The sequence below is a fragment of the Medicago sativa genome, chromosome 5 (assembly GCF_051527215.1).
Source record: "Medicago sativa cultivar Bolivia chromosome 5, Bolivia_mono, whole genome shotgun sequence".
NCBI classification, from domain to species: domain Eukaryota; kingdom Viridiplantae; phylum Streptophyta; class Magnoliopsida; order Fabales; family Fabaceae; genus Medicago; species Medicago sativa.
This window is the reverse complement of record NC_140753.1, coordinates 70945012-71233369: the sequence shown is the minus strand read 5'-3', so window position 1 is coordinate 71233369 and position 288358 is coordinate 70945012. Positions and strand designations below refer to the sequence as shown.

Genomic DNA, 288358 nt, shown 5'->3' with positions numbered 1-288358 from the left:
AATGTTAAAAAGGAAGAAATAGTGGAAGACTCATTGGAAATTGTCTTAAAACAATTAAAGAGGTATGCACAATATTTAGAAAATTGACAATGGTTTGTTATGAGAGAGATATTGTGCAAAAAAAAAAAAGGGTTAATATGTCTTTACCCCCCTGTAATATAGGCGAGTTCCGGTTTTCCCCCCTGTAAAAAAGATTCTTTTGATTCCAACCCTGTAATATAAAGATTCCGTCGAAAACCCCCCTGAGCACATTTGAGACCCCCCAGCTGATGACGTGGCGTGACGTGGCGCGCTGAGTCACCCTTTTCTGCTGACGTGGCGTGCTGACTGTATAATTATTTTTATTTTTTATTTTTTTATAGGGTACACGTGGCATTTGTCATTTTTTTATGTCTTTACCCCCCTGTAATTTAGGTGAGTTCTAGTTTTCCCCCCCGTAAAAATTTTTAAAATAAAAAATAAAATCTGGAAAATTTAAAAAAATAATTATTTTTTAAAAAAATGCTGGAAAATTATTAAAAATTGAAAATACTGCAAAAAATACAAAAAAATTTAAAATTTGGAAAAAAAAATTCGCATGACATGTGTGTATATACATACCACATCATTAAATCATTTTAATAATAAAACTTAGAAACTGAAAATCTTTTAAAAATAACAAAAAATCAGATTATTTTTTTCAAAAAATAAAATAAAAAAGCAGAAAAGACATTTAGATTTTTATCAAAATTTAAAAAATTGGAAAAAATTTTGGATTTTTTTTTAAATTTAGAAGATATTTAAAAATATTGAAATTTAGTTTTCAAAATAAAAAGTTTAGATTTTTTTGCGAAATAAAAAAACTGGAAAATATTTAAAATTTTAAAAATCTGGATATATATTTTTTAAAAATCCAATTACAATATGAAAATTAAATTTTAAAAATCATATAATCTGAAGAAAAAAAATTGATTTTAGTTTAATTAAAAATTTAGGAAAAAAATCTAAGAAGCTTGAATTACATAGGAATATTTTTGTAAAAAGAATTATTAATGCGTGTAAAATTTTAAAAATTACACTCAGGTTCATCGAGCTCGAAAGAGCTTTATGCTTGCTGCTTGAGCAGGGAGTTGTTGACACTTGGGTTTGTTATTGTGTTGGCAGTCAATCCATTCGCTAAAATTAAATCCTAAATGTTTTTGACAAATGTTCACTGTTCATATTTTTTTTTTGTAATCTGGTTTCGTCCCCGTACGTGCGTTCGCTGGGTTATGCTCATGATTAGTGAATTTTTGTTTGGATATTTTAGGACTGTTTTGCTTGGTCTGATTTATAACGATGTATGCCCGTTTTGGGTTTTACTTGGGTTAGGTTTTATGTCCCCCGAGTCTCTGTATCTCTCTCTTTTTTTAATGTATTTTTCTTTTTGCTTAAAAATAAATTTTAAAAAGCGTCTAATTTAAGAGACATTAAAATTTAAAAAGTGAGTACCTCAAGTTGCTCTTCCAATGTCTTTTGAACTTCGCAAAAAAATCTAAACTTTTTTATTTTGAAAATTAAATTCCAGTATTTTTAAATATCTTCTAAATTTAAAAAAAAATCCGAACTTTTTGATAATTTTGAAAATTTCGAAAAAAATCTATTTTTTCATTTTTATTAATTTTTTAAATTTTTTTGGAATTTTTTCATTATTTTCAATTTTTATTAATTTTCCAGAATTTTTTTAAAAAAATAATTATTTTTTTAAATTTTCCAGATTTTATTTTTTATTTTTTAAATTTTTACAGGGGGGAAAACTGGAACTCGCCTAAATTACAGGGGGGTAAAGACATAAAAAAATGACAAATGCCACGTGTACCCTATAAAAAAATAAAAAATAAAATTAATTATACAGTCAGCACGCCACGTCAGCAGAAAAGGGTGACTCAGTGCGCCACGTCGCGCCACGTCATCAGCTGGGGGGTCTCAAATGTGCTCAGGGGTGTTTTCGACGGAATCTTTATATTATAGGGTTGAAATCGAAAGAATCTTTTTTACAGGGGGGAAAACCGGAACTCGCCTATATTACAGGGTGGTAAAGACATATTAACCCAAAAAAAAAAAAGGAATTTGTTGGAGAAAGAGACAATAACAAACAAATTATATGTTAAGAGAGAAAGATAACATATTAAATTTATTGCAAAAAAAAAAATTATTAATGGATTTTTTTGTGGTAGCCAGGATTCGAACCTCGTACCTTGCATATATTATGCATTGTCCATACCAACTGAGCTATTAAAATATGGGAATAATAGGAAGAAAATGTGCAAAAATACACTTCACTAATTTGGTGCTAATATTCCAAAACGACACTTAAAAAGGAACGGATGGAGTACAATATAAAAATGCAAAATATCTCTTATCTATACCGACTTTTAATCAAAATCAAGTTAATATTAATCAAAATTTTATAAAAACTATCTTTCATAATTTATCGAAACGCCAGTCTACATAATAAAGTCTAATATTTTAAAAAAAAAAAAATAATAAAGTCTAATAAATTTGTTGTACCAAAAAAAAGTCTAATATATTTGAAGATTATCACCCTCTAAAAATAATTATAGAAAAAGAAGATCCATGTTAACCAAACAATTGGGTTTAAGTGGGTAATCAGGGCCGGCACAACATATATTGAGGCTCAAGGTGAAATACAAAATAAGGCTTTTTAAGTTATTATTAGTTTGTACAAAAAAAAAAGTTATTAATTGTATTTGTTTTACAAAAGTAATATTTTAATTCAAAATTTCACTTTTCTAACTTTTTTTGGATGCAATATCATTCATTAAATTATTGTAATTGATTTCATTTAACAGCTCTTTTTCAATCGACAACAAAACAAATCCATTCCATTTAATCTTTGTGGACACCCTGTTGATCTTAAATAAGATATTTTTAAGTCTAGTTTTGAATTTTATTTTTGAAAGACGCAACGATTATATGAATTGTTGGCAATATTCTATAAGCAATATACGCATTTGAAAATAAATTAAGTTTTTTAATATAATTAAGTATATCAATTGGTGTATCATTTTTCACTTGTATTATTTCTCTTAAAATTTCTAGCTTCATAAATAAATATGAGGTATTGGATATAATAGGTAAAAAAATAAAAAATTGAGGCCTTAGGCAAAGGCCTAGTTAGCCTATAGCTTGGGTCGGCCCTGTGGGTAATGAGTTTCGATAAATGATGAATTGTTCATAGAGTATGAGTTTGATTCCTGAGGGTGAAACAACATTTTATTAGGTTTTACTTATGTAACATCCCAGACGACTTTAAGCATTGTCGATTGACCCTACAAACCAACACGAGTCTTTTCAGCGTGTTTTGTCCTCACTCGCACGTTTAGCGGGAAACTTCCCGGTAGGTCACCCGTCCAAAGACTACTCCAAGTCAAGCACGCTTAACTGTGGAGTTCTTATGGAATGGGCTACAAAAAATAAGATGCATCTTGTTGATATAGGTAGTACCTAACAATTCTTATAAGCCTTCCTTCAACCATGTAGTCCCATACCTACACGGCCTCAGGATCCCTCTCATTCCGATGTGATTCGGTTCCTCTAGAAACTGTCGGGAGCCGCTCATTGTCGTGCCTTGTGCACCGGCGATCACTCCCCTGCTCTCGTCAGCCGTGGGTGTTACAACTTACTTGAACTCCGCATTACCAAGGCCTTCTTCCTCTAAGAACCAGAGGTATCACCAAAACAAAAAACAATGATCTAAAATAATGTTAATGCTTGATGAAGGGTTATTAATCTGTGTACGGTGTACCAAAATTTTAAATGATAAATAATGGAGAGAGTGTACTTTTGTTATGAACTCCCGCAGAGTGTGTGTAATTTGACTCGACAATGAGGTGAATGAAGTAGATATTCATATGATGTTGCTGTTACAGAGATAGAGATAGAGATTGAGATTTGTCAAATACTTTTCTTTTATAATTATTTTTAAGGGTTTTATATAAAATTTTGGTGGTTTTTTTATTAAAAGTAGCATTCATTTATTCAAATTGATACAAAATGATGAAATCATGAACAAACAAACAAAAGTATTTGATCCTCCTTTCCGGAAAAAAAATATTTGATCCACTTTAATCCAATCTTTCTTCCCCCAACAAAATAGGAATTTTTTATTTTCACTCTTTTGGCTAAAACTTATCTTCTTTCTTCTAGTTCTAGAAAATTGCAAGTTTGAAAAAAAGTTGATTTACCCCTTCTTCTAAGAGTGCAAGTGGTTCAGATAAAATTGATGAACTTGAAAATTCAAACCAAACAAAAAATTATCCAATCTTTTTTTGATTAAGATGAAAAACTCAACCAAACAAAAGGAAACTGAATTTGATCGATTTTGTTCTTAATTTTTAATTTTGAGGTTTAAATATATTTTTCGTCTTTTATCCTTTAATAGAAATTCATTTTGGTCCTTTATCTTTTTTTAAATCGTTTTAATTGCTTATCTTGTTTCTAAATCATTTTAGTCATTTATATTTTTAAAAAGGTGACGTTTTATTAGTCCTTTTGTCATACCAAAACAAATGAAAATAAAGACTTAATATCACATTTTTAAAAAGATAAAGGTATTATTTTGGAACGTTAGGGAACAAAGAGTTTTTCTTATGGTTTAATACTTTTGGTGTTAGAGGGTTGCCATTTGCTGCATGGTTGGTAGTTGGTCTGAAGAAAAAATTCCTCTTTGTTTGTTTTGTTCTCAAGTAAATATTCTTTCATTTGGATATTCGGAAGTACATTCTATCTTCACTACATTCACATCATTTTCATAAATTCAAATTCACATTCAAAAATGATTCATATAGCAACTTCACAGAACCAGTGAAGCAGAAGCACTTATTGAAGTTGTTTTTTGGTAAGTTGTAAACAGGTTATTTGGAGCTTACATGATAAGCGCTTATGCATAAGCTTATTGGAGAACTTATAAGTTGTTTTAGCATAAGGTTATTTGTAGTTGTTTTAGCACTTTGTATATGTTATAAGCTGTTTATATAAGCTATCTTTGAGAACTTATGAAAATAAGTCGAATATAGTTAGTGAAAACTGTCATAAACTGTTTTCATAAGTTCTCACAAAGAGTATCATAAAACTTATATCACTAGTTGAACTCAACCAAGACAATCCAAAAAGATACATAAATAAATGCATCAAATCACATAAAAAAGAAACATATGTTAATGCAATCATACCAAATCTACAATCTCATATCAGAATTAAGATTAAAACACATGAAATTGTTGAAAAATTCTCAAAACAAACAAAGCAAATGTTCATTTTAAGTGTATCACAAAAACAAGTGTTCAAATCATATAAAAAAGAAACATGTTAATGCAACCATACCAAATCTACAATCTCATATCATAACGAAGATTAAAACACATGAAAATGTTGAAAAATTCTCAAAACAAACAAAGCAAGTGTTTATTTTAAGTGTATCACAAAAGCAAGTGTTCAAATCACATAAAAAAGAAACATATTGATGCAAACATACTAAGTCTACAATCCTATATCAGAACGAAGATTAAAACACATGAAAATGTTGAAAAACTCTCAAAACAAATAAAGCAAGTGTTCATATCACATAAAAAAGAAACATGTTGTTGCAACCATACCAAATCTACAATCCCATATCAGAACGAAGATTAAAACACATGAAAATGTTGAAAAAAAATCTCAAAACAAACAAAGCTAGTGTTCATTTTAAGTGTATCACAATAGCAAGTGTTCAAATCACATAAAAAAAAAAAAAAACATGTTGATGCAACCATACCAAAACTATAATCCCATATCAACAAAGATTAAAACACATGAAAATGTTGAAAAATTCTCAAAACAAACAAAACAAGTGTTCATTTAAAATCGTTTCAAGCTTACATGGTAATTTTTATTATATAGCGACTATGAAAACGAACGCGTGAAGAACTTAAAGTTAAATCAGTTTTTACCTAAATGTTGAATAAAAAGCAAAGTGGTGAAAATATTAGTGCAACTTACCTAATATTATAACTAAACAGTAAACAAATTAATTAATTTACTAACCAAATAGTAAATGACTTTTTCTCTCTATGTTCATTCCTCCCTCTCACCTTCCTCCAAAATCTCTTTCTCGTTGTTACCTTTACTGGAAGCATATTATGTAATATGTGTCAAAAGGATTGTGTTAGTGGGTGTTACTCTAATATTCCTTTTCATATAAGTTACAGATATATACAATAGTGAAATCTATACAATTCCAAATTTCCATTTTAAAAGTTCTCAATAACACAACTAACCTGGTAATAATGTTCTCTTCTGTGACATCTTCCTTCCTACTAACTCTCTCCTAATTTCCATTTTTTTTAATTTTCATTCGACTTCCTAGAAAAAGAAGGGGAAAACAAATTTCAAAACAAAATAAATTAGAATAAAACCACACAAAAAAACTGATATGTTACTTTAATTTTACTTTGTTTTGCATGTGACTAATGATTAAGATACCAACAGAAGAACCTGAAACATCCTTTCTTCTATCACCCAAAATGGGTCTCTTTAATATTTGACTACGGAATAATTAGTAGGTATGGTGAGAGGATGATATACGATGGTACATAGGTAATTGAGTTAATTCAATATCTTTGAAAATATTATTTTCTTTAATTCTCTTAAGAGTATAAAGCTTGTAAGACAAAACCACCACAACAACAACGAAAACAACAACTATCACCACCAATATATAACATAATAAATAAAACTCATGGTTTGAAATTGTTTTCTCCTCAAAGCTCTCAAAATCCCAATCATAAATCTGGGGTATTTCAGCTAACACTCCCTCTCCCTCTGAAGACCCTTGTCCTGAATCGGACGTTGAGATTCTAGTATACAATACACTATAATCTATGAAAAACTCACAAAAATTGATAGTTGTTGTCAAGATCGGTTTCTTCGGCTTTTTTTTAAAAACTCAAGAACACGTGCAAAGAGTTTACAGCCATGAAACATTGTTCATTAACATAATCAATCCAACAATTAATTTTTAAGGAAATTGGCTGTAAAACTAATTTTTTTTATTTCCCTGCGTCATGGGTTGATTAAGGGTTTGTTCTACTATCGAATATTACGGTTACAAAAGATGTTTTAGGCAACCCAAAAACACCCGCTAACGAGGTAGACAGATTGTAAGGGGAAATGAAGAAATTGAAGCTCTCATTGTAGGACAAAGCGTTGGTTGATGTTGTGATGGAAAATGAGAAATGAATTTTAAAAGAATAGCATTTCATTTCAGCTGGGTTTTGTACTAGTTAGAAAGTAACATCGTGGATCAATGCACCTCAAGATAGATCTGTTTTCTTCAGCAAATAAAAGTGGTTTTCCTTAAACATAGCATCCCCACAAAGACTTACTCCTTTTGAACCGGCGGGAACACTAAAAAATGAAAAGAATTTTGCATTTGCTAAAACTAACAACATAGAAACAATGGCTAGCATCATATGTTTATGATTCCTCATTTTTCGTGACAACAGGGCTTATTGAATCTAACAAAATAGAAAGAAAAAAATTATCATAGCAATCAAAAATACAATTACATGTTTGATTGAAATTCAAACAACTACAAATACATAAAACAATATGTGTATGTTTGTGTGTGTGTGTGCTCGTTTATATTAAGTGTATCACAAAGTGTTCAAATGACATAAAAAAGAAACATGTTGATGCAACCATACCAAATCTTCAATCTCATATCAGAACAAATATATTAAAACACATGAAAATGTTTAAAAATTCTCAAAGCAAACAAATCAAGTGTTCATTTGAAGTGTATCACAAAAGCAAGTGTTCAAATCATATAAAAAAGAAACATGTTGATGAAACAATACCAAATATACAATCTCATATCAGAACGATGATTAAAACACATGAAAATGTTGAAAAATTCTCAAAACAAACAAAGCAAGTGTTCATTTAAATTGAATCGCAAAAGTAAGTGTTTAAATCACACAAAAAAGAAACATGTTGATGCAACTATACCAAATCTACAATCCCATATCAGAACACAGATTAAAACACATGAAAATGTTGAAAAATTCTCAAAACAAACAAAGCAAGTGTTCATTTAAAGTGTATCAGAAAAGCAAGTGTTCAAATCACATAAAAAAGAAACATGTTGGTGCAACAATACCAAATCCACAATCTCATATCAGAACGAAGATTAAAATACACGAAAATGTTGTAATGATCTCAAAACAAACTAAGCAAGTGTTCGTTTAAAGTGTATCGCAAAAGCAAGTGTTCAAATCACATAAAAAAAGAAACATGTTGATGCAACCATACCAAATCTATAATCTCATATCAAAACGAAGATTAAAACACATGAAAATGTTGAAAAATTCTCGAAACAAACAAAGCAAGTTTTCTTTTAAAGTGTATCACCAAAGCAAGTGTTCAAATCACATAAAAAAGAAACATGTTGATGCAACAATACCAAATCCACAATCTCATATCAGAACGAAGATTAAAACACATGAAAATGTTGTAATATTCTCAAAACAAACTAAGCAAGTGTTCGTTTAAAGTGTATCACAAAAGCAAGTGTTCAAATCACATAAAAAAAGAAACATGTTGATGCAGCCATACCAAATCTATAATCTCATATCAAAACGAAGATTAAAACACATGAAAATGTTGAAAAATTCTCAAAACAAACAAAGCAAGTGTTCTTTTAAAGTGTATCACAAAAGCAAGTGTTCAAATCACATAAAAAAGAAACATATTGATGCAACCATAGAAAATCTACAATCCCATATCAGAACGAAGATTAAAACACATGAAAATGTCAAAAAATTCTCAAAACAAACAAAGCAAGTGTTCGTTTAAAGTGTATCACAAAAACAAGTGTTCAAATCACATAAAAAAAAAAAAAAGAAACATGTTGATGCAACCCTACCAAATCTACAATCTCATATCACAACGAAGATTAAAACACATTAAAATGTTGAAAAATTCTCAACAAACAAAGAAAGTGTTCATTTAAAATCGTTTCAAGCTCACAATGTAATTTTCATTACATAGCGATTATGGAAACCATCGTGTGAAGAAGAACTGAAAGTTAAATTGGATTTTACCAAGATGTTGAATGAAATGCAAAGCGGTGTGACATTACTTACATAGAGAGACTCCGGGGTGTAGCTTGCACGAATAAAGCTGGTTAGAAAATTGGTATTTTTATATTGAGTTTTCTTTTTACAAGGATAAGAACAGATGAGTTGAAAATAATTCAACTCTTAATAAAATACTAATAGTAAACTTTTACTATTGGTAAATTCTATGCCACACTCAAAAACTCGAGTTTACCGATACACCACATCTTTAAATTTTTAACTAAATGGGTTGTTTTTTGGAAGTTTTTTTTTATAATTTACAATTATAATAATTAAATATTGTTTATCAAAAGTGTAGGTGAAATAAAATTTAATTTTTCTAAATTTTTATTACTTATAAATTTACAATTATAATAATTAAATATTGTTTATCAAAAGTGTCGGCGAAATAAAATTTAATTTTTCTAAATTTTTATTACTTATAATAGAGAATATTGATTATTTTTTACGATAAAATATGAAAAAATTCGTATGATATTATAATCAATGAAATGAAGTTTTTTCACATGAAATGATATTTTTTAAAATATAAAAGTCAAATAATAGCTCTTTATTTCATAAAAATAATCGTTAATTTTTAAATTTAGAAAACAAGAGTACCAATACCTCAATTTACAAGTGTACCGTGAAAGTTCCATTACTATTGGGTTGCACTTACAAATTTAAATATTATAAATTCAGTTTCTTTTTTTATTTTTCGAAAGTACATTGTATCAACAAAAAAAAACTAATTCAGTTTCTTTCTCTTAAAAAAAACTAATTATGTAGCGTAAATTCAGTTTATTAACTCATCAATTACCTCTATATTTTTTTTTTTGTGGTGTCCGGGGTTCACCTCTACCTTTCTAAATACGTGTGTGTGTATATATATATATATATATATATATATATATATATATATATATATAGTTTATTTCGTTTGTAATATTGATTTGTTTTGAAAAGTCGTTTATAATATTGATATTGATTCGATTTTAATTTGAATTAGGTAATATATTATTTAGTTTATTTCGTTTATAATTTTTCAAATAATACCTATATATTGATTCTATTTCGTATATATTCTCCAACTCTCTAAGATTCAAAATAATATGTATATTATTCTTTCAAAAAAAAAAAATAATACGTGTATATTATGTACGGCTGCTCCTCATTCTCATCAAAATCTGTATGCTGGCATGCAATATAAACTTGATATAGGACCAAATAATTGAGGACGGGATTCATACAATGAGATTTTGAAATGGCCAATTTTAGTAGAAGAAACAAATTTGAATTAATCTATAGGACTACAAATTATTCTAACACGTTTTTTAAAAAATAAAACAATGATTATTCTAAAACAATTTGTATGTGCTAAAACGGATATTATTTTTGTAACTGAAAATAAAATCTTGGTAGAGAAAGTGTACTAAGTCGGTAACCTCAATTATAGAAAGGACGTAGTGTCATTTGTTATTTACTAGTATGTCGTGTATTGTCTTTGGTGATTTGGATGTGAATTAAGAACATTTGAGAAAGCACGGATAAGAAGAAATGATCAGCATAAATAAAAATAAATAAAAAGGTAAGCAGGATTGATGAGATGAGAGACATTTGGATAATATGGGTAGAGGAAAATCTATATAGTAATATATTTTTAAATGTGGTAAGTAACTAGCATTAGCATGTAGACATTTAAGCAACTAAATGTTTTATTAATATTTAGAAGTATAGTAGAGTGACACGTAGCTTAGTTAAAATGATAAACTTTCTCACTTATGAAAAGAAGAGATATTCTTGGGTGGTCACAAGTCCAAGAAATTGGATTTGGTCACTCTCTCTTATGTTTTTCTTCTTCTTTCACACTTTTCATTTCATCTCTCTCCTCTCTTTAAATGTGATGAAGTGTCAGTACATGATCTTGGTTCATCATCATGAGTATAAAGAGAACACGTTAGCTACGTAATATGTGAAAAGAAACCATGTTCATTTGTTGTAATATTCTATGAGCAAAATTCAATTTAGTTTTTCTTGTCAGAAGCAAAATTCAATTTAGTATCGTAAGTGGTAAATACTTTGTCCCCTTAATCATTTAGTCTAAAGTTCGATACATGACCAGCGTGTATGGAAAATATTTGTTTGGATTGGTCAACCTCTAAATGGATCTTAGTTACCTCGGGAGGATAACCTTTGGCTTACAAAAAAAATAAGTGAAAAAATAAACATTTACCGTAAAAAGCGAGTAATGATAAGATTCTTCTTGTTTAGTAGAATAAAAAGAGAGGAAGTCTAGCTTTAATTTAGAGAAGAATCTCAGCAAACACAGCTGAAGCTACCCTCATTAAAGCAGATCCTTGCGAGATTGATGCCTTTCGATCCACGTCATTAGTAAGCGTTGCATCCGATATCCTGTCAAGTTTATGCAAGGTTTCCATATTCGGCGACATACAAGCCGAGTACACAAAAGGAAGGAATAAGCTCATGAATTTGAACTGCGTTCCGTGAGATTATAAGGCTAAACTCTTACGGTTGAGCTACCACTTGACAAAAGATATTTTGATAATAACAATAATAATAGTAATATTAATGATATCAAATATGTTATTAGTTAGAATTTGCTTACATTTTAATGATAGGTCATGTCAACTATCAAATGTATCATGATAAAGGACCAAGACAAAAGATAGCCCTTGAAGAAAACAAACACAATGAGCAGGGCAAGGACTCAAAACAGAAACAACAGTTCAAAGAGAACAATGGCAAAAGGCAAGAACATGAAAGCTTAATCAATGTAATAGTGACAGATACTTGTGCTCTGGTGAAGCTAGGAACATTTTTCCTGGAGGGGCTGAAAAATATACAATATGTGAACAATTTTTCAAGTTTGAGTAATTTGCATAGAATAAATTAATTTGAATCATTTCCTCCACTTGGGGGAAAAATGCTCGAGTAATTTACATATGATACATCAGTTTTGTCACATTCTGTCCTATATATATAGTTACCTCCAAACAAATGTTAGAAGGATAACCATGATTTTCCTCCCAGCAACAGTTCTGAGACCAAAACGAGTAATAACTTGAAGGATGAAAAAAACTGAGATATTGCATAAAGTAGAATTAATTTAATAGATCTGTCAAATAAAATCGTTTAGAGATACTTAATAGAGATAAGTGCAAGAAATATAGGAGACAAATCCATGATAAAAAAGAACCAATATATTAATCAATTTGAATCCGTACAATTGGTTACACTTCAAAAAAAAAAAAATTAGAGAACTACATTAGGCTTCAAAAAGCAACGCTTCCAAAATGATTTTAGAATATCTTCAAATTAATTCATCGTTCACGACATGCAGTCTGTGAAATTCCTTCACCTTAGAAATATAGGAGACAAATCCATGATAAAAAAGAACCAATATATTGATCAATTTGAATCCGTGTACAATTGACTACACTTCAAAAAAAAAATTAGAGAACTACATTAGGCTTCAAAAAGCAACGCTTCCAAAACGATTTTAGAATATCTTCAAATTCATCGTTCACGACATGCAGTCCGTGAAATTTCTTCACCTTAGAAAAATTGCACGTCAAATACAATTTTAGAATATCTTCAAATTCATCATTCATAACATGTAGTCCATGAAATTTCTTCATCTCAGTTTTTGTAACCGTATCCTTAGTAGCCAATTCCGGAAACTAAAGAGAGTCAACGAAACGCTGCTGGTTGACGCTCTCAATGGATGATATTTTGATACTTTCCCACTCAACGACACGAGATGGGTTAGAAGGTTGAGGTAGTAAAGCAGGATGTCATGTTAAGAAGGAATACATGGTACTAAAGAGAGTGTTGAATGAATTGAAAATGAGTTTCGACTTTCTAATTATGAAAATTACATTTTTTAGTGCATCCTATGAATCAATCAACCAAACCAAACCAGATATCATTGGTTCAGTTTAGTTTGGTTCTACTTTTTAAAAAATGTTGAAAACAAAAGCAGACCGAACTGATGTAGATTTTTTCTGTTTGAATATTTTTTTCAATTGAAAATCGAACCAACCGAATTTTTACACCCCTAGCTCCATTAACAAAATTATATCATTTTTTAAGTTATTTGTTTGGCGACCCTTTATCCCCCTTTGTCAAATTCTTTATTTTCTACCCGACTTTCTTATCATCCATAACTGCACCCCAAAATGAATTATCAACAAAGTGAATGTTCAGAACCATTTGGTGTGAAACATCAAACCATACAATGCAAAATGAAAAGTTAAAACCATTCCAAATTCCAAGAACAGTAATTCAACGTTAAAAACAATATATGTGGTCTTCTAAGATGAAAACAGTCTTGAAAACAAGTAACCATGACAACCTTGCACAGTATCTAGAAGAGGCATAGTTTGACATGCTTCCTCAACATCACGATTCATCCATTTTTCTAATATAATTTCAGCAATAGGAGCAACTTGATGCTGCAACAATGCTGCTCCAAGGGGTCCTATCAAGTTCAACCTTGTAGCAGCAGATACCACATCTCTCATTGTTATGAACATGAAAGCTCTCTGAGAACTTGCACTATCAAACCCCAACGCACCACATGTTAGTCCAAATATAGGAGCGTGATGAAAAGATACGGTCCCTAACTTCATAGAAGAATCTCTCATTGTTTTGAGAGAAGGAATCTCCACAAACACAGCTGAAGCTACCCTCATTAATGCAGATCCTTGTGAGATTGATGCCTTTCGACCCACTTCATTAGCAAGGGTAGCATCCAATATCCTGTCAAGTTTATGCCAGGTTTCCATATTCGGCGACATGCAAGCCGAGTATACAAAAGGAAGGAACAAGCTTCCTGTATTCTCCAATACATGAATAAGAAATGTCTTGAGCTCACTTGAATCAGACACTAAGCGGGACTGAACTGCTGCTTCAAGACCAAAAGAATGAGCGAATCCACCGGTAGGTAGAATAGAATCCAACAGCTGCCATTGACTCCACTGTAAAAATGAGTTTTCAAAGACAGGTTTTTCGCGCTCTTCATTTGTTTGCATTATCAATGATATGATATTCCTTCCAAAGCCGACCAGGAATGTCAGATTACTAAAAGTACCTATAAACCAGATTTATGCATTCAAATTTGCAAACAATCTAAAATGTTACAATAGACCATTTGAAAATGTATTGCATATGCAAGATTTTTTTTGGGTGAAAAATATTGGATATGTAAGATATAAACTTATGAAGCCTGTTCAATTATCCATTTTCCATGTTCAATTATGCATTCTCTCTAAGAAATTGTGTATATTTCAGTCCACATAGAATCACCATCTAACAAATATTTTTAGCTATAAATACTCAATTAACAACATTCAGTAAAACAAAAAAACAAGTTACAACACATCAAAATGCATGTGAAAATCAAAAAGCACTGTAAAGTAGGAAATTAGAACATATAAATAAAGGAAATTTTCCATAATGTGATTGAGATTAAGTATTCTGCAATTACAAGTCAAGCTGCTGTACCATGACATTTTCTATGACCTCAAACCTAATAACATCAACACCCAAAAAACAAAAATTAAGACTTGTGTTATTGGGATTCCTTATTGCTCTTTTCCATAAAATGGAAGCCCATAACACCCCTATATTCTCCGGTTCCAAGGCAGCGGGAGCAGTACGTAAGACCACTTCCACCACAAGTTCTACACCAGTTTGGCCATTCACCTTTCGGAAGCATTTCCAAATGTACCATATTCGTCCTTCCTCGTCCATGACAACGATGGCAATCCACTCTTCCACTCCCCTCACATACAACACAAGGTGGGTCTGGCTTCTTTTTTACTTTCCTCCGAACATTCGACTCAGTCCTCACAACCCAAGATGGCTTTCTGATTGAGAGATGAGGCAATGTACTCCGGGGTTGATATGGTGGCAAACCATTAAAACTTGTGGCCTCATTTTGCATTGTTGTTGATAAACTCAAAGTCACAACAAAACCCATCTATGCCAGCAGAATTCAAGTAAGTGTCTACACAAAATGGAATCTGAAACAAACAAAAGCTACCTACTTACTTTGGACTTTCAACAAACATTTCATGAGCATAGGCTTGAGGGTACTGTGACAAATATTTTTAATGAGTAAATCACCAATTTTTTAGGCTAAACTTGTACAATGCCACCCAGGGTTTTAAATAAAGGTCTGCAAATGCAATCGGGGCCATGATATAACGGTTTTAAACTGTCGAAACCATAATTGCGGCCGCATCAATCACAGTTGACCAGATTTTCCATAATATCAAAAATTATGATTCGTGACACGGCTAAAACCAATGCCGCAGCCACTACGGTACTCTAAAGTTTGTTGGATACGGTATCCGACATCTAATCATTTAATAACATGTCATTTCTTATATATTCAGGATATCCAACAAAATTCCAGGTACGAAAGAATATATCTACTTAAACATAGTCTTTGAAATTGATAATCTTTAATCAAATTAAAAGTATTCCTTATAGCATGAAAAATGTTAATATTAACGTGGAGCTGAAAAGTATTTATCTTTATCCTGAGGTTAATTAATTGAATTGAATCAAAGACAATGAAATTCAAGAACATAAATATATAAAGAAATAGAAAATAAGAAGAAGTATAAGAAAGGTATGAGAAGATTATTACAAGGTGGAGCTGAAGAAGAAGAAGACAGTGAAGTTTGTGCTGCTGTTCAGATTTTCGTCTCCGACGCACTTCTGCTACAGAAACAGAACACGGATTTGTGTTTTCATTTTCAAATAAATCATCTTCCTCGGTCCAATATAAAACGATATCTCATTCAATTTTTTAACTATATACATCTATTTTTTTTTATTATTATTAATGTTTATATTTATCCGTTTGGGTTTGAGTTGGTCAAACCCAAGACCCGAACATATATGGTACTTCAGTTTTGATGAGGTAAATAATCGTCGGTTAAATTGATGAACCAGATTTGACAAACCTTAATTTTTGGTTGGGGTTGGGCAGTGAATTACCCAAATTAGTTTTCTTTTTTGTTGTTAATATTAAAAGACTAAATGATAAGTCATCATGTATTTTTTTTCATACAAATTACTCAAGTTTTTATTTTCTTAAAAAATTGTGCAACAAATTTTCACTATATTTTATCGTCATAGAATAATAAATGATAATATTAAATATAAAATTGCATTAGCATCAAAATAATAAAAAAGTGCAACATCTTAATTTATAACTTTAACATGTTTTGATTTTCAATATATAAGATGTCTTGTGTCAATTTTGGAAATCAGACTTGATTTATGATCAAAATCTTTGGTATTCTCTTTCTTCGATGTTAAAATAAAAATAAAAATGTTGCCATTGTAGGGTAAGTGGGTTATTTGAGTCTGATTTTACTTGAAATCCGTTATTTTTTATGGATTTTTCATTTTATAAAATCACAACCCAATTACCCAACACAACCCATATTTTTGGGTTTTTTTACGTGGGTTTACCATTTTTTGATTTGACCCAACCCATATACACCTCTCGAGTAACACATTATATGTTTGGGTCTCCTTTTATCAACTCTTATATGTGTAACACCTTAGCTTTTGCTACATCCATTTCATAGGCTCTTTTTTTTTCTTTATCTTTATCTTCCTTTTTTTTAGGATTATCTTTCTCTTTCTATCACATCAGTTTCTTCGTTTCTACCTCTTTCTTGGGGTAGAATAGATAAAGGACGAACAAATATAATTTTCCGTCCTTTTATGTTCGGTTAAAAAGAGGGGAAATTATTTTTATAGGCCCTTTATCTGTTCAACGCTTTAGACATAAGTGGAGCGTAAAAAAGGTAACTTAGAGATACTCACTTTTCTTAGTAATGATTTGATCTTTTTAAAGAATAGTGTCAAACCAATGAAGAGGAAGAACAAAGAATCATTGGAGGATGATACCATCATGAAGGTGAAAGAAGATCACATGCTTTCAACTGCTGGTGATAGTAAATCAACACTCAGAACTGCCAATATTTTCTAACCTTTCTTGTTTAGGTGGCATAAGATTAAGGCCTTGAAACTTGACAATGTTAAGTTGGCATTAGACTTGGCTGTCGATGATTTTTTTTGGCGGCTCTGTTAGATTTGCTGATAATTGTAGAATGTTTTATCCAAATGATGGAATTTGGGTACCATTTAAGACTGATTTGGATGACGAAATTTTGTTATTTGTTACATGCTAGTTTCCAAGCTTAATGGATTTGACTCTATTGAACAATATCTACCACATAGAGTTGCTATGTAATTTGGAATGGATCAAGATGTTCCAATTTATGTGCCTAGGTTAAATGAGACTAAATCAATTACTTAGAAAAACTACTGCAGTCCCATATCTGATAAAATTTGTATTTTCCACCAAGATTATTTGAGGCAGATGTTACCAAGCGTTATACAAGGTGGTGGAAGCAATAGGGTATAGGTTGCGACGATTTTTTGAAGAATATTATGCGGAAGAAAAGAAGTGCAAACTCAAGAAAACATAGACCTTGTGTAGGAAAAGCTAAAAGAAGTGATATTGAAGTTGGTATTCCTCCCAGGCGTGTTGATACTCGCACTCTTAGAAAATTTTGTGATGCTGGTTGAAAAACTAAAACTAGGAAGGTTGATGATCTTTATTCTGATGTTCTTTATGAAAATTCTGTTCATAATTGTTTGAAAGGTAATGAAAATATTGATGCAAATGGGAGCAAAGAAGCAAGGATGAAGTTATCTAAGACGCAGAAGCTAGAGAAACGGTTGAAGAAAGAGACGATGAAGTTTTGTTAAAAGAGAAACTAGCTAGCGTGTGTAGCAAGACAACAAGAAGAGATCTTTCGGTTAATGGATTTGAGGGAGAAGAGGGATGAAGAGTTGAGGAAACTACTCACTAGCTATCTAAGGAATCAACATAAACCACCATCATCATCTTCTTAGAACTCTATTTTCTTTTTATACTCTTTATAAAACTCTTGACAGTTATGGATGGTCTTTTCATACTCACTATTTTGTTGATAACAAATGAAAAGTAAAGTAATACTAGTTTTTATGAGTTGTGATATATGTATTTATTAGTGTCTGTTGTGCTTGTGATCATGTCATGCTTTAACATTTTCTTTAGTAGTATTGGCATGACTGACACATATTTTGCTATGCTTTTACACACACATGACGAACAAGTACAAAACAATGTTCAGAGGACTTCTTGAAGAAACAATAGCTTCCTTATCTAATTGTTAATTTCAATGAAACACAGTCAAAGGCTAAAAGTCTACTTAAATGGAGGTTTAATTGCACTTTAAACTCTCCAAGTATCATGATTGTGTGATTTTGGCCTTTCACGTTGTTTTTAGCGATTGTCATTCTTTATGGTTTTCCTTTTTGAATTTGGTACTCCATCTCCCGATTTTGAAGACTCTTAATTTTATTTAAAATTTACTTTCAGATGACATCATTTATTGATGTGATATTTAACTGTCATAGTCAGCGGGACGTGTGACTTTGCTTTATAACTTAATAAAAAGTTATGCTATCTTAGCGTAAACTTTGAATAAAACTGGAAGATGAACACCAAATCACAAAAAGAAAAGTGTAAGCGTCAAAATTGCTCAAAAATGGAGGCCGAAATCGCACAAACGAATGAGGTCAAATTTGTTAGTTTTTTTTTTGTTACTAAATTTGTTAGCTTTTAAATGTAAACAAAATCCCTAATTTGTTAGTTTTTTTTTTGTTACTAAATTTGTTAGCTTTTAGATGTAAACAAAATCCCTTGAGACAAACAGTTTAAAAAAAATTATTTCTCCCTTGTGTCAATTTATCACCCATACCAAATTATGGCAGAAAAACAATACCTCAAACGGCAAAGATGATACAACACACAAAATAAATGCTACCGTGTCCTTGATTTTTAAGGAGAAAAGAACATAAATCTGGAGGATAAATGATGACCGTATGATTAGAGTGTGAGTAATTGTTGTAAGTTACCAACAAAAAAAAAAAACATGTAACAATTGACCCTTGTTGTGAAACTTGATCCAACACAACAATTTTTTATTGGTCGAAATTCATTCGAATTTCATTACTTGGAAAAATAAGTCCTACCATATAACAAAGAAAGTTCTTTCAAAAAAAAATATAATAAAGAAAGTTCTTCTCTTAACTTAATAAAGAAAACAAACTACTGGTAAAAGATGATTATAAAGTTCTTTCCAAACAAAAGGTGTAATTAGAAAGTTGTAATATGATCGAAAAAGCCCCAATTGTCATGGCCCATGGGCCTGTTCTATAGTGTCCTCGGACCCTATTGTATTGAAAATTGCTCTTCTTTTTTTCGTGTTTGTTCATTTCCTTTATTAACTCACGCTCCGCATTTTTCAACATAGGTTAACTCACGCTGTCACTTTTAAGATCGGTTCAATCATTTTTTAAGTTGGTTCAACCGATCTTAAAAGTGTCAGCGTGAGTTAATTCATGTTGAAAAATGTCGAGCATGAGTTAACTCACGCTGAAGTAAGGGAATGAACAATTTTGAAAGGAAGAAGAGCAATTTCTAGTTGTATTTGGTTTCTGCCCAAGTGACATTTTACTTCAAATTTGGTTGGTCATGTGTCATAAATTTTGTTCAGCACCAAACAACTCAAATATAAAATAATTAATATCTCCATTTTTCTCATTTTCAATTGCTTCCAAATAAGGAGAGGTGAGTTTTCAAATAATATTGCAATTGCAATTTGTTAAGTGCATTAGTAGTTAGGACCACTAACTTGAATAACTCCACTAACTCTTCTTCTCTTACTTCATTTCATTTAAAATTTTCAATTGATATTCTGAACGTAATCGTGGATCATGCAAGTCCACATTTATTTTCAATTGATAACTTGAAAGATTATGGTTTGACTTCCATTGCACAAGTAATGATGATTTAGACTTATGAGAGTTTCTGGTGGCATCTTGAACATGAACTTATCTTTTGTGGTCTTAATTTCTTCCAATGTTGGCCCAACATATATGGAGGTCAAAGGCAAATTTTAAGATATTTTAGAATAGAAATTATTTATTAAATTAATATCTTCAATTTTGTTTAGTAATTTCTTTCATCTAAAAATAAAATCAATTGATTAATCATTGTGAAGACAATATTAATTTTGAACAATTTTATTAGTTTTAATTTTAAAAATAGTAGAATACGACGTCCTTTTAATGAGTAAAGAATTTATATTTTTTTTTTTGAAAGAAAAGAATTTATATTTTAAAAATAGTAGAACACGAATTTATATTTTTTGGATAATAGTTTGATGCCCTTACCTTACCCCTTATGTTGGCCTTTAACCTTTATTGAATCAGACAACTCATAACATTAGTTGTTACAAACAATTCATAAGCTTCTCCATGGGTCAAAACTAGTTGACTTTTTTTTGACAGCTCAAAACTAGTTGACTTAGAACTAGAAGACATTGCATAATAATTATTTGGCTTAAATTATAATTAAACTTAAAGTACACATTATGCACATTAAGTCATTAACTAATTAAACGTGCAATTTTATCTATATGTTGGTTTTCCACTAGTCGATAAGACTTTATTTAGTGGAGCAACAGTACTTCATTGACATATCACCACAACTTGTGTATTACATTTTGGAATGGTGTATTGACTCTAGATTTGTGTGAGAACCCAAATTTTTTGCAATATTCTACTTAATAAATTTATCTTCTCATAAATGGCTAATGTCTATCTATGGAAAAGGGGGAGGATTTGGCAACACTACTCTCATTCAAACATTCTATTTATTATTAGAAAACTTATAGGTAAATTTTAGGGGAGGGGGTTAATTTGTTAGTGGAAGAGATTTTTTTAATGAAGATAAAAGAAGTTTATATTAGATTAAAATCCATTCTCTAGTACAAAATATGCTATGTTCGAATACAGGGCAAGATCAAAGTCTACATAAGAGAAAATACCATGAGAGCATATCAAACAACAACAAAGAAACATTTAAATTCTTAAAGAATAAACGATTCTAGAGTATCATTATCAATTTAATGCATCTTAGACAAACCACGACCAAAGTTCCAACAACAAAGACAAAGAACTTTGATAAAACAGAATAACAAAACATCCATCAAAGGACAAACTTCAGATGAGATAACCAATTAAATTGATCAAGAATCGAATAAAAAATTAGCACCTTAAGATCTCACTTCTTGCCACTAACAAGTTGCCGAACAAGCAAAGACAATGTGAAGAATGAGTCGTCTGATTTTGAACAACTTAGATTAAGATTCTTTGCATTCAGACCGTTGACATCTTCATATAGTTCGATCTTCAATCAAACAACATAGATTTTGAACACAATAAATCAAATTTTAAAAGTCTTAGTATGTGTTTGGTATAGCTTTTAGAACACCAAAAGCACGGCTGACGTGGTTACCAAAGCAAATCTGTCGTGACTTTATTAAGCTACCATTTGGAGCTTTTGTGTAAACGTGATACATTACCGTGGTTTTCTATAGAACGTGGTTTGTCAAACGCAATGGCAAACATGCTATTAATAAGTTTGCTTGAAGTATGAGTCGTCTGATTTTGATTGGCCGTTGCTGATTGTGCAAATGTAGGACATTCCTAACCATTGCAAGTTTGTTTTTCTTATCTACTATATGAATATCAGTCATGGACGGTTATGATTCACTTCTGAAATTTTAATCCAAATCCAACCTAATGATTGATCACCCAACCCAACTCTGATAAGATCAGGAGCTAAACTTTTTTGTCCAAAGCTTTAGGGGACGTACAAAGGACCCTTCAACTTGTAGCCAAATGAACTGTAAAGAGTAAAGCTACAATACCTTAAAATTTCCATTTTCTCTTTTGACAAAACTAAGTTATCAAATTGATGTACAAAAGAGGAAGAAAATAAAACTCAAGCTATAAAGCAACTAAACAAAATTTCCAAAGATAAAAGACTTAAAGAGACTTTTAATGCAATTAGGCCCCTTTTCCATCAAGTTGGGCTCAGTGGACCCCACATTTGATTAATGGGAAGAGAAAATGCTGCAATTTCTTTTTTTCTTTTAATATTAACAAAAAAAAAAAAATGCACTCACAAACTTTATGTGATAAATACAAGCACTAGCTACCAAGGTAACACCGCCACCAAAATACCCTTATTAAAAGCCTTGGATAAAGAATTTCTACTTACAAGTTCCAACTTCAAAAACCCCTCTTAAGAAATCAAAATCTTATTCTCCAAAAAACTCATAAAAAAATTTCTAGCTATGTGGCATCTCTTAAGAAACCTTAACAACACAAGAAAGAGTTCAAAGGTGGCTGATGAGAACATGTTCCAACAAGGAAACAATATTGTTGAGGTACAAATATTTGGTCATGAAAGGAGAAGAAGATCACAACATGGTTGGGGGAATATTGTGTTTAGTATTCTTCAAGCTCCTTTATCAATACTTTCATGTGTTTCTCATCCTCAAGTTAATGGTTCTGATGGTGTTTGGGTAAGTGGTGGTGAATTTTCACAAATTTCTGAAATGAATCATCTCATGGTAAATGATAGCATGAGATATGCAATTTTGATGTAGAGGAAAAAAAAAGTGTAAGTATACCAATTGTTGTTAGGTTTCTCTTTTTTTCTTCCTCATTTTTTTTTCTTTTTCTTTGTTTGTATTTATTTTAGGTGATTGAGTGGATTATTATGTCAATGGAGATGTGAATATTAATGAAATCCTCCTTCTGTTCTTCTCTATTTAATTTCTCTATTTTGGGTAATTATAATGAGACTAATCCTTTTTTAGGGTGCTTAATTACACTTAAAAAACTTCAAGTCTTTTCAAAAGTGCGTTTTATGAGATTATTTTACTCTCATAATTTGGCTAAGCTTTTAAGATTTAATTTGTGTTAATATCAAAAGTTTTGTTGATAAAGAAGCATAGGTTAAAGGTGTTTGTTTGTGGTGTGTGGCACAATGATCCAACTTGTCAAGTTGAGAGAAAGCCTCGTAGAATGAGGCATAAGAAAATGACTAAAATAGGAAAGAGAAATGATATTTGTACAACCAATTTTTGACAACTGTTGTGACAACCCTCTCTCTCATACTCACATGTGTTTTTATTCTCTCTTCTTCATTCTCTCTCTATTCTTTTTATCCAATAAGAAGAGAGAAAAAGGGGTTGTCACACAAGTTGTACAACAATTGGTTGTACAAATATCACTCCTCAATAGGAAATGGAGGGTAGGTATATTTTAACTTATTTTCACTTTAATTAGCTAGTGTCACTATGTTAATTGGGTATATAAGAAACGTGAAAAGATGCTCTCTTTTTTTTTTTTTTGCTTTCGCACCGGTTTCCGACCCACCAAACCAAAGGTGGACGACTAATCCAGCTCATGCGTAGAGGCATGCGCACTGGCCAAGCGTTGTTTCCCCTGAGAATCGAACCCGGTATTCCCCGGGTACGTCCTTGGAAGGAGCTCCTTGCCACTGGAGCCCAATCAACTTGGTTGAAAAGATGCTCTTTTGTTGTCATGTAACTTCTATGATTTTGCTTTGATTTGATTATAATAGTTAATAATCACATAATTTTCTAATGGCTAGACAAATGACATGGTACCTTCTATTTTTGACTAAAGACATGCCACCTTCTATTGAATCTCGCTATTTTCCCTAACTAGACCATTGACCCGTGCTACCGTACGGGTCATACCACGTAGAAGTTAATCGAATCAATGAAAATAATGTAACCATACATAGCTGATAGAAGTTTTGTATCATACGTAACAAAATGAAATGGTAGCATACATAACAAAAAGGTTTGAACATTAACCATCAAGATACATTACGAAAGACTTCGTGATAAACAACATTTGAGGTCGTATCAGTGCTATCTCCATCTCCATCAACGATTAGTATTTTCAAACCTTGTTTTGAAGTGACTCTAGAAATTGCAACGTATAACTGACCATGCGAGAACACAGGACTCGGCAAATAAATACCAACATATTTAAGTGATTGCCCTTGACTCTTGTTGATTGTCATGGCAAATGAAACATATATTGATAAATTAGGCCTCAAAAGAAACTTAGTGTAGGGGGTATTTGTCGTTAAATTTTATGTGCATTAACTTACAGATATTGATAAATCACCTTCAAAGAGACTCTTCGTGATGCAATATTTGTTGTTAAATTTTATGTGCATATTGATGCAAAGCTCTTCCATATAGTGTGACAAATGTGTTTAACATATTTTCGTGGTTATTTTTTGTTATTGGAGCATATTTGATATATAGTATATATAGCATAGTCGATTAAATTCTCCGTGTATTAAGTTTTTCGTGACCAATTGATATAAGTACGTCATAATTGCCTTTAATAGGTAGTAATTGGTAGAGTAATTAGTGCATAATGCATAAAAGCAATTAAAAGTAATTCATATACGAAAATATGCAAGTTAAGAGTTTTCAATTGTCATTAACTACGATTTCAAGCCATTAACTACGTTCTTAATTGTCATTAACATTGTGTCATTCATTTTTAATTTAATTAAAAGTGTGTTATTCGTTTTTAATTAGCATTAAGTAAGTCCTATGAAAGAAAATGATGAGTTTGAGAATAGAGATTGAATTAACGGGTGAGATTAAAAGCAATTAAAAGCAATTTCTATACGAAAATAAAATTGAATACTGTTAACATAATTGCACATAGCCCTGAACTGCTTGATATTAAGACACATCATAAAGACAAACGGAGAGCATAAAAAAAAGTGTCATTACCGTAAATAATGGAAACGGAAAATTTAAATAAAAAAATATTTTGCATCAATTTTTTTTCGTGATGCAATATATTTGCAAAGCTTTTCTATATAGCGTGGCAAATGTGTTTAACATATTTTTCATGGTTATTTTTTGTTATTGGAGCATATTTGATATACAGCATATATAGCATATTCGATTAACTTCTCCGTGTATTAAGTTTTTCATGACCAATTGATATAAGTACGTCATAATTGATTTTAATAGGTAGTAATTGGTAAAGTAATTAGTGCATAATGCATAAAAGCAATTAAAAGCAATTCCTGTACGAAAATATGCAAGTTAAGAGTTTTCAATTGCCATTAACTGCGATTTCAAGCCATTAACTATGTTCTTAATTGTCATTAACAGTGTGTCATTCGTTTTTAATTTAATTAAAATTGTGTTATACGTTTTTAATTAGCATTAAGTAAGTCCTATGAGAGAAAATGACGAGTTTGAGAATAGAGATTGAATCAACGGGTGAGATTAAAAGCAATAAAAAGCAATTCCTATACGAAAATAAAATTGAATACTTGTTAACAGAATTGCACATAGCCCTGCACTGCTTGATCTTAAGTCACATCACAAAGAAAAACGGAGAGCATCAAAAAAAGTGTCATTACTATAAAGAATGGAAACAGAAAATTTAACAAAAAATATATTACATCAATTTTTTTCATGATGCTTTATTTGTTGTTAAGTTTTCTGTGCATATTGATGCAAAGCTCTTCCATATAGCGTGACAAATGTGTTTAACATATTCTTAGTGATTGTTTTTTGTTATTGGAGCATATTTGATATATAGCATATATAGCACAATCGATTAAATTCTCCGTGTATTAAGTTTTTCGTGACCAATTGATATAAGTACGTCATAATTGCTTTTAATAGGTAGTAATTGGTAGAGTAATTAGTGCATGATGCATAAAAGCAATTAAAAGCAATTCTTATATGAAAATATGCAAGTTAAAAGTTTTCAATTGTCATTAACTACGTTTTCAAGCCATTAACTACGCTCTTAATTGCCATTAACAGTGTGTCATTCGTTTTTTAATTGCATTAAAAGTGTGTTATTCGTTTTTAATTAGCATTAAGTAAGTTATATGAGAGAATATGAGGAATTTGAGAATAGAGATTGAATCAACGGGTGAGACTAAAAGCAATTCCTTTGGTGCTCATAAAATTGAAAAATATTTTGCATCAATTTTTTTTCGTGATGCAATATATTTTTTGCCACTAAACAGAAAATCAAAGATGCTACGACACGAAAAAGAGAGCAAACTAAACTGGAAAGACAATAACATAAACCGCATTACGTACTTTTTTTTGCCTTTTTTTACTGATGCAAATCTGATAATATTTGAAAATAAAAACTAAAGTATTCTGTCTTTCTTAGAAAAACTTAAACTATTACTAATAAAAAAACTCCAGTCATGCGTTTATCAACGCTAGGATACGATAACATATTTTTTGTCCATGACGCACTTGCACTTGAAAATCAACACGTCTCCGCCCTCAATACCATTGGCAGCACAAAAACTCGTCCAACCTTTTCCGAACATCACATTTGGTATGGGGTCGTCTGTATATTTGAGTCTCACGGAAATGATATTGTCATAAGGTCTGCACAACATGACGTAATCGTGATGTTTCACTCTAAGGAATTTGCCGAAAGTATCAGGTAGTTCCTAAAAAAAAGAAAAAAATCTGTTAATGACATACATAAATCCTTTATTATAGCATATATAAACCTCTAAATGAATAGCATAAAAAAAAACAATAAACAACCTTCGGTGATTTCGTCGATCCATATCCAGATAGGAACTTCAAAGGTACAATAACACGATGTTGCCGCACTCATGGAATGATAGGGTGGATAATCAGCTGGAGCAATGTTATGAGCAAAAACAAAGATTTGAAATCTATTTCCACCAAGGTACTGGAAAGCAATAATCTTACTTCTACTAAACTCGTAGAATAATCACAATGCACTCCAACCATCTGTCAACAACGGCTGACTAACTGATTTGTTGAACATGACGTTATGAGTATTCCCATCACCATCTAGCAAGTGCCATTGCTCCGGTAGCTCGTACAAATATTTAGCAACGAATAATTGTTGTAGTTCTAGACATCCAAGAAGTTAGACAGTGTATTAAAAAAAGGAAAAACAACTGCAAGCTGATTTTAACAACAACAAAAAATATTAAATCCAACCAAAAGTTATTTTCATGCACATAATAAGTTAACTGACTCCCTTCATCGTATTTAAATAGAAAAAGATTAAATCATCAAGTGAAACAAACCTGATTTTCTACATGCACTGTGAAGAACGAACATTTAACTTTAGTGGTAAAATTTGGAGAAAACTTCACCTTTAAACGCATATCTTCCTATCACTCTATTTCGGATAGCACAATAAAGTGAAAAAAATGTATGTGTGAAACATTGTAATGTCAGTAAAAAGAACACTTTTTTAAGGAATGTTTATGCTATTTTTCCTCCTATCACTCTATCTCGGATAACACTTTCTAAGGGATGTTCATGCTATTTTTGATTAGCAATTAGTGTAGGGGATTGTTGACCGACTTTAATTGCATTTGATATGTATTCAATTGCATTAACTAAGTATTATGAGAGAGCATTGTTAGGCTTTGAATCAACGGGTGTGATCAAGTGTGAAAATAGAGGTTGAACGGATGAGATTTGATTAGTCATTAGTACATGTTTAGGAGGGAAAAATGCTAGGGATTAGGGCAAAGAAGGGTGAATTAGGGCAAACATGATAGCCAAGCAAGTCTAGCTTTTATAATAAAGGATAAGGGTAAACACCATTTTCCTATTCCCAATGATTTATATGACTAGAATAAGAAGAAATAATTCAGATATAAAAGATATGATATGATCTGAAGAGAAGAGAAGTGAAGGAAAAAAATACATATATATGCTATGAAAAATAGGGATGGTCCAAGTGACCAAAGCTTTAAGTTGCAACCGAAGTACTTGAGCAAATATTAGTCTCATTAGGGAGGGTCAAGTGAACAAAGCTTGTGGAGAAAATCTAGAGAGTCATAGGGTGTGGAATGAAGACTTTAACTATAGTGATTTTTCTTCCTCAAAAAAAAAAGAACTATAGTGATTTTTCTACAAAAGAAATATGTACGCACTATATAAAGTGTAAAAAAATTTCCTAGACAAATTATTGAATTTTAGTGGTTAATAAACTTTAATTAAAAACGAATAATTTGAGATAATTCGAGATTAAATCTTAATTGTAACAATCATCGATCAAACTTTTTACCTTTTCACAAACTTCAAAATATCAAGATCACTTCGTTTAGAAATCGAAGTTTAACATAGAAATGACAAACATCCATTTTGCACCAAAATATAGCTTTGATTATCAATTTAGATTTCTCTTTCCTCTTACTTCGGAGAAGATGAAGGGGAAAATATATAGCCTCTATAATTACACTCATTCAATTTAGGCTTAAATGCGTTTTTGGTCCCTTAACTATATTTTTGGTATTACTTTGGTCCCTTAACTAAAAAAAGATTATTTCAGTATTTTATCTTTATCTCCGTTACCTGTTTTGGTCCCTTCCGTTAAATAAATTCAAAAAAATTCAAAAAAAACGTTAGGGTTCATGATCTTCATCATCAACAACACACCAACCCAGATTTTGGGACCAAAACGATACCAAATAAATACTTAAGGGACCAAAAGAACATTTAAGTTTTTTTTTTTTATCATTTTCTTCATCTTCATCAAAACTCATATTCATCAAATCTGTAACCTTCTCCTCCTCTTCCCCAAATTGGAAATCGCAAATCTGGAACCTTCTCCACCTCTTCCCCAAATCGCAAACCCCTTACCCAAATTCTGGAACATAACTTTTTAAAACCCCTTACCTAAATCTGGAACCTTCTACTCCTCTTCCCCAAATCACAAACCACCAACCCAGAAACACAAACATACATCACAAACATATTCCTCTTCTTTCTAGGTGCTTCAAAACTCAAACCCAAAAATATGAAATCTCTATCCTTGAAACAGAAACTGAATCATCGAATCTGAAAACTCAAATCTGAAAACCGTATTCCTCTTTTTGCACAATTCTTAGGAAAATTGATTCTTTACCATCACGAAAATTGATTTGCTGATTTTGTTTCGAATTTGTGTATGTGTTTTTTTGTTTTGTTTGTAATTTGAGGTTTCAGATTTAGGTGTTTTTGCTTCATCATTGTGTTTGTGTGGTTTAAAGAATTGGTCGTTTCTGAATTTGGAAATTGTGTTGTAGATGCTGCTGCTAGTTGTTGTTTTTGTGGATGTTTTGAAGATTTTGATGAAGATGAAGATAAAAAAAAACTTAAATGTTTTTTTGGTCCCTTAAGTATTTATTTGGTATCGTTTTGGTCCCAAAATCTGGGTTGGTGTGTTGTTGATGATGAAGATCATGAACCCTAACGTTTTTTTGAATTTTTTTGAATTTATTTAACGGAAGGGACCAAAACAGGTAACAGAGATAAAGATAAAATACTGAAATAATCTTTTTTTTAGCTAAGGGACCAAAGTGATACCAAAAATATAGTTAAGGGACCAAAAACGCATTTAAGCCTTCAATTTAGCATCTTCTTTTCTTCAAAAAAAAAAACAATTTAGCTCTTCTTTCATAAAAAAAAATAAAAATAAAAATCAATTTAGCTTCTATATTTTCCCTTTTTTTTTTTTGTACAACCCCTTGTTTACCTCTTGGAGAAGTGTAATATAAAGTTATTTCTTTCACAATAATACAAAGTTACCCTTTATTTTCCCAAATAAGGGGTACACACAATTTAGCTTGTTAATGACACTTTTCCATTGTTCAAAAATTAAATTACACTTCTCTAAGCGCACTAGCATAACTTTATATTATTGTGACTGATGTGAGAAGTGTTTGCATAACTTTATATTATTGTGACTGATGTGAGAAGTGTTATTTGATTAACAAACCGCGTGAGAGGCAAAACATATAATAATATATTTCCCTAAAAAGATATATAATGTAATATACTCTTGTGAACTTTTCTTATATGAGATAAATAGGTTAATAAAGTTGATGCATTTAGTTAATAATATAGAACAAATATATCCATTTTATTAATCTTTTTTTCTTATAAAAAAGATCGGATGGATTCTATAAGTTATAGTTAAAATATCTAAATTACAAGGTTGAATGTCGTGATCGGAAACCCGATCCCTTCACTCATGTGTATAAATATTAATAATTATTTGTCATTGCGTCTATTAAAAAATAAGAGGGAGTTATTTATAAAAAAAATTGCATAAAAATTGACACAAGGCATTACCTACTCATATATATATCTCCGTTATCTCGAATTCTTAAGCTCTAAGTATATACATATATTTATTTCCATAGTGCTATAAGATTTTACTTTTATTGCAACGATGTATTTTCTATGGGCTCCCCAGATTAATAGTTCCATCTGTGAGTCGGTATCTATATATATATATATATATATATATATATATATATATATATATATATATATAATCTTTAATTTTTAATTTGATTTCAGAATTTATGTATTTATGTACGTAAACAAAATACACTTAATCCAAAGGCCTTCTACGTTTTCCAACCAAATAAATCAATAATTTAGTCGACAAACAATCATTTTTTTCAAGAATTATACAAATATGATAAGTAATTCCTGAATTATATAAAATTCGTCAACTTAATTTGTACGATATATAAAAATTTATCAAATTAATCTTATGAATTTAATAGCCTGGACTAAATTGATATTAATTTATTATTTTCCAACAAAATCCTTCATGATTTCAAGATATATTCATCACCCACTTTCTATGTAATGAGTTGGTGACTTGTGAATCTTGCAAGACTTATGTGAGTTTACATTTGACCAATACACTCAACAGTATAAGCTTAACTGTAGTTGGTTTTATTGGCTCTACCCTCTCTCTCCACGTTGGAAGGAAGTGTGCAAATTAAAATTGTTGAATTCTTATGTACCCATGTGAGGAAATTTTTTGGACGAGTAGCATTTTTATAAAATATTGAGATGTACACATTAAGATATCTTAGTTAACATTTAAATTTTGATTTATCAAGTTGTAGAGTTTGATCTCTTCTCTAGACTCAACTCTTGTTGGTGGATATCAGAATCATTTAGATTAATTAATCAAAATATTGAATGTACTAAAATAATATTAAATTAAATATAAAAATTGACGTAGCATGAAATGATTGAATGTCGAATACCTAACAAAACTGTTTAATATGAGATTGTTGTTCACCATTAGAATTTGCCTATATACTTGGCTTGTGTGTCTTGTTAAACATGGTAGTAGTAGAATTTCCACGTTTCCATTTTCTGTGCTTATCTTTATCATCAATACTTGCTATGATTGTTTCAGCATTAGGATTGAAGATAAAGGTATTAAATGAGAAAGAAACGATGAAAATGATTGGTCAGTTTTTATGTTAACATTAAGTGGGAAACAATGAAACATAGTCAACTATTATGGCTTTTATCTTGTCTTTCTTTGTCTTCATTAGAATTTTGGTGCCAACGTGCATTTTGAATTGATTAGTAGTATTAGTATACTCACTATGGCCTAAAATGTACGTAAAAATGGATCAACATAGATTTGATGTATCTGATATAAATTTTGAACTAAATACATTAAATTTTATTTATCAATTTTTGTTTATATTTTAGGAATGAGAAAATATTTTCTGAATATTTACCAGAGTTGTATAGTACACCATCCAATCCATAATCCTAAACTAATTAACACATGTATCTAATTATATCATAATACAATTTTATATATTTTATGAATAGTATAACATAAAAGTTAACGCTCTTTAAACTCTCTATATTTGATTTTTTTAGTAAAGGAGAAAAATTGAAAAATAGTGAGATTTAGAGTAATAACTAATGGTATGTTTGGTTCCCATGAAAGTTTAAGGAAAGAAAGCATGTGGATGGAAAGCACGCAAATCTAAAACCTTTCCACAGTTTGGTTTAGAAGAATGGTGTCTAAAGAAAGAAACATTTGCGGGTCCCACATATGAAAACCTTTCCTCCCACTGGTGCGCGGAAAAGGATGAGAAAACGCTTGTTTTTTGTGCTATTCCACTTTTAGCCATACATATACTTAAAAATTATATAAATTATAGAATTGATAAATAAATATGGGATGCTCCTAAATATTTGTATTTTCACGTGTGTGTCTATATATATAAGGTTATGATAGAAGACACCTTTTATGAAGGTGTCTTTTATCAAGTTATTCTATGAGCATTTGTGAAAAGACACCAACTTACTTTTAGGAAGGTGTCTTTTATCAAAGTTATAACTAAAAAGTGAAAATCATACCTTAAGGTGTGACTTGATAAAAGACACCACCAAATGGTGGCTTGTAACATAACCCATATATATATATATATATATATATATATATATATATATATATATATATATATATATATATATATATATATATATATATATATATATATATACATTGATATACATATGTTAAATTATTAATTTTAATGCATTTATAAATATTATGAATATATTATTTAAAAGTAATAAATAAAGATACAACTCATTTTATTATAAAGATATTTTTGTCATTTTGCAAAATATTCATCATTCTTTCTTCTCACTTTCCTTTCACTTTCACTAATATCAAACAACTAAAAAATCATACTACTTTCTTCTCACTTTCTCTTAACTTTCATTCCTTCAACAATCTTTCCTTTTACTATCTTTCCGCACACTTTCTTTTCCAAGTCAAACACACCCGAAGAGTTTTAGTGCAATAGTATCAATGTTGTTTGGATCTAAAAAATAGCATTTTTTTCGTAAGAAAAAAAATTGCATTGATATGCATAAGTGATGGTGACTGTTACCCGTACAATCTATAATTATATTTGATTCTGACTTTACTTGGACCATTTATTCATCTTTAAGGTAAATTTCTCTAGCCACCAGACTATTTGACTAAAATAAAATAAAATAAAATAAATATACCATCATGAAATATTCTTGAAACTCTTTTTCGCTATATCTATCAATTCTCTATTTCAAATAAGATAATGCTACATGGAGCGAATAGTTTATCCCGAGATAATCCCGAAATCATTTCTATTAGCCAGGTACCCATTTCCGCCCAATTTCTATTGTAAGCTGTCTCATGCATTGTACACAAAGCTCTGAATATTGACATGTTGCCTTTGTGATTTTTCGGGACGGTTTTTCTCGCTATGTATAGTAGTGTCGTTTCAAATAATGTGACATACTTTGCGTGTGTTTGGTTATGCGGTGGAAATAATTGATTTTGTTTAAATTGATTTTACATAATTGATTTTGATTAAAAGTGAGTTGAATGAAAAGTGATTTATGTTTGGATACCTTTACGATAGAAGTGATTTACATGAAAAATGTTGTTTGGATATTTTGTGTCAAAATTGATTTTGGTTGTGTAAATGACCAAAATGGGTATTTTTATGTGTTCATTTATAAAATATTTATTTCATTTAATTTTTTTCTACAAATTTCATTTCCATTTTTAGTTATTTACTCTTACGTTTAAATTTAATTACAATAAAATAAAAATAAAAATCTACCAAAAATAGTTTATTAAAAAAACTTATTGGTAAAATTCATATTATTATTTTATAAAATTTAAAATTACTGGGCTCCAAAAATCATATAGGGCTATCAATTGATGGCCTTTCATGGAGCAAGAAACAAAAATATTTCAAAACAAAATAAAATAAAAAGGTATTTCAAAACAAATAATATTTCAAAACAAAACAACACCACTTTACAACGGTGTCTTCTACCCTTAAAAACAAAATAAAAAATGGTGTCTTCTTCTTCCTTGAGTTTTCTGCAATACACAAAAAAACTTCACAACAAAGAAAAAACAGGCAACATCAATCAGCAGTGAGAAGGAGTAACAGATTTCTTAGGTAAGTGAAGGGATCTGTCAAAAATAAGCTATGTGAAAGGTAGTAATAAGATTCAAGGGTAAAAGAGACAAATGGTTATATCTACTTCCGCATTTGATAAACTCGATTCCAAGAAGCTAGGGAGAGCAGCTTCTCCAGGAATCGATTTTGAGGCTGAAAACGTGCGACGGCGGTAGGTTGTTGGTGGAGAACCAAACACGGTTAAATTGCTTTTGACGGATAGGAAGCGCGTTTGAGTGTTCTTGCCAGGCAACCAAACACAGTCTTTGTGTTATTTAAACGCAATTATTGCTTTGCATTGTTGGGATAGTGATCACTGATCACTTATCACTCCCCTCTATGTGTTGTCTTTCATTTTAATCTCTTTTTTTTTTTTTATCAGCGTGTATAAAACCCCAATAGATTATCAAGTTACCTATAGACTAAAGCAAATTGAGTAATGATATTTGTACAACTATTTAATTACAATTGTTGTGACAACTTTTTTTCTCTTCTTATTGGTAAGAAACAATGGAGAGAGAAAAAGGAAGAGATATGATAGGAACATCATGTGAGTATGAAAGAGAAAAATACAAATGTATCATTTCTCAAGCAAATTCCATCACAATAGGGATCTTCCAATGAACCAGAGGATATTTTAGGTGTCCAAGATCCCTATTGTTGCCCCTCATCCTCGATGGCTCCGCACTTAGCTGGAATGATATTAGGAGAATAAAAATACCTTGGTTGTTAGTTAGTAAATTCCATCACAATTCCACTATAAGAGATGGATTTGGCTCCCTCTAACGTGAACAACTCACTTTAAAAAGTAAAGCGAGTAATATCAATCATCGATAAACAAATGAATAATTGAGTTTCGAAATATAACATGAGTTTCCATTCTATACATTGACAATCTACAATGACTTTGTACAGATGTCCAATCAGATCTCATCATTTAAATATATTATAAGATTTCATAAGACGTGTAAAACTATTTTACATTGTCCAGCACTAGTGGATGACCATGATGCATTGACATGTATTAAATCAATGAAGATAGTGTAAATAACCACCAAAAAGTAGCAACGATCTTCTCCTCTAGATCATGCTTGAAGTACTGTCTTGTTTCTGCCTTTCTTATAGATTAAGTCATAGTTGAAGCCGCCCAATTATTAATACATGTAAGCACTTCTGTTGAAGAACTGGATGCAACAAATATAATGGTGACAACTTATTACATTTTCCTCTCATATTCTTAGCAGCAAATTACAACCTTTAAGAAGGTCATTTCCAATGTTGTCAAATATCGGCCATGGCAGATATCGGTTGTGGGTTTTTGTCTTTCCGCGATGGCCAATTTTGTGAAGAATAGTGGCGCCACGGTGCCATACTTGGATATGGTAGTGCAACGTGTTGGCCATTATCGCAGGTTTTTGGCTCTTTTCAGTCCACCATGGACAACATTGGTCCTTCCATTGTATGCAGCTTTCAAAGATTCAAGCATGCCACAAGAAAATAGAAATGGAACAAAAATAAATGCACAGATCCTATGAGCATTTTCCCAGTTGACATTGTTATTCCAAATCAATACAAGACAACTACTTAAAAGACAGCAGTTATGATAAATTAGGTTAACCGGCAAAGATACGTTTTTTGAGCTTCCATTACCAAAATCATTGTCTGCCTTGAAAATCTACAACTGACTAGAATGTTATATAGAAAAAATAATGTTATACCATCAAGATAGGTTACTTCCTACAAAACACAGATCAAAACAAATGACAAAGGCTCTAAATTCTAATGCTCAACTTTACCAAACAATAGGGTGTAGATTACATTTCCCTTGCAGTAATGCAATCTAGCCTGCTACAAATTAAAACTACCAATTTCAAGTACTCTCATCTTTTTTATTTTCAAAGGAAGTATTCTCAGCTTTTGACGATACATATCTATATATCTAGATAATCTTTTGGTTTCCATCGTTGTGAGTTTGAGAGTGTTGAACCTGATTCTTATATCTGTAATTGTGGTTTAACCCGATTAGATATTTCCTCTATATATCTCCTAATTATCATCACAAGGAAACTAGAAAGTATATTAATAATAACAATACAAAAAGCCTAAGGTCAATAGATTTGGTGCCAGATTTTTACATAAATCAATGAGACTGAGGTTGACATCGACCAAATCATCAAATGTCAATCGGACGTAATACAAAATAACAATTTCGGGGCAAGTTCTAAACAAGAAAGGAGTAAATCACACTATCCATTAAAGAAACCAAAGGATAATATACCAATTGATTATTTTGCAAACCCAAAAAACAAAGAGTTGATGCAGTTGAAGTTTATAGGGTTTTAACAAAGTGGGCGAGAAAGAATGAAGATTTTGAATTGTGTTATTATAGTCTGATTTTGATATGATTGATGATTATGCTTTTATATATATAAAAAACTAAACAATAATTCTTATTTATACTAATACAAGACTCCAATTCTTATCGATAATAACAAAGTAATATGAAAATTAATCTTATGTTATGTCGTAGTCTAAAATATTCTAATACAAGAAATTAATCCTATGACTATGAGATAATCTAAGATACTCAAGATAATACCAAGGTCTAACAAGATATTTTCATATCTTATAACAAGTAGAAAAAATATCTATTGCAGAATGATAGCATACTGGATTCGGGCTTTAGCTCAATTGATGTGGTGAGTGAGTAAAGAATTCCGAAACCTTGTCAGCATTCAGTTAGGAGAAAGTATTATCTGGTTACGAGCTTATCTCTGCTTAGGAGTTCTCGTAACTCTGGTTTATAAGTTTCTATCTGCTTCCACCATTGTAAGAGCTTTAAGCTCATCCATTTGCAGTGAATAATACACAGACCCGAATTTTCCGGGTTCCATCACTGAATGATAACAAAGCATCATAGATTGCTTTTGAGAAGGATCTAAGGAATATAGCTCAGAGACAAATAGCAAGGTTGATGTATGAAGTAAAACCCGTATAAATCAGTTAACTATAATATTTTGGTTGCAATGACAGATGCCAGTGGCCAATACTGCACTTGCATGAAACTCACACCCTTTATGAAATGAGAAGTCAATTTCTAAAGGAATTTGAGCACATTTTCAACTTGCTGAGATAAAGTGCATCAAACATGGGATATTCTATCATGGCAGAGGATAAGAAAGATAGAAGACAGAGTAGTGTTGCGACACCATGGCGGATTGTGGTGATGGATTTTTTGAAAACCGCTGTGGCCAATTTGTGAAGGATGGTGGCACCACACCCACAGCATTTTATGGCAGCATAAAAAGGCGGATTTCCGGCTTTCTGCCATGGTCTGCCATCTGCAATTGATAACACTGATACAGAGGCTTTATACTAATATCTTTGTGAATATGCCCCACCTAGTGGGCAGGTTCAAAATATTTATGGTAAATAGCAAATTCTAGCATCATACGAAACATATATAAAACTAGTGAAAACAATAATTCCGTAGTTGTGGTTTCTTATTCTGCAATCCTACTCAAATAGACAATCAATAGATAAATCATACATAACAAATGAGTGGTGACTGACACTAAGAGCGACTTCTGTATTGAAATTTCAAATCTATCAAATTTGTTTCATGACACATGAATCAACTGATATTATTTTTCTTTCTCTGTGATGGCCACTAGCTCGAAAAGAGGATAAAAAGTAATGCTTCAAACTTTAAAAATACAATATGACAAACAAAATGATGTATAAAAGCTATGCCCAACTTCATCGTTAATGACTGTCTAGTGTGATAAATAATACAAGGTGGAAACGTATCTTATTCATAGTGTTTCCATGAAGAAGAAAAAAAGAAGGAACGTAAGAGATACAAGGACTGCTCTATAATAACAATTAGATGGAATAAAAAAAAACAATGTATCGAATCTAACCATATTTTTCAATAATTAGGCAAGAATAACAAGATCCTTACCAAAATTGAATGAACCCTGCTGCATCCTTAACACATCAATCGATTCCCTTTAAATGAATAACCTATTATTCTTCATTTGATAAAATCATTTTTCTTACATTTATTCTGGTACTATCTGTTAGATCAAAACCTTTTTGGTGCATTTCTTCAACCCACTGTTTAGCCTCATCATTTCTCCCATGATTTAAGAAACCACGTACCATGAAATCATATGTCCAACAATTAGGCTTACAACCCCTTTGACACATCCTATTAAACAGCTCACAAGCTTGGTTCATGTCATAAATGGCTACTCTTCTCAGCAGCTGATTGTAGGTGTGAGTGTCAAGCGGAAAGCACATCGCTATTAGTTTCTCCAATTCCTCAATAGAATGGTTTGCACTGAGACAACCAGAAAATGCACCAATGATAAAGCTCAATGTAGAAATAGGAGAATTTTCTCCCTCTTCGGCTCCTCTTAAATGAACCAATATACCATAGACATCCGGCGATAATGAAGAATGCCAAAGAAGTGTGTTGCCAAGATAAGAAGTTAATCGACGTCCCCCTTTCATATACACTTGAACAAGATTTATCGCTTTATGATATCTTTGCAATGAGCAAAGCTTCCACACAAGACTCTCAAAGCATTCAATGTCCGGATTTACACCAGCGTTTAACATTTCAAACAATAAATCATGTGCAATGTCAACCTTATTGGACTTGCAGAGACCAATAACCATGGAACAATATAATTTTTTACTCACCACACCCTGGCGCCGGAGACTATTAAAGAAATTCAAAGCATAAATAATCTTTCCATTTCTCAAATAACTATTTAACACAAGACGTTGAGATAAAAGAGTGGGCACAATGTTATTCCTTAGCATCAAGTCATATACTTCCCTGACCAAGTCTGTGTTATCGGCATGCCCAGCTCCATCGATGAAAAAGTTGAAAATCTTAGTATCAGGTTTACCATGAGTCAGCAAGTCCAATAAATTGGTAACACGTTTTATTGGATTATCCATATCAAGTAATCTGCAAATAACAGCTCGGCAAGAGAACCGCGTCAATCTAAGATTCTTCTCTTTCATTTCAACAAGAAGGCGAGCAGCAATCTCTCCCATATTTGATTTAATAAAAACCTCAATCATTTTATCGTAGTTCAGCTTAGCAGTTGTTGCATTGTCGAGCTTCCCATGCTCGTCATAAGCATCTTCTAATCTTCCAGCTTGGCACAAAGCCAATATAAACTTGGCATATGTGACAGGGCTCAGTGTAAATTCCCGCTTCTTCGCAAGATCCATCAGCTCCTTCATCTCATCAACCTTACACTCTCTGTACAAAGCATTGGCAAGTGTGGTAAAGGTTTGTCTATCAGGAAAAATATTATCATTACCGATAAACCTTTTGAAAACACTGTACGCCTCCTTAACACTCCCATCCCAACACAGAGTAAGTATCAAATACTTGTAAGCAATGGTATTCGGATTCAGTCCAAACTGAGACCTGGATTCGTACAATTGGAGCGCGACATTCACCATCCCAATTTTGCAAAAGAAACACAAGACAACATTCATAGTAATCCGATCCGGTGGAATAGAAGACTTGTGCATATCCATCAACAAATCATAGACCTCGCGAAGCCGATTCTCCCTCAAAAGCCTACAAATCAACATGTTATATCTGTATAAACGAGGAACAGACCCTTCGGTATCTCTCGTCTGTCTAAAAAACTCCAAAGCGTCGTCCAACCTACCACCCTTCACAAGACCCTTTATACAAACCCCATAAGCATGTTCCAAAGGAACCAACCCCGTGTTCCCAAACTCCTTAACCAACTTAACAGCACGCTCAAACTTTTTCCTCTCACATAACAAACCCACAAGCATACTCACCTCAAAATCACACAACTTTTTCCTACTACCCAACATTCCTTTAACATATTCCTCCGCCTCATCCAACCTACCCTTCTTACACAACCCCTTAACAACAATGGTATCAGTAACACGCGTCGCATACCCCCTAATCCGAATCTGATTAAGAATCACATCAAAACTATTAAAATACTCATTCTCAGCAAGCGAATTGAGTAAAACATGATAAGCAAAAGCATCCAAATCAAGACCTTGAAAACGCATCCTACCTAACATATGGAGTGCAATTTCAGGTTTACCAGCAATTGCATAACCAACAACAAGAGTATCATAAAAACGAGCATTATGATAATATAATAATTCATGTTTCTCAAATCTTTCAAGAATCTCAAAAAGCATCGGCATATCATGAGCACATGTTGTTAGCATACGAAAAATGGCTGTGAAAGTAGCGCGTGTGTGAGTATATCGCGACTGATGACCAGCCCAATCGAAGAATTTAAGACATGAGTTAATGTCTCTATTGTGTCCAACATGATGGAGTACACGGAGGACTAAGGGTGTGGTTAGGGGAATATTAAGGGAAGCGAATAAAGTTGAGAAATCGTTCTCAGAAGAGAGGAATTGGTGGATTCGGAGAAGAAGAGGGTCGTTTGAATGGTAACTGGTTTGAAACCAGGTTTTGAAGGTGGTGGTGGTGATTTGTTTATCAGGTACGGGGAATGAAGGTTTGGGTTTTGGTTTGGGTTTTGGTTTTGGTTTTGGTTTTGATGAGTGTAAGGTGTTTGTGAAAATGCTTGAGAGAGAAATAGAAGTTGAAGAGAGGGATTTGTGTTTGAATTTTGGTTTGGGTTTGTGTTTGGTTACTACATGTTTCAATGGTAGCATGCTGAACTGAACAGAACTCAAAGTGTCTATGAAATTGTTGTGTTTTGTCACAGTTCAGTAAACATAGTCTTCTTCAAGTATGTTTTGGTGCATTGACCCTATCTGATTCAGAAAAAGAACACAGGTACTAAATAATAAATAGTACAATGGAAATCGAATTTGAGATCGAAATCTATGAAACACATGTGCGCGCAAGCACACACGGAGAATCGGAGGAGCTGCTCAGGACAGGACTGTGTTTCGGTAGGGCCGACTTATGGAAATTAATTTTTTTCTTTCTTTCTAATAGTCATCTCAAGTCACAATACCCTCCGGTCCTATTTACAAGAGAAAATTGACTTTATACATTGAATAATGTATGTATTTAGTAAAGAACATAAACAAAATACATAAATTATTTAATATATCTAAAAAGTAAATTATCCCTTGTAAATAAGATCGGATGGAGTAGTTTTTATCGAAATTTTGAAATATTTTTTGATTATGCACTTTTTTTAATCACGTGGTCTCTAATTTTAAAATAGTTCTTCAATATTCACGTTAATTTTTTTCATATAGGAATTGGGGTGACAGTAAGTCGATATTTATAAGGACTGATATGATAATAGTTAAATATTTTGAAGAATTAATATAATAATATTAATGAAATATTTTAACGTAAAAGACTATTAAGACTAACATAATGCACAATCAAAGACAATTTTAAAATTTTGATATATTAAAATATTGTTGTGACCACTCGTTACACGTTCATAAACCAAAATAATTTTTACTTTTTTTTTATTATCACTACCAAAATTTGGACATTATTGTATTTCTCTACTTTTTCTACTGCGTTTAATCGTATATAATATAGATATGATCAAATATATTTTTAGAAAATTAAATTAAAATAGACTTTTTTAACAATGTCAAATATTGTCCATGTAATGTTAATATTTAAATGAAATTTACATATTTTTTAATTAATAATTAAAATTTACTTTCTCCGTCTCAAAATAAATGACATTGTTAGACCATGTGTACAACTCACATAACATACTTTGACCATATTTCTTGTCAAAAAAAAAAAAAAATTTTGACCATATTTTTCTACTAATATATAAAAACAAATTGTAAGATATTGTTGGATTCGTCTCAACAAATATTTTCAAAATATCAAATTTTTATTATTTTTCCAAATACATAATTAAAGATATTATTGATCAAAGATGTGCATGGACATGTGTGCAACAATGAACAAGGTCACTTGTTTTGAGACGGAGGGAGTACATTATAATGATGTTGTTTATATTTTAAAGAGATTTAATATTTTTTAATTAATAATTTAAATAATAAAGTAAAAGGGATAACATTATAAATTTAACAGTTAAAATGAAGAATAGTTGTGAGTGAAAAAATCATCCCTAAATCATGTCTCTCTTTTATATAATATAGGTATAAATGTTATCCGTACAAGGTTTTCGCCGTAGTTTATCAAAGATAATCTCTGTCGGAGAATATATATGGGACACACGAGGTGGGTTCTCCTCTCTTAGCCGAATTTTTTTTTCATACGCAAGAGTTTGAGACAAACTCATGACAACTTGCCTAAGGGGGCACAAGTCCCTTATCACTTGGACGAATCTATAGTTGGTATGAAAAATAGTTTTTTTTCTTCAATTGAACTAGAACTTGTGGACAACTATAATTAGATATTTAAATAAGTTAGACATGATATTTATGTAACATCATATTGTACAAAAATTAAAGTCATATTTTTTTTTTGAACAAGAAAAAATGAGATATATTACCACAAAGAAATGGTTCTACCCTCTAGCACAAGATGTGCATAGAGGAATAGAACAAGAAACACCAAGTATCCTGAATAATTGCAAAAAAGACAGTCAACCGATGCCCAAACACGCAAGGGGTTGCTGCCACCACAAATGGTAACCAAAAGGAAAAACAACTTTTTTAGGTTTAAGCCAATTCAAGGAAATAATTTTGATCTTTTTCCATGAGCTGCATAATAGGATTTAATTTATTTGAAAACAGTCTGTTATTCCTTTCAGTCCAAAGCACATAAACTATGCATAAACAAATCAGCTGCAAAAACGAACGTCGGTGTTTGTAACCTCCCGATGAGTAAGTAAACTAGTGAAAGTGATCCATAATATGTTGGGGATCCACCGAATCCGCTCCAATCCAAGCTTTGACATGGTGCCATAACTCACCAAAAATCGGACAATGAATTACAAGGTGATCTGATGTTTCGTTGTTACCACATCCGGACACACACAATTGAGAGTCTAACTGAATAATACCACGCCGCACCAAATTAAAGTCATATTTTAAAGATAACACAATTTTTTTAGATAGACAAAATTATAGTAGTTATTGGAAGCTCACCCACACAAGTAAAGTAGACATAGTTCAAACCTCAATCACCACATTGCCCGATCTAACAATTTTGATATTTTTACTAGTTGAACTAAGACTCGTAGACAAATGTAACACAATTTTAGTTAGACGGAATATTTGTTATTGTGACTATTTTACATTTTCTACTCTAACAATTAATAAGATTTCATATGACATGTGACTATTTTACATTTTCTAGTCACTGGTGGATGACCGTGATGCATTGACATGTTGTATTAAATCATCTACTCTAACAATTAATAAGATTTCATATGACATGTGACTATTTTACATTTTCTAGTCACTGGTGGATGACCGTGATGCATTGACATGTTGTATTAAATCAACGAAGATAGTGGAAATAATCACAAAAAAGTAGCAGTGATCTTCTCTTATAGATCATGCTTGAAGTATTGTCGTCTTGTGCCTTTCTTACAGATTAAGTCATAGTTGAAGCTGCCCCTGCATTATTAATACGTGTAAGCACTTCTGTCGAGGAACTGGAATAACCAATATTGATGCAACAGTTATAATGGTGACAACTTATTACATTTTCCTCTCATACTCTTTGCAACAAATTACCACCTTTAAGGTCCTTTCCAGTGTTGTCAAATATCGGCATGGCAAATATTGGTGACGGGTTTTTGGCTTTCCGCCATGGCCAATTTCTGAAGAGCAGCGGCGCCACGGAGCCATATTTGGATATGGCGCCGACACCACATGTCAGCCAGTATGATGGGGTTTTGGCTCTCAGCCGTCTATCCTCGACGACACTGGTCCTTTCATTGTCTTTAGGCTTCCAAAGATTCAAGCATACCACAACAAAAAAGAGATGGTTCAAAAAATAATGCACAGATCAGATGTGCATTTTCCCAGCTGACATTGTTATTCCAAATCAATACAAGACAACAACTTAAAAGACAGCAGTTATGATAAATTAGTTTAACCAGTAAGGATATGTTTCTTAAGGTTTCATTACCAAAATCATTGTCTGCACTTGAAAATCAACAACTGTCTAGAATATTAAATAAAAAATAATAGGTCGATGTATAGAGATAGGTTACTTCCTACAAAACGCAGATCAAAACAAATGACAAAGGCTCTAATGCTCAACTTTACCAAACAATAGGGTGTAGATTACATTTCCACGATCCCCCCTTCCAAGTATTCTCAGTGTTTTGTTTTGCGAAGGAAGTATTCTCAGCTTTTAACGATACATATCTATATGTCTAGAATAATCTTCTGGTTTCCATCGAGTGTGTTGAGCCTGTGATTCGGATATCTGTAATTGTGGTTTAACCCAATTAGATATCTCCTCTAATAAAATACCTAGTTACCTATACTATTTCTTTTCCAATCCTTCATTTTTACATCATCCAAACAAGTTAATGACTTCAACTGTACTTCAATTAGATGTTGCCCATCTATGGACACTCCAAACCAGGAGAAGTTTCCATGCTAGGACACTTAACACCAGCGTCAGAATATATGCAACTCTTTAATTCTCAATGGTACAATTTGAACATTAACAGGTTCCACTATGTGTAGAGCCTGGGCTCCTTCATTTAATTTCGTTCTATCCAATTTGAGACTTCCCGCAAAAGATATTTATTCAGCCTGATTTCTCTAAGAACTCTTCTCAGATAACAACACTCTTCACCCTTCAGTTCTTTCATTGTTTTTCTTTCTCCCCTCTTTTATTTATTTTCTTGTTCCTCCCTGTTTCATTTTTTTCTCTTCTTTTTTCTACACAACCAGTTCTTTCATTTCAATTTTAATTAGACTCTGTTACCCGCAGCACTTTTTAGACTCTTTATTTTCTGGACAACTTTATACACATTTATAAATGCTATCCTAAGTACTATTATTACCTACATTCTTTCTATCTAGTTTCCCAAGTATGGAGTCCCTGGAAAAATTAGTCATCACAAGAGTTCAAACCTTATCAGGACTTCAAATGTGGCATACAATCATAATAACTACAAATGGGGTCATCAGAAAGCATCTGACTACGTAGAGTGAAAAGGAATACTATTTTGTTCATTTGTATATAATAATACCCTGAAAAATATAGTTTCCCGAGCTCTCCTAATTATCATCACAAGGAAACTAGAAAGTATATTAATAATAACAACACAAAGCCTGAGATCAATAGATTTGGTTCAAGATTTGGACATAAATCGATGAGACTGAGGTTGACATTGATCAAATCATCAAATGTCAATTGGAAGTAATACAAAATAACAATTTCGGGGCAAGTTCTAAAACAAGGAAAGGGTCAATCACATTACTCAATAAAGAAACAAAAGCGAAAACACCAACTGATTATTTTACAGACCCAAAAGAAAGAATAAATACTTTGAATTGTGTCAATATAGTCTAATTTTTTATATGATTGATGATTATGATTTTATATAAAAAGACTAAACAATTATTCCTATTTATACGAATACAAGACTCCAAATCCTAATTTAATAGGGAAATTAACATGATTATAACAAAGTAATACAAAAATTACACTTATGCTATGTGGTAGTCTAAAATATTCTAATACAAGAAATTATTCCTATGAGATAATCTGAGATACTCAAGATAATACCAAAGTATAACATTTACAAGATATTTTTATATCTTCTAACAGTACAACAAATAATTATTGCAGAATGATAGGATACTGGATTTGGACTCCAGCTCAATTGATGTGGTGAATGGGGATAGTAGCGGCAAGGCAATATTCTGTTAGGAAGGCATTTTCTGTTATAAAAGAGAGGATAGGGGAGTGAGTAAAGAATTCAGAAAAGTTGTTAATATTGAGTTAGGAGAAAGTATTCTCTCGTTAGGAGCTTAGCTCTGGTCAGGAGTTCTCGTAACTCTAGTTTATCAGTTTCTCTGTTTCCACCATGGTAAGAGCTTTAGCTCATCCATTTGCAGTGAATAATACACAGTTGTTTACCTGAATTTTCCAGGTTCTATCACCGAATGATAACAAGGCATTGTAGATTATGCTTTCAAGAAGGATGCAAGGAATATAGCTCACAGGCAAACTGCAAGGTTCATGTATGAAGTAAAACCCTTACAAATCATTTAACTATAATATTTTAGTTGCAATGAAAGATACCAATGGCCAATATGGCACTTGCATCAAACTCCCAACCCTTTACGAAATGAGAGCACATTCTCAAATTACCAAGATAAAGTGTATCCAAAATGGAATATTCTATCACGGCAGATGATGAGAAAGATAGAAACATAGCAGTGTTGTCAAATATCGGCCATGGCGACACCATGGAGGATTGTGGCGACAGATTTTTCGACAACCATTGTGGCAAATTTTTGAAGGATGGTGGTGCCATAGCATTTTATGGCGGATTTTCAGCTTTCCACCATCTTCAATCGATAACACTGAGACAAAGGGTTTCTATTAATTTATTTGCGAATAACCCACCAAGTGAGCAGGTTCGAAGTATTTATGGTGAAATAGCAAAATTCAGTGTCATATGAAACATATATAAAATAAGCGAGAACAACTGTACCGAAAAAAATTAATAATTGAGAACAATAATCCCATAGTTGTGGTCTCTTATTCTGCAATCCTACTCAAATAGACAATCAATAGATAAATCAAACACAACAAATGAGTAGTGACTGACACTAAGAGCGACTGACTTCTGTATTGAAATTTCAAATCTATCAAATTTGTTTCATGACACGTGAATCAACTGATATTATTTTTCATTCTGTGCAATGGCAACTAGCTTGAAAAGAGGATAAGAAGCAATGCTTCAAACTTTAAAAATACAGTATGACAGATAAAATGATGTATAAATGATATACCCAATTTCATCGCTAATGTCAGTCTAGTTTGATAAATAATACAAGGTGGACACATATTTTATTCATAATGCTTCCACGAAAAAAAAAAGAGAAGGATAATAAGAGATACAAGGATTGCTCTTAAATAACAATTAGATCGAAAAAAAGAAAAAAAAAACCAATGTACCGAATGTAACGATATTTTTCAATAATCAGACAAGAATCACAAGATCCTTACCAAAATTGTATGAACCCTTCTGCATCTTTAACACGTCAATTGATTCTCCTTAAATGAATATGCTAGTATTCTCTGTTGGATAAAATCCCTTTTTGTACACATCTTTTAGTATTCTCTCTTGGATAAAATCCTTTTTGGTGCATTTCTTCGACCCACTGCTTAGCCTCATCATTTCTCCCGTGATTTGAGAAACCACGTACCATGATATTATAAGTCCAATCATTAGGCTCATAACCCCTATGACGTATCCTATTAAACAACTCACAAGCTTGGTTCATATCATATTGGGTTACTCTTCTCAGCAGCTGATTGTAGGTGTAAAGGTCAAGCGGAAAGCACATTGATATTAGTTTCTCCAATTCCTCAACAGAAGGATTTACTCTAAGACAACGAGAAAATGCACCAATGACAAAGCTCAGTGTAGACATAGGAGAACATTCTTCCTCTTTGGCTCCTCTTAAACGAACACATGCATGATAGATATCCGGCGATATCAAAGAATGAGAAAGAAGTATGTTGCCAAGAAAATTAGTTAATCGACGTCCCATTTTTATATACACATGAACAAGATTTATCGCTTCATGGTATCTTTCCAATGAGCAAAGCGTCTGCACAAGAATCTCAAAGCATTCAATGCTTGGATTTAATCCAGCTTTTAACATTTGAAACAAGAAATTGTGTGCAATGTCAACCTTACTGGATTTGCAGAGAGCAAAAATAATGGATTGATATACTTTTTTGCTCACTGTGCCCTGGCACCGAAGACTGTGAAAGAAATTCAAAGCATCATATATCTTTCCACTTTTCAAATAACCATTCAACACAAGACGTTGAGATAAACTAGTGGGCGCAATGTTATTCCTTAGCATCAACTCATATACTTCCCTGGCCAACTCTGTATTATTGGCATGCCCAGCTCCATCAATGAAAAAGTTGAAAATCTTAGTATCAGGTTTACCATGAGTCAGCCTGTCCAATAAATTGAAAACACGTGATTTTGGATTTTCCATATCAAGTAAACTTCCAATAACGGCGGTGCACCAGATCCGCGTCAATTTAAAATTCTTCTCTTTCATTTCAACCAGAAGGCGAGCAGCAATGTCTCCCCTCTTAAACTTAATAAAACTCTTAATCATCCTACCATAGGACAGTCTAGCAGTTGCATTGTTGTGATCCCCGTGCACCAAATAACTATCTTCTAGTCTTCCAGCTTGGCACAAAGCCAATATAAACTTGTCATATGTGATTTGGCTCGGTGTAAAGTTTCGCTCCCAGGCAAGATGCATCAGCTCCTTCATCTCATCAACCTTGCACTCTCTGCACAAAGCATTGGCAAGTGTGGTAAAGGTTTGTGTATCAGGAAAAAGACCATTTCCGATAAAATTTTTGAAAACACTGTACGCTTCCTTAACACTCCCATCCCAACAGAGATTAAGTATCAAATACTTGTAAGCCAAGTTATTCGGATTCAGTCCAAACTGAGACCTGGATTCGTACAATTGGAGTGCAACATTCACCATCCCAGCTTTGCAAAGGAAGCACACGACAGCACTCATAGTAACCATATCAGGTGGAATACAAGACTCCTGCATATCCATCAACAAATCATATACCTCGTGAAGCCTACTCTCCCTCAAAAGCCTACAAATCAACAAGTTATACCTATACCGACGAGGAACATACCCTTCAGAATCTCTCTTCTGCCTAAAAAACTCCAAAGCCTCATCCAACCTACCACCCTTCACAAGACCCTTTATACAATCACCATAAGCATGTTCAAACAGATTCAACCCCGAGTTCCCAAACTCCTTAACCAACTCAACAGCATGCCCAACCTTTTTCCTCTCACACAACGAACCAACAAGAAAACCTACCTCAGAACCATGCAACTTTTTCCCACTATCCAACAAACCGATAAGATAATTTTCTGCCTCATCCAACCTACCCTGGTTACACAGAAACTTAACAACAATAGTATCAGTAACACGCGTTGCATACCCTTTCCTCCGAATCTGATTAAGAATCACATCAAAAGAATTAAAATAATTATCCTTAGCAAGAGCACCAAGTAAAATATGATAACCAACTATATCCAAATCAAGACCTTGATAACGCATTTTACCAAACAGATTGAGTGCAATTTCAGGTTTACCAGCAATTGCATAACCAACAACAAGCAAATCAATAAAACGAACTTTATGATCAAAAACACGCTTCCCAAACGTTTCAAGATACTCAATAACCATCGGCATTAGCTTCGCGCGTGCGAGGATATGAAAAATCGCGGTGAATGTAGCACGTGTGTGATAGAAACCAGGCTGATGACCAACCCAATCGAAGAATCTGAGACATGGAAGAATGTAGTTGTTGTTGGCGCCGTAATGAAGGACACGAAGGACGAAGGGTGTGGTGATGGGGAGGTTGAGGGAGGTGAGAGAATCGGAGAAATTTGCGTTGGAAGAGAGGATTTGGTAGATTCGGAAAAGGAGAGGATCGTGGTATTGGTGATGGTTTTGGAACCAGGTTTTGAAGGTGGAAGCGACGTCGTTTTGGGTAATGGAGAATGAAGGTTTGGGTAATGGAGAAAGAGATGAAGAAGAAGATGATGAATATGAAGATGCGTTCCAAGTGTTTGTGAAAATGCTTGTGTAAGGAAAAAGGGTTTTGAGTTTGACTTTGGTTATAACATGTTTCAATTGTAGCATTTTCACAACATAGTGTTCTTCATCGATGTTTCAAACTCTTAAAAAATATGTAGTACTAAGATTCGTTTTGGATCATAAGAACATGAACATGCTTATGTAGTACTAAGATTAGTTTTTACACTTTTTAAAAATGTTATCTCTTTGGGTTATCTGCAACGACAATATTATCGTGATATTTTTCTCCTGACTTATCGATGATAATAAGACAATCATTGTATCCTCGTCCGAAAATACCATGATATTTTGAATTGTTAGTCCACCCGACTTCAAAGTAGAATGATACCAAATAAAGAAGATAACTTATAGTCTAGAGATTGTTCAAAAAAAATGTATAGTCTATAGACATATATAACATTATCATAATTGATTTGGTATTGTGATATGATTTAGGCTTAAATATGTCTTTAGTTCCTGCACTTTCATCAGATTTTGGCATTGGTCCTTGCACTTTTTTTTGTTTGAAATTGATTCTTGCACTTTGTAAAAATATTGGTATTGGTCCCTCTGTTAGTTTTTTGTTAAAAAAAACACAAAACTATTGGTATTGGTCCCTGCACTTTGTAAAAATATTGGTATTGGTGCCACGTGGCGTGAAATGATTGGGTCACGTGGCACTCCGTTAGTTTCGTGTTTTTTTTTTAACAGGAAGTTAACAGAGGAACTAATGCCAAACAAAAAAAAGTGCAGAGACCAATGACACATTTAAACCTATGATTTAATACAAAATTGTTCTATGTTTTATGTATTCTCTAATTTGTTTTATGGTTAATTTGTTTTTGCTTGGCGTTTGTGATGGAAAGACGTGTAGTAGATTGAAAGTAGGGTTAATAGGCTTTTACCCCCCTGTAATATAGGTGACTTTTGGTTTTGCCCCCTAGGAAATTTTTTTTTTAGATTCCGTCCTCGTAAAATGAAGATTCTTTGGTTTTGCCCCCTGACCCCAATGAGTCAGCAGAATCTCCTATGTGGCACGCTGCGTCAGCAGATTCTGCTGACGTGGCGCGCTGACTGTATAATTATTTTTATTTTTTATTTTTTTATTAGGGCACACGTGGCATTTTTTATTTTTTTTAAAAAAAATATTTAAAAAATTGAAAAATTAATTAAAAAAATTTAAAAAAATTGAAAAATTAATAAAAAAATTAAAAAATTCTGGAAAAATGAAAAATTAATAAAAAATTGAAAAAAATTTTAAAAATTCTGGAAAAATGAAAAATTAATAAAAAAATTGAAAAAAATATTAAAAAATTCTGGAAAATTGAAAAATTAATTTTTCGATTAAAAATTAAAAATTCTTGAAAATCAAAAAATTAATAAAAAATCTGGAAAAAATGAAAAATTAATAAAAAAACTGTAAAAAATATTAAAAAATGAAAAATAATCTATAAAATGAAAAATAATGAAAAAATTCTGGAAAATAAAAAATTTCTGGAAAAAATTCTTGAAAATATTTAAAAAAATTCGAAATTTTCAAAAAAAATTAAAAAGATTAATCATTTTTAAAAAAATGAAATTTTTGAATTTTTCATTCGTATTTTTCGAAATTTTGTTTTCAACAATGTCTACTACATTCGTTGATTCATGTGTTCTATTATCGCCCATTATTTCCCCTTTTCTCGACCATTTAAAAATTACAACTTATTAGTATTTCCTGGAATTTTGCCGGTTGTTCTTCTATCGGGTGCAATATCGAACTCTATTAATCTAGCTTTCTCATTCACTAATGTTATGACATGTTGGTTCGTTTTATTTCAATTGCATGTCTTCAAATTTAAACTGGACCTAATACAACCATACAAAACTAAATTTTAAAGTGATGAATGCATATATACTAATCAAAATTTCGAAAAATACGAATGAAAATTTAAAAAATTTCATTTTTTTAAAAATGATTAATCTTTTTAATTTTTTTTGAAAATTTCGAATTTTTTTAAATATTTTCCAGAAATTTTAAATTCTTTCAGATACTTTTTTATTTTGATTAATTTTTCCAGATTTCTTTAATTTCTTTAAAAAAAAATTCCAGAATTTTTTAATATTTTTTACAGTTTTTTTATTAATTTTTCATTTTTCCAGATTTTTCATTAATTTTTCGATTTTCAAGAATTTTTAATTTTTTTATTAATTTTTCAATTTTCCAGAATTTTTTAATATTTTTTATTAATTTTTCAATTTTCCAGAATTTTTTAATATTTTTTTATTAATTTTTCAATTTTCCAGAATTTTTTATTATTTTTTTTCAATTTTTTTATTAATTTTTCATTTTTCCAGAATTTTTTAATTAATTTTTCGATTTTCCAGAATTTTTTAATATTTTTTTTCAATTTTTTTATTAATTTTTTATTTTTCCAGAATTTTTTAAATTTTTTTAAATTTTTTTTATTAATTTTTCAATTTTCCATATTTTTTTATTTATTTTTTAATATTTTTTTAAAAAAAAATAAAAATGCCACGTGTACCCCAATAAAAAAATAAAAAATAAAAATAATTATACAGTCAGCGCGCCACGTCAGCAGAATCTGCTGACGTCACGTGCCACATAGGAGATTCTGCTGACTCATTGGGGTCAGGGGGCAAAACCAAAGAATCTTCATTTTACGAGGACGGAATCTAAAAAAAAAATTTCCTAGGGGGCAAAACCAAAAGTCACCTATATTACAGGGGGGTAAAAGCCTATTAACCCTTGAAAGTAACGTTGGACATCTTGGTTGGACATCTTGGAAGAAGGAAATGCTATTTTATTTAAAACATTTCTAGTATTATTAATGGGTGGATTGTAGGGTGATGGTCCAATTAAATCCATCATCGGTGGACCACGAGAAAACACCAATAGATTAAATAGATGGTTCAGATTTATTCAAATTAAAAGGGAGAACATGTCTAACTTTTCATATTCAATATCATTCTCAAATAGTTCCCACTTATCTTTACAATATGTTGTTTTTGGATTTCCAAACTGTTGTATTTGGATTTCCAAATTCTATTATCTACCGAAGTTGTTACTAGGTTGAGTCACGACCAGGTCGCTCTCTTTAAGACGTTTCGTGGCACTACCCAAAGTTGTGCAAGGTAGACTATCAACCACGCCGCCTCTAGGATAAAACAAGCTCAGCTACATCTGTTCGATTAACTACTGCACTGTAGAAAATCGTTTGAGAATTACACCGTCAAATATGGTATTAAGACCACTCTTTAATACTGAAACCACTTTAATATGGTATCATTACCATTCTATTATGGTGCTAAGACCACTCAAATATGGTGTTTCCACCATTCTAACCTTTAAGTTCTCCAAACTATCAATATGGTACTATGACCACTCAAATATGGTGTTACCACCATTTCTCCTCAAATAAAATTATTGAATAATTTTTATATACCGTTAAGATCATTCTTGATTCCGACGGGACATTGTTTATTCCAAATAGGGACTATGATCTTAAAAGTACTCTTTATTCCGAAGGGACATATATTATCGAAGGGACTATGAACTTAAGACCATTCTTAATTCCGAAGGGACATTAAACCGAAAAGGGACTATGGTCTTAAGAACACTCTTGATTCCGAAGGGACAGAAAGGAGTAGAAAAAGGAGAAGGACTTGTTGAACAAGTCGAAGGAGGGAGAAGAGATGAAAGACTCGTCAACACAAGTCAAAAAAGGGAGAAGAGAGAAAGAGTTCCCGACAACTCATTGAAACTCTTTGGTGTGTGGAATGTACTGTGTGAGCTCTCTATTTATAGAAAAAATTCACAACTAATAAGTGAGAAACTTTGGGAACAAGTAATACATTACTTTGTCATTAAGTAATTCACATATTAGATCTAGTACAAAAATATCTCAATTGAGTACCAAAATATATTAAATTTAGTACAAAAATATATTATATTATGTACCAAAATATTTTAGCAAAACTTGGGGACTAAGAAAGCACTTTCTAATAATGATTAAATTAATTATTTAATTTATCATTTCCAAATAATAAAATATATATCAATATATATTTTTCTCTAGTGCTTATGTACCCCATTAATTAGAGGTACACCCCCACTATATAAACACTACTAATGTGTGTGTTCCATCCGATGTGGGACTTCCACTTTTTTCAATTCACACAACACTAGTTCTACCCAACATGGGAATTTGTGTTTAGTCTTTTTACTCAATTTCCACACATGTTCCAACAATCCCCCACTTGAATTTAAAAAATGGTTTCAAAAGTAACGTCAAAGACGTTTCCATAAGATTTGCTAGTAAACAAAGGTGTCGCCTACAACTTGAACCTCTGCATAGCGAGTAAAATTCTGATTAACAAGAGTTGCTTACAGCATTGAACTCTATCTCAGACATAGAACCCACACACAAAGCTTTTCATAAGGTGTATTCTAAAAGCCCGTGCGTTAATGACCTTGCACGTGTATCCCGGTTTTAACGAACGCTCTAGGTATTCTGCCCTGAATTCCATAGGTACCGGCCCTTAGTTCCACATTCGTATAGGTGAGTCTATTAAGAGTACTCCTGTAGCTATGTACTCCACTCCAAATAGAGTATAGATCTCATTAAGAGTTTCTATTATCTCATCCTTCTGTCATTACAGGAATCATGCTTTCTTACTTTTAACATAGCATGTTCTATCACTTGTGACTTGTTATTACCCATTGAACCTATTTCTTGAGATCTCCAGTCATGTAGGTTGGGTTACCATCACTTGTGACCTTTGGGCATTAGTCCCATCCTATTGGATGTGTTTAGGACTTTCTTTTTAGTAATTCCTTTCGTCAAAGGATTGACTAATTCTTTATCAGTACGTACATGATCTAGTTTAACCGTTCCTTTTGAGAGTAGCTAGCTCTCTAATCCTTTATGTGTTCATGCCTTAATTATCGTCTCTAACGATTCTCAATTTTTGTAATAGCTGCAGACTATCACAATGAATTAACACTTCTGGAAACGGTTTTACCCACCAAGGGTTCTTAGCTAGCAAGTATCTTATCAACTTGCTTCTTCACTAGTTTTCTCTAGTGTTCTCATCTCAGATTCATTCCATAGTGGACTGAGTCAATATCATTTGTTTTAACAAACAACTCCTCTAGTGATGCTCAATATACAAACACTAGTCGCTAAATATTCATCTGAAAGATGTTCTATTTTATATCTTGTACCATTTAAGTACAATAGGTTACTCCTAGTGAAGTAATCTTAGAGTCATAGTTTTCTTAAGGCACCTCATGACTCTTTCTATAGCATGACAATGCTTCTCATCCATCTACTAGTAAACTTGCACAAGAGTTTCACGACATTAGCAATGTCGGGTCTAATACATTCAGTGGCTTACCTAAGGACTGCCAATGATGCTCGCATATTCTATTTGTTTAACTTCATCTCAAGTGTTCTTACACTTGGATCATAATATATGCTTGCAAGTTTACGGTGAAATAATAATATTTCCTTAAGAACTTCAACTTTGTCTAGGTCTTTCTTATCAATGTTATTGATAAACAATGATTTCACATAATTCATAACATGAATCTTTAAACCAAATATGAGCAAGTTGTCTTCATAGAGACATATGATCGTGCAAATATTATTTGTCACTTTCATTCACTTTATACTCATTCGATAGCATTAGAATCTCAAATTTTTCATGTCATTCCTTAAGAATTTATTTTAGACCATACAAATAATTATCTAACTTACAGACCTTGTTTTCTTGTCCATGAATCACAAAATTTTTCAGATTGTTCCATATAGATTTCTTCTTCTAGTTCACCATAAAAAGAGGCAACTTTCACATCCATTTGAGTACTATCGAGTTATGAACGGCGGCTAAAGGGACTAGTACTCTTATGGATATGATTTTCGTGACTGGTGAATGAATGTCAAAGAAGTCTATATTTTTTCTCTATCTAAAACCTTTGACTACAAGGAGAGCCTTGTATTCATCAACCGTACCATCAGGTTTTAGTTCCTTTTTCCAAAATCCAAATACAACCGATTGATTTTGCAACTATGAGACAAGTCAACCAAGTGTCATGTTTTGTTAGACTCTAGAAAATTCATTTCATCGTTTATTGCTTCTTGCCATAATTCTGCATCCAATGAGGATATAACTTCTTTAAGGCTTAATGAATCTTCTTCCAATGTATAAACCAAGTTCATACTCTTTAGCATTTTTAGCTTTCTTACCTCCTTGAGGTTCTATAACATCTCGTATGATGTTTTCATAACTATTTCTAATTACATGAATGTGATTAGATATAGTGCCCCCACTAGTTCTTAATTTTTAGAAGGGAATTTAGTTTACCCCCCACTAATGTCGTGCTCCCATTAGAGCCCCCACTAGTGCCCCCACTATTCTTTAGTTAAAGGGGTAAACATTTACATAGAAATCGACATCTTTTAAATTCTATGATCACTTTAACATTTAGGTCATAAAACCTATATGTTTCGCATACCCGATGAATACACATTCATAGGCTCTACTAGTGAGTTCAACTCTCTTGGGGTCTAGGATCTAAATATAGTCCAGACAATCCCAAGTTCAAAAATAAGACAAGTTGGATTGTCTTTTCTTCAAAATTCACACATATCATAAATTTTTGTTCTTAGACTTGGGTACTCTATAAATTTCAATTTTCGTTATAAAAATTGAACATTCAAGCATATCAATATTATTTTCCAAAATTCACAGTCATCAATAAATATGATAAAAACATCATTTTATCATTTCTAATTTATGTGTCATCAAACTCACACATATCATAATTTATTATGTTTAGAGATTCATATTCTCTAAATTCTGATTTATATGAACTTTTGGTTCATATTTCTTGACTGCAATAAATAAAATTGTCTAATCATATAACGTTGGAATTAAGTCCAAGTTACTCAAGTTTAAAATTAAACGCTTGTTCACACAATAAATTTTGATATGTCAAATATTAAAATCACACAACTAATAAAATAGAAGGAGAGTTTAATTTTGAACATACCATCAAAGATGCAATCTTTTTGCACAAGAATGTATGGTAGACAAGTCTCTCTTTAAGTCTGAGTCAACTCAGTCTTATTCAGTAGAAATCTGAAATTCAAATTCTTTCTTATTTTTAGAACATGCAACATGTCTATATACCCAATATGCTATAAAGTTTATGGCAATTCTTGTTATTGTTTTAAAAAATAACTCACGTAAGTACCAGCCAATAAAAAAAAACTTTATCAATTCTTGTTACTGTTTAGTAACAAACGGAACCAAACATTTTCTTTTCAGCTCACATCGCTTGTTACGTGACAGCTCGCATTTTTTTTATTTTCAGCTCCAAACATTTTTTTTGGCTCGTTTCTTTTGTTTTGTAACAAAATAAACTCGTTTGGTTCTGTAACAAATAATTTGTTTTGTAACAAATTATTGTTTCACTATATGTCTTTGATTTCGAAACCATATTTCAAACAAATTCAACATATTTGAATTTTTTAGTGTTGTTATTTAAAACAACAATCACTTCATCGTTTCAGTCAAAAGATGTATTTCTATAGCATGATTTATCCTTAATGTATTTAGGGACAATTGAACCTCAATAAGTAACTTCTTCGGTAGACATAGCATATCGAAACGTCTTAAAATTGTTGTTTTTGGATTTCCAAACTGTTGTATTTGGATTTCCAAATTCTATTATCTACCGAAGTTGTTACTAGGTTGAGTCACGACCAGGTCGCTCTCTTTAAGACGTTTCGTGGCACTACCCAAAGTTGTGCAAGGTAGACTATCAACCACGCCACCTCCAGGATAAAACAAGCCCAGCTACAACTGTTCGATTAACTACTGCACTGTAGAAAATCGTTCGAGAATTACACCGTCAAATATGGTACTAAGACCACTCTTTAATACTGAAACCACTTTAATATGGTATCATTACCATTCTATTATGGTGCTAAGACCACTCAAATATGGTGTTTCCACCATTCTAACCTTTAAGTTCTCCAAACTATCAATATGGTACTATGACCACTCAAATATGGTGTTACCACCATTTCTCCTCAAATAAAATTATTGAATAATTTTTATATACCGTTAAGATCATTCTTGATTCCGACGGGACATTGTTTATTCCAAATAGGGACTATGATCTTAAAAGTACTCTTTATTCCGAAGGGACATATATTATCGAAGGGACTATGAACTTAAGACCATTCTTAATTCCGAAAGGACATTAAACCGAAAAGGGACTATGGTCTTAAGAACACTCTTGATTCCGAAGGGACAGAAAGGAGTAGAAAAAGGAGAAGGACTTGTTAACAAGTCGAAGGAGGGAGAAGAGATGAAAGACTCGTCAACACAAGTCAAAAAAGGGAGAAGTGAGAAAGAGTTCCCGACAACTCAATGAAACTCTTTGGTGTGTGGAATGTACTGTGTGAGCTCTCTATTTATAGAAAAAATTCACAACTAATAAGTGAGAAACTTTGGGAACAAGTAATACATTACTTTGTCATTAAGTAATTCACATATTAGATCTAGTACAAAAATATCTCAATTGAGTACCAAAATATATTAAATTTAGTACAAAAATATATTATATTATGTACCAAAATATTTTAGCAAAACTTGGGGACTAAGAAATCACTTTCTAATAATGATTAAATTAATTATTTAATTTATCATTTCCAAATAATAAAATATATATCAATATATATTTTTCTCTAGTGCTTATGTACCCCCATTAATTAGAGGTACACCCCTACTATATAAACACTACTAATGTGTGTGTTCCATCCGATGTGGGACTTCCACTTTTTTCAATTCACACAACACTAGTTCTACCCAACATGGGAATTTGTGTTTAGTCTTTTTACTCAATTTCCACACATGTTCCAACACAATTCCTACTCTAATACTTCGTTCAAAATGAGATACTCTCTTTACCTCCAATGATCATGCACTCAAACCATAAAATTTGTGATCAAATTATGAACCTTAAATTAAAAAAATTCTTATTCTTCTTCAAACATCAATTCCCCTTTTTCAGTCCAAATCTTCTTCAACACATCAATTCTCTTTTTCATTCCTAAATCAGACGATGAAATAGAAATCAAAGATTTGGGAAATTAGAGGATGATTTGGTGCAATGGTTGGAGAATTGCATGGGAGATGATTTCCGTTTTTTTTAAGTGGGAGTTGATTGATGTGTCGTGGTGAGTTTGATGAAGGAGTACGACAGAGTAAGAAAAATATAGGAGGATAAGATTGAATGTGAGTAATTGAAAATGTTCCCACTTTTAGTTTGAATAAATCTGAACCATTTATTTCATCTAGCGTGCTTTTTTCGTGGTCCACCGATGAGGGATTTAATTGGACCCTAACCCTAAAATGATGTACTTGTTAACTTTATATTTGGGATTTTCCGTTTTGATAAGTGGGCATCGGGTTGGGATATTATTATTAATGTTGACGTACGTGTTTTCCGCATCTAAATATATAATTTTTTTTTTCTTAGGTATGCCGGCATGTGATTTCAATTATGCTCCATTTTCACTTTCATTCAATTTTTGTCATTTTTTTTTACTGTTTTAAAAGTGGTTTGTTGTATTAGTTTAAACGTGACAGCCTAAAGTGGTTGGCGCATATTTATCCTTTGTTCGAAATCCTCTCTTTGCATTAAGACTTCTTAATAAATATTCTTTCATTATGCCTTGAATTGAAGTTATGTTCATACTCATTTTGAAATGTGAAGAGCTTGTTGATTATTATCAAAGGATACATGACTTTAACATGTTTGTGAGATTCGAATTCTTGTCCTTAATTAAATACACTCAAGAGCACACATTAAACATTAAACAACAACATGAAATAATAATCTTAATTTTTTAACACAAGAGTTTGTTTATCTCTTAAAAACAATTTCAAATGGATTTTTGCTTCAACAGTAGTTTTTCGCGAGGTACACATGTCTCTTGGACTTAGGAGGCAAACTTAAGACCTCATAATGTTTGTTGCACCACAACACCAACTTTTGAGCACACTTTACGTTCTAGTAATGATCTATCCTTGAAGATCCTATATATAGTTATGGATTCTGTAATTGTCAACAAGTAAAGGTACATGAGAAATTGATGCTCCGACAGTCATGTTGAATTCTGCCATCATCATCTTAAGTGTTTTTTGACAACGAACTCGAAATTTTGTGCTTTGAGGTTTTATAAGAAAGTAACTAAAAAAAAAGTAACTATACTTTGGTAGCAAATTGTATTTGTTGAAATAAATTGTTCTTGTGTCCTCGTGAGCTTAGCTCAACTAGTAAGGACAATGCATTATATATGCAAGGTTCGGTGTTCAAATCCCAGCCACCACCAAAAAAGATAAATTGTTCTTGTGTTTAGTGGGATTTCATATTCTTAAATTGTTCTTTTGGGTTTCAATGGAACTTCCAATTCAATACAGAGATTTCACTGTATGAAGAAAATTATCTTAATGGCAAGATATTCAAGAACGATGACGATGTAAACAGAATCACTAACAATGACACACTCAACATATTTTTTGGACAGAGCGATACAATCAACACAAATGACTTTGATGAATCGGTTCAATTTTTGGAAGTGTTTAAAAAAATGAGTGTATAATGATCATGTTGCTAATCAAAAGAATGTTTGAATTGAACCTATACAAAATAAACATTTAAAAATAAGCATTGATCGGTGATAAGTGCCAGGAAGTAGTACTTTTAATGTTTATTTATGGCACGTTTGTTACTTGTTTCACAAGTTATCCAGGGAAAAGCCGAGAGAAAAGTGAATTTTGACCTATTACGCTTTAGTCATCTTACTCTACCCATTTGTGCAGGAATTGAGTGTCCAAACATCAAGCAAGTGCAAAAACAACAAATTTGGGCAAAGGCCAGCTCGCCATGGCGAGCCAAAGGCGAGCTAAATGGCGAGGACTTCCAGAGAGCACCAGGCCACTTCGCCACTGAGATGGCCATGGCGAGAAATTTCTCCAGGCGAAGATCTGGCGAGGCAAAAGGCGAAGAAAGGCGGTTTGATCTATTTTTGGTGACGTGGCAGAATCCCATTGGTGAAGAAAACTGAGCTCGCCATGGCGAGCAATATTCTGCCAAGCGAAATGTGACTTTTGCAGATTTGTATAAAAGCTCATTTTCTCTCATTTCTATTATTAAGTAGTTCTTATCTTAGTTTTTCTCATAGTTTTCATAGGTAGACATATCATAGAGAGAAATAGGGTAGATCATATAGAGTGAGAGTGATTTTGGAAGTTGGATCTTAATCCTTTGTTGAGACATCACTAGGAGAATGAATCCTTCCTTTTCAATCCATCCTTGCAAGGCTTCCATGATGATGTGTAGCTAAATACTCTTTGTTAGGATGAGAGGTACTTGATCTTGCTAAACATGTAATCCTTTTGATCTTGCAATATATGATTCTAGCAATTTATATTCAATATTGTTGTTATTCTTGTGTTAATGCTTTCAATAAGATTCAAGATGATTTGGACACAAACTCTTGAATCTAGAGCTAGAGTAGCAATATATCTTAGGTTAACTTCTTTGACAACTTTGTTAATCTTGTGATAATCACCATAATCAAGAGTTTAATGCTTTCGGATGCTTAATCAGGCTGGACACGGTCGATTAAGTTATCCGATCGACTTTTGATAGGGCCAAACCGCAAGTGCACGGCCTATCGAAGTAATAGTAGTAAGTAGAGTTATCGTTCCGCTAGGGAGTTGGTCAATCCAATTAGCTTTTAGAAATTGATTAGAAGAGGAAGAAATAAGAAGTTGGAGAGTGCAGTTTTTGAAGGTAAATAACAATAATATTAAAAAGCCTTGGGATCATTGGTTCATCGTAATAACGAATCTTTTCACAAGCAAGCCTTAAACTTATAATTAAACGTTAATCCTAATTACTAAGGACAAGTTTCTCTTTAGCATATCACAGCTCCTCTCGAAGTCAGTGAGTGTATCCCTCCAACAACCACACCTATTCTCATGGGTGATTGCCTTTGGGACCCTTGAAGATCGAAACTTTATGTGTCCCAAGGTTTGCTAGACTATTCTCATGTTTCGCAAACCTTGTCTAAATTCACTTGTTCGGATATCAAAGCTCCGCGTTCGCTTTATGAATTGATATCTGTGATGATGAATTAACCATTATCAAACCCTCCGCGTTCGCTTCCACAGTTTGATAATAATTAATTCATGTTAAAACGGTGAATTTAGATTAGGAATTAGGGTAACAATTAATTAGGGTTTAAGACTTGGCTTGATCCGGATTACGTCATTAGACTTATCCAACGATCCCAAGACAAAGGAGTCTACTCACTCATGTTCATCGTAGACATGGAGGAAGAAGAGAGAAATACGGTAAAATAAATTGCAAGGAAAGTAAAAGGGAAAATAAAGACTTTTATTAAAATAGCAATTGAAATAAACAAAGTAAAGCATGATTGTTCATGGTGGAGAGCTACTCTATTTATAGCTTTACAATCGACTTAGAAACTAAGCAACTAAAAGGGTAAAACAGTAAAGCTGCAACAGGGTAACTTGGGCCCGAAGAAAAAGGAGCAAAAGAGACTCCTGGAGGTGGCACGGCCGTGCCACATGTTGGCACTGGCCGTGCCAAGCTTCTGACTTGGTGGGAACATATTTTTGTCCCGTATCTTCGTATTCTTGTGCTGTATTTGCTCCAGTCCTCTTTCTTTTGCTCCAAGACACCTTCCACCATATATTTATTCCTAAAATAAAATAAAACATAATTTGAAGTAAAATATTCTAATATAAAATAAAATGCAATAAAACTAAATCAAATCTAAAATAAAACTAAACTAAATAAGGCAATAATTTATACTATCTATGACTCATCAAACTCCCCCACACTTGAATCTTTGCTTGTCCTCAAGCAAAAGGCAGCAAACATAGCAGCAACAAAGATTGATTCATGGCAATATTAAGAACATAAGTCTCAAAGAAAGGTTTTGTTCCAAGTACACTAATTACAATTTCAAATACTTCTCATGAACCTATTCTACCCAACATCAAGTCTCAAGTGAGTGTGTGTGTGTAGTCCAACCCTTTTCTTGCTCCTGTATAAGACAGATATTATGAGGAATAGGTTCTATCCTTAGTGCTAAAGTAACCGAGAAAAGTCCTTTCTTCATTTCATATAAGAGTGATGGGAATTCAAGTTAAAATTAAATTAGATATAACAATTAAGCACAAGGGGCTGCAGATGCTTGGGGGCTATCTATCCTCGTAGGAAGTCTTTTCGGATGTAATTGTCCTTTCCCCCTAGATTCAAAATCACCCTAAGCAGTGCTGCAAAATTATTATTTGTTTCATCTCCGCGTAGGAAGTCTTTTTGGATGTAATTGTCCTTTCCCCCTAGCATTGATGAATTTGTTTCATTTAAGTTCAAATTAAGGAGTCACCACCACAATTAGGAAGTTAGGATGTAATTGTCCTTTCCCCCACATGTTGGTGCCATTCTCCCACCCCATTTAACATTAACAAATTAAAAAGAATATAACAATTAAGAACAATTTGATTAATTTTCCCACACAAACTTATACTACTTTTACTCTTAAGACTTTAAAGGGTCTAAGTTAACACTAAAGATAGAACGTGTTCCTTAAAATACCTATTCATACATTTGCTCAAGGATTGCAACCGGGTGCTTTTCTCATTGGAGAATTTTCACATCAAAACAGGATATGGGCATAGCAAGAACATAAGAAACACAAGAAACTACTTTTATGTACAAGAAACAACCTTTAGAGAAGAGACAAAACAAAAATTTTCATGCCATATTTACATTAAAAACAAGCTACTTAGTCATGCCTCTTGCTATAAAAACAAAACAAAAGAATAAAGTTCAAGGGAGTTTGGGAACACTACGACTCTAAACACTTTATTAAGCCCCCCCCCCCCCCACACTTATGGGAAGCATTGTCCTCAATGATTCAAAAGAAAAAGAAATTAAAAGAAGAAGAAGAAGAAGAAGAGATAGAATAAGGAGAAAGAAGGAGATGAGTAGAAGGATGAGAGAGATAGGGAGAAGAAGAAGGGAAGAGAGGAAGAGGAAAGCTCACATTTGTTTATTGAGGTCCGTAAGGAGGACCTTGAAGTTGGAGGTGTTGCATCATCCGACGGAGCATCTCATTATTTTCATCATTGACACGGTTGCCCCTTTGAACTTCATTGCGAAGGCCGGAGATTTCAACCCCTTGCCTTTGTTGCTCGGTGCTCATCCTCTCGATCTCATTATGGATCCATGTCCATCTTTGATTTTCATTAAGCTCACCGGCTGCATGGCCATGGTGCCCCTCTTGGTGCAAGTTAGCACCTTCTCCCTCATCATCATCTTGCTCACCAAGAACCTGCACATCATTAACATACAACCAATTTTCTTCCACCTCGGTGGTAGTCCGAGATGGGTTAGGCAATAAAAACATGATTGGCACATTAAGCTTGAGTTGGTAATGGAGGGGTGGACGATGTTTGATGAAATTCATAGCAATAAGGGTCTCTATGTTAAGTCTATTGTTTCCTTCAATTGGTTTGATCCCCTCATCTTCACCCACTCCAAAACACCTAGCTATATATGTAATGATGCCACCCACCACTATGTCTCCTCTACCGGCCGGTCTAGTACCGACAAAGTCTAGGTAATCAATCAAATAAAAACAAGTATTGACGGGGTGGTTGTGGAGCATTGCCCATAGCATGAACAATTCATCGGTTCTAGTGTTTCCTAGCTCGGTTCTACCCCAAATAGTGCAAGCCATTACCCTTTGGAGGTACCTAAGTATGGGGTTGTGGATGTTGCTAGCTTTGTTGGCTCTAGGAACATAGTTGGAAACGCCGGTGATACGTGTCCAAAAGGCAGCTGGGTCATAGTTATCCGGTTTAAGGCTAGGATCCCAATGATCATGAATATATCCCTCATTTGCAAAACCTAAGGCCTCACAAAAGTGCTGAAGTGACATGTCATAATCGATATTCATCAACCGAAAAACAACTCTATGGTTGGGGTTATCAAAATTCAACTTATCTTTAGTGAAAACAATTGAGCTTAAAAATTCATAAGTGAAATTTTCATAACCCCGCATAGGCTTCAGCAATTCAGTCCAACCTAACTTTCCTATCATCCTAGAAACATCATCAAATAGCTCTAGCACATCTAAAGTATTGGGATCAGGATAACGAGAAGGATGCAAGTGTTTAGAGATTAGAATTTTATACCTGTCCCGTTGCCTGTTGTTCTTGAAGCTTATTCCATGATTCTTCACTTGTGCTTGCTTCTTTGAGGGAGGTCCTCCTTGAGAGCTTGCTGGTTCTTTACCACTTCTTCTTGAAGCCATTGACCTTGGACCTTGGTTTGACTTTGGGGTTTTGGTGAAGGTTAGGGTTTTGATGATAATTGTAGTGGGAAAGGTTGGTTTTGGATTGGGGTTGATGTTTAAGTGATGTTTATGGTCTTAGATGTGGAGATTGGTTAAGGTTTTGTGGTTTTTAGGTTAGGTTTAATGGAGATGAGGGTTTGGTGAATTGTGTGTTTGGATGGATGAAAGGTGTTTTTGATTTGTGGTTTTTGTTTTGGGTGAAGTTTGTGGTTGATTGGTGAAAGAATGAAGTGATTTGGTTAAGAATTGAGGGAGATATGGTGGTTTGAAGGTTTGAAGTTTATGGAGGTTTAGAGAGAAGTTTGAAAGATGAAAGAGGGTTGTGGTTTGAGAATGAGGAAGAAGAAAGAAAATTTTGAGGGTTATAGGAAGGGAGAGATCGGGCACGGCCGTGCCACCCTTGGCACGGGCCGTGCCAGCTTCCTGACTTCAAGGCCATTTTTTTCTTTTAAAAACTTGGCACGGCCGTGCCATACCTAGCACGGGCCGTGCCACCTTTCTGGTCCTGGGGGCTTCAGAATTTTTCAATTTCTTGATTTTTTTTCGAATCACACTTGGACAATTATCTACAAAACAACTTAAAACAAAGAAAAACAAAACAAAAGCAATTAAATGCGTGGGTTGCCTCCCACGAAGCGCTCTTTTAATGTCATTAGCTTGACGGTTAGAAAGAGTCCTTAGAATGGATCAAAGATATCATATTGTGTAGATGACGCTATAAAACGTTCTTTCACAACATGATCGTTAAGCATGCAACAAGAGTAGAGAGCGGGACCTTTCATAACGTTTTCCAACTCAAATCCTACCATCTTATCACTCACTTGAAAGACTATCCTACCAAGTTTAACATCAATGAGAGCTCCCGCAGTTGCAAGGAAAGGTCTACCTAGGATTATAGGGACGTCATCGTCCTCTTCAATGTCAACGACTACAAAATCAGTGGGGATGTATATCCCCTCTATCTTAACAGGTATGTCCTCGACAAATCCTACAAGTTTCATGGTAGAACGATCAGCTATTTTTAATTCCATCTCGGTAGGTTTCAACTCACCTATCCCTATCCTTTTAAGAAGAGACAAAGGCAGCAAACTAACACTAGCTCCTAAGTCACATAAGGCTTTGTTTATGGATTCATTCCCAATTTCACATGGTATGGCAAAGCTACCTGGATCTCTAAGCTTAGGGGGTGCTTCTTGGATGATTGCACTAGTTTCTTTAGCCAAGGCTATTGTCTCATTATGCTCTATAGCTCTTTTCTGTGAAAAAATTTCCTTTAAAAACTTGGCATATAGAGGCATCCTAGACAAAGCTTCAGCAAAGGGAAGTTTAATGCAAATCTTCCTAAGTATGTTAACAAATTTTTCAAATTTACCCTCTAATTTAAGCTTTTCGGGATTTAAGGGGGATGGAGTTTTGTTTTCTTCAAGTGGTTTAGCTTCTTCTATTACAACTTTATCACCTAAGGGCTTGACATTTTCTTTCCCAATGTTTTTAACCTTAGCAAAAGTGTCGCCTAACTTACTACCCCTAAAAGATATGACATTAACTTGGGCTTTGGGGTTGGCTTCGGTTTGACCAGGAAAGACTCCCGGTGTTTGGGAAGATGTAGCCACTTGTTGGGCTATTTGGGCGATTTGTGTTTCAAGCATTTTAGAGTGAGTAGCAATAGAATCAACCTTGGTATTGAGCTTGGAAAGAGAATCATTCAGAAATCCAGTTTGGTTTTTGAGTTCTTGAAGTTGTTTGTTTTGGTTGGCAATAGAGTTTTCCAACAAAATTTCCAAATTGGATTTTTGAGTGAATCTTTGGTTGTTTGCGTAACCGGGTGGTGCTACTTGTCCATAGGGATTTTGGTTTTTATAAAAATTTTGATTTTGTCGCATCCCTTGGTTGTATTGAGCATAATTCATTTGCTCAACACCATTAATAGCACTACCTAGTTGGCAATCAACACCAGCATGACCAGCTATACCACATATTTCACAAGAAGGAGTAGATGCAGAATTGATAGCACTAACATTGAATTTTTCAAGTTTTTCAGTTAGTGTATCAATTTTAGAAGCAAGGTGATCATAGTTAGAGACTTCGTGTATACCTGCCTCCTTTTTGGAGGGTGAAGAATTAGAGATGGCTCTCTCGTCGGTCCATTTGTAATGATTCTGAGCCATGTCTTCAATTAGGGCATACGCTTCCGTGTAGTTCTTGTTCATAAGTGCCCCACCTGCAGCTGCATCAACAGACATCTTAGTGGTATAAGACAAGCCATTATAAAAAGTGTGGACTGTAAGCCACTTCTCTAGGCCATGGTGGGGACAAAGTCTTAGCATTTCTTTGAAACGCTCCCACGCCTCATAGAGAGATTCCCCATCTTTTTGGTTGAACCGCGTGATTTGGTCTCTAAGTTTAGCGGTTTTAGATGGTGGAAAGAAACGGGCAAGGAATGCTTGCCTCATCTGATCCCATGAAGTAATGGAACCGACTTCGAGGGAATGGAACCAAGCGCTAGCTCTATCCCTTAAGGAGAAGGGAAAGAGATGAAGTCTTACGGCCTCTTGGTTCTCCTTCATGGTTCCACTAATTCGTAGGTAAACAGAGATGTGAAGATTGGGATCCTCAGTGGGGGATCCCGAGAATTGGTTTTGCTGCACCAAGTTAAGTAGGGCAGGCTTGATTTCAAAGTTGTCATCCTCAACCGTTGGGTACACAATAACAGCTTGTGGCTCAGCCGTAGACGGCGTTGCATACTCTTTGAGAGTGCGATTGGCCATGACGGTGTTATTTTGTGTGTCTCTCTTTCGTCTATGCAAATACCTTTCGATCTCGTTGATTATTACAACTCGATTTCTAGTTTTTCGCATAAAAAAAATTGAGGACCCAAGAAGTTAATAATGACAGAAAAATAAAAAGTTAAAAATAAAAAAGAAAAAGAGAGAGAAGAAGAGAGAATTCTAATCACTAAGTAAAAGCTAATTAAATTAGTTAACTCCCCGGCAACGGCGCCAAAAACTTGATAGGGCCAAACCGCAAGTGCACGGCCTATCGAAGTAATAGTAGTAAGTAGAGTTATCGTTCCGCTAGGGAGTTGGTCAATCCAATTAGCTTTTAGAAATTGATTAGAAGAGGAAGAAATAAGAAGTTGGAGAGTGCAGTTTTTGAAGGTAAATAACAATAATATTAAAAAGCCTTGGGATCATTGGTTCATCGTAATAACGAATCTTTTCACAAGCAAGCCTTAAACTTATAATTAAACGTTAATCCTAATTACTAAGGACAAGTTTCTCTTTAGCATATCACAGCTCCTCTCGAAGTCAGTGAGTGTATCCCTCCAACAACCACACCTATTCTCATGGGTGATTGCCTTTGGGACCCTTGAAGATCGAAACTTTATGTGTCCCAAGGTTTGCTAGACTATTCTCATGTTTCGCAAACCTTGTCTAAATTCACTTGTTCGGATATCAAAGCTCCGCGTTCGCTTTATGAATTGATATCTGTGATGATGAATTAACCATTATCAAACCCTCCGCGTTCGCTTCCACAGTTTGATAATAATTAATTCATGTTAAAACGGTGAATTTAGATTAGGAATTAGGGTAACAATTAATTAGGGTTTAAGACTTGGCTTGATCCGGATTACGTCATTAGACTTATCCAACGATCCCAAGACAAAGGAGTCTACTCACTCATGTTCATCGTAGACATGGAGGAAGAAGAGAGAAATACGGTAAAATAAATTGCAAGGAAAGTAAAAGGGAAAATAAAGACTTTTATTAAAATAGCAATTGAAATAAACAAAGTAAAGCATGATTGTTCATGGTGGAGAGCTACTCTATTTATAGCTTTACAATCGACTTAGAAACTAAGCAACTAAAAGGGTAAAACAGTAAAGCTGCAACAGGGTAACTTGGGCCCGAAGAAAAAGGAGCAAAAGAGACTCCTGGAGGTGGCACGGCCGTGCCACATGTTGGCACTGGCCGTGCCAAGCTTCTGACTTGGTGGGAACATATTTTTGTCCCGTATCTTCGTATTCTTGTGCTGTATTTGCTCCAGTCCTCTTTCTTTTGCTCCAAGACACCTTCCACCATATATTTATTCCTAAAATAAAATAAAACATAATTTGAAGTAAAATATTCTAATATAAAATAAAATGCAATAAAACTAAATCAAATCTAAAATAAAACTAAACTAAATAAGGCAATAATTTATACTATCTATGACTCATCAACTTTGTTATCGTTTAAGGGATTTGGACACGAATGTTTAAACGATAACTTAGAAATAATTATATCACTTTGGACACGAAGGGTAGTTTAGAATTGATTGTGATAATGTTGTTTATAAAGCTAGAATTCATATGGATCATTAGGTTACGTGTGACGCCTGGTTAAGGAACGCTACTCCTAACAAGTTTCAATCCTTATTTATCTCAACTTTTACTTTTTGAAAATTAGTTTAGATCATCACATTTCAAACAAACAAGTACTCTTAATACTTGGAATGATAATCGATGTTAAACTGTCATTGATAACGCACTATTCCCTGTGGAGACGATACAAATACTTATCTTGTTTTTGATGCAAAAATACTACATCAAAATGGCGTCGTTGCCGGGGAATGGTGTTTAGTTATCATAGATAGAACGATTGATTTATCATTTTAAGCATTCGTACATAATCCGTAAATAGTTTTCATTTCTTGATAGTTGTTTGTACTAACCCCTTGTTGATAAACAAAGAAAAGTTTCTTGTTAGTTGTTTCTGTTTTAGGATCATCACCTAGCCACAATCATGGCTGATCATGGTTATAGCAACTTATATACTCCACCCGAGTATGAATCCTATCAACAATATCCTCAACATTCTTATGAAGATGAAAGATATTCGGTGATTGAAAATACTTTGAATGTCTTCATGCAACAATCCATGATAAACATGCAAGATACCAACCAAAGATTGAAGACTTTATCACTTCAAATTGGGTTGATTCAAGCACAAATCATGGATAGCCAAGCCAACAATCAATTCACTCTTAGAGAACAAGAAAATAATCCAAACATGTTTGAGAGAGTCGGAGAGGTTGTTGAAGAAGTTGTTGTTCAAAATGAGGAAGTTCCAACTGTTGATATTGAAGAAGTCACGGTGGTTGAGAAAAAGGAACGGTTACTAATTAAGGAAGATTTAATGGAAACAAGAGGGAAGAAGATGAACAAGGTAGAAATCGATCGGGTAATTGATGAAATTCGTACCTTGTTCAATAAACCAAAGCTAGGGAGGTCATGGACTCCAAGTCATTTGTTCCTAAAGTTCATGGAATTCCTACCAAAACGTAGGGTTTCGAAAGATGATGTGCTTTCCGTTTCATTTTGGCCGCCCTAACCAAAAAGGCGTCGAGCTAACGACGTTAAACAAGCGCTAGTTGGGAGGCAACCCAATTTTGTAAGTTTATTTATTGTTTTATTGCATAAATAAGTTTAGAGTCATATGCATAACAAAGCCAATCCAAAGCAGAAGCAACTTAAAAATTTGGTCTAAAAATGTCATTTTCGCCAGGCCAAGAATATTCTGCCTGGCGAAATTTACAGGTCATGTGACCTGAGTTACCATTTCCCTCGCCATGGCGAGCTCGTCCTCCGCCTGGCGAAAGTGCCAAAATGGCAGTTACATTTTCCCATGCCACTATCTCACCATAACTCCTCCCAACCACCCATTAACCCTCATTATCTAAAAATTTCGGTTTCCCTTTCCTCTCTCTTCACCAACCCTATTTTCTAACTTCAAACCCTAAAATTCCAAAGAAAGTTCCACACAACTTCAACCCTCATCGAAATCAAGTCCACTTTCATCTTCAATTTCATTTCTGTGCTTGCATTTAACTTCAACCAGGTTCGTGTTCTTCTCAATTTCTCAATTTAATTTATGAACAGTGTATGAACAAACCTTAGGGTAGTGGATAACTTTGGATCTGTGTTTTTCTTTATGACCCAAACCACTTAGATGAAACAGAATCATTTCTGCTTGGTTCATTGTTCCTTTCATGATTAATCCACAACTTTTTGAAACTTGTGTATAAATTTTTAATAAAAAGGATTTTTGTGGTATAAATTTAAAAAGATTCATGAACCTGTGATTTTGTTCATCTTTGTGCTGTCCTTTAGGTCGAAATTACTTTTTAAAATTTTAAAGGGTTACGAAATAGAAGGAATGGATGACAACTGATGAATTTTTGTGAAATGGGTTGAAATTCGAAATTCTGGGTTCCCTCGCCATTGAGCTCGCCATGGCGAGGTGTTCATAAAAAACCCAGAAAATTTAAACCAATCTCGCCATGGCGAAATTTTGTCCGCCTGGCGAAATTCACTGGACCCAGAATTTTTTTTTATTCTGCTTTGACTGTAATTCTTTCTAATCTTTTGTCCTGTGAATTGTATGGGTTTCCTGGCTTTGTTATTAACAGGTATGGCACCTAAAAATTCACAAAAAGCATCTGCTTCCGCCAGGGGAAAAAGGAAACAAACTGAGGATCCACCGGCTTCAAGGCCATATGATGAGCACAAGTTCTTTAGTGCTGACCATCAGGATAGGTATCAGGAACTCTGCAGCCGAAAGATTTGGCATGACAAGCAGTTACAAATCTCAGCTGAAGGGAAATACAGAGTGCTTGCTGCCATCATTCAGAGGAGAAAATGGGAGAAACTGGTTGCCCCACACCCTCAACTCAACACTGAAATTGTGCGTGAGTTCTATGCGAACGCCATGCCTATAGAAGGAGAGGGTTTTAGCTTCAGAACCATGGTAAGGGGCAGGGTGATCACCTTTGATCGCGAAGGCATCAATGATTACCTTGGGAAACCGTACAAACTTAAGACCCCAGATGAACTGTGTCCCTTCCACCTCCAGCAAAACAAAGGGGATTGGGATCACTCAGCCATTCAAGCAACAATTCTACAACCGGGGAAGGGGTATGAGAAGAGTGTGACTGGGAGGGATACCGTAAAGAAGTGTAACATGACCCCCATTGCTCAAACCCTCTTGAAACTAATCTTGTTCAATGTCAAACCTAAGAGTCACCTCTCCACTTGTACCATAGATATCCCACCCCTCTTGTACTACATTCTCACCGATCAATCGGTCGACATTGCCCGCATCATTGCTGAAGAACTTAAAGATGTTGCTTTAAGCAACAAGGATAGGGTCCCTTTAGCCTTTCCTGGATTGATAATGGGGTTGATCATTAGCATCCAGGTAGTCCCAAGTGTAAGTAAAACACTGCCTCTGAGCTGGGTCCATGTGTGAGAAATCATCAGCTGATGTTGGAGCTTGAGGTTGGTGCGATGAGGAAGCTCCGACACCTTCCTTACCCTTTTTCTCTTTGTCACTGTGCCTTGCAATGATAGCATCAGTGATTGGATTCTGCAGCTCCTCATGGACATGGCTAGGGATTTTAAGCGGGCGATGACTTCATTGCATGACTCTATGTACCGGATGCAGCTACATGCCGGTTACCCACAGGTAGCAGACCATCAGGTTCCTTTTCCAGAGGCCTTTCAGGCTTATTGTGCTTGGCCTGGGGACAGGTCATTTGTCTATGGAGGGGGTGGTTCTTCAGATATGCATGTTGATGATCCAGCTGATGATGATGATCAGGGTGGGGCAGATTTACATGATCCGGATGCGGTGGTGAGTGCAACAAATTCTAGTGAAGACACTCAGAGTTATGAAGAGGAGGAGTTTTAGGGAGCAGAACTCGAAAGCACATCTGAATTAAGAACATTTGAAGATGCTTTCAGTCAATTCCTTATTTCTATAACTCATCTTTTATTGCTTTTTGTTAATTACTCTTTGAACTATTTGCTTCTGTTGATGTTTACTTTGTTATGTATGACTTTAGTAGTGATGTTTTGAATTATGTATTGTTCCGTACTTGGGATGTTGTATTGTGATGTTTGTCAAGACAATGTGTTTAATTACGGGTTGTTAGTATTGTTTTAATAACGTATTGTGTTATTTTATTTTTGTGGATGTACTTCATTTTGAGCTATTTTTAAAAATTTGTGGAAGTTTATTTTGGCTATTACTATTGCTTGTTTGAAAGAAATTGAAAAAATGCTCAAAACTTCAAATTGCAATGTGCTTGAAAGATAGCCAAAGTGAGCATATCTCAGATGATTGATAATGATTCATTGTTGTGATTAAAGCGCATAGCCAAGGTACAAGTTTCCGGTTTTTCTAGATTTTTTTTACTTGAATGTGAAACGGGTACTTTGCACAAATTTCATTTCATTTAGTTCTTTACAATAATTTATTTGTTTGTGAACCACGTAGTACTAGCCTAAAAGTGAGGAAACCTCAAATGTTTGTACATATGCAAGGAGACCGGCTTTCATTGATTAACTCGGTTGTTTTATGTTAAATCTAATAATTGTTTTAAATTGTGTGAAGGCATGGAAGTGATCAAGGCACATTTTTTGTTATTGAGTGAAACTTACTTGACCACAAATAGCCTACCTTGTGAGAAGAGCGAGTATTTGCTAACCCACTTGAGCCAAATGAATCGGAGTCATCAATTATGAACTGTCAATTCATAAGCACAATGCTTGATGAAGTTGCCTTTAAATTTTTCAAAATTCAGTTCATTCTTGACGCACTTTAGGACTCTGATATGTTTTTAATTGTTGAACCCTAAAATTTCAATGTTATTTGTCCCTTTTGCCTTAGAGTAGAGGAACATTCAATTAGGGTATTTGTTGATTCAAGTTGGGGAGAGAAGGTAGATGTAAATCTTATGTCAAGTACTATGGTGTAAATTTATCTTTGATCAAGACAACATGTTGTTGTAAATACAAAAAGAAAAGAAAAACAATGTGTACATGAAAAGAAAAAGAAAAAGAGAAAAAGAAAGAAAAATCCAAAAAGAAAATAAGTTGTCAAGATCAAAGTGCTTCATGTTTAAGCACCAAGGGTTTGTAATGATTGGTAGGAAAGATTGTGAATTTTAATGGTTGATACAAGGAATGTTCCTCTTTGATAGGCTTTTTGATTTCAATTGCCCCACATATGACATTTCTTTTGTAGCCAAGCCAAGTTATAACCCTCAAAGACCTTTTGATCCATGTTTTTATGCCTTTTGAAACGATATTTGGATGGACACATAACTTGATTGGAATGTTAACTTGATTGTCGGATGTGTGTTCATAACCCTCATTCATTTGATTTCAATTGTTTATCTACTTTCATAGAAGTGTGTTAGGTGTGGTTCGTAAATAAATATATTATTGTTTTGAACTATTTGACATGTACTTTGTGTTTAGAACTCATTTCACATTTGCAGTGGATTGCCAGATAAGTCGGAAGCTTCAGACTTGCCCGCGCATATTTGTCAAATCATTCATCTGTAAAAGCTTTCAAAGTCTTTCTTACTTGTGTCTTGGCGTAGCTTGTTATGTTTTTGATATTTTGTTTGAGGACAAACAAAGAGTTAAGTTGGGGAGAGTTTGATAAGTGCCAGGAAGTAGTACTTTTAATGTTTATTTATGGCACGTTTGTTACTTGTTTCACAAGTTATCCAGGGAAAAGCCGAGAGAAAAGTGAATTTTGACCTATTACGCTTTAGTCATCTTACTCTACCCATTTGTGCAGGAATTGAGTGTCCAAACATCAAGCAAGTGCAAAAACAACAAATTTGGGCAAAGGCCAGCTCGCCATGGCGAGCCAAAGGCGAGCTAAATGGCGAGGACTTCCAGAGAGCACCAGGCCACTTCGCCACTGAGATGGCCATGGCGAGAAATTTCTCCAGGCGAAGATCTGGCGAGGCAAAAGGCGAAGAAAGGCGGTTTGATCTATTTTTGGTGACGTGGCAGAATCCCATTGGTGAAGAAAACTGAGCTCGCCATGGCGAGCAATATTCTGCCAGGCGAAATGTGACTTTTGCAGATTTGTATAAAAGCTCATTTTCTCTCATTTCTATTATTAAGTTAGTTCTTATCTTAGTTTTTCTCATAGTTTTCATAGGTAGACATATCATAGAGAGAAATAGGGTAGATCATATAGAGTGAGAGTGATTTTGGAAGTTGGATCTTAATCCTTTGTTGAGACATCACTAGGAGAATGAATCCTTCCTTTTCAATCCATCCTTGCAAGGCTTCCATGATGATGTGTAGCTAAATACTCTTTGTTAGGATGAGAGGTACTTGATCTTGCTAAACATGTAATCCTTTTGATCTTGCAATATATGATTCTAGCAATTTATATTCAATATTGTTGTTATTCTTGTGTTAATGCTTTCAATAAGATTCAAGATGATTTGGACACAAACTCTTGAATCTAGAGCTAGAGTAGCAATATATCTTAGGTTAACTTCTTTGACAACTTTGTTAATCTAGTGATAATCACCATAATCAAGAGTTTAATGCTTTCGGATGCTTAATCAGGCTGGACACGGTCGATTAAGTTATCCGATCGACTTTGTTATCGTTTAAGGGATTTGGACACGAATGTTTAAACGATAACTTAGAAATAATTATATCACTTTGGACACGAAGGGTAGTTTAGAATTGATTGTGATAATGTTGTTTATAAAGCTAGAATTCATATGGATCATTAGGTTACGTGTGACGCCTGGTTAAGGAACGCTACTCCTAACAAGTTTCAATCCTTATTTATCTCAACTTTTACTTTTTGCAAATTAGTTTAGATAATCACATTTCAAACAAACAAGTACTCTTAATACTTGGAATGATAATCGATGTTAAACTGTCATTGATAACGCACTATTCCCTGTGGAGACGATACAAATACTTATCTTGTTTTTGATGCAAAAATACTACATCAATCGGACTACAAGTACAACCTAATAAATTTTGGCTAAAACATATGTTTGATGTTTAATTTTTTTATATAAAAAACGTTACATATATCTTAGTACATTGTATGTGTTTATTTTTTTTATAGTTAGTTTTATACTTTAGAAAATCAGCTTAAAAATGGTTACAAATCTCACAATTCATATTAACTCTTATTCTGTAAACTACATGTTAGTGTTGTGTATGTCAAAATATGAAAGTCATTATTGAGTCATTACGAGCAATCTCGTGCTTAGCACTTGTCACTACACTAGTATATATTAAAGTAAGATTATTCTATTTAATGCAATTCACTCATGGCATCTCCTTATTCTTCCAAACTCATTCCTATTTCCCTCTTCTTTGTGTAACTTAAGTATTGGTATTTCAACAAATTATATCTTTTTTTTTAATCAGCAAATATTATTAAACGAATCCCTGCAAGACGCAAGGTATGGACGAAACAAGATACAAATGGTGCTGCATATAGACGGTACACCATAACCACCTAATCAGAAGGGCACCCCTCACCCCCGGTACACCAGAGAAACACCAAATCATGCCAAACAAAATTGCAGCTGAAAACCGACTCCCGATCTCAAAGCAAAAGTAACCGGCCCCTCGGAAACCAGCACACAACAAGTAGGACAAACGACAAGATGAGCGGTGGTACAAGCAACAAACAGATCAATAGGAAAAGGCTTAACTCAACGGGGCCCACTACCTCCAAACACCCGAAACGCCTTAACAGCCCAAAAAATGCCTACAAGAGCTAGTGACGACGAATAAGGAACCGAGAAACTAAAGCTGCCTCCAAAAGAAATCACCCCCAACAAACACCCGACTCCGCACATGAACAAACCAACCAACCCCTTACAAAGCTCTCGTCCGTAAACCATTCCGACAACAACTCCTAGCCCAAACAACCACGACCATCCATCCAAACCTACCCCACCACCACGCATCAACACCACCACACAAACAAAAATCAGTGTCGAAATAGTAAATAACGTATGCACAGTGTCCTCAGGGGGGTCTGCCACCAAACAAGCGAAACCTAAGGCACCACGACCACCGGCGCGAACAACCACAACCTCCATGATCCTTACGATAACAAACGATCCGGAAGTTCGTTGAAGGAGGATTAATCATGGATGAATGAGATGCCGCCACACCTGCAACTGCCGAAATTAGATCACACATATCGGCACCACGCATCCCCCTCCACACCACACGTCCGTCACCACCACTGACCACCCCGTCACCACTTACACTTCACCTGAACCTCCCACCAAAACTGCCGACACCCTCTTCTGCCAGAAAAACGGCCGACACCCTCACCACCACCATGTCACCACCCACCACACACCACCACAAACCCACGCGTCACCACCACCACAAAACCACCCCCACCACCGTAGCCTCACCACCACCACCTCTAAAACACACACTTGGACCTCCCGGTCGTGACACCACCGAAACACCAACCCAACACCACCGCAGCCACCCAAACTGTCATCCACATCCCACCTCCACCTTCATCTAGGTCTGAAGAAGATCTGGGCAGGACAGAAGAAGTAGATCTGGGAACAAGATGCAGCAGGACATAAGCAGATCTGGACCGAACAAACTAGAAGCCGCGAACAAAACGACGAGAACAGAGATCCTGGGGGAGGAGGAAGGTGGTGCGGAGACGGGGTCTCATCGCACCACCACCGCCGGAACACTACATGAGGTCGGCCGGAAATTTGAATTTAAGGGGAAGAAATGGTTTGAAAAGCTAGAGAGAGGTCAGAGGAAAAGAGTTTAGAGAGAGAAACGGTGACTGGTTAGCAATAACATTCATCTTCAACAAATTATATCTGATTTTGTTCTGCATAAAAGTCTCAACAATCAACATATATTACCTTTATTTTTTGTCATGAAAAACATATATTACTTTTATTTTATCCACTATATATATATATATATATATATATATATATATATAAGTAAAGTTATTCTTATAACAACAATTCACAAGTGTCATCCACTTTTACATTTTTGTTTTGTTTAATTAGTCAATTTATACAGTCAATAAATGACAAGTAACAATAATATCTTTATGAGAGAACAATAGGAATAAATGGTAACCCTCATATCAAAAGGAATTAGTGAGATTAAAATATGACTTAAGTGAGTCATGTATCAATTATCATTTCTATCAACAAGTGCGCTAACACTTCAATTCCTTCTTCTTCGCGCGTTCAAACCCTACTTTCTTTATCCGCTTTAACATGTCTTCTGCCCCTCAAATTATTTCATCTCAATTAAAAAGCTAAATGAATCTCTTCATTTTCACCAACATGATTAAAAATGAAATTCAATTAAGAATCCAAGTTTTCATCTCTGGTATTCTCAAGAGCAACATCTTTATTTAGAGAAGATAATATCGAAGAACTCTGCAAAACAAATTTAAAATTGGAGTATGGATAAATACATAAATAAGGTTAAGAATGAATTTTGATACTTTATTTGTAATTATTATTCAAGGGTGAAAGAGATGCTAAAAGAAACAAGGGATGTAGTGAGAATTGGCACATGAATCCATTAAGTCATGTTTTAATATCAATCATTTCTTTTAATATGAGGGCTACCATTTATTTATATTGTTCTGACATAAAGATATCAATCTCACTTGATATGTCCCCGTATTACACATACACAATTCAAAAGACAATTTTCAAATGGCATGCTCATATTCATCTCAACTCCCACATTGAGATGTCAACGGAATGAGGCGGGAGCGAGAAGTACTTTATGCTCCCTTTCCCAGTCAACTAACATGCTCACCATCACCGTCTCCATTTTCCTCCTAACCAATTCTCAACCTAACAGCCTACAAACATTATACGACATACGATAAGCAAAGACACAGGTGACAAATATATGGCTATTAAATTTGACCAGATCCCCGCAAAGCACACACAGTGTACCACTAAGGTCAATTATAACTCTACTACTAAAAAGATTTTGAGAGGTAGGAACACTATCTTGAAGCATCTATCAGAAGAAGATAATTACTTTGGAAGGGATCCAACTTTCCCAAAACTTAGCAAGGGGTTATACCTCCTCATGCAGCTCTCTCTCCATGTCGAAAGCAACCAATAGAACTGTGTATCTGGAACTAACTGAGTAGACCCCATTTGTGTCATACTTGCAAGAAACAAAAATTCCCTCATAGAGACACTACACTCATCAAGCATCAACCTCAAACTGTCTAACATCTCATGCTTATATGTACTCTCTCTCTCTCTCTCTCTCTCTCTCTCTCTCTCTCTATATATATATATATATATATATATATATATATATTAAAATATGGAAGTTATTATCTGAGTCACGACGAACCATCACATGCTTATAACAAGTCACTACACTAGTATAGTAGTAATAAATATACTATATGCTAGTTTTTATAAGGACGTAATATGCTAGTTTATTGATCTTACAAGAAGTTTTCCAAGTTAGTAGAACCGGTCAAAGGACACCTCATTCCTTTATCCCCCATCTCTCTCTCTCTCTCTCTCTCTCTCTCATTGTTCAATTATAATTATAATAATATATATTTAAATAGAAATTTCAATCGCGTGCACATGTAAATATAGCATTGTATGACCTAAATTTGTAATAAACATGTTTTGTGTGCTACAAAAATGAACCTTGCCAACTTAATTGCTTAAATGATCATGTTTAAAATTTAGTTTCTTAACTATTTACCTTGTCAGTTACACCGAAGCACACCTTCATGACTATAATGAAAATTATTCATCCTCATAGACAATATATAATCAACCACAACATAAAGCAAATAGTCATTAATCTTTAGCTTGTTATTTTCTTTCTTTCTTTTCTCTCCGTTGAATTGTTTTGTTCTAATATCAATTCTTGTGAATTAAGTCATACGAAAATGAGCATAAATTCAAATGATACTTTGTTCTACGAAATTAAAAGATTGAATGAAACAATATACAATGTTTGTATTGAGGCTCCACCTCCTATTGTTTCAGATGGTTTATGGGGTGGCCACAAAAATGGAAAGACACCAATGAAATTCTTCTTTCCCCTGTTTGAGTTACAGTTGGTTATCATTTTTGCACTCACCCAAATATGTAGTTTCCTTCTCAAACCTTTGAGACTCCCTCAATTCCTTCCACAAATGATTGTAAGTAAATCCAATTGACATAATTTTTAGAAGAATAATTTCTTTACTGCATGTTTAGATTAATAGTGATTTTATCAGAATCGTTGTGAACCATCATGATTCTAAACATTCATGTGGATAAATCGTTGTTATTAGAAAAAGTTAAATTGCATACAAAGAATAGATTTTGTTTCTAATTTCATTTCTTCCATCTATAACTTCTTCACACAAATTAAGAAGTTAAATTGCATACAAATAATAATTTTGCTAAATTTCCATTATTAAGTATTCATATTTTTTTTGTGACAAATTTAAGTATTGATATATTTATAATTATTATAAATGCAAAGTGAATTATATTGAGTTGAGAGAAATGCATTTACTATTAAATAGAGTAAAATTAAAAAATAGATAACTAATACCTCCTTCAAAAGTAATAGTGACGGTCATTTTCAAACAATTTTCTTTATACGAATAGGTTAATTATTGCAGGACATAGAAATTTTTTATCAAGAGTATATTCTAGAGCAAAAATTAAACACAATACTCATTCCATTTGCAGGTTGGGTTGATTCTAGGTGTCTCGTTTGAGCTAAAACCATTGGAAGCATACATGGGCAAGTTGTTTCCATATGGAACTCATGACGTAATTTCAACGATTTCATCATTAGGCATGGTAATCTTCGTTTTCATAAATGGTGTACAAATGGATTTCAGCTTGATAACAAGGACAGGAAAGAAAGCATGGATAATTTCGATAATTGGATTATGTGTACCATTATTTGTTTTGTTTTTACCACTTCTAATATTGCCTAGAAGAATCGAAGCCATTCAAAAAATACATGGCGGTGGTGGAATCATAGTGGCAATGTTATCTCACAGTCTAAGTCAATTTGCAACTATAGCTTCACTCTTAAGTGAACTTCAAATCCAAAACTCAGAGCTTGGCAGATTGTCTTTGTCCTCGGCTTTGGTCTGTGACATACTAACAACAATTATTTCAGCCAATATCATTGCTTTTCAGATGAGTTCTAATTCGATAGAGTTTTTAAGAAACATGATATTACTTTATACATTAATTGCATTAATTCCATTGGTATGTAGACCAATAATGTTTTGGATCATCAAACATACACCAGAAGGAAGACCTGTGAAGGATAGTTACATTTATGTTATCATTTCAATGGTTTTTGTTCTTGGTATTTTGTCAGTTAAGATAAATCAATTATTTGGCTTAGGAGCTTTCATTTTGGGACTGTCTGTTCCTGAAGGACCTCCTCTAGGATCTGCATTGGTTAAGAAGCTTCAGTTCTTTGGGACAACATTATTTTTGCCTATCTTTGTAACTACTTGTGTGTTTAAAGCGGATTTTTCAATGTATTTGTCATCATATGTTATGGTATCTGCTGGTTTACTGGTCCTTATAACTCACTTGGTCAAAATGACAGCATTATTTATAACTGCCCTTTGTTGCAAGATACCTGTCATTGATGCTTTGTGTATTTCCCTTATTTTAAACACCAAAGGCGTGATGGAAGTTGGCATCTACAATTCCGCATTTGACGATCAAGTACTGATTTGACTTTTTTTAGGTTTAAATATGTTTTTCGTCCCTTATTATATGATTATTTTGGTTTTGGAATCCTCGAAAAAAAATAATTTGATTTCAGTTCCTCGTTTCTGTCTTAACTTTATTTCTCATAACTATTTAAAAACACTTGCAAATAATATAGTTGTAAGAGCCACAATTTAGAAATGAGGGATCAAAAGGAGACACAATATTTTTATGTGTCCAAATATATATGTAGTACATAAACTACCATTCTCTATTCTATTTGGTCCCTGAATTATAGAACTATAATAAGTACTCTCTAAACAACTTTTAAGTAGTCTCTAAACAACTTTCAATACATCAAGTTAGTCCTTGAGCTATCATTATATATGTCTCTTACTTTTAAAGTAATCGAGAGACTAACTTGATGGATTAATAACAGTGTAAGGATGGATTATTATATTTCTATAGTTTAGGGACAAAAGAGGGGGGGGGGAGAGAGAGAGAGAGAGAGAGAGAGAGAGAGAGAGAGAGAGAGAGAGAGAGAGAGAGAGAGAGAGAGAGAGAGTTACAGTTTAGAATAAATTGAATATTTACTTTAAATGTATATGGACTATTATAGTTATTCAAATATGATGTATGTATGTATGCAGGTTATTGATAGAAAAATATTTGGAGTGATGATGATAAGTATAATGATTATAGCAACCACTGTGCACTGGTCACTGATGTTATTATATGATCCATCAAGAAAATATGTTGGATACCAAAAAAGGAACATGATGAGCTTAAAAAGAAACTCAGAGCTGAGAATACTAGTGACACTTCAAAAACAGAACCATATTTCAGCAGCAACAAATTTCTTAGACTTATGTTGTCCAACACAAGAGAAACCAATCACAGTTGACGTTCTTCATGTAATTGAGCTTGTTGGAAGAGCCTTACCTCTTTTCATTCATCATCACCTTCAAAGACAATCATTAGGATCTACTTCATATAAATCATACTCAAACGATGTTATCCTCGCTTTCGATATATACGAGCATGATAATCAAAATGCAGTATCAATAAACACTTACACAGCAATATCTCCATCCAATCTAATGTTTGAAGATGTTTGTAATCTTGCTTTAGATAAAGTTGCAACCATCATCATTCTTCCATTTCATATAAGATGGTCAAGTGATGGTGTAGTTGAATCTGACGACAAGAAAATACTAAGAGCATTGAACCACAGAGTACTTGAAATTGCTCCATGTTCTGTTGGAATCCTTGTAGCTCGTGCTAATTCAATGCAGAAACCAACATCAATAACATCAGAATATTCCACGACTCGATTAGCCATCATATATTTAGGTGGAAATGACGATGATGAAGAGGTCTTATGTTTAGCAAAACGAGCGATGAATAATCCTAAGATCAATCTAGTTGTTTACCGTCTTGTTGCTAAGGAAAACATAGCAGAATTGGAGGAATTAATGGTAATTGGCGATGGAATGTTGGAAGAATTGAAACATGCTGAAAATGTGAGGTATCAAGAAGTTTTCACTCAGAATGGATCACAAACAGCATCTTTTCTACGTGAGATAGTGAACGAACATGATTTTTTTATAGTTGGGAGAAGACATGAAACTCAATCTCCTCAAACTGATGGATTAGCAGAATGGAGTGAATTTCCAGAACTTGGTGCTATTGGTGATTTTCTTGTTTCACCTGATCTTAATAGTAGTGCATCTGTTTTGGTTGTGCAACAACAACTTTCACGTGTGAATGACATTAAAAAGTGAATTTTTTTAGTTGTCAAGACATAATAGATAGAGACACACTCCATGCACAGTCAGAAAAACAAACTATAGATTTTTGCAATGAAATTGATGTATGGTATGCTAAAGAGGAATTATGGACTTTAGAACGCAAGTAGAAGGTCCAATCACATGTAAATATCTATGTCGGCAGATGAGTTTGTTTTGGTTGTATTTTGTATTCTTTAATTTCATGTCCATGTTACAGATTATTTCATGAGTTGGTGAAAACACAATTTTAAAGATTTGAGTAAATTACACTCCCCATCCCTAAAAGATATAGATATTACACTCCGCTCCCTCATTGTTTTAAAACACACACTCCCCTCCCTTAACTTTTACAATAAAATACACATTAGTTATTTTTATTAACTTTCCGTTAAAGACCAAACAGTCTCCGTTACACAATCATATTATTACCAAAATAACCTCCGATCGTCTCACATGACTGTCGTCTTCCTTTTTGTATTTTTTTCATCATCTACAACCAACTCTTTGCCTGCACAAACTCATCGGCGTTGCTAATTGGCCACACATGAATTGAACTCTCGAAAGGACCATCACTCCCAGTTCTTGACCATAGAACAACAAGAGAAAAAATCACCACGATCTTAATGTCTAAAGGTGTCCTTCACTCTCTTACTCTAGAAGATGTCTAGAGCTGCTCCTCTAATCATAGCAACAAGCAACTGTCTCACTTTTTCCCCATTTCCTAGTTTCATTACCAGTAATGGGATATTTAACAAAACTACCTTAACAAATTCATAGCATCTTACTCATACAAAAGTTCGTAATATTTGATTAAGAAAATAAGACTGATTTTAACGTTTTTTTTACCATCGTATCAAACCCTAATTTGTTTTAGATAAAAGCGACGGAGTTCAGTTCTTTTTTAGATATAATAGAACCGATTTCTACAATTTAAGGATAAAAGATTAAATATTGAAACCCTTATTAATGGTGAAAAAAATATAAGATTAGAGAAAGACATGGATAAAAGAGATGGAGTAAAGTTTGTTTGACAAAGGTTATTTTGACAATAAAAATACTATATAACGGAACCTATTTTGAATTTAACGGAAACTTAACAAAAGGATTAAAATGTAGTGTATTCTAATGGTTAAGGGAGGGAAGTGTTAGTTTTAAAATAAGAGGGGAGGGGGAGTGCAATATCTCTATCTTTTAATGGAGGGGAGTGTAATTTACTCTAAAGATTTTAATTGAGTTTGCATGGAAAGGGAAATGTATATAAAATAGTACAAATACAAATTCATTTTTTTTTATTTTTATTTTTATAAAATACAAATTCATTTTACTCATGAATAAAATGAAACAAAGTTTTGTTCCTCAAGTAAAAAAAACAAAGAGAAGAAAGAACTAAAGAAGTAAGAACTGAAGCGTTAACGCGCTTGTGCATAAACAAAGAGCTGAAGAAAAGTTTGTCCAAAGAAAAGTTTTGGACTGATCTTCGCGTGTTCAAACCCCGCGAAGAAGAAGTGATTTAAGATACCAAATATTGTTGTTAATTTAAGATCTCTTTGAATAAACAAAGAGATGGCCATTGAAATCAATTGCCCAAATGAAGAAGAGAGAGAGAGAACCATGGTGTGATTAAGATATCCAAGTTACGAAGTGGTGGTGTTGTACCGGCGATGATGGGTTTCACGCCGGGGAGATTTAGGGTCGCCAAAAAGATGGTTGAAAGTGAGGGGAAGAAGAAAATAAAAAATCAAATCAATCTGGATTGTGAGCAAAAGTGAACAACATAGAATTTAATCTAGCCCTTTGGTGTGAAGAAGAGGGTCGTTTGCCGGAAGAGATGGTGGAGGGTGATGAACCTGGCTGAAAGTATAAAAGAGAATGGAAGGAGACAGACGCGTGAATGAAAGAGTGAGAATGCGTGAATGAGAACAATAATTTGGTGATTGGGTACAACAACTCACTTAACCCATCTTTTAATCTCAACCCTTCCTTTTTAATTTGATGGCTACAATTTATTCATACCATTCTCACATATAAATATCATTCTCATGTGATATGCCCCATATATATATATATATATATATGAGACATGATCCGTTGACACTAGGTGTAAATCAAAAGACTTCCACCAAATCAGAACCGTTAAATTAAATTAATCACACGGCTGATATTATACTAAATTAATCCATATACTAGCTCAATGTACATGACCTCTTCGTTCCACTCCACCCTCGTCGGTAGAAAATGCATATCCCTTACACCACCGCCCTTAGCCTTTTTCCTGTGTTCTTCGTTAATTTGGTGTTTGTACAATACACAAGCTATATTCCTTAATCCTGTTTTGTCCATTTGTTTAATCTCCCATGATGAATCATACCTTTGATTGTTTTTCTGGATCTTGAAGAAGAAGAAGAAAAAAAATCACAGTGATGGATTTCAATATATTCTCATCAGAGTGAATCAATTTATAAATTAATTTCAGATTTCTCTTTTAGATGCCTTTTTGCGTTTCTTTTCATGATCATGATAGTATAGGTATTGTACTGTATATGGTCATTACTGCGTTCTATTTTTTTATCACAAATTCAGTCGATTGAATTCATCAACCCAGTTGAACAATCAAAGGTATTTTGGGGTTGAATTCCAGAAAAAAAATTAATTTACAATTAAAACTATTTTAATTTGATTGTAAATAAAATTAAAATGTATTGATTATCTCAGAAGAGGTATTTTTGGGAAAATACCTTTGATCGTTAAAATTAAGGAATTTAGGCAGAAGATCTTTGGAAAAATAGAATGGAAAGAAAAACTATCTAATGATGACAGAAAATTAATGAAGGGAATGGCGACATTGATCAATTATTGCCACCGTGAAAGAGATGAAGGAGAGGGATCACACATGTGCCCCCATTTTTGGGGTTTTTTGAATTAAATATATTGTGTATTATTAGCCACTTGATTTATTTGAATTAACGGTTCTGATTTGGTGTAAGTCTTTTGACTTACACCCGGTGTCAACGGATCCTGAATATATATATATATATATATATATATATATATATATATATATATATATATATATATATATATATATATATATATATATATATATATCCTTTATTATAAAAGCTAGACTTGATTAGCAAACATGTTGCCCTAATTTGTCCTAATCCCTAGCATTTTTCCCTCCTAAACATGCTAATCTTATCTCACCCGTTGATTCAATCTCTATTCTCAAACTCCTCATTTTCTCTCATATAACTTAGTTAATGCTAATTGAAAACGAATAACACACTTTTAATGCAATTGAAAACGAATAACACATTTTTAATGGCAATTGAAAGCGTAGTTAATGCCAATTCAATTAACAAACCCCTACAAACTTTTAAACCATATCATCTCCTCATGTTAACTTGAGAAACTTTCAATATTAACGATTGCATACCAATTATCCTCTCCTACCATCATTTTTACATCAAAACACTTTAGACTTAACAATGGAAAGTGATGCACTAACTCTCTTAGCATTGCACTGCTTGAAGGGTATAATGTTTCATCTTATTTCTTGATCTCTTATGTGTTGTTTAGTTTATATTTTTTCAGCTTGCACTAATAAAGGATGTAAATAATTCAAATTAAAAGTTCATTTGATCAGTTTTGTCGCTTACAAATTTCGGATGTATATGTTTTCCAGGGTGCACTTATGTTGCCAAAAACATTTGTCTCTGATTGAGGTTATGGTTGAGAGGATACATGATAGCGTGTTTTTAACTACTGGGTTCAATGCCATACGCGACTTTTATGATTTTTGTTTGGGTGGAACTATTGTGATGGTGTTTACCGGTGCTGGACAGTTTGGGATTGATGTGATTAATCGATGAGGACGTGTTGTGGATCCTCCTCTTTTTATTCCTTCTATGAAATATGAAATTGAGAAAACTATCGTGCCAGCCTTTGCATATGAAGGTTTTCCAGTCACAGGTGAAATCCTCACATTCCATCATTGGACCGTCATCACATTCCTAAGGGCATGGGAGCCCTCCAAAGAAGGCTCTAAGCCCTCCAGAAAGGCCTGGGCGCCCTCTGGAAGGGCCTGGGCGCCCTCCAGAAGGGTTCCTGAGCCCTGGCGCGCCCCCCTGAAGGGTGCCGCCTCATTAAACTTCTAGAAGCCTCTAGAAACCGCCTAAAAGCCCCAAAATACACAAATACCCCTGTTGCTTGGGAACCAAGTAACCAAAGCCCAAGCCCATAGCAGGCTATAAATACCACTCTTGAGAGCATTCTCAAGGCATCCAATCATCAGTCTAAACCCTAGAATCCTAGTATTCCTTACCGTACTTTTTGCAAGTACAGTTGGCGCCGTCTGTGGGAAAAGGTAAAACTAACCTTAACCACGTCCCTGGATCGCAAATCGTGATCCAGAAACCCTTAAACTAGACCTCTAAATCGTAAGGCTTCCTCGCGATTTAGAAACCCCAACCCCTTTCGACCAACCTAAATCGCACCTCACGTACGATTTAGAGAAAAGCCTTTCATCATGGCAACAGCCGAAGAATTAGAATCCATGCGAACCCAACTCGCCCAGCTGAAGGATCACAACGATGCCCTTCAAGCCTCAATGGAGACCATGCAACAAAAGCAACTGGAGGAAAAAGAAGAATCACACCATGGCGAGCTAGATGACCCTGAACCGCAACCATTATCCTCTGAAATTTGGGACGCACCAGTTCCAGATGGCTTCAAGCCGCCCCACCTATCCACCTTCGACGGAAAGAACGACCCCATGGAGCATGTTACGGCCTTCAACACACGCATGGCGGTTGTTGGGGCTCCCGATTCTCTGAAGTGCAAATTGCTAGCAGGTACTTTCACTGACGCTGCCTTACGCTGGTACATGAACCTCCCACGGTTCTCCATCCTCAGCTACCAGGACATGACCAGAAAACTCATACAACAGTTCTCCGCCAGTCGACATCGCAAGGTCCCAGCAACTAGCCTTTTTAATGTGCGTCAAGGACATAATGAATCCCTCAGAGACTATCTAGCTAGGTTCAACGACACAACCATCAAGGTAATCAACCCCAACCAGGAAGTATTCGTAGGAGCTTTCCAAAACGGACTTAGGGCAGGGCAGTTCAACGAGTCTCTAGCCCAGAAACCTGCAGATTCCATGGAGGAGGTTATAGCCAGAGCAGAATGCTACATCAAGGGCGAAGAGAGCAACACAGAAAAGAAAGCCAGAGACGCCAAGGAGCGCGCCAACAATCCAGAACGGCGACCTTATCAACCAGCAGCTGGCAGAGATCGCGCCCCCTACAGAAGGCCGGAGAGGCGACCGTTCAATCCGTATTCTCAAAGGGACTTCACGCCCTTAAATACCAGACCTGAGCGTATCATGAAGGAAGTCTTGGAAGCAAGGCTGATCCCTGAACCCTTGCCAGCCCGAAGCTCCGTCATGGGAAGGGATGAAGACAAATGGTGCAAATATCATAAGGTAAGGGGACACGACACAGACTCATGCATCCATCTTCGCCAGGAAATTGAGCGACTAATACAAAGTGGGAAGCTAAGAGGGTATGTCAGGGACAGAAGGGGCGAGAATAAACAAAAAACAGATCATAAAAAGGAGGAAGTGAATGACGAAAAAAGACACGCCATAAACACTATTTCAGGCGGTTTCGCCGGAGGGGGGGAGTCAAGTTCGTCGCGAAAGAAATATGTGAGACAGGTGATGCTATGCCAGGAATATGAGGAAGCAGATCAGAAGCACGAACCAGAGGTATCTTTCACGCCCAAAGATTTTCGAGACGTAGTACCCCACGACGACGACCCCATGGTCGTCACTTTACAAATCTTCAAGTGGGACGTAAAACGGGTGTTGATAGACCCAGGGAGCTCTGCGGATATTCTTTACTATGACACATTTGATCGAATGGGGCTGGACCCGGAGCAGCTGCAACCTTTCAGAGGAACTCTGGCGGGCTTCACGGGCGAGCAGGTTCATGTGAGAGGATACATCACCCTAAAGACAACTTTCGGAAGCGGATCACACGCCAAAACCATTCGAGTCAGGTACCTCGTCGTAAACTCGCCTAGCTCTTACAACATTATCATAGGTCGCCCTGCCTTCAACCTGTTGGGCGGATTCTTATCCACGAAGTATCTAGTAATGAAGTACCCTCTTGATTCTGGAAAAATTGGAACCATTCGAGGTGATCAAAAACTCGCCAGGGAGTGCTATCATAACAGTTTGCGTTTGCAAAAAACCAGAAAAAAGTCAAGTGACGAAGTAACGCACGAAGTCAACATGATCGAACTAGACCCCAGAGAAGGTTTCCAGCAAGAACGCCTGGAACCCACCGAAGAGTTAAAAGAAGTCTCCATCGGACCCGAAGCCCACCATACAACAAAGATTGGCACGTCGCTACCCCCTGAAGAGGAGGTGCCCTGGTCAAGCTGCTAAAGAGGAATCTGGATCTCTTCGCCTGGCATCCATCAGAAATGCCAGGAATGGACCCCGACATTGCTTGCCACCACCTATCCATCAAGGCTGGCGTGAAACCGGTAGTACAGCGGAAAAGAAAGATGGGCGAGGAAAGAAGAAAGGCAGTAGATGAGGAAGTAAAGAAGTTAGTTGAAGCCCGCTTCATCAGCGAAATAAAATATCCCACGTGGTTAGCCAACACCGTACTTGTTAAGAAAGCAAATGGGAAGTGGCGAATGTGCGTGGACTACACTGATTTGAACATGGCGTGCCCCAAAGATCCTTATCCTCTCCCTAACATTGACCACCTGATCGACAACGCCTCTGGTTACCAAACTCTAAGCTTTATGGATGCCTATTCAGGTTACAATCAAATACGGATGGACCCTCTGGACGCCCCAAAAACGGCCTTTATGACCAGCACAAAGAATTATCACTATGAAGTCATGTCTTTTGGTCTAAAGAACGCAGGCGCCACCTTCCAGCGATCCATGGACACCGCGTTCTCCGCGCAGATAGGACGCAATCTGGAGGTATATATTGATGACCTAGTAGCGAAGACGAAAGAGGGATACAGTCATTCTAAAGATCTGGAGGAGATATTAAGCCAGGTTCGAAGATATAGGATTCGTCTGAATCCATCAAAATGTTCTTTCGGGGTGCAGGCGGGAAAATTCTTAGGTTTCCTCTTAACAAGACGAGGCATCGAGGCAAACCCTGACAAATGCCAGGCGATCATCAACATGAGGAGCCCCACCAACATCAAGGAAGTGCAACAACTTACAGGCAGGCTCGCCGCTCTTTCTCGTTTCTTGTCCTGCGCCGGCGACAAAGCCTTCTCTTTCTTCGCCTCCATTAAGAAAAAGGAGAGATTCGAGTGGACTCCAGAATGCGAGGATGCTTTCCAGCAGATTAAGAAGTTCTTGGCCAGTCCGCCCGTCCTTCAACGGCCAAGTCCGAACGCCATTCTTTTCCTATATCTGGCGATATCTGACAACGCCATGAGCACAGTATTGGTAGAAGACTCAGCAACAGGAGAGAAGCCGATTTATTTCGTCAGCAGGGTACTCAAGGGGGCAGAACTGCGATATCAGAAGATAGAACGTCTCGCCCTTGCTGTTGTCGTAACGACAAGGAAGCTTCGCCCCTACTTCCAAAGTCACAAGATCGTCGTAAAATCAGATTACCCGATCAGGCAAGTACTGGGGAAACCTGATTTGGCTGGAAGAATGGTAGCCTGGTCCGTAGAACTGTCAGAGTATGACGTCCAGTTCGTACCAAGGGGGAGCGTCAAATCCCAAGTATTAGCAGATTTCGTGGTAGAGCTCGCCTCCCCAGTACAGGAGCAACCTCCTTTCGTATGGCTCCTATCTGTAGATGGCTCGTCCAACCTGAAAGGCAGTGGTGCAGGTATTATCTTGGAAGGGCCGGACGACGTTCTCATCGAACAGTCCCTCAGATTCGAATTCAAGGCGAGCAACAACCAGGCCGAGTATGAAGCTCTAATAGCAGGCATGACCTTAGCCCTAGAGATGGGCGCTGGAAATTTACGAGCCAAGAGTGATTCCCAGCTCGTCACAAGTCAGATCGCGGGCGACTATCAGACGAAAGACACACAGCTAGCTAAATACCTAACTAAAGTGCAGAGCCTCGCCAAGAAATTTAGCTTCTTCGAAGCCACTTATGTACCACGGGAGCAGAATTCCAGGGCGGATTTGTTGGCAAAGCTCGCCAGCACCAAACGGCCAGGCAACAACAGAACAGTTATCCAGGAAGTAGTTGCAACTCCCAGTACAAAGGTGGGCGAAGTACTTCAGGTCGTAGAAAACACAGGAGGATGGATGGAACCACTGCTTAGATATTTGACAGGATCATTCACACCAAGCGACGGCGAGGAAGAACAGACAATCAGGAGGCGAGCGTCCAAATTCACTTTGGTCTCGGGGAAACTCTACAAAAGAGGCCGCACAACTCCCCTACTACGATGCCTAGGAGAAGACGAAACGCAATTGGTCCTTCTGGAAGTACACGAGGGCGTTTGCGGTAGCCATATAGGCGGGCGAGCCTTAGCCGCCAAACTCCTCCGCGCCGGCTATTATTGGCCCACCATGCTTCAGGATAGCTCGACTTTCGTGAAGAAATGTGACAAATGCCAAAGGTTCTCTGACAGAAAGCACGTCCCAGCTCAGGAGTTGACCTCTGTATACTCGCCATGGCCCTTCCACAAATGGGCAGTCGACATCGTTGGGCCCTTTCCTCTCGCCCCAGGGCAGCTGAAGTTTCTCATAGTAGGAGTGGATTACTTCACCAAATGGATCGAGGCGGAAGCAGTCGCCAAGATAACTGCAGAAAGAGTGAAGAAATTCTATTGGAAGAAGATCATCTGCCGTTTCGGCCTACCTAAATGCATAGTGTCAGATAATGGAACTCAGTTCGCAAGCTCAACAGTTTTGGACTTCAGCAAGAACCTGGGGATACAGACAAAATTCGTCTCGGTAATTCACCCGCAAGCCAATGGACAAGCCGAGTCGGCCAACAAAGTTATTCTTAGCGGAATCAAAAAGAAATTAGAAGCCGCCAAAAGTTTGTGGGCAGAACAACTCCATGAGGTATGAATAATTTTTAGAATAAATTTACTCTCGCTGTAACTTTCCACAGTTTTAAATCTCTTTCAAGCTTCTGTACTATATATAAACAAATACATCGATCAAAATAAGTACAGGTACTATGGTCTTACCACACTACTCCCCATTCTACAACCAAGGAGACACCGTTCACTATGGTTTATGGCACAGACGCCATGATACCTGTCGAAATCGACACCCCCACTTGGAGGCGAGATACGTTTTCCGAAGAAGGTACCTATTTCGTTATGCCAGGCGACTAACATTTTTCGGTGCAGGGAAATATTGCTATTGTAAATTTACGTGTTATTTTCCTTTAAAAAGCTAATGAAATAGGTATGGCCGTAAGCATGGACGTCATTGATGAGGTTCGGGAGCAGGCACACATCAGGGAATTTGCGGCCAAGCAGAGAGCAGCTAGACGATATAACTCCAGAGTAACGCCCAGGGAGATGAAAGAAGGCGACCTAGTCCTCAAGCAGGTCGTCGCTCCAACCAGAATAGGCAAACTATTTCCAAACTGGGAAGGACCTTACAGAATCAGGGAAAAGTACGCTCACGGGGCATATAAGTTGGAAGAATTGAATGGAGACGCCGTACCTCGCACTTGGAATGTAGCCAATCTGCGTCACTATTATAGCTAGATTCCTTTCCTTTTGCATTTTAATTTTATTATGTATTAAATAAGGATGATGTAAAGATCACCACTGCAACTCTTATCTTTTGACTTTATCAATAATACAGGGTTAGGGTGGCACTCTTTTCCCCTGCAAGGGCAGGGGTTTTTAACGAGGCGCCCTTTCCTTTTTTCATATCTATAACTCTATCCGCATTTTTTCTATCATGCAAACAGAATACGCACACTGAAAGTACTAAGATCCGCAACGCCAACCACGATAAGGGCTCTGGCGGCATCGACGCAATTACTCGCCTAACCTTCCGTCAGAGTTGGAAGTGAAAAATACAAAGTCTTCCCCCAGAGCGGGAAGCCCAAAGACCTCCTTCAGAGTAGGAGGCGCCTTCCATCAGAGTTGGAAGTGAAAAGTCTTCCCCCAGAGCGGGAAGCCCAAAGACCTCCTTCAGAGTAGGAGGCGCCTTCCATCAGAGTTGGAAGTGAAAAGTCTTCCCCCAGAGCGGGAAGCCCAAGACCTCCTTCAGAGTAGGAGGCGCCTTCCATCAGAGTTGGAAGTGAAAAGTCTTCCCCCAGAGCGGGAAGCCCAAAGACCTCCTTCAGAGTAGGAGGCGCCTTCCATCAGAGTTGGAAGCGCAAAATAAAATCTTCCCTCAGAATGGGAAGCCAAAGTCCCCCTTCAGAATAGGAGGCGCCTTCCATCAGAGTTGGAAGTGTAAATATCTTCCCTCAAAGTGAGAAGCAAAATATCCCTTCTGAATAAGAGATGAAAGAGTAAACGCCAGGCATCTCGACGGGCCCGCCAAAATGCTTATAACGACATTTTGGGGCAACGAAATTTAAAAAGAGACGCAAATCGCCGAAAGCTCTCGCTTTTTCGAAGAAATAACTCATAAAGACATAATCAACATATAGAATGAAACCAAACGCAACGTAGAGAATCATAAAAATACTTAAACATTTGCGGAAAGAGCTACCACATCTGGCATAAACATATATAAAGCATTCAAAGTCACAAATCGTCGAGCAACCTAAAGTGTTTAAAAGGGCGTTCTAAGAAACCGCCAATATCAAGTTACAGACCAAGAGACAATTTAAATAAAGAACAAATAAAAACAAAGCGCAAGAACTATTCATCATCCACCAACTCGCCGTTCGCAATAATCTTGAAGGGATCAAGCTCGTCAACTTTGGCCTCTGGGTTAAACAAAAGCACCTGATCTTTGGCACGCATAAAGCCGTCCTCAAAGTACATCGCTAGAGCCCGCCTCCCTTCGTCTACCGCCAACTGTGATTTTTCTAAAGCCGCTTTCGTCGCGTCCCTCTCCGCCTCCGCATCCTCCTTAGCCTGCTTCATTTCCTCCAGGGCGGATTCAGCAGCTGCTTTGTCCTTCAACGCCTCCTTAAGGCGGCATTCAAGTCCAGAAGACTTATGTTTCCATTTCTCCACGTCTTCACTAGCATCATTGTGCTTCTTCTCCACCAAGTCATACTTCGTCTCCAGGCAGTGGCTCAACAGCACAGTCCTCAACGCCGCAGTCTGGATGTCCGCCACCAGGTCGCTGCACTTAGCTTTCACTCCGGCTTCCACGTCCACCTTAGTGAAGGGCACCTGTTCCTTCACGTACCTGCAAGATCATCAAACAGTAAAGTCACTAAAGTTCAAAGACCTAACGGCCCAAAGGAATCAACGCCTAAGAAAACAAGGAAAGTATTATACCGGCGGATGTCAAACCCGGAGTGCCAGAAAGAGTCCATCACATCTTCATTCAGAGAAGTCCCTCCAATCTCTTTTCCTGAAGGAGGGCGACTGCTGCTGGGCTTGGACCCCCGACCCGTCCTCGCCTTCTTAGACGAAGGAGAAGCCGCCTGAGCAGATGCATTCCCTCCACCAGCATTTTCTAAGTCCTCCACCTCGACCACAACAGAATCTCCCTTGACGGACTCCTTCCTCTTCAACCTCCTTAAAGAAACGCCCCCTGGACTGCTAGACACGTAGCCATCGGGGTTCTTGCTCCTCTCCAACTCAGCCAAGTACTTCCTCATCTCCGCACCAGTAAGAGGCAACATTTCGCCTGCGCAAAGTAAAACAAACTCAGATGAATAAATCAAATAAAGTGACAAAGCCAAAACAAAGGCGAAACTTTTGAAAGACACTCACGCAAATAGGCTGCCATGCGGACGGCGTCGCCCTCCCTGTTTAACAGGTTATGAATATTCGTCAATGGAACCTTCTCCAAGAACTGCGTTAGCTCATGCTCATAGGGCGACATCGCATCCAAGTCATACCCCTTTACCGCCAGAGGGGCACTAGTCCACCGAAGGGGAAACTTTGGTCTGCCATTCACCAGAACTGAGGACGTCGAGCACCCAGGCGCCCCCTGCACTCTAACAAAAGTATCCCGCCACTCCTTCTTAAAGTTACAAGCGTAAGAGGGAAAGAGCCTTTTTCCAGAGTGAGCAGAGATAGCTATCCAAGTTCCTTTGTTAACGTCCTTGGTACCATAAAAGTGGAAAAAGGCGGCGACAGAAGGCTCTAGACCAAGCGACTTACATAGGATTTCAAAGCCACGAATAAACGCCCAGCTGTTAGGAAAAATCTGTGTGGGCGCCACGTTAAGAAACTTCAATACGTCCATCTCAAAAGGCGTAAAAGGAATTTTTACGCCGAATTCCTCTAAGACGGCGGTATAGACAAAGTAAGATTCGTCTCCCTCGCCCGCCATCTCTTGATCACATACGCGCTCGTCCGGATCACAAGACAACAGCACCACATCCTCTTCCCGTCCGGTGGCCGAAATGTCGAACTTACTTCGAAAAGAGTCCATAGCAGAAACGTCAACATAGAGGGACTCTTCTAACAACACCTCCTCCGCGAATAACGACATCCCTATTGACCTAGAAGGTATCCTTTTCTCTTCCACTGCGCGCGAAGATCCCTGAAACGGACGAATTTCCCAGCACTCGTCCTCCTTAGCTGCCCCTGAAGTGGCAGACAGAAACACACAATCACTATCATGGCTCGAATTAGCGCTTGACTCGCTCGAAAGGTCACTAAATAATTCTTCCCCGAATAACCCATCGTAATAAGCATCCCAATTAATAATCCCATCAGCACCAGTAGCGTGCCTCAGACACGCTTTCCTCAAGTTTTCCTTTTCAATCGGATCAATGGGTTGGACCAATTTCCCCTCACCATCACACTCCCTAATTAGAACCATCTCCTAAAGCTAACGTTTTCGCTCTAAACATAAAAATGCAAAAAGAGGAGGAAAAAAGAAAGGATGAGGAGTCAATAAGTACCTGCGAGGGAGTTGAAGACGAATCTGTAGATGTTTTAAACCGGCAAACAAGAACGTAGAGAGAGCCGACGAGGAGAGCAGCAAGGAAAGTTGGACAAGTGAAAAATGAAATGAAAACCTAGAAATCCGTTTTTAAGGGAGACCGAAAGCCGCCTCGGGAAGCGTGTCGGGCAGAGTAGAGATCAAGACACGTGGCGGAGATCGAGGGTTGAAGGCATATCAAAGGTCCGTACACACCCCAGGAGCGCCTTGGAGTGCTCGCCGTACAAAGGAACATACGAGATCGCCTAATGGCGACCGCCTTCAAAGCAAAACATACAGAGCAAACCCGGATCATCAATCATCTCGCCTTGTCCCAAGACTCGTGCTTGGGGGGCATATAGAATACGGGCACGCAGAACATACACCCTCAGATTCCGTCAAAGCATTCCACGACAGACTCAGTACAGCGCTCCAAGTTCAAGACCTATATCTACCCTTGGGATATCCGTGACATCCGTAAACCGCCAAGAAATCCTAGAAATAGTCCGACGGCATAGCGAGACTTCATGGAACCATCATCACTTCGCCTTGTCCCAAGACTCGTGCTTGGGGGGCTGTGGACCGTCATCATATTCCTAGATGAATCAAATGATCCCAGAAAGACTGTTCGCACGACATCATCACTTCGCCTTGTCCCAAGACTCGTGCTTGGGGGGCTGTGGACCGTCATCACATTCCTAAGGGCATGGGAGCCCTCCAAAGAAGGCTCTAAGCCCTCCAGAAAGGCCTGGGCGCCCTCTGGAAGGGCCTGGGCGCCCTCCAGAAGGGTTCCTGAGCCCTGGCGCGCCCCCCTGAAGGGTGCCGCCTCATTAAACTTCTAGAAGCCTCTAGAAACCGCCTAAAAGCCCCAAAATACACAAATACCCCTGTTGCTTGGGAACCAAGTAACCAAAGCCCAAGCCCATAGCAGGCTATAAATACCACTCTTGAGAGCATTCTCAAGGCATCCAATCATCAGTCTAAACCCTAGAATCCTAGTATTCCTTACCGTACTTTTTGCAAGTACAATCATGATGAAAGAAATTTTCAAATTTGGTGGAAGAAGTATTTAACTGGTTTTGATGTCACTTCTAGATTTATGGTATTTTGTTTTTGTATTACATTGCTTTTTTATCATGTCCATTTCTATCACCTCATATAAAAATTTGGTTTTATATACGAAATTTTTTGTTAAATTTTCTGTTTCCATTATTTATATTTTTTGTTAAATTTTTTGTTTCCATTATTTATATTTTTTGTTCAATTTTCTGTTTCCATTATTTACGGTAATTGTACTTTTGTGATGCTTCCCGTTTGTCTTTATGATGTGATTTAAGATCAAGCAATGCAGGGGTATGTGCAATTCTGTTAACAAGTAGTTAATTTTATTTTGATACTCACATTTGCATGCAAGGATAAAATGAAAATTCCCACGTAGCTATTGCTAATCGTATTTGAATTTGACTGTCATTCATGTAACAAGTCAAATTTCAAATATTTATGAAATTGATTAATGATGTTTCATTGTAAATAAAAAAAATTTATTGCTCATTATTGCTAATCGTTAACATCATTGTGACTTAAAAAAAACTTATTGCTCATACGAAATAGAAGAGGTTAGTATTGTTAATCGAATAAAAGTAAACAGTAATGATATTTATGGAACTTAATGACATTTCAGGAAGAGTGAAAGAGAGATTAGCACGTAGTTATTACAGAAATCGAATTACTAATTTGACTGTCATCCATGTAACAATTCAAATTTCAAAAATTTATGAAATTGATTAATGATATTTGATTGTGAATAATAGAAACTTATTGCTCATTATTGCTAATCGTTAACATCATTGTGAATAAAAAAAAACTTATTGCTCATACGAAATGGAAAAGGTTAGTAGTGCTAATCGAATAAAAGAAAAAAGTAATGATATTTATGGAACTTAATGAAGTTTCATTTCATGAAGAGGAAAAGAAAGATTAGCACGCACTTATTTCAAAAATTAATACGTATCAAGGTTATTTGCTTTTATGCAGTATGCACTAATTGCTTTTATTGTTTTTCGTATAGGAATTGCTTTTAATTGCTTTAATGCAGTATGCACTAATTGCTCTACCTATTAAAAGCAATTATGACGTAGTTATCGCAAAAATCAAATTAGAAATTTGACTGTCCTCCATGTAACAAAGTCAAATTTCTTATCTTTATATAATACAAAAGGATACATCTATGAGCGATAGTACACATGGCATCTCAATTTTCACTCTAGCATTTATTACTTCATCAACAAATGTGTCCATTTCACATTTCACATACAAACTGCCTTAATAATGTTGATTTTGATTACATTTATTTAAAGATGCAATTGTTATATATATTTCAAACGAACATTATTATATTGGCACTGTAATTTAAATTTTTATAAAGATTAAAACTAAAAAATGTTAGACTACTTTTACATATTCAACCAAACTAAAAAGTTATTTTTTCTTATTCGACTCTAATGTCGACTCTGTATGACCAATCAATTTTAAATATTAGTTGGCTGATACTTTTTTTAATTACTCAAAAATAACTTAATTATTGTATTTTCTTTGTGATTTTTTTTAATTTATGAAAATAACAATTGTTTTCATAAATTGTTTTAACGTAGTAAACCAAACCCGACAAATGAGTAGCAATTAGTGGTACCATATTTTTTTTATTTACTGAAAAATGGACAACAAATATGATGCCCAAAAAAAAGTATTTCAATCACATTGTTTGGGAGAAATGTCGACATTGAGTGATCAAAATTAAGCTACAGTTCTTCAAATAAAAAATTAGGCTATAGTTATTTCCATTTTTTGAACAAACTCTACGTATTGGTGCAATCGAATAAGAATTAATGTTTTCAAGGAATCAAGATATTAACGTGTTCTTTATTCTTTATAATAGGAAGTCGTAGCACCATATATTAAGGAATCAGAATTGTTAATTAAAAATAATTAATTTTGTCAGAGGATTGCAATCAAATTACATTAGTAAAGTACTTCATATGTGCATGAATAGGCAATAAAAAATCTTTCAAAAAAAAAAAGGCAATAAAAAATTATTGCAATAGAAAAAGACTAAAATATGGCAAGCATATCTTTTTTGGTAACACATACATGTCTATTTTTTTAAAACTTTCTTTTATTGTTATACACATTATGAATAAAATATGGCAAAAAAAAGTTTGATAAGAATGCAATAAAATATTCATTTGTATTTAAAAATGGTTATCATCCTTTATACATTTATTTTTCATTTTTCATGAGCGTATATATTTTCGACGTAATATATAATTTGGATGTTACTATTATATAATTTTGTGAACATGACACAATGTAACAACCAAATTATACGGGTTACTGAATGAGTACATATTACTTTTTTTTTAATAACTTTTTTTTATCAAAGCTAAACGTTTTTTTTTTCTACATATCTATATTTGAACAAAAAATAAGGTGTGGAATGTCCCTCTAAGAAAAAGTGTAAATGTCAAATAAATATAATCAATAACAGAAAATCATGTGTTTGAATATTTGTGATTTTGTTTCTAAGTTGAGATCTACGAAGTGATGAACATTAAAATATGATTATTTTGATTATGATGTCGTTGGCTATAAATATTTGTTTTGCTCTCACACTTTTCACAACACACTTTCAATTCACAATTCATATTATTGAAAGTTTTCTCTAAAATTCTATTTTTTTTTCTTCTCATTGTTACATTGTAATTTTTTTTTACCTAATTCTCATATTTCATTTGACTATTGTCTTCCTTTGATTTAAGTTGAAACTGACCATGTTCTTCATTTCTCTATTATCTCCACTTCATTTCCTTCCTTTGATTTAAGTCGGAACTGGCCATATTCTTCATTTCTCTTTTATCTCCACTTCATTTCCATTTTAACCTATAACCACTATTTTATTTTGACTTCATTTTTATTTAGGTTTATTATAGAAAATATCATTTCTCTCAAGTGTTCCTTTAATTGTTTTTCAATTACAAGAAATTGATGCACTAGATATTGCATTCACTTATATAGTTTAGTGATTTGTTTTTTGTGTAAAAAAGTTGGATACATGTGATAAACCAAATATACTCCTTGAAGCATTTCCTAAAAGATAGGAAGAAGAAAAGTTGTATGAGAAGATGATACAAGGTTATAAATATGTATAGTAATTATCATTAGTTATTATTGAGAAATACATTATTAAGTTAATGAAATTGTACCGTATAATTAGTTCTGTTTTATATTTCAATTTATGTAAAACGGCAAAAAGTTTTTGCACACCTTGATTTTGTAGTTTGTTACCGATCTATGTTAAACTTTGACTTTTCAATCCACTAAAGATAATGCAGAAACTTTACGTATTTTTGTGTCATTGATGCTAATGGTAAGCCTCCTTTTGTCCAAGTGAAATAGTGTAAACAAATACATCAACGCTCTAAACATCCTCTAAAAAAAATGCTCTAAAAATTGTTTGTTGTGTTGTCTTCCATAATCTGGACTTTATTGTTTACTAAGTGACAACTTATAAGCCGAAAAAGACAGCTGCAAGAATGGATGCCAATGAAGTTAATGTCTTGAAAAAATAGTAATTAAAAGAAATAACATAACCACATTTAGTGAATCCTTGAATCACTTTTTTTTTATTCACAAGGTTTAAACCTTGCTTAAGAGAATCCAATCCAATTCCACTCAAACAAAAATAATGTTGGTGGCATCGTTGTCGAATATATGCGTAAAATAAAATAAACCATTTCAAATCTACATTTAAATTGATTTAAAATTAAATTTCTTTTACACACATTAAGTCAAACTACAATACATTTGTAAGTATAATCAAAACTGATATTATTGTTGATAAATTTTATTAGATCATAATAAAAAAATGATTTTGTTTCTTTAATATGGATGATTAACCTAGAGACAATTTTTTTTGTTGTTGATAAATTTAGCCTAGAGACAATTAAAACTCTAATTTTGTATAGTAAATCATTAGAAGAATGAGAAATTACTATTATTAATAACAATGTCATTAATTGCCATTTTTATGTTACGTTATGCATTAATAGTCATTTTACAACTTTTTGATATGAATTTAAACTCAAATCTTTAATTTATAATAAACTTTCGTCTTGCTTCAAATAGAAAGTGAATGTGACATCTTCACACTCCCCGTCACATTTAATGCATTTTTATTTGTTTAATTTTTTTTTGGGTACAATGATTAATTTATTATATACATAATGAAATTCTAAACAAAAAGATATACATAAAGAAAATCAGCAAACTGTATTCCCTACAATCAAATTATTCTACATCTCATTTCCATTTATTTTAAAATATATTAATAATATTACTTCCATATTTATTTTCGTCATTTTTTTCCAAAAATTAAATTTTCTACTAAAATTAAAATTTCTAAACAAACTTTAAAATTATTAATTAGTACATAACAACCGATTTAGAGAGAAAAAATTGTTCAACTCATTCATTTCACATTTATGATGTTTTTTTTCCTTCTTTTTAGATAGGCAAAATTGTTAAGTTGTTTTAGGGATAACGTTAGTTTTCATGGATCGAACCCGGAACCTCTGACTTCAATCTTCTTTAACTGAAAACCATAACTATTTTTTTTTAGCAAAATTGAAAACCATAACTATTATTTCATTTATTTGCATTCCTACATATTTCATATCTTGCTGAAGTTTTTTTTTTTTTTTGTAGATATATTTAACTCATTTCTTTTTTAGGAATATATAACTCATTTATCACCCATCAAATTATTTCCCCTAATTTATTAATCATAAAAACGTCTAATAAGCATTCATTCGTCAACTCAGCATAATAATTTTTTTTTTTCGATGGTTAGATCCCAACAAAGACCAAACATGAATGAATTTGAAATAATATAAAAAATTGAAATAATTGTTTATATTTAATAAAAAAATCAAGAAAATGGAATCTAAAAACTAACAAATCAGTTCATTATAAAGTTCAAAGTTCCGAGGTAGTCTACAATGGGTTTGATGATCATATTTGGCTAAGAGAAGCCCCCCAAGTGATATTGACACTACATCTTCATCCAAAAACTTAAGACATTTGTTATGTTGGTCATCTCGCTTATGTGTTGCTCAATATCCACTGCTGCATTTGATATAGAAGTTTAACTCGCACATTACACATTAACATCTCTTCTTTAAATGTGAGACACTTTGTGTCTATGATATGGGGTCAGATGTTCAAATGGTAAAGGAAAATGTGGATTGGTGGCTGTTTCAAAAGGGGATGTTTTTGCTCCTTTCTTTCATGAGAAAAGAGAAGGTAAATTAGAATATGAAAGAATATGAAAAAGGAACTTGAACTTGAAAGAAATGATAAGAGAAAATATTAAGTTACATGTAATTTTATGGTTTTGTTGAGGAAGTTGGAGATTATGGGGTAATTATACTACCAATATATTAGAATCATTAAAAGAATGCCACATCAATTTCAAATGTCTAATGAGCATGCATTTTGTCAACTCAACATCACACATATTTTGTTAACTTTCAGATTGACACCACATTTCTTTTTAAATTTTTAGATACAAGTATATGGATCATCTCACTTATATGTTATTCAACATCCACTCTTTCATCCATTGTAGAACTTTAACTCAAATTTGACTCATTAACATCTCTCTCAAGTGTGCGAATCTCTGCGTCTGTAATTGTGACATAGTCAAATAAGGTCAAACGAAGACAAAACATGGTCTAAAAGGCGATATGATTGTATTTTAATAGAGTGGAATTTATGTTCTTTTATTTCATGAGAAGAGAAAATAAAAACTAGAAAAATAATGAAGATGAAAAAGAAATTTGAGATTGAGAAATATGTCTAATAAAAAAGAACTTTAAATTGAGAGATTGAGTGAGTTGTGAGTAATTTTATGGGTTTATTGAAGGAGTTGAAGATTTTTTGGTGATTAATTTACTAAAAAATTAGACAAAATAAAAAAAAACACAACATTTAAAATTTTCTAATAAGCACATATTTTGTTAACTCGACATAGAGCATCAATATTTTTATTTAGTCAAATTCTAACAAAGATCAAAATGAAGGAATTTAAAATAATAAAGATTGATTAAAAAAATATTGCATTAAAACAAATGAAACCCAAAAAAAAAATTGAATAATAATGGGTCATGCTAATCAATGCAATTATGTTATATTTGATCCTTAACCAGTGTCCCGACGACATTGGTTATCATTTCCCTAAAAATTAAACTAATGACATTAAAAACTAACCAAATAGTTCATCATAATGTTTTGAGTTTTGAGGGAACCTACAATACATTGTATCATCACATTAAGCCTACAATACATTGCATCATTACACTGATATGATCATCCAATCATATTTTAGTAAAAAGATAGTTGTGAGTGACTAATATATCACAAAGACATAAAAAGACTGAACAAATCAAAAAAAGAAAAATAAGACGGATTGACCCATGGCATAAACAGATTGGGTCGGACTCTAAAATGTTTGGCCCAATTACAAATAGAATGGGTCATGATAGCTCATTTATGTAGTCAGACCTCCCGGAACAGAACTGGGTCAAATTAACAAAACACATCTACACTATTTCATTGTCACATCATAATAATTTCGGGACTTCCATAGTAGACTACATTAGGTTGCATAATCATGATATGCTAAGAGAAACCACACAAGTGAGATTGACATCACATCATCATCCAAAATCTTAAAACAATAGATATATGGGTCATCTTACTTATATTTTGTTCAATATCTACTCTTGCATACAATGGAATTTTGAGTCACTTGACACACTAACATCTCTCCACTAAGTGTAAGACTCTTTGTGTTCGTGTTCCACCACCAAGAAACACTCCTACACTTCTGCAATGTTAAACCGAGACATCATACAATAGTTAGGCCTTATGGGCAACCAACACGGTTGTGGATTGACACAATTGAGAAAGAGCAACCACACAAGTAAAAATAATGCTACATCTTCATCCAAAATTTTAAGACTTAAGTATGAGTTTTGTCACCTATTTGTTGTTCAACATTCACTATTTTATCTAATGTTGGATTTAAATGACATTTGATACATCACAATATCATCTCCCTTAAATATGACGAATTTCTAGCCCGTGTTTGGCACAGGTGTCCATACTAGTATTTATGAAATTGATTAATGATAGTTCATTGTGAATAAAAGAAACTTATTGCTCATTATTGCTAATCGTTATTTCAGGTCATGAATAGATGTTAAATTAATAAACCAAATTGAAATTGGTATATAATGAATAGTAATTATGCATTATGGGTCAAAAGGCATTACCAAGCATTGTGCAAGCATTATGCTAATCAATTACTATTGCTCATTATTGTTGTTCGTTTTTTAAGGGCTCATAGTACTACAAAGCAATATGCAGTAATTGTTGTCTTAGAAGTGAACATATTTTAAAATCTGATATAAAATTTCTATCAACTATATATGTTTACATTATTGCGATTGATTCGATTACCTTCTACCTGGTATGACCCGTGCAGTAGCACGGGTCAATGGTCTAGTATATATAATCCTAGCAAACATGCAAACCCTAATTGCCTAACCCTAATCCTAAAAAAATGGCTCCAAAAATTTGAATTTTGAAATCAATGTTTCCCTTCTTAGCCTTCCCACTCAGAATTTATGTTGGCCTGTTTTCCATGCACCTAGGTACACGCCATCCCTCTTTCAAATTCCAATTTCAAAGGAAAGGTAGGTATATGGAGTTTTCTCTGCCCAATTCCAATTCCAAGACACTCCTTTTATGAAACTCTCTTCTCTACCCAGCTTCACTTCATTACACCTCTCTCTCTCTCTCTCTCTCCATGCCAATAAAGAAAATTGCCACGGTCAGTTCTCTCTCCCTCCACGGGCCCTATTAATCCTTTTTTTTACATCATTCGTTTGCCTTCTTCTTTCGCTTTCAGGCCCTAATAACGAAAATCTCAAATTTCTCAAACCCAGATCACATCTTCTGTTTTATTTGACCTTCAATGATGAATTTTGGATCACAAATTTCTCAAACCCAGATCACAAATTTCTCAAACCCTAATAACTTTTCCATTGTTATTGTCTCCGGGTACCTGCATTGTAATGAATTTTGGAAACTATTTCTCTGGGTCGCGGTGGCCGATCCATTTCGCTGACGATTTGATTTCGACGGTTGAGGTAATCCTTAAATTTGCTTCTCTTATGCTATCAGATGATTTGTTGTGAAATTGATATATAGCAACTAAATCGTTTGTTTCTGTTTGGTCATGCATTAGGTATTTTCATTTTATTCTATGTTTTTACTGGACTGTATATTCATTAGGTATTCTCACTAACTGTATATTTGTGGACTGCGTTGAACCATGAAATTGATTTTATCAGGACCCAAAATCCAAATTTTGGTAATGAATAATATGTATTGGTTTTTTTTTTTTAACCTTGCAAGTTTTATCTAAATATTTGGTGGTTTCATCCTATTACGATGATGATGAAAAGAAAAGGCCATAATGCATAAAGTGGCTGATTGAACAATGTACTCATTTGTAATTACGTAGGAAAAGTAATGTATAAAGTGGTGATGATGTAAGATTTGTAACTTAGAAAAGCCATATGGGAATTGTAATTACCTTTATAACTTCTCTGTTACTTTGATTTGTTCACTGTTCTGATTTTACTTGGATTTTTTTTTGGCTAATTGAACTCATTTTGGTGTATTAGACTGAGAAGAATGCTTCGGAGGAAGAAGGATCTGAGAAGTCCAGGTCTGAAGTCACTGATGATGATGATGTAAGATTTTATCATTATTTGTATTATTCTACGATTTTTAAGGTTTTATATATTGATTTTTGATTTAATTATTAATGTTTTTCAGGAGGAGGATGAGGAGTAAAGTTGGTGGTGCTGAAGGAAGAAGCGCAAGAGTGACTGCAATAGAATAATTTTCATCATTTTAGGTTGGAATGTAATTGGGAAACTTTTTAGATCCAAAGTTGTTTTGTGATGAAAAAGCTTCAAGCTTTTGTTTTGTGGTCCTGACAGTTGTGATCTTTGAGTTTTAGGGGTTGAATCTGATGTGATCAGAAAGTATTGTAGTTTGGATTGAGCGCAGAGGGATGCTTTTGATGTTGGACGGTGTTCGACAGTGTATTCACAGAGAGAATTTATTATCCTGACAATTGTGATATTTGAGTTTTAGGGGTTGAATCTGATGCGATCAGAAGGTATTGTAGTTTGGATTGAGTGCTCGGGGATGCTTTTGATGTTGGATGGTGTTCAGCAGTGTATTCACAGAGAGAATCTTTAACCAATCAAGGTATAAGTATCGTTCTTGGATCTGCAAACCTACTTGGTTCCATTAAAGATACGAATGTTCTTTCTTATGCTAACAATAACAACTAGAAATATGGGCAAATTAAGCTTTGAATAGAGGCAATAATTTATACTCATGATAGTAAATTCACCCTATCACAGTTATTTCTCATATGATTTCAATTTCATGGTACATAACAATTATACACATTGATTTTTCCCTCTGTTTGTGCTTAATAGCTCTTTGTTTAATTAATCTTCTACATGCTATTATGGTGTCCAAATATAATTTTCCCTCCTTTTATGATGTTACCTGTACTATTTTGCATAGTTTTGGTTTTCATTTGGTGATTGAAATACTTGAGTTTACTAACAATGCTCAATGATTTCTTTCTGCTACTATCTAGGACCAAAAAAACTTTTACTCATATATCCATTTGTACTGAACAATAGCTCACCATGACACAAGGTATGCAACATTATTTTGTCCTTATGAAGTTGAGTTTTTATGTATCCAATTGCACTGTACAATGGTGTTTTCTTCATAAAGGTAAAGAATACATCATAGGATCTGCATCAGTATATTAATCAAATGTGTATGAGCTCAATATTTTGTTTGTCACCTATAGTTGCTAAATTGATAAATGATGTTTTCTAAGCCTTTTATAGTGAAAAATGATCATGTTTGAGATGAGCAGGGCAATTAATGAGCCATTTGTCTCATTTACTACTCATGGCTCTCATAAAGCTATTTTCTTTTCAAAAGCTCTTTAGATCAGTAGTCCTAAATTCTAATCATAGTTTTACTAGCTGCAAGTGAACATATATCATAATTCATCTTAACTGGGGTTAGTATTAAGTTTTTTTTATTCTTATAAAGAAAAAAATTGCTAGGATTCTTTGTTGATTATATGCCATTGTAGTAAATTATGACCGTTTAGAGTTTATAAAGAGCGTGAGAATTATGATATATGTTTCAAGACCCATCCTGCATGTAATCTCATCGTTGTTGCCTTCTCAATTGGTTTTGTTCTGTGTTCAAAGACTTTGTTTTGCGACTACTCATTTCTTTCATTTCCCATTTTTATGGAAACTTGGAAAACTTGGTGTGAGAAGCTCACCATTGTGGTAACGATCTTATAATTTTTTTTGAACTATCAATTAGCTCTATTTTAAATTTACAACTTAAGCTTTGAATTGAGACAAGTAATTTATATTTCATGATAGTAAATTCTATATCTCATTTGATTTTAATTTCATTCTACATAATAATTATGTACAATGATTTAATAACTCTTTGTCTAATTTATCTTTTACACTCATTTAGTGTCCAAGTCCAAGTACAATATTTCCCTCCTTTTACGTTGTTTGCTATAATACTTTGCATGATAGTTTTGGTTTTTATTTGCTGATTGAAATATAAGTTTACTAACAATGCTCACATTTCACTTTTGTTGATAATCTTGAAAGAAGGTGCAACATTGGACATTGCAACGAAATAAATTAATATGGATATGATGAATGGTAGATACACCTGTGCATTTGAGTTCATGAATTGTGTACACAAATAGGTTTGATTATCAAGTTTCCTTTACCTCTTGATTACTTCAATATAATTATGCCAAAAAAAGTGAAGGGGACTGAGAATGTGGCAGATATATCACTTTGATGAGAAGGATGGTGGTGTGTTTGGGTTTGAGTTCATATATTGAAGATGATGGAGAGTGAGACTTTGATGAGAAGGCGATGTTCTCTTATTCTTAGTTTTTCTCTTCAGATTTATTTTTATTGAAATAGATAGAACCAACTATAGCTACATACTCATGAATTGCTACTGTGAAAATAAGTCAATTTTAATTTTTAAGAATTTTATTTGTGTCCATGTGTATGATTGCATATATAGTTGTAAAATCATCTCTTGGTTTTCCTATTTTTTTATTTACTTTGTATGTCTTCATATATATATATATATATATATATATATATATATATATATATATATATATATATATATATATATATATTGAGTTATTGATCTCACTTTTATGTCCTCTGTCTTGAATCGTTTCAGACCATACATTGTTGTGAGTTTGTTTCTCTTTTTTGAATTTGCCAAAAATTGTACCATGAAAAGTTACTAATTTCTTTTTAATACTTTGAATATTTTTATTCTCTTTTGTTATGAATACTCAAAAGTGCACATTAGGTGTGTTTGGATCAGAAGAGAAAGTGAAAGGAAAGAAAGTAAAATGAAAGAATGTAAAAGAAATGAAAATGGATAGAAAGTGAGTAGAAAACGAGATGATTTTCTAGTTGTTTGGTTTGAATGATGGTGAGAAGAAAGTGAAAGGAAAGATAGTTATATAATTAGTAAATTGACATAAATATCCCTACATAATAGATATAATATTTAAAATATTTATATATATAATTTATAGATATAAATAAGTAACATTATTAAAAACAAGTCATTTATAAGTATACTATATTGCAAATTAGAATGAAAATTGGAGACTGAAGTTACAGGTGGGAACATATTAATTAAAGACAAAAAAAACAACGTTGATAATTGTTTAAAAGCCAATGGTCATTTTGTAATTTGACCACAATGTCTCCATTCCTTTGTGTTTCTTCGCATGGTGGGGAGGAAATGTTTCAGAGCATGGGTCCCACCAAAATCAGACTTTCTTTCCTATCTAACAATGGAACCAAACTATGGAAAAAATATTATCAAACACACCTATATATATATATATATATATATATTAAAGTAAAGTTATTCTTATTACAACAATTCACAAGTGTCCTTCTCTTATGCATCCAATTTCCCTCCAATTTCTTCTTCATTATTTTCTTCAACTTTAATATTTTTTTTAACAATACCAGGTTTCCAAGCATCCACTGATATATTGACTCCAATAGTAAGTCTAAAGAGTTACTCCACATCTTAACCCTTCATTTTATCTAAATTTAATGGACAAGATTTATGGGTTATTAATAATCATATGATCTCATCTACCTAATCATTTTTAGAATATTAATTATGATTTCCTTTATTACCTCAAAAAAAAAATATGATTTCCTTTTTGATTCAATAAATATCAATAATCACATGAGTTTTTTTTCAACGCCTAACCTTACGTTAGTACTAGACCATTGACCCGTGCTCCGCACGGGTCCTACCGACTAAAATATGTACGAATAAGTTATATCATAATAATAAAAAATAATATGAAATATTCACATGATAAAAATGCATTACATTAATCATATCATCTTGACATTAATATAGTTTGAAAACCGTACATTTTACATTATTTATCATACATTACGAAATCCTATAAAAACGACATTTGAAGTGACATTAGTATTTTCACATTCATCATTGGTTATCATCAACCTTTTTTTTTTTTTTTTTTTTACATTCAACCCATCTCTTAAAGTAACTCTTGTTAATAGTCATTACAAATAAAACAAACAAAAATTGACTCCTTTGAAACTTGATCCAAGCCTTACACCAATTCCATATTAAGTTTGTGCTTGTGTGGCAAGAGTTTGTAATTCCCCTCATTAAATCCTACCATGACATTATCTAGCTTATATGTTCCTCCTTCTTCAATCATTCCTTGAATCGTTGGCACCAGGAACTTATGAACAGTGGCATGGATTCGTCCTCGCTAAACAAAAAATAACATGTCATTAACATAAACCATAGTATATGTTATCGCAGTGGCAACTTGAAAAGCTAAACAAAAAATAACATGTCATTAACATAAACCATAGCATATGTTATCGTAGTGGCAACTTGAAAAAAGGATCATTTATTTATACAATCGATTTATATAATATACCTTCTCATCAACCAATATCACGTTCATGAAGATGATATCGTCTGGATTTTCCTTATCACAGATCAGCTATATATGGGCCACACGGACAATCAACTTCAAATCCTTCTTTCCACCTGTCACAGCTGAAATGAGGGTGAAAATGTTTGTCATATTAGCAAGTGCAAGAAAGAGTTATATTTGCTTAAATTTGCTTAAAGTCGAGAATGGTTGTATTGGCACAACTAAGTGGTATTTAAATAAGTAATTGACAATTCTCTTCGTTAGTTTCAAACGTGATTAATCAAAGTCTTCTATTGGTAATAATTACTATTCAAAAAGTTTTTAATTGACATTAACTACGTTCTTGATTGCCATTAACACTACGTCATAATTACTATTAAAAATCGAATCAACTTTGATGCATGTTATTTTTTGAAATAAGTACGTCATAATTGCTTTTAATAGGTAGTAATTGGTAGAGTGGTTAGTGCATAATGCATAAAAGCAATTAAAAGTAATTCATATACGAAAATATGCGACTTTCAAGTTTTTAATTGTCATTAACGACGTTTTCAAGCCATTAACTACGTTCTTAATTGTCTTTAACAGTACGTAATAATTACTATTCAAAATCGAATCAACCTTGATACGTGTTAATTTTTGAATAAGTACGTAGTTAACTGGTTTTAATAGGTAGTAATCGGTAGAGTGATTGGTGCATAATGCATAAAAGCAATAAAAAGTAATTCCTATACAAAAATATGCGATTTAAAAGTTTTTAATTGCCATTAACGACGTTTTCAAGCCATTAACTACGTTCTTAATTGCCATTAACAGTACGTAATAATTAATATTCAAAATCGAATCAACCTTGATACGTGTTAATATTTGAAATAAGTAGATCGTAATTGCTTTTAATAGGTAGTAATTGGTAGAGTGATTAGTGCATACTTTAGTGGTAAAATTCGAGGGAAATTTCACCTTGAATCGCATATCTTCCTATCACTCTATATCGGATGGCACATTATAGTGTAAAAAATGCATGCGTGAAACATTGAAACGTCAGTAGAATAATGTGATAGGAATTAGTGTATGCGTGAAACAGTAAAAAATGTATGCGTGAAACATTTTCAATTGCCACTTTCTAAGGGATGTTTATGTTATTTCTAATTAGCAATTAGTGTAGGGGAATGTTGACCGACTTGATTAGGCTTTAATACGTATTCAATTTCATTAACGAAGTGAGATAACTTTTTTCAAGTTTGAATAAACGGATGTGATCAAGTGCTTGAACGGATGAGATTACTCGAGCAATTAGTACATGTTTAGGAGGGAAAAAAGCTAGGGAATTAGGGCAAAGTAAGGAGGATTAGGGCAAACATGATAGCCAAGCAAGTCTAGCTTTTATAATAAAGGATATTGTTACCACCATTTCAAAAATTAAATCATGTCAAAAAGTTAAATTCATGGCGCTTTGCATCTCCACGATAGAAATAGACAAAAGGTTCCTCAAAAAAAAAAAAAAGATAAAAGATATGTCTAACTTAAATTCAAAGGCATGGTTAATTTAATTAAAAACTAGGGTTAGCAACATAAAAGTCCACTGATCAATCCTCAAAAAGAATAATTCAACAATAATCATTTCTAAAAAACACGTATGGATAATCCAAACAAAAAAAAAACACATATGGAAGCATCAACACATTCCAAAAATTACATACTAATGGGTATTAATAAAAATGTATGTAATTTACATTGTGAATCGTGAAATAAGTTGCAGCGAAGTTTCTTTTGGATTTTTTTTTTTTTTTTGATAAAAGTTTCTTTTGGAATTTTTTATGAACAAGTTGCAGATGAGAGGAGTTCGTAAAAAAAAATTAGGGACTATATTTTCTTTACCAACTTACCAAAAATTAGTTGTGTTTATTCCCTCACAAAAAAAAAAAATAGTTGAGTTTATAAAAGGTAAATACTGATGGAGTCAAATGATGAAATTGTGCTTGTCAAAAAAAAAATGATGAAATTGTGATTAATGTGGTAAGATTGGTTAAGGTAAATGAGGTCACATGATTATTAATAAGCATCAAATCTAGTCCATTAAAATTAGATAAATTGAAGGGTGAGGATGTGGAGTAACTCTTTAGACTTATTCTTAGAGTCAATATATCCCTCCTCATATATATATATATATATATATATATATATATATATATATATATATATGTATGTCACTATCTAAGTTACGATAAACAATCATGTGCTTATCACAAGTCATTACACTGATATAGTAGTAATAGATACGCTATATGCTAGTTTTTTTTTTTTTTTTTAAGGTTCATATACGCTAGCTTACTAATCATACAAGAAGTTTTCCAAGTTAGTCGAACCGGTCAAAGGACAACTCATTCATTTATTCCCCTCTCTCTCATTGTCCAATTATAATTATGATAATATATATTTAAATAGAAATTTCAATCGCGTGAACATGTAAATATAGCATTGTATGGTCTAAATTTGTAATAACCATGTTATGTTTCACAGGTGTTACAAAAATATCAACAACCTTGCCAACTTAATTACTTACACGATCATGTTAAAAATTTAGTTGCTTAGCTATTTACCTTGTCGGTTACACCGAAGCACTCCTTCATTACTAAAATGAAAATTATTCATGCTCATAGACAATATAAAATCAACCACAATATAAAGCAAAAAGTCATTAATCTCTAACTTGTTATTTTCTTTCTTTCTTTCTTTTCTCTCCGTTGAATTGTTTTGTTCTAATTTCAGTTCTTGTGGATTAAGGCATACAAAAATGAGCATAAATTCAAATGATACTTTGTTCAACGAAATTAAAAGATTGAATGGAACAATATACGAAGTTTGTTTTGAGGCTCCACCCCATATTGTTTCAGATGGTTTATGGGGTGGCCACGAAAATGGAAGGAGACCAATGAAATCCTTCTTGACCTTGTTTGAGTTACAATTGGTTATCATTTTTGCACTCACCCAAATATGTAGTTTCCTTCTCAAACCATTGAGACTCCCTCAATTCCTTCCACAAATGATTGTAAGTAAATCCAATTGACATAATTTTTAAAAGAATCATTTATTTAGTGCATGTTTAGATTAATAGTGATTTTATCAGAATCGTTGTGAACCATCATGATTCTAAACATTCATGTGGATAAATCATAGTTATTATAAAAAGTTAAATTGCATACAAAAAATAGATTTTGTTTCTAATTTCATTTCTTCCATCTGTAATTTTCATTTGAAATTCATTACTCTATTTGTCCCACAATAACCAATCTATTTGAGCATTTCACTCAAATGAAGAAAATTGTATAAATAAAAGAGATACAATAATAATTTTACTAAATCACCATTATTAAGCAATGATATATTTATAGAGAGTATTTTCTAGAGCTGAAATTAAACACAATACTCATTTCATTTGCAGGCTGGGTTGATTCTAGGTGTCTCATTTGAGCTAAAACCATTGGACACATACATGGGCAAGATATTTCCATATGGAACTCATGACGTGATTTCAACAATTTCATCATTAGGTATGGTGATCTTAGTTTTCATAACCGGCGTGCAAATGGATTTCAGCTTGATAACAAGGACAGGAAAGAGAGCATGGATAATTTCAATAATTGGATTATCTGTACCATTATGTGTTGGTTTTATACCACTACTAACATTGCCTGGGAAAATTCAAGCCATTCAAAAATTACATGGCGGCAATGGAGTCATGGTGGCAATGTTATCTCACAGTCTAAGTCAATTTTCAACAATCTCTTCACTCCTAAGTGAACTTCAAATCCAAAACTCAGAGCTTGGTAGATTATCTTTGTCCTCGGCTCTGGTTTGTGACATACTAACAACAGTCATTTCAACCAATCTTGTTGCTCTTATGACTAGTCCTGATTTCACGACACTTTTGAGAAACATATTCTTACTTTATGTATTGTTTGTATTAATACCATTGGTATGTAGACCAATAATGTTTTGGATCATCAAACACACGCCAGAAGGAAGACCTGTGAAAAATAGCTACATTCTTGTTATCATTTCAATGGCTTTTGTTCTTGGTATTTTGTCGGTTAAGATTAATCAAGAATTTGTCTTAGGAGTTTTCGTTTTGGGACTATCTGTTCCTGAAGGACCTCCTTTAGGTTCTGCATTGGTTAAGAAGCTTCAATTCTTTGGTACAACATTCTTTTTGCCTGTCTTTGTAACTACATGTGTATTGAAAGCGGATTTTACAATGGATTTGTCATCATATGTTATGGTGTCTATTGGTTTAGTGATCCTTGTAACTCACATGGTCAAAATGACAGCATGCTTTATAACTGCCCTTTGTTGCAAGATGCCTGTTATTGATGCTTTGTGTATTTCCCTCATTTTGAACACTAAAGGTGTGGTGGAAGTTGGCATCTACAATTCCGCATTTGACGATCAAGTACTACATTTAACTTTTTTTTTTCTTCAGTTTAAATATGTTTTCATCCCTTATTATATAATTATTTTGATTTTGGCCTCCTCGAAAAAAAAATTGATTTTGGTTCCTCGTTTCTTACTAAACTTTGGTTCTCATAGCTATTTCAAAATAGTTGCAAATACTATAGTTATAAGAGCCACAATTTAGAAACGAGGGATCATGAAGGGGCTCAATATTTTTATGTATTTGAATATACATGTAGTACATAAACTGCCATTCTATATTCTAGTTGGTCCTTAAATTCTAGAAATATAATAAGTATTCTCTAAATGATTTTCAATCCATCGAGATAGCCCTTGAACTATCATTATATCTCTTATTTTTAAAGTAATCGAGAGACTAGCTTGATGGATTAATAACAATGTAAAGATGGCTTATTATATTTTTATAGTGTAGGGACCAAAGAAGAGGGAGATTTACAATTTAGACTAAATTGAAAATTTAATTTATATGTATATGGACTATTATTCTTATTCAAATATGATGCATGTATGCAGGTTATTAATAGGAAAACATTTGGAGTGATGATGATGAGTATAATGATTATAGCAACCATTGTGCATTGGTCACTGAAGTTATTATATGATCCATCAAGAAAATATGTTGGATACCAAAAAAGGAACATGATGGGCTTAAAAAGAAACTCAGAGCTAAGAATACTAGTAACACTTCAAAAACATAACCATATTTCAGCATCAACAAATTTCCTAGACTTATGTTGTCCAACACAAGAGAAACCAATCACAATTGATGTTCTTCATGTAATTGAGCTTGTTGGAAGAGCCTTACCTCTTTTCATTCATCATCGCCTTCAAAGACAAGCATTAGGATCTACTTCATATAAATCATACTCAGACGATGTTATCCTCGCTTTCGATATCTACGAGCATGATAATCAAAATGCAGTATCAATAAACACTTACACAGCAATATCTCCACCAAATCTCATGTATGAAGATGTTTGTAATCTTGCATTGGACAAAGCTGCAACCATTATCATTCTTCCATTTCATATAAGATGGTCAAGTGATGGTGTAGTTGAATCTGACGACAAGAAAGTACTACGAGCATTGAACCGCAGAGTACTCGAAATTGCTCCATGTTCCGTTGGAATCCTTGTAACTCGTGCTAATTCAATGCCGAAACCAACACTAACAACATCAATAACATTAGAATACTCCACTACTCGATTAGCCATCATATATTTAGGTGGAAATGACGATGATGAAGAGGTCTTATGTTTAGCAAAACGAATGATGAATAATCCTAGGATCAACCTAGTTGTTTACCGTCTTGTTTCTAGGGAAAACATAGCAGAATTGGAGGAGTTAATGGTAATTGGTGATGAAATGTTGGAAGAATTGAAACATGCGGAGAATGTGAGCTATCAAGAAGTTTTCACTCAAAATGGATCACAAACAGCATCTTTTCTACGTGAGATAGTGAATGAACATGATTTTTTTATAGTTGGGAGAAGACATGAAACTCAATATCCTCAAACTGATGGATTAGCTGAATGGAGTGAATTTCCAGAACTTGGTGCTATTGGTGATTTTCTTGTTTCACCTGATCTTAATAGTAGTGCATCTGTTTTGGTTGTGCAGCAACAACTCTCCCACGCGAATGTCCTTAAAAGGTGGATTTTGTAGTTGTAAAGACATAATAGATAGAGGCACACTTCATGCACGATTAGAAAAATAAACTACAGATTTTTGCAATGAAATTTATGTATGGTCTACAAAAGAGGAATTATAGACTTGTAACCAAGTAGAAGGTCCAACCACATGAGTTTTTTTGGTTGTATTACTTATTCTTTAATTTAATGTCCATGTTACAAATTATTTCTTGAGTTGATGAAAACACAATTTTAAATATTTTAATTGAGTTTTCATATTTTTTAAAGAAGTGTGTATGAGAATAAATGATGATTAATGTCCTCGTGAGCTTAGCTCAGTTGGTATGGACAATGCATAATTGCATAATATATGCAAGGTCCGGGGTTTTGCATAATATATGCAAGGTCCGGGGTTCAAACCCTGGCCACCACAGAAAAAATCAATTTTTGTCTTTATCCTCGTGAGCTTAGCAGAAAAAAAATCAATTTTTATCCTCGTGAGCTTAAATCAGTTGGTTGGGACAATGCATAAAATATGCAAGGTCCAGGGTTCAAACCCCGACCACCACCAAAAAAAAGAATAAATGATGATTAAAATGAAAGACGCCGCTATTGGAAAGAAATTAGTTGCATGGAACATCAAATTGTATATAAAAGAGAACAAATACAAATTCATTCTCTTTTTTTTTTCGGTTACAAAATTCAAATTCATTCTACTCATTGATAAAAATGTAAAACAAAACTTTGTTCCTCAAGTAAAAAAAACGTCTACAAAATACTGTGTCAAGTCCAAAGAAAACTTTGAACCCTTGTTCTTCATGATGGTATCAAGTGATCGAGATTTGGATGGTATTGGTTTTCGATGGAATGAAATTTTGTTATGAAGTACAATGTTGCTGTGAAAAACTAGGGTTATGCATTCTCACTTGAAGATAATAACAAACAAGAAATTATCTAGCAAGAAACGTGGTTGAAATCATTCCACATTGTCGTACAATCGTTGAAATTTTATGAACCGATGATAGCAAAACAGCTCCACCGTAATTGGAACTAAAAAAAATCTATAATATACTTAATCTTTGAAGGATTCCTTACCACTTAATCTTCCATCACCGGATTTGGTAGTCAACTCATATGTATCATTTTTCTTCAAAAAAAAAAAAAAAACTCATGTATCATTTGAGATTTTAAAAAAAAAAAAAACTCATGTATCATTTGAGATTTTAATTTTTTTCGCAGTAATGTTAAATATATTATAGAATTCTTTTCAAAGAATTAAGTATATTATAGATTTTTTTTGTTGCAAAAGTTTTTTTTTTAACAAATGATGAATTAAATATGAAATTTTATGTTTTTGATGTTTAAAAAATCATATTTAATCATTATTTTGTTAAAAATTTTAATTTTTTTTTGGAAGAGACTCATTTAGAGCAATTGTTCCAAATTTTAATGATACACATGAAATGACTTAAAAGCAATGATCGAAAGTGATTATTGAAAACATTTGAAGACTAAGAAATTTTTAGGTGAACTAACCTGAAAAGTTGAAATATTTATAGAGACCAAAATTATATTTAAACATTTTGTAAAATTACTTGTAATTTCTTTTTTAATACATAATTAACTATATTTTTTAATATGTGTGAAAATGTTAAAACGACTTATAATAAAGTGTGGATGAAGTATCTAAAAGAAGAAACCTTATTTTAAGTCACAGCCCACCTTCTATTCTTAAAGCTTTGGAGATAATAATTCTTTAATATCCTTTGTTTTCCCCTCCACATCTCAAAACCCATTAACCCACTAATCTAGCATGAATTTCACCCTTTACCATTTTCCTAATTAGTAAACCTTCCTTTTATTCGACCCAACTTCAATTTGGTTGAACTCAATACTCAAAGTTAAAAACTGAAATCGTTAACCACTTTGCTACTAAAACTTATTTGCTAATGTATTTAGCCCCCTCAAATATTTTTTTCAAGCTCCGCCACTGATCGCCTAAACTCTAAAATTGCTTGTTTGTTGTTTTAGGCTACCAACTACTCATTGGTATATGTTAACAATAGAAAATCTAATTATATAATGCTATATTAACAACAAACTATTGTCGAGATCAACAGCAAAACGAGTTTATAACAATAGCAAAACGTAGGAATGGTACAGACTCTACACTTTTCATGAAGATATGTCAATCCCCTAGCTATTCCAAGAGCAATTCGGTAGTTTACAACAATAGTGAAATTTAATGATATTCAAGAATTTGCTAAGATATATATAAGATCAGGGTTAGAAGTGGAACAATATTTTGAATTGTGTTCAAATAGAAATTTGATGTTTAAATGAACAAACTTAAAATAGAATAATATTTAAAGAATAATGCTAGTAGCTTAACATTTATAACATTTTAATTTATCCAATTTGTAAAAAAAAAAAAAAAAACTTTTTTATCACTTTCTCTCCAATTGATTAAAATGCATAAATTATTGACAAAATAGTGTTTGGAAATTATATGTTAAGAAAGTGGGTAGGTAGAACTTATATTCTGTAAAATTTTCAATTGAAAATGAAAACTTTAGAGCACTAAATATAAGAAATTTGATGGAAAAACTTAATTGTAACAGAAAATAAATTACTGAATATTTTCTTTTTAAAAAGGTGTATTGCCAATGATCAAACATTATTCATTATAGAAACACGAAAGATTAGACTGAAATAATGAAAATGAGATATAGAAATAATAATAATAATGTTCAAAACTTCATTGTAAAAAATATCACAAAACTAATAAATACTATCTATTACTTGAAAAAAATGTAAAAATAGTAAATAAAATTGTAGGCACATGCCTTATAGAATTTAGAGTACAAAATATTATCTTCTTTTAGGAAGCCCCTAATATGCACCCAAAAAAAGAGGTGCACCCATGGACCTTTCACTATTACCTGCTATAGCAGGTTTTTAGTTGTTTTTATTTTATAATTAAAAATTAGGGTTAATAATGTTTTTCATCCCTGTAATATATGTCATTTTCGATTTTCGCCCTCGTAAAATTTTTGGTTTGATTTGCACCCTCGTAAAAAAAAAAAAATTCCGGAAAACACCCTTTTTAGGTCATTCAAAAACCCAAAATTCTTGAAAAAAAGTTTTTTGAATGACCTAAAAAGGGTGTTTTCAGGAAAAAAAATTTACGAGGGTGCAAATCAAACCAAAAATTTTATAGGGGCGAAAACCGGAAATGACATATATTACAGGGGTGAAAAACACTATTAACCCTAAAAATTAAGGTCTTTGAAATAATTTTTTGACAAAATTTGGGTATAGAGCCCACCATTCTAATTCTTCTTCCTTTACTGCATATCTTCACCATCGATCCCACCACAAGTTTCTGCATCACTCACCTGTCTTGTGTTGTGTAGCAAAGTCTCTGTGGAATCAAACTAATAAAAACTCGTCAAACTCAATCTATTTTTTCTGCTTTTTAAATGCCATTTTTTTTCCTCAAGTTGCTTCATATTTTCTCTATGACCATCTTATGGGCCCATTTATGCTACTCAAATCCTCAAGGTACAATTACCAATAAGAATTAGAAGGGTCAATTATCATCTTTTCCAAAATTGCTAACTTAATCAGTGTTTTTTCTTCCTTTAAATACATACTATTAGTATAAACTACCGACATAATTCAAAAGACAATTTTCAAATGGCATGCTCATAGCGAAGAGTAATTTCTACTCCCTTTACCTGTCAGCTAACATGCTCACATCCCTATGTCCATTTTGGAAGACACTTCAGTGCCTTTATGGCGCCAAAGGCAGGTGACATTCAGAAAATCTCATCCATCCAATTCCTTGAACGCATCAGATTGTGCCACGTGTTCGATCTCTTATTTACAAAAAAAAAAAAAAACAGAACAAACACAATACGCGTTTCACTCTTCTCCTATCTGTAACTCAACATCAACAATCCTCCACCCACGATCAACTTTGCCTATCGTCGGCAGCCACCCGCCGTCTCATCGTCACCGTCGTTTACAAACGACCTCATGAATTTCAGCATTAGAAAAGGTCTTCTCTAAATCAAAAACAAAAATGTTATTTTCTCTCTCAAACTCAAAATTCAAACTTGATTTAAGCCCATTTCTGTGTATATAAGGGTCTTGTGGTGAATTAAAGAGATTTAGCATCAGGATTGTGAAAAACAAAACAATATGAAAAAATTTATCACTGTAATTTGAAGATATTTGTCCTCTGATTTTGAATTTATACTGGTTGAGAGACAAAGGGTGACGAGGAGAGTATGCTATGTGATGGAGCAAATTGGTCAACAGGTGCGACGGCAACCGAAGGCCATGGACGGCGGAGGCAAATTGGTGGTGGTGATGGTGGGTTTAGGTCCGGTTGGAGACGGAAGCAAAGGAAAAGGATGGAACTGATACATTTCCCATCTTTCTCACAATTTTTTTTTTGTAAATAAGAGATCGAACACGTGGCACAATCTGATGCATTCAAGGAATTGGATGGATGAGATTTTCTGAATGTCACCTGCCTTTTGGCGCCATAAAGGCACTGAAGTGCCTCCGGTCCATTTTCCTCCTAATCAACTCTCAACCTAACAACTTACAAACATTATACCACATGTGATAAGCGAAGACAGAGATGAAAAATATATAACTATCAAATTTGACCAAATCCCCACAAAACACACACAATGTACCATTAAGATCAATGATAGGTAGGCACACTACCTTGAAGCATCTGTCAAGAGAAGATAATTACTTTGGAAGAGGCCCAACTTTTCTAAAACATAGCAAGAGGTTAGACCTCCTCACGCCGCGCTCTCTCCATGTCGAAAGCAACCAATACTATTGTGTACCTCGAACTAACTGAGTATACCCCATTTGTGTCATACTTCCATGAAACAAAAATCTCCTCAGACTGTCTAACATCTCCTGCTTATATGAGAAGCAATTTTCAATTTTTATCATGATCTTCCTTCAACAATAAAGGTTTAAATTGGACCTATACAAAATAAACATTTAACTATAAATATCAATTGGACTAAAATCTAAAAAAAAAATCGACTAAGACATCCATTCAATATTTATTTTATTTTTTTATAATAAATTGTACACATATGTTATATGCTCTCTTTTTTTAAGGATGCTATATGTTAGTTTATTGATCTTACAAGAAGTTTTTCAAGTTAACCAAACCGGTAAATTGACAACTTATTCCTTTAACCCACCTCTCTCTCTCTCTCATTGTCTAATTATAATTATAAAATATAGTTAAATAGAGATGTCAATCACGCGCGCATGTAAATATAGCATTGTACGATCTAAACTAGTAATAAACATGTTTTGTTTCACATGTGTTACAAAAATGTCAACAACCGTGCCAACTATTACTTACTTAAATTATCATGTTTAAAATTTAGGTGCTTAGCTATTTACCTTGTCAGTTACACCGAAGCACTCCTTCATGACTATAATGAAAATTATTCATGCTCATAGACAATATAAAATGAACCACAACATGAAGCAAATAGTCATTAATCTCTAGCTTGTTATTTTTTTTCTTTCTTTTCTCTCCATTAAATTGTTTTGTTCTATAATTTCAATTCTTGTGGATTAAGTCATACTAAAATGAGCATAAATTCAAATGATACTTTGTTCAACGAAATTAAAAGATTGAATGGAACAATATACGAAGTTTGTTTTGAGGCTCCACCCCATATTGTTTCAGATGGTTTATGGGGTGGCCACGAAAATGGAAGGAGACCAATGAAATCCTTCTTGACCTTGTTTGAGTTACAATTGGTTATCATTTTTGCACTCACCCAAATATGTAGTTTCCTTCTCAAGCCTTTGAGACTCCCTCAATTCCTTTCACAAATGATTGTAAGTAAATTCAGTTGACATATTTTTTAAGAAGAATCATTTCTTTAATGCATGTTTAGATTAACAGAGTGATTTTATCAGAATCGTTGTGAACCATCATGATTATTAACATTCAAAGAATAGATTTTGTTTCTAATTTCATTTCTTCCATCGATAACTTCTTCACACAAATGAATAAGTTAAATTGCATAAAAATAATAATTTTACTAATTTACCATTAGGCTTAAATATGTGTCCAGTCCCTGCAAATAGGCCTCAGTTGAACTTTAGTCCCTGTACTTACTAATCCTCCCAAACCTTCCCTGCAAATATTAATCACTTAAAATTTGGTCCAAATTAAGTTAATCCGCCTACGTGGCAGGTGATTAGCGACGTGGCGCCTACGTGGCATCTGGTGACTGGGTAAGGACCTCGCTGACTCAGCTTTTTACACCTGAACTTCCTATTTTGCCCTTAATGAAAGTAGAGAAAGGCGAAATGACTATTATGCCCCTTTCTTCTTCCTTCCACCCCTTCTCTTCTTCTTCCCTGTTCTTCAACCCAAGTTCACCTTCACTCCCAAATTCTTCCCTCACGTAAACCTCCTTCACCCCCCAAAATCCAAAATCTCCTTCACCAAACCAAAATTCTCATCCAAATCCAAATAAAAACTAAAATCTTCTTCATCCCACCTCTTTATACCTATTTCTTGTCTTCAATCCATGTTTAATTCAATTAATTTCATTCCCCTAAAACACTTTTCTCACCACCGCTGCCACAACCACCACCTTCTCCATCCAAAAGCTTACGGTTTGTTCCATTTTCCGACGACCCAAATAGCGAATCCGACACGGTTCTCGACCTCAGATCCGGTTGAACGACCACGTCGTCGAGTAAATCGGCTTCGCCGTTAAGGTAATGGGTTGCAAACGAAGAAGGATGGAAGGCCGGAAATGGATTCAGTGGCCACTAAACATGTTTTCCTCATTATCATCACAATCATTATTGTCACCAAGCAACGCCCTCTCCAAACATATCAGGACGCGTCACCAGGAAAGCCATGGTAACAGTACCGACGGCAGAGGAGGATACGACAAAGAATTGTGTGGGGATGGGTCGTTGTTTTTCTTAAAAATCAGTGTTAAATGTTGAGGGAAGAAAATGGTTTCTAAAGAGAGAAGAAGAGGGGGAAGAAGTGTGGTGGTGAATGAATTTGTCATGCTGGTTTCGAATTTTCCCATTTTGCTCCGACGATATTCTGGCAAACAGTGTCGTTTTGAAGTCTGAAATTGCAGTGATTCGTTTTTAATTTGGATCTTGACAACTTATTGTTTGATTTTGATTTTGAGTTCAATGGTTGGGTGGCGGTGGTGTTGTGCTAGTGCTGTTCCAATGGGAGTTACAAAGTGAAGAGAAATGGGGTTTTGACATTATACAGTTTAGAAAAAAGGAGTCTCGATGGGAGTTATACAGTGAAGAAAAAAGGGTTTTAATGGTTTATTGAGCTTTGATGGTGATGCGGTTTTTGTTTATCTTGTTGCGTTTTTGGTTAATTGCAGAATTTTTGTTCATCTTGTTGTTGTTGTTGCTGGGTTCATCATTGAGATTGATGGTGTTGGTGGTGGAAGAGATCAATGGTGTTGGTGGTGGTGGAAGGAAGAAGAATGAAAGGGTATAATGGAGGAAGAAGGAAGGAAGAAGAAGAGCAATTGTCGTGAAAGAAGAGGAAAGCCAGGGGTACTATTGTCTTTTCGCGCATCTTAGATTTCATTAAGGGCAAAAATGGAACTTCAAGTGGTAAAAGCTGAGTCAGCCCGACACATTCCCAGTCACCAGATGCCACGTAGGCGCCACGTCGCTAATCACCTGCCACGTAGGCGGATTAACTTAATTTGGACCAAATTTTAAGTGATTAATATTTGCAGGGAAGGTTTGGGAGGATTAGTAAGTACAGGGACTAAAATTCAACTGAGGCCTATTTGCAGGGACTGGACACATATTTAAGCCTTACCATTATTAAGTATTGATATATTTATCATTCTTATAAATGCAAAATGAACTATATTTAGTTGAGAGCAAAACATTTAGATTAATTAGCATAAATTTAAAAAAAATAGATAATTAATACCTCCTTCAAAATTAAAAGTGACGGTCATTTTCAAATAATTTTGTTAATACGAATAGTTTAATTATGGTAGGACATAGCATATGTTTTGTAAAGAGTATTTTCTAGAGCTGAAATTATACACAATACTCATTTCGTTTGTAGGCTGGGTTGATTTTAGGTGTCTCATTTGAGCTAAAACCATTGGACGCGTACATGGACAAGTTGTTTCCATATGGAACTCATGACGTAATTTCAACAATTTCATCATTAGGTATGATGCTCTTCGTTTTCATAAATGGTGTACAAATGGATTTCAGCTTGATAACAAGGACAGGAAAGAAAGCATGGATAATTTCAATAATTGGATTATCTGTACCCTTATGTGTTTTGTTTATACCACTACTAACATTGCCTGGAAAAGCCGAAGCCATTCAAAAAATGCAAGGCGGGCAAGGAATCATGGTGGCAATGTTATCTCACAGTCTAAGTCAATTTGGAACAATCGCTTCACTCCTAAGTGAACTTCAAATCCAAAACTCAGAGCTTGGTAGATTGTCTTTGTCCTCGGCTTTGGTCTGTGACATACTAACCGCAATTATTTCAACCAATATTGTTGCTCTTATGACTAGTCCTGATCCCACAACGCTTTTAAGAAACATATCCTTACTTTATATATTAATTGTATTAATTCCATTGATATGTAGACAAATAATGTTTTGGATCATCAAACATACACCAGAAGGAAGACCTGTGAAGGATAGTTACATTTATGTTATCATTTCAATGGTTTTTGTTTTTGGTATTTTGTCGGTTAAGATTAATCAAGAATTTGGCTTAGGAGCTTTCGTTTTGGGATTGTCTGTTCCTGAAGGACCTCCTTTAGGATCTGCATTGGTTAAGAAGCTTCAATTTTTTAGTACAACATTCTTTTTGCCTATCTTTGTAACTACTTGTGTGTTGAAAGCAGATTTTTCAATGGATTTTTCAACATATGTTATGGTTTCTACTGGTTTAGCGGTCTTTGTAACTCACTTGGTTAAAATGATAGCATGCTTTATAACTGCCCTTTGTTGCAAGATGCCTGTCACTGATGCTTTGTGCATTTCCCTCATTTTGAACACTAAAGGCGTGATGGAAGTTGGCATCTACAATTCTGCATTTGACGATCAAGTACTGCATTTAACTTATTTCGGTTTAAATATGTTTTTCGTCGCTTATCATATGATTATTTTGATTTTGGCCTCCTCGAAAAAATTCTTTTGATTTCAGTTCCTCGTTTCTATCTTATCTTTTGTGTTTTGGAGTACATCTTATCTTTAGTTCTCATAACTATTTAAAAATGCTCGCAAATTTTTGACCTATAAGAACCATGTTTTAGAAACGAGGGATCAAAAAGAGACACAATATTTTTATGTGTTTGAATATATATTAGTACGTTAACTACCATTCTTTATTCTATTTGGTCCTTAAATTATAGAAATATAATAATTAGTCTCTAATCGATTTTTAATCCATCGAGTTAGTCCTCGAACTGTCATTATGTCTCTCCATTTTAAAGTAACTGAGAGACTAACTTGGTGGAATAATAACAGTTTAAGGATGGATTATTATATTCTATAGTTTAGGGACCAAAGGGGGGGGGAGGGGAGGGGGAGAGAGAGAGAGAGAGAGAGAGAGAGAGAGAGAGAGAGAGAGAGAGAGAGAGAGAGAGAGAGAGAGAGAGAGAGAGAGAGAGAGAGAGAGTAAGTTGAAAATATACTTTAAATGAATATGGACTATTATTGTTATTTAAATATTATGTATGTATGCAGATTATTAATAGGAAAACATTTGGAGTGATGATGATAAGTATAATGATTATAGCAACCATTGTACATTGGTCAGTGAAGTTATTATATGATCCATCAAGAAAATATGCTGGATACCAAAAAAGGAACATGATGAGCTTAAAAAGAAACTCAGAGCTAAGAATACTAGTAACACTTCAAAAACAGAACCATATTTCAGCAGCAATAGATTTCCTAAACTTATGTTGTCCAACACAAGAGAAACCAATCACAGTTGATGTTCTTCATGTAATTGAGCTTGTTGGAAGAGCCTTACCTCTTTTCATTCCTCATTGCCTTCAAAGACATGCATCGGGATCTACTTCATATAAATCATACTCAGATGATGTTATCCTCGCCTTCGATATCTATGAGCATGAAAATCAAGCTGCAGTATCAATAAACACTTACACAGCAATATCTCCACCAAATCTCATGTTTGAAGATGTTTGTAATCTTGCTTTAGATAAAGTTGCAACCATCATCATTCTTCCATTTCATATAAGATGGTCAAGTGATGGTGTAGTTGAATCTGATGACAAGAAAGTCCTAAGAGCATTGAACTGCAGAGTACTCGAAATTGCTCCATGTTCTGTTGGAATCCTTGTAACTCGTGCTAATTCAAAGCAGAACCTAACATCAATAACATCAGAATATTCCACTACTCGATTAGCCATCATATATTTAGGTGGAAATGACGATGATGAAGAGGTCTTATGTTTAGCAAAACGAACGATGAATAATCCTAGGATCAACGTAGTTGTTTACCGTCTTATTGCTAACGAAAACATAGAAGAATTGGAAGAGTTCATGGTAATTGGTGATGAAATGTTGGAAGCATTGAAACTTGCTGAAAATGTGAGGTATCAAGAAGTTTTAACTCAGAATGGATCACAAACAGCATCTTTTCTACGTGAGATAGTGAATGAACATGATATTTTTATAGTTGGGAGAAGACATGAAATTCGATCTCCTCAAACTGATGGATTGGCAGAATGGAGTGAATTTCCAGAACTTGGTGCTATTGGTGATTTTCTTGCTTCACCTGATCTTAATAGTAGTGCCTCTGTTTTGGTTGTGCAGCAACAACTCTCACGCGCGAATGACCTTAAAAGGTGGATTTTGTAGTTGTTAAGACATAATAGATAGAGGCACACTTCATGCACAATCAGAAAAATAAACTGCAAATTTTTGCAATGAAATTTATGTATGGTCTGCTAAAGAGGAATTATAGACTTGTACGCAGGTAGAAGGTCCAACCACATGAGTCTTTTTTGGTGGTATTATATATTCTTTAATTTAATGTCCATGTTACAAATTATTTCTTGAGTTGGTGAAAACACAATTTTAAAGATTTTAATTGAGTTTTCATGTTTTTTTAAAGTTATGTGTATGCGAATAAATGATGATTAAAATGAAAGGCGCTATTGGAAAGAAAGTAGTTGCATGGAACATCAAAATGTAATATAAAAGAGAACAAATACAAATTCACTTTTTTTTTGTTACAGAATTCAAATTCATTCTACTCATTGATAAAAATGTAAAACAAAATTTTGTTCCTCAAGTAAAAAAAACGTCTACAAAATACTGTGTCAAGTCCAAAGAAAACTTTGAACCCTAACTTCTTCATGATGGTATCAATCAAGTGATCGTGATTTGGATGGTATTGGTTTACGATAGAATGAAATTTTGTTATGAAGTACAGTGTTGCTGTGAAAAATTAGGGTTATGCATTCTCACTTGAAGATAATAACAAACAAGAAAATTATCTAGCAAGAAACGTGGTTGAAATCATTCCACAATCGTTGAAATTTTATGAACCGATGATAGCAAAACAGCTCCACGGTAATTGGAATTGATTCTTTGAAGGATTCTTTGCACCAATTCAAATATTTTCCATTTAAGATAAGACAATAAGAGAAACATGGATGTTCACCAAAGAGAAACAATTGATTGTAACAATCAATCTTCGACTTTTAGTTCCTAAATGTTTTCCATCACTATATTTGGTAGTCAACTCATATGTATAATTTGAGATTTTAATTTTTTTTCGCAGTTATGCTAAATATATTATAGAATCCTTTTTAAAGAAATAAGTATATTATAGAATATTTTTTGTTGTACAAGTTTTTTTTTTAACAAATGATGAATTAAATATGAATTTTTATGTTTTTGATGTTTAAAAAAATCATATTTAATCAATATTTTGTTAAGAAATTCTAATTTTTTTGGAAGAGACTCATTTAGAGCAAAAACTTGTTCCAAGTTTTAATGATACACATGAAATGACTTATAAGCAATGACCAAAAGTGATGATTGAAAACTTTTGAAGACTGAGAAATTTTTTAGGTGAACTAAAACGAAAAATTGAAATATTTATAGGGACCAAAAATCTATTTAAACCTTTTGTAAAATTACTCATAAATTCTTTTTTTAATACAAAATGAACTATATTTTTTAATATGTGTGAAAATGTTAAAACGACTTATATAAAGTGTGGATGAAGTATCTAAGAGAAGAAACCTTATTTTAAGTCACAACCCACCTTCTATTTTTAAAGCTTTGGAGATAATATTCTTTAATATCCTTTGTTTTTCCCTCCACATCTCAAAACCCATTAACCCACAAATCATAGCATGAATTTCACCCTTTACCATTTTCCTAATTAGTTGAAACCTTCCTTTATTCGACCCACTTCAATTTGGTTGAACTAAACACACAAAGTTTTTTTTTTTTTTTGAAGGAACTGAATACACAAAGTTAAAAACTGAAATTGTTAATCACTTTGCCACTAAAACTTATTTGCTAATGTATTTGGCCCCCTCAAATATTTCTTTCAAGCTCCGCCGCTGATCGCGTAAACTCTAAAATTGCTTGTTTGTTGTTTTAGGCTACCAACTACTCATTGGTAGATGTTAACAATAGAAAATCTAATTATATAATGCTATATTAACAACAAACTATTGTCGAGATCAACAGCAAAACGAGTTTATAACAACGTTGTAAATTAGTGATTAAATTTCTACTAGAGAAAACACTCAGAATTAGTGTTCAACACCTTCTCAAACAGGAAGAGAAAAAATGTGGATTCAACAAAAAAGTTTATATATTAACAAATTCTCCTAACGTTGATGTTTTCATGTGACATTATTAAGGCTAATCACATTCCCACCTTGGTGTACTGAGTTTGCAGCCAAAGTAGGAAAGAATCTAACATGGCCATCTTCGGAAGGATCGGAGTTTCTTCTTCCTGACACGAGCTCGAAAAGCATCATTCCGTAGTTGTAAACATCGGCTTTAGCGGTTATAGAAACTCCTGAAATCCACTCTGGAGAGCTAGATAGCCTCTTGTTCCTCTCATGGGAGTGAGGGGACCCGGCAGAAGTCCCTTCCGACAAGCTTTGCTAGGCTGAAGTCTGCAACCTTTGGACAAAAATCAGAATCTATGAGAATGTTTTCTGGCCTCACGTAGGAATGGTACAGAATCTACACTTTTCATGAAGATATGTCAATCCCCTAGCTATTCCAAGAGCAATTTGGTAGCTTACGACTAGGGCTGACAATGAACCGAACCAACTCGACAATAGTTCGGAACTTGATTCGATAATTAACTCGTTGAACTTGGTTCATGAACCAAATGAGCTGAACTTGAGCTGAAAATAAAGTTCGTTAAATAAATGAGCTGAACTTGAGCTGTATATAGTTCGACTCGGTTGGTTCATGAGCTGACTCGATAATATACATACATATATATTAATTGATATTAGTACAAACTTAGATATTAAAAGAAGAAATATCTAATTTTTTACAAGCTTCCTCTTATACTAAAATTATATGCATACTAATTATAAGAAAAGAGATCCTTAAAAAAACAAGAAAAAAGACAGAGAAAAAAAGCTAATAATAAACTAGTGCTGGCTTAGGCTTTTAACCACACATATGTATACTATAATTTGTCCCTCATCGGTAAGTTTACACACATTGGTGAGGAGGTGTAATTATAAATAGAAGCATATGGACAACACACTATAGTAGTAAGCTGCGCATGTTTTTTCCTTAGTGGTATGAAGGCCAACAGTTTAATTATTAATTTTTATTTTTTTTAAATAAATTAGAAGGTCAAGATATTTTTTTTGACAAAAACAAAAAAAGTTTTGAGTAAGTTAGTTGAGCAAATGAGTTGAACCTAACGAGCTGAACTGAGCTGTTCGTGAACTTTAAACGAGGCGAACTTGAGTTAAAAAAATGGTTTGTATCGAACTCGAGTCAAGTTTTGAGCCGAGTCAAATCAAATCTTATCAAGTCGAGCTCAGATGAATTCGACTCGACTCATTTTCAGCCCTACTTACAACAATAGTGAAAATTTAATAATATTCAAGAATTTGCTAAGATATATATATATATATATATATATATATATATATATATATATGCGCGCGCGTGTAAGTAAAGATATTCTTATTACAACAATTAACAAGTGTCATTCTCTGTGCATCCAATTTTCGTCGGGTTTCTTCTTCGTTATTTTCTACAATTTCATTATCTTTTTTTTTAATAATACCAGTTTTCCACGTATCCATTTTATAGTTTTTTTTGGTTTAATTAGTCAATTTATACGTTCTACATATGACAAGTAAGAATGTTGAGCAATTCTTACATGGTCACAAACCTAAATCAAATTTATTTGGTCACACACACACAAATGTAATAAATTTAAAGAAAAACTATTTAGTCACATCATTCAAATTCATTCTCTTTTATTTTTTCTTCATTTGTGAGTGTGTGTCCAAATGAAATTAATTTAGGGTTGTGTCCAAGTTAAAATTTCTCAAGAATGTTATCCTTATGAGTGAACAATAGAAATAAATGGTAGCCCTCATATTAAAATGAATGATTGAGATTAACATGACTTAAGTGAGTTAACGCTTGAGTTCCTTCTTCTTCGCGCGTTCAAACCCTACTTCCTTTTTCAGCTTTAACATGTCTTCTTCCCTCAAATTATTCATCTCCATTGAAATCTAAACCAATGTCTTTATTTTCTCCAATATGATTAAAAACGAAATTCAATTAAGAATCCAAGTTTTCATCTTTTGTATTGTCATGAGCAACATCTTTATTTAGAGAAGAAAATACCGAAGAACTCTACAAAAAAATTTAAAAATTGCAGCATATGGATAAATTGATAAATATGGTCAAGAATGAATTTGGATACTTTATTTGTAATTATTATTCCAAGGCGAAAGAGATGCTAAAGGAAAATATACGTTAACTCATTGGTGCCTAAGGGATGTAGTGAGAACTGACACTTGACCCCCTTAAGTCATGTTTTAAACTTAATAATTTATTTTAATATGAGGACTATCATTTATTTATATTGCTCTCACATAAAGATATCATTCATTTTAATATGAGGATTATCATTTATTTATATTGCTCTCACATAAAGATATCATTCTCACTTGACATGTCCTCGTATCACACACACACACACGCTTCAAAAGATAATTTTCAAATGTCATGCTCATATTCATCTCAACTCCCACATTTAATTTTCAAATGGCATGCTCATATTCATCTCAACTCCCACATTTAGATGTCAATGGAACGAGACAGGAGCGATGAGTAATTTCTGCTCCCTTTACTTGTCAACTAACATGCTAACCATCCTCGTGTCCATTTTCCTCCTAACCAACTCTCAATTTACAAACATTATACCACATATGATAAGCGAAGACACATATAACAAATATATGACTATCAAATTTGACCATATCCCCAAAAAACACACACACAGTGTACCACTAAGGTCAATTATAACTCTACTACTTAAAGATTTTGATTGGTAGGCACACTACCTTGAAGCATATGCCAAGAGAAGATAATTACTCCCTCCGTTTCAAAATGAGTGTCGCTTTAGGTGTTTACACACATATTAAGAAATGCAATGATTAAAAGAAAGAGAATGGTTATTTTACCAAATTATCCTTATTAACTATTGGTTAGTTTTAAAAGTAATACTTTGGAAGTAGTGTGCAGAGTATTAATTGGAGGGTACAATTGAAAAGAAAAAGTTATTATTGCATTGGAAACTGAAAGTGACATTCATTTTGAAACAATTTTTTTTGGCTAAAGTGACACTCATTTTGAAACGGATGGAGTACTTTTGAAGGAGAACAACTTTTCCAAAACATAACAAGAGGTTAGACCTCCTCATGTCGCGCTCTCTCTATGTTGAAAACAACCAATGGAATTGTGTTCCTTGAAATAACTGAGTATACCCCATTTGTTTCATACTTCCATGAAACAAAAATTCCCTCATACTATCTAACATCTCTTGCTTATATGTACTCTCTCTCTATACACACACACACATCACTTGATATAGTGAGAAGAAATTTTCAATTTTTATCATTATCTTCTTTCGACAATAAAGAAGGTTTAAATTGGACCTATACAAAATAAACATTTAAACATAAATATTAATTAGACTAAAATCTAACAAACTTCGGCTAAAACATCCATTCAATATTTTTTTATAATAAATGGTACACATATGCTATATGCTAGTTTTTTTGTGGAAGGACGCTATATGCTAGTTTATTTTAATCGAACCAGTCAAAGAACAACTCATTCTTCTATCCCACCCCTCTCTCTCTATCTCTCTCTAATTGTCTAATTATAACTATAACATATAGTTAAATAGAGATCTCAATCGCGTGCACATGTAAATATAGCATTGTACGGTTTAAACTAGTAATAAACATGTTTTGTTTCACAGGTGTCACAAAAATGTCAACAATCATGCCAACTTAATTACTTAAACAATCATGTTTAAAATTTAGGTGCTTAGCTATTTACCTTGTCAGTTACACCAAAGCACTCCTTCATGACTATAATGAAAATTATTCATGCTCATAGACAATATAAAATGAACCACAGCATAAAGCAAATAGTCATTAATCTCTAGCTTGTTATTTTCTTTCTTTCTTTTCTCACCATTGAATTTTTTTGTTCTAATTTCAATTCTTGTGGATTAAGTCATACAAAAATGAGCATAAATTCAAATGATACTTTGTTCAACGAAATTAAAAGATCGAATGGAACAATATACGCAGTTTGTTTTGAGGCTCCACCCCATATTGTTTCAGATGGTTTATGGGGTGGCCACATTAATGGAAGGAGACCAATGAAATCCTTCTTAACTTTGTTTGAGTTACAGTTGGTTATCATTTTTGCACTCACCCAAATATGTAGTTTCCTTCTCAAACCTTTGAGACTCCCTCAATTCCTTTCACAAATGATTGTAAGTAAATCCAAATGACATATTTTTTTTTAAAAAGAATCTTTTCTTTAGTGCATGTTTAGATTAACAGTGAGTTTATCATAATCGATGTTAACCATCATGATTCTAATTTCTAAACACTCATGTGGATAAATCGTAGTTATAAGAAAAAGTTAAATTGCATTCAAAGAATATATTTTGTTTCTAATTTTATTTCTTCCATAGGTAACTTCTTCACATAAAAGAAGTTAAATTTGATACAAATAATAATGTTACTAAATTACCATTATTAAGTATTGATATATTTATCATTATTATAAATGCAAAGTGAACTATATTAATTTGAGAGCAATCCATTTTGATTAATTAAAGTAAAATTAAAAAATAGATAGTTAAATTAAAAGTGACGGTCCATTATTAAGTATTGATATATTTATCATTATTATAAATGCAAAGTGAACTATATTAATTTGAGAGCAATCCATTTTGATTAATTAAAGTAAAATTAAAAAATAGATAGTTAAATTAAAAGTGACGGTCATTTTCAAACAATTTTGTTAATACAAATAGGTTAATTAAGGTAGGACATAACTAATGTTTTGTAAAGTGTATTTTAGATAGCTGAAATTAAACACAATACTCATTTCATTTGTAGGCTGGGATAATTCTAGGTGTCTCGTTTGAGCTAAAACCATTGGACACATACATAGACAAGTTATTTCCATATGGAACTCATGACGTAATTTCAACAATTTCATCATTCGGTATGATGTTCTTCGTTTTCATAAATGGTGTACAAATGGATTTCAGCTTGATAACGAGGACAGGAAAGAAAGCATGGATAATTTCAATAATTGGATCTTTTGTACCATTAAGTGTTTTGTTTATACCACTACTAACATTGCCTGGAAAAGTTGAAGCCATTCAAAAAATAGATGGTGGCAATGGAATCTTGGTGGCAATGTTAACTCACAGTCTAAGTACATTTGGAACAATCGCTTCACTCCTAAGTGAACTTCAAATCCAAAACTCAGAGCTTGGTAGATTGTCTTTGTCCTCAGCTTTGGTCTGTGACATACTAACCGCAATTATTCAAAGCAATATTGTTGTTCTTGTGACTAGCCCGGATTCCACAACACTTTTAAGAAACTTATTCTTATTTTATATATTAATTGTATTAATTCCATTGGTATGTAGACCAATAATGTTTTGGATCATCAAACATACACCAGAAGGAAGACATGTGAAGGATAGTTACATTTATGTTATTATTTCAATGGTTTTTGTTTTTGGCATTTTGTCAGTTAAGATTAATCAAGAATTTGCCATAGGAGCTTTTGTTTTGGGACTGTCTGTTCCTGAAGGACCTCCTTTAGGATCTGCATTGGTTAAGAAGCTTCAGTTTTTTAGTACAACATTCTTTTTGCCAATCTTTGTAACGACTTGTGTGTTGAAAGCAGATTTTTCAATGGATTTTTCTTCATCTATTATGGTGTATACTAGTTTAGCGGTCCTTGTAACTCACATGATCAAAATGACAGCATGCTTTATAACTGCCCTTTGTTGCAAGATGCCTGTCACTGATGCTTTGTGTATTTCCCTCATTTTGAACACTAAAGGCGTGATCGAAGTTGGCATCTACAGTTCTGCATTTGACGATCAAGTATTGCATTTAATTTTTTTCGGTTTCAGTGTTTTTTCGTTCTTTATTATATGATATTTTTATTTTGGCCTCCTCAGAAAAATTTCTTTTGATTTCAGCTCATCGTTTCTATCTTATCTTTTGTTCTCATAGCTATTTAAAAATACTTCCAAATTTTATAGCTATAAGAGCCATAGTTTATAAATGAATGATCAAAAGGAGACACAATATTTTTATGTGTCTGATTATATATGTAGTACGTAAACTACCATTCTCTATTCTATTTGGTCCCTAAATTATAGCAATATAACAAGTAGTCTCCAATCGACTTTCAATCCATCGAATTAGTCCTTGAACTATCATTATGTCTCTTATTTTTAAAGTAACTGGGAGACTAACTTGATGGATTAATAACAGTGTAAGGATGGATTATTATATTTCTATAGTTTAGGGACCAAAGAGGAGAGAGAGAGAGAGAGAGAGAGAGAGAGAGTGTTACAATTTAGAACAAATTGAAAATATACTTCAAATGTATATGGAGTATTATTGTTATTCAAATTTGATGTATGTATGTATGTATGTATGTATGTATGCAGATTATTAATAGGAAAACATTTGGAGTGATGATGATAAGTATAATGATTATAGCAACCATTGTACATTGGTCAGTGAAGTTATTATATGATCCATCAAGAAAATATGTTGGATACCAAAAAAGGAACATGATGGGCTTAAAAAGAAACTCAGAGCTAAGAATACTAGTAACACTTCAAAAACAGAACCATATTTCAGCAGCAACAGATTTCCTAGACTTATGTTGTCCAACGCAAGAGAAACCAATCACAGTTGATGTTCTTCATGTAATTGAGCTAGTTGGAAGAGCCTTACCTCTTTTCATTCCTCATTGCCTTCAAAGACAAGCATCAGGATCTACTTCATATAAATCATACTCGGACGATGTTATCCTCGCTTTCAATATATATGAGCATGATAACCAAAATGCAGTATCAATAAACACTTACACAGCAATATCTCCACCAAATCTCATGTTTGAAGATGTTTGTAATCTTGCATTGGACAAAGTTGCAACCATCGTCATTCTTCCATTTCATATAAGATGGTCAAGTGATGGTGTAGTTGAATCTGATGACAAGAAAGTACTAAGAGAATTGAATCGGAGAGTACTCGAAATTGCTCCATGTTCCGTTGGAATCCTTGTAACTCGTGCTAATTCAATGCAAAAACCAACGTCAATTAAATCAGAATATTCCACTACTCGATTAGCCGTCATATATTTAGGTGGAAATAACGATGATGAAGAGGTCTTATGTTTAGCAAAACGAACGATGAATAATCGTAGGCTCAACCTAGTTGTTTACCGTCTTATTGCTAAGGAAAACATAGAAGAATTGGAGGAGTTCATGGTAATTGGTGATGAAATGTTGGAAGAATTTAAACATGCTGAAAATGTGAGGTATAAAGAAGTTTTCACTAAGAATGGATCACAAACAGCATCTTTTCTACGTGAGATTGTGAACAAACATGATTTCTTTATAGTTGGGAGAAGACATGAAACTCATTCTCCTCAAAGTGATGGATTAGCAGAATGGAGTGAATTTCCAGAACTCGGTGCTATTGGTGATTTTCTTGCTTCACCTGATCTTAATAGTAGTGCATCTGTTTTGGTTGTGCAACAACAACTCTCACGCATGAATGACCTTAAAGGGTGGATTTTGTAGTTGTCAATACATAATAGATAGAGGAACACTCCATGCATAGTCTGAAAAAACAAACTACAGATTTTTGCAATGAAATTGATGCATGGTCTGCTAAAGAGGAATTATGGACTTTTGAATGCAAGTGGAAGGTCCAATCACATGTAAATATCTATGTCGGCGGATGAGTTTGTTTCGGTTGTATTATGTACTCTTTAATTTCATGTCCATGTTCCAGATTATTTCATGAGTCGGTGAAAACACAATTTTAAAGATTTTAATTGAGTTTGCATGTTTTTTAAAGTAATGTGTATGAAAATAAATGATGATTGAAATGAAAGGTTAGCTATTGGAAAGAATTCAGTTGCATGGAACAAAGAAACATATATAAAAGAGTACAAATACAAGAAGTAAGAACATTAACCGCAATTAACTTACTCTTCTGAAAATTCACTTTAAGATTAGAGATTCCCTAAAACAAAGTATTGCTTTAAGAGACCTTATATTTTTACCCAACTTTTCTCACCAATCAATAGTGTGTTGTCAAAAAATTGAAGGTGTGATATCAGAACACTATTAATATCACAAACTTTTCATCATAACATTTAAGTCTCCTGCCACTATACGAAAGAGAAAAGAAGAAAGGGTATCCCTTTGGCGGAGCCCTCTTTGAAAAGAGAACTCAGCAGTCGGGGCTACTATTAACAAGAGAAGAAGTAGTAGCTGTACTAATACCCAGTGGCGGATCTCTTTGGTGGCGGGCAGGGGCCACGGATCAACACTTTTTTTACTCATTTATTTTCTATTTTCAGATACTGTATTAAAAAAGAAAATGCTTGAGGGGTTTCTATTTTCAGATACTTTATTAAAAAAGAAAATGCTTGAGGGGATTTGAACCCATGTTCCCTTGCTGTTTCCAGGCAATTTGTACCACCAGGCCAGTTGTTCATAATTGTTACATTTTGAAACCATATATTATATATTCCACAAAAGTTTGGCACCCCCAATATTTTAACTCAAGATCCGCCACTGCTAATACCTATGTTCTTTTAATATACATATTTTTTTCTTGATATTATGTTTATTTTTAAAACCACTAACATAATGCCATGAAAAACTATATTTTTTTAATTATTGTAAAACTATAATTGCATTTTAAACTAGAGGGATTAAAACTATATTTTTTAACTTTTGTAAATCAAGAGCTTTATTATTGTATTTAAAACTAGGGGATCAAAATTACGAATTAATGAAAAAGTGAGACTAAAATTGCATTTTATTCAACTATTTGCTATTGGAGAATGGTGAGGAGCAATTGAGAGGCGAGGACTCATTTAGAATATTTATATAGGGTTAAAACTTTCTTAGTCCCCACAAAATTATGACTTTTAGCAAAGGAATTTTTTGTTGTTAATCTTTAAGTTTTTAGGGGAAGAGGGTTTTGGTAAGTAACGTCTGGAGATTTTTTTTTTTTGAACAAGCCAAAATGAGATATATATTAATAACCAAGAGTTTCGCTCCCTAGCACAAGGTGTGCAAAAGGAGACAAAACTAAGTTACATGATGGAACAAGAAGCCAACCAATGTCAAGAGATAACCAAAAAAGAAAAACAAATCAGCCAATCCCCAAACAAGCAAGGGGATGCTGCCACCATAAATGATAACCAAAAGGAAAGCACACATTTTTTGCTTTCAACCAACGAAGAGAAGACATCTTAACTTTTTCCAATAGCTGCTCCGTGGTATTGGCTTTGTTAGCAAAAAGTCGTTGATTTCGTTCATTCCAAATGACCCAAATGCAACAAAGCCATATCAACTGTAAGAAAAACCGACGAGGAGCATAACCACCTGTAGAATGAACAAATTGATCGAAATGATCTGTAACATGTAGGGGATCCACTGAGTACATGCCAATCCAGGATTTAATGAGATTCCATAGATTGCCAAAAATATTACAATGAATGACTAAGTGATCTATGGTTTCGTGTTGACCACATCCAGAAACACATAATTGATTGTCAATAGAAATAACACCTCGACGCACCAAGTTGTCCTTTGTCGGCCATCTATTGCGGAAGAGACGCCAAGCACAAATAGAGACTTTCAAAGGAACGTTTTTATGCCAAGGAGCCTCCGAAGCAACATCATGAACCTGTATCTCCTGCCTCGTAAGCATTTGATACACACCACGGACCGTGTAACCAACTGCAGCGTCTGGTCGCCATAGCCAAGCATCTGTCTCAGAGTCCTGCAAGGTAATGTTAGTCACCAAATTCCTAATCTCCACTACTAAATCCTCTTCCCAAGCGAACAGTCGCCGTTTCCACCTCCAAGCCTCCCCATCCTCACCCCAACCTAAGGCATGCATCGCTCCTACCGTCAAATCCTTGTTAACCGATAAATCAAATAACACCATCAACGGCACCGTCCCCACCCAACAATCTGACCAAAAATAAGTGTTAAGACCGTTACCTAGACGAGTAGAAATGTTAACATCAAACCAACTTCCACCTTCAACACCTACCACACCTATTCCTTCTCGAATTTTAACAATATCCTTCCACCACACCGATCCCAACCTACCTCCCTCTCTAAGCCGCCCTCTCTCCTCACCATAACGAGACAATAAGACCTTAAACCACAACCCTTCCCTATCCACTAAACATCTCCAACACCATTTAGCAAGAAGAGCAATATTAAACTCTTTAAGTCTCCTTACCCCCAAACCTCCAACCTCCTTTCTCAAACAAATAGAATTCCAATCAACCCAGGCAATTTTCCTATTATCCTCACCCCCACCCCAAAAAAAATTAAGAAGAATAGATTCGATGGAGGAGATTATACCTGCGGGAGCTCTGAAAAAGGAAAGGGCGTAGACAGGCAGTGAAGACAGGACAGATTTGAGGAGAATGAAAAATTGTTCCACTTAAAATCGAATTCAAGTTGTCTTGAATAAAATCGAGTTCAAGTTGTCTTGAATAATTGTCTTTTAGTGGAGCTCATTAACCCCTTAATCTTAATTGTTTTTTTTTTTGTGGTGGTCGAGGTTCAAATCCTGAACCTTGCATATAATATGTATTATCCCTACTGACTAAGCTAAACTCACGAGGACAATATCGATTGCTTTTTTTTTGTTGTGGTGGCCGGGGTTTGAACCCCGGACCTTGCATATATTATGCATTGTCCATACCAACTTAGTTAAGCTCACGAAGACGGCCGGAGTTTGAACCCCGGACCTTGCATATATTATGCATTGTCCATACCAACTTAGTTAAGCTCACGAAGACAATATCGATTGCTTTTTTTTTTGTGGTGGCCGGGATTTGAACTCCGAACCTTGCATATATTTTGCATTGTCCATACCAACTTAGCTAAGCTCACGAGAACAATATCGATTGCTTTTTTCAAGACTAATACAGGGATTAAAGTTTTTTTGGTAAAAATTAATAAAACTAAGAACAAAAATTAATTAAAAATTTCGTAGAAACCAAATTCAAAAGTCATAATTAACTGCGATTAAAATAAGTAACTTACCAAAAAATTAACCTAAATTAAAATAAAATTTAAGGTTAAATAAGTGTTTCATCCATAAAAGTATAATGAATTTTGATTATAGTTCCAAAACAATAAAACAAGATGTTTCCATGCTACAATATTATTTTATTTTGCTTTTGATTTCTAATGGCCAATTTACGTTGATATCAATGTCAATATTTTGAACATTTTATGTTCAAAATGTGTTTAAGTTATGTTCATCTTTTTTTTTTTTTAAATAAGCCATGCTCGTCTATTATGTCAAATTCTTGCATGTTCATATTATGTTTAAGAAATATCATTGAAAAAATTGTTTTTCCTTACTGTTTCATTATTTTGTAATGTGTATTTATATAATGATATTGTCTTCGGTCTAAAGTATCTCTAACTTGGGCATCAAATATTTTTGGAATCAAGTATCTCAAAATTGAACCTCAATTATCTCTAACTAATATAAATATACTAATAATCTATACAATGAATACTTTATATTCTAATACGTCCCCGTAGTCAAAACGGGGGGTTGATGAGTGTTGTGACTATCTCTGAAATCGTCAAATAATTGCAGCGAAAGACCATTGGTGAAAATTTCATCTATTTGATTGCGAGATGGGACATGTAAAACATGTACTTGACCTTTAGCAACCTTTTCACGCACAAAATGGATATCCATTTCAACGTGTTTTGTGCGTTTATGTTGGATAGGATTACTTGACATGTAAACAATACTAACATTGTCACAACAGACAAGGGTGGATTTGATGATCAAGCACTGGAGTTCCGACAGTAGGTTTTGAAGCCAACAAGATTCAACAACAACATTAGCAACACTGCGATACTCAGCTTCAGCACTAGAGCAGGATAAATTTGATTGTTGTTTTGCAAACCAAGAGATCAAATTATTTCCAAGGTAGACACAATATCCTGATGTAGATTTTCTAATATTTAGCCACTCTCCACGATCAACATATGTATAAGTGGTGTGGGTATAAACTAGGGAAGGAGAGAGGTGTAGACCATGGTGAATGGTATCCTTAAAGTACCTAATAATACGCTTCAAGGTAGTCATATGTTGCGTGCGAGGATAATGCATATATAGACACACTTGTTGGATGGCATATGTGATATCAGATCGTGTGAAAGTTAAATATTGCAAATCACCTGCAAGACTCTGATATTCAGATGGATTATGATAGGGTTTACCTGAGAGGCCATTGAGTTTTGCTTTAGTGTCTATGGGGGTAGATATTGGTTTGCAAAATGACATGGCATCTCTCTCAATAATCTCTTCAGCATATTTATGTTGAGAGAGAAAGAGACCACTTGAATGTCTAGTAACTGAGATACCCATAAAATAGCTGATATGGCATAAATCTTTCCTAGCAAATTCACAACTGAGGTGAGTCATGATGTACTAACGAACAATATCAGATGAAGCAGTAACGATGATGTCATCAACATATAAGAGAATGTATGACGTGTCGTTACCATTGTGATAGATCAACAAGGAATGGTCACATGCAATATATGAGAAGCCCAACGTAGCAACAAATTCAGTGAAGTGTTGGTACCATACATGAGGGGCTTGTTTAAGACCATTTGGTGGCTTCTTTAGTAGACAGCAGGATGGTGAAGATCATGAAAGTCGAGAGGTTGATGCATATAAACAGTTTCATTAATATTTACCATGTAAGAATGTATTCTTGACATCCAATTGATGTAGCCACCTCCAAGATGAAGAGTCGGATGTGAAAGGAGGAAGAAGAAAGAAAATAATCGAACTGCTATAGATGGGGGAGCTTTTGGGAAGAAGAGGTAGAGAGAGAAAAAAAATTAGGGTTGCCAAAGGGGTTTAGGTCGGTGATACCATGAAAGAATTGTTTTTCCTGAGTGTTTAATTATGTTGTAATGTGTATCTATACAATGATTTTGCCTTGGATCTCAAGTATCTCTAACTTGAACATCAAGTATTTTGTTCATCAAATATCTCTAACTTGGGCCTCAATTACCTTTAACTAATATAAATATACTAATAATTTATACAACGAATATTTTATATTCTAATAATCAAGAATAAATCAAAAGCGTGTCTCAAAAATATGTTCGTATTATCTTTTCTTTTTTCTTCTTGTTTAATATTTTGGTCAAGATTCGTCACTCACATCAACAAAAACATGTTTCAAATTAAATGATATAGAAAAAATTTAAAACCAAAAACTATATTTTTGTCTTAAAAAATAGAGGAGTTAAAATCATAAATTAGTGAAAATAGTGAAACTATATTTTCATATGGCATGCAGATCCAATGGTACCCTCAATCTATTTGTGATTACCTCGACAGAGTTTCTATGCGTTTTATTTAGAAAGGTTCAGGTGAGCGAGGGTTACATTTGGTTGGGTGGGATAAAATTACGCGACAAAAAAAGAATGGTGGTTTGGGTGTGCGTGTGGCTAGACATCAAAATGTTGCTCTGCTTGGAAAGATAGTTTGGGATTTGTTGAATTCGAAGGACAAGTTGTGGGTTACTATGTTGCATGATCTGTATATTAAGGATAAAGATGTTTTTCCCCCTAAATACACTAAAGGCTCTCCAACTTGGAACTCTGTGATGCGTAGCTTGCACAGTTTGAAAGATGGGTTCAAGTTCAAGATTGGAAATGGTGAGACTAGTCTTTGGTACAATTCTTGGGTTGAGAAGGAGCCTTTATGTAATCGTGTTCTTTATGTTCATTACCAGCATCTTCATTTTCGAATTAAAGACATTGTTGATGCAAATAGTTGGAATTTGGGCTCTCTTTATACTATCTTGGATTTTGATACTAAGCAGAAAATATCTTTGTTGAAACCATTGTTGGTAGGAGACATGCCGGATGTGTGGGTTTGGGAGAGCGCTATATCAGGTACTTATACCACTAATGATGCCTATAAGTGGTTGTTAGATCCTTCTAGGTTGCATCTCCAGCATATTGGTTGGAGCTGGATTTGGCGTCTTAAAGTACCGTCTAATGTTCACTTTTTCCTTTGGAAGCTTTGCCATAACTCGATCCTGTTCGTGTGGTTTTGAAGAGGAGGAGTATGATTGTCATAGATACGTGTCCAATTTGTGATGGCGCTAGTGAAGACTTTTTGCATTGTTTGTTTCTCTGCGGTCGCGCCTTGGAGGTTTGGCACCGATGCTTGCCTCATTTCTTAGCACCCTCTGCAGATGTTGAGTTTAAGGATTGGTTGAAAGATTCTATTAAAAGACATGGCATTATTGTTGCTATTATTATTTGGAAGATTTGGTGTTCAAGGAATATCTATTTGTTTGAGGGAACAAAGCATTCTGGGTTAGATATCTCAGCTCAAGTTGTATCTATGTTGCGACATGTTTCGATGGCATTTGGGAACTTTGATTCAAATCACATCCAAGGTGTAGTTAGGAGTGTATCTTGGAAGCCCCCCCCCCCCCCCCCCCCCCCCCCTCTCGAATCGGTTTATCTTAATGTGGATGGTAACGTGTTTACGAATTTAGGTTTAACAGGGTTTGGTGGTCTCATTCGAGATTCTTGCACTTTATCATGGTCTTGATTTGTGTTGGTCAACGGGTTATCGGCGAGTTATTTGCTATTCAGATTCCTTGCATGTGATTCAGTTGGTTCAGGATCCACTGAATAAGTTTCACAGATTTAGTAACTTGATTAGCTTAATTAAGAAGCTCTTGAGTCAAGATTGGATTGTTGATTTGTGTCATACTCTTTGGGAAGGCAACTCTGCTGCTGATTGTTTGACTATGTTAGGTGCTAAAGGTTCTGAGAAATTAGTGCTTTTAGATACAGCTCCTCCGGAATTATCCTCCATGTTGCTTGCTGATGCACTAGGCATCTCTTTTGTTAGGCATTAAGTTTTCTTTTTAGTTTTTTTTTTTCCTTTTCTTTTTCTCTTTTCCGTTTGTAATTCAAAAAAAATTTAAATCAAATATTTGCTATTGGAGAGTGGTGAGGAGTAACTAAGAAGCGGGGATTTATTAGATTTTTTCATAGAGTTAAATATATTTTTAGTCCTTAAAAATTCTTTTTTTTATAAGGAAAAATTACAACTTATTAAATTTTCCTTAAAAAAATAAACTTATTAAATTTATTCTCTACTTAGTTAATTTTTTTATTCTCTACGAAATTTGATTTAATTTTGGTTCTTTTTTATTTTTTTTTTGTTGTTATTTTGTTTACTTTTAAAGATCCAAAAATAAATTTTCTTTTTGTAAAATTTAATAAAATTATAGAGTAAAATTGAACAATTTTTTTCTGTAACCAAAAAAAAAAAGAACAATTTTTGTTTTAATAGAAAAAAGTATAGATGGGTTGGGTTTCGGGCCAAAACATATTTAGGGTTTGTACTTTTTTTGAAGGGATTTAGGGTTTGTACTTGGTGAATATTTAGGGTTTATGCTTGGTGACTATCCATGCATTATACTACGTTGAAGATTATACTCATTCTGTTTTCACTCTTCTCCATCGCCGCTCTTCAGAATCTCACAACTTCCTGCAACGTATGTTCTCTTCAGTTTTGTTCCTCGATTATTTTTCCTCTTTTTTTCTTTTTTTGGAGGAATGTTTTGTTTTGTTTTATTATTATCATTAGTTAATAAAGTTTTTTTTTTAGTGCTTATAGATTACCACGATAAAGTTAAATTATTTTAGTGTAATCCATAAGCTGTTTTCATCTCGGAGAGTTTATGAAAATAAGTTGAAACAACTTATACAGGGGTGGACCTGAGCATGAACACCACCCCTGAGGGCACAACTTTATTGATTCGTTTAAGCACACAAAATCTTAGCACCGGCCATGAACTTACATGTCGGTCTTAGGAACAAAAAATCTTAGAATCGGCCCCTGAACTTACATGTCAATAGTTGTTTTCTTAGATTTTTTAAACAGTTTCACAAATGTTTATGCTAGTAGATATATTTAAATGCGTAATGCTTCGTCACGTGAGAATCTCTATCAAGAGAGCATCATGACACTCAGAAGTGTGTTTGATGTGGGACCCCCTTTCTACCTTGACCCACCCATGCATTCAATCTAGTGCAAAATCTAACGGCCATAATGCTTTCGTGACAGCTTCGTGAGTTTTGTTCTCGGGATAAATAGCATCACCCTATTTAAATAAAACAATCCAAACAGACCTGAATGTTCGGTGAAGTTCTCTGTTGGTATCTAGAACACCTGAAGTAGTACTGGTAGCTAGCTAGATTTTGCTTATTACTCCCTCCGTCCCGGAATAACTGACCCATTTTCTAAAAAAAAGTGTCCCAAAATAACTGACTCATTTCAATTTTCAATACAACTTTCATCATTCCCAATACAATATAACACTAAATAATACTACTTTTATCATTCCCAATACAATATATTTCACTTTCTCCTTTATTTATACACTTTTCTTAATCTGTGTGAAAAACCAAAGTAGGTCAATTAAACCGGGACAGAGGGAGTAACATTTAAATTTTATGTAACATGTTTATATTTTAAATCAATTTTTTGTGCTGTTGTACAGTTGCATAATGCAGTCTAACAAAACATATTCGATGGAAGTTGACACTGTCTCATCTGAATCAAAAGTTTTGCCACCAAAGCCGAAGTTTGAGCCTCTGAAACCTCATGAGATTTCTACTGGTCAGGTTCAGTTCCGCAAGGTATCAGTTCCACCGCATCGCTATACCCCTCTTAGGAAAGCTTGGATGGACATCTATACTCCTATATATGAGCAGATGATGATTGACATCCGTATGAATTTGAAGCCTCGGAAAATTGAGCTGAAGACAAGGCACGATACACCTGATATCAGCAACTTGCAAAAATGTGCTGATTTTGTCCATGCTTTCATGCTTGGTTTTGATGTTATAGATGCTATTGCTCTTCTGCGTTTGGATGAGCTCTATGTTGAGTCCTTTGAGATCAAGGATGTTAAGACACTTCGTGGCGATCACTTGTCACGTGCAATTGGAAGATTGTCCGGCAAACTTGGTAAGACCAAGTTTGCAATTGAGAATGCTTCTAAGACGAGGATTGTGATTGCTGATGCCAAAATTCATATATTGGGATCTTTTGTAAACATTAAGATTGCTAGGGGTTTCCTTTGTGACCTAATTAAGGGATCACCTGCAGGAAAGGTCTGTTCCAGATTGAGAGCAGTTACTTCTAAGCTGGCAGAGAGGTTTTGATCTTATGAATTAAAGTTCTTTATGAATTTTTGTTGATTGATTGATTGTTACATAAATATCAAAACTGCAGCGTGTTTCTATCTCGTAGCGAATGCTTACTATTTATTATTTTTATCTTTTGTATGTGTCGTATCGTCTTCAAACTCTGTATCCTTGGTTTACAACACTCAAACACACCGTGCACCAACCATTTGTGCTAGACTCTGTTGGTTCAAATGCAAGACCTTTTATCTTGCATATTTTTGTGCAACTAGTTCTGAAGCATATTTCTGTGCAATATGATTGAATGTATAGTAGCATATTTCTGTGCAGTATCATTGAATGTATAGTAGCATGCTTCATAATGTGAAACAAGGTGATCTACTTTCTATGTTTTGTTTCATTTTACTATATTCTATTTAGAATGAAAAAATTTGTTTTATTTAATTGTACAATATAGTAAAATTTTCATTGTAAATTGTTTCAACTCATATATTTGACATGAATTCACATTCCTCTCAGCTAGGAACAGAACCAAAATCTTGCCACACACTTCTAAAAATATTTACTTCAATGTTGCAATGAAAAAAGAATGACACAAGTCTATATCTATAAATTAAATGAATATAATGGTCTAAAAATTACAGGTCTAAGTTTTTCCATCCATAGCTGTCTAAGACAGCTAACAATGATGCTTCTCAATAAGAACATGAAATTGTTCACTTGGCTACATAATGAAAAGAACAAACCACAAATTGGAATGCATAAGCATTAGTCCACACAAGTAGAAAAGCATCTCAATGTTTTCTAGTATTATTGGTAATTGACTTATGTGAATGATGATGACTAGAATGCTTGGTTGCATGATGATTATCAGTTCCAGATTTCGGTGTCCTAGGGACTGTGTTATGATTATCAGTTCCGGATTTTGGTTTCCTTGGGAATGAATTTGAGGAGTGTAATGCTTCCAATGCGGCTAGAACATTTACCATGGTTGGTCTATGTTTAGGATCAGTATTAAGACACTTTAGAACAAGTGCAGCTGCAGCTTGAGCACCTTTCTTTGAGTATTGACCGCCTAACTTTGTATCCATGATTCTCAATATTCTTCTGCTGTCACTCAGGAAAGGCATTGCCCAATCGACCAATGTTTCTTCCGTGTATACCTGTCTATCATCTTCGACTACACGCCGTCCTGTTAGTAACTCTAACAAGACGACGCCGAAACTGTATACATCACTCCTCAGTGTTAAATGGCCTGTTTGTTTGGTCAAAAGAAGACAATTTGTTAGGCAAAGAAAAAGAGAGGCTCATCACATTTAGAAAGCGTGGACATATACATATATACCTCAACATAATTAAAAAATGTAAAAAATGGTAAGGCCAATGGCAAATGTACCTGTGGCTACATACTCCGGGGCGGCATAACCATGAGTCCCAATAATTCTAGTTGAAACATGAGTGTTATCTCCCGTTGGACCATCTCTTGCCAAGCCGAAATCAGAAAGATTTGCATTGAAGTCCTACATAAAACAACAGATTTATACGTAAAACAACAGATTTAGTCATCTCAGATCCAATAGCCAAGTTTTCAGTGTAACATACCGAATCAAGTAGGATGTTGGAAGCCTTTAAATCACGATATATAACATTTGCGTCAAGGGAATGTAAGAATGCTAGTCCTCTTGCTACACCGATCGCAATATTGATCCGTGTCATCCAGGAAATTGGTTGAACACCTTCTGCAGAAACAGGAAAAAATAATAATGAATACCAGAAGAACCTATGTCTCATCTCGGCACAAAAACTTGAAAATTTATACTGTTCTGTCAAGTACTTATTCTTTTGCAAATCAAAAGGACCCTGCAAGTGAATTTATTACTTACTTCTGAACAGGTGATTTTCCAGACTTCCTTTCTGCATAAACTCATAAACCAGAAGCCTGTTTTTACCTTCTGAACAGTAACCAATGAGCTTCACCAAATTTTCATGGTGAAGTTGGCCTAGATAATTGACTTCTGCCTGCAAACAAAAAACAGTAGAAAATTAGCTAATACATAGAAAGACCAATACCAATTAGAAAAAAAAATTGATGCAAGTGTTTATGTTGCACATACAAGCCATTCCTTGTGGCCTTGAAAACTTTCTGGTTTAAGCTTCTTAATGGCTACTACAATTCCATTTCCTGGTTTTGTAGGAGCACCAGTGTTCTCATCTATCCATCCTTTGTAGACGAATCCAAACCCTCCTTCCCCGATTAAATTTTCTTGCCGGAAGTTCCTAGCTGCCTCCTTTAGATCATTGAAGCTGAAGGACTTAACATCTTTGGCGATTGATTTGTCATCATTTGATGATGAAGTTTTCGAATCGGTTTTTTGGTCAGGAGAATTTGAAGTCTGATTTGTATTACTTTGAGTCTTTGTACTTCCTGTGAGTAGATGAAATGTAAGTCCAAAAACAAACAGCCACTAGAAAAATGCGAAAAAGAAAGAAGAAAGCGGATTGAATCAACGACAGTTGAACTGCGGTTCAAACCGGCTCTAAGGGGCTAGAACCAACCATTAGACTATCCAATTCCCGGCTTAACTGATTGAACTAACCCGTCCGGTTCTAACAACACTGTCATACACCATAATATTTTGAACATGCCAAACAAGCCTACTAATTAAACCAGCTTATTATCTAAATTTGGTACAAACAAAAGGTAGCTTGAACATAGATATAGGAAGCTTAGAGTTTGAATTGGAGGAACACTGCTCACAAAAAAGATGAAAACAATAATAAACAAGCAACCATAGAGTATTAAATTTGAAACTTAAATCATGGACTGAATGTTTCTTGCTGAACAAATATCAGTTATGAACCTGAATCATGGCAAAGAAGCCTCAGAATCTCCATTTTTTATCAACCAAATTTAAACAAACAAGATTCTGATCATAGAAAGCCAAGGATTTTGGAACAATAAACAAATAAAGAAAAGAAAAAAGAGAAAAATATGAAAACATTCACAAAAATTACAAAACAATAATTAAAATTTAAGGCTGTGGTAACATCAACCTTAATGACACTAAAAGTAAAGTTAAAAAGCAAAAACAAACAAAAGGGAAAGAAAAAAAACACAACACTTAGTGTCACCAAAGAGGAAATAAGTGATGTAAAAAGATGATAAAAATAACTAGAAACTGACCAAATAAACTTGTTGAGGAATCATGACAAACTGGTTTTCTGCAAGTATTTCCCATGATGAAAGTGTTATTCTTTTCTTCTTTCTTTGTTATCCTGAGAAAAGTACACAACACTCATCTAAGGAAAACACAGAATGAAGAAAATGATGTGAATGAAGTTATTGAAAAGTCTTTAAATTATAAAATGTGTTTGTTGTTTTGTGTGAGGAAATAAGACAAAGTCCACGCTATGATCATATCATATTCATAGATAAAGAAGTGAAGAAGAAATTAATTGGTGATTTGATAAGGAAACAGCGTAGTCAAGGAATGGAAGTTGCCACTTGTTGAAACAAATATAATCACACGTAGCTTTTTTTTTTTGATCAGTTTGACTTTGTAACGGATATAAGAGACGAGTCGTTTAAGTAACTGAGATTCATTTAAAAAGTTGACGAAACATATACTTGTTCATGTATATTGGCTCGAACTTCTTACTATATGTACTAATACCGTGTTACAACATGTTAGGTTGCGTTTGTTTCAAGTTATATTCGTAGATTCCTGGAAATAAAACGATAAAAATATATTTGCCTATGTTTGTTACAAGTTTACTAAATTTTATTCTGGGGTATAAAACGTTCCGGGAATAGAAAATTTTTCCCAAAGAAAATGGTGGAAATAAAGTTCTAATGAAAATGAAAATAAATTCATATGCAATTACCTATTATAATCCATATTTTTATGGTTTTCGGGAATATTATAATGTTAAACAAACATCTTTTTTCTAAATACCTTAGAAGAAAATTCTCATCTTTATGTTCCAAGTAATGTTATTCTTCGGAATAAATTTGATAAAACAAACACACCCTTAGTTTTTGTTGAAGAGATTGATTTTTCGAAATACTAAAAAGTTGATATTTTTCAATATTTACTCTTTTGTGCGCATAAATATGAAATTGAAATTTTATCGATAAATATCCATTAAAAATTAATTAAAGACAAAGATATTGATTTAAATAGTCTTTTAGCTTAGAGAAATGCTAGGGTCACACTCCCTAACACACTCTTTAACACACTCCAATAAAAAATAGCCACATCACCCATTATTTTTAGTCATTTAACCTGCAACCGGTACAAACAACAAATACTTTTAACTTTTAAAAAAACATTTTTTTTTTGTTCACCATCTTCCTCCACTGACTTTCTTTTGTGCCGATGGTGGTGGTGGTGCTAGAGACATCAACAATATCCTCCTCCTTCAAAAGCAACGGTACTATACTAAGAAGACCCATTTCTGTTTTGCTTCAATTTTTGTCCCTTGTACACCCCTTTTCAAGAAGAGCAATGACGATGTTTCCTTCATTGAAGACCCATGGAAACGTGTCATCATCCTCAACTTTCATCTTTTCTTTTAGGTTGCAATTCCAAAAATTGATAAGAGGGGTTGTTGTTAGAGATTGAAAACGAAATTGAATTAAAACATGAGAAGAATGAGGGTATTGAAATTGAGAACCAGAATGGGGAGAAATGGAAATGGATCCTTCACAATTCTATTTTATTAGATGAATTAAATTGATATGTAACCCATAACCCAGATCTATTTTATGAGATGAATGGAACCCATATATAAAAAAGGAATGGAACCCATATATAAAAATTGATTTAACTCCCCCATCAACAGGAAAGCTCACAGCAAAGAAACATGTTGCCAGAGAAATGGGTTGTGGTTGCAGCTCATGACCCCTTGGAGATGACGAACCAGCAATTGAATTCATAAGAAATAAAGAAAAAAAATAATGTTATTTTTCTTCACCTGTAGATCCGGTTACCAGGTAAAGGAGTTAAGAAAATGGATGACGTGGCTTTATGTTATTGGAGTGTGTTATAGGAGTGTGTTAGAAAGTGTGATGGTAGCATTTCTCTTTAGCTTATCAAAATCAACATAGAACCTTTAAAATCAAGGTGTAAAATTTGAGAAAACGACTAAATTTATTGATATGTTTTAACTTTATGAGACTGAATTGTCATGTCGTAAATTTGAAATATTAAACTAACCGACTTTTAACTAAAATCTATATTTAAGGAAACGTCTATCACGATGTTAGTGTTTGACTTTCAAAGATTGAAAAATGAGTTAAGGCTCCCAAAAATAAGGCTTAATTTGTTGTGGATCCTACATTCCTACCATCTTTTAATTTATGGTTGAGTTTTTGACCCATCATGTACATGTGCATGTACATGTACATGTACATGACAACTTCTTCCCGTATAAACTATCAACGGTGAGACATGGAAAACAAGAAAAACTACTTTTTTTTTCTTTCAAAAAAGAAAAAAAGAAAAACTACTTTTTTAAATAAAAAATATCTCACTGTGAAAGCACTGTTATTATCATTGAAATTTTTATATTCGTTGGGCCTTAATATAAGGGACGAATGTATGTTGTTGGATGTGAGCATGTGCCTACACAAAATTTAGAAATCTTTTTTTGTTAGTAGTATAAAGTATCAATAGTTGATATTTTGACCACATGATAGATTTTTCATAAATCATTTCTCTCTTGGTCCACACATATCATCATATATCTCAAATTTTTTTTAGATAATATGAATATTATGAAGAATCAGATGCGAAATCGAGGGAAATGATCAGTTAAATGATTGTTTAGTTATTTATATAGAGAAAGATATTTTTATTGATATTGAAAATGAGAAAATCATTCAAAGTTTTCATAACATGAAAAGGATAATGCTTGATATCCCGAATTTTGTTTCAAGAAAATATCGTGATGGCTATATATCAAAAGCGGTGACCCACATCACACATAATACTCTCCTTGTTTTCCGTGTAGAACCTGAGTTAATTGACTAAAATTATATTTTTCAGGATAAAATGGGTCGCGATATATAGCAAAGGCGTATGAAAAATTGCAGCGGACAATTATTAATACTACAAATTTTTATAAATATTGCCCCCACTATTCAAAAATCATGAATCCATCACTAAATATAATGAGTGTTTATCAAACTACTAGTAAGTTTTAAACTCTACCAAAGTCATTATAACCTTTTATTTTTTACAAACTCTATAATAGCACTTCATAAATTTTAAACTATACCAAAGTCATTAGTTATGTAAGCCTTTCTTACTTTTGCTTTTAAGTAAATTGTTAGTGTTTGAATGTGACTTATGTATATGGAAAAAAATCTTATTGGAAGAAAAGAACTCTTTTAATGTGTCTAATAAGTTTTTATAGCAAAAGCCTTTTTTACTTTTGCTTTTAAGTAAATTGTTAGTGTTTGAATGTGACTTATGTATATGGAAAAAAAATCTTATTGGAAGAAAAGAACTCGTTTAATGTGTCTAATAAGTTTTTATAGCAAAATAGTGATGGATATACATTGTTATCAAATACTAATAGTTCATGATATTTTTCACATATGACCATTTTCACGGTAATCGAAAAATACACAAGTGGCGGGTGAATGTTCCATTTTCTAAAAAAACATCTAAAAGTGCACGCAACATTCTTCCCTTAAAAAAATTAAAAAATTTATATGGTCTTTCTTTTAGGGGGGCCAAAAATTTAAATGACTTAAACTTTAGCTAAAAGTGCACGCAAATCTTGTTCTAGTTGGAAAGAAAGAAGAAAAAAACTGCTACTACAAATACTAATTTAGGGTTTCTAATAAAACTAACGAAAAAAATAGGCACTAGTTTGTCCGTTTATTCACTCTTTTGTTGCAATTAATTGTATAAGAATAGAAAATAAAGTATTTTTGATAAATAAATTAAAATCATATTTTTATAGGGTCAAATATTGTTATTATTATTGTGAATTATTTTTTCTATTGTTGTAATTGTTCTTATTTCAGTGAGATTTAACTATTAAATAATATTTTTTTTTGAAAGAACTATTAAATAATATTATTACTACCTCCGTTCCTTTTTAAGTGTCACTTTTTAACATTTTACACAAACCAAGACACTCAATAAATATTACTTTTTCTTATACAATAATCTATACTTTTACTATAATAGCCTTAGTCGATCATTTAATATCTTATTTCATATATTTCTCTCTTCACAATAAATAACTAAGGGTAATGTTGGTAAAACAACATTTATTGTTACATTGAACTTTGAAAGTGACAGTTAAATAGGAACAAAAAAATTCTTCAAAAGTGACACTTAAAAAGGAACGGAGGGAGTATTTAAAAGATAGAATAGTTTACTAAGGATAAAAATGAAAGAAATAAATAAATCCAATTCAAAAGTGTGGACCTCGTTTATAGTATATTTTATTTAAAATATCCAACTTTAGAGGATTAGCTAGTCGTCTTCTTTAAAAAAACAATTAGTAGTTGTCTTGGATGTTCTGTCTATTTTTGACATGTATATCTCTCATTTTTTTAGTTCATTAATTAGTATCTGTCGTTGACAGAAATATACATGAAAGTCCACAATGACACAGTCGATGAAAGAAAGGGTAAGAAAAATTGTTTAAAATGAGCCATGCGTTTAGTATAAAAAAAAAAAAAAAAAAAGAAACTTAGGGCTTTTCTTAAAAAAACAAAATGTTAATAAAATGGAGAGGATCCTTACTCTTTTACAATGGATGCGCATTTGAAAAAGAATCTAATTTTTTTTTGGTACAAAAAAGAATCTAACTTATTAGAAGTGTAAGTGTTTTTTTTTGTGGTGTCCGGGGTTTGAACCCACGACCTTTGCATATATTATGCATTGTCCCTACCAACTGAGCTAAGTTCACGAAGACTTGTTAGAAGTGTTTAAGCTTTCATGAAAGACGCAAAACAATTCAAATCTCAAAAAAGAATATAAATATATTCAAACACAATTGAGAGCTTTTGAGATGAATTGGAAAATTTATTCTCAAATCAATTTTCAAATATAGAAAATGCTATTGTGCCTCAAGAACACATGTTAAGAAATTTAATATAGAAACATTCTCTTAAAATTGTGCATTTAATTTTGAGAAATGATATATGTACAACTATTTTGTGATAATTTTTGTGACAATTTTCTCTTTCATATACTCATATTATTTTTTACTTTATCTTTTTATTGTTTTGATTTTTGTGTCAATACCTATCTTTTGTCTATAAACCGTCAATCAAATGGTTGTTTAAATAACACATCTTTTTAATTTTTAACTCAAATGGACTCTTAAACCAACACATTTAATAAGAGTCAAGACAAAATGGTTGATGTATAGGGTGTATGAGTGTATTTTGGGTACAACTCAGAAATTAAATGAGAAGAAATCCTCTCAATTTTTTTTAATGACTCTCAATTGTTATCAATCTAGGTATTAATAATTGTCCTCGTGAGCTTAGCTCAGTTGGTATAGACAGTGTACTCCCTCAGTCCCATAATATAAACAAAAAAAACTCATTTTATTTGTCCCAAAATATAAGCAAAAAAGACAAACTTTTATCCTATTTAATCTTGTTTTTTTAAAAAATGTCTTTTCCAAGAAAAACTTTTGTTTATTCTCATAAAATTAAATGCAAATTACATTCAATTTTATCTCTCTTTAATTTTTTCCATAACCAATAGCCAATGAAAATTGTGTTTACGTCTTCCTATGAAACTTTTTTCAAAGAAAACACAAAAAACTTTACTCCAAATTCTTATGTTTTAATTTTCTTAATAAGTGTGATTTTTTTTTTTGCTTATAATTTGGGATGGGGGGAGTATAATATAAGGTCTGGGGTTCGAATCTCGGCCACCACAAAAAAATCTAGGTATTAATAAAAAAAATGTGAGATGAATATTTTTTCGAACGAAAATGTAAGATAGGACGAAAAAAAAATCCTTTCCCAAATTAGACTCGGGAGAGCCATCAAGCAAATTCTACCTTATTAGTATTTTTTTTAGTACAATTAATTTTTTTTTTTTTTACAAAATTAGTGTTTTGTTTTTGACAACTGCTTTCTTAGTACTACTAGAATTAAATTCATTCTACGTTTTTTTTTTAGATTTTAATTCAAAGAAAATTTAGTCAAAAATATTGAACATATTTATTATGAAATCATTACAACATGCGAGTAGATTGGGTGATAAGAAGTTTCTCTCACTGAATTCTTTATTTAATCCAATGAAGTAGTAGTATATTATAATTAAATCATTAGAAGTTTAGTCGTACATCTACAGTAGTACCTTATTTATTCGAAAAGGTTAATAAAATTAAGAAAAAGGATATCTATGCAACTAGTTTTTGGACAAATTTTGGGATGACATTTTTTTCTCTCTTTTTCTAAAAAAAAAAACAAGAGAAAAAATGAAAAGGGTGACCTGAAGACACATTCGTTAACAAAAAGTCAACAAAAATATATGATTTCTCAATAAATAAAGGCACTAGAGACATCAATTCATGATTATAGAAAAGTCATCAAAGTTTTTTCGTAAAATATGTGCTAATGATAATTTTAAGGGAAATTTTAATGAGCGTTGAGCTTCAGCGTCTCGAGTGCAGTCTTTGTAACATAAATCGTCTACTTTTGCATTTTATGCCAATCCTTATTATCTAATCCTAAGCTACAATGTAAACAAAACTTGCAAACCCTTAACCCTAGATTTTGAGCGGGAAATGCATCTCCTAATCTCATTAAATGCTGAATTTGAAATTCAAATCCCCCACTAAAAGGTTACAATGAACCAAGTGCAGCCACCCATATGTATTCCAACTACATTAAATGTTGGTGCCTTTCCAATCTTTTATTTGTATTGTAAATGACAAACCATTAATGTCATTTGTTTTCAATATTTGGTGTTGCAACCTAACCCTCTCTCTCTCCCTTTTCTCTCACACTCATCGACCCTTTCTCTTCCTTCACCGTTTTCTCTCTCTTCAAAGTTCAATCACCAACGTTTCACCATGCTGAAATCTGTAACACCCCGTTTTCCCAACGTAAAAATTTTCATAATTAAAATCAGAGTTTATTAAGTTTAAACGGAATGCTACACTTCTTAAAAATTCTTAAACTGAATAAATAACAACTTATTCTTCAAAATCATTAAACATAAGTAATTCAAAACTTCGCAGCGGAATTAGTTCATTCAACATAAAAGGTCTTTGGCACGCAGGCCTTATTATAAAAGTCTCATAAATCATAGTCATCAGTGTTCATCAAAGCTTCATAAAATAATACGCAAAGGAATAGAAAACAGTTCATAAATCCCATCCCGTTACGTATCAGAGCACCTAAAGACACTGTGAGAGATAGCCACCCACGACTGCAGCTAACCTTGATTACCTGCAAGTTACCCATACGAAGAGCAACATTTCCAAGTAGAGGGGTGAGATTTCTCAAACAATAATATTAAACATAGAAATCATATAAAGTACATTCAACAACTTAAGCATCTTATAATTCATTAATCATATCTAATAACTTACACTTCCTTAACTAGTGTCATTATTCTTCCTACATTAGTCATATACTTCATCAATAACCTCAATTATTAATCATAAAACATCATCACATGTCATCAAATAATAGTCACAAACACATTATCATAATCATATAACATCTTATCATAAATCACATAACATCTAACATCAATAATAATCATAAGCATCAACATCTAGCGTCAATAATAATCATAAGCATCAACATCTAACATCAATAATATTCATGAGCAAAACATAGTATTTATCGAAAACATCTTCATAATCAAGTTCATAATCAACTTCATAAACAAACATCATCATTAAATCATAATCATCGAATCACAATCACACTTCATAATCAAACCTCACTTAACTCGACAATGCGACTCAACTCGACTATGCAACTCTTAACATCTCAAATCATCTTAGCATCTTGACAACTTAACAACTTGACACTCGACAACTTCACATCTTAAATCATCTTAAAAACCTCTTGATATGCAAATGCATTTGGTACCAATACAGAGCATCAAGCTCCCAACCAACTTATATGAGCGTAAATAGGCTCTTCAGGGCATCAAGCCCCCAACATAGTGAGCAAAGGCTCCAGGGCATCAAGCCCTCACCCATCTGTGAATGACTAAGCATTCCAGGCATCAAGCCCCCAACCAACGTATATGAGTATGCAATGGACTCAACTTTCTACAACTTAGACAACTTCATGAACATCTCTCATAATTCCATTAATGTGGACAACTTCTTAGATATTTACGACTTAGACCGACTTATACATCTTCACTAAGATTCAGCAGCAACATAGACGGCATATGGATAGTTCACAACATATTATCATCAATGAATGCATCATATTAACTTAATAATATCACAAGTATTTACTTAATGTATTTATAACAATGTCACTTTACTTATAACATTAATCAAGGTTCAACAGCAACAAACAGCAACAATTGCAGCATATAACAGTGCTTGAATATCATATCATCAATAAGAAATGATTCATATCAACTTAACATCATAGAACATCATAATATTATGTATCATACAATACTCACATAATGTATTCCAACATATCAACAACAATAACCACATATACATTAATCAATTACATTCATATCAAAGTCAAAAACATTCTTCAAAAGCAAATCAAGTTTGATCAATGAGACATAGGTGAAATACTCATAAAACACCTCAACTAAATTCCTAATACTTAAGTTGAAGTTGGGAAACCAACCATAAGTTTTTGGACTAACTTGGGATTAGTTATGCTAAGTTTTCTTAAAGTTTTCTGAAGACCCACTTGGACTATTTTCATCATAACTAAAAATTTACACATAATTTTCTAGTCACTCCAAATCCATTAGAAAGCTAGCTCAATTATCTACAACTTTCATGTTTACACCAAAAGCTAATTCAACACAGAAACGGGTGAAAAAGACACAAGAACATAAAAATCAAAGTTCTGACAGCACGCAACGAAAGCACAACAAGCAGTCACCCATGAGGGGCTGCCTTGCTGCGCTCAAGCATGGAAAACTGCGCCCAGGCGTGGGAAGGCAGTAGCCCACCTGCGCTGCAGCTCCGTGCAGTCCCATTTTTTTCGGTTTCACCGTTTCGTCCGTAAAAACCTAACCGTTACCCCGATTCCAATTCTGTTTTTGCCTACGCGTTCTATTCGGTAAATCCTATCATATTTTACTGAAAAGTCATATTTTTAAATCTCCAAAACAGCTTATCCTAGAATCACTTATTTCTCAAAAACACTTAAAATCACTTTTTCTCATAATCTCAACTTTTCATCCATTCTCATGTTTCTAACCATCAAACTACTTCTAATAACATTCATATAGGATATCTAAGGTATGTTCATGATTCTCTCATCAATTCTACGGTTCTTTAACATCTAATCATCAAAATCGCTCATAAACCCTAATCCTCTTAATCTCACAAACTCTCTCCAACTTGTTAGATGTAATCTAATGATTTAACAACTTAATATTAATGCAAGATAGTCTCACACTCACCTTAATATGAAGAAATCGCAGCTTCTTCTCTCCTAGGTTCTTCTCTTCTCTTTTCTCCTCTTTTTCTCCAAAACTGAACGTACGTTGTAAACTATTCTCTCAACCTAGCTTCCTCTATTTATATCCTTTCTATTCTTTCTAAATCTATTTTGGGCCCAACAACTTATTCTTCTTTCTATTCTAACCCCCAATTCTACTTACACTAATAATTCTCATATTCTAATAAATAATAGAATAATGCCACATACTAAAATACTAACACCTCATATAAATAATTAAATCACATAAATAAATTATAACTTAATAAAAATATATAAATAAAAGGAGGGCGTTACAAAATCTGCTTCTCGATGCCAAACCTGCTGATAACCAGTGGAAGTGCAAGGGCGCTGGTACTGGAACTAAGCAATCGAAGAAAGCTAAGGATCCTAACAAGCCTAAGCGGCCTCCAAGTGCTTTCTTCTTTTTCATGTCAGATTCGGTGCTAAAAATTGTTTGAATCGGTGCTAAATGTTCACGAATTTGATCGGTTGAAGTTTGATTTAATTGGAATATATCAACGTTTGATCATGGAACATGTTTTACTTATTTGTTCCAGGTACTCTATTTTTACCAGGCTTGATTCAGTTGAGAATCTTTTTCACAGTTGAGAATATTCTATTTCTTCATTTGTTTGAAGCAATTTCCGAAGCATTTTGATTGGTTCTATTACAGTTCTTTTCCTTTCCTATTTCTTCATTATCTGTTCTGACATGTTTTTCTATCTTGCAATTTGGTTAATTTTTTTAGTTAAACTTTATTCTGATTCTGTTTCAACAATTATTTGCGGTCCCCCTTTATTTTGAAGACAATGAGAGAGTAGTGTTAAGTCAGACGATGAAAATCTTATATTTTGATTACAAAGAATATAATTTAGAAAGTGAAATGTTCACCAATGCATTCATTGAATACCATTATTGTTGATTTTAATGAATGAAGTACATAAAATATGCACTTTTTAAGTAATGAAATGCGTGAATTTTGTATTTTTAACTGATTCGGTGAATGAATTATTTGCTTCATTATGTGAGTTACCAGATTATCATATTCATTCTTCTTTGGTTGATTTGCTCGGATGTATTGAACAATTTTGATTTATTTATTGTTGTAAGTTTCTTGGTTCATTGTGGGACGTAGGAGTACAACCAAAATTGAGAAAGGAGGCACAATATAGTTAGAAATACCAAGAGAAGGTGCAAAGAACATGAAAAGCAAATAGTGGGGTAAGATTGTAAAGTAGTGATGGGTGGTATATATAGTATCATGTCTTAATTATAAAGGGCAATCCAGTTGGAACATGATACTGTTTCTGTAAGATGATAAACTTTCTGTGAAAACAGCCGAGGAAGCAGCCATTGATTTGACCACATTGTTAATTGAGATGTTTAATAAGGATAAAAAACTTCTGAAAAGTTCTCTATTCATTGCAGCAGAGTCTTATGGTTGCAAATTTTGGATTATCTGCTCTTAAAGCTATTGAAAACAACAATTGAAGTTTACACTTGAGGTGAAATTCTGTTAGATCTTAGATTAGTCGTATTCAATTAATGGTATTCTGACTTATGAAAATTTTGGTTTTTCCCATAATTTGTTTGTGATGTTCGATTGCAATGCTGTTTCCATGGCGGACATGACAGACGCTCGATGCCGTTCAACGATTGTGCTCCATAACCTTGCTGACAAGATTTACGAAAATCGTAAAAATGTTGCTCACAAAGTTATGCTCTCTCTCCATTACATTGTGATTTTTATGTTTGTTTTCATTGATTATTTCATTTTGTTTGTTTCGTTAATGTTGCCGTTGGCCGGAAGGGCAAGAGGCGTGTGGCTTCAACTAGATTCTCCTAATTTTCCTTCCTTCCAATTTTGTATATATTCTCTGTTAATTCCTCTGCCTTATCTCTCTCTCTCTCTCTCCCTCTCTCTCTCTTTCTCACTTACAGGTTTCTGCTTACAATTGTGTTAGACATTGTTGGTACTATTATATTCATCAAGGGTGTTGCAGAACAAATTATAAAAGGTGAGACCATGGAGTACTCTTACCTAATCTCTACTGCACATATTATTCTCATATCAATGACAATTATTCTCACAACTCTTCATTAGGATATGCTAAAATAAATTTATGCAGACCACCCATTTCAATAATCAGTAATGTTTGTTTGGGTTTGTTTGTATAATAGCAGGTTTTTTAAAATTTGATTTGTGTATTATGTGTCTTTTCACTCCATGTAGCTAATTTGTAATCATAGTGAGAGCAACATCCTAATAGCTTTTCTATTGTTTATCAATTTCTTAGTGTTTGTTCATGAATAGAAAGTGGCTCATAGAACAATGTAAGAGTTTGATACTTCTATATTATTTTTGCTGATCTCTCTTATTGAAATTCGTTCATTAATGAAAAGTTTTAAAACTGATTTTGTTTCTAAACTTCAATTATATTATAAGTAAGAAATATAGTTTTTGCTTGAAAAAAAGTTGCATTAAGTTTTGTGTAAATTTTTTAATAGTATAATATTTAAATATAAATCTATTTTGCTTTGAATTCATTTATATAATAAAGTTACATTTGACATGTCCATCCAAACACCATTGCTACCATGATAGTGGCAATCAGGATTCATGCACTAGTGATAGTCCTTGGATGAAAAGTTTTAGATACATTGAATTGAAACTTAGATTGAAAACACAACTACTTTCAACAACTTCCTTTCATTTTTGTTTACTGTTAATTGGGGTGTATTATGTGGATTTGAAGAATTACGTGCATGGTGTCATTTGGATCAATATGTTACTTGGTGCCTTTCACTTTTGTTTATTTTTTATTTGACAGTGTACTACTTTACATAATCTTTTGACAGTTTGCTGAATAAAGTTTTTAGTTGAAAAATATCAAGAAAGATACCACTCTTTTTTGTAGAATTTTTCTGCTATTTTTCATTTTGCTCATGCATTGGTGATCGTGTTTACTATAGACATTCTTGCTTGATATTCATCATGCTTGAGTTGTGTCAGATATGTTGTGGAATGAATAGATGTTGCTGAGCTCTGTTGATTCATAAAGTTAAGTCCATTGTCTTGACAGAAAGCAAGAGCCATGTGCAATTTTCAGCTACAATGAAAGTTTTTATGATTGCTGAACTTCCCCATGACATGGGTTGATTGAGACACAATTATGCTTTTAGTTGAAACTTCAACCTGCCATGTTTGGTGATTTCTCAAAATATTCAGCTTTCCATGGATGTCCAATTGTTGAATCATATAAAGGTAACTTAGGCTACTCTCAGGTGTCATTTGTGGTTGATTTTTGTATTTTTTTTTCATTTATTTAAAAACAAAAACTACTGAACATTGGCATATCATAATTAAGAAATATTTAAGATTTGATTTGTGTTTTATCATTTGTAATTATTAATAGTGCATCATTGTCATTTATCTTTCTGCCAAAAAATGATGTAATTTTATCTATATAATATAGCTAATCTAACTTATTTTGAAAAGGCTTTTGCTGTTTTGTAAGCCTATAATAGCTTCAAGACACACACAAGCAAACACAAAATAAAAAATACAGAACATCATTGAACATGCCTGTAACTTGGTTTTATTTTCCTAATGTTATTTGTGACATTGACTAGGAGGGCACTTATCCCTTTGAGAACTCCATTCTGAAGGTTAGATAAACACAAGAAGGGGGGGGGGGGTTGAATTGTGTTTTGGAAAATTCTTCGTTTCTCCTACAAACTGAACACACTGGTCAGAAGCTAAGTGAGACAGCTTCTGAAGTGATAATCAGAATCTAAATGCAGTGGAATAAAACAGAGAGAGAGAGAAGAAGAACGACACAAAGCAATTATACTGGTTCCTTCCACAATCCGGAAGTAGTCCAGTCCCCCTTGCACTTCCAAGGAGATTTCACTAAGAGTAATATCTGATTACAATTGCTCAAGCACACAAGCAAGAGACTTCCTTTGCTCAAGCACACAAGCAAGATACTTCCTTTGCTCAAGAACGCAATCAAGAGACTTCCTGCTCAAGCACAACTGCAAGAGACTTCTAACTAAACAAAATTACACAGAAAATTGTTTAAGGTTGAACACTTGATATACAATCAGAGGTGCTCACAATACAAATCAGATACAGACTCAATTGACTTAAGAATTTCTAAGATATGACTTTGAGACACAGAAATTCTAAGTGAATGCAGGACAATTTCAGCAGAGGTTTGGCACTTGTAAAAATGTTGTGAGTCTTTTGTTCAGCATTGCCAAATCTCTAAGTCTTCACTCCTTTATATAGAGGTGTGAAAGAGACGTTGTGAAATTGCCAGCACATCAAAGAGTCGTTGTTGAAGCTTGATCTTTCACCAATGATCTTTTGCCTGATTTGGTTGTTGTCCTATGAAGAACCAATTTGAAATCCATTCCTTATCCAAAGGAACATCTATGCAGGCGAAGCCGTATTCTGGAGCTGTTTTCTTGTCTTGTAGCGTGGACACAAAACAGAGTAGTGGAGAAGGTGGTTGTACAGTTCGTACAATAGTACAATGTCAACGCTTTCGTCCAAATTGCAAGCACATGCCTTCAAACATCTTTGAAATGACCGTTGCAAAATTCCACTAATCTTTTGTTGTGTTTTCGAATCCAATAGACAGCTTTTGCAGTGATGATTCTTCAATTCTTGAATCTTTTGCAAATCCAGTTGATCTTCAGCTTTTGGTGAAATGACTTCTGATGAGGCAGCTTCTGATAACATAGCTTCTGATGATGCAGCTTCTGAATGATACAGCTTCTGATAACGCAGCTTCTGATGATGTGGCTTCTGGACCTCTTGTCTTCAGGAGCACTATTCCTCAGGAGCACTTTACTAACTTCAGGAGCGGCTTTTCTTCAGGAGCGCTTTTCTCTTCAGGAGCGAGTTGCCTTCAGAAGTACTAAGCTTCATTTTTGTTGATTCCTTTTGCTCTTCATTTGCTCATTCAGAACCAATAAATAATGTAACATTTTAATTAAGGTCTTGTACACTTGAACAAATATTAGCTAGTCCAATTTACAATTTTTAATACCTTGTTATCATCAAAACCCTTTAAGGTTTATTGTTAAACACATTTTGTTCCAACACATTCAAGAATCAAATATGTCCAGCAAAATGAATGATGCACGAGTTACAAGAGTGAAGTTTGCTGCTGAAGTTATCAATTTCCTTTAACTAATAAATCGTTGTTGGTTAAAGTTGGTTTCAAGGTAAAGAAAGTTCAAATCTTAGTGATTTTATCTTTCAACTGCTTAAGCATTTGAATATTTTAACCATTAAGTAATCCTCTTTCTCTGATGATTGTTTCTTCGCTTTTCCAATAATATAGTTTTAAGAATTTTTTTCCCATTGAGTGATTTGATTTTCTGTTTCTTTTTTATCTCATCGCTTCTAAGTTGGATGAATAATTAGTGGCCGAAGAAACAAGAATGTAATTTAAGTTATGAAACTGGAGAACCCAATTGAAAAAGAATCAAAGGATAAAGTTCTGCCACCGAAATTTGTGCTAAAAGTCTCAAAAGGTTATTCATTCCTAAAAAATTCCCATGTGATAAGTGTTACTGGTCTTGAGTGTTATTGGTCTCCTTGCTTCATTTTTTTTATATCATATTTGCGACATTTGATGTTTTTTATTATATACTTTTGAAGTTTTCTTTTGTTTTCCTTCTGAATTACATGAAAGAAGATATGTTTTTGGCAGAAGCTTGATTGAATGACTATCATTTGTGCAGCAAAAATCGTCACATGGGATGATTACCTATCTGGATTCATGGACGGGAAGGATATTCGAAGGTGATGATTGCTGCTTTTTGTTATAACCATGGTTTCCTTTTATTGTGATTCAACAATTTTTGGTTGAATGTCATACATGCAATATTGTTCTCCTATGTCCGTTCTCTGAAATTTGTAGATAACATAAAGTTGGAAGGAAGATGGGGTATTGAAAGATAGAATAGCTCAAAGTCACCTGTTGATATTTTTTCCATCGTATTTTAAATATCTGACATCAAAATTATTTGATTTGTTCTCTTATAGGGAAACCTTTTAAAGTATATCAAATTTCAAAATGTTTGTAGGTTTATTATTTTCCTTATTTCCTACTTTCATAAAAATGCCTTCCATTTTTATTATCCAATTGGTGGGAGTAGTGCTAATTCATGTTCATTACTTGCCCAGCCTGGCTATTTATTGAGGATAACCCGACTAATTCTGAGATCACGAAAGTTCATATGATTCTGGTGATTGAATCACCGTAAGTTATAAACTATCAGCTCTATTACGTTTCCTTTCTCTGCTGCAACTTTGTGTTTCCCACTATTGTTTAGAAAGAACTATAAATTATTAAACCATGATAATACTTGCATCTTAATGTTTGTCCCTATGGTGAATATTTTGTTATGTTTCCTCTTCAAGCTGAATATTCTGTATGGTTACCTATGGTGTAATGCAAATTTTTTATTTTTTTTTGGTGATATGTAGTTGCTCATGGCACACAAGAATTTCCAGCTCATTCTTTCAGTGGGTTTCAAATGCCCCAACTGATTTTGAACATGAAGAATGGCTACGACGATTGCATATTTTCTCATGTCATTTTAAATGCATTGTATACAAAGTTAAGAGATGACCTGAAGTAGCTCATGATAGATTCAAGAATTTTTTTTAATTTTCTTTCATTGGTTGATACTGAGCATGGGTTGATGTGTTTTGTTTTCAAATAATAACTATTTATTGGTACCTATTGATTCACCTTAACAAAAAAAAAATACATAGTTTGAGAGTCTTTTGTTTAGTACTGTAATTCTCTTTCTACCTGGATAGCACTTCGAATGTTGTTTACAAAGAAATTTTCCGCAACGTACCAACATGAACTCATTTTTAATTGTATTCTTATTAATAACATTGTATTAGCACTTAAAGTACGTTATTTTTTATTTATTTGAATGTTCTATTTGCCGTCAATATGACCCGTGCGGCAGCACGGGTGGATGGTCTAGTTATGAGAATCACAACATGTGAAACCTTTTTGTTTATACCCACTTTGTCTTTATTTGTAAACATTATTTTGAAGGGACGAAATATAAGTATACAGGTAAAAGTGAGTCAAATAATTTTGATGTATTTGATTTAAATTTGATTTAAATACATCAACTTTCTTTAGCTCAGTTTTGTTTATATTTTATGATGGAGGGAGTATGGTCTACTTATGATCATGTTAAGTCTAAACATCGTCGCTTATTGTAGTAGAATTTCAATTTTTAGCTCAGTTTTGTTTATATTTTATGATGGAGGGAGTACGGTCATGTTAAGTCTAAACATCGTCACTTATTGTAGTAGAATTTCAATTTTTATATAAAGTCAATTAATAAACTAGAACTATTGCACTCTTTGCCAAAAGCAAACTATAATTATAACTAAAGCTATTTTGAAAAAACTTTTAGAACAACTCGCTTTCTTATATTCTCATTGTATTCTTTCCCTCTCTTTCTCTCTATTATTTTTGTCCCAAAAATTGTTATAAAATGATTATACAAGTATCATTCCTCTGCAAAGGTATCTATAGGCCCTTCAAGTTGCCCAACCATCTAAAATAATTTGATTAAGAGTTACACTCTGATCTAAAAAATAATAATTGGATTACTTTGTACGATCAAAAGGTGTCTGATAAATTCAAGGGTTTTTAAGCAATGTGAGGGGTCTATAAAGTAATATTCTATTTGAAAAGGGTTAAAGGATCAGAATTACTTTGGGACGGGCCCACCCCATGGTTGGTAGAACATATCAAGAAAGATGGGGTCAATAAAGGGAACTACTTTTTAAACCCGTCAAATTTCTAAATACTACGTTTGTTTCTTGAAGTGTGCTTCTAGACAACATAGTTCATATGAAAATGTACTTCTGATCAACATTAAACATGTTTTTTTTTAAGAATGATGATGGTATAACAAAGCTCTCTTGTAATAAGAGAAATGATATTTTAACTTCTAAATTTTGATATCAAATACCGTGTCTTTTGATCTGTATATTTGTTTTCGAAATAAAAAAAGGAAAATGCTAACAAGTGTCCTTAGGACACTTAATAAGAAACTTAAAATATAAACTTTATCTTGAAAATCGTGCATTCAACTTATTAAAAGATTAAAAAACAATTTTTTCTCATGAAATTTCATAATTATTTCTTTTTTTTGAATCCTTAACAAAGGCAACATAACCTATAAAAAAAATAAGAAAAGAAATGGATAAACTTATACGGATAACACTTGGGTGACATAGAGTTGGGTGACATTGGCCAATCACAATGTCACAATGCTTGTGAAAGAGAGAGAAAATACCACTTGTAACATTGTGGTTGACCAATGTCACCCAACTCTATGTCACCCAAGTGCTACACAACTTATACGGTGTGACACATACAACTATATCATACTAATTACCTATATACCACATACAAGCCAAAATTTACCCACGATGTGTATTTAAAAAGAGAACCAGATTCCATGTATTTGTCTAGTTATGGACTTGTTTGCCTGTTATGCCTTCATGATCAATATATTTCTCCAAATCTTAATATATATAAATGTTAAACAGTTCTGAAAAGTTTGCCCTAATTCTGATCCCGCCTTTTTTGGTGGGTCTGAATAATTTTTATGAAAAAAAGAGTTTGCAAGGAATCGAACCAATGACCGTTTGCAAGGAATCGAACCAATGACCATATGCTTATGCTTTACAGCTATAGCCAGAGTTTGCAAGGTTGCCCTAATTCTGATCCCGCCTTTTTTGGTGGGTCTGAATAATTTTTATGAAAAAAAGAGTTTGCAAGGAATCGAACCAATGACCGGTGGGTCTGAATAATTTTTATGAAAAAAAGAGTTTGCAAGGAATCGAACCAATGACCATATGCTTATGCTTTACAGCTATAGCCAGAGTTTGCAAGGAATCGAACCAATGACCGTTTGCAAGGAATCGAACCAATGACCATATGCTTATGCTTTACAGCTATAGCCAGAGTTTGCAAGGTTGCCCTAATTCTGATCCCGCCTTTTTTGGTGGGTCTGAATAATTTTTATGAAAAAAAGAGTTTGCAAGGAATCGAACCAATGACCGGTGGGTCTGAATAATTTTTATGAAAAAAAGAGTTTGCAAGGAATCGAACCAATGACCATATGCTTATGCTTTACAGCTATAGCCAGAGTTTGCAAGGAATCGAACCAATGGCCGTTTGCAAGGAATCGAACCAATGACCATATGCTTATGCTTTACAGCTGTAGCCAGAGTTTGCAAGGTTGCCCTAATTCTGATCCCGCCTTTTTTGGTGGGTCTGAATAATTTTTATTAAAAAAAGAGTTTGCAAGGAATCGAACCAATGACCGGTGGGTCTGAATAATTTTTATGAAAAAAAGAGTTTGCAAGGAATCGAACCAATGACCATATGCTTATGCTTTACGTTTGCAAGGAATCGAACCAATGACCGTTTGCAAGGAATCGAACCAATGACCATATGCTTATGCCTTACAGCTATAGCCACTATGCCACTTCTTTTTGTGTTGAAATATTGTTTCTTCGAAAAATGAAATACATGACTAAAACATTTTTTTTAAAGCCCCAACCGCTCTAGCGGTTTCCTCTCTCATAGCAGTTATTTTTTATTATTAGCATTACCTTTATTGATAATAATTCTTTTTCATTATTATTTTTTTGTGTACGCTAACTACGTGTTACGATATTAAAGTTGCATCTTTAAAATTGTAGATAATTTGATTGATCTAGATGATAATTTTTTCATTAGAAACTTCACTTTTTCCCATAATTTTGTTGGCTTCTTTGTTTCTCCTATATTATATTACATGAAGTTTTTGTTCTGACTTTTTATTTGCAAAAATCACTACAGTAGACTATAACATTACTTTGTTTTGGCAAAGCAATGGCTTTGATTCCATATTCATTTTTGTTGATTTCCATATTCATTTTTGTTGATGCAAACTAAATGTTGTTAATTTGCTTCTTTGAGATTGTGCATGTCGATCACTCTCAATTGTCACTTAGTTTGATTGTTTCCAGGTTTAAATATAATTCTACGATTCATAATATAGCCAATTTGATATTTTATATATGAAACTCTATAAAAACCCGTGCATCGCACGGGTTAGAGTCTAGTTGCAGTTAAATTTGATTCCTCGCTGTTTTTCTTTGTTTTATTTTTATACTGATAGTTTAATTTATATTACAGAATTTTAAATTATTAAACATGATTAATACTCAATTCCAAATCCAACAAACGTGATTTCAATCAAGATGATTTAATTGGGATCAATGAACAAATTTATTACTCCTTCTGTCTCGGAATATCTGACCCATTTTCTAAAAAAAAGTGTCCCAAAATAACTGAGTCATTTCAATTTTCAATACAATTTTCATCATTTCCAATACAATATATTCCACTTTCTCCTTTATTTATACATTTTTCTTAATCTGTGTGAAAGTAAAACGGGACGGAGGGACTAAATGGAATCATCACACAAAACTATCAACAATTTGCATTAGTACCCTATAATTTTGACCTAGAAATTAATTTCTCTCACCAATACAAGAAACGATCCCCACACACACGTATATGATTGGTCACATAGTAGGACACGATGTTGTACCACATTAATTGATAAATCATGTGCAACAGATTTGTGATGGCTCAAACCTCAAGGTGTACGGACTACGGAGTACTGGATTCAGTTTCCTATACACTTTAACGATCTTTGCCTTTTACTGAGTTTGCATATGCAATTTTTGCAACTTGCAAGAGGAATGTGTTTGTTTAATTTTATTATTTTATTTTGAAACATAAACTAAAGATCCTGAAATTTACTAAAATATATTGTCAGATCTTGAGAGTACAATGAATGTAGAGAAAAGTAAAGAGAACATGCATGGTTTTGACTTAAATACACTTTTTTTCTTTACTGTTTTAGTTAACCCAAGCACTCTACTTTTCTGTTGTTGAGATTTTGACTCTTTAGTTTCCTCCTTTGCAATTTAGTTGCCCTCCTCTATTTTTTTCTTCTCAAATTTATACTGAAGATATATTACTTATTTGACGTTAAATCAAATGGGCATGCTCATTGTCAATGTAGCTTCTCTTAAAAAAAATAACATATAAAGAAAAAAATTATAAAAATAAGTGTGAGCTCATGAGGTCAATTAAATGAGTTCAATTTTGCTTCAGTTACTTTGTTTTATTTATGGTCCGTCTATTTATGATAGAGATAGACACAAAAGATAAAATAATGATTGAGTGAATTTTACCTATTAATGGATCTCACTAAACTACTCCATATCATATGATGTTATGTTGTATGATTAAACATATGTTTGGATATGCGTTCAGTCTTCAAATATCACGTTACGAGGCAATTTCTACTGTGGTTTTTAAAAGCTACAAAATGTGAGGCAATTTCCACTGTGTTGGGTCATTAGTGCCTTTCTTTCGAGAACTTGAGAATTGGGATTGATCCACTATTTTTTACTAGTTTCTTTTTTCGGAAAGAACACTACAGTATTTTTTACTATAGTTGTTTCTGTAGCTTATATTTTGCCCATACTCTTGATAAAATGAGCCACTTATTTTGACCTAAGTTGTAAAAATTTGTAAGCAAGCAAATCCATCTTTTTCAGCGCTGATTCTTCTCATCGATCTATGAGGTGACATGATCGTCATATGGGTATTAAGTTGCTGCACATGTGTAGGGTCATACAATTTGTAAGCTAGCTAGCTCAAGTAGACAACAAACCATAGAGTCATTGATAATGTCATGATATTCAAAATGGGAATATCCCCAATCCAATGTCTATAGACTATAGGGATTTGCCTTTCCCGTGGGATTTGCCAGCGTGTTTATTTGAGGTTATAGTAATTACGTGTCAAATTTTGCAGCTAACAACAAGACAACAAGGACAATTCGTGCTACTCCCTATATGTCCCTACTCACTATACAAGCTACTCCTTATCCTATCTCTTCATTTTTTCATGTCCTATACTAGAGAGTAACCATGAAACTAAGATTTGATAAGTGTTCAGATCGAGGCAAGTTCTACCTCACCAACACTCTAATACTCTTATATCAAATGTGACTGTTATCAGTATTGAATCAAGGGTTCATTTAACTTGCACCACTATAAGTTTTGGTCCAACTTGAACCACTTAAATGACCTACTAGTGTAGGTTTTGCTCGGGTAATATATATTTGCACATTAGAAGCTAAACATGTCGTAACAAACACCCTCAACATTATTCTCTCTCCCACTAGTGTAGGTTTTGTAATTTTTTTTCTTTTTCGAATGAAGGTTTTGTAAAAAAATTATATTGCTTAAAAAATAACTTAAACATAAAATTTCATTGTTAACTTAAGTATTACACACAAAATTTATTTTATTTTAATTAATTACTATCCCGTCGAATTACTCTTAACTAAACGTAAACCTTAAACCAATTTTCCAAGCTGTCCTAAAACTCTTTTAACAAATAAACTTTTTTTTAGGAACAAATAAACCTTCTATATTCAGTCAAAAAAGCTTTTATATTAAAAAAAATATATATTAATAATACAGACTCTATGTTTGATTTTAATTTTTCTTTATAATACAATATCAATTTATTGTTTTGTAGTTTAACCCTACCTTTCGTCAGTCAAAAACCCGTGCAATTAATTAATTAATTAATTAATTAATTTTTGTTAAGTAGTCTATTGAATAAAATTCATCGGTTCATCCTTTAAAAAAAATTCACTTCTTCATATATTATGAATTGTCCCTATCAATTGAGTCAAACTCACAAGGATAACGTAATTAATTATTACTCCATCCGTCTCAAATTATATGATGTTTTGACTATTTCACACGTATTAAGAAATGTAATTATTTTTGTATGGGGAAAATATTATAAGTTGTTTTACAAAATTTTCCTTAATAAATGATAAGAGAAAGATAAATTAAAGAATTGAAAGAAGATAGAGTAATAAAGAATTAAGGATATAATAGAAAAAAAAATATTAATACTTTTATAAAGCAACATATAATTTGAGTTTTTTTTTTTAAAAAAAAGACATAATTTCAAACGGATAAAGTATTAAATTTAATTTATATTGTTCAACCTAAAAAAACCCATAAATACACAATAATTGAAATTAACAAACTCGATAAATATTAATAATTTTTTTTTCCTTTCAAACTATTTTAACTCTTACAGTTTTTTTTTTCACAAATCTTATTTTATTTTCGGTAAAAATATTTCAGTGCTCATTTTCTTTTTTAATTTATCCAATACTTGGAAGTTCAAATTTCAATAAGTTTATAATTCAAATTTATGTGGTTTATATTACACGGATGATTATGTGGTCAATATTTAAAAAGAAAAATTATTTTTTTATCACTGTAAATGTATATTTTCTGCTCTCCACTTATTAAAAAAACAATTTTAATTTTTTTTCAAAAACAATAGTCAACAATATTATAAACACAACTTAAATAAATAATAAATAAACGTTACAAGCAACCATATTCTATTGCAGTTTTATTTAAGCCCCCCATGTATCTTTTGCCACAAAATGAAGCAAACCCACCTTTCTATAAACTGACAAAAAAATAGTAAAGGTATGGTACAACCAAGTGTAGGTAAGCGTGAAACATATTGCAACTTGATGAATAAGTACTAAACTTTCAATCTCATCCATTAGAATATATTAATAATAAATCTATGGTTCACAATCAACTGGTCCAAGTTGGACCCAAACTTTAGGTAGTCCAAATTAAAAGAAACCTTGAATCAAATGTCACACGGTTATTTATTAGTATTGAATGTACAAATTTTAATAAAAAATTACAATATAAAGTTTTAAAAAGTTTGTTTAAAACACTAGTTTTTTTTTTTTTTTTTGAGGAAAGGAAGCTTATAGCTTTTCATTATTAATCAAAGTAGTTATACAATGAGGAATGTTAAAATGCAATTGGAAACTAGCATGTGCTAATGCTTCCCTAGCTAAGCTATGGGCAACACCATTGGCTTGTCTCCTAATAAAACTCACATCAGAGTTTACTAAATCGGTCATTAACAAGTGCCTACAATCATGAATTATTGCCATAAAATCAGAGACACCATCTCCTGCATAAATGCTATCTGCCACTATCTTTGAGTCTGTTTCGAAGTCCATGCTCACCATGTCAAGTTCCTTCGCCCACTGCATTGCTTGTAGCAACCCAATTGCTTCACCCATCTCAACATCAAGTAAAGGGGACATGAATGTTGTTCGACCTGCAACAAAGTTTCCTGCCGCATCTCTGATACAAGCTGCAATTCCAACCCGGTTAAGTGTAGTTGAGAAAGCTGCGTCCACATTACATTTAAGTCTCCCTAGCACCGGTTTTATCCAGCGAGGAGAGTCGTGATTAACGCTAGGAGCATGAATGTGTGGCTGTATTTTTTGCGCATTCCTCCAACTATTCAGGAACGCAACAGCCCTTTCACTTATCTGTTGAGAAGTTTCCTCTATGTTGTTCCATATTTTGTTATTTCTGTGCTTCCATATGCTCCATAGGGTGACCGCAAAAATCTGTTGTTGTGAAATATCAAACTGTTGGAGGAGAACAAAGATTAATTCAGCACATGTAATATTTGGAGACCAGCAATGTTGAATATGGCTCCAGAGATTGATTCGCTGCCAGCAATTGGTGCTTTTACCACATTCAAAGAACAGGTGCTTTCCATCTTCGTCCTTCTCCATACATATTGCGCAGATGTTAGGGCAGTCTACTCCTTTTGCAATCAGCCTAATCCGTGTCGGTAAGCAATTGCGACAGACGCGCCAAAGGAAGTTCTTAATCTTTGGGGGAAGTTTAAGTTTCCAAATACCACTCCAATGACCAGGAACTCTGTGCTGCAGCATGACATCATTGTTGTTGAATATATCTCGGTACGCACTACGAACGAAATATAACCCATTCTTTTCATAACGCCAAACAGCCATATCCGTTCGGACAGAAGGGAGAATAGGAGTTTGCAGAATTTGGCTTGCTGTTTCATCATCAAATACATAATGAATAAAGTTGTCATTCCATACCTTTTGATTTGGTTTGAATAAATGGGCAACAGTAAGCGCATCCCACATAACTTGTACTTCTATGATCGGTTGCAAGCAGATAGGATCTTTTAACCAAGGTTCATTCCAGACAGAGATAGATTCTCCCGTACCAATACTCCATTTTAACCCTCGTTTGATAAAATCTCTCGCGTTCCAAAGACTTCTCCAGACATAGCTTGGGTTATGCCCTAAGGATGCCCTAAAATAATCACTATGTGGATAATATTTAGCTTTGAGTAATCTAGTGATGAGTGCATTCAGATTAGTGACCAACTTCCATGCTTGCTTGCCAATCATAGCCAAATTGAAAGCTCGAAGACTCTTGAAACCCATACCTCCAAAGATCTTAGGGACAGAGAGGCGCTCCCATGATAGCCAGTGTAAACCTCTAGAGTTGGTAGAATTATGTCCCCACCAAAAAGCATTAAGCATTTTCTCAATTTCGCTAATGAAAGTGCCAGGTAATAAAAAAATGCTCATCACATAGGAGGGTATGGATTGTAGGACAGACTTGATTAGAATTTCTCTTCCTGCTTGCGAAAGGCACCGACTGCTCCAAGAGTTGATTCTGTTCCATATTCGATCCTTAACAAACTTGAAGGTCGCTTTTTTGCTTCTACCAATCATCGATGGGAGTCCTAGATACTTGCCTGTGCCTAATACCTGTTTTACCCCAAGTATTGTTGCTAACCTCTCTTGGCAACTCAAAGGTGTATTCCTACTGCAGTACATCTCTGATTTTTGCAAGTTGATTGATTGCCCCGACGCAGCCTCATAGGATTGTAAAATATTCTTCATTTCCATTGCTTCCTGATCGCAAGCTCCAAAAAATAAGAAGCAGTCATCGGCAAACAATAGATGTGATGTTATTGGAGCACTTGAACAGATGCGGACTCCCTTAATAGCACCTCTTCTCTCAGCATCACGGATAAGAGCAGAAAGCCCCTCAGCACAAAGAATGAATAAATAAGGGGATAATGGATCGCCTTGGCGTATACCTCTACCGGGAATAAAGGGCCCAACTTGAACTCCGTTTACCAGGACTGTGTAATCAACTGTCTCAACACATAGCATAATCCACTGAACCCATCTAGCAGAGAAGCCCATCTGAATCATAATGTCACGAAGATACTCCCAATCTAACCTATCATACGCCTTGCTGATATCCAACTTGAGGGCTACATCACCTTGTATGCCTTTTGTTTTTGCTTTCATATGATGAATTAATTCGATAGCCACTAATGCATTGTCAAGAATAGACCTGCCTGGAACAAAAGCGGATTGGGATGAGGAAATGCACTTGTCAAGAACACCTTTAAGCCTGTTAGCAAGAACCTTGGCCACTATTTTATAAACGACGTTACATAATGCAATAGGTCTCCAGTCCTTCATAGACTTCTGAAACTCTCCTTTTGGAATTAAAGCAATATTTGTTGAGTTCAAATGAGGAGGGAAGATACCATTTGCAAGCCAGTCACAACCTGCTTGGTACACTTCTTGACGGCACATGTCCCAAAAATTGTGGTAGAAACCCGGATTAAAGCCATCGGGTCCTGGGCACTTATCTGCCTGCATAGAGAACACAGCTGATCGAAACTCTTCTACTGTGAAATCCGCAGTTAAAGATATGTTATCTTCATTAGTGACTGAATTTGGTACCAAGGAGACAACAGATGCACGGTTACTTGGCTGCTTTGTAAATAATTCAGAAAAATACTCTCTTGCAATTGATTACAATTCCTCCTCTTTACGGCATACTATTCAGAAAAATAGTAAAGGTATGGTACAACCAAGTGTAGGTAAGCGTGAAACATATTGCAACTTGATGAATAAGTACTAAACTTTCAATCTCATCCATTAGAATATATTAATAATAAATCTATGGTTCACAATCAACTGGTCCAAGTTGGACCCAAACTTTAGGTAGTCCAAATTAAAAGAAACCTTGAATCAAATGTCACACGGTTATTTATTAGTATTGAATGTACAAATTTTAATAAAAAATTACAATATAAAGTTTTAAAAAGTTTGTTTAAAACACTAGTTAACATTTCTCTATTGTATTTACGAGACCCTTTATTTCATTTTCAACTTGATCATTTTATCTTTAAAAAAAATTTGGTCATTTTAGTTTGAGTATATCTGTTTGTATAAAAAAAAAAAAAGGTACGTAGGGTATATATCAATTTTCTTTTTGTCCGGTGGTTAAGTGGAAGTGGAAGTGACTAGAGGAAGCGGATGATGCTTTGCTATTGCGCTTGTTGGAAGCTCGTATTGGATGTTCAATCAGAATAAGGGTGTATTTGGTAAAATTAAGCTATAAGCTAGCTGATAGTTGATAAGATACTGATAGCTAAGAAATTAACTTATAACTAATAGTTGATGTTCTTTAACATTTTTATTTGATGTTCTTTAAAAAAAAAACTTTTTTATTTGAGGCGTATTATTAAATCGGATTGCAACGAAGACAATTTATTTTAGAGAAATTTATCGTAGCATCAAATATTTAATGTTAGATTGATTGTGTTGGTCATTTGTTTTTCAAAAGCGACTTTTATGGTACATTTTATATCTATTGTAGATATTTTATTAGGGTGTGATTGTGAGCTTAACTCAGTTGGTAGGGACAATGCATAAAATATGCAAGGTTCGAGGTTCGAACCCCGACCACCACAGCACAAAAAAAAAAATTCGGGGTTCGAACCCCGACCACCACAACACAAAAAAAAAAAAAACAATTTCCTAAGTTTTTTTCCCTGCTGCTACCCTTGAAGTAGTTTTGGGTTGTAACATACTTTGGCTCTTTGTTTCTTTGATACGCCTTGCTTTAGAGGGACATTTTTGTTCCTTTAATATAGTTTCTTAGCTTTTTTGGAAGAAAACAAAATTAAAGTTGTAATGAATAAAATAGAATAAGTTGGTACTAATTTTAATCCATTATCTTTTTAATGTGTAAACTCCCACATTGATACAAAATACCTCATTTCTTAAAAATAAACAACGCCCCAAGTATTATAGACTATTTTAAAGGGCTTTTGTTCATAAAATTGTATATTTTGTAAAAAAAGGGTTTTGTAAAATTCTTAATCAGCCACGGGTCTTATTCATCATTTGAATGGACTGCACAATATTAAATTACATGGCACCTTGAACATGAGAGAGACGTTGGAGGTGGTACTTGAATTGAATCACATTGTTCCTCCAAAGTATCTTCACTCCAATAATTTTTTTTGTTTTGACAAAATCTTCACTCCAATCTTTATTCCGTTTATAAATTTTCTTCATTTCATAAAGTCCACGTTAAATATAAATTTTTCGAGTTAGATTCCTTTAAGCAATTGGTGTTAACAAATCCTTTAACTTAAAACACCATGTATCAATCGTAAGGATATTCAAAGCATATCCCATAAATAAAGTGACTTTCAAATCAAATGATACATAAATGAAACTGTGGCTGTGAAGAATATTAATATGGCACGGCAGGGCTCCACATTTTTGTGCAAGTTTGTTTTATTGTTATTATTATTAAGTTGTTGGAATTATTATTATTATTATTATAAGATACAAAAACATTGTATCTATACATGCAATCTACACGTGAGACCTATTTTAAAAGTGTAAGAAATTCACTCCTTCTATGTGAATAATTGAGAAGTTTAGGTTTAAACTCTGTATATTGTAAGTCTCTGCCAAATAGGTTATGTTCATGGAAACACTCTTCTTATTTTTATTAAGCATATAAAATTATTATTTCAACTGCTCATTTGAATTACTTTTTTCAAATAATCAAATTACAAAATTATGATGTTTTAGAAAAATGATCGTTAGAGTCGTTTTAATTAATACTAATAATTTCTCTCTTCTTCGATATTATTTTTTAAAGAAGCGCTTAAACAATTTTTTTGCTTGTTTCTCTGTATAATTTACTCTCTTCATTGTTTTATCTATGGTCTCTTTCAGTTTTCTGTTTGTATTTTAAAGCAAAATACCCTATTTGAATTATTTGTAGTAATTTAATGTCAATTTGGTGACAGAAACCAGTCTTGCACTTTTCACACCATTCCAACACTAATATTGTGCTCGATTAAACGTATTTTTTAATACTCTAGGTGTTCAATTTAATTTAAACATCTCTTCTTTATTAGTGCTCAATTAAAAACATCTTAATCAACCACAATTATACGAGCAATATTTATATATGCTGAATGCTCATTTGCACAATAAAAAAGAGATAGTGTGGTTAAATTATTTTTTATACAAGTTGTAGGTTGTATTAAGCTATCATGAAGAAATGCTTATAAAAAAAGCTATCATGAAAAAATGTCCTGAAACACAAGTCTCATTTAAAATTACTTAAACATTTATTATTTTTGTTTAGTACTTGCATTGGATTTTCTATCTAACAGTCGCATCGAATCATTTGTTGTTTTTTAATCATAATTTTTTTGTCGTATTATTTAAAATATAAAAAATACGTTGGCATGTGAAAGAAATAGATGGTACGTTTAGAAGGCATGAAAGATCTGTGTCGACATATTGGAATTTGGAATAAAAATGCATCACGGCAATTAACTATGAAACCTGTCTTGAATGATTTTATTTCAAAGAGCTTAGGTCAAAAAATTCACACACATTATTAACTATGTAATGTAAAGTGGAAAATTATCGATTCAAATTGATGATGCAACCCCTTAATTAAAAGATAAAAAAAAACTGAGGCTCCAAAAGTATAATGTTTCGTGATGCATGCGGGGGGAAATGTTTCGCTATAAGAAGCATTTCCCTTTTTTGTTCAAGAGGCAAATCCAAAACACATCGTAAAGACCTCACCTGCGAGTGAGGATATTTTCCTAGTAGAGAGTAATTTACTAAAAAGCTTTGAGGTTGAAAACGTGAATCACAACTCAAGGCTTAGGTCAAAAAATTAAAGTAAATATTATTGATGGTGAAATTCATCACCGTCTAGACCATAATTTGAGCTTAAGATTAAGGTTGTCTTTAGAGCAAACTCAACGATGATAAACTACAATATTCTTTAATATTTGAGATATATTATTTGCTTGATTCGTTTTTTATTGAGTTCACTAATCACTTAAATCCAATTGTTTAATTGAAGTTGTTACGTTTTGTATCCTATCAACATGTCCAATTTAATTCAAACAAAAATGAGATTAAAACTATGACAAAATTACAACTATAATGAAGACACATTAAACTAATCAAACTTTCAAGGGTTGAATATATAGAAAACACTTGTTGATGGGACCAAACTCAGGTTTGGGTTGCATTAAATAGTTTTCATTTGATTTTTTTAGTGAAATTTTTTATATCAGACTTTATTTACTTTTATGCCGAACTCTTAAATAAAACTCATCTTTTAAGGTTCTAAACAAGTTATGGTTGGGCCCTACCAAGGGATGTTACATATTAAATCACCTTTTAATAAAAAACCAATTGTCTTATCTTAAAGTATAACTGCTCTAAGTCTTAAATTATTCATCAGCTCTTGCGTTGATGAAGAGAAAAGAAATGGTTATGAGGGGCGAGGGAGATATTGCATTGTTTTGAGAGAAAAGTCAGAAAACGGTACCAAAAGGATGCGATTTTGATGTTAGAAGAAACTTAATAAAAATCAGAAAAAGGTTTAGCAAAAAAAAAGCGAGGGGATGCGAACAATTTTATCAAGAGAGATGATATAGAAGAAGTTGAGTTAATATATTGTTATTGTTTAAATCACAAACCAACCAAAAAGTTTTTCACATCTTACCTAGATTGACGAACAATTTGATTTTTGGCATGAATTTAGTAAAATCTACACTTCGAAGTTTCGGCAAAATTATGGCACTATTGTGAATTTGTTAAATTTACTGTCAATCTAAAGATGCATTTCGTTGGTGATAATTAACAAGATGAGTGCCAATAACAATGATTTTAAGATAAGATATGTCGATAAAAATGTTTTTGAGAATAATAATTTAAGAAAATGAATATGATTTGTTATTAAAAAAATGAATTAATTTTAAAATTAGAGTGAAGAGTTATTTTAGTCGACTCAATTTAGTTTGTAAGAAAAATAAAAACAATTTTTAATTCTTGAAAAGAAAAAAAGACATCATAATCCCTACCTTTGTAATACTTTGTTTGGTGAATAAAGAAAGAGAAATGCCGACAAGTAGGGCGTTTAGAGTTCGAACCACAACCCTTACATAATTTTTAAATTTGAAACTCTTAAATAGTGCATTAGAAACACTCAGTAGCGGAGTCAGACAAAAAAGTTTGGGGTGTCCGCCATTAAAATAAACTAAAATATATAAATTATATTGCATACAACACATTTAAGTTCTAATAAACCAAAAATTGATCATTCAAAATTTAAACTACGTAATATATAAAGTCGATCATTAAATACTTAAAGTGACACTTTACATTTTTCAAGTGACTTGAAATCATCAATAATTGATTCGAAACTAATAATACATGCACTAATTGGTAATTTTCATATTATTGAAGGACATTATGGTAATTTTTAGAGTATAAATTTTTTATTTATTTTTACTCGTTACCAAGAAGAGACAAAGGAACATAAAGATAGTGTAAAGATTTTTTTTTTTTTAAACATAAGATAATTATTTAGTAGGAGACAACCTAATAAATACACATATTTACCCCTAAAAAAAATGCATATTTCTTTCGTATAATATTTGTTTTTTCTGTATAATTTTCATTTTCTTTTATTTCATCTATCTTTCTTTCATTAATTTTTTAGGAAAATCTATCTTTCTTTCACGAACCAAACAAAATGTAAAAAAGACATATACTAAATTTATTGCTTTTAATGACTAAAAATTACTCTTATTTCTTTTAGGAACTTATGATACACGTGACTCCTTATTATCATTCCACTTTTTTTTTTTTTTTATCTACCATAAATAGTTAAAATCTTTCCTTTTTCTATAAAAAATAATCAAAATATACTTTTCATAAAATAATACTCCCTCTAGTCTCTCTATATAAACAAAAATTGTGCTTTAAATTCACTAAATAATTGATATATCTAGTATGTAATATAGACTACATACATCAGTTATTTAATGTATTTAAAAAATAATTTTCTTCTAGATAAGTATTGATATCAATTTAAAAATAACATATAAATCAACAAAAATTCTAAAAGTGTGTAAATAAACAAAAGATAATTCTAATTAATGGTTAAATTCTATATCAAGAAGTAACAAGAAGTCAAAAACCATTGAACCAAAGCAACCTAATAAAGAAAATGGTCAAAATCAAAGACTATAAAACAAATGACAAAAAATAAAATAATATTCTCACTGCAAATCAATTCAGCACCACACCATATTAACTCAAATTTTTGTATTGAAGTGTCACAATATAGCTTGTAAGAGATGTACAGAGACATTTGTGACCACAAAACAATTATGATTTTGCAGAACTGTTAAGAACAACAACCTCAGAAATATTTTCCTATCTGTCAATGTTTTTTTCCACAAATATTTTTATTTTATTTATTTATTTTTAAGACAAACATTTTATCAAAACCAGATAAGCACTGATGTGTAACTGTTGTAGCTTTTTCTCCCATAATTCATTGCTGAAAATGCAAGATTAGGCACAAAGATTTTTTGTCTGGTTTTGTTATAGTTGTTGTCTCAAAATTCTCTTATACTATACCCTTTTGCCATAATCAAAAGCCAAACATATACTCTTCTTCACAGTCTGCACACATTCATCAACCTTCTCTTCATTCTTTCCACTGCCATATCAGTTATCTCCTCAAAGTATTCTCTCTCTCTCCTTCTCTCTCTCTTTCTCTTTCATGTTTTGTATGTATAGCTTATAGCTTATTGTCTTGTGCAGCTTGTTTGGTTATTGAAGTTGGAAGAAAGAAAATTATTGGTTTGGTTTGTTATTTCTTTTTCAGCAACCCTTTGGATCATATATTGGTATTCTGAGCTGTTTTTGTGTTAATTTTTCCAACTTTAGTATAAAGTTCATTTTTTTCCTTTTAAAAATTTATTTTTTAGGATTTTTTGGAGGTTTCCTTTTGTCTTTTTGATTTGAAGAGTCTTTTTTTTTTTGGTAGGGTGGGTCTCATTAGTACCTTTTTTGGTGATTGATGTTTGTGAGTAATTCATAATTGTTTGAATATTGATGGTTTTCATACAAATCTAATGTCTAAAGTTTGTGATTTTGTGGTTTGTAATGTTGAAATAAATTGACTGGTTGTTTCATATTCAAGCTGAATTCTGGTTTATCATTTACTAGAAGATAGACTTTGAGGTTTTTTCTCATACCAAAAATTGTTCCTTTTTCTCTCTTCAACTTAAATCTAGCATCAATTAGATCTCTCTAACTGCATTGCTGGTTGAAAGTTGTTGGATCTCTAAGATTTTTCTAGTACTTAGTGCATGTTTGAATTGTCGGCGAGTTTGGTGAAATCACAGTGGCACATGATTACACCAAACTAGTGATTATTTCTTTTAAAGGAAGGAATAGTTTTAAATAGTTTGCATCTTGAACTTCAAATTATTGTTTTGCTTAAAATTTGAAATTACTAGCTAATTTGCTTAATACATGAATTAAACTGTTTTCCTAAACACACATTGGTTTCAGTGTATAAGTTTTGGATTAGTTTAGGAACTGAATTCTGATATGCATTTCAGGTAGAGATTCCTAATAAGTGAGGAGAATTTCTGTTTACTGCAAAGCTTAAAAGGGTGTGGAAAATGAGTCAGCCTAAAATTAAGCGTAGAGTCGGTATATATGAGGTTGGAAGGACCATTGGTGAGGGAACATTTGCAAAGGTGAAATTTGCAAGGAACTCTGAGACAGGTGAAGCCGTGGCTCTCAAAATTCTTGACAAAGAGAAAGTTCTCAAGCACAAGATGGCTGAGCAGGTGGTTTTCGGAGATTTCCTTTAGTCCTTTTCTTCATTTAATTCTTGAAAAACATACATTTATATGACATAATTGTTTGCTGTATGAGCTGCACTTGCCCTTAGTCCTGTTTTCAAAATTCAGTTTTCATGCATGATATTTTCTTTCCATCAAATTTTGTTCATTCCAAACAAACACTTAGACTCTCGCAGGATGAAGTCAAGTCTCTTATATGTTTGAATGTGTTTTTTCAGATCAAGAGGGAAATTGCTACCATGAAGTTAATCAAGCATCCAAATGTTGTTCGACTATATGAGGTTGCTGACATGATGACATTTCTTTTCATTAATCTCACTAACCTTCCAGATATTAAATTTGATGATGGTGTTGTCTTGTTTGCGTATCCTCTAGCATTTTCACTAGTACATACCTTCCAACAAAACAGAATTTACTTGATTAGGAAGTAAATCTGCAATAAGAGAAGTCAAATTCATTCTCAACACAGTTTACTCTTTTGTCAAATTCTGATTCTAATGTCGAAACATTTTTGCTTACAGGTCATGGGAAGCAGGACAAAAATATACATTGTTTTGGAGTTTGTGACTGGCGGGGAGCTTTTCGACAAAATTGTGAGTAAATGAAATCTTGTTTTTTCATTTTCAATCAGTTCAAAATGGTGATTAATTGGCCACATTTGGAGTCCACAAATCATGACCCTTATTTTCTAATTCAATCATAATCTGTTGGTATTCTAAATGTCGTTGCGTTGAATCAAAATACATGAATTCCATCTTTAACTATACGGGAAAAAAAAATTGTATGTGTCTAATGGAATTTTTGTTGTGAAGGTAAACCATGGACGGATGGGTGAACCTGAAGCGCGTAGGTATTTCCAGCAACTTATAAATGTTGTTGATTATTGTCACAGCAGAGGTGTCTATCACAGAGATCTGAAGGTAAGATCCATTTGCCAGACATTCATATATGCTGATGCCAGAACAATGTGTTGATATAATAAAAAAAAAAAATACTCTTAGCATAAATTTCAGTGCTATTCATGAACTTTGTGCAGCCAGAAAATTTGCTATTAGATGCTTATGGTAACCTTAAAGTCTCCGATTTCGGGTTGAGTGCACTCTCCCAGCAAGTTAGGGTAAGCATAGTCCATTGCCTTTTGAGTTTTTCTTTTCTTGGTTGTTATACTCGATGAAGTTCTCGTGCATCAAACCGGTTGATTCATATCTTACAAAATGGTTTTCTTTACAGGATGATGGACTTCTCCATACTACATGTGGAACTCCAAATTATGTTGCTCCAGAGGTGAAGACAAACACCGCATTATTTCATGTTACTTTGTCATGTGTATTCCTTAATTCATATATTAAGTCACTCTCTAACTATATATATTCTTTTTATATATATAGGTTCTTAATGATAGAGGCTATGATGGGGCAACTGCAGATTTGTGGTCTTGTGGAGTGATCCTCTTTGTATTGGTTGCAGGTTACTTGCCTTTTGATGACCCTAATCTTATGGAACTGTATAAAAAAGTGAGTGTGCACCATTTGAACATTTTTCCCCCTCCAATTTACTCTTTCATTTGTTCTCATTTTATGACTTTCGTTTCTTGATCCACAGATCTCGTCTGCCGACTTTACTTGCCCCCCGTGGCTTTCTTTCAGTGCGAGGAAATTGATAACTCGAATCTTGGATCCCAATCCCATGACTGTAAGAAACAACATTTTATTATCTGTCTGCTACTTGTCATGTAAATTGGCTGTTTGTAATCCTGTGTTATCAATTGCTGATCTCAAATTTTGCTACGCAACAGTGCTATAGCGTCGCTATTTGACAACATTTTGTACTAAATAACATATCACGGAACAATAGCGACTTGTTCAAATCAAGCTATGCTATGGTGCTGTTTGGCCACGTTTTAGTAATATAGTTGTAGTTTATCGATTGTAAAGGCTAATCTGGTCCCCTGTAGTCTGCATCGGTTTGATTGCATGGTTATGTAAATCACGCTAATAGATCTTTTTGGGCCAGTTTGGTTTGAGAAAACTTTATCTATTTTTATTTTTTGTTTTCACTTTTAATTGAAAAATTTCCCCTTGTTTTCAAAAATTTGTAATAGTGAAAACAGAAGACAGAGTTAAAATAAGGGGCAGCTTTGCAATTAAAAGTGAAAACAATAAATAAAAACAGTTAATGTTTTCTCAAACCAAACAGTAGAAGCACATTTAGCTACTCCCCTGCTCCAACAAAAGGCTAAAGAGAAAAAAGAAAAAAACTAATCATCAATCTACATTGTCATGTTTGTTTTTACGTAAACTAGCTAAATTTTTGCCTACGAATCTGACTTACCTCAACTGTTTGGCAGCGTATCACTATGGCTGAGATTTTGGACGATGAATGGTTTAAGAAAGATTATAAGCCTCCAGTTTTTGAGGAAAGCGGGGAAACCAACCTCGACGATGTAGAAGCCGTCTTTAAAGATTCGGAAGTACGTTGAAGATTTTTTAAATATGGTTTTGATATTTGATTTTATTTAAGTTCTGGAACATTGTATCATAAAGGATTTTGTCTATATATATTCACAGGAGCACCATGTGACAGAAAAGAAAGAAGAGCAGCCAACATCCATGAATGCATTTGAGTTGATTTCCATGTCTAGAGGGCTGAACCTTGAAAATTTGTTTGATGTTGAACAGGTTTGCAAGTTAACATAATAAGTTTCTTTCCGAGATATTCCACGATTGTGATGAATATTTAAGCTTTGTTTGGGAAAAAGTAGCACATGATAAATAAGCTAGCTAATGGCTGATGAATTTATAACTGATAGCATATAAGCTAGCTTATAGATGATGGCGGATAAGCTAGCTGATTGAATTTGAAATGTTTTTAATTGATAAATACAAATGACATAAAAAATATATGTTGAATTAATGTTTAAAGTTTTCAAATAAAGATCATGAGGGTAAAAATAGAGAAAAATGATACACTGCAAGGTCGGTCAATTACTACTTGGTACAATCTCAAAAAACACCGTTAGTTAAAAAATGCTTTAAGCTCGTGAGAGAATATCGTTACCAAACAACCCTATTTTGATCATACAAGCTTAAACACTAAAAACTTTCTGTTATAAGCTAGCTGTTTGGCCTTTTCAAAAAGAGACGAAGAATTCAAATACAAGGAAAAGCATGCATATTCATTTTAACATATAAACGAGCATTTTGGTTTTGTTAAAACTAGTTAACTTTGTGTTGCTTTATTCTTTATGTCATTGACTATAGGGTTTTAAAAGGGAAACAAGGTTCACGTCGCAATCTCCTGCAGACGAGATAATCAACAAGATCGAAGAAGCTGCTAAACCTCTTGGCTTTGATGTGCAGAAGAAAAATTTCAAGGTAAGCCATACTTTTTGCAACTCAACGTCAGCTTGTACTCGAACATATGGCTATAGATTTAATGATGTTTTGTGAAATTAATAAACCATTACCTGCAGATGAGGCTTGCAAATTCGAAAGCTGGAAGGAAAGGAAACCTTAATGTTGCCACAGAGGTATATGATCTTCATTTTTGTGTTTTTGTAACATGGTACACTTTTATGTCATATTCTTGTATTAAGGTTGTCATTGTAAATAGGTATTTCAAGTGGCACCTTCTCTTCACATGGTTGAAGTAAGGAAAGCAAAAGGAGATACGTTGGAGTTCCATAAGGTTTCCTTCTACCCCTTTTTTTGTTTAATTATTCTACGTTTTCTGATGAATTTAATTGATATGCATTGACAGTGTAAATATTAATCATTTGAAAATATTTGACTCAAATCATATCCACCTTAGAAGTCCTACAAATGATGTTTTGTAATTGGTTGGCAGTGTAAAAAGTTTCACACTGAGAGTGCATCAAAATTAAACTTTTTTCTGACTCCCATATTTCAAAAATAAATGTTCTACGCCATGATAATATGTGAATTGTGACAACTATGCATTGACAGTGTAGACAAATTTGTACACAGACATCCAATCATATTTCATTTTTTTCCATGTCATAATATTCCAATCATATTTCACTTTTTGCAACATCGTGATATAATTTCTTAAAACATGCAAGAATTGTGCCGAGATAGTAAAATATAATTGAATGCGTGTGTATAACATACTTATACTGTTCGTGTAAAATTATTTAAGTCATAATATTGTTGGATTAATTATTTAATTAATCAATTATGGATTGACAATAATCAATTATTATAAGTTGATGTCATAATATAAATTATGGTCTATTGTGTTAAGCACTAATTATATGATGAATTTGAGTGATTGGGCTTTTGTTACTAAATGGACCGTGATGGGTTGGACCATTTAGATAAGCCCAATGAGAGGTCCCTGCCCTCAGCCGTTTAGCTATTTAAACGTCATCCCATTAGACGCTTAATTCTTCTGAAGATTGGTGAGAAAACCTAGAGCTAGACGGAATGAGGGTAGTTACCCCTCTCATAGTTGTTGGCGTTGTCTACGGTTATCCTTCATCAATCTAATTCAAAGGTACACAATCTCTTGTTCTTTTTTTTTGTTATTGATGATATGCTATAATTTGTATCTAGTGATTCATGGCTAAACCCTAAAACTTTCATCAATTGGTATCAGAGCCTATTAGATACAATTTATGGCTATAGTTTTGCAATTTGTTATGCTTCGTTGATATTGCAAGTTGTTGTGCAAATTTTCTTTCCAACCCTAATATATGGTTTTAGCTTTCAACCTAAATTCCACGATTGTTTTAAGGGTTTCATGAATAACTTATGGTTGTAAGCAAACTGTATTCTTTCGTGTACCAAATCGGTTTCTTTTATATGAACCTTATTTTAATTGAATGAATGAATTCATCATACATATAGTAACCGAACCTATATATATATAGATTATGTGGCTATTGCATATTATTATATAATTCAATAGGTTTTATTGTTAATCATTATATGGTCACATGAGTAGCTTAAAATTGTTGTATGGTTCATATTTTTCATCCGAGTTTTGGCTGCACGATCATAAAAATTATCAAGGGTATCTATTATCTCGCAATTAAAACTTGGGATTGATATGTCAATGAGGAATTTTACATTCCTAATTAACTAGTAAATATTATATTATTTTGGGATATAAATATAATTTATCTTGTACCCAAAATATTCGGAAGATTTGATTTATTTTATAGCCTTAAAATTTGAGATTTAAATTACTTTTGAGATCTCTAAATATTTGATGTATACTAATATGAGAATCTTTTGTTCTTTTGAATCATGAATTCTTTAGATTTGAGTCTAAAATATAACACTTATGTAAATTTATTCTTTTTTAAAGTGTTATAATTGTGAAAAATTCTTAGACTCAGACTTATATTCTTGCATCAAATATTCTATATTAATATATATTTTGAGATTTGTTGATACCCTCAAAATTATTTGTCGTGTCAAGAATAACTTGAATATTATACTATTCTTGATTTATGGGTTTCAAAAAATTTGTCAAATCTTAAAAGGATCGTTGAGAATAATTTGTTACTATTGTGAATTTCTAGAAGGTTCAATTTATTAATTCTGATGCCAAATATATTGAATATAATATATTCTTTAATTCATATTGTCTTAGCATAAAGATCCAAAATTTACTAATTGATCATTTTTTGGCGACATATTTAAACTAAGACACTTGTCTTTGATTCTTGTCACAAATTGTTTTGAAGGGTCCTCATAATATTTTGTTTTCAAAATGAGTATAGTGAGTTGTATATATATGTCATTTATATTAATTGAATTTAAAATTGGCATATTTCTCTTTAATATACATTATACTTTCTACTATACTCTCTAATCTAGACCCGTAGTTTGTTACTCTAAATTTTGTGACAAATATTATTATGTGTCTTGTCGCAATTAAATATTTGGATCACAATAATATTAAACTATATATTTTATATATAGTGAATAATGCTAAAATTCTAATTATGAATTAAAATTTGTACGCCTCTTTGTTGTTTATCCGTTAACTATTATCAAAACAACTTATTAAGAATTGAGGCAATTTTTTAAAATATGTATCATCCTTACATCTGAATTCTTATATAAATCATATTGATTTATTTTTATAATTAGAGTCTCACATATGCTTATTTATAATTGCTTATTCTCTATTGATGAATATTTTTGAGATGACTATATTATAAGATATTCTCGTTAAGTCATCAAAATCCAGCGGCTCTAAGTATAAGGATGAATGTCACACTCTGCGAGGTAAGTTGTTATTTAATTATTTTATCCTCTTGTGACTTATTGCTTATTATTGCACATATGAAGAAATTTAGTTCTTCTTCTCTTTTGTTGTGCAATTATGATATCCTATATAGAAGTGAAATCCTTTTTCAGAATATTCTAAACAGAACTCTGTTGTTATATACTATTTTCTTACTATAATGCTCCATTTTGTATTTGTGTTTTTTCTAATTTATAGTGGAAGTATTGAAAAATTTTATTCTAAGAGTTCTTTTTTGGATAAATTAGAAAACTATTTGACACACTTCTATTCCAAATAACAACTTTTGTTATTATACTACTTCATATAAAAGAAATTCTAAAGTCATATTTATGATGTGCTAATTTAAAATATTGTTAAGCACATTTTTCTATCATTTGAATATGACCGAAGTTGAGTAAATTTAAGTATAATTGTTTATGCATGATATTATTGTATCATATTCTCTTAAGCATAAACATTATTTATTTGTATAATTGTAATCTCACCTATCGTGGGTACAATTATGCAAATTTTGTTAAATAGATTAGCATTATATTGGTAACAGTCATACCCTATCGGTGTGTTGTTATCAATATAATTGTTATTATTCAATGTACCTAAAATGTTTATACTTATGTTAATTATAATTAGAATACTCTATCAATGTTTAAATTTTGTAAGACATAAGAATGGTACATTGTGATGATATAGTTCTTACTTATTATCGTTAAGATCCTTGAATGAGATTAATATAAGTAAGTTACTTTGTTAAAAGACATGTAGAAAATTGTATAAATTTTGCAATCCAATATTATTACATTTTGAATTAAATTTCTACCTAAATGTGTTTTATATATATATATATATATATATATATATATATATATATATATATATATATATATATATATATATATATATATAGACACACACATATATATAAATATATCGGATTGCTACTATCCCTTTGTTATGTGAGTGACGGACATACCCTATCGGTGTGACGTTACTTAACATATCATTTTGTGATAGAGAAATAGTTGAATATTTTATTTAAAATATCTTTCAAACCTTTTTAATTCAACTATCATTGTCTATTCTCTATCAAGTGGGAGAATCATTGCTATGTATTCTGTAACGTGATGGACATACCCTATCGGTATGACATTACTTAACATAATCATCCTTTTGTGGGTAAGATGGTTTAACTATCATTCTTCAACAAGTGAGAAAAATTCTACATGTCAACTAACTATATCTCATAAACAAATATATTTATTTGTTTTCATATTTTAGATATGAAATAGAGACTTATATTGAGGATATTAATTATGTTATTGCTATTCTTTAATACTTATGGAAGCTTATGACTATTTTCTCATATATCCTCAATAATAATAAAATATAAGTCTTGTGTATTTCCGCTGCTTGTAACCTAATTGTTTCTCAAATTTGTGTAAGTATAATTGTAGCGTTTGAGTTTTGAGTGAGTTATTAAAATTGTGAACATAGTCTTATATCCTATTTTTAGAGACTCATCTCACTCATATGATGATAAATTTTTTATATAATCATCATACTCTGTCATATAACGGTTACTATGTTTATAAAATTCTGTGGAATTTTAATTGTGAAAAGGAGATCTTGTGTTATAAAATTCTTAAATGAAAATTTACGTTCTCCTTAATTGTAAATGCAGAATATGTGGTTAACTATGAAACCCAATTCTTGATGATATCTGCCATTGATAAAATATGTATTTAAGGGGTTTTATATTATCCTTGAGTTACCACTTGTGTTAATAATTCTGCTATGCTCATGTGCAAAATATGTGGTTGAGTTCATGAAACTCTATTGGCTAAAATTATATAACCACTTATGTTGATGATCTTGCACTAGTAATTGAGTATCCCACTGTTGAATATTACATTATTATAATATTTTGTATCAGTGATCACTAATGAGAATTCCACTTACTCTTGTTTATATATATGTGGGATCAGTGGGAGTGTGTACACAATATTATATATTATGAGCTCAAATGAGAAATCTCACTCTTGTTTATATATATATATATGTGAGATCAAGAGAAATGTGTACACAATATTATTGTTGTTATTGCCATATACTCTTGTGCACACTATAAAATATGGCATAGCTTAAGAGACTTTAAACTTTAGTCTCATTCTATTATATTGAGATATATGTTAAAATTCTATCGATCTCAATGAGCATCATAATTGGATGCTTAAGTCAATTTTGTTGGAATATGCACAATAATTTCTTGGCATGCAAATATACATTGTGCTTCTGTTTTACCAACATTCCACATTTTATGAGGTCATAAATAATAAGTACAATGTATAATATCAATACTCCTATCGAGTATGATATTGTGTTTTTGTGGTACTTATAATTTGAGATAATCATAAATGTTCTTTTGTTATTGACATTCTAGTGGCCACATTAATCCATATTTTTTTTCTTTAAACTAAGTGTCTATGTTAATCCAATTTGGGGATTATTCAATTTCCTATTTTGCTTTTATGGATTTTCATAGTCACATTTTTTTTATAAAACTTGGATTAATTGAATGTCATAGAACATTTATCGACTTTGACTAAATGTAATTACTATCTCTTTATAGGCTATCCCTATAAGTAATTACTACTCTTATACCTATGTGGTAATATGACTTTTATGGAATTGAAAACTCATTGGCAGAACCACTAACCACATACTTATATATGAGTATTGTAACTCATAATGATTTGATTAAGTCTATGTTATTTTGGGTTAGTGGGAGTTTGTTATAGCATTTTTAAAATGCTTGGGCTATTCTTTAGTGACATATTCTTTTTAATTCAAACGTGTCACTATAGATTCATCATTTGTTAGAAAAGTGAGTCTTTGATCTGTATGATTTGTTTTCCCTATCGGATTCAATTTCTGCAGCATTAAAACTTACTTCTCTTTTGAATGATTAGTGCTTTGACCATACATGTAATTTTAAAATTTTAAATTCTTTATGACAAGTGAATTTTTTTTATTTTTTCAGTAATTGAGTATTGTCATCCAAGTGGGAGATTGTTGGATTAATTATTTAATTAATCAATTATGGATTGACAATAATCAATTATTATAAGTTGATGTCATAATATAAATTATGGTCTATTGTGTTAAGCACTAATTATATGATGAATTTGAGTGATTGGGCTTTTGTTACTAAATGGACCGTGATGGGTTGGACCATTTAGATAAGCCCAATGAGAGGTCCCTGCCCTCAGCCGTTTAGCTATTTAAACGTCATCCCATTAGACGCTTAATTCTTCTGAAGATTGGTGAGAAAACCTAGAGCTAGACGGAATGAGGGTAGTTACCCCTCTCATAGTTGTTGGCGTTGTCTACGGTTATCCTTCATCAATCTAATTCAAAGGTACACAATCTCTTGTTCTTTTTTTTTGTTATTGATGATATGCTATAATTTGTATCTAGTGATTCATGGCTAAACCCTAAAACTTTCATCAAATATATCATGATAACAGAATTTGAAATCTAATTGGAAACCATTTGCCTCACCCTTTGCAGTTCTACAAAAAACTTTCAACAAGCTTGCAGGGTGTTGTTTGGAAAACAGAAGATGATATGCAAAAGCAAGGTGCTAAATGATATTAATATATTAATATCATTATATTATCAAAGTATAATATTCTTAATGTCTGAAGTCAATTTATTTATTCGTTATTTCCCCTTCAGCTTCCTTCTTGTAGGTTTGTTTGGACATTTACATATTACTAATATATATATATATATATTGTATTGCATGCTGTTATTTTTTTGTAAAGCATGAAGTTTATGTAAGAGTTTTAGAACCAAGAGTTGTTGTAATGTTCATGAAACAATATATATAAGATGATTTGTATATTGTATATATTTATGTATTAATTTTTCATTTGAAAATAGTCTCTTTTCCTTTACTGCCACTTTCTAATTTCTAACAAGAAATATCATCATATGGTAAAGCTCATTACGTCCAAGAGGTGTCAGCTCATAGTTTCGAGCTCGACTTTGTGACTTTAAGGAACAGAGTTCGAATCTCACCTTAGACAATTGTAGTAAGGATATTAGAGCTATCATTATTATTAATAAAATGTTATTAATAAAATGGTAAAGCTCATTACAGAAACTTGCAAATGATGTTTTGCAACTGATGGTAAAATACTGAATATGACAATGATGCGTAATTACTAGTAATAATTTGATAAAATGATAGTTATTGTATGTAGTCATATGTAAGACACTCATACTTCAATATGAAGCGTCAGTGTTACTCTATCCAGCCACATGACATTCATCTTCCCCACCCTATACTCATCTACTCACCTTCTCCCAATGCTTTCTTCACATTAGAAATTAGCTAAAATCTCTTATTATTAAAGTTAACCCGTAAGCAATATTCTGCAATAGATTTATCCTAATTTCTTTGCTTAATTTTACTATATTAACCCTATTTAATTTAAACAAAATGTTAATTGTTATCTCTTATCTCTTATTACTTAAAGTCAACCCGTAAGCAATATTTTGCCCTAGATTTACCCTAATTTTTCTGCTTAAATTTACTATATTAACCCTATTTAATTTAAACAAAATGTTAATTGTTATCCATAAGAGGGGAGGGAAATGTAATTCAAGCTTCTCTTAGGGAGGGGAGGGGAGTGAAAAAAATTCTAATATGTTTTAAATAAGAGGGGAGGGGAGTGTATATTTTAACATAAGATCTCTTATTACTTAAAGTTAACCCGTAAGCAATATTTTGTCCTAGATTTACCATAATTTTTTTGCTTAATTTTACTATATTAACTCTATTTAATTTAAACAAAATGTTAATTGTTATCTCTTATCTCTTATTGCTTAAAGTTAACCCGTAAGCAATATTTTGCCCTAGATTTACCCTAATTTCTCTGCTTAATTTTACTATACTAACCCTATTTAATTTAAACAAAATGTTAATTGTTATCTCTTATCTCTTGTTACTTAAAGTTAACCCGTAAGCAATATTTTTCTCTAGATTTACCTTATTTTCTCTGCTTAATTTTACTATATTAACCCTATTTAATTTAAACAAAATGTTAATTGTTATCCATAAGAGGGGAGGGAAATGTAATTCAAGCTTCTCTTAGGGGAGGAGAGTGAAAAAAATTCTAATATGTTTTGAATAAGAGGCGAAGGGAGTGTATATTTTAACATAAAAGGGGAGTGGAGTGTAATTCAAGCATTTTTGAGGGGAGGGGAGTGTAATTTACTCTTGAAAATATTATTGATTTTATTAAGTGTGCGAGACAATCTAACTGAAAAGACTCATAATTAGTTTGTTGCAACGTCAGAGATAACTTGCTTAAATAAATTGTTTTCCTCGAATGTGGTATATAAAGAAGTTTTTCGTAATGTGTAGAATTTCGTTGTGTAATATTATTTTTCCGATGTATGGGTCATTTTGAAGGTATTTGCAAAGTATCGAACCTTTTTTGTGTTAAACGACTTATGTCATTTTAATTTTATATTTTGTTATATTCACAAAGTAAATGATTCATTATAAAATGAACTATGTCATTGCACTCTTATATTATTTTATATTTCATCGTCAATTATTGACGCACGGGTCAGTGGTCTAGTGTGAACTAAAAGAAATGATGTTGAAATATTTGGACGGTATTGTGGTCAAACACATTTGTGAACACTGCTTGGTGACTCGGTGCACATTATGATCATGATAAAAATGCGAAGATTATTAAAGGTGGGCCAATTTAGTGACTATTTTTTTATTAGCACCAAATATACTGATTCAGTGGCTTTAATAAAAAATTAGTACTTTTTGCACAAATTAAATATATCCCCTTGACCAAAAATAGTACGTTGATTACATTTCACCTTCAATTATGCAATCAACCAAAAATCATCTTAAGAAAATGGACCTTTTTTTTTATATATTAAAATTAAAGTGATGATGATATATATAATTGAAGATTATTCTTTGGACTTCTAAGAAACACATAAATAATGGTTAGAAAAGCATTTAAGTTTGGTACCAAAAAAAAAAGCATTTAAGTTTGCTAAAAAAAAACTATGCATATTAAAAAAACTTTTCAATAATACTAATAAAAGTTTGTCAAAAAAAAAATACGAATAAAAAAACATAGACACTAGGGGTGGCAAAACGGGTCCGGCTCGTCGGGCCAGCCCGTTTAACCCGCCATTTGAGGCGGGCTGGGGTGAGATTTTGTGCCCGTCTCTCTAATTGGCCCGCCCCTGTTAAGCCCGCTGAAAAAGCGGGTCATAGCGGGGTGGGGCGGGCTGGCCCGCGGGCTTATTAAACTTTCTTTTTTTACTATTAGTGACCGAATTTTTAATTTACACACCCAAAAACAATTGAGCCAAATGATACCAACCCAACCTCAAATTGTCCCCACTCTCTCTCTAATAGTGATAAGTGATAACTGATTCACCACTAGTCCACTACCTCTAGAAAAGAAAAAAAAACTGATTCACCACTGCATTATATTGAGACTTATTTCATGTTGTTGGATTTATTTTGTAATTTGTTTTATGTTGGATGTATGGTGGATTTATTTTGAGATTTGTTTAATGTTAGAGTCTTTATATTGAATATATTGTTTTTATAACAGTAGCGTATTTGTTAATAACAATCGACTAAAAAATATTTAAAAAAGTAGACGGGCCAGCCCGCCAACCCGCTAGTCCGCCTTTAGGCGGGGCGGGGTGTAAGTTTGAGCCCACCCCCTCAAGTTGGCCCGCCCCGCCCCGTTTTTGGCGGGCTAATAGCGGGCTGGGCCTAAACGGGGCGGGCTGGCCCGTATTGCCATCCCTAATAGACACCAAAACTATATTTTTTTTTTGAAGAAGACACCAAAACTATATTTATCCATCTCTTCTATTCTAAATTATTTTTGAAGCTAATCAAAATAGTTATTTCACTTTTAGCATAAAAATTATTTTTTTATAAAATATATTTGAGAAAAACTTCCACACAAACGAGATCAATGTCATTATAATCCTTGGATATATATTGAAACCTTAAAAACACCTACAAATGTTTTTTTGTTAGTAAATTTATCAGTTAAACCGACAAATTAAAGACACGTTTAAACCAAACTAACTAGGAAAAGACACATTTATGGATATTCTTATAATAATTTGAATACATTTAAGGAATCCAGTAACATGTTCAATAATTCAAGGATCCAAATAATTGTTTACTCCTTTTATTTGTTTAAGGGTTGCTTACACCTAAAAATAGATATCATGTTAGCTGACATTGACAAATAAATGATTAAGAGTTAGGCTAGTTTCCTTTGAGCCGATAGAAGGTTGGGGAAGATTAAGGTAATTGAGTTGGAGAAAGTTGATTCTTTCTCAAGTCTTCTGACTAAGAACATGGTCTTGAGGATCCCAGACTGCATCAAAGCTCAGTAGAAATAGACAATGAGGTTTAAAACTCACGCTCCATATTTGTATAGCCATTAACTGTAAGAAGAGATGAGTAATGAAGCATGTTCGTGTGAAGGTTGGGAACTAAGGAGTTTGTCAACAGATCATGTTGTAAAATGGAAAACTGAGAACCAAACGTGAGACACCCAGTTGTAAGAGACACTCAATCAATCACAAAACTATTTTTGCTATTTTATATTTTTGTTAATTTGTCTTTATCTTACTTTTTACATGCATGTGTCGTTTAGTAGAAAAAAACGCAAACAACTGTACTTAACGTTGCAGCGTTAATCACTTAAAGAAAATGAAATCACACTTGAGGATATTAGTCGATACCTTAGCTAATTTATAGCTCCATCAAAACCGACAAACCACCATGTTGGTACCTAGAAGTACAACTTGTTGTCATATTGATCGATGAATGTACCAAAATTACAAACACATCCACAAATTTCGATTTTAATAGTCTTCTTGATCATCAAATGTGTTTTTAGTTTCAATTCCGCTCTCAAAATTTTTTATTGGTCAATTTAGTCGATAAAATTACTATTAAAAAAGTCATTAGATATTTTACAATTTTCATACATTTAAGGCATCGGAATCGGTTTGTGAGTTGATTTTTGAAGGGTTTTGAAGGAAACCGTTTTCACCAGAAAGGTCAGGATTCACAAAGATCGGGACGATTTTTTATTATTTCATTCCACTTTCTTTCCTCTTAATATCTATCCCAACCAAACAAAAACCGAATGAATGTTCGAATGTGACTACATAGTACTTGGTCTTACTTTTTGTCTCTTCTCGTCTCTTCGATTCGGATTCGATGATGCCTATGATTCATGCTTCTTAGATTTCCCTCTCTCTTCCATCAACACTGTAAGGTACGTATCTTTCACACTCCCACTGTTTTTCTACACTTCAATTTCATCTTTTCTCTAATTGGCTCTTCCCTTTTCTATCTAAACTTTTCATTCATCATACAATAAACAATTTTTTATTACCTTCAATCTCATACCTTTATGTCTATACATCATTCTGAAATGCGTAACCCAATTTTAATTTTTTCTTGGATCCCGATTTTTATGATAATTAGTCAAACCCCATTATTATTCTAGTCTCAAATTGCTTCTTTTTTCATTTCTGCTATAATATTAATGTTCACATTATGAAAAGGTGAAATTTTTAAGGGTTTTTTTTTTTTTTTTGTGTTTTAATCATAAGCATGATATTAGGATTTGGTTTATTATTGGATTCATCTTATGTAATTCTACTTGTGTTATTAGAATATTTGGAATTGAATAATTGATTAATGTTATTTTGGTTTATTATGTGTGGTAAGACTAGACGAGATAAGATTAGAAATGACGACATTAGAGAGTGAAATTTGGGTAGAACCTATAGTAGAAAAGATGGTGGAAAATAGGCTTAGGTGGTTTGGGCATGTAGAGAGAAAACATGTTGAATGTTGATTATGTAGTAAGGAGAGTAGACCAGATGAAGGGCAGTCGAATCACTAGAGTCAGATGAAGACGTAGAAGAACCATAAGAAAAACTATTAAGAAGATGTAGAGGTTATTCAGTTGGATTGAAATACGGTTTATGATAGAACATTATGGTGTACTTTGATCCATGTAGCCGACCCCGGTTGTTGTTGTTGTTTGTTTGTTTGTTTGTTTCTTGAATTCCTTTTTTGTGTTAAATTACTTTTGTTATCAGATTATTTGGAATTAAATGATTGATTAGTGTTATTTTGGTTTATTTGGTTGACCTTTTTATCCCCTTTTTCAATTTTTATGAATTGATTCCCGATTAAGATTATATGATTTTGATTTCTAGTTCAATTGTGCGGTTACTGCAGATCAAAACTATTTTTCCTTGATAGATAGAACTGTTGAGTTTTGAGCAAGGAGGTTGGTTTGAAGATGGTTGGGAACCCTGCAATCCATCTCTCATCATTACCAACTTCTGTTTCTTCATGTCTGATTTCTCTACCAGGCAACTCATTAAAGTTTGCGGCGCCGCTTTCAATTCGAAATCGGAAGAAAATCACCAAGATTAGAGCTATATCTTCTGATACAAGCAATGTCAAAAAACAGTCATCTAGTTCAGAAACAAGGAATCCACTTGCAGTTGTATTCGACATTCCTAGACGTATTTGGAAGCAAACACTGGTTCCATTAAGTGATTTTGGGTTCGGTCGTAATAGTGTCTGGGAAGGCGGGGTTGGACTGTTTTTGGTATCTGGTACGATACTATTTGTGCTCAGTATGGCTTGGTTGAGAGCTTTCCAAATAAATTCCAAATTCAGAAAGTACACGGCAGTTTTCGAGTTTGCTCAAGCTTGTGGTATAAGCACCGGAACACCTGTGAGAATCAGAGGGGTCACTGTTGGCAATGTCATTCGCGTTAATCCTTCCTTGAAAAGTATTGAGGCAGTTGTCGAGGTTTGTTTCGGTACCATAATTTCATTGATGACTCTAATACATGGTTATAAATATCCTATGATACATGCGACCAGTGTCTCAATTGATGCTAAATTGAAACCAATCAATACGAATCTCTAGTGTGTATCTATTTGGACATGAATCCCATTGTGAATCCCAATTTATTGCGATGAATTCCGATTCACTATGATATACCAACATATAATTTTGTTATGTCTTTTGTTTCTTACTTAAAAATAGCATTTATTTTTTTGACAAACTGACAATGTATCTTACACTTCATAATAAGATTCGATTCACGGTTAGAATCTTGAATTGATAACGATGCTCAAATATCCAAGTGTTAATAATATCTTGCGTTGGTTTGACTTTCATTTTTTTAGTTTTTGGATTTTATTAAACATAAGTTTTCAATTTGCAGATAGAAGACGATAAAACAATTATACCAAAGAACTCATTCGTTGAGGTTAACCAGTCAGGTCTTTTGATGGAAACTAAAATCGACATCAATCCTCGTGATCCAATTCCGACACCTTCAGTTGGTCCTCTTGACGAAGAATGTGCTAAAGAAGGTCTCATTGTGTGCGATAGAGAAAAGATCAAGGGTCACCAAGGAGTAAGTTTGGATGAAATGGTGGGAATATACACCCGTCTCGGACGAGATGTAGAGGGAATTGGTATCGTCAACAGCTACTCATTGGCTGAACGAGTTTTTGCTGTTATGGAAGAAGCAAGACCGCTTCTTACACAGGTGTGATGTTATTTTACCTGTGTGCTTGGCATGTGGAAATAATTCTCTTGATCATATTGTTGATTCAGACAATTTCTATGCCAATAGAAAGTGGATTCATGCATGATAATGAATGAAGAAATAGTTTCTACCATGTGCCTCTCTTACCCTAACTTCTATCGGTGTTGTCTTGGACATAATCTTTGGCTTTGGTAGGAGTTAAACTGATAAAAGATTGTTCATTAGTGCCTTAGAAATAAGAATTTCATGTTCATTAATGCCGTAAAATGAATTATTAAAAATGATAATGGTGTCTAAATATGTGTCTGCAGCTTTATGGTAGTCATGTGTCATCTCTCTATTCCTTTACTATATGATGCATTCTCATGCCCGTATTTTCGTTTTGATGTAGTGATGCCTCAGATGAAAGCCATGGCTCTAGATGTTCAACCTTTGTTGGCCGAGGTCCGTGATAGCGGCCTATTGAAGGAAGTTGAGAGTTTGACCCGAAGCCTTACCCTAGCTTCTGATGATTTGAGGTCAGTTGCCTAAACACCAATGGCTTCTCTGTACGACTAATTTGGCTATCATGCATAATTGCATACATGTAGCTGTTTAGCACAATGTTGTTCGTGTAGGGGATGTGACAAACTCAATAACCTCTTGGTATAAATTATGATTGAGGAGACTTGTCAGAGATTTAATGGGAAAAATATGAGGTTGTGTGGCCTGCTCGAGAACACAGATGCCCTCGTCCTAAGTTTAAATCAGTTGCCATTCATACATATATTGATAAGCACATCTCCTTATGTGATAAGATTTGTGCGTTTGTAACCTGTTCAGTTGAAGACCCTAAAACTGAAATTTCACATGAAGTTCTCTTATTATTACATCCACTGCATGAGAAAAATCATTAACCTATTATGTTTATCCTAATATGCAACTTGTGAGAATTGAACCAATTCAAAAATTCTGTGTATTTCACATTGATAGTTAGATCATTCTCTAAGTATGATGACTAATTCAACTCTCCTGAAACATGGTAACTAATTGAAATATTCCCTTTGTGTATTCAGAAAGGCGCATTCAACGATTATGACCAATGAGAACGCTGAGCTGATCCAGAAGTCCATACACACACTTATATTTACCTTGAAGAACATTGAGGTTTGACTCTAATTTCAAAACTGATTAAATCTAATTATTGTGAAAAAACTTTTTCTCATGTTTTTTTTGGTTGCATGTCTGCAGAATATTACCTCTGATATGGTAGGTTTTACTGGCGATGAAAGTACCAAAAAGAATTTGAAACTACTTATCAAGAATCTCAGCAGGTTATTGTGAAGTCAAGTTTCCAGTGAAGTAGCATACAACAGGTAAAAATATTATGTACCATATTTTTCCTCTGCCACAACATTGAAGGAGAAAATAGTAATTTAAATTGTTTTAAGGGCTTATTCAGATTAGCCTATTTATTTGTGCTTATCTGCTGGCACAAGCACTTGAGAAATTGTTTTGGAGAGCTTGCGGAAACAGCTTATGACATGTCCATAAGTTGGTTTAGCTTATTTCCATAAATTGGTGTTTTCTTATTTCCATATGTTTTCCATGATAGTTTATGAAAACGGTTTGACTTTATTTTATCTTGTTATAAAAATAGCTTATACATAAGAACAGGTGTGTATGCTATAAACGCTTAATTAAGCTGTTCATCCAACAGGGCCTAAGTCTATCTTTCTTCTTGCATTCTGTTCTGATAAAAGTTGTCTTCTGTGGTGTTGATGCGTGCAGGTGTGCCATTGAGTTGAGAAAGTTGATTTTTACGTGACAACTTTTTTGGTTTCTGCTCAAGTTATTGGGGCCATCTGTGGATCATGTCACTTGTTACTGCCAGATTTTGAGAAAAATGAAGTCACAGTTTAAAGGCTTATAGAATTTCTTAGTGTTTAATTGGGGTGAAGTTTGAGTTGAATGCAATGACCATCTTAGCAATGTATTAATTGATGAACATGATCAATTCAATTCCCATGCAACAGTGTAGTTTAATGTTACAGAGGGCTTTCAATACTTTTTTTAAGGCAGGTTTTCAATACATTGATATAATGTAGAATGTTCTTTTATGAAAATAAAGAACTGTTCGAATGTTCTTTTTTGTGTTTCTTAGTTGCTCTCTCTTCTTTTGGTTAATTCAAGGTTGGCAACAAATGCTTTTTAAGCTGTGAAAACTGGATTGGTTGGTTGCTTGAGAACTAGTATTTTGGTTTCTTAAATTCAAATTACCAACTGGTTTCCGAATCGATAAATAAAAAATAGATCGAATTGATTGCAAATCGGTTAAAAATCCCTTGTAAGAATCCGTTTGAGCTAGTCAGATTTTTTGTTTTTAAGCAAATAGGTTCAAGGATGTACTTTTGAGTGGAGTAAACTCAGCTTAAAAATAGATCCTCATTGCAACCAACAGTATCTCAAATGATTTGTTTTCATTGTTATTTGAATGATTAGTTTTCAGATATATGCTGGAATGTGGTCATCTCTATAAAAAAGAAAAATTCATCTATAAAATTTATCTTCAACCTTTTTAATGTTGTTCTTTATATTGCAAATCATTTTGATATAAATATAAATTTTTTTAACTTTTGTTTTAACTGAAATTTTACTTTTCGAAAAAAAAATATAAATTTAACTATCATTGGTTCATTTGTCAAAATAAAAAACTATCATTGGTGCAACCTGTGAACAGCCTTTGCCAAAAAAAACAAAAAGATCATGTGAACCAATATCTTTGGTTGTTCAATCTCTGGCATATGATTTCAAAATCATTGCATTTAGCATAAGCAAAAAACTTTTTTGGGCACGGTAATCGACAATAAAATGATTGTACAACAACTTAAATGAGTTAATTTTAAATGAGTTCTCATCTCAATATAATTTTAAATGTGATTGTACACCAACTGCCAAAAATACACTTCAATATCAAGATCTATTTGCTAGGAGTATAAACTTGTCATAACGACGAGGTTTGCACTTGTCAAAATTCACATGTTTTCATGTAAGCAACGTTATCATTTCTTGACCTTTGGCTTGAAAATGTTTGCCTTGTAGTACTTGAGTTCCTCAATACTTTCTCTAATATCATCCAAAGCTCTGTGCCTTTTTTGTTTTGAAGGTACTTTTTTCTGATCTGCACAAATCATAATCATTTACATATAAGTACACAATTTCTGTGTTCTCAAAAGGACTAAAAATGAATAATTTTTTCGTAAGAACTACTATCGGACATTTATAAGGTCCAAAAGTATATTTAATTATGGAAAGAATCAATAAACAAGGACCGTATAACCAGAAACCAACTATGGCCTTGTTTCTCATCTATTGAAAGGCTATGCACTAATTACCAAAGGTTCATCATACGGAGTATTTAATTTCTCACCTTTAGGATACCAACGAATGCAAAGAGCTGAGATACTACTAACATCAACAACCACATGAGAGAAGATCCCCGCCAATTTTGGCATGTATTTCTGCAAAATCGAAGTTAAACAGGTAATGAAACATTTCAACAATCGAAGTTAAGACAGGCAATGAAACATTTCAACAAAGGAATAATAGGCCTAAAATAAAACTGATGATACCAAGAATTTACAGATGACCATATCAACACGTGAATCGATGCTTCAACGATATGAAAACATAAAATTCACAAATACACTACTTTATTATGGTAGCCTCTATACCTTCATATATTGTAAATCCACATATATCGAATTTCCTGCCAAGAGAGGTTTGTAAGTACCTCCAATATGTTTCTTAACGAATTCAATAACCTGCAAAGTAGAAACTTAATCAGTTGCCTCACTGATCAAGGGACAATGTACAGGAAAAAGGTAGCCAAACCATTATCTCATAATATGATTTGCAATGACTGACATCATTGGCTTGATATAGGAGTAGGATACTAAATCCCAGCTGTTTAAGTTACATTTGCAAATTGCAAACACTTAACAGCTATGGACAAGTACAAGATCTGCCACGTTCTGTAGAGAAACGATTATCTCTTATTGATGATTTTAGGAAGAAATTTGGAAATTGCATATGTTTGTAAATGTAATTAGCTCTTGATATGGGATCACAAACTGGCTAAGTAAACTGTAAAATTAATAATACATTTATTTCAAATACTCATACTAACACCGTGAATCATTAGAGGAAAGATTACAGGTTCTGTGATAGGAACAATAACACTAATGTCTAATAGCCGCCAAGAGTTCTCTAACAAGGACCGAGTCCCGCCAGTATTCTTTATGAACTTAATGAGAACTCAATTCCCATCTATGCAGAGATGCTGGGATTATACAATCATAATAGATGAGCTTAGCCATTTCATCTGTCTCATTCTTACTATATGAAAGAGAGAAGAATATTTTCAAATTCACTGAAAATATGTGATAATATTGCTCCTATTTAAAATAGAAATGTAAGTTCCCACGAAAAGAGAGCACGTCAATCACATGGTATGGTACTACAAACCTGTTCTTCAGCTTCTCTTTCACTAATTGTACTTTGAAGCACCTTTTTTGTTAAGCCTACATTCATTGAAAACCATTAGTCAATACCATTCAAAATTCAATTCCACAGGAAAAAAAGGGATTTAATAATGTTAAGGAGAACCAACAAATCAAAATGCAAATTAACATAAGCATCAAATTTCTACTTACCACTAGCAGCGTGATGACTTTTACACCATTCTCCCATCCTGTCAAGGCACTCCTTAGTTTGATGTATGACCAAATCAGGACCCTAAAATAAATACAAATATGTAATATGTAATCATCCATACTAAATCAGTTTTTTACTTAAACGAAATAGATGCAAATATGTAATAAACTACAACTAAACCTTCCATCTAGTAACAATGGATTCTGTTTAAAAACATTTGATCTAGTAACACTTCCCCTCCTCCTTCAAATAAGGGTGGAGGCTATGATCACTAGTTAAAACCTGATAAATTTCATAATATCACAAATTCATAATGAAAAAGCGCGTATTTTTCACTTAAAACCGTTCTCGATTAACTCTTCAAGAAGCACTCACTAAGAAAGAAATATTACAAGAGAAGTACATTAACTTCAAGTTTTTTTAATGAACTTCTCATATAAGTTAAAACTAGTATCTACATATCAATTTATTTAAGGATCATTTCCATGTTGCAACAACTAATAAGTTAAAACTAATATCTACATATCAATTTATTGAAGGATCATATAAGTTTAAGGGTGTTTTAAACTCTACTAGCACTTGGTATATGATGCAACAACTTCTAGCTTACAAGCACCTAAATCTCAGGCAAGGCGGGTTATGGAATAAACAAGTTTTCCCATAGAAAACAGAGGAAATAAGCCTAAAAAGGGGGAAGTTACTAGCTAGAGACTGGAAATGTAAAATCTCATTCAAAATATCCTGAGGCAAGAAGACAATCCTCTAAATAAAAAACAGCAAGCATGCAAAACGTAGCATCAAATAAATATATACCTCCACCGATTTGGTTAAGTTTCCATCCGTAATTATACAAGCAATCTCCAGAATTCTATCCACTTCAATATTCAAACCTGCAAACACACAAAAGGTTTAACCAGAAGTTTCAATGCACTGATCGAGAGCTTTGCCACTCTCGAAGTAACACATTCTACATGCTCACCAGTCATTTCCAAGTCAATCCAGACAAGAGGTAACCTGTAATCAGACAAATATGGATTATGTTGATCTTGTTTCTCATTTTTCACTGGTAAAGCTTTGCCATTAGCTTTCTCTCCACCACTACCTGCACCAAGAAAGTATATTGCAGCTGCTTCTTTAAAAACATAATAATAACACAACCACATGTAAGCATTGGTCCAGAAATTTTAGAACTGGTAATTAATTTACATAAAAATGACAAGCAAAGAGGTAACACATAAGCATAGGTAAACATATGGCTAAAGAAGATGCATCAATACAACTCGATTAGCCTCATTAACGACCAAAGGCTACCAAGCATAGGTGTTTAATCGGCTGCATAACAGAATCTTGCATTGAGGAATGATCTCCCAGAAACTGAAATCAGATTCACTGAAGGCTTATAAATGCATCTGTTTATTTTCTTCCTGCATCCCCACTTAGGCTCTGGAACACTTATACCAAATCACCTATTTAACTACTTGTAGCATGTTTGGATGGAGGAGTTTGAAAGGAAAGGAAGCCTAAATTTTTTATTTCAAAAACCTATTCTCCAATTCGATAATTTAAGAACGAACGGGAAAGAATGGCATTTTATCATAAAGCATAATGTCCTAATGCCTTGGTCATTTTTATCAAATTTACATAACTCTCCTAATTCAAAACTGAAAAAGCATACCGTCCTTTCCTTTCCCTCCAAAACGCTCCATGCAAACATACCCTTTTGATGACGAGCAACAATCAATAAAAAAAAAAAAATTGTTCGTATTTACCGTTTTTCACCTATTTTGATCAGGGTCATTCTAATCACGCCAATAAAGATTTTCTATCTTTTCTACAACCTAGTGGGATAAGGCTCGATTGTTGTTGTTGATCTACCATACCATGATTGTGCATCTTCATTTCCTCAACACACAAATCACAGGCTTAATTAATTCGACACGTATAACAATCACAAACCCTGTAGCATCGACACTTCAGATCAAACATGTGCCCGGTACCCCGATACATGTCAGTATCGTGTTCGGTGTCCATGTCCGTGCTTTAAAAATTTACAAAAGTAAAAAATGGAATTTTTTTAAGCATTTGAGCACTAAAATGAAGTAAACCAACATGGTAGACATGAAATACATTTCTAGTAATTGAAAACAGAAAAAAATTGATTGATTTGTATAATAAATATGAAGATCAAGAACATGAACAGTCTTAAAACCCTAATAATAAAAAAAGAAGTGAAGATTGAATAACAGGGATAAAAGGGTACCATACCAGAAGGAAGAGAAGGAGGTTGAATGGTGTTATCGTCAGCGTCAAGTTCTAACACCGAAAAAGAGTTAACAAGCTTTTCCATTTTTCTTCTTCTAATTTGTTTCTTCTCTCTTTCAAGTATTCCACTTTGGCGCAGTTTCTTTTCTATTTATTTCACTATAGATTTATTACATCACTCACTCACTCAGAGTCAAAAGTGGCGGTGATGGGTCGGGTCGGACCATGGGTTTGGGGTTAGATGTAACCCAACAAATTTTATATTTGTGACATAAAGGATATTGTGTGTGATTTTTTTCTTCTTTTTTCTAGACAATTAAATCAAAGAAGAAACTATATTTCCAACACCTTAAGAATATGATTGCTCTGAGGGTTAGGTGCGTAGGTCCTAGTTTCGAATTCGTCAGTTGTTTGAAGATTGTTTGAGTTGCTCTTAGGACATTGAACAATCAATTTAAAACTAATATAGACAAGGGAAATTCAACTGTTTAAGTATTATCGACACACTCTTTATAACAGTCTTTAACATTTACCATCTTATTGGATAGAATCTATGTGAATACCACATTTTAGAAATGGACCTCACATAAAGTGGTGAGACTCACATGAGTTTCACCAAATAGAAGAGTGAGTGATAGAGAGGGTGTTAAAAAGATAGTGTTCTTTGCATTTCTCATTTAAACAACGCTCATTTTTTGTTTGTTAACCCTTCATTGTTTCTCGAAAGAAAGGGCATCTAAGCCGCAAATTATTCGACCCAATTGACATATGTTAGGTTCTTCCTAATCTCAACCATTTTTAACTTTCCATGCTTTCAACCATGACCTTAAAAAAAATATCATGAGACAAAAAAAAAATTACTAAGAAAAACAAACCTGATAACAAAAAAAAAAAAAAAAACCAGAGAGAGAGAGAGCTCAGTGGTATAATTTTTCATCCAATGTTTCAGGAAAGGTGCTGTTACCCAACATCACAAATATTTTCATCACAGCTCTCAAAAATGCACCAGCCGGGGGAATCGAACCCGGGTCTGTACCGTGGCAGGGTACTATTCTACCACTAGACCACTGGTGCTTGATGTTCTTCTGCATGGAAATAATTTAATACTCCTATAATAATGTTAGCTCATCAATACGTTTTTTGTTTTTCTCTTTCATGGCTTTATAAATTATATCCACTGTTGTATATCATCATGCAGAATAGAGTCGATGAGGTTTTCAGGATGATAAATCAAATATTTCTTGATGGATGTGACATATTTTTGCATAGGAAAACATCAATTAGATGGGACCATTTGTTCTGTATTTTGGATCAATATGGTTTCAATCCAAGCTTTAATATATGTTGCTCAAATTTGAACACTTATAATGCAAGGTTTGTAAAACTTAAACCATCAAACTAAATTTTTAGTGGAAGCGTTCAACAACATAATCTAGATTTGATGAGAAAGGTACTCTAGTAAACTGATAGAAAATTGGTTTTTCACTCACTCTCCTTTTCAAAGATACATAAACAAGGAAAATACTTGTAAATTTGAACAGAATTAAACATGTCTAGTGGATAGAAAGAAGACCAATTTATAGGTGGCTTCATTTAATCCGAGACGTTTATCAAATTTCAATACTCTTTTTAGATAAACAAAATTACAAATAACTATTGAAACTCATACACACAAGTAAAGGGGTTAGGTTCGAATCCAGTTACGACGTCCGAGCTAACATTTTATGTATTTTTTGTCAATTGAGTTAGGACCTGCGAACTACCAAATTTCAATCTAATTCAGCATTTTTTGTCAATTGAGTTAGGACTTTGTGAACAATCAAATTTCAATACTAATAGATGAGATTAAATCCGCATAAACTCCAGCAGTTACAAACTAGTTATTTTTTCAATAATTATCTTTAATAAATATAACTGAAAACTTTCAATAATGATTTATTTTAGACTATTTATTTATTGGACTGTTACAAAATGGTATAATTATTATTTCCTGAATTTAAAAATGGGACTACCCCGCTACTACCTGCACAACCTTATTGTTTGTCTCTGGTTAAATTGAACACAAATTTGATAAAACATAATCAAGTTTTGTAGTATCTTCTCTACTTTATTGAAAGCGATAACCATTATCTTTAAATCTAATAGAAGGTTACAAAACATTAACATTGCAACAAGATTATAATATTAAAAGTGTTCTATAATTATAAAACAATTCAATTAGACAAAACTAAAAAGATAATATAATAGAGCAAACTGGTTACTCAAACTAAACATTGGTTGCAACAAGTTGGAACCATTGGCTTTGTGGATCATCAAGACAAAGAGAATCATTATTTATGCAGATACACTTTGAAGTCACAACAACAGATGAGTTATAATCCTTATGCAAGCAAAGTTGTTTCTCATTTTGATCCACAGTAGCCAAATGAAGTCTAGAAAGTGATACAGATTTCCATAAACTGTTCTTGTTTTCGCAATCCTCAGAAACAGCTACTGGAAGCCCTTCACCAATAGTAGTTAAGCACTTCTTGGAATCATTCAAAAGGATTTGAGAACCATCATAAATCCATCTCGTTTGATTCTCGCAGCTACCGATTTCAAGTTCATTCTTGTTATTCACTTGACCACATTGACCGGTAAGAGGGTGGTACATAATATATGCTTCAGAGACTTTGGAAGTAGGATCTGCATTAAGAACCACAACGAAAATTCAAGTTAATTTTGTTATTAACATGCATATAGTCGTTTTAGTCTCTAAATGTTGAGGCGTTGTCATCAAGTAGGAAACTAGAAAAGGAGAGCGACTGCATTTTGCTTTAGGAAGGCACACCGCTTCGCTTCATAGGAGCGATAGTGAAGCCTTATAAAGGCAAACAGCTGGTATAGCTCGCTCTAGCCCTTGAATATATCGATATTACAAAATTATTCCAGAACGTGTCTTCTCTTAGTAATATTATAGACTAAATTGGCTAACGGAACAAACATTTTATGACCAATCTCACTGATGAAAAACAAATTCAAGTACACATTCACTTAGTAATAGTAAGAATAATCACCTTGATTCTTCCTTTGCAAAAGTTGGAATTTGTTGGCGAAATTAGGGTATCTAAGCTTGTGCCAAGTAGCATCTACTACTCCAAATGACTCATCAAGTTGGACTTTGTCTTCTCTAACATAATAGCTACCATGAAATGACCATAAACCAAAATCCAAGTCTCTTCCAACAAGGTATGTTTGAAGACATGTCAAGAACCTATTATCTTCAACTGAAGAACCTGTCTGGTCAAATCCAAACTCAGTAATGATCAAAGGAACTGCATTCTTACCGGTGGTAAGGAAACCGGCACTTTGGTCTAACCCTTCAATGTTTTCGGCACATATTCTATTCAAAGGTTGCTTACTCCAAAACTCTTTCAATTTTAGTGTTCCAATTCCAGACCATGAGTATAAATGTGCCTCATATAACATTTTTTTCCCTAAGTCTATCTTCAATGGTTTGTTCCTTAAAAACTGCAACTCAGTGTCGTAGTTCAAACCTGAGATAACCACAAGCACATTTGGATTTGAATTATGGATGGCTAATGCTGCTTGGCTCATGTACTTGTACCAATCTCTCAGGTTTTGACGTGGACCGCGCAATTCATTCCTTAAACTCATTGCCACAATCTATTAGTCAATAAAAACCAATCAAAATTGTTATGCTACATTCAATTTGCAAACTATTAACATAAATGAATAATAGTGACTATATAGTAATAATACATACGGGTTGATGTCCATAAAAGTGCTTGGCCGCCAAGGTAAGTCCATGAATCCATTCTTGAGGATCAAAGTGGCTATCATTAAAGAAACCATTCTCGTCATCATCATTACAACACCACTTAGGCTCACTAACATGATTATCAAGCAACACTTTAACATTCCGAGCATCAAGTTCGTTCACGACAGCATCAAAAGCCTCAATGTGAGTCATTTTTAAAATTGAAGGATTGTACTTAGCAATACCAGCCACAACTTCTGGTGCATCCAAATAATTAAAAGTGTTATTCACAATGCCATGTGCATGTCTTGTCCACATATAAACTGCATATGTTAGTCTAACACAATTGAACCTGTTTTTCACAAGCTCGCCAACAAGTTCCTTTAAGGGTCTTCTATCTAGACCCTCAGGGATCATTGGTTGAAGGTGACCAGCCCAATTACCGCAAACAAGTTTCACTCGTTCACCTGTTGAATCATCTATTATCCATCTTGATTGTGTTGATAAAGGATAAGCATTTGAATGTGATGAAGAGATGAAAACAAAGAGAAGAAGAATCAAGGACTGAAAGGATTTTCTCAACATCTTCAATTTGAATGGAAGATTATTTTTTTATTTATTTGAAATTAAGCATGCATGAAGTGTTTATATATTCTCAAACTTCTTTTTTCCACATTTCATTCCTTTAATCTATTTTATTTTAAAAACCAATAATCACAGTTATGGCAATGAATGCATTTATTTTTTTGAAACCTGCAAATGAAAACTGAAGATTCTGAGGCATTTACTCTAATTGATTCACTCAGATGACTTTTCTGGTTGATTTGTTTTTAAATGCATATATTTTAATTTTAAACCTGTTCCTGATATGGGATCACAAACTGGCTAAGTAAAGTGTAGAAGAAAAATATACATTTATTTCAAATACTCTTGCCAGTATCATGAATCATTAGAGTTAAGATAACAAATTATGTTCAGGAAAACCAACAAATCAACATGTGAGCAACACTTCCTCAAAAAAAAAAAAAACATGCGAGTAACATAAGAATGAAATTTCTTCAAGTTAATGTATCGAATAATTTTTCTAACTGCAATTAACACTTCCATATAGAGCCAAGGGATTCTGTTTACAAACATTCTATCTAATAACACTTCTCCTTCTCCTTTCATTTTTTCAAGGATGGAGGCTAAAATCACTAGTTAAAATCTGATAAAATTCATTTATTACAAATTCATATTAAAAAAGCATATATTTTATACTTAAAGCCTTTGTCGATTAACATTACAAGAAGAACAACAAAAAACTTACGTGGATCAAACGACGTCATAATGTTTTATCATATATCATATCCCTTTTCTAGAAGCACTTACAAGAAAATCCAAAATAGTTACATTAACTACTAGTTTTTATAAATAACCTCTAGTATAAGTTAAAATCAGTTTCTGCATATCAATTTTTTTAGAGGCTTTCTCAAAAACTTTCAAATCTAGAAGGCAGGAACATCAATCTTGTGATGTTAAATTTGATTGATAGTTGTGCTATCTCAATAGCAAAATCAAGCCTTTTAACTTGTAGGGAATCAAATTAACTCGTAAAGCATATTCAAGGATCATTTGATGTTTTAAACTCTACTATGAAAGTCAGCAAGCATTCACATTGTAAGATTAAACAATTATTTACCTCCACCAATTTGGTCTTCATAATTCTATACCGTGGAAAGTAAACTTAGCTCATAGACGAGTATTGTCTGATGGTACTGTGGTGGAATGCATCCTTTCTGGACCGATGCTTAAATGTGATTGCGTTGGTAATTTGTTAACTACTACGCTCGTTAAGAAGCAGCTGCAATATACTTTCTTGGTGTAGGTAGTAGTGGAAAGAAAGCTAATGGCAACACTTTACAAGTGAAAAATGAGAACCAAGTTCAACAAAATCCATTGACATATTCGTCTGAATACAGGTTACTCTTGTCTTGATTGACCTGGAAATGACTTGTGTGACAAACCTTTTGTGTCTCGGCAGGTTTAAATGTTGAAGTGGATTGAATACTGGAGATTGCTTGTATTATTACAGATGGAAATTCAAATTTCCTTGAGAACGCTGCCACTTTTTTACTTTACACGGTATAGAATTATGAAGCAATTTCCTTAAGAATGCCGCCACTTTTGATGAAGCCGGACTCTTCCATAATCCTTGAAATACAAATGATTTCTCCCTCACCAAATAGCTTTCATTCAAAAACATCAGAGCAAGCAAGCTGTAGTTAATGTACATAAAAATGACAAGCAATGAGGTAACAGTAACACATAAGCATAGGTAACAATATAGCTAAAGAAGATGCATCAATACACAACTAGATTAAGCTCACTCATGACTCAATGAGGTAGGTGGTTGATTGAGCAAAAAAAAAGAGAAAAAATAGAGAGCTCAGAGGTATACATTTTTCATCCAGTAAAAAAAAGAGAAAAAATAGAGAGCTCAGAGGTATACATTTTTCATCCAGTGTTTCAGGAAAGGTGATGCTACCCACACCACATACATATATTATCATCACAGCTCTCAGAAATGCACCAGCCGGGAATCGAACCCGGGTCTGTACCGTGGCAGGGTACTATTCTACCACTAGACCACTGGTGCTTCTTGCTCTATGAAGCGGAAATACATTATGCAATTCAATAAATTGTTTACCAAGTGAAGTATGAACCGTATTCCTTACAAAATGTGACAACCTTCCATAACTTTATGGAACAAAATTCAAATAAAGGTCAATGTTATGGTTATAATTACACAAGAAAGATCCTTAAAAAAAAAAAATTACACATGAAAGAGTAACCGAGCAACAAGTTGTACTGCTAGGTCATTAACATTTTTTAAAGGATGACATTTAGAATGGAGAATCAAATAATTTTCTATCGATTGGGACATAGGAGTATTTATACATATATAAGAAATTATGGATTAGATGAGACCATTTGGCTGTGTTGTATCTGGGTCGTATGGAATGAAAGGAACCAAAGACTGTTTTCTAATAAAGTTCAATCAATTTCTCAGCTTTTGGAAAAGGTTAACGTTACTTCTCTTTATTGGCTGAAAGCTAAGAATGTTTGTTTTCCTTTTGGATACTATATGTGGTGGCAGCAACCCCTTGCTTGTTTGGATATTGACTAACCGTTTCCACCTTTTTGTTGTTTCAGTATTGATTTTTGTAACTTTGTTCTACTTCTTTTAGCACTCCTTGTGCTAGAGAGTAGAATTTGTTGTTAATATATCTCATTTTTGCTTGTTCAAAAAATAAAGATGAGACCATTTGTTTTGTTTTTAGATCATCAAGATTAAAATTAAATTTTGAATTTCAATGACACAAACATGAGATCCTATAAATTATAAGTACTCATAAAACATTGACGTACTCATATCAGATACATACTCGATTTCAATACATGTACAATACTTGTGGGTACTATTTTTTTCTCATTGTTCCACTACGCGTTAAGTTTGTGGCTTTCTTGTGTATTAATGTAATAATATATAATTATAGAAAATACTTTTGTATTTGAGTTTTTATAACAAAACACAATTTTCATTTTTTAAGCTTTTATTGTTAGTTGAACCATGTGACTCTCTCATCTTATTTTATATATTAAAAAAATATTATTTTTTATCTGAGGAATATACCTCGAACCTTAACGAGCGCTACAAGAATTCTTTGATATTGGTTCAAGATTTATATTCAAACTTGTTTGCTTCCATGGTTTGAATTCTTCTCTTATATGGTTAGTTGTACCCTAGTTATACAATTGCTCATGACGTTAGTTTTTTTTTAAAAAAAAAATTACGTCTTCTCTCTGTTAGTTTTTACTCGTTTATTTCATGTCATTATTCGTTTTGATCTTGTTGTGTTGGTTTCTCCTCATTCTCTCTTATTCCTTTGTGGCAACCCTTCTTTCTCCATTCCAACAAGAATTACCCATATGGTAAAGGTGTCGTCTCTAACACACGTAACCAAGCTATTTAGTTGAGTTTGTAGCCAAAGCTTAATCGTCCCTTCAAGATTCAGAAGTTGTACATCCCTGTTCACAAATTTCTCAATTCCTATGAATCTCATCACAATGGTGACACGAGATCCACTAGTGGAACTAAAGTAGATTCTAGAATTTTAGGATTGAATTAGAAAAACTATAATAGAACCAAGAAGGTATTAAACTGGGTTCAAGTGCTGATCTAGATATTCCCTTTTTTCAAGATTATCGTTATGCCTAATAGTGTTGCCTTTCGTCGTGTGCTTGCTTATCCACCCTCTTTAGGTGAGGTATTCAGTCACATCATTGAGTTGGATGTCGTCTTTTACATCAATGGGCATTTGTTTGGATGAAACAACAATACTTGTTCATATCCGCTAGTGTTTTGTCCTTTAGTTGTTTTGGGATTTTTACTCCCTCTTCCTTGAATTCGGAGTTTGCATAATCCAACAAGATGTTTTCTCTTGAGGAAATCAAAGGAGTGTACTATAGGAATTTTCCCATTAACAGTCAGAGCTCGTGATTCCTACATGTCCTAGTTTTGTCCGACCTGGTTTTGTTTGTTTTCCCTTTTGCATTGGCGACATTCACCTTTTCCATGTATTGGATATAATTTATGTCCATAGCTAGAACATTGTTGAACGATGGGTTTTCTTGTAGTCTAACCTTTCGTGGACTTAGACCCTTATCACAGTCCTTGTTCGAACATGAATGTTTTCATTTGATCGTTAGTACCTTTGACCAACACTGCCTCTTTGGTGATATTGTCGATGTATCCTCTAGGTGCTTCACTATTTGCTTGGACGATATTTATTAGGGATGCGACCAATTTTGGTTGCTTGCGGGACACAATGAATTATCTTATGAACTGTTTTTGATGGTTGACTATGCATCAATGGAACAGAAATGAAGACTTTTAAACTAGGCCATAATTCTCTTCTTGATAGCGAGCATAAACAAAGAGCATAAAAATCAATCCCTATAGAAAATCAAAGAGCAATAAATGATATAATAAAATAAAACATCTCTTCGCAATTCGACCAGAGGTTATTGGTTTGAGTATAGTTACCCATTACAGTCTTTCTCGATTTGAAGTATTAGTATATGCAGCTACGCACATTATAATAAGGTTAAGAGAATGTTAGGGATTGGTTCGTTCATTGTTTAAAATACTAATCGTTTAAAAGAACGCGTGCACAGAAATGCCCGATTCACACGAAACAAAATCAATATAGAAAAATGGTGTTAGAGATTGATACATTAATTGTGATGGTCTAAAATGGGTTGAGAAGATGATTATGATTTAATTAAGGTATTATAAAATTCCACAAAAAGAAGAGAAAGAGAATAGCCATAGAAAAAAAAGAACTAAAATAAGACTATAGTATATAAATACCTTAATCCTCCTTTTTCTCTTCTTCTTACATTATTTTCCACATCACAGACACACACAAATCATTCTCTCTTCTTTCTCTCTCTGCACAACCAAATCTTCCTTCCTCCAATGGCCGATCAACTCACCGACGAGCAGATCTCTGAGTTTAAGGAAGCTTTCAGCCTATTCGATAAGGATGGCGATGGTATCGTTTTTCTCAGATCCTTTTATTTTTTTTGCTTTTTTTCTTAGATCTAAATTTTTTATTGAAGTGTTGTTGTTTTTCTCGATTTTGTTCACAACCCATGATACCCTTTTGAAGGAATTTTGATAAAAATTGACACTTTTTTAGATTTGTTTTTAGGGTTCTTGTTTGACTTTTTGGTTTGATTTTTGTTTTTATTCATGTTTTTGATGAAATTTGTTCCATTTCACGTTTTTCTCTTGTCTGATCAATGTTTTATGCGATCTATTATGTTGTTATGTCATGTGTTTTTGTGTGGATGGTTTGTTTGATTTTTTAGGAATGAGTATTTGCAATTGTGACTTGAGATTTGATTTGTTTTTGTTGTTTGATTTATATAAAAGGATTGTTTTTTTGGAGATGAATTTTAGTTGCATGTTTGGATTTGTGATTGTGAATGACTTAATATGGAATTTCTGATTGTGAAAGATCTATGCCAGAATGAAATAGCAATCAAGTGTTTGTGATGGCATTTTGCTTTTATATTTTTAGTATTGAATTAAATGATTTGCGTTTCTCTGATCTTATTGATTATCCGTGTTGATCTGTATTTGGATATAATTTAATTGATAAGCTAACATGTTTATGACTCATTACATTCGAGTCAGGCTCTCGTAAGTTTTAATGTTTTTTTGGAAACTTTTGTTTTGATCGCAAAAATAGAATGTATAGTTTGAGAAGAAAACTATGTTTTCAATTGCGGAAAATGGCGCCTTTTTCAAATTTACACGTGCTACAGTAGCACTGCCTTTAGTACCGATCTAGCTAATAGTATTATATGAAAAGCTTTGTATTTTTCTGATCTTATTGATTACCGTATCATTGTTGATGTGTATTTGGTTAAAATGTATTGATAAGTTAACATCTAATATTATGTTTATGTTTATCTCTCTTTCATGTGTACATTCCTATCATGCAACTGTGAGTTTTGATGTTTTTCGGAAACTTTTGCTTTGATCGAAAATAGAAAGTATAGTTTGAGAAGAAAACTATGTTATCAATTGCAAAAATAGCGGTCCGTTCAAATTTTTCTATGCTACAGTGGCGCTGCTATTTTACACCACTCTAGCTAATAGTTGACAACATTTTTATACCAAATCTCGTATCAAGCTGTCTTGCAACAACAGCGGCTTGTTAAAATGCTGTCTTGGAACAACATTAATATTTTGATATGCGATTTAGTAGAATGCGGGCTTTTAAAAACAGCGGTTTATTAAAAGTTTATGGAAGTGTTATTATGTTTCTCAATTTTGTTATAATTCTGTTTATTGAAGGACGGCGATGGTATCATTTTTTTTAATTTTTTTTCTTAGATCTGATTTTTTATTGAAGTGTTGTTATGTTTCTCGATTTTGTTCACTTAGTGTTACATGTTTGGATTTTTGAATAACTCAATAATCAATATGGGATTTACCCCTTCATGTCTGTGTTGTGCTGTTGTGCATTTTGGTCACTTTTTTGTGGAAGATCTCTTTGAGAATGAACTAGCTATTAGATGGTAACTATTTGTTATGGCATTTTGCTTCTTACATTTATAGTATTCAATTAAATGCTTTGTGTTTCTCTGATCTTATTGATTATCGTTGTAGGTGTGTATTTGGGTATAATTTATTGATATAACACGTAATATTAGGTTTATCTCTCTGTCATGTGTACATTCCTGTCAGGCTCCCATGAGTTTTAATGTTTTTCATAAACTTTTGCTTTGATTGAAAATAGATAGTTTGAGAAGAAAACTATGTTCTCAATTGCAAAAAATAGCGGTTTTTTAAAATTTTGCTATGCTACAGTAACAGCATTTTGATCTAAAGTATACGTTCAATGACTTATAAACTTTTGTCATGTATGTCTTATAGGGCTGAATCACTTGTTTAGGTTTTAACTGGTTGCTCAAAATACTGCAGGTTGTATTACTACCAAGGAGCTCGGGACTGTGATGAGGTCGCTAGGCCAGAACCCAACTGAGGCTGAATTGCAGGACATGATCAACGAGGTTGATGCTGATGGAAACGGTACCATTGATTTCCCTGAATTCCTTAACCTGATGGCCCGCAAGATGAAGGATACTGATTCCGAGGAAGAGCTCAAGGAAGCTTTCCGTGTGTTTGACAAGGATCAAAATGGTTTCATCTCTGCAGCTGAGCTCCGTCATGTCATGACAAATCTCGGAGAGAAGCTGACTGATGAAGAAGTTGACGAGATGATTCGCGAGGCTGATGTTGATGGTGATGGGCAGATCAACTATGAGGAGTTTGTCAAAGTCATGATGGCTAAGTGAAGGGACAAATCACAAACCATAACTAAAATTTGAAAAGCACATGAACAGAAAAGGGACAGGGCAAATGAGTTTTGATGCGAATCATTATTATTCTATTTTCATTATTAGGACATGTTTTATTTCGGGTCATTAGTTTTTTGTTGGTCGGTTTGTTTGCTTTAATTATTGCTACTGCTCATTATTGGTATTCTACTTGTTTGCTTTGTCCCTTTGCTTAAGTAGTTTGGATTAGTTGTGTCCCACCATGCATTTGTACTTCCTTTTTCTTCCTTTTTTGGTTACCATTTATGAACATGGAACAATTGCTTGCAATTTGTGCTTTTACATGTGGGTGATTAGTACAGGTAATACCATCTTATGCTAGTTATCAATTGTTTCTGTGATTCCTCTTGAATCACTGTCATGAAGTTGAACGATTTCATAGGTTTTTCTTCTGACTGCCATATCCAATGGTGGTTTCGTTGCACCATGATTTTGTTGAAGCTCAAAAGTATAGTTTTGACAAAAATCATGATGGCACAATGTTAATATGCTAAATTTACTAGCACATAATATTGGTCCAAGTAAATTGTGAATTTACTACAATGTTATGATTATTCTTTTCTACAGATTGGACTGTCTTTAGCAAGCTATATTTTTCTTTCACTTATTGTATGTGCCTCTATTGAATATTTGTTTCCCTGTCAAAAACTTAAAAGCTCAACAAAGGCATTAGTTAAATAACAAAATTTTATTAGCTTGCAGTGTCTCTACCCAAAATTGATACACCTTTCTAAGAATTAGAATAAGAAACAAATTTAAGTTTCTGACATCATAGCAATTAACAAATTTTCGTGACAACACAACAGGGATCTAAAATATTTCTTTAAGAAACAACAGTTAAAGAATTTTGTCAAACATTTCCTCAAAAAACAATTAAAGAATTTCATTAAAAATTAACCTAGGAAATCTTAACCTAGACCATCAAGATGCGTTGACTGTTGGGTCAAGATGCACAAATAATGAGGAACTTTTCCCACCCAACATTTTAAAAAATCACGTATGTTTTCATAACAAGACTTTTGACTTGTTTTGAAATGTAATTTTAAATGGCAAACATAGTTTATTTTTTCTTTCAGATTTGTATGAAATCATCTTAGAGATGGAGAAAGTTTCTCCAAACAAATAAGGCGACACAAGGTTCCCTCACATATACTTGTGGATGGACTGAATGTTTCTAGAGTTAATTATTCGTTTTAAATTTCCGGATCACTAATATTTTGCAATGTAAATGGCAATATTACTCATGACTTGGAGGTATTGCAACATTTTTTTAAAGATAAAGATATTAGAGAAACTAATATGATAGGATATATACCGATGACGAGAGAATACGACAACCGTTAGATATTTGCAGAATCGTTCTACCACAAGTAAATAACCTTTTACATATGTGATTTTTAAGGCAAGGAAAAAATATGCAAAAGAGCTCGGTCATATGATACGTGCTCAAAGGTTAGAAAACTTGTTTGATATGATGAGCGTATTAGGTTAGTTTTAATCCAAGACCACAAATTCCTTATTCTTTTAGTAAAACCATTTTTCTTTCTGCAATCTTCTTCCATAATTCAAACATAGCAAATTTTTCTTCTTCTAACAAAAACAAATGCTGCAAAACCCAGTAAACCACTTTCATATCCAAAAACAAAAAAACAATAAAATCACAAACATACTGCACATAACATGTACCCTACAAACTCACCAATGGATTTAACATTGGTGATAGATTTTTTGCTCAAATTACCTTATTTTTATATCCCAAATCTAAATATTTTGTCACACTATAAATACATCCCCTCTCTCTTTCTGCAATTAGGATGATGATGATGTTACAGAACATATTCGTTACTAACAACAACAACCTCAAATCTTGTAAAAAAAACAGCCATTCCCTTCTTCACTTATAATTACTCTTGTCTTGTTTTATAGAAATATCAAGATTTTACCCATTCTGAATTTTATTGAATTAAATTAAAATGTTTTATTATTGTTTTCTATTAAATTAAATTAAAAAAGTTATAAGATTTCACCCATTCGCGATTTGATAGTTGTCACATAGAACTTTTTTTTGGTGTTGAGTTGTCACATAGAGCTTAACAACAGGATCCTAATGGAGAATACAAAAAAAAAAAACTATTTGGTGTTCACGGTGTATAATAACAACCATAAAATTTTAATATTCAACAACTAAAATAAATATTTAGACACGTCCACCGTCGGAGATCTATCAAGCTCTTCCGTCCTAATCTGAGTGTTTACTTGGATGATGATGGTACGTTCATATGAGATCTTATTTTTACTAGGAAGAAAATTAAGAAGATTATTCTATAAAAAATAATCATTTAAGAGGATTATATGCAAGAAGACAAGTATAGTTCGTGTAAATAAGTCTGGTGCCTCTTGTTACATTCCTTTATTTAACTTACATTACTTTCACTCACATCACATGCAACAAAGTAGAGTGTCATCTCATTGAGCAAAGCAACGTGTAAAAGATGAAACTCCACAATGGTAGAACTTAAATCATTAATGGTTGACCTGGATAGCTTGACTTTGTAACATCAATAAATAGTGGTCAAATTTCACTGAAACATATGTATAATAACCAAAAGTGTCACCTTTATTATTTATCATAATTCTTCCTCATAATTTTTTTAAAAAAATATATATTATTCATATTTGAAAAATTGTAACAACATATATGTTCTTAGTATTTATTGTTTTTTTTTTTGAAGAAATGTTCTTAGTATTTATTGATATATAGTGATATACTTGTATTAATATTTTTCAGTATAATATATATTTTTTTGAGGGACAGTATAATATATTATTAACGATAACTAAAGAAACATAATTACTGTTTTTTTTTATCAATACATAAATTTTATGTTCTATAGATATATTTAGAGGATTTAAAGGATGTTATTCATATTTTAGTTTTTATTTTTAAAGTATGTGTACGTTTTTTTTGACTAAATTAAATATTAGTATTTTATTAAATAAAATTTATGTTTAATATTAAGATTAAATAAGAAGTCTACTAAATTTAGTGCAAGAGATTATGATTATAATACTTTAAACATCTTTATAAAAATTCATTCAAAAATGTGAATGATATATATGAGCTGACTTAAAAGTAGGACTAAAAGTTGTGACACAAACTATTTGGGGACCAAAAAATGTTGAAATTTTTTAGAGAGACTAAAAACAAAATTTAAGATATTTATATAGATATAAAACTTGTTTTTTTTTTGTGGTGGCTGGGGCTCGAACCCCGGACCTTCCATATTTTATGCATTGTCCCTTGCATATAGATATAAAACTTGTTTAACCCTTAATTAATACTAATTTCTTGTTCTCCATTTTAAAAAATATTAGGAAAATTATGATATATTAACACCAATTAAAAATATAAATTTAATTTATATACATTAATGTAAAACTTTTTTGCACATGTGTCCACTCATATTTCATCAATTACACATTTTTGGCAAAATTTTATCAACTAACGTAACAATGTGCGATATCATGGGTCACTTAAAAAAAGTGATATAGATGTGATATTATATAAAAGGTCTTGTTAACGAGTGTTCTAAGAGCACTCATTAAAGATACTTTAAAAAACTATGAAAGTTACTTTTTTGACAAGGAATACTTCCAATTGACATATGGAAATGACAATAATACCCCTGGCGGTAGTTAACAACCGCTGGTAAACACGCCGGTTGTTAACTACCGCTGAGTGCCAGCGGTTGTTAACAACCGCTGTGTTCTACGATTAAACAACACCAGCACCCTCATTTCTTCATTTTCCAGAAACACAAACACTATCAAACTCTCTTCCAAATTTCTCCATACTTCAATTGCACGAATTTGAGCCCAATTTCTTCAATTAGATTACAAGTAAGTTCTCTTCCTCTTATTTACATGTAATGTAGTTTGTTTAGGGTGTTAGTTTTGATAATTTTGAGCAAAATGTTAGTTTTAGGTAGTTTTAGGTTAGGTTAGAAAATTGAAAATTATGCATGATTTAGACTGTTTGATGGATTGTTTATGCTGCAATTGTTGTTTAGAGACAATGTAGGTACAATGTAGCCCTTTAGATGTTCAAGTAACACTACTTATGCTCCTAATTTAGAATGCACATAAGGTGTTTGATAAAATGCATAAGTGAGGAAATCTTGCTTTTTTGTGTAATTTTTTTTCAAATATGTTTAATTTTATAATGTATATATGTTGTAATTATTATAAGCTTGGATTTTGACATTTTTTGGCAAGTTTAAGTATGACATAATGTGGTATGTTATATAAAGTATGATGAATGTGTTATATTAAATTTTATGAATGCCTAAGTTTCATTTTTGATATGTTACATTATTCAATTTTTTTTTTTGATATGTTACATGTTACTTGCTATGTTCAATGCCTTAAAAGTTTTAAATACATTGTACGAATGCCTATGTTCGCCTATGTTCAATGCCTTAAGTAAATGCTTAGATACATTGTATTCTTAAATACATTGTGAACTTATTTATGTTTTTTAAAATTTGTTTTGTACAGATATGGCTAGGGATACAGATGAGCAGCAGCGGGTTATTAGAGAGGATAGGATGCGGAGAGGTAAAGAGGCGAGTACCGCTAGTGCTCGGAGAGAAAGAGGGCTGATGACCCGTATGTCCCTAAGCCTCGGAAGCGCAGGGACCCGAGGATTCATGGAGAGGGCTCACAGTCACAGGCACATGTGGATGACTCCTCCCAGGTGGTTGATCCGACACCAGCGCATGATTATGCTGGGTATGCGGATGAGGGTTTTGCTGGATATGATCGGATGGAGGAGGAGAGAATGTTTTATTAGCCGCCGCCGGAGGCCGAGGCACATGATGAGGAGATGGGAGATGATGAGGGGGTGCTAGAGGATGTTGTGGCAGATTATATGGAGGCACAAAATGTTATTCCCGAGGGTGAGCCTGAGCGTCAGCCTCAGCCACGACGAGGTGGTCGTGTTCGGCGGATACCACCCTATCCTGCTGGAGAGGCTCCCTTTCCTGGAGGACCTCAGACCTTGGCATTGTTGTCCGACTACTCGAGGCATGTGGCGAACCCTCTTTGGGTGAACCACAATAATGTAAGTGTTTAAATTGTTTAAAATTCTTTAAATGTTTTAATTAATTATATTAGGTAGCGTAAGTGATTTACTTAATTAATATAACGTAGCGTAAGTTGTTTAATTAATTAATATAACGTAGCGTAAGTGATTTAATTAATTAAAATTAGGTAGCGTAAGTTGTTTAATTAATTAATATAACGTAGCGTAAGTTGTTTAATTAATTAATATAACGTAGCGTAAGTGATTTAATTAATTAATATAACGTAGCGTAAGTGATTTAATTAATTAATATAACGTAGCGTAAGTTGTTTAATTAATTAATATAACGTAGTGTAAGTAATTTAATTAATTAAAATTAGGTAGCGTCAGTTGTTTAATTAATTAATATAACGTAGCGTAAGTGATTTAATTAATTAATATAACGTAGCGTAAGTTGTTTAATTATTTAATATAATGTAGCGTAAGTTGTTTAATTAATTAATATAACGTAGCGTAAGTGATTTAATTAATTAATATAACGTAGCGTAAGTTGTTTAATTAATTAATATAACGTAGCGTAAGTGATTTAATTAGTTAAAATTAGGTAGCGTAAGTTGTTTAATTAATTAATATAACGTAGCGTAAGTGATTTAATTAATTAAAATTATGTAGCGCACATAGCCCGAGATATTGCGGCCAGGCATGGCGAGATGACCAAAGAGGAGGTTGTCCAGGAGGTCTTGCGGATAGTTAGTGCTACTGAGCCTGTCCTTACTTATCAGATTTCCAGGCGGCGCAGGGGGCAGCAGAGGCAGGCTAGGCAAGGCTGATTAGTATTAGGATTTACTTATGTATTTTTTGAGTATGATGATCATGATGTATTATTATGACATGTTCCGTACATTTTCCTATTTTTATGACATATACGTACGTTCGTTTTATATTATTTCTTGCATTTTAATTTTACCATGTTCCTGTTAAATATTGGATGAATATGTTTAGGTATTATTAGATGAAAATTTTAGAAGAATTTTCAATTGGTTATTTGATAAAATTTTTAGATGAAAATGAAAGTTAAAATTGGTTAGGAAAGACACAAAATAAGGAAGATGAAAATGAACTTCTAGAAAATGGGCAAGCACGTAGCGGCAGTTAACAACCGCTACATTCAGCTTCGGCGGTAGTTAACAACCGCTGGCACTCAACGGTAGTTAACTACCGGCGTGTTTTCCAGCGGCAGTTAACAACCGCTGGGGGCATTAAGGTCATTTCCATGTGTCAATTGGAAGTGTTCTTTGTCAGAAAAGCAACTCTCAAAAACTATTCATGAAAACGCTTAATATTTTAATTTCCAATGTATTAATTACATAAATTTTCATAAAAATTTACTACTATCTAAAATTCTTAAAAAATGTTTTTAGGACACTCGTTAACATTACTCTTATTTAAATACAAGTTTGAAAGACTTATGTCTACAAATATTTAAGATGTGTTTGACCCTCGTTTTTTGGAACTTCTCTTCTCCTTAAATGGAGAAGTTGGACCACACGAAATTTTTAAAAAGTTCTCACAAAATAAGTAACTTTTTTTTAATGAACAGAAATTGGTCAAAATTAGCTTATTATTTTTTGCATGATAACGTTATCTGTTTATTTTTTACGGTGACCTTTTTTCTTTGTCTGTTAGTGTTGCTTTTGCTTCATAAAATTTCAACGTGATTGCATGATTTCCTTGTACAATTTTATCTTATATTATACTCTCTTAAAAAACTTTCTTGTATTATCAAGAAAATATTCAAGAGACTTATAAGCTTGTAAAGTAGCTTTAATGCTACAAATAAGCTTGGCCAAGTGCTTAACCCTTAAGATGCAACTATTATTATTGGTATTTATTATTTTCAATGGTCAAAATAGTCATCAAGTAGAAGTGAGGAAAGAATACACTTAATTCTTCCAAGTTTCAATATATATATTAAGTGAAAAGGTTGTTCATAATGTCACAACTCACTCAACACAAATAAACTATAATGGGTTTTCCTCCTCGACAAAATATTTTCCATCTGATCATATTCATTTGTTATTGTTTTTTTGGTAGAGCCATTGATTGTGGTGGAAATCATGTTGCAAATATCATTGTTGTTGACCAACAAGAAAGAGGAGCATTCAAAATGATTCAGCATGCCATTGATTCAATAGTGAATAACAATAATCAGTGGGTTAAGATTCACATAAATCCTGGAAAATACTTGTAAGTTATTACTTTTTATTTAATTTATTTGAGATAAAAATACATTTAAGTTGTTTTTCTTTTGAAAGGATACATGTAAGTTGTTGTTACATTGTTAAGTTCACCTAGAATATCAAAGATCTAATTCATATGCTCTGGCAATTTAGATTTTTTATAGTCTGTTAATTATAAGACTCAATTGTACTTTCGGTCATCTTATTTTATCAAAGTCACAAAAATTGTTTCCTATTTTAAAATTGAACTATCTTGTCTATCAAATATCAATTTTAATCTCAAACCATAACCTCTACCCTTAAAATGACAATTTTTGGCATTAGAAGTGGTATTTCCTCTTCCGATTGGACAACAATTTATCATTTATTCTATTTTAGAAATATAAATTTTAGTCACCGTGAGTTTAACTCAATTAAAAGGGACATTGCATAATATATACAGAAATCGGAGTTCGAACAGCGAATGAACGCCCCAATTATTTACCTTAAACGAGTGAATTTCTAGACATTAGACTACTTGACAAAAACATATATAAATTTTAGGTTGAGATCAAAATTACAACAAATGATTTTTTTAAGGGACAAACAAGTTTCTGTTCGAGAAAAAAAAGGGGGAGAAACAAGTTTGATTTTAAAATGTGAAAGACTATTTTTGTGAATGTGATAAAATATAGAGATAAAATGTACAATTAAGTCAAATTATAACTGATCTATTGTTTTTTTTTTTTGTTACAATAACTGATCCATTGTTGAAAAGGTTTGACTTTCATAGTATCTAACTTAAAAGTTTATAAAAGAGAGTTTGTGATTGGTTGACCATTTAACAAGTTTAAGCGTCAAAATTATTATAAAATACTCCATCCGTTTCAAAATATATGTGCAAGTCAACCACTTCACATATGCCAATGCACAATTTTGACCGTTAATATCTTTAATTATCTAAAGTAAAAAATTATAAAAATTTAATATTTTGAAAATATTTGTCGAGACAAATCAAACTACATCATACATGTTAATATATGTATTTATACATTAGTTAAAAAGTATGGTAAAAGTAAGTCAAATGAATAGTGCACATTGCAAAAATTGGACATGTATTTTGAAACGGAGGGAGTATTAGATTAAGGGTTTGTTTGATTGTATTTGGTTTTTAAAATTATTTTGTAAAATTGTTTAATAAAAAATTTGTTGCAAAAACAAGAATATAAGTAACACATGCAAATTTTACAAAACAAATTTTTCTCTTTTATAATTTTCAAAAACTAAAAAAGAGTTTTTTAAGAAGATAAGAAGATAAATCAAACATATCCTAAATTTAAATGTACATTTTCTCATGTTTTAATTATTTGATTGTGTAGGGAAAATATTTATATTCCCAACGACAAGCCATGCATCATTTTGGAAGGATCTGATAGAATAACTACAATAATTAGTCATGGTGATAGACAAGCAACAACAACATTTGATTCACCCACCTAATGTGATTTTGAGTGGTATTACATTTGAGGTAAATACAGCAAAAAGGGAAATTTTTTTTTTCTGCCCCTATGACCAAAAAAAATATACATCTGCCCCTAGTTGAAAATTATTATCGTAAATGCCCTTGTTCTTCATTTGAAATGGCGAGCATGTCATTTTTTTCAAACTTCCTCTGCAAGCTTGCAGGCTTTTCCTGTACAATGAATTATTTAAAGTTTTCTCTTGTTCTTACTTTGAAATGGCGAGCATGTAAATTTTTTTTTCCCCATGTTCCATATCTAAAATGGCGAGCATGCCATTATTGTTTTTTAAGTATTTTTTTTCTTGCTGGTCCTTTCAAATGGCGAGCATGCAATAATTTTTTTTTTGAGTATTTTTTGCTGCCATATTCGCTGCACATTTAGGCAAAAGAGGAATGCTTGGGCATTGAAATGGCGAGCATTATGTGTGTACAATTCAAATGGCGAGCACTGCCATGTGCCAATGCATCCATTCATTGTGTTTGCATATTGGAATGCATCCATCCATCCATTTGAAAAAATACTCAAAAAAAAGGATGGACAATTGTGTTTGCATAGCGAATATGGCAGCAAAAAATACTCAAAAAAAATAGCCTTTGATAATTATTGCATCCTGTACATTGTGTTTGCATAGCGAATATGGCAGCAAAAAATACTCAAAAAAAAAATTATTGCATGCTCGCCATTTGAAAGGACCAGCAAGAAAAAAAATACTTAAAAAACAATAATGGCATGCTCGCCATTTTAGATATGGAACATGGGGAAAAAAAAATTTACATGCTCGCCATTTCAAAGTAAGAACAAGAGAAAACTTTAAATAATTCATTGTACAGGAAAAGCCTGCAAGCTTGCAGAGGAAGTTTGAAAAAAATGACATGCTCGCCATTTCAAATGAAGAACAAGGGCATTTACGATAATAATTTTCAACTAGGGGCAGATGTATCATATTTTTTTGTCATAGGGGCAGAAAAAAAAAATTTCGCAAAAAGGGCTAGAGCAATAACTTATTTAATCTTTATAGACAAATCTTAGTAAATTAGTGATAATATTGGTTTCTCAGTTTCCAACCCTCAACATCCTAATCATATTTTTTTAGTTTTTCTCAACTCACTATGCCACAATATTAATAACTTGCAGAAATGATTATCGTTGTGCAATTGCAGAATACATTTGAAAGTGATGGACCAGCTGTAGCTGCTACTATAAGTGGTGATAAATCAGCAACATTTAACTGTGGTTTTCTGGGTTATCAAGATACTTTGTGGGATAGAACGGGACGTCATTATTTTAAGAATTGTTATATCCAAGGTGACGTTGACTTCATTTTTGGTGAAGCCCAATCTTTTTACGAGGTAACAACAACATCAATAATAATAATAATAATAATAATAATAATAATAATAATAATATATTTACAAGATTTTAAATATGTTTTTATTCTCTGTAAATATATTATTTTTTATTTTAGTCCCTTTCGAAGTGTTATGTAATCCTTATAAATACACCATATTTTACTTTTGGTTCTTAATGGTTTATTTTAGTCTCGGAAAGTTTGTTCATATTGAAATTGATCCATGTTAGTCTTTGTCTTTAGAGACTAAAATCAAACAGGAACCATTTTGGAGGGACTAAAAATAAAACAATAAGGACAAAAAGCTAAAAGTGATATATAATTTGTTTTGAAAATGAAACATTGAGAGATTTTAAGTGGCTTTTCACATGTCGTAGGATTGTGTGATAAACGCAACACAAGATATCTCTAAATTTTCGGGATATATCACAGCTCAATTTAGGAATTCATCAAATGAACCAAGTGGTTTTGTTTTTAGAGGAGCATTGACGGAATTGGGAAAGTGAATTTAGGAAGGGCATGGGGTCCTTATTCAAGAGTTATATTTTGGGGAACATACATTTCTTCGGTTGTACTTCCTGAAGGATGGGATGCTTGGGACTACAAAGGCCATGAGTAAGTTTTATTCATTGAATAAATTTTTAAAAAAAATGATAACCATAGTCTTTTATTTGACTTTGAAAATGAGGAACTATATATATGAATATATGATTAACATGCATATGTAGGGTATATCATATAAAGAGAGGAAAATGATGTTTTATGTTGTACTTGTAAACTTATCCAGCTTAGTAGTATGACTAAAATGACGAAGAGACTCAATTTTTTCATATCATATACTGAGACACGTTAGCAGATGTGATCAATTTGGACTTCTGCATGTTGTTTTTTTAAGTCAGATGTTGAACAGAATTGATGGAGCACATCCCAGACTAACTTCTCTCGAGAACACTTAACGTCTATAAAAGACGATCAATCAACCATAAACAAAAGATGAGGAAAGACGGACCATTATTAGATATCTTGAGCGAAGTCCACACATATCTAATGACCTGATCTTGAATCACAAGGGACCATTTCTCCATGCACAACACAAATAGGTAGGAAGAGAGAGGACCTCCTTGCCTTAAACCCCCTCTAGGGTTTGAATCTATCATGTTTTTCCCCATTCCACTTACGAGAAAACGAGGATGAGGTAATGCAAAATGATTAAGCCTCATAAAGTCGAATTTAGAAAGAGTAAGCCTAAAAAAATCTCATATATTTATCATACGCTTTCTTGAAGTCAACCTTAAACAACGATAAACCGTTTTTTTTACCTTTCTTCTTATATACATGTGATGTACAACTTCTTAGCAATAATGACATTATCAACAATACCTCTAGTAGGGATAAAGGAGCTCTTGAGAGGGCTAATGAAATCATCCAAGAAGGGTTTCATTGTTCTAACCTTTTACCTTTATATACATGCCTAGTACATTAAATGAATTAGATAGATGAGGCATACCCCCTTATAACTCAAATATAAATAAAATTTGATTAAAAAGTTGATATATTTGATCCAAAATTTAAATCAAATTGATGTGGGGTATCTTGGTATGTCTCAATAGACAATATTTTCCACTATGTCTTGTAACTTATATTAATTCTTAGACAAATGATGCAGAAACAACTTCATCTATGCTGAAGTTGATTGTACGGGACCAGGGTCCAATACTCAAGATCGTGTCAAGTGGGAAAAGAAGCCGAATGAAATAAATATAAATGATTATTCTTTATCATCTTTCATAAATGAAGATCGATGGCTTAACAATATACCAAATATATTTGTATAATTTTCTTTACATAGGCTGAGTTGAGATATTGATATACATAAATAACCTGTTTGGATGAGGTATTGTTGAATCAACTTCTCTACTTGTTTGAATGCCATCTAATTCCATTACTAGTTTTTCAATAAAATAGTTGTACCAATCTTGTATTTATGCTAGGGGTTATTCTAAATATTGCAGCAATTCTGCACCTATCAATTATATATTATATTCGTTCAAATTTTTTTTTTTACACTATATATATATATAGTAGGATTGACTAGGTTTATTTATCCTAGTAAGAAAATTGCTTTATACACATGTTATAAGGCTGAAAAACACATATAAAAGATGAAAATACCCCTCGGTAGTTAACTGCCGAGGAAAATAGAACCGGCTGCAATTAACTACCGAGGAAAACTTCGGCAGTTAACTGCCGAGGAACTTAAAACCTGAAATTAAATAAGGAAATACACCTAAGTTTTTCCTTAATTAAATTTAATTCTTTAATAAGGAAATATTTGTAATTATTTGTAATTAATTTTCTCCTAGTAATGAGTCAAGAAAGGTAACTTCATTGGCAGCAGTAACAACCTAGTCAAAGTTAAGGAGAATTTGATAGGATTATGTTATCTTGCCTACAACTACAAAACATAACACTATCTCTATTTCAAAATAGTAACTTCATATTGAGTTTAATGTTTTCTAATCAAACACAAAATTTATGAAATTTTTATCCCTTCAACATTTACACCTTAACATTATCAGTTTATCACCAAAATTTCAGTACCTTAACTTTTAAGCTAAATGCATAACAAAGCTTAAGCTTAATCATTTAAAGATAAAAAAAAAAACTTAGCTAAACTGCATTTTTCGCCTTCTAAGTTCCAAAATGTTGTGATTTTGGCCCCCTATTAAAAAAATGGCAAAAAAGACCCCCATGTTTAAGGAAATATGCTCTTTTGACCCCCTAACATAAGGGAAATATGATCTTCCCCTTATCTTCTCAAAAAGTTGCAGTTATGGCGCCTGTTTTGAGACATGTGGCGTCTTCTCAGCAATTTTGGGATGAAAGGGGTCAAAATTGCCATTTTTTTTAATAGGGGGACAAAATCACGACATTTTGAAACTTAGGGGGCGAAAAAATGCAATTTAACCAAAAAACTTATTAGAAACAAAGCTGAGTTGATATATAAGTTGACAAGTGGCTCATTGTGGTTGTTCATATTTAAAGAATGATTTATTAACATAAACTAAACCTCATCGACTTGGATCCACAACATGTTCTACTTTTTTGTTTGTTTTGAAATAAACATGTTCTACTCCTAGAGTTTAAACATAATTTGGGTGATTTTCTTTTGTCAACATAAATATTTACTAGTAACTTATTGCAATTTTCCTTTTTATTATTTTCTTTTGTCAACATTGAAAGTTTATGTTCACCAAAAAAAATTGAAAGTTTGTAATTATTAGACTATTAATTGTAATTTATGGATTGGGGTAGCTTCTTTTTCTTTCGGAGGTATGCTTTCACAACTCACTACTGTAACGACCCAATTTTTAGGTATTATTATTTATTTATTTAAATGTTTGAATTGTGGGAATAGTTGGTTTTTAGTAGAAATAGAGGAATTAAGGGTATTTTTGTAATTTGGGAGTGAAGGAAATTTTAGTAATTTAGGGCTGGAAGATTATTTAATTATGTTAGTAGTGAAAAGGGAGAATTAAATGAATTAGAATGAGTAATGTTATTTTTGTTTGTAAGAATAATGACTAAACCCAATAGGAGTGAGTGAACTAAACCCAATTAGTTAAAGTATATAAGACTAGTGGTTGTCACAAATTAGGGTTGTGAAATCATTTGGTAAATTTACAACAAAGAGGCTAGAGAGAGAATAGAGCAAGAGAGAAATAGAAAAAAGATCTAAAGGGAGAAAAAAAGAGAAGAGCTTGGAGGACCAAAGTAGAGGGGAAGATTGGAGCTTAGAGTCTTAGCTTTTGGAATTAGAGGCAAGGGGGGAAATGTTATGTTCATCATTTAGAGCTTATGAATGATTGTATGATTTTAGGTCATGTTTGTTCTTGCTTTTTTATGAAATTGTTGTTGATTTAAGTTGAATTTCGTGCTTCATTGATTGTGATTATTTGAATATGTGAAAAGTGATACGATCATGTAGTTGTTGCAAGAAAACCTATGTTTGTTTATGATAAGTTGGTGTATTTGAGTTTTTAGCTTAATTTCATAGAATTCATGAAGTTGTTAGTGAACGATGTTAAATCTATGGTTAATCATCTTACTATGACATTGAGTATATGAAAGTGGTGGAATTGTGTTGTTGATTATGTATAAAACTATGTTTGGTTATGTAAGTTGTTGTTGTTGACGTTTTAGTAAATTAATTGAAAAACCTTGTTAATTGATGCATAAACTGATTTCTGAAAGTGTTGAAAAGGCTTAAATGAAGTGTTTAAACCTTAGGAAATGTTCTTAATCACTTTAATTGAGTGTATTGGGGATCTAAATAAATAATTTTGGGGTGATTTTGAGTGAAATCCGAAGGCCAAACATGAGATTTAAGGCTTTTCGCAGCGCTGGTGCTGCAACTGGGGCACTAGGCGCCCAGTTCCAGAGAGCCAACGCTTGAACCTGTCAAGACTGGCGCCAGGCGCCCAACACACGACAAGATTTTTCTTGTCTTGTGTTTTAGGTGTTTGGGGGATAACATTGCGAGTTCTTGGGCGTTCTTTTGATGATGTATTTTTTGCTGTTTTGATGAATGAATGATTGATTACCAAGGCTTGCTTAGGAATGGATTAGTTATGTTAATTTAGAGACAAAAAATGATGGAACTTGAAACATGAAATTGGATTAGAATGAAATAGAGTTTTCTCAAATGAAATGATGTTGTTATGCTTGAACTACTGTGATTATAAACCTAGAGATAACATGTAAGGATAATATGGAATGTATGTGAGTATGTAACTTGAATTTTGATGAAAATAGACGGACTTTGATGAAAATAGACGAACTTTGTGAAAATGATGAATTATGGCCTGTTAGCTTGTAATTAGTTATATGATGATGATTTTATGATGAATCATGGTTGAATTGGTTAATGATGTGTGATTGGAATATTGATTAACTCGGCGCAAGTGGTTGATCGTCTAAAATGCAAACTTGACTAAATGAAGAGATGTTTTTTTTATTGATGTGCTTACAATAACATGATGATATTGATGTGATAAGCATGATGATGTGAATTGAATTAAGAAATATGATTACTTTGGTAATGATAAATTGTTGGTGTATGGATGTATTGATTTTGACAATGCAATAATGTGTTGATGTGGTGATATATTATATAATGGTGTGAATTATATAATGATGGGTTATGGTGTTATGTATTGTCGAGTCTATACTTGAAGTCCATGCATTCATAAGTCTTGAAATGTAGAGCTATGGATTAATTCGCTAACATAATTCCAAATTATCCAAATATGTGGAGAATATGTAGAGGGATCAATCGATAATATAACTCCAACATCCAAAAACGGTACCACATGCATGTAAAGTCAACTAGAACATTGCATGCATATGAGTCTATGTGGGAGTCGTGTATTTGATTATGTGAAGATGTGTACATGACCTTGCGTGTTTGTGATGATTGGTGATTCGTTGATGGCAATAAAGTGTGAATGTTATATATATATATATATATATATATATATATATATATATATATATATATATATATATATATATATATATATATATATATATATATTCTAGTTGTTGATAAAATGACGATGCAAATACTTGCTATATCTTATGATGACAATATTAGAATTGTTGTAATTGTTTTATTAATTCATGAGATGAAATGTATATATGTGTATTTATATTTGAATCCTAAAGATTATGCTTGAATTCATATTCTCTTTATGTGAAAGTGTATCTTATCCTCCAGTGGTTGTTTGACCGCCTACATCTTTGTGGTGTAGATGTGCAGGTTGAGGACGCTTGATCGATGTAAGTTGCCGAGAGCGGCTTGAGGCCTATTATCCTATTCAAGGTGTGTCGGACACTCAAGTGGATATCTCTTTCAACTTTCAACCAAGACAATAATTTTGGTTCGTTGCTTTGGGGTCTCCCCCTTTTACTAAGACCATTAAAGAATGAGTTTTTTTTATTTTTTCTTTTATTTGGATAAAGTAGGACGAAGTTATAAATAAAATATAAAATTACAATATGGGCAGTGACTAAGGTGCTATAACATCCCGGTCTCGTACAACATTGAGGTTGGTTTACTTTTCTTAATTTTTATAATAAAAACAAAATAAAAAATTATTACAATATTTTGTATAAATATTTAATGTTAGAAATTTATATATAGACATTACTCTTACTATTGAAAATTTATGGATCCATCACCTTTTACCCATATTATGCTAACCCAAAAAGAAAACTATTATTATTATTATGACTGGAAATACATTTGTGGACTACAATACATATGTTTTCATTTCTTTTTAGGCATATAAATAAGAAAACAATTTCATAGTAAAAAAGAAATAAAATTAACAAAAGAATTTTAATGATTTTTTCTCCATGTTCATGAACCTCGAATTATTCCAAATGGTAAAAAAAAAAAAAATCACATCAATTATATGTAAGTGAAAAGGTTGATCATAATGTCACTACTCACTCCACACAAATCAACTATAATTTGGTTATTTCTTAGACCAATGATTTTCCATTTGAACATATTCATTGGTTATTGTTTTTGTCTTGGTATAGCCATTGACTGTGGTGGGAATCATGTTAGAAATGCAATTACTGTTGATCAACAAGGAAGAGGGGAATTCAAAAAGATTCAGCCTGCCATTGATTCAATAAAAAACAATAATGATCATTGGGTTAAAATTCACATAAATCCTGGAAAATACGTGTAAGTTTTTTTTTTTTGTTTTGTTTTGAGGAAACATGTACGCTGTTTTTAAAAAGAGAAATCAAACATATCCTACATTTATTTTTACCTTTTCTTATTGTTTTGGTTTTGTAGGGAACATGTTAATATCCCCTATGACAAACCGTGCATCATTTTAGAAGGGTCTGACAGAAGAACCACAACAATTACTAATGATGATGGGAATATTACAACACCAACATTCTTTTCATTTCCACCTAATGTGATTTTGAGTGGTATTACATTTGAGGTAAATTAGTGATTATGTTGGTTTCTCATGTTCTAACCTTCGATATCCTCTTTCAAAAAAAAAAAAAAAAACCTTCGATATCCTGATTAATTTTATTTTACTTTATTTTAATTTTTCTCATCTCACAAAGCAACAATCTTAATACCTTGTAGATTTAATTCGTTGTTGTACAATTGCAGAATACATTTGGAAATAAAGGACCAGCAGTAGCTGCTATTATAAATGGTGATAAATCTGCTGTATTTGACTGTGGTTTCTTAGGTTATCAAGATTCTTTGTTTGATGCAATGGGCCGTCATTATTATAAGAATTGTTATATTCAGGGTGAAGTTGACTTCATTTTTGGGGAAGCCCAATCTTATTTTGAGGTAGTAATAGTCTATAACTAATATAAAAAGAAATGTCCCTTGAAATTACCATTTTGTCCCTAGGAGGGGCATTTTGGTAATTCAATTATTGGAGGTTTTTTTTTTTGAATGTTGGCCTATGAATTTCCATTTTTGCCCCTAACCAATTTTTTTTAATTATTTTCTAATTTTTATATTTTTAATAACTTTTAATTATTTTTCAATTTTTTCTCCCAAATTCAGTTGCTTCTACATTGTCGTTGTGGGAGATTAAGGTATCGTTTGACCCGACTTTTTTCAAACTTCTCTACATTTTTAAGGAGAAGTTAGGCCTATGAATTTCCATTTTTACCCCCAACCAATTTTTTTTAATTATTTTCTAATTTTTATATTTTTAATAACTTTTAATTATTTTCCAATTTTTATATTTTTAAATATTTTTCAATTTTTTCTCCCAAATTCAGTTGTTTCTACATTGCCGTTGTGGGAGATTAAGGTATCGTTTGACCCGACATTTTTCAAACTTCTCTACATTTTTAAGGAGAGTAAACAACTACATTTAAAAAGTTGGTAGTAAGAAACATATATGTGACTTTATGTTCTCTTTGTCAAATACTGACTTCTTATTGACTTTTAAATTAACAAATAATTATATTCAACGGATGAATATAACTATTAATTTTAAAGTATATATGTGACTTTATGTCTCTTTGTCAAATACTGACTTGAAAGCTTATGATAAAAGATTTTATTTTCCTCAATTTACATTGTTATAAGAATACCATATATGTGCCAAACAAAGTCATGGTATCTACTTTTAGCTATACTCATGTGGAGTTTGAACAAACAAGTTAATCTTATACCTCCAAGCATCAAACATTTGCAATTCGACCGATTTGCCAAAAATGGTAAAGGTTTATTATGCTTATATATACGAAATGGATGTCATTAATTTCTTACCAGAGATTGCTTCCTGCGGATATTATAGAAACAAATTGTTCAATGTTATTTTAGGTTTATACACAAATTTGGCACGTCAAATTTGTCTTAAAAATTTACTACGTGCTACTCCTTTTTTGTTCAAATTGGTAGTTCCATTGATTGTCCTTCCCGTTTCATTATTGTCTTGCAGGTTTTCTATTACACTGGCTGCATCATTAGTTACACACCACAGAGCAACATTCGTGGCTGCATTTCAAGTTTGTCTGCAGGTTTGGTTGGCAGTGTCCCTTCTTGCGGATGGCCTGGCTGTTGTCGGGCAGGTGAGATATGATTCATTACTCTCTCGGCTTCTTTTAGTCTGCTAAAAGTCTGTCTTTTGATCTAGACAAGCTGATAAATAAATATAATGTTTTCAAAAGAAACTGCTAAAAGTCTTGGTTATAGTTTGATTTTGATCTACTTACTATTAGGTTATCCCCAACACTAACTGTTTTGTGTTATTCGTTGTCCCATGCCTGTCTTTCCGAGTTGTTGGGCAACTCAAAGAGAATTATAAATTATGTCAGCGCCAGTCTTCCCCTCCTCAGTTTGGTCTGAGAAGTCTTACGATAATATTCCACCTATTTTTTCACTCAAAATAACACCTACCTGTTGAGGAGGGGGGGTTGAGGTTTGGAGAGAATTTAAGTTTGTGGGAACTCGGGATTAGACACGAAACATTAATCTTGCTGAAAGAAAAATAGGGAAAGGGTGTGAAATTACTTGATGTGTGGTGGAAAGCAAGTTTTAGACTTCCGCCGGAAGTAACTTTTAATTTTGGCATGATAAGACGGGTCTTTTCCAGTAATTGAACACCTATTTTTCTATATTCTACAATAGTAAACTAGATGCTCTATAATTATAAATTAATTGTCAGTTTATTCAGTTCTAAATTATATCATTGGCTAAGTGTATTTCTCAAATGAGAATAAATCATAGATTGTATAAACTTTGTTGTGATGGTTAACATCAGAAACCATAGCTTGCAACATATTTGGGAAAGATTAAAAGTTTGGATATATCTGATAATGTGATATGGTGAAATGATTTATATACGTTGAAATTGAAAGGCAAAATGATATAAATCAGATAGAGAGGCATTCAACTATCTGTCTAATTCAGAAGTTTGTTCACCTAAAAGGACTGGATACTAAATTGCAGTTAATATCTACCTTTGTTGTAGATCATGTGAAAGGATTTATATACGTGGTACTAAATTGCAGTTAATATCTGCCTTTGCTAGGGGTGGCAAAAATACCCATGCCCACGGGTACCCGTGGGTAAAATCCGTCACGGGCACGGAGAGGGTAGCTAAACGGGTATCCACGGGTATAATAAACGGGTATTTGACTACCCATTATTATATGGACACAGACACGGATTGGATTGTATCCATACCCACGGGTACCCATACCCGATAATAAATTAAGTAAATTACTAATATATCTTTATATATCATATCTTATTACTTAAAGTCGGTACCTTATTGAAGAAAATTTTACCGCCCACCTAAAAATCGTCAATAATAACCTATTTTTATTTTAAATTTTTTTAATTCATCTTATTAAGTTCACCGTTTTCACTTCATTCACATCATAAAACATATAGATTATATAAGAATCATGAATTTTCTATGAATTATGTATGATTTATGAAATTTTGAGTGGATTATATATAGATGTTTAAAAGTTGAAGTTTTTTGGTAATTAAAAAAAGTTATTATTTGTACAAAAAAATAAATAAATTCAAAACTCCATGGGTACCCATGGATACCTCAATACCCACGGGTGCCCGTATAGTGGGTACCCACGAGGATACGGGGCGGGCACGGGTATCATATTTATCCAACGGGGCGGGGACGAGTATCATATTATCCGTACCCATGGGTATCCATTGACATCCCTAACCTTTGTTGTAGATCATGTGAAAAGATTTATATACGTTGAAGCTAAAACACAAACTGATAAAAATCAGGTAGAGAGGCTTTCAGCTATCTGTCTGATGCAGAAGTTTGTTCACCTGAAAGAACTGGATACTAAATTGCAGTTAATATCTGCCTTTGCTGTAGATCATGTGAAAGGATTTATATACGTTGAAGCTGAAAGTCAAAATGATATAAATCAGGTAGCTTTGGTAATAGGATTTTCATTGGTTTATAGATAGATATCAATTATTACTGGAAAAGTGTTTCTACCGATGACTAAATATGTTTCATTTGTTACTCGTGATCAAGTCATTTTGAAGATTTAATTTTGTAATCCGTAATGCAAGAGTACTCTAAATATTGTATTATGGTTTATAATTATATGTCATTTCGTAATCTATCCTTCCAATATAATATTTTGTCAAATACGTTACTGAACCCCCGTGCGAAGCACGGGTTTGTAACTAGTATTAATAATAAATATAAAGGAAATGTTAACTTGTGCCTTTGGGGCATAAGTTAAGAAGACAAATGTGAAAGTTTTTGCTTGAAAATTGTGCATTCAATGCCTTAAAAGTTTCAAAAGTTATATTTTCAATATGAAAATTGTTTTTAATTTCCATTTTAAGCTCCTTAACTTGTGCCCTAAGGGCACAAATTAACATGACCCTAAATATAATAATACTCCCTCCGGTCATATTTACAAGAAACAATTTACTTTTTAGATACATTAAATAATTTATGTATTTGGTTTAGGTTCTTGACTAGATACATACATTATTCAATGTATTTAAAAAGTCAACTTTCTCTTGTAAATGAGACCGGAGGGAGTAGTACATATCATCAATATTTTTTTATTGATTTTTAAACTTGTTCAAAAAATGAAACTATTGAGATTTTTTAAGTGGCTTTTTACCTGTTGTAGGATTGTGTGATAAACGCAACACAAGGTAGTTCTAAACCTCCAGGTTTTATCACAGCCCAACGTAGGAATTCATCAACCGAACCAACTGGTTTTGTTTTTAGAGGAGGAAAAGTTACTGGGATAGGTAAAGTGAATCTAGGAAGAGCATATGGTCCTTATTCAAGAGTTATATTTTGGAAGACATATCTTTCTTCGGTGGTTCTTCCAGGAGGATGGGATCCTTGGCAATATGGAGGCCATGAGTAAGTTTTAATGATTAAATACTTTTATTTTTCAAGAGATGATTAAATACTTCTTTTTTTTTTTTTAAATAAAATAATAACCAGTCTTTTTTATGCCTTTCAAAGTGATGAATTATATGTTTGACATGCATGTTAGGGTATATCATAGAAAGCGAGAAAGATACATGAATTTTCCTGAAAAAGTTTCTTAGATAATTATATATTCTTGTTAGGAAAAATGTTTTAATGTTGTACTTTTTTTTAAAGGAAAAAAAAGTACAACATTAAAACATTTTTAAAGGAAAAAAAAGTACAACATTAAAACATTTTCCTAACAAGAATATATATTTTGTCTTTATAAATTATTTCTAGTGATTGAATGAGAACATTCATTTTCATTGACTATTTCTCCAAAAGCTAAAAATAAGTAAGATATTTTTATTTTTTTTTACTTCCTTATTACAAAAGAATCCTATCAAGCATAAGGAGTGTAATGAGAGAATTTAAAAGTATCTACATCCAATTAAAAAACTACAACAAAAACAAAAAAAATACACTCCTAATGTTAAAATACAAACTTATTTCTTAGTAAAATAAAATACAAACTTATTTCATCATTTTTCCCCTCCAAAAAAACTTATTTCATTTTTCTACTTTTTGTTTTTTACAAGTACATATTTTTATGCATAAGAATGACCATTTTTGGGCGCTTATATTATTGGAATGTGTCACAGATAATCTTTTCATTTTTTTTAGCTTATGTTAATTCAAAACAAAATGATGCAGAAACAACTTCATCTACGCTGAAGTGGATTGTACTGGACCAGGATCTAATACTAAAGGGCGTGTTCCATGGGAGAAGAAGCCAAGTCAAATAAATATAAATGATTATTCTTTATCATCTTTCATAAATAAAGATGGATGGCTTTCCAACATACCAACTATACATAAAAAGCATGTTTAGATGAGGGATTATTCTTGAGTCAGCTTCTCTACTTGAATTTGATTGGATACCATCTTATTCCAATACTAGCTTTTCAATAAAATAAGTGTTTGTCGGAATCTTGCAGTTATGCTAGGGTTTTCCTTAAAAAAAGTTATGCTAGGGTTTATTTTTCATTCTGTTTAATCTGATAATCTCGTTCTTTGGTGGAACATGTTACCTTTTGAGCTCATTCACTTGGTTTAAATTGAAAATAAGTTGTCATCGGAAGCTTAACTCAGTTGGTAGGGACAATGCATAATATATGCAAAGTTCAGGGTTCAAACCTCGACCACCACAAAAAATTGAAAATAAGCTACTAACTTGATATCTAAACACGTAGTATTAGATAATTAAAGTATAATCCCGGACACCAACAAAAAAAAGATAATTAAAGTATGAATCTTTGTTTATATATTATTTGATATATTGTTACGAAACCCGGTTCATATTCTTTTTATAGAAAAAAAGCTACTAACTTGATATCTAAACACGTAGTATTAGATAATTAAAGTATAATCCCGGACACCAACAAAAAAAGATAATTAAAGTATGAATCTTTGTTTATATATTATTTGATATATTGTTACAAAACCCGGTTCATATTGTTTTTATAGAAAAAGAAAGGGTGGAGGTCATTCTAGAAGGCCGTTATTTTTCAAAGCGTGGAATTTTTTTTGTATTTATAGGTCTTTTACCCCATGAAAATTGAAAATTCAAAATTAGCATGTGTGCTGTTTTATAAGTAGTATTAATTTGTTGCACTTGTTGGTAGGAATGGGAACAGGCCAGGCCGGCCTAAGGGGCCTACGACAGGCCAGACCAGGCCAAACTTTTTTCTTAAGTAGAGAAGACCTAGACTTTTTTTTAAGCCTATTTATTTAGTTTAAAAGGTCAGGCCACAGGCCTCTCAAAAAGTCTCTTAAGCCTATTAGGTTGGCCTATTTAAGTAATATGAATAATATTATTTATTATTATATTATATTTTGTACTTTGAATTAAAATATAAATTTGTAAACTTTTTCAATAATTTAAGTTTTATTATTATACATTAATTTTTTGCATATATAAATGTATTATTATAAACTAGAATAGAAATATAATACAATATATAGTAGAATTTCCTAAATCCTCGTGTTGATTATTAAAAGAGAGTTTAATCTAATTGAACTATTAGTTCGCAAGTCCATTTAAACTTAGATCACATTGCTTACTTAAAGATGTACATAAGATATAGACTTTTAAACAGACTAGCAGGCCGTATCAGGCTTTCAAAAGGCCAGACTCAGACCTAAAAAGTAGGCCTATGACAGGCCGCAGGCCAAGCTTAGGCTTTAAAAAAATATGGCAGACCAGACTTAGGCCTTGCAAAGCCTAGCTCGGCCTAGCCTATTCCCATCCCTACTTGTTGGCACCCATATTGTTCATTTATTTTTGACTTGTCACGTTTCCTCATTCAGGGTATGATTAAAAAAAAAATGAAATTTTCAAATGTTAATTAGAAGCTAAGGATTGGTATGACATTTTGATTCATGGGAGGCAACCTATCAATTTTTACAGGAAAGTAGATGCATGCTAAATAACAAGACTATGGAAGATGAGGGCATTTATGATATATGATCATGTCAATGATAGTAGATATGATGTATGACATGGAGCATATCTCATCTCTATGGAGCATCTTTCCTTGTTGAATGATGACCCCCACCCTAGGGTTTAGATGCCATTCTATAACGTTTTCATGTTATATATATATATTGGTTTAGGGTGCTGTAAGTGAGAATCTGGCTAGGATTTTGATGGCAAGAGACCTGCTTTGCGGTTTGAAACGAGGGAGCAAAAACAACAAGACTTCAGCAAAGAAATGAGGGTTCTTCAAACCATGTAGGCCTAGATAATGTTCCAGGGGTTGTTTATTCATTTTGGCTTTTTTAAAGTAGTCGGCAATATATTCCTCAATATGTGTAGGATCTAGGTGGTCCTCGGTATGTTTTGTTATGTTACTCGGTGAAGCCCTTTTTGTCTTTGATAAAAATTACATATGTTACCATAGTTAAATCTTTGCTACCGTTACCTTGACTTTTACTATCCAAAACTGTTTACCGTTTTGACATTTTTTTCTATAACCCTTGAATTTCACAAGATTTTCTTCAAGAGCATGGTCACCACTCTCCGTTTTGATCTTTTAGACTCCATCAAATGAATGAATATCATTTTTTTTTTTAAAAATGTCTATTGGAATAAAATTCCTATTGTGATATAATTGGTTCACCAAATCATCAACAACTACTAGAAACTCTCTATTTTCCTGCGGAATTACCTGCGGATTTGGGTGAAATTTCCGCAGGAAACCTGTTTCCTGCGGATTTTGCCAAGGATTTAGGTTCCCAGGTATAACCTTCGTGGGTAATTGTTTCCTTAGGATTTTGGAAACCGCAGGAAAATTTCCTACGGATATTTTCCAAGGAAATTCCGCAGGAAAATTCGGGCAGTTTTTCTAGAGATATAACCTGCCCGTTTGTATGTTTTCTGGAACATATCGGCAGGTACTTCCGCAGCAAACAGCACAGGAAAATCCGCAGGAACCAGTGTTCCCCAGGTAAATCCGCAGGAAATGGATTTATATTTTAAAAAAAGTAGAGCATTTCATTGCATTGCAGACACAACCTTCAAAAACACTGAAATTATACATAACAAACTACTTGTACTATACAACCTTGTCATAATCATAGGCACAACCTTCAAAAACACTGAAATTTCAATAGAATGTTTACACTAACACCACCTTAGTGGCTTACAAATTCAAAGTTGCTATCATAAATTCATAATGTCAGTCTCTGTTAATATTAACCACTTGAGAATCGGAATGAAACATGGATACGCCCAACTATAAACAGGAAGTATCAAACAATTCTGACACTTAACATTTAAGCGGAAAGTCGCTATGCCACTATGAAATATGAGAGATTTAAGACTTAGCAGAGTAGAAGGTATGTTGTTTTATCAGGCTTCAGCAACGAATTGAATTTGCAAAACATGAACTTGGCATATAACATAGTAATATTCCCCAGCCACAACATATAGATATTTTGTATCAGGAAAAAATATTCCAGTGATTTGTTTCGTAACTTGAAACAGCCACACAACACTAAGTTATACATACATGTAGATCATTTTGAAGAGGCGTCCCTGTAAGCATCAAGCGTTGGTTCGCATTTCGAGCAACAAACATCAGATTTTTCCACCTAAAGCTATTTTTGATAAGAAAACTCTCTTCTCCTCCATGAAACTCTCTCTTCCCCTCCATGAAACTCTCTCTTCCCTCTAAGGAGTATACACTCACTCGAAGAGTGCTTACAATCTGTCATTCTTTAGCAGCAGGTGGTAATAGATTGCCTAAAAACAAAAACATATGACATATCTTTACTCTAAAATGTCAAATCTTACAAACAAAATTAGAGAAATGAACAGAAAAAAAAAGAACACACCTGAACTGTTTTGCCAAGGCCCATTTCATCTGGCAACATGGCTGTGTGACACATGAAATCAAAAGTCAATCACAAGATTCATGACAACCATAGTAAACACTATTATCAAAACCACAAAGCTTCAAAAAAATCGCAGTAGCAACATACACACTATAATGCTCCAATAAACACAAACTCGAAAGCTGCAAACACACAGCAAGCATGTCGTTCCACAACAATGAATCCAATGATGCAGCACCATCACCTGAAACAGTCCTAAGATTGAGAAATCCATAATGAAAACACAGTGGCACTATACATCAAGCAAGTACATTTTCTTTACAAGAGTTGATATTGAATACCTTAGTGTGATATTGTTGCATACCAATTAAAGTCAGTCCCTTCAAACCAAATTATCCTACATAACAAAGACAGCCTTCAAATCATGTTTTGAATCGAATACTAAACGATAAACACATTGAAAAAATAAATAACATGGATTAACACAGTGCCACTAAGGCCTTAATGCAAGGAATCTCTTAACCATGGAACAGAACACAAACAGAGAATCTAAAGTGAAATTCTTAGGGGAGCTGATTGTGTTACCGCTTCAAGCTCTCTCCCACCACAGTGAGTCAGTCGCCAACGTTCAGAAGCCCTTTACCTCAACCGTTGCTTGAACTTCAATATTACACGTGCTTTAGTTGCTGTTGTAGAATCAACTAATTTATATTCTTGCTGCATAATGTTTCTTTCAATTAATGTGATCATGTAGTCTACTTAATTTCAAGCAAGCCTCACCACTCATGTTTATACATACATGATACCAGTAACTTGTCAATAAGAGGAGTAGACTTTATTACCTCATGCACTGTATCAGCAATTTGAGTTGAGTACAAAGCATCAATCATGTACATGTCCTCACACTGCTTTCTCTCTTTTAGCTTCTCAAACCGATACAATTAATAGATGGAAGGAAGAAATCTTCAATTCTGCACTAACAATATCAGGGCCATGTTAATTAACAAATATTCTGTTAATAAAAACTAAAATTATGTAAACTATGCTAAGAATTCTAGTTTGTAAATGTTTTGAGTTCTTCTCACTTTCTGTTCTACATACACTTGTAATGTACGATATTTGTTAAACGGATACAATTTCAAAATGATGAGTGCATACACATCATAGCAGCCCTAATATTGATATATTCATTCTTATGATTGCACTGCACTTTAACATTATATTTATTAACAGTCCATGGCACAAAAGGTTTAAGAAATATCATTAACAAAGTCAAAGTATCAAAACTAGTAACTAACAACTTAAAAACAAAACGAAATCAAAACAAATTAATGGAGTTTAAGAGAAAATTGAACCTGAGATTTGGCATAATAGAAGACCAAGTATACAAATTCCTAACAATCATTTCATCAAACACTTTATGTGCCTACTCCAAAATTCAATTTTCAGTAAGTAATAAATGAATTACCTATTTTCTTGAATGAAAAGCTCCTTGAATGAAAAGCTAGCGATCATCGTGCATAAGAATCTAAAACCTAAAACTCATAAATTAGATTAAACTCACAATTAGGATCATGAAACTCACAAATCAGAAACTCATCATCAAATTCAGTTGAATAATGAAAGTAATCTAAAATCTAAAACTCATACAATCAAAATTCAACAAAATCACGAACAACGCAGTCGAATAAGAGAAATGAACGGAGAAGATACCTCATTGCATGGCGACATAGCGACTGAGGATGGTGAATCGGAGACGGGCGACGGCGGATCCGGGAGGAGAAGAGAAGAGTCTCCGTCGTTTGATTGGAAGAAAGAGCGCAGAGATTCGACATGGTTTCGGTTTGTAGTTGTTGAAGATTGAAACTGAAATTCGATTTTTGTGTTTCAGGGTCACGGAAGATATATATACTTGTTGGTGATTGACCAAAAGTGAGTGTATCATGAAGAAATAAAAAAAAATGCCGCAGGCAAATTCGCAGGAAAAGCGAATAAAAAAATTAACAATAAAAAAAATTAAAAATAAAACAATTCCGTAGGAAAATTCGCAGGAAAAGGGACCAGAACAAACCGCAGCAAAAGCCTCAGGAAAAGTGAACTTTACCTGCGGATTTTCTTGCGGTGAAAGGATCCGCAGGAAATGTCCTCAGGCAGACGTAAACAGCAGGAAAATCCGCAAGTGTTCGTGTGGATTATTTTCCGCAGAAAATTCCGCAGGTAAATCGCTAGATTCTAGTAGTATCCACATTCGGAGTATCTTAATGTTGAAAAATTTGGATCTCCATAAATTGACCTCTACACATTAAATCTCATCAAAGACGACATATTGTTCAAGGACCAGACACATCACTATCTTCCTTAGTTGCATTACCAGATCCTTATATAGGGGTGTAGCTATAGAGATATGGGTAGCTTTGGCTACCCCAAAATTTATATTTTCATTAGTATTTTTTTTTGGTGTTATATTTTCATTAGTATTAGCTAGCAAGTGTGTTTTGTGTCTAGCTACCCTAATAAAATATATTTAGCTACCTCAAATAAGTTTATTTGTGTAAAATCAAGTGAAATAAAATACTCAAAAGATTACCACTTGTTTAAAAGATTTATTTTGTCTTATTTTGACATTTTCGATATCTTAAGCAACTAAAAAGATAATATTATTAGTGATGAAAATTGTAAAATAAACTAATAAATAAAATTACCTAGTTGTTTAAATTGTAAATATAGATAAAGTCAATTATAGATGAATTTGACTCTTTGAAAGCTCTTTTTTTAATAACTAGCTATTTTTTTTTGTGTTACTTTAATTTACATTTTATATCATTAAAATGATTGTGATTTTTTTTATTATGAATTAAATTTAATATATTAATTTAAAAAAATTCTTATGTTTGGCCACCCCACAAAACTGGCTAGCTTCGCCGCTACTTATATCCTACGCACCAACTCCAACAATTGATACATTAACATTCAAATTCCACTTTGTTAATCCTATCTTTGATAATAATTAATAAACATAATATATTTGGGTTGGCCTGATGATGTTAGTTTGAGACGTGTTCCACTCTAAGGTCTTATGTTCGATTCTTCCAATGTCAATTTAGGACAGGTGAACTAATTTAGTTTCTTAAAAAAAGTTAATAAACATTTATAACAATTGTTACATAAGCAACGTATTTCTATCCCCTTCACATTCCTCCTTTATGATAATCAATGAAACTATAAGGTAGTGTTCACTAACTAACCACATACCTTTTATTAAAACCATAGACTATTCTTCCGTATGCGTAAAAGTAACAAAGAAACGGTCTTGCCCTATATCAACACATTTATTGCAGCCTATTTTTTCTATCAATATTTGAAGTATAAGATACAAGTTTTTTTTTGAAGAGACTAAAATGAATTGAATTAACACTAAAGAGGGTCTTCCCAGCGCAAGATGTGCTAAAGAAGAAAAACCCCAAGTTCAAACAGATACACGGTAATATTTACAATACAACACCAAACCGCTTCAGCGGAAAAAGCTAAAAGAAACAACAATTAGCCAATGCCTAGAGTGATGAACGGACAAAGCCACCACCCATGGTAATTGAGAGGAAGATTGATAATTTTCCTTTCAACCACATGAAAGATGTCGACTTTATCTTGTCCACAACCTGAATAATTGTGCATTTTCTATCATTAAATACCCTGTTATTTCTTTCTTTCCATATTTCCCATACCGTAGCAAACCAAATAGCCTGTAAAATATGTTGCTTCGACTTGGCAACACCACCGAGGAAGCCGAAATGATTAAAATGGCTCGATACATCACAATGTATAACTGAAATAATACCTAACCACCTGAGAATACAAATCCAAACAGAACCAAAAAAGCTAAAATACAAGTTACAAAATGATTAAAATAATAATAAAAATTACAATCTTTTTTGGTTTTGTATAGGTTCGCTCCTCTAAAGGTATCTTATTTAAGACATGCCATACACTAAATGTTGATACCTCTTTCAACCAAGACGATACTTTTGGTTCGTTGCGTTGGGGGGTCTTCCTGTTTTACTAAGACTATGGAGGAATGAGTTATTTATTTGGATAATGTAGGACGAAGTTATAAATAAAATATAAAATTATAAATTTATAATATGGATAGCTACTAAGGTGTTATAACATCCCGGTCCTGTACAATCTGAGTTATTTATTGTAATAAATTTTTATTTGGATTTTATATATTATAAAAACATATTATGGAAATAACTTTCTGGATTACGATACATATGTTTTCATTTCTTTTTAGGCATCTAAATAAGAAAACAGTTTCGCAGTAAAAGAAATTTTCTTTTTGAAGGAAATTTCACAGTATTAGAATAAAATTAAGAAAAGAATTTCAATGATTTTTTCTCCATGTTCATGAATCTCACGAATTATTCCAAATGTTAACAAAAAATTAAAGCACCTCAATTAAATATTTAATATCTTATTTTTTTTGGAAGAAATATTTAATATCTTATTATTTTAGATGATTTTGACACAAACTTTTTGAATACCTAACATTCAATTCTTAAGAGTTTTCAATAGCCGTCAAGGGAAAAGAAAACTGAAGAATATATAATTAATTTTCCCAGTATATATAAATGAAAAGGTTGTTCATAATGTCACTACTCACTCCATACAAATCAACTATAATTTGGTTAATTATATATCTTTTTGACCAATGATTTTCCAATTGATCATATTCATTGGTTATTGTTTTTGTCTTGGTATAGCCATTGACTGTGGTGGAAATCATGTTAGAAATACCATTACTGTTGATCAACATGGAAGAGGGGCATTCAAAAAGATTCAGCCTGCCATTGATTCAATAAAAGACAATAATGATCATTGGGTTAAAATTCACATAAATCCTGGAAAATACGTGTAAGTTTTTTTTTTAAATTATTATTTTAACTCACAAATACAGGTAAGTTGCTTTTTTGTTTTGTTTTAAGAGAACAATATGTACATTGTTGTTACTTTTTTTATGGGTGTGCATCGTTGGTACTTGTTAAGTGCATGTAAAATACTAAGCATCTAATTCATATGTAAGGATGGCAATTGGATCCAAATTCAATATGCATCCGTAAAATATACTTACAATGGACGAGTAATTACACACATTGTTGAGTATGAGTTTGTCGAAGTTTCCGGAGTCAGTACATTACAAATTGTAAGGGTTTATTTGATTATATTTCGGTTTTTTAGGTTTTAGAAGTTGTTTTGTAGAATAGTTTTGACTTTTTTTCTTCCAAAACAAGTATTATTTGTTTATTTATTTATTTATTTATTTTGTTTCAGAAACAAGAAAATAAGAAGCAAGTTCGTTTGGGCTTCGGTCCTCTCTTGTACAAAAAAAAAAAAAAAAAGCAACTTCGCATAACAACTTTTTTGAAGGAGCTTCATAACAACTTGTTTTTCTTTTAAAGTTTTTGAAAACTGAAAATATAGTTTTTTTTTTAAAAAAAAAAACCAAACATATCCTACATTTATTTTTACATTTTCTTATTTTTGTTTTGTTTTGTAGGGAACATCTTTATATTCCTTATAACAAACCGTGCATCATTTTTGAAGGATCTGATAGAAGAACCACAACAATTACTTATGGTGATAGGAAAGCAACAACAACATTCTTTTCATTTCCACCTAATGTGATTTTGAGTGGTATTACATTTGAGGTAAATTAGTGATTATGTTGGTTTCTCAGGTTCTAACCTTGAATATCTTGATGAATTTTTTATTTTATTTTATTTTATTTTAATTTTTCTCATCTCACAATGCAACAATCTTAATAACTTGCATATATAATTCTTGATGTGCAATTGCAGAATACATTTGGAAATAAAGGACCAGCAGTAGCTGCTATTATAAATGGTGATAAATCTGCCGTTTTTAATTGTGGTTTCATAGGTTATCAAGATACTTTGTTTGATGCAATGGGGCGTCATTATTTTAAAAACTGTTATATTCAGGGTGAAGTTGACTTCATTTTTGGTGAAGCCCAATCTTATTTTGAGGTAGTAATAGTATTGATAATAATAATACATATTTACAATATTTTTTATTATCTGAAAATATATCATTTTTAATTTGTATTCATTATGATTTTTTCTTTTTGTAGTTGCATAAATACCACATTTTACTTTTGGTGCTTGGTATTTTATTTTAGTCTTTTGTTCATATTGAAATTTACCCTTCTAGTATTCCTATTAGTCTTTATTTTAGAGGGACTAAAATCAACGTTCTACATTTTATATAGATCAATTTCGATATGAACAAATTTTACAAGGACTGAAACAAAATAATAAGGGACAAAAGTGATATATTTGTGATGACTAAAAACAAAACAAAAATCACAGAGACTAAAAACAAAAATGACATATATATATAGGGACAAAAAAAATATTTAAACTTGTTTGCAATTTTTATTTTTCATTATTTCTAACAATTTTTAAACTAGTTCAAAAAAATGAAACAATGAGATTTTTTAAGTGGCTTTTTACCTGTTGTAGGATTGTGTGATAAACGCAACACAAGGTAGTTCTAAACCTCCAGGTTTTATCACAGCCCAACGTAGGAATTCATCAACCGAACCAACTGGTTTTGTTTTTAGAGGAGGAAAAGTTACTGGGATAGGTAAAGTGAATCTAGGAAGAGCATATGGTCCTTATTCAAGAGTTATATTTTGGAAGACATATCTTTCTTCTGTGGTTCTTCCAAGAGGATGGGATGCTTGGAAATATGGAGGCCATGAGTAAGTTTTCATGATTAAATACTTTTATTTTTGAAGAGATTATTTTAATACTTTTTTTTTTTTTTGAAATGATAACCATAGTCTTTTTTATGCCTTTCAAATTGACGAATTATATGTTTGACAAGCATGTTAGGGCATATTATAGAAAGTGAGGAAGATACATGAATGTTCCTGAAAAAGTTACTTATAAAATTATATATTCTTGTAAGGGAAATTGTTTTATGTTGTACTTATAATACAATAATACAAGAAAGGGACAAAAAAAAAAAAGTAATAGAAACCAGTTTAAGGAATAACTTTTTGACCATTTTTGGGTGCTTATTGCAATGTGTCATAGACAATCTTTTCGTTTTTGCAGAAACAACTTCATCTATGCTGAAGTGGATTGTACTGGACCAGGATCTAATACTAAAGGGCGTGTCCCATGGGAGAAGAAGCCAAGTCAAATAAATATAAATCAATATTCTTTATCATCTTTCATAAATAAAGATAGATGGCTTTCCAACATACCAACTATTTAGATGAGGGATTATTCTTGAGTCAGCTTCTCTACTTGATTGATACCACCTAAAATAAGTATTTGTAGGAATCTTGCAGTCATGCTAGGGTTTATTTTTCATTATGTTTGAAAATTTTGTAGCAATTCTGCACCTATCAGATTCATTACATAGTAAGATTGATAAGTTGATTTATCTGAAATGATTGTCTTTGAACCTAGCCTAATTATAATAGATTTGCGGAAGAACAATTTAAAGCCATAAGGAACATCATATACATACCGAGTTTAATGTTTGCTAACCAAACACAAAAATAATGAAATTGCACCCCTTCAACATTTTACTCACCCTAGTTTCAGTACCTCAACTCTTAAGCTAAATCTATGTTGTTATAATATTCTTAAATTTAAAAAATATAGTAATTATAAACATTATTAATATGTATTTTTAATATAATTAAATGAAGTATCTTTGTATGTTGTTCAAATGTGTTTCTAAATGGTTGTGATCACCTACGTATACTAACACATCAATTATTCGTTTTTTCATGGCCTTTTACTTGTCCTTGTCAAGTTGTCATTATGCAAATCTAATTTGAGTACAAACTTTAGTAAGCAAAAATCAATAAATGCCTTAATACCGATTGAAATAAACTTTGAGGGGATCATCCCAGAGTTTAATGAGGGTTTAGGGGGATGATCTATCATATCCACACTAAAATTTTCTCCTTGGTTTCACCATTCGTGAAAAAAGAGAAGAGTAAAAAATAGGCTAAAGTGCAACTTTGGCCCCCTATCTTTCAAAAAGTTGCGATTTTAGCCCCCTAAGTATGAAAACTACAATTTTGGCCCCCTATGTTTAGGGAAATATGCTCTTTTAACCCCCTAACATAAGGGAAATATGTTTTTTGACCCCTTATCTTTTCAAAATGTTGCGATTTTGGCCCCTTTTTTTGGACACGTGGCGTCTTCTCAGCAATTTTAAGACGAAGGGGACCAAAATTGTATTTTTCATACTTAGGGGGCCAAAATCGCAACTTTTTGAAAGATAGGGGGCCAAAGTTGCACTTTAGCCTAAAAAATAAAAATAAAAAAAAAACAAAGAAGCAGAAGCAGCATTATACATCTCTCTGATTCTCAAAACCTTTACCAAGAAAGTATCTATCATTTCCCATATATGAATGTCTATAACTGGATTTAAATGAAAAAATCTAGACCCCGAAAGACAAAAAAGAGAAAGTAACACAGTTTGGTCGTATTTTTTAAGTTCATGTGTTTGTTCTCGAGTCTCCTAATCAATGTCCTTCATCATTAATATCTAGATTTTGTGACACCCTCATTCACAACCAAGTTAATATTTCTAAAAAAAGTGCCAATTGAAGGGCAATATTGGTAAGGAAAAATGGCTACACCAAAATTGTATATTGCTTCTATATATTGTTATATAAGATACAAATAAACATTTGAGAAGGGGGACCTTTGAAAGCTATTGAGTAGCATAAAAAAGAAGGGAACTGAAGGGGGTAAAATCTGAACCAAACAAGCTGTTTAAATTGTAGAACCAATAGTTTCACTACTAATGCACTAGAATTACACTACTCCCACTGTTAACTTGGGATTATAAACCAAAAAAACATAACCGAGACAGGAACGAAGTTACTTCAGTAGCACTGCCGACATCAAATTTTAGGCACCTTACTGAAATTTTAATAATTCTAAAAGGAGAAGAAAAAACGCAAAAGGTTACCAAAAATCTGAAAGTTTTGATGTATCAAGACGAAACAGAAACACCAGATTCTTTCGAGCATATCTACAGATACAAGACCTTCACATACCACCTACGGAGGGGAGTATTATTTGAACATTTTTTTACAGACTGAGGCTACAAAATAAAAACAACAACCTGGACAACTGTCACATATTTACCTCTTGAGAGGTTTGTAAAGGACAACTGTCACATATTTCGACTGGAACCTGTGAGTCACTCCCATGGCAACAACAGATTTTGATGCCATATTTTTCTCTATGAAGACATGATTTAGCACAACATGTTGAGGCTTTGAAGAGGGACCGACATCAGCGTTCTCCATGCCTAGGACTGTAAGATGCAGCTGCGAAGGAACAGCCATTGGCTCTTTTGCAAAGTCTTCCTCAGCTGGATATGCTTGACCATAACTAGATTCTGGGGAGGGTGGTGCCTCAAACTCAGACACACTTTCAGGGTTTTCAGGCACATAATCCTGCAAAAAACAAGAACATCAAATCATTAAATGGAAGACAAATCATTTTCATTAAATGGGGATGATAACTCCTCATCATAATCAAACAATCAAAAGCAATCATGGACACTCGTCTGGACTATATAGGACAGGAAATATTAACAAACATTTATTACAATTACAAGGATTTTCTTCTCCTAAGCTTTGTTTGGGAGTTTGGAGGGGAGGGGAGGGATTTGGAGGGTGGGAAATATAAGGAAAAATTGCTAAATCTTTCAGGTTTTTTAGAAGAGTATTTTTTTAGAGAATGATAAATTAATGTTTATACTTACTATATTTTTTAAATTTAAGAATATTATAACAACATAGATTGAATTTGAAGAATTCATATAAACCCTCCAAAACCTCCAATTAGAGCTGTCAAAATGGGCCGGGCCGTACGGGCCGGCCCGAAAGCCCGAATAAAATGCAGGGCCTGGGCCGAATAATTGCAGCCCGAATTTTTCCAGGGCTTTTTAGCCCGGCCCGAAAAAGCCCGTAGCCCGTTAGGGCTGGCCCGTTCGGGCTTCGGGCGGCCCGCCAGCCCGCCAAAAAATACATTTTTTTTTTGTCTTAGGCACCTGATTCCTGGAGGTTTATAAGGATATTCCTGAGATAGTAATATACTGGGTGTTGGAACTGCAAAACCAACACACAATACAGCTGAAACAAAATATGAATCTGCAACAATCATAATTTGCTAAACCTGAGAAAGGTGTTCCCTCAATGAAGTTGCTGGCAATAATAGCTTGAATCATATTTTGAAAGAGATTTTGCTGAACAGTCTCAATTTAGAATAATCGAAACCTGATCACAGCTTTGGTACAAATTCTTGCAGTAATAGTTTTGTTACTTATTAGTGTAATTGGTTAATGCTAAGTTAATCCCAATTTATATGCATCGTTTTCTTAAGAAAAGTTAATTTATTTCATTTCATGATTAACCACTGTCCACTATTCAAGACTAAATGTAGTACTTCTAAAAAAAAAATTAAATGCAATAGTAATAACTAATTATTAACGACACAACAGCTTCCAATATTAGAGCTTCCATGCGTTTAAAGAATGAAAAGAAAAAAGAAAAAAAAAAGACACGTGCGGGCCGGGCCGGCCCGTTAGCCCGGGAGCCCGTGCAGGGCCGGGCTCGGGCCCCAATTTTTCAGCCCATATTCGAACCGGGCTTTTTAGCCCGGCCCTAAAAAGCCTGTTGCCCGACCGGGCTGGGCCTAAACGGGCCGGGCCGCCCGTTTTGACAGCTCTACCTCCAATACAACTTTTGAGTTCCCCCAATAAAACTAAACCCTCCAAAGCCCTCCCCTCCCAAAAGTCCCTATTCTTTCCGTTTGCTCCTTCCTTTTTTTCCGAAGTCCTCTCCTCCCTTCCCCTCCAAACTCGCAAACAAAGCCTTACTGATTAACAACTTCAAATTCATGGAAAGCAAATTAAGTTAGAACTCAAAAGTTTATTAACTGAAGACTAATTTAACTATTAAGTATATTCTATACTATATTTCATCACATTAATGCTCTGGCCATGAAAGCAGAAAATCTCGTGAAATTTGGCTTTCCAAAACTCAAGTAAATAAACCAACAGTAGAGTGCAGAATCCAATATTTCCTCAGTCTATATTCATCCTTGATCTCCACATATGACATAAAAAACAATGAACTCTTTCCTTACCCCTCACATCTAGTTACCTGCACCCCCTCACCCCAAAGAAAAGAAGAAGAAAAAAACTGCCACACATTGCATACGAGCAAGCAATCACCGTTACACCAAAAGGACAAGATCCTCTAGAAGAGTGCAAATGCAGAATGGGAGTTACTTTTCCCACCTTATGAGTTTCTCACACACCCCTGTTCGAATTCTAAACTCCAAAATATTTTAACGTGTTTTGGAGGATTTTATAGGGTGTTTATGCCGTTCGGATTTTATAATCCGAACTGCATAGGGCGCGCGAGAAACTCAATAGGGTGGGAAAAGAAGGTGTCATGCAAAATTAGGCATCTGTGAGAATAAATTTCATTTCATAATGAAAAGGATATTGTTTACACAACAATAAGATGTTTGCAGAAGATGAAAAATTCACACAAAAGGAAGATGCATACATTAACATCAAGAAGATTGCAGACATTCCCCATCTCATCAGCTACACAAGGAAGATCCGGAATATATCTTTGTTCACCGTCGACAATGAACCTGTAATGAAATATACCTGATGGGAGGACTATAAGAATCGAGTGATCCTTGCCACCTCGCTGCAATACCTTCCTGCAAATAATTAAAATTAACCGATTGCTAACTTTTCACGTCAAATTCAATCAAGCCACCATTACTAACAAAGGAGTCATCAAATCTTACCTAGATGCCCAGTTATCCCAGGATCCCTCCACAGCCACACTGTTACCTCCATAATTCCAAGTGATCATAACAGGGATTCCTTGCTCCGGAGCTTGATTAACAATACCATGAGGCTCATTCTGCCACATTTGATTGAGAAAAGGAGGGCCGTTACCTCTTTGTAATGGAGCTAGAGGAACCTGAAAAGTACAAAGAAATCCTATGTTTAGTTTTTAATTATGTCATGTTGCCACCGATATTACCTGCATATTTATTTCCTAAACAAAAAGAAAAGACAGTAGCTAAAAACAAGTTGAAACTTCAGGGAATGAATAAAGTGGACAAGAACAACAATACACAATTAAGCACTACTGCATCCCTTATAAATAAAAGTTGACTCTACAAGTCTAAACTTACAAGGACACGGTGTTTTATAATATAAGATCGCAAAAGGCAACCAAAATTAATTTCAGCCTCAACTATTGTTACAGAACAACAACCAAAAAAAACCTGAGATCTATCTAAGAGAGAGATAAGCTGCAACATTTGCTTAAATCAAAGGAAAAATAAGCGAATTCTCCTCCCAGGAATTCCCCCCCTTTCTCAGTTTCCCAAAACTATCAAGGGCCCGTTTGGATTGGCTTATTTTAAGCTTATGTGAGCTTATCTACTAATATAAGCATTTATAAAAGTGTTAGGGTAAATCAATTGAAAGAGCTTATCCCAATTTCATAAGTGCTTGTGCTATATTTTAATAAGCTCAAATTATAAGCTTATCACTGTGCTTAACACGGAGCTTTTCTAAAATTGCTCTTTCGATTCTCACTGAACCTTCTTTTTCCAAACTCACAATTATATTTGTTTTTAAATACACATATTTTTTTTTTGTAACAAAGTTATCTTATAGTTCTATACGCTTTTTTTTTTTTTTTTTTTTTTTTTGAAATGAAGTTCTATACTCTTATCTTCATATTTTATGCCAACCTATATTATTCTATTTATCGATATATTATTTCTTATTTTATTTATATTATTGTACTTGTTAGGATCAAAAATATTATTATACTTGTGAATAGTGATATTTTGATTGTTTATTTATCTCATTTTAAATAATTGTAATATTTATATCACTAGTTTGATTCTTCAATTATTATTTTTAGATAATAATTTTATTCCTATACAAATATTCATATTTGTTTTGTATGTATTAAAATTATTGCTAAATTTTTAATCATGTTTTTTTGACAGATTTTTAATCATGGGTTGATTCTTTAATTTTCTAAATTAAAACCATATTAATATTTTATAAATGCTTATATAATGACACATCCAAACACTTTAATTTGTGTAAGTACTTTTTAGTGTACTTATCCAAACGTAAAAAGCTTATTGAGTATAAGAGCTTCTGATGTAAGCTCTTGTTCAATAAGCTCTAATGCTATAAGCATATGTATAAGTTGTTTATCCAAACGAGGCCCAAGTCTACATTTGTGCCTCTTCTACCCCCCTCCTACAATTTAAGCCCTTCCTCTTAACAATCTAAGAGTCCTGCTTATTTCCTAACTACTCTAGCTGCTTTCCCTCATTTTCTTTATCTTCTCTTTTCTACTTCTGAACAGTGTACACCAATGTTTTGTTCTCATTATTCTGTTCTGGGTTCCATCATCTGTGTATATGAAATTTTTTAGCAGAGAAATATCAATAACTTCCCAGATGAAACCAAGGATTAAATATATTTTTGGTCTTCATAAAATTTGAAAATGGATTGAGTCCTGATGAAAATTTATTCATTATTTGTCTCTAGAAAACCCCCCAAAAACTATACTTTTCAGACAAAATAAATATTAATTGGTAAAAACTATACATTTCTGTCAACTTCTTCAATTTACTTGCAAAAATCACTCTCAGGAAAGGAAAATTTTCAATAAAGAATGTATAATGACCCAGCAATTTAAGCAAACCTATCAACACGCATATCATCATTTTAAACAATGCATTTATGAGATCAAATTTTAAATCAAATAAGTATTCTTATTAAAAAAAGTTATGAGCAATCATGTCATTTAATGGCACACAGCAAATTCCCTCTTCTACATCTCTGTTCAAAGACAGGAAAGATTATAATTTCAAAACTTCTTACAGAATGGAAAGAAAGAAAGTGGAGCTTGTTTTTATCATTGATGCACATGTATGTCTTACCATTATTCAAACCTAGTGAATAGTTCTAAAATGTTTATAGGATAAAAGATCTATCAGTCGCTAAAATAGGAATTTGTCCTAATTTTTTCCCACACTCATGAAAATATAACCATGAAGCTTCATTAGACTACAGCTGTTAACAAGAACACCTAGCTATGGTGTAAACTGACCCCAATCATTTGGGATCAGTAGCAGAGTTTCATTAGTATTTTAGAAGGGGACAAGTATGTAAAGAATATATATAACAATATTGCTTTAAATTTACAGAACTAGTTGGCTGGTGTAGTGGTTAGTTTTGTTGTAATTTAAAGCTAAGTGGACTGAGTTCAAACCTCGCGTTCAACATTTTAGCCAAAAAAATATAAAAAAAGGTTTCTGCCAGATTCGATCCCAGGAAACTTAGCTACAGAAACGCTCTTCCACCACAGCGCTGGCATACATAATTTGGTAAATAAACACACGCAATATGTGTGTGTGTCTGTGTGTGTTGATACTACAAAATGCATGTGTACCTATTGAAAAGAAGAGATTTTTGGGTGGCCATGGCATCCTCATCAAAACTAAGATCTGCCGATGTTTCGGATCTTGCATAGTTAAAATGGAGTAAGATATCTCATGAAATCTAACTTGTTTTGGAGGGCAACTATCATGTTTCCAGATTTGGAATCAAATAGTCAAAAAAACGATCATGTCAATTGAATTGAATCATGAGGAATTAAACGAATTTAAATGTGTCATGATTAGGGCCAAATACAAAGTTGTTGGAATATGAAATATAATAAGAAAATGCTATGAGGAGCACCACTCTTTTATTTAAGATTGAAATGTTTTGGAAAACAATTTCCACAATGGAAGATAAACAGTCATTTTCCACATATTGATGGTTTTTTTTTTTTTTTTACTGACTAGGAAATTATTTTTCGGCTGACACAACTAAAAAAATATGCATTAGCAACAGACCAAGGAAAACTTGCCTATATATGAAAGGGTAAGAAAAATAAAATATTATGTCCATGTTAAATGAAATTGTGCACAATCCATTCACCTAAAATTTACAGAAGGCAGTAAAATAGTGAAGGACAGTAATAACTCGTATAAAGTTGATAAAATACGAGTCTGGTCTTTTAAAATTTACTGGACATGGAAATCTATCAACTCTACATGAGATTCCCAGGAGAGTGGGGGGATAACTGCCAAACAAAACATTTTCTCTCGGTTCTTCGTAAATCAACACAAAAATTAGAAAATTCCAAATAATGACCAGGAATAAAGATGACAATGAGCAATTTCCAAATCAATGGGATCAATATAAAGTGGACACAGGTCAGGAGAGAATAAATGTATATGCAGTGCAAGTGTTGATTTGTATGTCATGCTTATAATCTTGCGTAAAACTTTTGATATTACAAAAGCTTAACAGCTTAAAAATATAACCGCATACAAGATTTTTTGTGCACATCATGAATCATGATGCATCGATTACGAAATCCAAAATTGCTAGGCCAACATTGGCAGACAGTTCTGTGAACTCACGTTCCAATACTGCATGTGTTATTTCTCAATTCAGAGACTTCGAGGACAGTAAGCTAGTAGCCAAGGGAACACGTCACAACAAAACTCAATACAAAACGAAGTCCATAGTGTTTCATCTATAAAATGGTTTCTGCAAAATATATATCTTATATTGACTTTCCGAAGTCCAAACATTGAACTGCAAACAGTCAATCCAGAAGCTTGAATTGAATGGCAATTGACAAACACACTTCTCAGTTACAATTATACACAACATATGGACATAAGACATATATCTCATAGACATTCCAAACAGCTCATTTCACAATTTACACACTTGATCAAGGATGTTATTAAATGCAATTCCTGATATCCAAAACGGACAAAATCAACAGATTGAGTCCGTTAGACCAGAACAATTAATGTGAATTTTGAAATGGTGTAACGCTACATATACAATTATCTGGTACAACTAACAACCATCCACAACGTGAAGACATGGCTCCACGTGTTTTACAAGACAAAAATTATGTGGTCCAACTCAAACTCAGATGGAATTGTGTGTTTATGTCTGAACCGTAAAGTTCTGACTAAGCGTCTGTTTGTTTTCAAGTTCAATAGGCACCAAATGGCCAACGGCTTCTTGCCTGTTTGTTTTCAAGTTAAACAGGCTCCAAATGGTCAACGATTTCTTGTTTATGGTCAACGGTTTCTTCCTTATCAGTAACGACTGCTTTTAAATGTATGCACGCTTGGCCCGCATAAACAAACACCCTACGTTAGTAAGTTTGGTAAATTGTTTTCGACTCTTACTAAACCAAAATGAGTTTGCATTATTAATGCAAGGAATCACGAAAATGGTAAGCTAACTACATAAACAGACAGAATGTCAAGCGTAACCGTTCTTCAAAATCTTCAAACAGCTTAAAGCAATTAATTAACTTTCTAGATTTGCAACATTACACTTCTTTACCCCTCATTCCCTATCTAATCAAGTTTTGGACATACAAATCACATGGAAATCGACCACACATTAATTCATTTTGAAATCACATTCATATAAACTATACATACGCAATCAATGCGCGCATGAGCCAATCGATCAATCAATAAATAACAGAATTCGCATATCCATTTAATTTAACACACGTAATAATCTACAGTTTAAACTTGGAAATAACATTAACTCCTAATTCAATCCAAATCACATTCATCAACTATACACGATCCATGCACTCATGAGCGAGCCAAATCAATCAATAACAGAATCTGAAGATCCACCAATTAAACAAACAGAATAATCTACATACAATTTAAACAAAATTACCTATTAGCATTTAATTTAATTCATAAAATGATTTAAATATATTAATCACAAAATGAACAGCATCATCAACGTAACACACGAAATCGAAATTCAATTCAACAGTAACTGATTAACGAACGAAAATAACAACAACAACTAACATTACTGCATAACAAAAATTCAGAAAAGCGTAAAATGAAATAACGAAGAACGAGGAGAAAGAGAAAGCGAACCTGAGGACCGAAGAGGATCGGCGATCTAGAACGACGAGGACTTTGAGGCGGACTATTGGCCATTGAATCGGAAGAAAAAGCACGAATCGGAGGTGGCGCGTGAGGTTCACGACCGGAAGGATCACCGGCGTCGGGAATTTGTCCGTCTTCTCTTCCGTTAGCGTTTCCCATATTGTTGTCGTTTACTTGAAATGTAGATGAAGGAAGAAGAGTAAACGACAACGAAAATTGTGAGAGAGAGAGAGAGAGAGAGAGAGAGTTTGTGAAGAAGTGAAAGTGTCGTTGCAAAGAAGAAGAAGAAGAAGAAGAAAACGGTTATGGTTGTTTGTTCTTATCAAGTTTTGTGTCTGAGTCTGATCTGACGCTGGGATGTTTTGGACTTTCGAGCCAGAAATTTTATTATTAAAAAACGAGGAGAAAAGAAAAAGATAAACTTTTTAATTTTCTTACGCTTTTTGTAATATAGAAATCAAGTCGCATTATTCTTTTAAGTTCAAGTTCAACCGACAAAAAATGCTGAAATTATTAAAATGGATATTGTGGTTGGGTTTAAACTTTAATAATTTTATAATTATGTGAGTTTATAATAATTTTGTTATTTTATTTGTCTATAAAAGAAATTAAATCGCGATTTTCTTTCAGACTTATGATCATATTTAGGACCTAATTTCTTACTATAATTTTATTAAATGATTTTAATTTATTGTATGGAAATGAAAAACAAGCATCACCATTTGTAAGATCAACCACAATATCTTTTGAAGTGTCTTAGATTTGAACCTTTTATTATGTATATGAGTTTATAACGATGTTTGTTATTTCGTTTACGACGAAAAGAAAAAAAAAACAATGGCTACTCTATTAAAAAGAGAAAGAGGACTGTCTACAATAGTCCCAAGGAAGATGAAACAAAGAAATAATGTCTTGAAGGAGAGGTTGAAGACTATACTTGTAAAACTAGAAGAAATCATATATGCTACCAAAGATGAATTAGTTCAAAAATAATCGGTTATGGGATGATTCAAACTGAGTATTTGATATTGTAAGACAAACTCTTACCACTCAGCTAAAATTAATAGTTAATTTAAAGTAATTTAAAATTTAAATAGTTACTACTTTTTAAATAATGAACAAAAGTCCTTTAAAAAAAATAATGAACAAAAGTACCTTTTAAATGATACGATTTATTTATTTATTTTTGATATAATTTTATGGATTGGATAGATATTGAAAAGATGGTAGTGAATGAATGGTATAGTTTTAATGTTTAATGAATTATTTGAGTTTAAATTTTTAATGCATTTTTAGTTTATAGTAAATGAATTAGTTGTTATTGTACGAGAGAATCTGAATCGATCTTTAAATGAATAATCATTGATCAAACTTTATTTATCTTACTTCAAAAAAAAAAAACTTTATTTATCTTCTAATCTATTACTAAGACAGCATTTTTGTAAAAATTGGAGGGTTAGCACGACGAAAAAATGATTGTTTTGACTCTTCTATTACAAGCAAATTGACATCGATCTAATCTATTCATTTTGTATCATAAACCAACATAATTAGTTTATGGGAAATGTTAACGAGTGTCTCCGATACACTCTTTAAAGACCATAAGTATTTATGAAAAACGTATAATCAATGCATTGAAAATCTAAACATTTAATTTTAATAACATATTTTAGGGAAAAACTAACTTGTGACCTCAAAATACAAGTTAATGAATTAAATATAATAAATTTAAAAGAATATCTCTATTTTTAGATTCGGTAACATGTACTCTAATAACATACACCCTGCGGTCACTAATATAAGTAAAAATCCACTTTTTAGATATTAGTGACCGGAAGGTGTAAGTTAGCATGACATTTTTTTTTAGGAAATGACCCCATTTTTTATTCATCGAAGGAGTGAATGTGGGTTACGGATTATGAAATCAACAAATGGAAAGCAAGTTTATCATCAGATCCTTAAATGATTAGCTGACAAAATGCAAGATTCGCATGAAGAAATTGCTGCCAGACCTAATTTTTATCCTCCATATCAAGGATTTGCGAAACCAAAGACACTTTATATTAAAAAAGTAAAAGAAGACGTGCTTCACGCTCACAACAAAGGAATACTAAAATGCAATATGTACGAGTCTCGTCCCCTGGTCTAAGACAATTTGACATTTTTTTTCTTGGCTAAAATATGGAATTGATCCCTGTAAAATAGGTCAATTTTGGTTTTAGTCCCTGCAAAATTTTTTTATAGTTTTTGGTCCCTGCAAAAATAGGTCAGTTTTGATTTTAGTCCCTGCAATTTTTTTTTATAGTTTTTGGTCCCTGCAAAAAATTTTGTTTTTGGAAATAGCCGCTGACCCCAGTTATGTGATGATTTGTCACTTTTATAAATTAAAAAATAATTGTTGTACATGTTTTATTATTATTTTTCAATTAAAAAATAATTATTGTTATATAAATTATAAAAAATAATATTCTTTTTATTAAGTAAGCACATATGCCATATATGCACAAAAGTGACAAATCATCACATAATTGGGGTCAGGGACTATTTCCAAAAACAAAAATTTTGCAGGGACCAAAAACTATAAAAAAAAAAAAAATTGCAGTGACTAAAACCAAAACTGGCCTATTTTTGCAAGGACCAAAAACTATAAAAAAAAATTTGCATGGACTAAAACCAAAACTGACCTATTTTTGCAGGGACCAAAAACTATAAAAAAAAATTGCAGAGACTAAAACCAAAACTGACCTATTTTGGAGGGACCAATATCATATTTTAGCCTTTTTTCTTTCCATTTTGGTAACTAAACTATGCTCTTTATCCCCATATAAGCATAGTTTAATGGTAATCAATCAATACAAGACATGTTGAATACAAAGATTATGATTATAATCATACTTTAATACGGAAGTCAAATAAACATTCGAGCATGGATATAAAGTACTTTATGATTTACGACATATTGATTTATCAAATATACTATTAATATACTATTAGATATTCGAAACATACTTAAGTTAGTTTGATGGTGTTGGCTTAATACCTTGGAGTATGTTTCAAGTATAAGTTTCAGGTTTGATTCTCCACTGTCAATTTAGGTAAGTTAATTTAGTTTTTTTAAAATATATATATATATATATATATATATATATATATATATATATTAGATATTCGAAATACGTGAATTCACAACTACTCTCACGATGATCATTTCATAACTTGTGATTCTTTCTCAAAAGAGAAGAATATATACTCCCTCTGGTCACTATTATAAGCAAATTTTGACTTTTTAGGTTCATTCAATAAATGATGTACGTGGTCTATATTGTAGACCACATACATCATTTATTGAATGAATCTAAAAAGTAGAAATTTGCTTATAATAGTGACCAGAGGGAGTATGCATGTTCGATATATTGAAGATCACGACCTACATATAAGGTGATAACCAATTAGAGTTCTCATTATTCTAAAGAGAAATGATATTTGAACAACCACTTTTAAACAACTTTTGTGACAACTTTCTCTCTCATACTCACATTATACTTTTATTCTCTCTCTTCCTTTTTCTCTCTCTATTGTTATTGTCCAATAAGAAGAGAGAAAACAAGGTTGTCATTAAAGTTGTTTGATTTTGGTTGTCAAAATATCACTCCTCTAATCTAAAATGGGTCATCAATAACATCCACCCTTGTGAGCTCGGTATAATGATATATGAGTCATTGTCTCTTCATTGATATGAACTCAAGATGACTTAGTAATGTATAATGTATAAATGTCAATAATAAACCACTTCGCAAATAGTATTTCTTGATATATCATGCAATCACGAAATCACAACATTATAATAATACATCATGAAGTTGTAACTTGTAAGCAACACGTTTTTTTATTAAAGCAATAAAAGTTCCCCAAAAGGACTTGAGGACGAAGATGATGTGCATTCAAATGATTGAATCAACAAGTTAAAGATAACTCCAAATCGATTACTATCACGTGTGTGTACTATTGAAAACTAGCAAAGTTCAAAGTTCTGAAATGAGAGATTCTTGTGCTAAATTGACCACTCACCAAATTGTTTACCATTTAAATAAAAGGTAGGCCCAATGGAAAAAAAAATTCCATATATAATTTATAATTACAGGAATCAAGTTCAGATAGGAGAAACACTTGCATAGGCACAAGCTTAACACCTGTTTCTTAGGCACAGCCAATAAAATTTTGACAACTCAGCTTACGAGCTTTTAAATCGGTTAAAAGATTAACTGATATCATATAAGACTCTACTAAGTCGGTTAAGCAAAAGAGCAACTTTTAAAAGTTTTTGTCTTTTTTGAAAATATAATATTTTTAATTTTATTTTCATTTTTATTTTCATCTTCATCCCTTAGGATTGTAATACTGGCTCTGATACCAGGTTTGTGGCGGAATCGCCAGCGGAATTTTCTCGAACTTGACTTATCATTTGTTCGATTCTAATTAAACCTTGAAATGGTTTTAAGAGTGTTTTAGCTCTTTCTCTTTGTGTATTAGTAAGATTTTCTAAATCTTCCACTTCTCTTAGGAAGTCTTCAATATATTCCATATGGTACTGTACTAATTCTTTAGAATGAAAAAGCATTTGTCTTAGAACAATTCTTCTATGATAAAATTCTATATCAGAGATTATGTTCTTTAATCTTTCTTTAAAGAGTTCTAATTCTGTTATAAGACCTAAACCAGGCATTATATATTTGAGGAACTTCCTTGAATTTTTTCTAAGGCTTGTTCAAATTCAATCAGTTTTTGAGATGGCCATAACAGGGTTGTGGCTCTTTCTTTTTGTGTAACAGAAATATTTTCTGTTTCTTCTAATTCTTCTATTATTTCATCTATATAGGAAATCTGTAAAATCATCAAATCATGGATTCCCCAAAGTGTGTTTTTCATTTCTATTTTGAAGAAATTTTCTTCTATTCTGTTAACTAGGTTATCTAGTTTTATTCTGAATAATCTTAATTCATTTTTTATTGTTATTCCTGGCATTATAATTTTCTATTAATACCTGAAAGTTCAGTTTTTATTTCTGATAAAGCTTTATTAAGCTTTCTTTTTTCATAACTGTCTAATGAAGTTCTTGCTGGTAAAAACTTTGGTTCACTAGTACTTTCTTCTTGTTTTAGAAGAGGTGTTCTTTCTATAGTCATAATTGATTTTGACCTTTTTAGTTGTTTTAAAATTGGTGATTCTAATTTTAATAGTGGGGCAAATAGTTCATCTATTTGTATTTTTTCTTTTCCACTAAACTCTATACTATAATGAGAATTACTTAATGCATAATTCATTTTATAACTTATACTGAAAGGATGATTTCCTGGTCTCATGAGAGTTTGGTCTTTAAGTTTATAATGAATTACTAGAGATCTGTCTAGATCTATATCATTTAGACTTAAACCTATTTGTAGATTTATGTCAAATTTTAATTTTCCAAACTTTAAATTTCCCTCACCTTGGGTTATCAGTGAATGTTTTTCATTCATCCTAGCATCTTCGATAAGAAGTTCTAGTTCTGCATCTATTCCTTTCATAAAAGTACTTTTTATGATTATCTGGATAGTTGATATATGAATATATCCTATCTTCTGTCTTTTTTCTAATGGTAGATGTTTTAATCTATTATTAATTTGTTCGTTATCAATCAAGGATATTACAACAGACCCATCTGTTGATTCCATTGGTATAGCAACTTCTCCTACCATCATACCATATTTTAGTATGTTTTCTCTGGATAATTTTTCTTTTATTAAAGAAAAAATGCTTTTTTGTTTGAAATTTTCTTCAGGTTTTAAAGTAAAATCTACCTTTTCTATATGATCTGTTAGTACATCTGCTATAAAACCAGATGAATTTTCTTTTATCATGCTATATTCCATTATGAAATGTAAAAATTATAAAATATTTAAATTCTTTAAAATCATACTTGACTTTGCCTTGGATCTTTGATGATTATGATCTTCCGATCCTTTGGATTTGAAATAATCTTTCGATTATTGATATTGGAAACTAAAATTCTTTTGATTTGGTTATGACAACCTCAAATCCTGCGAAGCCCTTTCCCACAATGTTTTTCATAAACTAAAGGTACTTACTTCATTGATTTAAGTTGTAATTTACAAGTGAGCATCGAGACTCTTATTTATAGGAGGATAGGACTTACAAGTAGTTCACATGTCCTTATCCATGACAGCAAAAAAGAAAGACAATTAAAACACGCAAGGAAAAAGAAAACGCATTATCACCTAAAGTGATAAGATTCTTATCTCTAAGTGGACCCCATCTGACTCAGATGATAAGGTTTCACTATTACATCATGATAATTATATGACGCGTGTCTAGGCTTTTTCTGTAGCCTTATCTTTTGTTGCTGAAGTTGTCGGTATTTTGTCTTCTTCTGCCGACACTTTGTCTTTTGCACACCATTTACAGATATGCCCTTTGTAGGTTGAGAAGTATTGGCAACATTCATGTTGTACTTCGTCTGGAATTCTGTGGAGACCATTTTCGAATCCTGAGAATAATTCTTCGAATTGAAGTGTTTGTTTGAGGTGCTCTGTAGAGACCTTTTTCTTTGAGTCGCAGACCATGAAACAATAATCTGAGACATATAAGACTTTATAATTGGTAACGGATGACCCATATTTGATTAGGTAGTCATAAAAACGCTTCATTTGTTGAACAAATGAGATTAATGTCCATCCAACACTTGTTGCATTTGGTTCTAGATAGGTTTTGTTTGAGATACCTATCTTTATAGCTGTTCTTGGTCTTACAGCCATCTGATTATTTTCTTCTTCGAACACTACTAGAAAAACGCAAATTAGAGAGGGTAGAATTCCGTCACTAAATTACTATAATTCCCTCACAAACAAATTTAGTGACGGATTTTGTGACGACCGGCAATCCCTTTCGAATATTGGCCTTGCTAAATATTTGTGAGGGATTTTGGTATCCGTCCCTAATTGACACGGATAAAATCCGTCCCTAATCATATAAAGCCGTCACTAAATATGAACCAGAAATGTGCTAAAAGTTGGACAAATCCGTCAGTAATTAGTGAGGGATTCTTGTTCCCTCTCTAATAGTGAGGGACTATTCCATCAATTTTTACCAATATTTCCGTCACTAATTAATGAGGGATTGGTTTTCCCTCTCAAATTGTGAAGGCCTATTTCATCACTAATTGTGATGAAACTGAATTCCCTCACTAATTCAAACAGAAATTATATTAATATTTTAACTGCATTTACTATATTAAACCATATCGAACATGTTGGAAATTATAAGTATACAATAAAAAAACACTTGATAAATTGTCTTCATATCCATCAGAGACATTCATCACCATAAAAGTCATAAGGAAAATGTCAATAAGAGTACAACCATTGTTCAACTCTCAAAATACATAAAGAGTCATAAGGAAACTCTCAAAATAAGTTTCATAAGAAACGCTTAAAACATTTTTAATGGTACTAGAAGTAGCACATTAGCCAAGTTTGCAACCAAGCTATCAAAATAACCATATATTATACATATTATATATCTATATATCAAGTAGATGGAGGTGGAGGTGGATGTAGATGACCTTGAGAAACCATTTCCATCAATTTAGTCATTTGCTCCCTAAGAAAACGTGAATCTTCCTGCGATGCACGAATCAACTCCTCATGAGCCTTCAATTTCTCTTTAAGTGATGCATTTTCAACCCTCATTTGTTCAAATTCAGATTGTAAGATGCCGTCAGATATGGAAGATCTAGACGGCTTATATTTCCCTACTTCCGGGCCCAAACCATATATACGACCCTTCTTATTTACTCCTCCAACAACATCTAAGAAGATAATGTTGTCACTTTCATGTCTAGAAACATCATCCCCTAGTGCCTCCTCATGTGAATCCCTCTCAATAATCCTTTTTTGAAACTCATCCTGCAAAATAATAATATTTTAATAACAAGTAATAATTTTATACTTCATTCAGTCAACATAAACAACTTTTTTTTTAAAAAAAAATATTGAATACATGAGTAATTCCAAGTAAGTATATAAAATATTTTGATAACTATTGTCCCCTGGTCTTAAACAAAGTACTTTGTCAACTTTGTCACCCGATAACTATATGAAATGTTGGCCTAAAACCTTATCTAAAAACAATGTTGTTGATTTTTACCCGGTATGTTGTCCTAAAAACTTATACTGTGTTCACTGCTTGCCTATATCAGTTTCCCAGAAGCATCAAACAAACTAGGGAAAATTACATTCAAGTGTTTTTCTTATTCTGAAACAAAATAAGAAAAACTAAAACACAACTTCATCGCAATTATACAGTAGAAGCATACAAGCCAATTTAAACACACAAAAAACTAAACCACATAAAAAACATATCCCTAACCTATAATTGGTAATTTGGGATCTGATTAAATGCAGAATGGTTAATATCATGACCCTGAGTAGTTTCAGCTGAGTGGTACCCATCAGTTGAGCACATGTTCGTATAATTATTATTATAGTCAAAGGACATAAATAAACCATATCATACTGATCATCTAACTCATTCCATTGTGTGCTAACATTTGCTTCATTAGATGGAAGTAAATGACTCCTTTCTAGAGAAGTTGGAACTGACTGAACAAACTCAACTAGAGGATATTGAATCATATAGCTAGGATATTGAGTCTGTGAATATTGGAGTGAAGGGGGCTCACGCTTCAATGAACCCATGTATTGACTCAAAAGAATAGGTTTTTGGTGTGGCGTGAATACCAACCATAGTGTTATCATATTCATGGAACGAATTGTAGCTATATGATTCAATATCCTCCCAACAACTAGCATCAGTGAACAATTATTTCAGTGCAGAACTATTAAAACAATTAAAAATAGCATCAGTTCTTGCACAATTAGCATCAGTGCAAAACCTCCATATCATACTTCAACTACTTTAAAAATAGACTAAATATTCATCAAGTTCAATAAGGTCATGAAGTAATAACTTACAGCAACATTCTTTGATTTTGAGGAAACCCACTTGCTTGGATCACCTTTCAATCTGTGTGTGTATTCAAATATTTCCCAAGATGTTGGAGTCACTTCTGGAGATTTTTTCTAAAAACAAAACGGATCAATCAATTTTAATTGAAATTAAAATGCTTAACCTAACAAATACAATTAAACTCAAATTCAATTACTTATTATTCTCTTAGAAATCTCAAATGTTGGAATCGACCCTCCAGTGTGGAGTGGAGCATCAGAAGATTTTCTGTTTTTGCTGTTAGTTTGTGCCTTGCTTTTCCATTCATCCTCACTCCATTTTTCATCCAATTTCTTACGCATTTCAACTGGAATCCAATCACCATCATCTTCCCCTGTTCTGACCCTATACATTGCACTTGAGTATAACTGAGAGGCTTTATGGTCAAATGACTTCTTAATCTCTCCATTAAGTTCAGGTAGCCACTTAAACTTCCTCTACAATATAAAAAATATAGGTTAATAATAGAATAAAGCAATATATTGAGAATAATCTACATGAAAAAAAAAATATAACTAGTAAGATACGTAAATATTCATGAATACTTTCATACATTAAACTCTCTAAACCACATTGCAATCACACTATGTTTCCCGTTTTTTTTTCATCAGCCTTTAGTTCTCCATACGTTGTCCAACATCCATCAAACTTTTGCTTCATAATTTTTGTTATCGCACGTGTAGGCGCAATAGGAGGGTCAAACCTATTAAAACAATATTGAAGAAATTGTAAGATACGAGTATGATATATTTAAAATTAAAGGACAAAAAGTAATAAAAGCATACGTGCTCTCAGGTCCTGGACGAATCCAAATACGATCATCAAGAGGGTCCTCACTCCCAATGTTTGGAGATGAATCCACATCATTTGATGATACATGTGGATCAGCAGCAGATGCATTAGATGATGGGATTTGTGGCAAGCTTGTTGATTGAGAAATGGGAGGGCTAGGAGTAGAGTGGGGAACTTGTGTATTTCTTGTTGTATGAGATGTGGAAGGATTTGTTGCTTGCCCAACAATAGAGTGTGATGGAGTATTGGCAGCCATACCTCTCCCAGATGAAAGTGTGGTACCCCTAACTCCCCTACCTCTACTGATTCCTCTACCAGTACCTCTTCCTCCACCTGCCAGAGTATCATTTCCTGCCATCTATATATACATATAAAAAAACATATATTTGATTAACACATAAAAATCTGGACACATCTAAAAAACATATAACGCAGATGTCAGATCAAAATAATAGACGCACAAATCAACATTTACCGGCATAAAATTAAATAAACGCACAAACAATAATATTTTCATTGAATATGCATAAGAATAACACATCAAAATCAAAATAATACAAAAAAAACATGTGTGCCACTTTCAACTTAATTTAGCTCAATGACTTAGTTTGAATCTATATCTTCATAAATATCTTCATATTCATCTTCATCTTCCTCCCTTTCATCTTCATCTTCCTCCTCCACCCCTTCATATTCATCTTCTTCCTCCTCCTCCTCCTCCTCCTCCTCATCCTCAACAATGGGTTTGGCACTTCTCCTCAACAAAGAGTTTGGCACTTCTTTAGTTACACCATTAATGTCAACAAGACATTGCTGAAAATCATCATTTGAAACAACTATAGGTAGTGTATTAACATCATCATCTTGATATGCATCTGTTGTTTGCTTTTTTTTCCACAGTTTGAATGTTACTGCGTGCCTTGGTTTTTATGACACCTAGCCAACCTTGTTGCCCTTCAGGAAAGGATGTAAAGTAAACTTGATCTGCCTGTTGGGCTAATATAAAAGGATCATAATTTTGATATTTTCTAGATTTTTTTATTTCAACATTGCCATAGTTATCCGTCTTGGTCCCTTGAGAGCTCGGATCAAACCAATCACATTGAAATAAAACTACCTTCTTTGTAGGATGACCGGTGTACTCTAATTCGACAATGTCAGTCAAAACACCATAGTAATCATTTTCTAATGAATCTAATTGCCCTCCCCGAACACATACATTGCAATTGGTTGTACTTATCCCTTCATTTCGAGATTTTGTCACAAACTTGTAGCCATTAATAACATAACTATGCCACTTGATAACATTTCTAAGAGGGCCCCATGCCAAACTTGTTAACAGCACATCATTTATCCCATTCCTTGGATCAAGCACCTACATTAGGCAAAATATTGTAAATTCAACCTAATAAATTGGGTACTATAATTTTAAACTATGGAGATTCACGTACATGTGTTTTGAACCAAGTTGGAAATGTTGCAGAAATTTGTTTGTCCAAATCTGGTTCACTCAACTCGGGGTCTAGTTCTCGTAACAAATTGGAGTACATGCTACACATGTAAAATATCCATTAAATTTGATTTCATAAACAATTAATACATGTGTGCAAATTTCGACTTGGGAATACTTACTTCAGATAAGGCACCACCTCAGGACAATTTAAAAGCACATAAAGGTGTGCAGCTTTCATTTCCCTATCAGTCAAATTAGAATTAGTACGTTTTCCAAAAGGACGACCCGAATAGTTAAAGATTGACAATGGAGGATTCACTGAAAAATCTTCTCCTCCATCATCGTTCCACAGCACTCTTGTTCTCCTCGATGGAATATCAGCTGGATGATAATAGGAACCTAATGTAGACATCTCCTCTAGTAAATATTCTTTGGCAATTGAACCTTCCACATTAGCTTGATTTGTTACCTTTTGTTTTAAAGTTCGTATGAACCTATAGACCAAATTAAGATTAAGCTTAGATAAATGAAGAAATAACTAAGAAAACTAACCAAGAGAGTATATAAGGTTGAACAATTAACCTTTCAAATGGATACATCCATCTATACTGCACGGGACCACCAACTCTTGCTTCATAAGCTAAATGAATAGGAAGATGTTCCATTGAGTCAAAAAAGCTTGGAGGAAATATTTGTTCTAATTTACACATAATGATTGCGATGTTTTCCTCCAAACTACGCAATTTATCTTCATTCAACACTGATGATGTGATTTCTCTAAAGAATTGGTTGAATTCGGTAAGTGTATTCAAAATAGGTTTGGGTAAGGCTTTAAATGCTAATGGTATCAAACGCTGCATGAATACATGGCAGTCATGACTCTTCATGCCAGACAACTTTGCTTCCTTGAAGTCAACACATCTACTCAAATTTGAAACATAGCCATCTGGAAGCTTAAGGTTTGTAACCCATTCACATACAGCTGTTCTTTGTTGTTTGGTTAGTGTATACTATGCCTTTGGTTTTACAAAGTTACCATTCCTACCAGGTTTAAGCTCTAGGCCTTACGCTTACAATGTGCTTCTAAGTCCTTTCTAGATTTGTAAGTATCTTTTGTCTTGCCTTTGGTATCCATTAATGTGAACAAAATATTAAGAAACACATTTCTCTCGATGTGCATTACATCAAGATTATGTGGGAGAAGATGAGTTTTCCAATATGGAAGTTCCCAAAATATACTCCGTTTTGTCCAATGATGCTCTTTCCCATAGCCTGGTGGTTTACATTCTTGGGATTCCTCCGCACTTGGTATATTTCTAACACTTTCCCAAACTTCTTCACCACTCAGCCTTCGCGGAGGACTTGAAGTCTCAACTTTATCTTTTGTAAATGCAGTCTTATTCCTTCTAAATGGATGATTTTGTGGTAAGAATTGTCTGCTACAATCAAACCATGAGGTCTTTTTACTAGCATCTAGGGTAAATGCCTTAGAGTGCTGCTTCATGCAAATTGGGCAAGCTAGTTTTCCTTTTGTCATCCAACCACTTAACATCCCATAGGCTGGGAAGTCATTAATTGTCCACATTACAGCAGCCTTCATCAAAAAGTTTTGCTTCAAGGACACGTCATAAGTCATAACCCCATCCTCCCATAACATTTTTAATTCATCTATTAAGGGACGCAAATACACATCAATGTTTCTCTTTGGGTCGTCCGGACCAGGAATTATAATGGTCAAGTACATAAATTCCCTTCTCATACACATCCATGGGGGCAAATTATAAGGGGTAACAATCATGGGCCAACAAGAATACTTTCGGCCCGATATGTCAAATGGAGCAAAGCCATCTGAACACAAACCTAATCTAACATTTCGAGGATCTCGAGCAAAGTCAGGCCATTTTTCATCAAAGTGTTTCCAGGCTTCTGCATCTGAAGGATGAGACAAAGAACCGTTCTCCCGAGGTTTATCACGATGCCATGTCATTTCACCAGCTGTTTGTATGGAGGAATACAATCTTTGTAGTCGCAGAACAAGCGGAAAGTACCACATATGTTTTTTTGGTACTAATTTATCCTTTCCCTGCTTTTTAACATGCCTATACCGCTCCTCTCCACACATTTTACAACTTTGGAGCGCAACATTCTCCTTATAATACAACATACATCCTTTCGGGCAACATTCAATCTTCATACTTGACAACCCTAGTTCAGAAACCGTCTTCTTTGCTTGATAAAAATTTTTTGGCATGCAGTTATTATCAGGCAATGCATTTCCCATAAATTGCATCAACGCATTAAAACAACCCTCAGAAAAACCATAGTCTGCTTTCAAATTTAATGCTGTTAAAGAAGCTGACAACACGGAATATCTATCACAACCATCCCATAAAGGAGATTGTGCGGCCTTCAACAATTCAAAGAATCCTTGAGCTTCTTTGTTAGGAGATTCTTCCATTAGGTCTCCTTCGTCTTCACCTTGTTGATCCAGATAGTTGCCAATGTCTGGTCCCGCAGCATCCATTACTAACTGCTCATAATTTTCAAACATTTCCCTCTGACCTCTACTTGCATAATAAGAGTGATTAACAGCCACTTGCGGAATCGGGGGAATTTCCTCACCATGGTTCGTCCAATGATAATAATTACTCATGAATCCCTTCAAACATAGATGTGCCCTCACAGTTGCTGGACTTTCATGTTTCAAACACTTGCAAATATTACATGGGCATCTAATATCCCCTCCTCCAATGTTATCTTTATCTTGTTCCAAAGCAAACTTAATAAACTCCAGAACTCCAGTATTAAATTCTGCAGTAATGTTCTTGTAACAATCAACTTTGTTATACATCCACTTTCTATTTTCAGGTACTTCTATTGCTGATGCATTATTTACGAGATAAAGCATTAGTCGTGGGTCATATATCGCTTGAAATTTTAACATCAAGCGATAGTAAACTAAATTACCCTCTAAATTATCCTCTAAATTACCCCATAACAGATGTATCATTCACAATAGAAAGAAAAAAAATTCTAAAAAATAAACATATCAAACACAAATGCATCCTTCACAACTATAGCTGAACAATCCCAAAATGTCCGAGAACAATCCTCTACCCCAACAGAAAAAACAGCAGCCCCTATAGCAGCAAAAACTAACGATAGCAGCAGCACATTTTGCAGTTGCGGCACATTTAGCATATATAAACGCACAAACATACAACATGTTCTACATCAAATTCAATCAATGCAAAATGGCCAATGTGCTCACTATCTTTTAATCAATCAATATGTTTTCAGAGCAAAAAAAAGATCATAGGGTCAGAGTAATGAAAAGTATATGATACTGCTTGAAAAGAAATGTTGTTGACAGAAATGTGCTAAGCTATAAACAAGGGAATATTCCACTAAAGAGGTACTAACTGCTAAGCTAAGCTAAAAAAAAAAATGTTAACAAATCACCCTTTGTTAATTATTTTCAGAAGACACGAAAAGTTAAAAAAATTGTAAAACCTAACAGCCTTTTATTCTTTTTGTACTAGTATTCTTAACTATTGTTCACAAGATAGAGAAAAAGAAAGTTTCATATATGATTTTATTTATAGAATACAAAACGTGCATGGAAAGTAGTAAACTAATGCATGGCAATAAACACAATAAGTTTCATTAGAAAAGTCTAGTTGGAACTAGTTTATGAAAAATTAGTAAGTAGTGCTAAATACCATGATGCTAAAAAAATACTCTTTTTTCTTATACTTTGTGACAACAGCCTGTCATCACATGAACTATGAAAGTAACCAATTATGTTATCGTTTGTAAAAGACATTCTATCTAATTATGAGTGAAAAATGAGACACATTATAAGGCATCATGACTATATATGCAACAAAGTCCCATAATTCTCAAGGACAAAAACCACTTATTTCTAAAACTCTGCAGAATAATAGAAGAATAAAGTTTCAAACTTTGCAAATCCCTTTCATGAGACAAAAGTTTCTTATTCAATAGTGGACAAAACAGATCAAAAACAGGAATGGAATTTTCTCCATAATGTGGTTTCAACTCCACAAATTTTCTTATAAAATTGAAAAATAAGTTAGGGTGCCCTCACAATCAATAAGTTGGGAAACTGCACTGCTACAGCAGCCTTCTAAAGCTGTAGACAGAGCTTGAATTTAACTTTATCTTTTGTAAAGCATTAAAAATTTATGAACTTGGTGGTGTCTTGTAGTTTTTTTATGAACTTGGTAGTGTCTTGTAGTTGAATTTTGCTTCTCTTTTTGAAAATGAAGGATGATTTAACAGGGGATATTAAAAGTGACATTGAAATGAATGATTTGAGGATGAAAGACCTCATTGTTCATTGACACGCAACAATGCTAAAAATGGTGCCCAAGTCCAACCAACATAAACCAACAAAAGTAGGACATACTAGCAGAGGCAAAACTCCAACAAGACACGTAACAGTAACCATAAAGACACAACATTCACCAACATCAAAAGGCAACAATACAAATCAGAGAAAGCTAAACAAACTCAAAAAAACTGCTACCTGTCATACAACCATAGTGCAGCCAAGGATAATAAATTGTAACCTCACAACATACAAAACCAATTCTAGCACAAGCCAAAGAACTGAAGGATGGCTGAAAAACAGAAAATCCAACACGAATTCATTGAAAAACAAGTCTTATACTACCAATCTTCAACAAAATCAAATGTTAAATAATCTCAGTCTTAAACAACAATCATTCAAAATACAAAATTAAAAATCAAAATTAATAACAAACAGAAGGAATGGTTTAGATTTACCTGTTTCAAAGCAACTTCAGTTTTGGATTCAGAAATGTGAGTGAGTTCACTGTAAATCCCCACAAAACCCAAATCAGATTACAATAAAATGTAAAATAATAAATAAATAAATAAATTCTAAGATTTAGGGAGAGATTACAGTGAGTTTTGAAAGAATGAAGGAGATTTGAGGGAACAAATATCTGAATGTAGCAGCAGTATCAAAAACACCTATACCATGAGAAGAGTGATGCGGTGAGTACGATGAGAAGAGTGGAGATTACCAGTATGGAAAGAAGGAAGGATATTTAGAGAAAGAGAAGAGTGGAGATTACCGTGTGACGAAGAAGCAGTGAATACGCGATAGCGGAGTTGGACGAAGAAGCGGCGAATACGCGATAGCGGAGTTGAAGAGTGATACAGTGATGAATAAATTTGATTTTGGTATGATTTGAGGATTTGAGGGAGATTTGAGAGAGATTTAGTGGAGATTTAGTGAAGATTTTGTTTTGATTTGAGGATTTATGAGAGATTTGAGTTCATAAGCTGTTTGGAGTAGGATTTGGGGATTTAAGATTTGGGTTCATAAATTGTTTGGATTGTTTGGAGTGTTCATATGATTTGTGCATTTTAGAGTTCAACAAGTTGTGTGGGTTCTGAGTTTGGAGTAAAATTTTGGGGGAAAATTTTATTTTTAGGGTTTGTGAAAAAAAAGAGGCGGAATGTTTTGCATAAGAAGAGGGAAAGCCAAAACGTGAAATAATTGGGGAGGGGGGGGGGGGGGGGGGGGAATGATTCAGTTTTCTCATTAATATCAAATAATTGTTTGTGAGGGATTAATTTCCTCACCAACTATGTAATTGACATTAGTGATGGTTTTAGTGAGGGAATCATTAGAGAAGGATCACTTCCGTGTCCCATTCCGTAGCCAACGTTTAACTCATCAATTTTGTGAGGGATTTAGTGAGGGGTATTTTGTGAGGGATATTTTGTGAGGGATGTTTAAACCATTCCCTAACTAATAATTGGAAATTCAATATTTGTAATTAATACCGAAATCCGTCCCTAAATCCGTCACAATTAGTTACGGAATTTTGTCCCTCCCTAAAATCCCTCTCTAATTCGCGTTTTTTTAGTAGTGAACCATGGATATGTTTGTTCGAATTGGAGAAATATTTCTCTTCCTTTGGCAAGGAAGTCATTAAATCTTTTTGCTGTATCACCGATCTCTTTTGGAAGATCAGCAAGTTCTTGAAATCTATAACCTTCTTTTTCCTCAAGATATACAGTCTTGAGCATTCCATAGTCATAGAATTCTTTAAGTAATTCCTTGGATATTCCTGGAACTGTATTAGCTTTTACCCCATGTTTGGTATTAACTGGATAAAAACATTCAATTGCTAGTTCTTCCTTGAAGTTGGCTAGCCATCTCCATTTTCCCAAAACATTTAAACAAGAAAGAGTTTCTTTCTCATTGATGTGATATCTTGTTTCAGCATCTTTAAAAGAACCTGAAACATACTTGCATAAAACAAGATCTTTATCCTTAATTCGGATGTTATTACTTGAATAATCAAGTTTTGAATCAGTTGAAACTGATGTTTTATCTGATCGCCCATTAGGGATATCTGATTTTAACTGTGGGGTTGCGTCCACAGTGGTATAGGATTGTTGTGGGGTTTCATCCTCAACATATCCATTGAGATTTAATCCCAATTTTTGTTTACCATTAGGTAGAGCTCTCATAACTCCAGCCCATGTAAACTGATTTGCATCAACATTTACAACCAAAAAATCATTTTCTGTTGGGTTGTATAGTTGTGGTAAAACTTTTAATTTTTCTTTCAAAGATTTTACAGTCTCAGTATCTTTTTGTGTCCATGACCATGGCACTTTTTCAGATATCTTCTTCTGTAAAATTTTCCTATCATTTGCTAAATCCTGAAGGAATCCTTCATTAGCAATGTAGTTTAAACATCCCAAAAATCTTTGGATTTGTTTTCTATCCGCTAATTGATCAGGAAAAAGTAAAATTTTTTCTTGAACATGCGGTGATAAATCGAGTTTTCCTCCTTCTCTTATGATGAGACCAAAGAATTCGATTTCCTGTTTCAAAAGTATTGACTTTTTTCTGGATAGAACAATTCCTCTATCTTTTATTCTGTTTAAAACAGTCATAACATCTTTAACATGTTGTTCTTTACTACCTTTGGTAAAAATTAGTATATCATCGATATATACAAAACAAATATGATCAAGACCTTTGAGAGTATTGTCCATAAATCTTTGATATATTGATGGTGCTTGTTTTAAACCAAATGGTAAAACATTCCATTCAAAATGTCCTTCTGGACAACTGAAAGCTGTTAAAGGTTTAGTTTCTTCTGATAACCTTAACTGCCAGTATCCAGATTTTGCATCTAAAGATGAAAACCAATTACATCCTCTTATTTTTTCAAAAATGTAATCTTTTCTTGGTAACTTATAAGAATCACTTATAGTCATTTCATTAAGTTTTTTATAATTAATTACCATTCGGGCTTTTCCTCTTTTTATCTCATTGTGTTTCCTGACATAAAAAGCTGGTGCTGAATGTGGACTAATAGAAGGACTTATTAATCCTTTCTCTAATAGTTCTGCTATTTCTTTTTGAAATTCTTCCTTATCTTCTCCTGAATAAGGGATTTTGTATATGACCTTAACTTCCTTATTAGGATCCTTGAGTTTTACTACAATTAAATCTTGAATTTTGTTTACTATAGTGTCTAATGGATTTTCGGAACAAACTTGATCTAGATGATGTCCTAGATTTTGTTCAATTGTTATATAAAACTTTCTCTTATCCCACATACATCTGAGTATGTTAAGATTTTCTGAAATTGCCTTTAAAATTTCATTTTTTGTTATAATATTTGTTGTAACAAATTCATTTTCTTCTGGGTTATTGACATCAAACCAATTTAATGTTATTGTGTCAGTTTTTTGAATAAAAGGATTATATAATTTTAAAAAGTTATTTCCTATTATTAGATCTATCCCAGAATCATGTTCATAAATTGATTTTACATAGAAGTATCTATGTTCAATTTTTATAAAAACATGTTTTAGAACAAACCAGATTTGGTGTTTTTTCTTATCAGCAAAGATAATTTCTTTTGGTTTTTGTAGTCTAATCCATCCTTCCTTAATTATGGATCTCCTGCCAAAACATAAAGTGGCACCGGTATCTATGTAACCCATGATTTTCTTTTTATTCAGTGTTACCTGGATAAATGTTGCATTAGGGTTTCCATTTTTTAAAATTTTCCTACTCATTCTTCAATTTCTTCTTCAGTAGTATATTCAAAAATACTACTTTCATCAGAATCTATATCTGATTCTATTGGTTCGAAACCTACTTCCCAAATTAGTTTTAAGGTTTCTTTTTTAGAATCTTTCTTTTTAGGACATTCATTTGCATAATGTCCTTCTTCATTGCACAACCAACATGTGCATGTTTTCTTTCCTTTGGGACATGAATTCTTTTTAGGATATTTCTTATTTCTCCTAAAGTATTTTTGCTTATTGAATTTTTTAGGAAATTTCTTCTTTCTTTTATATTCAGAACGATCTATTTTCCTAAAAACTTTTTTCTTTTTCTTTCTTCTAGGTTTACTACAACCGTAGTTTCCTACTTTGTCTCGAATTCTATCACAGCAAACATTTATTTTTGCTTCTCTTTTAGCAGTTTTTTCCATGCATTTTTCGGATATCCATCTCCTTAATGCAGTTATTCTTGTTCCTAGAGTATCTTCTAATCCTACGATTCTTTCCAGGTGTTCTTGGATTACTTTTTCCATTATTGTTCCTACAGACTCTGGAAGTTTATTGTAGAATAATCCTAAAAGATTATATTGTAATCTCTCTTGTGGAGATATTGCATAGTAATATTTGCTAAACTCACATATGAATGGTTCAACATAACACATATTACAGATTCTTAAATTAAGAATTCTATGAATGTTTGTATATTTTAGGTCTGATTCTGCTTCTGGTGCATCAAAACCAAAAAATTCTTTTTTCAAGATTGAATAGACATGATTTATCACTTCTTCAGTTGTTGATGGGAGCTCTGAATCTGATTGTTCAGACATAAAACTCCAAGCATTTCCTATGGTTTTAGTTTTTAAATAGTTGAAAATACTCTTTGGACTTAGTTTTCCTAATGTAGGATCTAATTGGATTGTCACCATGTGATCATGATACCAACTTCTTAACTCTCTCTTAACATCCTCACTACAGTCAATGTTTAAAACATCATCTTCTTTGTGACGATTTATTGTTGGTATATATTTAGGTGGTATTTGTTTAAATTTTCTCTCATCCATTTTACTTTGAATGATTTGTTGGTCAATAAATTTTACACTATCCTCTTGACGTCCTCTTTTACGTCCTTGTTCTGATGATTCCGGTTTCTCATCAGTTTTTACAAATCCTACTTGTGGTTCTTCTTCCATACTGAAAGAACTTTCTGATCCGAAGTCATAGACAAATTTGTTTTCATCGTCAGACTCTTCTGTTATTTGATTTTTTCTATTAATGTCTAAAGAAGCCATTAATGTTTGTAATTCATTTAGCTGGTTAGCTATTTCTTCTTCTGTTTCGTCCATTTTTAGGGTAATGGTGCGAAAAAGTTAATTTCTTTTTCTGGTTTTTCAACTTTTTCTGAAATTTCTACCATATCTCCCCCTTCTTTTTTGACAAAAGTTTGTAGTTCTTCTAGAGTTAGACATTTATCTCTTATACGTAAGAGTTTTAATAGATCGATTAAATCATCTATTTTTATACAAAGTTTTTCATCTAACAATCTTTGGTTCTCCTCTAGACTGGTTAATTTTTCATTGAGTTTTTCTTCAAACTCTTTTTCTAGTAGAACTTCTACTATTTTATCTAACTGTTTCTGAAGTGCTGTTAGATTTTCAAAAATATCTTGTATTTTTTCACTTACACCCTTATTAGCCATGTATAAACTTTTGTATTTTAAGGCTTAAAAGATTTGCAAAGTTTTCATATTCCCAATATGTGGAATAATTATTTTCAATTATCAGAAACCAATATGCTGTTTCTCTTAACCAATTAATTTGGTTTCTCATTCTAATTATGTTATTATAATTAGGTTCTAATATAAATGGTTGTGGAATTATTTTTCCAAATGGATTTATTAGTCCATCCATAAATTATCTGACTAGTTTGTTAAGGTTTTTTCTTAACGAATCAGCTAATTCTATATTTTCTTTAAAGAGAAAATAATCAAAATCTTCTCTTAGATAATACTGAGCTGTTTCTTCGCACCATCTAATTTGTGTTTTTACATGAGTAATATCCTGATAATTTGGGTTTAAAATAAATGGTAATAAAATCATTTTTCCTTTCGGATTTATTTTATATATTCTCAACCTTCTAAGTCGTTTTTTATGAAAACTGGTTTTAAAGGTTTTTGACATGTGTCAAATTTTTGTTTGTTGTGCCCAACAATGATGTGTTGTGTCTGTGTGCAAGAAAGAATTTATGAAGACGAATGTTAAGGATGATTTCCCTTTTTTTTTAGGGAAAAGGATGATTGCACTTGTTTTGTATGCAATTTAAATTAAGATTCAAAGACCATTATTTTAAAGTTTTCAAAACTTTAATCCTAGCACTCTTTTGTGATTTCACTTTTAATGGCATGTACTCTGAAATTTGAACATTTCAACCAAGCGGTAACATAATTAGCTAACAACTTATATTATGATGAACTGTTAAGAAAAATTCAAATATAAATTCTCTAAAAAAAAATCAAATTTGAATAATATTTAAAATAATTTTTATTAACTTTTACTTACGTTTCAGCTCAGATTTTCAAACTACCTTCTTCCAAAAATTAGAGGGTTGAGTGAAAAAAATAATAATAATCGACCTTCCATTAAGGACAAGACACCATTAAGGAGACCAATTGCAATTGCAGCAACCTTCACTCTACCGTCAACTAGTGGGACAAGCAGGGGCATGCCCATCATTAGCAACTTGCCAAGGGCCATAACCATTCAATAGTTGGACATGCAGTACCAATAAATATCAAAAGGGTCCAACTTTTTTTTAAGTAAATAGGGTGTAGATGAATCTCCAACACAAAAATAGGGATGAAAATAAAGATCATCTCACACATGCCATCTAGTTTATATTTGATATCGCGATGAATATTTCAAAATTATGATGCTCTACTATAATTTTACATAAAATGTAACTTTTAAAAATCACAGTGAGTCGTCGTGATCGTAACATATTTTCGTGGTATCAAACATATATTCAGACAGACGTGGTAACTAATGCTGATTTTGGCTGTCCGATATGAAATTATTGTTAGGATCATTTAACGGTGATGTCATATGAACTAATCGATTTTAAAATAATGATTGAATACAACTAAACTAATCTGTGAACTTTCATAAAATAATCGATTATTATACAAGTAATCTGTGAACTTTTTCTGCTGCAGCGGATCCGTATCCAATTCTTGTTCATTCACCTTTTCTGTCTAATAATAAAATTGCAAATGCATTGCCAAAAATGAAATTTGTCACTCATGTGCACAATGCATAGCGTAAACTTCTAAAAATTTAAAAATGAAAAACTCTTTCCCTTTAAAATTTGTGGAAGATATAATGATTTGCTTTGGTTGTTTTGATGTGAGAAAAAAAAAGGTTATTTAAGAGTTATTTAAGGTTTTTTAGAGGAGTGTTATTTTGGGATGAGTAGTGACGGTGCTGGTTATGGATACTTTTTTCAGTGGTCGTTTCGTGAAGGAGTTCGTGTTAGTTGGTGATGTTTATTTTGGTGGGGGTTGTTATCAAGGGTGTTGAGGGTAGTGGTGTTTTTATGGTGTTTATTTTCGGGTGTTCCGCCTATATACGGCGTCTTTTGTTTGTATTATCTGAATCATCGGTCTTTGTTCGTCTTGAGCGGAGGTCCGATTATTAATAATATTTGCTGTTTAAAAAAAAAAGCGTTATGGTCAAAAAAAATATTATTATAATGCTTTACTTCTGGATCATATCAAAGTACTTGCAACAAAGGACAAAATAGATAGTAATATGAGTCTAATTTTCGTGAATTGTTGGAGTAAAAGGTTTATATTGTCTCTACATCACAATCAATCATATATCTGTTTTTAGAAGTGATTATGGGTGCGTTTGTTTCAGATTTTTTTCAAAAAAAATCTATTTTTTCCCTTAAAAAAATCACTTTTTTCATTTTTAAGTGTTTGTTTAGGATTTTTAGAAAAATCATTTTATCAAAAAAATCTATTTTCACCCTAAAATGAAAAGCTATTAGGATTAGCTTTTCTCAAAATCTATTTTGTTTAACAACAAGGAAATAACACATGTACATGTTAGAACTCATTTTTTTAAAAAAATGGATTTTTATGGATAGTAGACAAACACAAATAACTTCAGATTTTTTTGAAAATCTCTAAAGAAAATTGACACAAAATCTATTTTTTTTAAAGCTGAAACAAACGCACCCTATAATTATAATAAAAATCGAACGTTTTTAATAATACATACTTATGATTAATTGACATTTATAAAGAAAAAATTATGATTAATCAATATGGTGTAAGAGTATAAAAACAAAAAGGTGATGACTCATTACATAATCCATGTTCCATAATCTTAATGTCCTTCTTGGATTACATATAAGAAAATGAGCTTGCCATATCACTACTGAAATTTCTCATGCTATCATTTCTGCACAATAATAAGTGAAAATGCATAATTTTATAAGCAAATATCATTAATATTTTTACAACATGACAATTAAACACATGAATTTTAAATCCTTATCCACCTAACTTTAATTGCTGCAAGAAAAAAAGACTTTCCAAACCAAAAATCTACATGTTGGTGTAGGATTCAAGGGGTAACAACTTTAAAGTATTTTCTTCAAATATCTATTTGTCTGGTGATACTTGAATTTCAGGTAATATTTTCGAATGATTCTGAGAATAATACTTGGATCTGTTCTTAATACACATGCTTATACAACTAGTTTGAATTAATATTCTACAATCACCTGTCTGGTTAGGAATCATGTTTGGTCAGGTGTTTAAAATTTCATAAATGTTTGTTTTGGGATTAACGTTTTTTTTTTTTTACATTAAAAACAATTTCATTAACGAAAGTCTGACAATAAATCAAATGTCAATACTGCAAAAATACATGCCGGAATTTCTTCGATCCATATATGCAATCTAAATTATAAAGAGGATACTTAGCTAAATAATGAGCAGTTTGGCTGGCTTCAAGCCTACCATGCAAAAAAAAAATTAAATTACGAAAACAAACATTGAAACTAATACAATCTCTAATAATAGAGCCGACATAAGTGGTAGATTTTTGATGGACAATCAACACCAAAACCACATGACTACCAACATCGATCTTTGGAAGTAAAATTTACTATCCTTCTTATTGTAACGGGGATGATAAATCGAATCACATCCCCGTCTTCGACAGATTCAGGTATTCCTGCTCCATCCCCATCCCTGGTGTAAATAATTTTTTTCACAAAAAAAAAAATAATAATTCAGCACTGGACTCAATGTTGTAATGCATTATCCAGCAAATAGATGATACCGATGGGTGTCGTCTAAAATAGTGAGACTTTGATTGTGTAAGGGATAATAAATTGTCTTTTATTTTTTTACATTTGCGACGAGTTTGGGTATGAGTTCGGGGTGGTGTCTACTTATATCCCAATTATTCGTCCCGTATCATGTTTTGAAATTGGGGAAAACCCAAACCCAATCAAAAGAAGGAAAACCAGTCAATTTAGGTTTGGTTCGGACGGGCTTTGTTGTCATGTCTACATAAATGATGTTGCAACACATTACATTGTTGAATGCGTGTGTATAACTTTTGTACATTGGCACTACAAAGTATATGAATTAAATCTTTTTTTATAGGAAGTTTTTTTTGAAACATTTTTTTTTACACATAGGAAGTTATATGCTTTGATTTAGGGCATAATCATTTTATTTTTATTTTTATTTATGATAATCTTTTTTTTTTTTCTGTTTTGAGGAAGGGTATAATAATGTTGTATATCATAATATATATAACTGAAGTTAATTAATGGATAAATTGAGAGAAATTGGTGGTTAGGTTACCTGGTTAGTAAACAATCGCTGCGGAAGCATCTTCATCCAAGTTTCCAAAAACAATGGCCATGGAGGCAGCAGAAGAAGCATGTTCATATTTACCGGATGAGATTTGGGAGCGTATCTTCAAACAAAAGTTTCTCGACAGTCACACTTTGAAGTCTCTTTCAGTCGTCTCCAAACAGCTTCTCTCTATCACCAACCGTTTCCAAATCTTTGTAGTAATCACTTATCAAACCATCCCTTTCCTTCATCGCCTCTTCCAAAGATTTCCTAACCTCATGATCTT

General features: G+C 33.0%; 18 protein-coding genes, 6 long non-coding RNA genes, 3 other non-coding genes and 5 pseudogenes across 59 annotated transcripts; 16 read left to right on the top strand and 16 right to left on the bottom strand.

The window, feature by feature from the left end:
* Positions 1-13341: 13341 nt before the first annotated feature.
* UREF (urease accessory protein F) lies at positions 13342-14191 on the bottom strand. The gene has a single exon (XM_085709560.1). It carries the CDS (start codon positions 14189-14191, stop codon positions 13472-13474), a length of 720 nt encoding a protein of 239 aa, XP_085565686.1. The 3' UTR covers positions 13342-13471.
* On the bottom strand, positions 13342-15960 carry ENA (DnaJ/Hsp40 cysteine-rich domain superfamily protein). 2 transcript variants are annotated; one of them, XM_085709562.1, is made up of 2 exons: positions 15817-15960; positions 13342-15141 (listed from the first exon to the last, which is right to left on the bottom strand). In XM_085709562.1, the coding sequence occupies exon 2, from the start codon at positions 15139-15141 to the stop codon at positions 14731-14733; it is 411 nt and encodes a 136-aa protein (XP_085565688.1). In that variant the 5' UTR covers positions 15817-15960; the 3' UTR covers positions 13342-14730. The 2 variants fall into 2 exon arrangements, with proteins under 2 accessions (XP_085565688.1, XP_085565687.1); XM_085709561.1 differs by having other exon boundaries at positions 14594-15184.
* Positions 15961-22312: 6352 nt separating this feature from the next.
* On the top strand, positions 22313-22923 carry LOC146924606 (uncharacterized). Its single transcript, XM_085709559.1, has one exon. The coding sequence runs from the start codon at positions 22445-22447 to the stop codon at positions 22757-22759; it is 315 nt and encodes a 104-aa protein (XP_085565685.1). The 5' UTR covers positions 22313-22444; the 3' UTR covers positions 22760-22923.
* Positions 22924-37143: 14220 nt separating this feature from the next.
* LOC146924605 (pentatricopeptide repeat-containing protein At1g71210, mitochondrial-like) lies at positions 37144-40979 on the bottom strand (annotated as a pseudogene). The gene is made up of 2 exons (XR_015010218.1): positions 38047-40979; positions 37144-37571 (listed from the first exon to the last, which is right to left on the bottom strand). The product of XR_015010218.1 is annotated as a pentatricopeptide repeat-containing protein At1g71210, mitochondrial-like (transcript).
* Positions 40980-43352: 2373 nt separating this feature from the next.
* Positions 43353-50115, bottom strand: LOC146924604 (Pentatricopeptide repeat (PPR) superfamily protein). 7 transcript variants are annotated; one of them, XR_015010217.1, is made up of 3 exons: positions 48139-49982; positions 47150-48090; positions 45463-45852 (listed from the first exon to the last, which is right to left on the bottom strand). XR_015010217.1 is itself a non-coding variant. In XM_085709556.1 (2 exons), exons 1-2 carry the CDS (start codon positions 49852-49854, stop codon positions 47212-47214), a joined length of 2595 nt encoding a protein of 864 aa, XP_085565682.1. In that variant the 5' UTR covers positions 49855-50115; the 3' UTR covers positions 46902-47211. The 7 variants fall into 7 exon arrangements, 2 of the variants coding, with proteins under 2 accessions (XP_085565682.1, XP_085565683.1); XR_015010216.1 differs by lacking the exon at positions 45463-45852 and adding an exon at positions 43353-43894 and having other exon boundaries at positions 47150-49981; XR_015010214.1 differs by lacking the exon at positions 45463-45852 and adding an exon at positions 43353-43560 and having other exon boundaries at positions 47150-49981.
* Positions 50116-67565: 17450 nt separating this feature from the next.
* LOC146924603 (small nucleolar RNA R71) lies at positions 67566-67672 on the top strand. Its single transcript, XR_015012948.1, has one exon. It is a non-coding gene; the product is annotated as a small nucleolar RNA R71 (small nucleolar RNA).
* Positions 67673-80050: 12378 nt separating this feature from the next.
* Positions 80051-83623, top strand: LOC146924602 (cation/H(+) antiporter 4-like). The gene is made up of 3 exons (XM_085710948.1): positions 80051-80305; positions 80847-81854; positions 82490-83623. The coding sequence occupies exons 1-3, from the start codon at positions 80051-80053 to the stop codon at positions 83621-83623; spliced, it is 2397 nt and encodes a 798-aa protein (XP_085567074.1).
* A 4534-nt stretch (positions 83624-88157) lies between these two features.
* On the top strand, positions 88158-90083 carry LOC146924601 (uncharacterized). Its single transcript, XM_085711874.1, has one exon. The coding sequence runs from the start codon at positions 88158-88160 to the stop codon at positions 90081-90083; it is 1926 nt and encodes a 641-aa protein (XP_085568000.1).
* A 15509-nt stretch (positions 90084-105592) lies between these two features.
* LOC146924600 (uncharacterized) lies at positions 105593-108962 on the top strand. 3 transcript variants are annotated; one of them, XR_015010983.1, is made up of 4 exons: positions 105593-105951; positions 106492-106560; positions 106646-107086; positions 107490-108962. It is a non-coding gene; the product is annotated as an uncharacterized LOC146924600 (long non-coding RNA). The 3 variants fall into 3 exon arrangements; XR_015010982.1 differs by having other exon boundaries at positions 106646-107551; positions 108553-108962; XR_015010981.1 differs by having other exon boundaries at positions 106646-108962.
* A 1365-nt stretch (positions 108963-110327) lies between these two features.
* On the bottom strand, positions 110328-112331 carry LOC146924599 (uncharacterized). The gene is made up of 2 exons (XR_015010980.1): positions 110934-112331; positions 110328-110759 (listed from the first exon to the last, which is right to left on the bottom strand). It is a non-coding gene; the product is annotated as an uncharacterized LOC146924599 (long non-coding RNA).
* Positions 112332-113727: 1396 nt separating this feature from the next.
* On the top strand, positions 113728-117071 carry LOC146924598 (cation/H(+) antiporter 4-like). Its single transcript, XM_085710947.1, has 3 exons — positions 113728-113982; positions 114376-115383; positions 115920-117071. The coding sequence occupies exons 1-3, from the start codon at positions 113728-113730 to the stop codon at positions 117069-117071; spliced, it is 2415 nt and encodes an 804-aa protein (XP_085567073.1).
* Positions 117072-122638: 5567 nt separating this feature from the next.
* LOC146924597 (cation/H(+) antiporter 4-like) lies at positions 122639-128171 on the top strand. Its single transcript, XM_085709553.1, has 3 exons — positions 122639-122935; positions 125184-126191; positions 126833-128171. Exons 1-3 carry the CDS (start codon positions 122681-122683, stop codon positions 127973-127975), a joined length of 2406 nt encoding a protein of 801 aa, XP_085565679.1. The 5' UTR covers positions 122639-122680; the 3' UTR covers positions 127976-128171.
* Positions 128172-133895: 5724 nt separating this feature from the next.
* On the top strand, positions 133896-137510 carry LOC146924596 (cation/H(+) antiporter 4-like). The gene is made up of 3 exons (XM_085709552.1): positions 133896-134150; positions 134785-135792; positions 136368-137510. The coding sequence occupies exons 1-3, from the start codon at positions 133896-133898 to the stop codon at positions 137508-137510; spliced, it is 2406 nt and encodes an 801-aa protein (XP_085565678.1).
* A 7906-nt stretch (positions 137511-145416) lies between these two features.
* LOC146924595 (uncharacterized) lies at positions 145417-147606 on the top strand (annotated as a pseudogene). 2 transcript variants are annotated; one of them, XR_015010212.1, is made up of 2 exons: positions 145417-145549; positions 146558-147606. The product of XR_015010212.1 is annotated as an uncharacterized LOC146924595, transcript variant X2 (transcript). The 2 variants fall into 2 exon arrangements; XR_015010211.1 differs by lacking the exon at positions 145417-145549 and adding an exon at positions 145919-146240.
* Positions 147607-147809: 203 nt separating this feature from the next.
* Positions 147810-150536, bottom strand: LOC146924594 (putative serine/threonine-protein kinase PBL18). Its single transcript, XM_085709555.1, has 6 exons — positions 150391-150536; positions 149321-149631; positions 149090-149225; positions 148809-148945; positions 148603-148726; positions 147810-148461 (listed from the first exon to the last, which is right to left on the bottom strand). The coding sequence occupies exons 1-6, from the start codon at positions 150443-150445 to the stop codon at positions 148001-148003; spliced, it is 1224 nt and encodes a 407-aa protein (XP_085565681.1). The 5' UTR covers positions 150446-150536; the 3' UTR covers positions 147810-148000.
* Positions 150537-157455: 6919 nt separating this feature from the next.
* LOC146924593 (uncharacterized) lies at positions 157456-160321 on the bottom strand. The gene is made up of 2 exons (XR_015010210.1): positions 160189-160321; positions 157456-157650 (listed from the first exon to the last, which is right to left on the bottom strand). It is a non-coding gene; the product is annotated as an uncharacterized LOC146924593 (long non-coding RNA).
* Positions 160172-166815, top strand: LOC146924592 (uncharacterized). 11 transcript variants are annotated; one of them, XR_015010204.1, is made up of 11 exons: positions 160172-160300; positions 160428-160474; positions 161006-161091; positions 161302-161375; positions 161506-161585; positions 161812-161888; positions 162954-163135; positions 163504-165108; positions 165631-165691; positions 166076-166151; positions 166379-166815. It is a non-coding gene; the product is annotated as an uncharacterized LOC146924592 (long non-coding RNA). The 11 variants fall into 11 exon arrangements; XR_015010206.1 differs by having other exon boundaries at positions 161299-161375; XR_015010207.1 differs by lacking the exon at positions 163504-165108 and having other exon boundaries at positions 160428-160455.
* A 15792-nt stretch (positions 166816-182607) lies between these two features.
* Positions 182608-194174, top strand: LOC146924591 (CBL-interacting serine/threonine-protein kinase 3-like). 4 transcript variants are annotated; one of them, XM_085709550.1, is made up of 16 exons: positions 182608-182819; positions 182899-182942; positions 183705-183938; positions 184172-184234; positions 184475-184546; positions 184766-184873; positions 184990-185070; positions 185184-185237; positions 185342-185467; positions 185556-185645; positions 186301-186423; positions 186521-186631; positions 187214-187327; positions 187426-187482; positions 187566-187640; positions 193803-194174. In XM_085709550.1, the coding sequence occupies exons 3-16, from the start codon at positions 183768-183770 to the stop codon at positions 193881-193883; spliced, it is 1326 nt and encodes a 441-aa protein (XP_085565676.1). In that variant the 5' UTR covers positions 182608-182819; positions 182899-182942; positions 183705-183767; the 3' UTR covers positions 193884-194174. The 4 variants fall into 4 exon arrangements, with proteins under 4 accessions (XP_085565676.1, XP_085565675.1, XP_085565677.1 ...); XM_085709549.1 differs by having other exon boundaries at positions 182899-182984; XM_085709551.1 differs by having other exon boundaries at positions 182899-183321.
* A 4346-nt stretch (positions 194175-198520) lies between these two features.
* LOC146924590 (protein TRIGALACTOSYLDIACYLGLYCEROL 2, chloroplastic-like) lies at positions 198521-203037 on the top strand. Of its 3 annotated transcripts, none has more exons than XM_085709547.1 (7): positions 198521-198598; positions 199600-200161; positions 200583-200912; positions 201315-201430; positions 201968-202058; positions 202143-202267; positions 202683-203037. In XM_085709547.1, the coding sequence occupies exons 2-6, from the start codon at positions 199640-199642 to the stop codon at positions 202233-202235; spliced, it is 1152 nt and encodes a 383-aa protein (XP_085565673.1). In that variant the 5' UTR covers positions 198521-198598; positions 199600-199639; the 3' UTR covers positions 202236-202267; positions 202683-203037. The 3 variants fall into 3 exon arrangements, with proteins under 3 accessions (XP_085565673.1, XP_085565671.1, XP_085565672.1); XM_085709545.1 differs by having other exon boundaries at positions 199576-200161; XM_085709546.1 differs by having other exon boundaries at positions 198521-198890; positions 199576-200161.
* Positions 203038-203766: 729 nt separating this feature from the next.
* LOC146924589 (Polynucleotidyl transferase, ribonuclease H-like superfamily protein) lies at positions 203767-207991 on the bottom strand. The gene is made up of 8 exons (XM_085709543.1): positions 207873-207991; positions 206587-206709; positions 206421-206497; positions 205607-205688; positions 205419-205474; positions 204626-204715; positions 204322-204412; positions 203767-204072 (listed from the first exon to the last, which is right to left on the bottom strand). Exons 1-8 carry the CDS (start codon positions 207952-207954, stop codon positions 203954-203956), a joined length of 720 nt encoding a protein of 239 aa, XP_085565669.1. The 5' UTR covers positions 207955-207991; the 3' UTR covers positions 203767-203953.
* An 879-nt stretch (positions 207992-208870) lies between these two features.
* On the bottom strand, positions 208871-208943 carry TRNAG-GCC (transfer RNA glycine (anticodon GCC)). Its single transcript has one exon. It is a non-coding gene; the product is annotated as a tRNA-Gly (tRNA).
* A 1192-nt stretch (positions 208944-210135) lies between these two features.
* On the bottom strand, positions 210136-212214 carry LOC146924587 (glycosyl hydrolase 5 family protein-like). The gene is made up of 3 exons (XM_085709542.1): positions 211636-212214; positions 210926-211535; positions 210136-210554 (listed from the first exon to the last, which is right to left on the bottom strand). Exons 1-3 carry the CDS (start codon positions 212212-212214, stop codon positions 210136-210138), a joined length of 1608 nt encoding a protein of 535 aa, XP_085565668.1.
* Positions 212215-214196: 1982 nt separating this feature from the next.
* Positions 214197-214267, bottom strand: TRNAG-GCC (transfer RNA glycine (anticodon GCC)). The gene has a single exon. It is a non-coding gene; the product is annotated as a tRNA-Gly (tRNA).
* A 2805-nt stretch (positions 214268-217072) lies between these two features.
* LOC146924585 (calmodulin) lies at positions 217073-219858 on the top strand. The gene is made up of 2 exons (XM_085709541.1): positions 217073-217229; positions 219173-219858. The coding sequence occupies exons 1-2, from the start codon at positions 217154-217156 to the stop codon at positions 219544-219546; spliced, it is 450 nt and encodes a 149-aa protein (XP_085565667.1). The 5' UTR covers positions 217073-217153; the 3' UTR covers positions 219547-219858.
* A 6806-nt stretch (positions 219859-226664) lies between these two features.
* Positions 226665-231687, top strand: LOC146924584 (putative pectinesterase 52; annotated as a pseudogene). The gene is made up of 5 exons (XR_015010979.1): positions 226665-226918; positions 228270-228418; positions 229574-229762; positions 230139-230376; positions 231428-231687. The product of XR_015010979.1 is annotated as a putative pectinesterase 52 (transcript).
* A 4423-nt stretch (positions 231688-236110) lies between these two features.
* Positions 236111-242508, top strand: LOC146924583 (putative pectinesterase 52). The gene is made up of 5 exons (XM_085709540.1): positions 236111-236521; positions 236636-236789; positions 236969-237157; positions 240967-241208; positions 241974-242508. Exons 1-5 carry the CDS (start codon positions 236265-236267, stop codon positions 242149-242151), a joined length of 1020 nt encoding a protein of 339 aa, XP_085565666.1. The 5' UTR covers positions 236111-236264; the 3' UTR covers positions 242152-242508.
* A 2401-nt stretch (positions 242509-244909) lies between these two features.
* On the bottom strand, positions 244910-247648 carry LOC146924582 (uncharacterized). 4 transcript variants are annotated; one of them, XR_015010196.1, is made up of 8 exons: positions 247371-247648; positions 247126-247192; positions 246500-246628; positions 246243-246343; positions 245999-246054; positions 245805-245901; positions 245658-245698; positions 244910-245565 (listed from the first exon to the last, which is right to left on the bottom strand). It is a non-coding gene; the product is annotated as an uncharacterized LOC146924582 (long non-coding RNA). The 4 variants fall into 4 exon arrangements; XR_015010195.1 differs by having other exon boundaries at positions 246243-246374; positions 247371-247644; XR_015010197.1 differs by lacking the exon at positions 247126-247192 and having other exon boundaries at positions 246243-246374; positions 247371-247642.
* A 2696-nt stretch (positions 247649-250344) lies between these two features.
* LOC146924581 (putative pectinesterase 52) lies at positions 250345-253106 on the top strand. The gene is made up of 5 exons (XM_085709539.1): positions 250345-250568; positions 251212-251362; positions 251513-251701; positions 252197-252438; positions 252797-253106. Exons 1-5 carry the CDS (start codon positions 250366-250368, stop codon positions 252957-252959), a joined length of 948 nt encoding a protein of 315 aa, XP_085565665.1. The 5' UTR covers positions 250345-250365; the 3' UTR covers positions 252960-253106.
* A 1359-nt stretch (positions 253107-254465) lies between these two features.
* Positions 254466-263156, bottom strand: AKINBETA1 (5'-AMP-activated protein kinase beta-2 subunit protein). The gene is made up of 4 exons (XM_085709537.1): positions 262781-263156; positions 257552-257730; positions 257299-257461; positions 254466-255174 (listed from the first exon to the last, which is right to left on the bottom strand). The coding sequence occupies exons 1-4, from the start codon at positions 262949-262951 to the stop codon at positions 254857-254859; spliced, it is 831 nt and encodes a 276-aa protein (XP_085565663.1). The 5' UTR covers positions 262952-263156; the 3' UTR covers positions 254466-254856.
* A 7091-nt stretch (positions 263157-270247) lies between these two features.
* On the bottom strand, positions 270248-273005 carry LOC146924579 (uncharacterized; annotated as a pseudogene). Its single transcript, XR_015011194.1, has 5 exons — positions 272641-273005; positions 272409-272558; positions 271999-272292; positions 271822-271929; positions 270248-270753 (listed from the first exon to the last, which is right to left on the bottom strand). The product of XR_015011194.1 is annotated as an uncharacterized LOC146924579 (transcript).
* Positions 273006-273250: 245 nt separating this feature from the next.
* On the bottom strand, positions 273251-277008 carry LOC146924578 (uncharacterized; annotated as a pseudogene).
* A 1904-nt stretch (positions 277009-278912) lies between these two features.
* On the bottom strand, positions 278913-279541 carry LOC146924577 (uncharacterized). The gene is made up of 3 exons (XR_015010978.1): positions 279227-279541; positions 279052-279122; positions 278913-278961 (listed from the first exon to the last, which is right to left on the bottom strand). It is a non-coding gene; the product is annotated as an uncharacterized LOC146924577 (long non-coding RNA).
* Positions 279542-288358: the final 8817 nt, after the last annotated feature.

Excerpts from the sequence above, each read along its gene's own strand:
- UREF (XM_085709560.1), bottom strand. The coding sequence starts at position 14,191 with ATGCAAACAAATGAAGAGCGCGAAAAACCTGTCTTTGAAAACTCATTT.
- ENA (XM_085709562.1), bottom strand. The coding sequence starts at position 15,141 with ATGGGTTTTGTTGTGACTTTGAGTTTATCAACAACAATGCAAAATGAG.
- LOC146924606 (XM_085709559.1), top strand. The coding sequence starts at position 22,445 with ATGTGGCATCTCTTAAGAAACCTTAACAACACAAGAAAGAGTTCAAAG.
- LOC146924604 (XM_085709556.1), bottom strand. The coding sequence starts at position 49,854 with ATGCTACAATTGAAACATGTTATAACCAAAGTCAAACTCAAAACCCTT. Across the intron at positions 48,091-48,138 it reads TGGAAAATCCAAAATCACGT|ATTTTCAACTTTTTCATTGA; the intron begins GTTTTCAATTTA and ends CCTGATACTAAG.
- LOC146924602 (XM_085710948.1), top strand. The coding sequence starts at position 80,051 with ATGAGCATAAATTCAAATGATACTTTGTTCTACGAAATTAAAAGATTG. Across the intron at positions 80,306-80,846 it reads AATTCCTTCCACAAATGATT|GTTGGGTTGATTCTAGGTGT; the intron begins GTAAGTAAATCC and ends TTCCATTTGCAG. Across the intron at positions 81,855-82,489 it reads ATTCCGCATTTGACGATCAA|GTTATTGATAGAAAAATATT; the intron begins GTACTGATTTGA and ends GTATGTATGCAG.
- LOC146924601 (XM_085711874.1), top strand. The coding sequence starts at position 88,158 with ATGGCAACAGCCGAAGAATTAGAATCCATGCGAACCCAACTCGCCCAG.
- LOC146924598 (XM_085710947.1), top strand. The coding sequence starts at position 113,728 with ATGAGCATAAATTCAAATGATACTTTGTTCAACGAAATTAAAAGATTG. Across the intron at positions 113,983-114,375 it reads AATTCCTTCCACAAATGATT|GCTGGGTTGATTCTAGGTGT; the intron begins GTAAGTAAATCC and ends TTTCATTTGCAG. Across the intron at positions 115,384-115,919 it reads ATTCCGCATTTGACGATCAA|GTTATTAATAGGAAAACATT; the intron begins GTACTACATTTA and ends GCATGTATGCAG.
- LOC146924597 (XM_085709553.1), top strand. The coding sequence starts at position 122,681 with ATGAGCATAAATTCAAATGATACTTTGTTCAACGAAATTAAAAGATTG. Across the intron at positions 122,936-125,183 it reads AATTCCTTTCACAAATGATT|GCTGGGTTGATTTTAGGTGT; the intron begins GTAAGTAAATTC and ends TTTCGTTTGTAG. Across the intron at positions 126,192-126,832 it reads ATTCTGCATTTGACGATCAA|ATTATTAATAGGAAAACATT; the intron begins GTACTGCATTTA and ends GTATGTATGCAG.
- LOC146924596 (XM_085709552.1), top strand. The coding sequence starts at position 133,896 with ATGAGCATAAATTCAAATGATACTTTGTTCAACGAAATTAAAAGATCG. Across the intron at positions 134,151-134,784 it reads AATTCCTTTCACAAATGATT|GCTGGGATAATTCTAGGTGT; the intron begins GTAAGTAAATCC and ends TTTCATTTGTAG. Across the intron at positions 135,793-136,367 it reads GTTCTGCATTTGACGATCAA|ATTATTAATAGGAAAACATT; the intron begins GTATTGCATTTA and ends GTATGTATGCAG.
- LOC146924594 (XM_085709555.1), bottom strand. The coding sequence starts at position 150,445 with ATGGGAAATACTTGCAGAAAACCAGTTTGTCATGATTCCTCAACAAGT. Across the intron at positions 149,632-150,390 it reads TTCCTCAACAAGTTTATTTG|GAAGTACAAAGACTCAAAGT; the intron begins GTCAGTTTCTAG and ends ATCTACTCACAG. Across the intron at positions 148,727-148,808 it reads CCAACATCCTACTTGATTCG|GACTTCAATGCAAATCTTTC; the intron begins GTATGTTACACT and ends TGTTTTATGTAG.
- LOC146924591 (XM_085709548.1), top strand. The coding sequence starts at position 183,768 with ATGAGTCAGCCTAAAATTAAGCGTAGAGTCGGTATATATGAGGTTGGA. Across the intron at positions 184,235-184,474 it reads ATGTTGTTCGACTATATGAG|GTCATGGGAAGCAGGACAAA; the intron begins GTTGCTGACATG and ends TTTTGCTTACAG. Across the intron at positions 185,646-186,300 it reads TGGATCCCAATCCCATGACT|CGTATCACTATGGCTGAGAT; the intron begins GTAAGAAACAAC and ends ACTGTTTGGCAG.
- LOC146924590 (XM_085709547.1), top strand. The coding sequence starts at position 199,640 with ATGGTTGGGAACCCTGCAATCCATCTCTCATCATTACCAACTTCTGTT. Across the intron at positions 200,162-200,582 it reads GTATTGAGGCAGTTGTCGAG|ATAGAAGACGATAAAACAAT; the intron begins GTTTGTTTCGGT and ends TTCAATTTGCAG. Across the intron at positions 202,059-202,142 it reads TTACCTTGAAGAACATTGAG|AATATTACCTCTGATATGGT; the intron begins GTTTGACTCTAA and ends GCATGTCTGCAG.
- LOC146924589 (XM_085709543.1), bottom strand. The coding sequence starts at position 207,954 with ATGGAAAAGCTTGTTAACTCTTTTTCGGTGTTAGAACTTGACGCTGAC. Across the intron at positions 206,710-207,872 it reads ACCTCCTTCTCTTCCTTCTG|GTAGTGGTGGAGAGAAAGCT; the intron begins GTATGGTACCCT and ends TTCTTGGTGCAG. Across the intron at positions 204,716-205,418 it reads AAAGAGAAGCTGAAGAACAG|GTTATTGAATTCGTTAAGAA; the intron begins GTTTGTAGTACC and ends TCTACTTTGCAG.
- LOC146924587 (XM_085709542.1), bottom strand. The coding sequence starts at position 212,214 with ATGTTGAGAAAATCCTTTCAGTCCTTGATTCTTCTTCTCTTTGTTTTC. Across the intron at positions 211,536-211,635 it reads ACTTTTATGGACATCAACCC|ATTGTGGCAATGAGTTTAAG; the intron begins GTATGTATTATT and ends ATTGACTAATAG. Across the intron at positions 210,555-210,925 it reads TTTGCAAAGGAAGAATCAAG|ATCCTACTTCCAAAGTCTCT; the intron begins GTGATTATTCTT and ends TTCTTAATGCAG.
- LOC146924585 (XM_085709541.1), top strand. The coding sequence starts at position 217,154 with ATGGCCGATCAACTCACCGACGAGCAGATCTCTGAGTTTAAGGAAGCT. Across the intron at positions 217,230-219,172 it reads ATTCGATAAGGATGGCGATG|GTTGTATTACTACCAAGGAG; the intron begins GTATCGTTTTTC and ends AAAATACTGCAG.
- LOC146924583 (XM_085709540.1), top strand. The coding sequence starts at position 236,265 with ATGTCACTACTCACTCCACACAAATCAACTATAATTTGGTTATTTCTT. Across the intron at positions 237,158-240,966 it reads AAGCCCAATCTTATTTTGAG|GATTGTGTGATAAACGCAAC; the intron begins GTAGTAATAGTC and ends TACCTGTTGTAG. Across the intron at positions 241,209-241,973 it reads TGGCAATATGGAGGCCATGA|AAACAACTTCATCTACGCTG; the intron begins GTAAGTTTTAAT and ends AAAATGATGCAG.
- LOC146924581 (XM_085709539.1), top strand. The coding sequence starts at position 250,366 with ATGATTTTCCAATTGATCATATTCATTGGTTATTGTTTTTGTCTTGGT. Across the intron at positions 251,363-251,512 it reads TGAGTGGTATTACATTTGAG|AATACATTTGGAAATAAAGG; the intron begins GTAAATTAGTGA and ends GTGCAATTGCAG. Across the intron at positions 252,439-252,796 it reads TGGAAATATGGAGGCCATGA|AAACAACTTCATCTATGCTG; the intron begins GTAAGTTTTCAT and ends TCGTTTTTGCAG.
- AKINBETA1 (XM_085709537.1), bottom strand. The coding sequence starts at position 262,951 with ATGGGAAACGCTAACGGAAGAGAAGACGGACAAATTCCCGACGCCGGT. Across the intron at positions 257,731-262,780 it reads CGATCCTCTTCGGTCCTCAG|GTTCCTCTAGCTCCATTACA; the intron begins GTTCGCTTTCTC and ends TGTACTTTTCAG. Across the intron at positions 257,462-257,551 it reads TGGGATAACTGGGCATCTAG|GAAGGTATTGCAGCGAGGTG; the intron begins GTAAGATTTGAT and ends AATTATTTGCAG.